This window comes from Sorex fumeus, unplaced genomic scaffold (genome assembly GCF_029834395.1).
Source record: "Sorex fumeus unplaced genomic scaffold, SorFum_2.1 ptg000050l, whole genome shotgun sequence".
In the NCBI taxonomy this organism is placed as follows: Eukaryota; Metazoa; Chordata; class Mammalia; order Eulipotyphla; family Soricidae; genus Sorex; species Sorex fumeus.
The window spans coordinates 897,054-1,185,411 of NW_026606107.1; the positions used below are offsets into that span (position 1 = coordinate 897,054).

Consider the following 288,358-nt stretch of genomic DNA (forward strand, 5'->3'; position numbering starts at 1 on the left):
AAGAGAGCGGCTTGGAATGCCTTCAAGAGCATTGAAGAAATAACTAAAAGGACAAAGAACCTCCAGCTACGAGCACATCTCTTTGATTCCACTATTCTTCCTGCATTAACATATGCCTCAGAGACCTGGACCCTACGAAAACAGGATGAGAACGCTATTCGGGTCTCTCAAAGAGGAATCGAAAGAACTATGCTTGGAATATCACGATTCACTCAAATGAGAAATAGAATCCGGAGTTCTGATCTTCGTCAACGCTCAAGAATCAGGGACGCTGTCTCATTTGCCAAGACATCAAAAATCAGATGGGCTGGACACGTAATGAGGTTTACAGACAACCGCTGGACTAGAGCCATTACTGATTGGATTCCACGAGACATCAAAAGATCACGTGGACGCCCACCTATAAGATGGTCAGACTTCTTCGTCAAGACCCTAAATGATCGGTTTGAGGCTCTACATGTTCCTAAAACGAACAGATACCATTGGGCTATGCTAGCACGCAACCGGGATGAATGGAGACGTTACTGGCACCCGCTCGAATAAATCGATGAATAACGGGGATTAAGTGATTAAGTGATTAAGTATAAACAGAATCTGCTCGAGCGGGCCCAGTAACGTCTCCATTGGAGACTTTGTTGTTACTGTGTTTGGCATATCGAATACGTCATGGGGATCTTGCTAGGCTCTGCCGTGCGGGCGAGATACTCTCGGTAGCTTGCCGGGCTCTCCGAAAGGGGCGGAGGAATCGAACTCGGGTCGGCCATGTTGGCCGCTTGTAGGGCATTTGCCTTGCACGCAACCAACATGGCCGACCCGAGTTCGATTCCTCTGCCCCTCTCGGAGAGCCCGGCAAGCTACCGAGAGTATTCGATATGCCAGACACAGTAACAACAAAGTCTCCAATGGAGACGTTACTGGGCCCGCTCGAGCAAATCGATGATCAACGGGAGGGCCTTAAACAGAATCTGAACTGTTTCATTTTTGTTATTATTCAATAAAAATGGGTTATACTTTAAATATAGTAAGCTATTAGGGAATGGTTTCAAACATGAAAGAAATAAAAATACTCTTCTTCCTATGTTTTCCCCTGAAAATGTACTAGAGCTGAAAACTTATGGTCCATGGAGTTAAATGCATTTCACTGCTTGTTTTTAAGTGAAGTTTTAATTATAACAGAATTATGAAAAACATACCCCACTCTCAATGTATATTTTTGAATTATAGTTACAAGGCTGAGTATTCTTTCAGAAACACTCTGGCTCACTAATAAGAACTTCTTTCTGTGTGACTCCATATACATTCTTTGCCAAACTGTACACTCCTTATACATTCTTAACACATTTTATAAACATTCTTTGCCAAGACTTCATTAAGCAGAACAAAATTTTATTCATAACATAGTGAGTAACACTGCACTGTAGCACTGTTCTCCCGTTGAAGAATTAAAAGTAATAAATTAAAATATTGCCTCATGATATTCCCCACATAAAAGCAGTTAACTATATCCAAACAATGTCCAAATCAGTTAATAAACAAAGCAGAAATGAATGAAAGATAGATATAAAATAGAGAAAGTGTTCGTGCCTTTATTACATCAAACTCTTACTGTTAGAGACAAACAAACCAGTAGTTTGCTTTATAAAGGAAAAAGGAGAGCATAAATACACACAAAATAAGAAATGACAAAGCACAAATGTATATTAAATAGAAGTGAAGAACACTTTGCAAATCCATTTAAACACAATGGAAGCATCACAAGAAACAATAATTTCCTGGAAGAAAATATGACATAATTTTTTTACCCTGAGTGGAGGGACATTCATTCTGAGTCAGATTCTGAATGCAATAAAAGAAATGATGAATCAATTTGACTTCACAAAATATTATATATGGGGAATTCATCATAAGTAAACAGTAAGGCAATGTAAAAAATGAGCTAAAATATCTGCAGCATATGTCAAATACACATATAACTAAAATGCTGAAGTGCAAAAAGCTAAACATTCCATACTAGTGGTAAAAATAGCACTAGTGGATCATGCATAAAATTATATACAAGACAGCATTCACATGTGTCAAAACCTACAAATCTGTAACTGCAAATAACATTGAAATACCATTTATCTATCATATCAACAAATACTTAAGTGAGAGCAACAAATTTTCTTAGTAAGGCTGTGAAGAAGCAGTCAATCTCATATGTTGCACTAGAAAAACAAACCATTTACAAACTCTCTGGAGAGAGACTTAGAAATACCAAACAATGGGGCTGGAGCAATAGTACAGTGGGTAGGGTGTTTGCTTTGCACGCGGCCGACCCGGGTTCAATTCCCAGCATCTCATACGGTCCCCCGAGCACCGCCAGGAGTAATTCCTGAGTGCAAAGCCAGGAGTAACCCATGAGCATCGCCGGGTGTGACCCAAAAAGCAAAAAAAAAAAAAATTAAAAATTTTTTAAAAAGCATATGGTACAGTGGATACATAAATTTTTTAAAAATACCAAACAAATCTACATATTCACTTTCATTTTGCCGAAAATTCCCACTGTTGGGAATATAATTTTAATAGATATCTCCAGTCACAGTCCTCCCATTATTCATTGATTTGCTTGAGCGGGCCCAGTAACATCTCCATCGTGAGACTTGTTGTTACTGTGTTTGGCATATTGAATATTTCACATATTGAATATTTCACAAATATTTCACAAAATTTCACAAATTGTGTTTGGCATATTGAATATTTCACACGGAGCTTGCCAGGCTTTGCCATGCGGGTGAGATACTCTCGGTAGCTTGCCAGGCTCTCCGAGAGGAATGGAGGAATCGAACTCGGGTCGGCCATATTGGCTGCTTGCAAGGCAAACGCCTTACCCACTGTGCTATCGCTCCAGCCCAATAGATATCTCCACCAATACAAAAATATGCATGTCTAAGACTATTCAACTGCATTGACTTAAACTGCAAAACACAGAAAACTACTAAAATGCTCATACAGTGCTTAGTCGTTGAATGTGGATGGTTCATTCCCACAAATGGGTCCAAGGCATCAGTGAAAAACAGAATATAAAGCTCTTTACAAAAGGATTAGGAGGTATATCGTGGAGTTCTGGTAAATAAAAAGATAGTAGTGCAAGGGATTGTGTTTGCAATTAATTTTCACTCTTTATTTAACAAAAAAAGGAATGAAATTAACCGTGTGTATAATGAAAAATATTATGAAGATAATGCAGGAAAGTTTGAAACAGAAACTGAGATTTTTGGGTATCTTCTGGAGGAGAAAGGCACTGAAAGGCACAGAAAGACATGAGGAATGAGAAAGAGGTAAAACGGATAAGAAAAGAGTGACAGAGTGATACTTCTCTGAGTTGAATAGTTTTGGGCGATAAGACCCTGACACTTAACATCAGATATATTTCACATATCCAAATTTTATTATATTTTATTTCCTCAAATTACTTAATTTTTCATTTTTTACAAGTAAGGCAATGTGATTACAATGGTGTGACATGCACTGTCTTTGTGCACATAGCTACTTACCTCACCGCCACCAATGGATCAAAGATACCAAATTTGAGTAAACAATCAAGCTGAATGAGCAGGAAACACAAATATAAATAAAACAGTCAACAATATATTCCACCCAAATTTCAAATTGATATCATAACCCATTGACTTAGTTAGGAAATAAACACAATATGAACATTCAATGTGAACAGAGTGGGAAGGTAGTAAAAAGGATAAGACCCTGAAATGAATAAAAGGAATTTTTGATGACCAAAGATTGAACAATGAAGAAAATCAGTGGTGATATCATTGGATTCCAACTCATAAAATTATATATTTGTTTATTGACACGAATATAATTTAAATAAATCATTTGAACTTATAATAAAGTGAATTTCATTAAGCATTTTATAAATATTTTGAAAACATACAATAAGATAGATAATAAGGGACAACTCCTCAGGACAATTACATGAATAACATTGTTACAGCAGTGAGGAAAATACAAAGTTTCCATTAGGCAAGATCTCCTGATTGATTCTAAAAAGTATATCAGAGAAGAAACAGGTTATATTTGTGGTCTTAAGGAATTCTCTCTAGTACTTTTTTACAAGTAAGATGAAGTAGAATAAAATGGAGCTACATAACTATCACCACCCTTATCCAGTGATCAAAATGAATGAAATCAGAAATACAGCATATGTATACTAGGTAGTCCCTGAGAGTTTGCTTGGAGATAGAACCCAAAGTTAATGTTTTAACATCTGGGGAAAACAAGGAGGCCTTAAATGGCACAAGCACAAGTTCACCCCTCTTGTGCCCCCATGAATAATATATAATGGTAAAAAGAACCTTCCTTCCTTCCTTCCTTCCTTCCTTCCTTCCTTCCTCCCTTCCTCCCTCCCTCCCTCACTCACTCCCTCCCTCCCTCCCTTCTTTCCTTCCCTTTATCATTATTTTCTTGTTTTGGTCTTGGGGTTGCACCTGTCAGTTTTCAGAATTTACTCCTTTTTTATGTGCTCAAGGATCAATACTGGCAGTCTTAAGAGGCCTTAAGTGATGCTTGGAATCTAACCCTGTGCAGAGTTAAGCAAGACAACAGCTTTACATACTGTACCATCTCTAACGCCCCAAAGAAACCATTTTTAAATGGGACTCAGTACAGTTCTTGCTTATACCCGAGTATCTGGATTCAGTTTCCTACCAACCCATAGCATTACTCAAACAAGTCAATTACATGTGAGTATAGAGTCACTTCATCTTCTTTCTATAAATACTGCTGCTGCAACAGCCCAGCCACTGCTTTTGCATTCTCTTCTAAAGTGAAATCCCTGTGAGGATATACCTGTCTCAAACTGTGAGCAAATATTACTAATTTGCTATCATCGTTACTAAACTATGATAGTCCTCTTTTGCCCATTGCCAAATGTCAGGTGTTGAGCTACTTCCAGAGCACTAGACAGGAAATCCCTCCTTCACCACTGAGGTAAAATGGGAGTTGGAAAGCGAATAAAAGGGTCATCCTTGCCACAAAAAGTATAACTTTAATAATAAGAACTACATACGATAAATCCATGCTAATATTCTATTAAAGTACCTGACTGGTATCTTCAAAGGTTGTGAAGACACTGGACTCTTAGTCTTTAGAACACTGCTGTCAAATATGGTTTAAAAGAAATGCAGAAACCTGAATGAGATCCTGAAAGAGACAAAGGAATTCAGCTTGACAGCTATTGAAAATATTGGTGTTACCTAAAACTGGATGAATATTTTTCATACTAGTTATTTAACTTTTATGTAACTACAATAATAATTACTATTATTATTAGTGGAACACCCTAATAAGAGGTGCTCAGTGTTTACTTCTGGCTCTATGCTCAGATATTACTCCTGGTAGTACGGAGAGGACTATAAAAAGTATTCAGTGTAAAACTGAATTCAGTCTACAGAAGGTTTACTTTAGTGAGTTCTAGCTGTATCTCCTCCAAATTATTTTTAAAAGAATTTTAAAATCCAAAATATAGCTAGAGTACAAGGTTTAAGGCATTTTTCTGATATGCTAGAGACATATTTAATCTTCAGCATCATCTGGTATCCCTAAAACCATGGGAGTGATCTCCAAACACCCAAAAGTAAAAATAACAGAGAGGCACTTTCTGTTATTTCTCCAATCCAAAACGAGAAGTTAAAAGAAACTGGCACTGTTTAATAACACTTGAATCAACTGAAATATGACATGAAAGATGGATACAAAGGTACATAATTATCATATCACATATACTTAAAATAAATTAATCATATTTATCAGAGTCTAAGAATTATTTTCTCTGTTTTTTAAAAGAAGGGAATGGTAAAAGTAGGTAGATTGATAAATTTGATAATGTCATTGGCAATATAACTTTGGTGGTGATTGTAGTGAGATATATCAGCAGATACAGATACACAAAAATGATTATGGGATTATAAACCTACAGTAAATCCATAATACTTAGTTTATTTTAGAAACTAATTATTTTTCAAACTGCCTTAGCAACGCCATCATGGGAAATCAAACTGCTCTCATCTGTAAAGTGTAATGAATATGTATTTAATCTTCATATAAGAAATGCAATTTTATTTTTTAAATTTGTTTCGTTTAGTTTTGGGTCCACACCAAGTGTGCTCAGAGTTTACACCTGCCTCTATGCTTAGGGATCACTCCTGGAAGGATCAACCGACCGTATGGGATGCCATAGATCGAACCCATTCACCCTACCGGTAGAAGAGTTGGGGAGAACGTGGTACTCCACCCAAAACGCCAAGAAGAGAAGCTCCTTAAATTTTCTCGCTCCAGCCCCCAACTGATACTTTTTCCCTATTTTCCTGTTAAGGATTCCGACTTTATTATTTTAAAATTTATTATAAGTGACAACCTTTGTATTTCATACTTGATCGTTTTAAATACTTAAAAACTCTTGTTTTTAAAATAAGCATGGTGACTATTTTTATCTTTCGGAAAAGCACAATGATTATAACTAGATTTTCTCTTAGTCGCCATGTTTAGGGTTTGAGTAAGTGTCGATGCCAACTGTCCCTAACCGCCAAGCCTGCCTCTAAATTATTTCCCAAATACAAGGACGATGTAGCAAAATGATACTGTTACACTTTTACCTAATTGGAAGAAGAGTTGGGGAGAACGTGGTACTCCATCCAAAACGCCAAGAAGAGAAGCTCCTTAAATTTTCTCGGGAACTTGACACAAACAGGACTCAGACTTCGTTGCTGCTTAGTTCCTTAATGGCTCCCTCTCAGATTTGAGCTGCCCGGAAGAGCACTGTGATTGGCACAGGTCTGGCAAGTCTGCTTAATCAATCCGTTATACTGGGAGGCGGGGCCAAAACTTGTACCGCTCACAGGAACAGTAACTTCTAGGAAGTTACTTTGGGCAAAAGAGTAACGAATGCTGCCCACCATCTTGGGTTTCTGTGTGTCGAAGGGGAGATATGACCGTTATGTTTGTGACCCAGGCACAACCTTGCCAGGGATTTTTACCTCCTCTCATCTCAAATTACACAATTAATGTCCCAGGTTATTAGATATGTAGCAGGAGGTCGTAACTTAAAAATAAGTGACCTCTTGATAACATAAAGTTATTCGGTTTTTGTCTCTGGGACTCAGGTATAATGAACAAGAAATCCCCACCATAGTTGTGGAAGTGCAAGATGGAGGGATGGGACCAGACTGCTCTATTGTCTGCACTGAAAGCTCTTTCCAACACACACCAACACTCCTGACAACTTCCTTTCTATATTATTTGCCACATTTGGGGTAACTGCCATAGATTTTACTCCTTTTTTAAGGCTGGGGTGTTGCACGGGCTTTGGTCACACCCAGAAATGCTCACAGAGCCTGACTCTGTGCTAGGGGATCCTTTCTGAAAGTGCTCAATGGACCTGGGGTAGTGGGAATTCCAGCCAGGGTCTGTAACTTGTAAGATATGGAAATTAATCTCTATACCAACTAATGATTTTTTTAAGAGACCATGCAATAGTTTGTGAGCCCAAGCATGTCACTTGCAGATACGGACAACTTCATTAATTTTGTTCCTGTCTGTCTTCATTTGGTAAATTTTCAGCTACGGTTACTTCAAATATATTTTTAAATTTTTATACCACCTGATGGTGCTTAGGGCTTACTCCTGGGTCTGTGCTCAGGGATTATTCCTGCCTGGCTTAGGAAATACTTTGGAGGGCCAGGAATCAAACCCCCGATAAGCAGTGTCCAAAGCAAACACCTTACCCGCTGTCCTGTCTCTCTGGCTCCCAAATACTATTTCATCACCTTTCTCACAAGATTCTTACCTGAATCTTGTGTTTTAAATATTAGATTTTGAATTCCCAGAGAATGCAATCTTTCCATTATATCACTTGGAAAAATATTTCATCTGGTTCTGCTATTTACGAGTGACTCTGTTGTTCAGTCTCAAATTCATAGATTTTGCCCTTTGTCTTTGCCTTGATACAATTTATCACATTACATGTTTTTATTTTCCCCTTTGTAATTTGGGGCTTTATAAATCAAAATGTTTCATTATACAGTTTGTCTTTCATTGTCTAAATGTTCTGTTTTTCATTGGTTTGAGGGAACTTGTAATTACTGAAGCATTTTTGTGATGGTCACTTCACAATCTTGTGAACAAAGCCAATCAGGATTCATCCTGGGATGCAAAGGTTTAACATCTGCAAGTCAGTCAACATAATATCAATAAGAGAAAAAATAAAATCATAAGTTCATATCAATATATTCAGAGAATGCATTTGACAAGATCCAGCACCCATTCATAATAAAATTTTGCAAATTATATTAGTATCCATTGAGGTCAGCATCCAGGTTGCCTTTTATTGTTATTCTCCTATTTTGTTTCTTCATATCCAGCATATAAGAGAGATCATTCTCTATGTGTATCCCTTAGTTCTGGCTGACTTCAATCAGTGTGATACTCTCTACCTCTATCCTTGTAACAGAAGTTTTAAAATTTAATTTTCTTGAAATGGAGTAGAATTCCATTGTGTAAATGTGCCACAGTTTTTTTCAGTCATCTGATCTTGGACACCTGGGTAACTTCCAGAATTTGGTTACTGTGAATAGTGCTACAATGAACATAGAAGTGAGGATGTTTTTTCTTAGTTTAGTTTTTGAACCCTTGGGATCGATCAATGCCCAGAAGTGGAATTTCTCTGTCATATGGAAGCTCAATTCTTAGTTTTTGAGAAGTGTTCATGCTGTTCTCCAAGAAAACTGGACGAGTTGACATTCTCACCAGTAGTTGATGTTGGTCCCTTCCCTTCACACACACATGATGAGACATTAGATCCTACTTCAACTCCATTTTTTCAGTTGTTTTCTATGTAACAAAGACAGGTGGGGGGGCATATGTTCAGATACTTCTTCTGCCACACCCTGGCTTAAGTGTACAATTGACACGCTACATGGTGACAGACATCTGAAAGAAAGTTCTGCTCATCTTCCTATGCACCGAGCCAACCTTTTGATAACTTTCCAATGAAAAAACACCAAACTCACAAGATTTTATTACACCACAGTGAGATTGTAAACTCACTTTATTCTTGGGGCCTTCTGACACAAAGAAGGGAGAAATGAATCACTGACTCAGAAATCTGTTACTGTAAATTCGGTAAAAAAAAAGTTTAGCTAGAATCCCATTAGTCTAAGAATATCAGCAAGGAAGGAGGAAACCGTGTACAAGCAAATCTTGCTTATAGCTACTAGTTCTGTCTTAATGTAGGCTCAAGGAGGAGTCTCAGTCATTAATAGCATTTACAATAAAATGTGTGGGAGATATTAGGATGTTGAAATGTTCAACTTTATTAATGCTAGACGCATGTGAAGGTTCAAGTTACTACTGAGCTTCTCTGAAAGCAAAGACGAATATAACTAGAATGCTTATTGCAGTCCCAGTCTGCCCTGCCTTTTCATTTATGTTGAGTGGAGTTAGAAGGTTAACTTTCTGCTTCCCTCACAGATGAATTGGATCACCATCATCTAACCTGTTAGTCTCTGAAACGTCAGGGATTGGGTCAATATTTTCCCATTTGTAGTTTATATGGAACGGGTATCGGAATGGAAAGGGAACAGCATTGCAGGTGGGGAAGACATTCTTTATAATAGATCAACTCTTTTACCTAGAGGAACTGATTGTTCGAATGATACTGGTTCTGGATTGGAGTCTTTTGGTACAATTGAAAATAAACATGAAAACTGAGGAAACTACTACTGTGTCCTTGTTCAAATCCTAATGGCACCATATCATCTACCTTTCCTTTCCACCTTTCTAGAAATTCCTTTTCTTGTTTGCTATGCCATACCTAGTGTATTTTTGTGCAGAGAGAACACTTGGGAATATTGTAACTACATTAGCTGAAGCAGAGCTAAAACTTTCTAGAATATTTATTTTAAAAATAATGTTTTGATGTTTCTAACAGGCATAGCATTGTCCTAATGTCTTGATAATTCACAGGGTTAGAAGAGCTGTTCCTTGATAAGAGAATGCAACAAGCTTGCTATTCTACTTCTTTGCTTCTCTAGGAATTCTCTGATGCCTCAATTGTAATAATACATGATGGGCACTTTCTGAAATGTATTAGAAAAATCATTTTCTATGCTTTCAGGTTAAAACTATCATGCTCATTTAGACAAACTCATTTATTTTTTAAACATGTTTCCCTGAATAATGATATAATGCTTGATATAAAAAAGTTTTACTAACCAAGTTTTCTCAGTAAATTGGAGTAAAAATTCTAATCTAGTTTGCTGATATCATTTGTTAATGTTCAAATTTCACAGCAGGTTGCTGAAATTTTTTCAGTTACTGATTGGTGTCCTACTTTGATAACATGGTTGAGATAAACCGTTTTAAAATCTTCAAAACCTTCAAAATGTGAAACACCATACTTTGTTTCGTTAGTTTTATTGATACCATTAATTTAACTTCATGGAATTCCTGAGTGAGTGAAAAATAATAAAAAGAGTGGACTACGGGAAAAGCCCCTCTTAAAACTGATTAAAGTGACAGAATGGCTGGATGTGAAAAAATAAAGAAAAAATAAAATGATTGAGGAAGGCATGATTAATGTACAAAATAGATTAATAATTAATTAATAAACAGAAACAGACTGCATGTATGGAGCTTATGTTCCAGTATCATGGAGTCCAAAAGAAACATAGCATGAATCACATCTGAAAAGTGAAAACCAAAAGGTAAACTTATTTTTACATTTTTTAAATTAAAACAAAATAATACACATAGTAACACATATAAATTATAATATTAATTTTAGATTTGAATGCAGTGCATTATTTCAAAAGGTAGCACCACGAGCAGATTATTAATTAACCATATATTACTTTCTTGGACAATATTATTCAAATGTCTTCTGTTATTTCAGCAAAGAAATAATAAATCCGATTTATGTACCAATTATATATATATATATATTATTTTGGTTTTGTGATCATACCTGGCAATGCTCAGGACTTACTCCGGTTCTGTGTCAGGGCACACTCCTTAGGAGGTCTTGGGAAAAAATGTGGTGACAGGCACTGAAAGCGTATTATATGAATTATTTTAACAGTTTTTTTCTAAATTGTGAATGCAGTGTATTGTTACAAAATGGAAACAATAAGAACAAACTATCAGCTATTTAACTATGTATTAAATAGTTTTAGACTCTTTAGTCCCAGGCTTTGAAATGCATTTGTCATCACTTCAAAGTATAAGAAATAAATATGATTTATTTTGGGGCTGGAGTAATAGCAAAGCAGGTAGGGTTCGATTCCCAGCATTCCAGATGGTCTCCCGAGCACCACCAGGAATAATTCCTGAGTGCAGAGCCAGGAGTAACCCCTGAGCACTGCCGGATATGACCGAAAAAGAAAAAAAAATGGTTCCTTTGCAGTTCTTGAAATTCCAGTGTTATTATCACAACAGAAAACAGAAAAGCATTATAAGAATATCCTTACTTAGTTTAAGATAGTCCCATTTGTTTATCTCTGGTTCTATTTGCTTGGTCAGTGGTGTTTCATCCTTGAGTTACCTTAACCTTCAATGTCATGGAGGGTTTTGCCAGCCCTTTCTTCAATGTACCTTATTAATTCTGGTCTGATGTTGAGGTCTTTAATCCATTTTTTTGTAGGAGTACTGCTATTTATTCAGCCACTGATCAGCTGATTGAATTGGGCACGAACTCCACCTTACTTTTTTATTTTTATATTTATTTATTGAATTACTGTGGGAAAAGTTACTAAGCTTTCAGGTTTAAGTCTTGGTCATACAATGATCAAACACCTTTCCCTTCACCAGTACTCATTTTTCATCACCAAGAACCCCAGTATACCCCCCACCCACCAATCCAAATGCCTGTGAGGCAGATGATTTCTACTTAACTCTTCTCTACATTGATTACATTCATTATTTTGACAAAAAATGCACCATTATTGTTTAGAACTCCCCCCAAACAATCAGAATTGCTGAAAAGGCATTGTGAAACATTTTGTTTTCTATAGCTGGTTATGAGAATCATATAATGTCACGCGGCCACGATTTTGGATTTCTGCAAAGATCCAGATAATTAAGAGATTGGTTTCTGTGTGTCTGGTGTTATGGCCGTGCTGGAGAGCCGCTAGTGGGGGGTAACTCATGACCTCGGTAGGGCGTGAAGGACGTGCTGGTACCACTCCTCTTCCCATGAGAGTGCAGTTGCCCCATCACCGTTGGCTCATACCTGGCTTTCCTATAAGCTCTGAGGTGGTGGCTACCTTGCTGCCAGGGGGGAAAAGGCAGAAGGGAACAATACCCTTTCGCTCCTGGTGAGGCATGGCACTGTAATTTAATGCATGGTCCATTCACTTTTCTTCTGCAAGCTGCTGGGCTCTGGACTAAGTCCTTTTGCCTCTGGATACATGGCCGTGCCAGAGAGCCGCTTGTGGGGGGCAACTTGTGACCTCAGTAGGGCATGAAGGACGAGCTGGTACCGCCCCCCTTCCCATGAGACTGCAGTTGCCCTGTCACTGCCGGCTCATATCTGGCTTTCTAATAAGCTCTGAGGTGGCGGCCACCTTGTATGCGTCCAGATGCATTTCTGCCCAAAGCCGCTGCGTTTCAAGATTTGTTTCTGAGTCTCCGGTATCATGGCTATTAATTAGCTTGATCAAGAGCCAGAGAGGTCGTTTGTAGGTGGCGACTTGATGTCTCGTTGGGATGGGGACAAAGAGTCGGCTCCACCCCCATGTGGTGAGGCCCCATGTGTCTCATCACTGCAGGCCCAAATATGACTGTCCAGTGGCCTCTGGAGGATGGTGTTCACCAGGCCGCCAGGGGGAACAGGCCAAGGCACGAAACCTATTCCCACCTGGAGTGGCCTAGCGCCAGTAACCTACTGCAGGAACAGGACACTTTTCTGCCAAAAGCCTTTGGGTTTCGAGAATCGTTTCTGAGACTCTGGGATCATGGCCATTAAGCAGTTCAATCAGGAACCAGAGACGACATGCTCCAATTATATAGCTGAGCCAGAGGTGGTTTGTGGGTGTGTCTCCCACATACCTAAATTTTGGCCGTTTACTTTCTTGGTAAACTTTGCCCCAAGGTTTTCGGGTCTGGCCAAAGGCACAGCAGCAATTTTGGGTATCTGAAAGTCTGACATTGCCATCAGGCTGCTGATGCACTCACCTCACAGGTACAGATTGACCTGCTGGCGGCACCATAACCCCGTGGTCTTTAATCCATTTTGATCTGACTTTTGTACATGGTGTTAGGTAGAGGTCTGATTTCATTTTTTGCATTTTGTGCATGTAGCTGTCCAGTTTTGCCAGCACCATTTGTTAAAGAGGCTTTCTGTGCTCCATTTCACATTTCTTGCTCCCTTATCAATGATTAAATAATCAGATGTTTGAGGGTGTGTGTAAGGATATTCAACCCTGTTCCATTGGTGTGCAGCTCTGCCTTTGTTCCAATACCATGCTGTTTTAATTATTACTGGTTTGTAGTAGAGCTTGAGATTGGGGAAGGTGATGCCTCCCATATTTTCTCCAAGAATCTCTTTAGCTATTCGTGGGGTTTTTGTTTCATATGAATTTCAGGAGTGTTTGACCAATTTCTTTGAAGAATTTCATGGGTATCCTTATAGGAATCGCATTGAATCTGTATAATGCTTTGATGACTATTGCCATTTTTACAATGTTAATTCTCCCAATCCATAAGCAGATGTTTTTTCCATTTGCTCGAGTCCTCTTTTATTTCTTGAAGTAGTATTTTTAGTTTTCTTTATGCAGGTTTCCTTACCTCCTTATTTAAGCTGATTCCTAGGTATTTGATTAGGATTATTTGAATAATCATTTCTTAGGAATGATTGTGAGTGGGATTGCTTTTTTCATGTCACTATCTTCTCTCTCATTATTTGTGTATAAGAAATCCATGAACTTTTGGGTATTGATTTTATAGCCTGCAACCTTACTATACAAGTCTATTGTCTCTAGGAGCTTCTCTACCTCTAAAGAAACAGTGACCAGAATACAAAGACTGTCTATAGAACACTAAAGGATATTCTCCTAATATTCATCTGATAAGGGGTTAATATCAAGGATATACAAGGCCCTGGTTGAACTCTAAAAGAATAAAACATCTAATTCCATCAGAAAATGGGGCAATGAAATGAACAGAAACTTTCTCAAAGAAGAAATCCAAATGGCCAAAAGACACATGAATAAATGCTCTTCAAAACAACAGTGAGATATCATCTCATACCACAGAGACTGGCCCACATTCAAAAGAACAAAAGCATCTGGTGCTAGCGCAGATGTGGGGAGAAAAGGACTCTCCTTCACTGCTGGTGGGAATACCGACTGGTTCAGACCTTTTGGAAAACAGTATGGTCGATTCTCAAAAAAATTAGAAATTGATCTCCCATTTGACCTAGCAATACCCCTTCTGGGAATATATCCCAGAGATGCAAAACATACAGTAGAAATGACATCTGCACTTGTATGTTTATTGAAGCGCTATTTACTATAGCCAGAATGTGGAAAAACACCCGAGTTCCCGAGAACAGATAACTGGTTAAAGAAACTCTGTCTCAATGGAATACTATGCAGCTGTTAGAAAAGATGAAGTCATGAAATTTTCATATAATTGGATCCACATGGAGGGTATCATGTTGAGTGTAATGAGTCAGAAAGAGAGGATCAGACATAGAAGCACTGCACTCATTTGTAGAATATAAAGTAACATAATGGGAGACTAACACTCAAGGATAGTAGGGATAAGGTCCAGGAGGATTCCTCCACAGCTTGGAAGTTGGTCTCACATGCTGGGGGAAAAGGTAGCTGAGATAGAGAAGGGACCACCAAGCAAAGGATGCTTGTGGGCCTTGCTGAGGATGGGAGATGTGTGCTGAAAGTTGACTATAGACCAAACATGATGGTTTTGTATTACCTGAATTGCAAACCATAATACCCAAAATAACTGAAAGAGAGTAAAAGGGAATGTGCCTGCCACAGAGGCAGGGTGGGGTGGGGTGGGGATTTTGGGAGGGATACTGGGAACAATGGTGGTGGAGAATGGGGATTGGTGGAGGGATGGGTACTCAACTACTCGATGACTGAAATGTAATCACGAAAATGTGTAAATCTGTAATTCTATCTCATGGTGTTTCATTAAAATAAATTAAAGAAAAGAATATCCTTACTTTGAAACTCTTCTTTTTACAAAATGCAGACTACTTGCATTGCAAAAAGTAACCACTATAGCTGAGCCATTATTTACCAAGCCTTTGAAATACAGCACTTACACTACCAGATAAATGATACATTAACAAGTCAACATACTTTTTCTTTTTGTTCTTCCACATGCGGTCTTTTAGCATTTCAACATTTCATCAATATAAGCAAATTGCCAATTAAGTAGATATCATCTTTTGTTTCTTCTTAAGTCATGAATAGACCACGTGCATTTAACACATCGCATCACTTTTCAAAGGAGCTAGAGGCCTAGTGTCTATAACTTGCATGAACCTCACTGAAGAGTGCTACTCTATTGAAAGAACACAGTGAACCAAGGCACCTGGGATGATAAGTAGCATGAAGAAAATGTGCATGGTATGTTAAGGGAAAGCAACAGCAGGATAAACTTACTGAAATATTTAAGGATGATAAAAACCTATCTGACAACATCAGATTTAAGCCATGAGCTGAGGGTATATGTATGCCAGCATAGATAGACTGCCCTAAGTGTGAAAGATGATACATGAAACATGAAAATCTGTGGCATGAATAGTGTAGCAAGTAACTTTCTTAAATATTCAAGAATACACACACACACACACACACACACACACACACACACACCCCAAGGGACTTGAGACCAGGTCATTTATCTTTTTCAGCACCTAAAATACTGTCTAAGTAACTACAGATTCTCGGAGAAGGATGGATGTGTGAGAAATAAAGAGTAGCAAAGCAAGTATCAACATGTTGATAAAGGCACCACACAGTCTTTGTTTTCTATTACCACTGGTTTCTCATCAAAAGCTCCCCCAAGGGAATATGAAGTAAAAAGATTCTTCACTTGATCACTTGATAATTTGACTTCCCGTTAATCATCGATTTGCTAGAGCAGGCGCCAGTAACATTTACATTTGTCCCTGTCACATGCTAGAGTAGCCCAATGGCGTCTGTTCGCTCTAGGAACACAAAGAGCCTCAAACCGATCGTTCATGATCTTGATGAAGAAGTCTGACCATATGGTAGGTGGGCGGCCACGCGGTCTTTTGACATCCTGTGGAATCCAGTCGGTAACAGCTCTAGTCCAGCGGTCCTCTCTAAATCTCATTACGTGACCAGCCCATCTGATTTTTGACACCTTGGCAAATGAGACAGTATCCCTCATTGTTGACCGTCGATGGAGGTTGGAACTCTGGATTCTTTCTCTCATTTGAGTGAAACGTGATATTCCAAGCATAGCTCTTTCAATTCCTCTTTGGGATACACGAATAGCGTTCTCATCCTGTTTGCATAGGGTCCAGGTCTCTGAGGCATATGTTAATGCAGGAAGAACAGTGGAATCAAAGAGATGTGCCTGGAATCAGAGGTTCTTCGTCCTCTTAGCTATTTCTTCGACGCTCTTAAAGGCATTCCAAGCCGCTCTCTTCCTTCTGCGCAGCTCGGGTGCCAGGTCATTTGTCATGTTGACTTCTCGACCTAGGTACACTTAGCTGTTGCATTCAGAGATGGTCGTTCATTGAGAGCGAATGGGGCATCAGGAACAAGGCTGTTTCTCATAAACATTGTCTTCGTAAGAGTCAGCTGTAGTCTGACCTTTCCACACTCACGGTTGAAGTCGGCCAGCATTTGTGCCGCTTGGCTGATGTTTGGTGTTATTAAAACAATGTCATCAGCAAAGCAGAGGTGGTGTAGTTGCCGACCATCTATCTTTACTCCCATTCCTTCTCATTCCAGTCGTCGCATGATGTTCTTGAGGGTGGCACTGAAGAGTTTCTTTGAAATGGTATCACCCTGCTGAACTCCTCTCTTGACATCAATGATTACTTCTTTCTAGAATGGTGAGATCCTGGTAGTGAATCCGTTATACAGCTCACAGAGGATTTGGATGTATTGAATTTGAGTGCCCTGATTGGCTAGGGCTTTAATGACCGCTTCCGTCTCAACAGAATCAAAGGCCTTCTTTAAATCAATGAACGTTAAACAGAGCGGCATCTTGAACTCCCGAGAAACCTCAATGAATTTGGTTATCGTGTGGATATGGTCAATAGTGCTGAATCCTTTGCGGAACCCGGCTTGCTCGCATGGTTGTCCTTCATCTAGTGTTCTGCCAATCCTATTTAGGATGACTCGAGTGAACAACTTGTAGACGACAGACAATAGGCAGATCGGGCGATAGTTGCCAATGTCATGAATGTCTCCCTTCTTGAACAGTAGTACAGTCCTGCTGGTTTTCCATTGGGATGGAACCTTGCATTCAGACAGGTAGCGTGTGAAGAGCCGAGCCAGTGTATTGATGAGTACTGACGGCAGGTTCTTCAGGTGTTCAGGTCTGACCTTGTCTGGGCCGGATGCTGTTCGTTTCTTTACTGACGAAATGGCATGTCAGATTTCAGAAGGGAGAACATTGGGAACAACATATCCATCCTGTGGAATTTGGTATGTCGGCAAGTGGACATGGGTATCGAAGAGATTTGAGTAGAAGTCATGGATAATCTTCTCCATTGCACTTCTGGAGGATGTGATGGATCCATCAGGACGTCGGAGGGCAGTCATCTTGGTCTTGTAGTTGGCGAAGAACAGGCAAGTTATGAATACTTTTCCTGGCTTCTGCCGCATCTACCAGCACTTCTGCTCTTCTCTCTTTGAGGTCTTCCTTGATCGCATCTCTGCACTGCTTTGCAAGCTTGGACATTCGCTTGCGGTTGCCTGAGGCATGCACCATACCACGTGGACGAATAAGCTCAAGAGTTTTCGAAGACAGGCGTTTTTTTGTGGCTATCTCTTAAGAGAAAAAATATTGGCTATAATAGTACAGAATCCAGAGTTTTTATTGATCTGACTTATATCAATTGCTGATTAGTCTATCAAAGGACCAATCTGTTTGAGCAAGGAAATCATATTTTGTGACTGGGACAATTTTTGCTATGAATTCAACACTGTTGTTGGTAACCAGAAAATGTAGCTGACAAGCAATAGTCAAGATATCAGAACTATTCGCTTTCCTCTTTTCTCACATTACCTTTTGAGTGTTTCTCTGTTAAAATAGAGTTCAGTGTTCTCAACAGTAGAAAACTACATGTATGTTTCTACAAAGTTTGCTTTTGGTAAAACAATTAGAGTTTTAAAGATCAATCCTGGTGCTACACTCCATGTAACTTAAGTCACATACAATTGTGAGGCATCAGTGCTACAGGTAAGCAGCAACCTCTCATAATGGCTACACATGTGTGTTGAAGCAATTCCTTGTACAGTGAATGTCATTCAGAATAAGGGCTCCAGTATATGTCATTCCTCTATGCCATTTGTAGCATCTACTTCAATTGGCCCTTCTCTGAAGCAAATTCCTATTGTACCAAACTGCCTTGAATGCCACCCCCTGTTCATAGCAATGGACAGGTAGAGGATAAATGGTGCACCATAGACTCACCAAAGCTATTGAGCTTTGAAGAATGGTTGAGAGTACATGCATTGTAAGTGGATTGTGGGATAAACTCAAGACATGGAGGTAAAAACAGAACAATAGCTCAGGGCTAGGAGGATAGCAGATAAAGCAGAACCAATGATTTTGCAGTTGTTTATCTCCAGAAGCTGCAGGGTGCCTGACACCCCCTCCAGCAGGATAAAGAAGGGCTCATAGCCTTCCCAGAATATGAGGATTTTACTCAGAAACAGTCACTTTAATGGATAGTTTAGAGTTCTGTGAAAGTACAGTGAGATCTCTGTTAGAAAGGTCACAGAAAGGCAGATTCAGGCAGATGAATAGAATACTGAAGGGCTCTGTAAAGAACCTTTCTTTAAACAAAGATTACTCTAGAAGAAGTCATTCCAGCCCAGTGATCCACAAGTTACAGCTACCTAAACTTCTAAAGAAAACTAAGTTGTAAAAAATACTGCAACAGCAAATTTAACCACATGGGCTTCAGAGATAGAATTCACACATTTAAGACCCTGTGATAGCAACTATTTCAAACTGAGACTCAGTTTCTTAATCTTTAAATTGGACAGAATAGTAATAACTTCCCTTGGTAATGGGGGAAATGAGTGAAAAAAACTGAATAAACAGCATAATCAATGGTGTATTTTGTTCACTTATTTGTTGAAGATGTATCTGAGAAAGCAGGTAAATGTGCAGTTCTTTTTATTATTCTCCAGGGGATGAGGTCTCCAGGGCCTAAGCCTTGATGAAACCAAGCAAAGTAACATGACCATGTTCACTTTTGTGCTCAGTCCACAAAGATGTGCATCAGTGCTATCTCACAAAAATTTCTCCAGGTGAATTCTTCTGTTCCTTCTCTAAAGTTTATCTACACTGTAATAGGTCAAGGACTGAAACTTTTTCCAGCACTGTATCTAAAAACTAGTAATAGCATCTTCACATGGTTGAATAATAAACTGATCAAATAAATGAGCAGGGTTTGCTTTTCTATCCTAGTGGTTATCCTCACCTGCTATTCGCCTCTCTATAATCTGGCAAGTTTCAAACTCTGCTTGTCCAAGCTGAGGTAGAAGGAAAAATAGAGGTTTAGCAGTATGTAAGCACGGACTCTTTCCTATCTTCACTCCTTGGGCAGATTGTGCAGTTGATCTGACAGGTAGAAGAGCATCAAGCTGATCTCATGAAGAACGGCCAGCTTCTCAGGTCAGCTGAGAAAAATTTCAAAGTTTGAACCACTGCAAGAGTGATAGGAAATGCCAATCAGCATAAAATTGTTCAGGTGAATCAACTGAGGTTAAATGGTGATGACATTCCCCAGATGAACCCGACTCAATTCCAGGCAATCAATCCATGCTGGATTAAAGATATGAAGACTTAAAAAAGATACGAAGACTACTTGTGTCCACAGAAATATGATTAACTTTTCCAAAGTTTTTAAATTTTATTTTCATGAGGTTGTTCACATTAACTGATTACATTTAATATTTCAACACCAATCCCACCACCATTCAAGCCTACCTGCCACAGGCATATCCTAGATAATTTATTTTCTATGGCATGTGACCAACACAGGTTCTATCCTTAGCACTATATATGGTCCCTAGAGCACTGACAGGAGTAATCCCTGAACTCAGAGCATGGAATTAGTCTTAAGTACCTCTGAGTACTGGCCCCAAATGAAACAAAAAGTAAAGAATTGAAGTCAAGAGAAACAGAAAACTGGTCTCGAGTAGGAAACTTACCATATGAGAGGAAAGGGGTGAGAAAGTTAGATGGTGGGATGGTGGGAACACCAGGACAATGGTGGAAATAGGTACACACTCTGGTGCAAGATGTGTGCTAAAATGTGTTATTTATGAAACCTTATCATTAACAGTATTGTAAACCAATGTGACTAAAATAAAATTCAGAAGAAAAGAATTCTAGGATATGAAAATTTACCTTGAATTATAATATTGATATAAAAATAAACAGAGAATCTGAAGTGTTTTAGTTTTTATTCAGTCCAGATGGATTATCATTAAAATATCATAAGCTGTAGGAAATGGCTTATGCATGATAGAAATAAGGATACAGCAAGTCCTCCCCTAAGAATATACCAGAGCAGGGGTCTGAAAACTATGATCTTTAGGGCCAAAAGCAATCAACTGATTGGTTTTATAAATGATGTCTTAATGGAACAGAATTAAAAACACAATTATACCATTCTCAAGTCATAATTTTGTATTACAGTGGCAAGACTGAGTGATTCTGACAGGGGCACTGAGGCATACAAATGGAAAATATTTATCGATGTTTCTACACACGCATTGTTTGCCAAGTCATTCTTTAAAAAATAAGCTAGGGCTTTCATCTGGAATGTTGCTAACATTCCTCATGGTGAGCATTTTACATCCAATATTGAAATCACAATGGTGGCAAGGTGTCTATAATAAAGTGCAGGTGAGTTGTGTTGCAGAAAAGGTAGAAAATGTGCAACAAAAGTGAGAGAAAGCATATGCTAAATAGAAGAAATTTGAATAAATTTTTTTTATCTGTTCTCCAATTTTATAAATTAAGATTCTGTGATTTACTATACATGATGGTTTGTCATGCACATGATTCCAACACTAGACCCATAACCAGTGTAACCAGTTCCCTGATCCAAGGACCACTGCCCCTAGTTTTCAACTTCCCCCTTACTATATTGTGAAAATCAGTTCTCCCTTTGTGTTACCATTGGCTCTTTCTTCTACCTTGCTGTATATATTTGAATACGACATATGAGGGAAATCATTCTGTATGTATCCTTTTCTTTCTCACTGATTTCACTCAGCAGAATAAATTTCTGATTATAACAAAGTACTAGTGCATGTTAAAGATTGTCAGGGGGAGAAAAGCAAGACAAACTGCACTAGAGTGCTAAGACAAGAGATTCAGAGGGAGAATTTCTACACAAGCATTAAACAGAATAGAAATAGTCATTGTGATAAAACCAAAATTCCCAGTGGATACAATAACATGCACAAATATTCACATTCAAACTGACACAAGAGGTACCTTTAACGAAAAAAGGGATGGGGGTATGGTGCCACCAGCAGGTCAATCTGTACCTGTGAGGCGAGTGCATCAGCAGCCTGATGGCGCCTTCAGACTTACAGATACCCCAAAATTGCTGCTGTGCCTTTGGCCACACTCCAAAAACTTGGGGCAAAGTTTACCAAGAAAGTAAATGGCCAAAAGTTAGATATGTGGGAGACACACCCACAAACCACCTATGGCTAAGCTATATAATTGGAGGCATGGCTTCTCTGGTTCCTGATTGAACTACTTAACGGCCATGATCCCAGAGATTCAGAAACATATCTCGGACCGAATAACTTTTGGCAGACATGCATCTAGTCCCTGCAGTAAGTTACAGGCACTGACCCATCCCAGGTGGGAATAGGTTTCGTGCCTTGGCCTGTTCCCCCTGGCAGCCCAGTGGCCGCCATCCGCCAGAGGCCACTGGACAGTCAGGTTTGGGCCCACAGTGACGAGAGACACGTGGGGCCTCACCAGATGGGGGTGGAGCCGGCCTTTTCCTCCCCATCCCAACAAGACCCCGAGTCGCCGCCCAGAAATGGACTCTCTGCTTCTTGATCAAGCTGCTTAACGACCATGATCCCAGAGACTCAGAAAAAAATCTTGAAATTCAGCGGCTTTTGGCAGAAATGCCCCCAGACCGCGCAGTAGGTTACTGTCGCCAGACAACCCCAGGGGGGAAAGGGTGCTGTCCCTCTGCCAGCTCCCCCTAGGCAGCTCGGTGGCCGCCACCCTCCAGAGGCCATTGGACAGTCAGGTTTGGGTCCGCAGTGATGAAACACCTGGGACCTCACGGGATTTGGGTGAAGTCAGCCCTTTCCTTCTCTTTCCAACCAGACCCTGAGTCGCTGCCCACTAATGGCCTTTCTGGCTCCTGATCAAGCTGCTTAACGGCCATGATCCAAGAGACTCAGGAACAAATCTCAGAACCCAGCAGGTTTTGGCAGAAATTCCTCCAGATTTAATTGTTAAAATTTCAGAATTTCAGCCCTCTCTGTGCATGCACAGCTGGCTCCATGTCCTGGAAAGCCGGTTTTCTCCCCCGATCTGCGCTGGATGGGCACAGAGGCCCAGCTCTGGGCAACCAAGCTGAATGGCTCCTATTCCAACCAGTTACAGCCCGCCCCCAAGGGCCTGGGACCTTCTATGCGCATGCACAGCTAGCTCCATGTCCTGGAAAGCCGGGTTTCTCCCCTGATCTGCGTGGGACGGGCACGGAGGCCCAGCTCTGGGCAACCAAGCTGAACAGCTCCTATTCCAACCAGCCCGCCCCCAAGGGCCTGGGACCCTCTCTGTGCATGCACAGCTAGCTCCATGTCCTGGAAAGCCGGTTTTCTCCCCTGATCTGCGCGGGACGGGCACGGAGGCCCAGCTCTGGGCAACCAAGCTGAACAGCTCCTATTCCAACCATAGACGTTCCCAACTCTGCGCTCAGTACCAGGGACTTTTTCCGGAGCCGCGGCCACTGACGTGGCCGCAAAATATTTTCCCACTACATATGCCATAGGAACCATAAGCTACCTTCTTAGATGGAAACTTCTCTAGTTTAGCTCAGTCACTAGAAACACAGTAGCCAATAACTCATAAGCCTTTCTTAACTCACACTGCATATCAAGCAGAATAGTAACAGTGAACGTGAAGGACTAAACCATACTTCTCACAATGGTAAAGCAACGCAAAAGCCCACCAAACTTTCTTATTGAAGAGTCTAGCCCAGATGACACCAACAGTACTGTAGTGTTAGACAACCTCTCTGACAAGGAATTCAGAAGGGAGCTACTTAGGATGCTTAGGGAACTAAAAGAAACAATGGAAAGCAATACCAATAGAAGACAAGAGGATATGAAGGCAGAAATGAGGAAAATGCAATCGGAAATGTCAGACCTGAAAAATCTCGTAGGCGAATTGAAAAACTCAGTGGAAGGCCTCAGCAGCAGAGTAACAGCTGCTGAGAACAGAATCAGTGAGCTCGAAGATGAAGTTCAGAGACTCTCCAGAAAAGAGCAGAAAATGGAAAAGAGACTCACAATTCGGGAACAGATGGCAATAGAAGATCGTGATGAAGCCAAGAGGAGTAACATAAGAATTATTGGAGTCCCAGAGGTACAGGAAGAAAACCTTGATGAAGAAGAAACTGTTAAAGACATCATTGCTACAACGTTTCCAAAGCTGAAGAAAACTTGTGACCATATTCAGGAGGCCCGAAGGGTACCAGCTAGAAGAAATCCGAATAAAAACACCCCAAGACACATTCTGATCAAAATGACCAAAACCTTAGACAGAGACAAAATTCTGAAAGCAGCAAGATTGAAGAAAGAAATCTCTTACAAAGGAGCATCCTTAAAATTCACAGCTGATTTTTCTGATGAAACCCTCATGGCCCGAAAACAGTGGTGAGCCATAGTGAAAAAACTCAATGAAATAAATGCCTCCCCAAAAATACTTTACCCAGCAAGACTCTCATTCATAATAGAAGGAACAACACACAGTTTCACAGACAAACAACAGCTCAGGAACTTCATAGACTCAAAACCGTGGTTACAAGAACAACTAAATGGGCTACTTTAAGGCAAGAAAGGCCCCTCAAATACACCAAATTTCAACATAACAATGGGACAAAATCCCATAAGAATAATCTCTCTCAATGTCAATGGGCTAAACGCACCAATTAAAAGACATAGAGTAGCAGGATGGATTAGAAAATTGAACCCAACATTTTGCTGCCTGCAAGAAACACATCTCAATAGTCAAAGCAAACACAGACTCAGAGTCAAAGGCTGGAAAACAATCCTACAGGCAAACAGCTCCCAGAAAAAAGCTGGGGTAGCCATCCTAATATCAGACCACATCGATTTCAGAGTGAGGAAGGTCATAAGAGACAGTGAAGGCCATTTGTTATTGATCAAAGGATCTGAACAAAAGGAAGAACTTACAATAATAAATGTATATGCACCTAATGAGAGACCAGCAAAGTACTTAAAACAACTACTCATAGATTTGGAAAGAGACATCAATAGCAACACAATACTAGTGGGAGACTTCAACACTGCTTTGTCACCTCTTGATAGATCAACCAGACTCAAGCTTAGCAAGGACATACTTCATCTGAGGGAAACAATGGAAGAAAGGGACTTAGTAGATATATACAGGACACTTCATCCACAAAAAGCTGAATGCACATTCTTCTCAAGCGTACATGGAACATTCTCCAAGATAGACCATATGCTGAGCCACAAAACATGCCTCCATAAAATTAAGAAGATAGAGATTGTGTCAACAATCTTCTCAGACCATAATGTGCTGAAATTAGAAGTAAATCACAAACAAAATCAGAAAACTAAATCAAACACCTGGAAATTAAACAGTGCTCTATTGAACAACGAGTGGCTTAGACAGGAAATCAAAGAGGAAATCAAAAGATTCCTAGAAACGAATGAAAATGAGAACACGAGTTACCAAAACTTATGCGACACAGCAAAAGCTGTGTTAAGAGGAAACTTTATAGCTCTACAAGCATTACTCAGGAAGGTGGAGCGAGCACACATAAGTAATCTAACCTCACAGCTTAAGAGCTTGGAGAAGGACCAAAAAAAGGAGCACAACCCGAACAATAGAAAGGAAATAATAAAGCTCAGAGCAGAGATTAACGAGATGGAAACCCAAAAAACAATCCGAAAGATCAATGAAACCAAGAGCTGGTTCTTCGAGAAAATTAACAAGATTGATAAGCCTCTAGTAAAACTCACAAAGAAAGGGAGAGAGAAAACCCTAATAAACCAGATCAGAAATGAAAAGGGGGTCATTACAACAGAAACTACATAAATTCAAAGGATCCTCAGGGAGTACTTTGAGAAGCTTTATGCCACGGAACATCAAAACCTCGAGGAAATGGAAAATTCCTAGACTCCTACAGACTGCCAAGGCTGAACCAAGAAGACCTGGAATACCTGAACAGACCTATCACCATCAAGGAAATTGAAATGGTAATAAAAAGTCTCCCCAAGCACAAAAGTCCTGGCTCAGATGGATTCACTAGTGAATTCTTCCAAATCTTTAAAGAGGACTTACTCCCTATCCTCTTTAAGCTTTTCCACGAAATTGAAATATCAAAAACTCTTCCGAACAGTTTCTACGAAGCAAATATCACACTGATACCAAAAGCAGACAGAGATACCACAAAGAAAGAGAATTACAGGCCGATATCCCTGATGAACACAGATGCAAAGATCCTCAACAAACTACTAGCAAATAGAATCCAACTACTCATCAAAAAGATCATACACCATAAACAATTAGGATTCATCCCAGGGATGCAAGGATGGTTCAACATTCGGAAATCAATCAACATAATCCATCATATCAACAAAAGAAAAGATAAAAAGCTTATGATAATATCAATAGATGCAGAGAAAGCATTTGACAAGATCCAGCACCCCTTTATGATGAAAACCCTAGCCAAAATGGGTATAGAGGGGACCTTCCTCAACATAATTAAAGCCATCTACCACAAGCCTACAGCAAGCATCATCCTCAATGGGGAAAAACTGAGAGCCTTCCCTCTAAGATCAGGGATGAGACAAGGATGCCCACTATCTCCAGTGCTGTTCAATATAGTACTGGACGTACTTGCAATAGTGATTAGGCAAGAAAAAGATATTAAGGGCATTCAGGTAGGAAAGGAAGAAATCAAGCTCTCACTATTCGCAGATGATATGATACTATATTTAGAGAACCCAATAACCTCCACCAAAAAACTCCTAGAAACTATAGACTCGTATAGTAAAGTTGCAGGCTATAAAATCAATACCCAAAAGTCCATGGCTTTCCTATATGCAAACAGTGACAGAGAAGAAAGCAACATGAAAAAAAATCCCATTCACAATTGTGCCCCAGAAAATCAAGTACTTAGGAATCAGCTTAACTAAGGAAGTAAAGGACCTGTACAAAGAAAACTACAAAACGCTACTTCAGGAAATAAAAGAGGACATGAGGAAATGGAAAGATATCCCCTGCTCATGGGTCGGGAGACTTAACATTGTCAAAATGGCAATACTACCAAAAGCATTGTATAAACTCAATGCAATCCCTATAAGAATACCCATGACATTCTTCAATGAAATGGAGCAAACACTCCTGAAATTTATATGGAATAATAAGCCCCCACGAATAGCTGAGACCACTCTCCGCACACATGAAGGTACTGGCAGAGGGACAAAGCCACGCGGGTTCCGGGGCCGAGATCTCCAAGCCTACTCGAATTGGAGTCGAGCATCTTCCACCCAGATCCTCCAAATTCCAGTAGGCGGGGGTCACACCCACCACCTGGCCCCCTGGTGCCGTGTAATCCCATCAGCGGCCAAGACTCAGGGACTATAAAATCCAGATCCCGGACGAGAACAGTGCAGTCTTCTGCCCCCGCGCCTGGGTGTTCCTTCCCGGAGCCCCTTGGAGGGGAGCCGGTTGAGCTTTCCTCCCCGCCCCGACCAGGGCTCCGGCAGCCGAAGACCTCCAGGACCAGCCACCACCATGCTGAGACCACTCTCCGCACACATGAAGGTACTGGCAGAGGGACAAAGCCACGCGGGTTCCGGGGCTGAGACCTCCAAGCCTACTCGAATTGGAGTCGAGCATCTTCCACCCAGATCCTCCAAATTCCAGTAGGCGGGGGTCACACCCACCACCTGGCCCCCTGGCGCCGTGTAATCCCATCAGCGGCCAAGACTCAGAGACTATAAAATCCAGATCCCGGAACCGCGCGGCCGTGAATGACATCTTATCAGGACATCTTTTTATGACATCTTATTATCTCATTCCTACTTTGGACAAACTTGCAGGCTATCGAATGTAGCCTGCCCACAGGGCAGAGTCTGGCAAACTCCCCGTGGCGTACCAAATATGCCAAATACCAGTAACAATGATGGGTCTCATTCTCCTAAATAGCCTTGAATATAATCTCAGGGCTAGGATGAAAGAGACGTTACTGGGACCTGCTCGAGGCAATTGACGAATAACAGGATGATGAAATGAAATGAAATGAAAAAACTCCAAGAGAAGAAAACATCCAACCCCATCCAAAAATAGGGCAATGAAATGAACAGAAACTTTCTCAAAGAAGAAATCCGAATGGCAAAAAAGCACATGAGAAAATGCTCTACATCATTAATCATCAGGGAGATGCAGATCAAAACCACAATGAGATACCATCTCACACCTCAGAGACTGGCCCACATTCAAAAGAACAAAAGCAACCGATGCTGGCGCGGATGTGGCGAAAAAGGGACACTCCTTCACTGTTGGTGGGAATGTCGACTGGTTCAGCCCTTCTGGAAAACAGTATGGACGATTCTCAAAAAATTAGAAATTGAGCTCCCATTTGACCCAGCAATACCACTCCTGGGAATATATCCCAGAGAGGCAAAAATGTGTAGTCGAAGTGACATCTGCACTTGTTTGTTCATTGCAGCACTCTTTACAATAGCCAGAAACTGGAAGAAACCTGAATGCCCAAGAACAGATGACTGGTTAAAGAAACTTTGGTACATCTACACAATGGAGTACTATGTAGCTGTTAGAAAAGATGAAATCATGAAATTTACATACAAGTGCTACAACATGGAAAGTATCATGTTAAGTGAAATGAGTCAGAAAGAGAGGGATAGACATAGAAAGATTGCATTCATCTGGGGGATATAAAGTAACAAAATATGAGATTAATACTCAAGAATAGCTGAGATCAGCACCAGGAGGATTACTCCATAGCTTAGTGGCCAGTCGGGCATTCTAGAGGAAAGGGCAGCTCAGATAGAGAAGGGAACACCAAATAAAGGGTGTTTGGAGGATCCTCCCAGGAGGGGAGATGCATGTCGAAAGTAGACTATGGACTGAACATGTTTGCCACTCAATGCCTCTTTTGCAGACCACAACACCCAAAAGGAGAGAGAGAACACAGGGGATTGCCCTGCCACAGAGGCAGGGGAGGATGGGGGCATGGGGGTGGGGGGGATATTATCCATGGTGGTGGAAAATGGGCACTGGTGGAGGGATGGGTATCTGATCATTGTATAATCAAACCCAAGCACAAAAAATTGTAAATCTACAACTGTACCTCATGGTGTTTCAGTAATAAAAAATAAAAATTAAAAAAAATTCCAGAATTTCAAAATCGCGTGGCCACTACTGCAGCCACGCGACGTCATATGTTATTCATAACCAGCAATAGAAAACAAATGGTTTACTGTTGCCTTTTCAGCAGATCTGAGTGTTGGGGTAAAATCCCAAATAGTAATAATGGTGTGTCTGGTGTCAAAATATTGAATGTAATCAAAGTAGAGAGAGAGAGAGAGAGAGAGTAATGTGGAAATCATCTGCCCCACAGGTAGGGGGAGGGTGTGGAATGGGGGGTATACTGGGGGTTTTGGTGGTGGAGAATGGGCACTGTTTAAGGTACTGGTGTTTCACTGTATGACCGAGACTTAAACCCAAAAGCTTTGTAACTGCTCTCAAGGTGATTCAATAAATAAAATCATAAAAAATGAAAAAAAAGTAAGGTGGAGTTCATGCCCAATTCAATCAGCTAATCAGTGGATGAATAAATAGCAGTACTACAAAAAAAAAGGGAAGGGGATTTACATAGGATCATTATCATGTTTTAAAAGAACATTGTAATTAAATAATTCAGTGCATCACTATACTGAAAAGATAGAAGTGGTATAAAATAAAGATTGAGAGAACAAAAAAGAACAATAATTATGGTATACGTAATAAGTAAAATTCGATATTCAGACAACAGGGGGAAATTTTTGTCAGTATGTGATTATAATTGTTAAATGGAAACTGTAGCCTTTATATGCATAACAAAGAAATATTCCAAACAATCCTATCAAAACACAATGCAACAAATTTCAGATAAGTAGTAAAAACAGAAAGCATCACTTTTCACCTGGAAAAAATCTGCAAGACCCTGTTAAGCAAATGTTTTAAATAGGAGATACAAACCAACACTGCAGGAAATTTTGTAAAGAATGACAATGAATGTTGACATTGTATCTAGGGAATACATTTAAAGCATCAATCAGTGGAAAATTTAGAGCACTAAGTACTTGTATTTTGAATAAATTAATATTAATTAAAATATTGTCTTATGATATTCCCCACATAAAAGCTTATAAGTATAACAAAGGATGCCCAAGACAGGAAATAAAAAGCAAATCATAAAAGAATGAAAAACAGATACAAAAAGTGCAAAACAAAACAATAATATAAATAAATTGAAGCAAATTTCTTAGTCTTTAAATAGACAAACACACACAAAACAATTGAAGAGCACCTCGGGAGGTGGTTGGAAGTTATATACAATAACAACAAAGAAAATGAAATGTATAGATATGAGCCTAATGAGATCATGCATGAGGAACTCTTATTTATTTTGGATTTTGGAGTCACACCACAATAAGCGATGTTCAGAGGTTACTCCTGGCTCTGCATCAAGGAATTACTCCTGGTGGTGCTGTGAGGGAACCATATAAGATGCCGGGGAGTAAACCCAGAGTAGCCACTTGCAAGGCAAACTCTATCTGCTGTACTATCTCTCCAGGCCCCAGAGCCCTTTTATTTTTTTAATTTTTAATGAAGTTGTTCACAATAATTGCATTCAATATTACAACACCAATCCAATACCATTACACCTTTCTACTGCCAGTATTACAAATATTCACACCATCCCAAAGCCTGCCCCCAAAGAAGGCCCTAAATTATTTATTTTGTATTGCTTGTTATGAATAATCCGCTAAAAGTGATCCAAAAAATTTTCCTTAGAGGAAAGTGTGTGAAGATTGTTGTATCTCAACCTTGAGCCCTTGTACAAGAGATTACTAAGATGTTGTTACAGGTTGAGCTTGTGTGCAAATATATTTTTTTGATTGAGATCAGTTGGCTTTTTCTTACACCCCATCAAATGTGGTTTGCTATTCTTGATACATCAGTGGAGTAGAATATGAGATGTTGAGCATGCTCCAGAAATTCTAAAACTTTAGGGTGATACAGCTGGAGTTAAATGAATTTATGCAGCTATTGCTCTCTTCTGAGATTTATTTGTGAGTCTCTGTATCATGGCTCTCATTTAGCTTATAAGACACCATAGGCAGTTTGTGTGGCATCCAAAACCCAAAAGTAAAATATTAAAAATAACACTTTTCATTGTTTAAAGAAAAACTGGATTTCCAAAGGAAAGAGAGAACAAAAAGGAATGCCCTGCCCCACAGAGGCGGTGTGGGGTGGGTGGGGATGGGGTGGGGGTGGTGGGAAGGATATTGGGATCATTGGTGGTGGAGAATGGGCACTGGTAGAGGGATGGGTACTCGATCATTTTATGACTGAAACGCAAGCACAAAAGTTTGTAAGTCTGTAACCGTACCCCAAGTTATTCACTAATAAAATATTTTTTAAAATAAAGAAAAACATGGTTTAAAGGAAAGTGGCACTGTTTAACAATAGTTTAGTCATTTGAGATATAATATCAAGGATGGATACAAAGATGGATATACGTCATATTACAGCCACTTACAAATGGATCCAACATATTTACCAGAATCTAATATTATTTTCTCTTTCCTTAAACAAAGGGGAATGGTAAAAATTTGTAGCGGTTATATATATGATAGTTTGACTAGAACTTTAACTTGGATTTTAGGTGTGGTGAAATGTATATACAGGTAAAGGTGTGAGGTTGTATTCCCAAAATTCTGTAGGATTACAATTCTATAATACACCATAAAGTTTATTTTATTGCATAAAATAAAAGTTTTTAAACTGCCTTAGAGACCCCATCACAGGAGATCAAATTGCAATCATCTTTGAAGTGCAGTGAATAAGTACTTGCTATTCATATAAGAAAAGCATTTTAACACCAAAGAAATGGTATACGTCAGAAAGAAAAATATATATCAAGTCATGTATATATATATAATTCAGCATTTACCTCTTACAGAATGGTCTATCAGAATAACTAAAAACTTAAATGCAAAGCATGACTGCATAATCTTTAAAGACTACCAATGTTTCAGGGATTTTAAAGAGAATTTAAAGAATAAACCATGAAATTTAATAAAAGGGTACATAAGGAGGGTTATGTGGAAGTGGGCTTTGGTTTGCATTGCTTTCCAGTTTTTCTATTTCCCTTGTAGTTATTCCAACCTTATTACTTTAATATTAAGTATTAATGACATTTATTTCATACTTTATTATTATAATAAATATTTAAACATTTAGTGATTGATTGACTTTATTGAATCACCGTGAGATACACAGTTACAAAGTTACTAATGATTTGGTTTCAGTCATACACTGTTCCAACACCTGTCTCTTCACCAGAGTACATGCCTCACTACCAATGTTCCCAGTTTCCCTCTCTACCACCCCCGAACCCCCGACCACTTGACTCTATGGCAGATACTTTACTTCTTTCATGCACGTGCCTTCTCTCTTTCCTTTCGGGCACTATGGTTTGCAATACAGGTACTGAGAGGTTATCTTGTATACCACTTTGCCTACATTCAGCAATCAGCTCTTTTCAAGAGCATTCATTTCCAACTACCATTTGTAGTAGTGATCTACATTCATAGTGATCTCTTCTCTGTCCTAACTGCCTTGCCCCCTTCACTTGTGGCAAACTTCCAACCATGTACGAGTTCTTCTGGGCCTCATTTCTACTGCCCTTGGGTATTAGTCTCATGTTATTTACATCCCACAAGGCTGAAACAATAGCACAGCGGGTAAGGCGTTTGCCTTGCACGTGGCCGACCTGGCTTCAATTCCTCCATCCCTCTTGGAGAACCTGGCAAGCTACCAAGAGTATCCCGCCTGCACAGCAGAGCCTGGCAAGCTCCCCGTGGTGTATTCGATATGCCAAAAACAGTAACAACAAGTTTCACAATGGAGACATTACTAGTGTCCGCTTGAGAAAATGAATGAACAACGGGAGGACAGTGCTACAGTGCTACAGTGCTACATCCCACATATGAACGCAATCGTTCTGTGTATGTCCTGTTCCTCTGGCTCATTTAACTCAGCATGATACCCTCCATGTCCATCTATTTATACACAAACTTAAGGACGTCATTTTCCTGGCAGTTGCGTAGTATTCCATTGTGTAGATGTAGATGCATACAGTTACCTGTTCTCGTCCACTCAGGTTGTTTCCACATTACGGCTAGTTTGAATAGCACTGCACTGTAGCATTGTAGCACTGTCCTCGTGTTGTTCATTGATTTGCTTGAGCGGACCCAGTAACATCTCCGTTATGAGATTTTTTGTTACTGTTTTTGGCATATCTAATACGTAATGGGTAGCTTTCCAGGCTTTGCCGTGTGGGTGCGATATTCTTTGGTAGCTTGCCGGGCTCTCCGAGTGGGACAAATAGTTTGAATAGTGCTGCAGATGAGCAGATGGCTTTTCTGAATTTTGTTTTTTTGGGGAGTATCTAGTGTATACTCCCAGGAGTGATACTGCTGGGTTGTATGGAAGCTCAATTTCTACTTTTGTGAAGAATTCTCATATTGTTTTTGAATAAGGCTAGTCCAGTCAGCATTCTCAGCAGCAATGAATGAAAGTCCCTGCATCCACATCAGCACTGGTTGTTCTTGTTCTTTTTGATGTGTGCCAGCCTTTGTGGTGTGAGATATATCACTGTTGTTTTTATTTGCATCTCCCTGATGATTTGTGATATAGAGCATCTTTTCATGTGCCTTTTGCATTTCTAATTTGGGGAAGTATCTGTTCATATCTTTTCTCCATTTTTGATGTAATTGGATGTTTTATTCTTGTGAAGATCTACTAGTACCTTATATTACTCTCATATCATATAAATACTGGCTGGGGCTGGAGCAATAGTACAGCGGGTAGGGCATTTGCCTTGCACTCGGCTGACCCGGGTTCGATTCCCAGTGTCCCATATGGTCCCCTGAGCACCGCCAGTAGTAATTCCTGAGTGCAGAGCCAGGAGTAATCCCTGTGCATCGCTGAATGTGACCTATAAAGCAAAAAAAAAAAACTTGCTTGGTCAGTGATATTTCGTCTTTGAAGATGCTTTTAGTTTCAATGTCATAGAGGATTTGTTGATTTGTTATGTTTTCCTCTATGGATTCAGTTATGACATTGATGTATTTAATCCATTTTATCTGACTTTTATGCATGGCATTAGAAAAAGGTCTGATCTCATTTTTTGCATGTACCTGCCCAATTTTCCCAGCAATATTTGTTGAAGAGGCTTTCCTTGCTCCACTTAATATTTCTTGCCCTTTATAGATTAAATGATAGTATATTTGAGGGTTCATTAAAAACTCTATGTGATTTTTTAAAAAAATCTACTTTGACTTTCTGATTTATTTGGAGGGGGGTATGCACTTAGAAGTGCCCAGGGGCTACTGCTTGGGATTGCTTCCCAAGATGGTGGTGTTTGAACTGCTCTTGGCAGTATGCAAAGCAAGTGCCCCAAATCCCAGTACTGTCTTACTGTCTTCCTGGCTCTAGAGCCTAAAGGGTTTTTATTTATTTAAAAAATTACATTAAGTCATTAGAAGTGAGAAGGGTGTTTGCCTTGCATGCGGCTGAACCAGGTTCAATTCCTCCACCCCTCTCAGAGAGCCAGGCAAGCTACTGAGAGCATACCACACTCCCCGTGCCATATTCAATATGCCAAAAACAGTAACAACAAGTCTCACAATGGAGCCATTACTGGTGCCTGCTCAAGCAAATAAGATGAACAGTGTGAGGACAGTGCTACAGTGCTATATTTGAGGGAGTGTATTCGGATATTCATCTCTATTCTTTATTACAATACCATGCTGTTTTAACTAGTATCACTTTGTAATACTGTTTGAAGTTGGGGAAAGTGATGCCTCCCATCTTTTCTCAAGGACTGCTTCAGCTATTCAGGGGAAGGGGTAATTATTTTTCCATATGAATTTCAGGAGTGTTTGATCTATTTATTTGAAAAACATCATGAGTATTCTTATAGAGATATCATTGAATAATGTATAATTTTTGGGAACTATTGCCATTTTGCTGATGTTTATCCTCCCGATCCTTGCCCTTGGAATATGTTCCCATTTCCTCATATCCTCTGTTATTTCTTTAAGTAGTGTTTTATATTTTTCTTTATATAGCTCCTTCACCTTTATCATTAAGCTGACTCTGAGGTACTTGATTTTTGAAGCACAATGGTGAATGAGATTTATTATCATTTTCTTCTTTTTCATTATTTGTATATAGGAAAGCCATGGACTTTTGGATATTGATTTGTAACCTGTCATTCTACAAATCTATTGTTTCTATGAGATTTTTAAAAAACTTTTAGGACTTTCTAAGTATAGCGTCATTTAATTTGCAAATAGTGAATGCTTGACCTTTTCCTTTCCATGTGTATGCCCATGATAACCCTTTTCTTGCCTAACTGCAATGGCAAGTACTATCAGTACTATATTGAATAGGGGTGGTGAGAGTGAGCATCTGTGTCTTGTGCCTGATCTTACAAGGAAGGCTTTATTCCCGCCCCCAATCGAGAATACAGATTGTTGTAGGCTTTTGGTAGATGGCTTTGACTGTATTGAGGAAAGTTCTTTCAACTCCCATTTTATCAAGATCTTTATCATGAATGGATGCTGGATCTTGTCAAATGCTTTCTCTGCATTTAGTGATATAAACATGTTTTTTATTTTTCTTTTATTGATATAGAGTATCATGTTGATTGACTTGTGAATGTTAAACTATCCTTGCATCCCAGGTTGAGACCTACTTGACCATGGTGTATGATCTTTTTGATTATGTTGGATTCTATTTGCTAGAATTTTGTTGAAGATCTTTGCATCTGTTTTCATCAAGGATATCAGTCTGTAATTCTCTTGTTTGGTGGTGTCTCTGGTTTTGGAATCAGGGTGATAATTTCCTGGTAGAAACTGTTTGATAATGTTTCTTATCTTCAATTTTTGGGAAAAGTTCGAAAAGGATTAGCTGTGAGTCCCCTTTAAAAATTTGGAAGAATTCACTAATGAATTCTTGTGGGGCTGTGCTTTTGTTTTAGGGAAGACTTTTGATTACCTTTTAAATTTCCTTGATACTGGTAAGTCTGTTTAGGTATTCCAAATCTTGGTTCAGCCTTGAGAGTTTATAGGAACCCAGGAATTTATCCACTTCTAGGTTTACTTGTTTCCTGGTATAAAGATTTTCAAAGTAATCTCTGATGCTCCTTTGAATTTATGTGATTCCTTTTGTGACCTCCCCCACCCACTTTCATTTCTAATTTGGTTGATTAGGGTGCTCTCTCTTTGTGAGTCTTGTTAGTATTTTATCAATCTCAATCCTGTTTATTTTTTCAAAGAAATAGTTCTTGATTTCATTTATCTTTTGAATTTTTTATTCCAGCTTGCTAATTTCTGCTCTAAGTTTTATTATTTCCTTCCTCATGCTGGGTTTGGTCTCCTGTTGTCATTTTCTAAGATCTTAAGCTGTGAAGTCAAATTATTTATGTAGGCCCTTTGTTCATTCCTGATGAATGCTTGAAGAGCTATAAACTTTCCTCTTAATACTGCTTTTGTTATGTCCTACAAGTTCCTTGTAGGTCGTGTCCTCATTCTCATTTGTTTTCCAGAATCTTTCTATTTGCTCTCTAACACACTGGTTGTTAAGTAGTGTGCTGTTTCATTTCCAGGTGTTTCATTTTATTCTATGTTTCTGTGAGTGATTAATTTCTGTTTTCAGTGCATCATGGTCTGAAATGATAGTTGATACAACTTCTATTCTCTTAATATTATGGAGGTATGTTTTGTAGCCCAGCTTGTGCTGCATCTTAGAGAATGTCTCATATGCACTGGAAAATAATGTGTATTCATCTTTGGGGGGAAAAATGCATATGTGTGTTTATATATAAAAGCATATTTATATATAAAGGTGGCTACATATATATACACTAGCCCCTTCTGTTTTATCAAGATATCAAAATACTTCCTTCAAAGCCAGCATTTGATTGCTGGGTTTTAGTCTCATTGATCTATCAAGGGGTGACAAAGTGGTATTGAAGTTTCCAACTACTAGTATGTTGCTACCAATGTCCTCGTTGAAGTCTATTAACAATTGTTTTAAGTGTTATTCTCATCCCTCATTGGTTGCATATATTTAGAAGTGTAATTTATTTCTGATGTACATATCCTTTGATCATTCACTGTATCACTGTATCACTGTCATCCTGTTGTTCATTGAATTCCTTGAGCAGGCACCAGTAATATCTCCTTCGTCCTAGCCTGATATTTTAGAAAGTGCCACATTTGAGGCTCTTTCAGGCTTAGGGTAATGAGACAAATCATTTTTACTGGGTTTTAGCATATCGAATGTGCTGCAGGGAGTTTGCCAGACTCTGCTGTGTGGGCAGGGTACTCTCGGTAGCCTGCCAGATTCTCCAAGAGTAAGAACTAGATAATAAGATACTGCGAGGCTGCAAATGTGGCTGTGCGCTTCCAGGAGCTGGGTTTTTATAGTGTCTGGATCTTGGCCGTTGATGGGATAACACGGTGCTGGGGGCAGTTGGTGGGTGTAACACCTACCTACTGGAAGATGAGGGATATGGGTGGAGGAGGTCCAGTCACGATCCTAGCAGGCTTGGAGATCTCAGCCCTGGGTGCAGCACTCCAGGGTTCCTCTGCTGGTTCCTTTATGTGTGAGGCTCGTCCAAACGTGTGGAGTGTGGTCTTAAGTGTGGCTGTGGTTGGTTCCAGAGGTCTTCCACTCTCAAGGCTCTGCTCTGCTCCAAGAGATCTCCAAACCTGCTCGAATTAGGACTGGGCCTCCTCCACCCAGATCCCCCATCTTTCAGTAGGTAGCCTTACACCAACCAATTGCCCCAGCGCCGTGTTATCCCATCAATGGCCAAGACCCAGACACTATAAAACTCTGCTCCTGGAAAAGAACAGTGCAGAGTCTCCTGCCCCCACGCCTGGCTGTCCTCACTGGGGCCCCTTGGAGGGGACGGGTTTAGTTTCCCTCCCCGCCCTGAGCAGAGCCCCGGCAGCTGAAGCCCTCTGGAACCAGCCACAACCTTAGGTTAAAACCACTCTCCACACATTCGGACGAACCTCACGCATGAAGGAACCAGCAGAGGAACCCAGGCATGCGGTCCCTGGAGCTGAGATCTCCTTGATCATTAAGAAATTACTTTCACTGTCTCTTCTAACCTTTTTCAGCCTAAAATCTATGTTGTCGGATAGTATAGTCTCCCCAGGATTTTTAAAGATGTTTGCTTGAGGAATTGTTTTCCAGCCTTTGACTCTGAGTCTGTGCTTGCTCTTATTATTCAAACATGTTTCTCTAAGGCAGCAGAATGTTGGGTTCAAGTTTTAATCCATTTTGTCACTTGTGTCTCTTAATTGGTATGTTCAGACTATAGACATTGAGAGGGATTAGTGTCAAGGGGGATTTTGATTTTGCCATCTTTCTTTATAGGTTTGTTGTGTTTGTTTGTTTTTTCTTGCCTTACAGTAGCCCCTTCAGTTTTTCTATCAAAGTTGGTTTTGAGTCTATGAAGGTTTTTTTTATCCATGAAGTTGTGTATTATTCCTTTAAATCTTAATGAAAGTAGTTGCTGGGTAAAGTATTCTTGGTGAATCTTTCATTTCATTCAGTTTTTTTAGCATACCCCATCATAGACCTCGGGCCTGGTGTGTTTCATTCAATAGGTCTGCTGTAAAACTAAGGGATGCTCATTTGTAAGTAATTTCCTTCTTTGATCTTGCCACTCTCAGTATTACATCTCTATGGTTTTTCTCATTCTGATTAGGATATGTCTTATTATTTGGGTCTCTTTTTGCTAGTATCTTTTGGGCTTCTTTAATCTGGATGCCTGTGTTCTCCAGATGTAGGAACTTACAGATATGATTTCTTTGATGATTACTCCTCATTGTTGTTTCTTTCCTGTGTCTGGGACTCCAAAGATTCTTATGTTGTTACTCTTGATTTCATCCCATAATTCTTGTCTACCTTTGGGTTATTTTGAGATCTTTTTCCATTTTCTGCTGTTGCCTAAATGTTTTCTTCATCTCCTCCTTAAGCTCACTGATTCAATCCTGTCTTCAGCTGCTGTTTCTCGACTGATGAGGGTATCCATTGAGTTTTTCCTTTCATCTACTGAAATTTTTATTAATGAAATTTCTGCTTGTAGACTTCTAATTTCTGTTCTCATTTCCTCCTGTATTTTGTTTGCTGTCTTTTTCAATGTTTCTCTCAGATCCTCCTGTATTTTATTGGATGTCCATTCCTCTGTTTCTTTGAGCTCATTAAACATCCACTTCCTTTCTAAATTCATTTTCAAGGAGAAAATGTATATGGCTATTCCTTTTTGAGGCAACTTCAGAAGTCCTCTCTGTATCCACTCTTTATTGTGTGATTATGTGCTGTTTTCCCCTGCATGTGGTAGTCTGGAGGTGATTCTTTTTCATACACTATCATTGTCCCTCCCCCTCACTGTCAGGGAGGATTCTGGGGGAGGTTGATGGGTGGTTGTTTATTTTCCTGTAATTCCTTTACAATTTGGTTCTCCTGTTCATTGCATGTAGAATATGAAAAAAACAGATATCAAATGACAATTGAGTAGATAAGAAAAGTTGTGATATATATAATGAAATACTATGGATCCATAATAAATGATAAAATAATCAATTTGTTGCAACTGGCAATGAACTGGAGTATATTTTGTTAGTGAGTTGCCACTGGACCCCGCTATAGCGCAATCTGGAGGGGATCTGGTGAGCCCTACCACCCGCCCACCCAAAAAGCCCTGGCAACCAAAAACCTAAAGACCTCAATTGCTGCTGAGCTCACAGCCAATCGCCACAAGCTCAGACGAGCTTCATTCATGAGTGAATCTGCTGAAAAACCCAGATATGCAGGGCTTGTGACTGAAATCTCCAGGATCGCCAGGAGTTGGGAATGGGTGACCGCCAGCCCATCTCCCTGCGCTTCAGGTAGCTGGGAGTCATACCCACAAACTGACTCTGGCACCATTTAATCTCATTGACAGCTTAAATCCAGAGACTCACAAACAAACCTCTGAAGAGATCAAAACGCCTCTGGACCCCAAAGTCACCATCTAGTTAAAAATTTAATTCTTGCTGTATCAACCTATTTAAAAAATCTTAGAATTTCTGGAGCATGAGGCTGCATTTGCAGCCACGCAACATCTCATACTCTATACAAGGCTCAATGACTGCAGGATGATACAACAATCTTCACATACTTTTCTCCAAAGAAACTTTTTCAGATAACATTTAGTGGATTATTCCTAATAGGCAATACAAAGTAAAACATTATGTTCTGTTTTGGGTGCAGGCTTTGGGGATCAGGGTGAAATAATTAGAAATATGGTGGTGGGAAGGTGTAATGGTGGTGGGATTGGGGTTGGAATATTGAATGTAATCAAGTATTGTGAACAACTTTATAAAAATAAAATTATATTTAAGAAAATAGAAAATAGAGAGGCTGAATTTGGGGTTGCAGTATCAGATGGTTGATTCTGTTATCGTACTGAAGATGACATCTAAAAGCCATTCATGAGAAATATACCCATATGAATTCCAAAATAAAGAGCTCTAACACTGCAGCACCTGGGTTTTTGTGTGCTAATATTACATGCCGTCTAGAAGAACCAATATATAATAAGATTCTCTGCACTGAGGAGGACTATTGACAGTGGAGATATAATGGTACAGGAAAAATAAAACTGTTCTTTGAACTAATTTTTGTACATTCAATTTGAGTTTGATTTGGTTTGCTTTTCCCCCATAGTGTTGCTACTTCTTTTTAGGCCACAAAATCTGTGTTTAGATATCAAGTTTGATTGGGATCAAGGGAAGATATATGGTGCTGAGGACAGAATATGGGTCCAAATCTTGAAGGGAAAGTACCTTATAAGCTGTATTATCTTTCATACCTTGCTGTTGCTTCTTAAGTGGACTCCTAAATTCTTTTTTCTTAATTTTATTGAATCATTGTGGGATGGTTATAAGCATTAATGTTTGGGTTACAATCACACAATGATCAAACACCCATCCCTCCACCAGTGCACATTCCCCACCACCAATATCCCCAGTATAACTGCCCTTTCCTACCCTCCCTCTGCCTCCATGGCAGACATGATTCCCCATAATCTCTCTCTACTTTTGGACATTATGGTTTGCAATACAGACCCTGAGAGGTTATCATGTTTGGTTCATTATCTACTTTCTGCACACATCTCCGATCCCGACCAGTTCCTCCAGCCATCTTTTTCTTAGTGATCTCTTCTCTATTCCAGCTGCCTTCTCCCTTTGCTCATAAGGCAGGCTTCCAGCTATGGAGCAATCTATCTGTCCCGTGAATCTACTGTCCTTAGGTGTCAGCCTCATATTTTGTTGTTTTATACTCCACAAATGAGTGCAGTCCTATGTCTTCCAATCTCTTTCTGACTCATTTCACTTAGCACGATACTCTCCATGTCTATCCATTTAGAAGCCAAGTTTATGACTTCATCTCTCCTGACAGCTGCATAGTATTCCATTGTGTAGATGTACCAAAGTGTCTTTAACCACTCATCTGTTCTAGGGAACTTGGGTTGTTTCCAGATTATGGCAGTAGTTCTCATCCATATTAACTATAGATTTTTTTAATGTGACAGTTACATAGGAAGAAACTTTAAAAAGTTTCGTTGGGTTTCAGATAAATGATTTACCCTTGGTGAAATAATTTTCTATCTTTAGGAATTAACAACTCTTGAGTGGAGCAGTGTCTACAATCTCAGTGAGTATTTAAACATGACAACAACAGGAAAAAAGGGAACGTCTCTGCCATATTAATGAGCCCAGGCCACAGCTCCTGACCCTTTGCTTACTATGCACCTTTCCTGGTGAGATTAGTCTGACTGATAACACCAGCCCAATTCAAAATGTCACCAGCCTCCACTCCCAACCTCTGATACTTTTTTAAATGAACACATTTTAGAATATACATAATATATTGAGATTCTGTAGGTTATAATGCTATTTATAATAGTTCATGCACATAATTCCAACACTAAACCCACCACCAGTATACACCTTTCCTCTCCCAAGGACCCTAAGATCCCCCCATGCACCTCCCAACTCAGTTGTGCGGATCAATTCTCTCAATGTGTTGTTTTGGACCTTTGTTGCTGTTTTGCTGTGTATTTAACTCCCATATATGAGAGAGCTCATTCTGTATCTATCCCTTCTGACTTCATTCAGTGTGATGGCCTCTGTTAACAGGCCCATATGAAATATCCTGAAGTATATTGTTGCCTAGCTGACTGCACTGCTGATATACTAGCAAATGTTTATACTACTCATGGTTATACATCCCGTCATTGGGTGAAGATGGGCAGAGAAGGAAAAGAGAAACTCCCAGCCTAATCCCTCAGAAACTCCCAAGGTGTATAACTACAAAGATTCACCATCAGCACAGCAGTAATACTGGAAAACCAATGTGAGAAACATGTAGTTATCGAAGTTAAATGAGTGAAAACAATAACACAGACGGCACAAACACCAACAACGCTGTAAATAATTAAAAATAACTTTAGTGATTCTATAATGAGGATGTATGGTGAGCACTAAAAAACAGTTTCTAGTAATTTGTTGGAACAAGTAATCAGCAAAGCACAAGAAACTATGAGCGCTGAGAGAACAAGCAGAAATGACAGAAATGAGTATGTTAAATATTTAAAAACAAAAACTATTAGAATCTCTGAGCAGCATAATAACAGCAGCTGAGGAAAAGATTGAAAAGCTCCAAGAAAAGATGGAAAAAACATCAGAAAATAACAGAAGATAGTAAAATATCTGAAAAGAAATGAACAGCACACCAGAGAACTATGGGATCAATTTAAGAGGGAAACATAAGAATAATCTGAATACATCAGAACCAAGAGGGCAAATTTGATAAAGAAATCATAGTTGAAAGTAAAAGAAATCACAATTAAAATCTTTCCACAGTTGAGGTATGCAAGCTAACAAATACAAAAGATGATTTAAACTCCCCAGAAAAAATAAACTAAACTAGATAAACTCCAAGACACATTCTGTTCAGAAAGACAAAACGAAAGACAGAGTTTTAAAAGCAGCAAAACAAAAATAGAAACTTACACACGAAGGAAAGTCCATGAAATTTACAGTTGATCTATTAAGTAAGACTCTACAAGCAAGAAGAGGATGGACGGATAATAGTACAAAAACTTATGAACACCAACCAAGAATACTCTTTCCAGGGATATTATCATTCAGATTAGAATTAATGATAAAAAATCATGGACAAGCAACATCTTAGGAAATTCACAGCCTTGAAACTAGCTTTGCAATAAGCGTTAAAGGAGTTTATTTAAAGGACTGGACAAACATCTCAGCATGAAGGCAATAAGTATGGTACTCACTCATTGTGCTTATTGTTGCCCTCTATTAGAAAGTTATGTTTACCTATACCTTCCTCCTAAGGAATTTAATACATTTTCAATAATGAATTACATCTCATTTAATATTGATTGTTCTACGCTTGATACTTTTTTAACATCCCTAAGGATATTTTAAAAATTTATTATGACACTGTGATTAACAAAGTTGTTGAAATAAACTTGTTTCAGACATATAACATTACAAAACAATCCCACCACCAGTGTGATCATCCCTCTACCAATGTCCCCAAGTTCCCTCCCACTTCCTTGGAAGACATAATTTTTTTATTTCAGGGGCCTGGGCTGGAGCAACAGCACAGCAGGTAGGGTGTTTGCCTTGCAAGCGGCCAACATGGCCGACCCGAGTTCGATTCCTCCGCCCCTCTCAGAGAGCCCGGCAAGCTACCGAGAGTATCTCGCCCACACGGCAAAACTTGGCAAGCTACCCGTGATGTATTCAATATGCCAAACACAGTAACAATTGTCACAATGGAGGCGTTACAAACACAGTAACAATGTCACAATGGAGACGTTACTGGGCCCGCTTGAGCAAATCGATGAACAATGGGAGGACAGTGACAGTGATTTCAGGAGCCCAAGTGAGTGATACAGCAGGTGGCAGGATGCTTGCCTTGCATGCAGTCAACCTGGGTTCAGTCTCTGGCACTGCATATAGCTTCTGAGGTCTGGCCAGGAGTGATCCCTAAGTGCATAGACAGGCAAAAGCCCTGAGCACTTCTGGAGGTTAACCCAAGACAAAAAAAAGATATTTAATGTTGCTTGCTCCAAAAGGTAAATGAAATGGCAAATGGAACTTATTAACATGGACACTTTAAGCACTTTGTAAAATAGTTTCTAATATAAAACTATTATCTATAGAGATTTTAATATAATATAGCACTGTACTCCCATTTTCATCAATTTGCTTGAGCGGGCACCAGTAAGGTCTTCATTGTGAGTCTTGTTACTGTTTTTGCCATATCGAATACACCACAGGGAGCTTGCTGTGTGAGAGGGATACTCTTAGTAACTTGCTGGACTCTCCGAGAAGGACAGAGGAATCCAACCCAGGTCGGCCACATGCAAGGCAAAAATGCCCTACCGGCTGTGCTATCACTCCAGCCCTTAATATAATATCACGATCACGATCATCCTGTTGTTCGTCAATTGTCTCGAGCAGGCACCAGTAACATCTCTTTCTACCTAGCCCTGAGACTTTAAAAGAGCCATTTCAATGCTCTTTCAGGATTAGGAGGATGAGACCCATCATTGTTACTGGTATTTGGCATATTGAGTACAACAAGGGAAGTTTGCTAGACTCTGCCGTGACATCTTATTATCTGAGTGATAGCACAGCGGTAGGGCGTTTGCCTTGCATGCAGCCAACATGGCTGACCCGAGTTCGATTCCTCCGCCCCTCTCGGAGAGCCCGGCAAGCTACTGAGAGTATCTCGCCCGCACGGCAGGGCCTGGCAAGCTCCCCGTGACGTATTCAATATGCCAAACACAGTAACAACAAAGTCTCCAATGGAGACGTTACTGGGCCTGTTCGAGCAAATCGATGATCAACGGGAGGGCGTTTACTTTACTTACAACTTAAAACCAATATTTTATCCGTTTTGTATTATAAAACTCTTTGTACTTTTACAGTCCTATTCAAATTTTACCCTTAAAATTTTAATTTGTTTACTAAATTTTACATTGATAGGCTTTATCTGGGTTGGAGCTATAGCACAGCAGGTAGGGTTTTTGCCTTGCATGCGGCCGACATGGCTGAACCGAGTTTGATTCCTCCGACCCTCTTGAAGAGCCCGGCAAGCTACCGAGAGTATCTTGCCCGCGTGGCAATGTCTGGCAAGTTACCCGTCACGTATTCGATATGACAAACACAGTAACAAGTTTCACAATGGAGACGCTACTGGGCCCACTCAAGCAAATCGATGAACAACGGAAGGACAGTGGACAGTGACAGACTTTACCTATCATGTAACTCTAAAATATGTTAACACAGAATCTTTTAAAAAGTCTTATCTTTGGTTGGGAAGACATAATTATCACAGTGAGATATAACTACAAAATATAACTTGATGCAATATATTTCAGAATCCAGTTGAAAACTGTTGGGGAACTGTTATCCCCAACATTCCAGGACATGTCGCTACCGGATCTGGGAAGGAGCCTGGTCATGGGGCAAAGGAGGACGAGCACGTGAAGAATATCCTCTGGGAGCAGTTGATCACAGTTTGAGTTATTGCCAAATACACACATTAATATAGATGGTCTCGGATTACAGGAGGTGCAATCACACAGAGCTTAACACTATTGGCCTATTACCTTTTCCTCTCTGCTTTGCCCCCAGTACAATCCCCTTCAAGGCTATATGTTGCGGTTAGGATGACTTCCTTAAGTCATACATGATGGTTTCTGCATTTCAAGCATATGTGACTAAGGGGTGGAGTGAGGTTCAAAGCCAGACACATGATGCAGGCACCCTGTTTTGCTATCTCTGCCCAGTTACTCCCCCTTGTAAAGTTTCACTACAGGGCCATTTTTCAAGGTCTGGTTTTTCCTGCTCCAGTGCCCGTCACCCTGTTCCACAGAAAATGTATTTATGTAAATGAGAATAAGCGTTATATTTTATTAAATCATCTATATTTCTTTATTTACATAGGTTAAAATCAGATGCAATCAATTATCCCAAATTAACTTTTATTGATTTATTTTCTGATAATTCCATTTGCCATTCCTTTAAGATCTGCTGTAGCAAACAATATGAAGTGAATTCGTATATGCCTGCCATGGGATAAGGCTAGGAGTGGGAGAGAACCTGGAGAAATTGTGTGAAGGGAAAGGCACACTGCTGTTGTTACTAGTGTTAGAACGCTCTATGGCTGAAACAAGTCTAATGTAAACAACTTGTAAATCATGGTGCATTAAGAAAGATATATTCTTTTAAAAGAAAAAGGTATGACCAATACAAAACTGAACATAAATAGTCTCTGCCTGCAAGGAACTTGTTTCAGTGCTAAGGAATCCAATTAATATAGTATGAATCAACTAAAGTTTAAAACCAAAAGAAAAAGATAAAAGGAACAGGCAAACTTAATTTTAAAGAATTATTTTATTCAACACAAAAATAAAGAATATATATAATTTCACTGTGGAAATGATCATTACTTTTATGTTTTTAGTAAGCTCTTGAAATGTAGTGCTTTGTTTCAAAATGTAAGCAATATACAGAGAACAACTAATTTTGCATTACTTTCCCTGACAAAAATCTTTTGACTGTCTATATTACAGCAAAAAAACAATATAAACAAATTACATATTAATTACTTTAACATTTTTTTCTGTCAGAAATACAGTGTTGTTACAAAATCAAAACAATTAGAGCAAACTATTGACTATTTTACTATTACTTATTTTTACATTCTTTAGTCTCAGGCTTTAAAATACCATTTGATATCATTTTAAAGTATAAGCAATACAAAATGATTTGCTTGCCAAATCTTTGGAATGCCTGTGTCATCATTTCAACGTAAAACAACGGAAATATGTCCTTAGTTTTCACACTCTTCTTTCTAAATCTTCAAAGTGCAGCCTTCTTCATTTAAAATAGTAAGCACCGTACCTGAACCATTATTTACATGGCCTTTGAAATTCAGCACTAACTTCAACAGATAAATTATATGTTAACAACTTAATATTCTTTCTCTTTACTGTTGCTGACATGTAGTATGTTATGTCACCATTACAAGAAAATTGGTGTTCTTCATCATTTGTTTCTTGGCAAATTTTGGATAAACACTGCTCACTTAGCACGTAGACTGCATCACTTTTTAGAGTAGTAAAATGTGTACCTTACTACCTACAGCTAGTGTGTACATCACTGAACAGTGCAACTCTACTGAAAAAGTACAGGAAACAAAGACATCCGGCATGCTAGGTAACATGAAGAAATTGAACGTGGTACACTAAGTGAGCAGCAGTAGATTAAATCTACTGAGATAGGTAAGATAAAAACAATCTGAGAAGGTAACATTTAAGCCATGAGGTTAGGGCTGAGCAGCTATCCAAGAACATGAGCAGGCTAGCTTGGATTAAGCAATGTACTTTCTGTGTTTGTTTGTTTGTTTGTTTTTTGGAGTTTTTTTTTTTGCCACACGTGGTGGTGCTCAGGGTTTAATTCTAGCTGCGCATTTAGCGATCACTCCTGTGGTGCTCAGGGAATGATATACGGCTCCAGGGATTGTACTGGGTTCATCTACAAGTAAAGCAAGTGCCCTTCCCACTGTACTATTGCTCCAGCCCTGGGCAGAGCATGTTTCTTAAACAGTGAAAGTTTACTTACATGTTTCTACAGACTTTGGCTTCAGGAAAACTAATGAGTGCTTTATGATGTTGACCCTGACTTAAAGATACACAGTGAGGTAGCAACAAAAGTTCAAAGGCAACTATAATGGGAGAAATGATTCACGCAATTTGAATTGGGAGGGTAAGTATAAAGGGTTTGGGGGGTTCCCGGGGAGGGAAGTGGATACACTGATGATGGGGTGTATTGGAACTATTATTAATAGCACTGTAAACCACAGGTTCTCAAAAAAGTAAAAAAATAGTAAAAAAAACCACGTTGACCTTGGAGCTGCAATTTGTGTTAGCTAAACCACATACAAGTCTGAGCCACTGGTGGTACAGGCCAGCAATAACCTGTTAATGGTGGCACATCAGTGTTAAAGCAATTACCTTTATTATTAAAATCACTCAGGAAAAGTGGTCCAGTACATGTCTTCCCGCTTTGCTACCTGTAGCATCAACTTCAGTTGGGTCTGCACTGCAGCAAGTTTCTGCTGGTTCAAAACACCATTAAAATTCCACTGTTCATAGCAATCGACAGGGATAGGATAAATCACACACTTCAGTTCTACCAAGGCTGTTAAATGCGGCAGAAGGTTCATGAGTGCAGTCATTGTAATGGGATTGCAAGCAAAACTAAAGATATGGAGGTGTGAACAGTGGCTCAGGGCTGGGATTATAGCAGACAGCAAAGAATCCGTGATTTGGCAGTTGTTTAACTCCAGGTATTGCAGGGTGCCTGAAACCCTCTCCAGCAAAGTCTGTAAGGGCTCATAAACTTCCCAAAATATCTGGTTGTTACTTAGATTCAGTAGCTTTAAGTGCATGGCCTGAGAGCTCCGTGATAGGACTGTGATATCTCTTTTAGAAAGGTAACAGAAAGACAGGCTCAATGTATCCAACTGAGGTCGCAGAACTCTGTAGAGACAGAAAAAAAATTATTACAGGATAATGAAATATTGGACCAGATCAATGAACATTTGAGTTACAGCTACTGAAGTCGCTAAGGTAATTAACATAACTTGCAAAAGCAATTTTATCACAAAGAGGACTGGCTGCAGTCTTTACAGAGTTATGACCTTTGTACAGTTACTTTATCAACCTTACCCTCAAGATCTTAATCTTTAAATATATACAACAATAATTATTATATGGGGTTATAGGAAAGATAAAGTGGGAAAAAACAGTATATACAACATAACAATGGTGAATTTTGTTAACATATTTGGTGAAGATGGGTCTAAAAATGCTAAGTGAAGATTTCTTTTCATTAGACCCCAGATGACAAGGTCTAGGTTCAAGATCTAAACCTTGAGACAACTCAGAAGCAAAATGATCTGAGTGCTAACTATTGTTACCAATTAATGGAGATGTTTCAGGGCTACTCCATAACACAATTATCTTTCAAAAGGGCTGTAAAAACCAAAATTATAATATAATTTTAATATAATACATAATAATTATAATATAATTATAATTCTTATCAATTTATCAGTAAATCAGTAAATTTATTACATAGTGTCTGCACATGGTTGGCTGGCTAACTGGAGAAATGAATGAACACAATTTCCTATTCTAAGCTGCTTACTCCCCTCACCACAAGACACCTCTCTCTTGCCTAGAAAGTTTCAAACTCCCCGCAATATACAGGCTGAGATAGAAAGAAAAATAGAATCTAAGGAGTATTTACACATGTGCTATTTCCTTCCCCCATCCCATCACCTGAGCAGTTTGTGCAGTTGATCTTTGAGGCAGAAGAAAGACAAGTTGAGCTCATCAAGGTTGTTCATCTTTCCAAGCCAGGTAAGAAAAATTTTGAAGTGTCTCCCCTTACAACATTTAAAGGGAACATCATTCAGGCTAAGGCTGTTCAGGTGGATCAACTGAGGCAAAAGGGTGGTCACTTTCTTCAGGTGCCCCTGATTGACTTCCAGGTGATCAATACAGGACAGATCCAGAATCTGCAGGCTATTTGTGTGTGCAGACAGGTTATCAATTTGCAAATTTCGGCAGCATAGGTGCAAAGATCCAAAGCTCTGATCAATCTTACGCTTAAGGAAAGAAAGAAATTGCTTTGTTCTCAATGTAGAATTGAAAGAAATGTCCACTAGTAATTCAATGGGTTCCCTGGCTAGCAGAGGCTCAGATTCTGAATTAACCACTTCAAGGCACCTAACATTATTCTGTGCTTCTGTTACTTTAAAGTTGGAGTGCTGAGAATAAGCACAAGACTGAAAACAAAATGGGTATTTGGTCCTGTATGTGCACACTATCCCACAGTCACAGTCTTGCCTTAAATCCAAAATTCTCAGCTTGGAGGTCCTGTAAAGTAAAAGAAGAGAGACCATGTGAGAGATAGTAAGTTTTATTATAACTCAGCAAGATCAATGATGTGAAGCAAGGATAGAACCTTACGAGCTGGTTTTCACTCTATAAATCATTTACATACAAACTTTTCCTACATAATTTTACCATCTTTTCTCTATAATTTCTTCACTTCTGGTATTCCCCAGTCTCAATGCCCATGCCATCCTATTATGTAATAACATTAAAAAAGTAAATCCATCCATAGTGTCACTAATCAGTTCTATCTATATTAGCTCTGTAGGTTTTTTAAGTACTTAAGATGACCCCAAGTGTTGGACCAACAGACTCAGTGATCCTAAATAGGCATTAGTCCTAAGTAGGAGTTAATTTGGGGAGACTCTTGGTATTCCCTGCCCAGGATCCAGCATACCCTCCTGCTGCCTCACTATGCCACTTTTGGATTAGTCTTACCATGAGAAGGAGTTCTGGGCAGGGAAGAACTGCAGACCATCCACCATGGCTTCCAATATTTCATAGGGTGCTTCTTGTATATTCAGTGTTCCAATGTGCAGACAATGATAGGGCCAGACTTTCACCATTGCCTCTAGCACCTCCGTCTGTCTGCCCCGGAAAGCAGTAGTAAACAATGGAACAAAGAGGTCTCTTGGGATTTCATCCAGGGCTTGGATTGCTGCAGGCTCATTACTCAGCAGAGTCTTCAGAGCAAGTTCAAGCAGTGTGTTTACAGATTTTGGGTCCATCTTCGTAAACTTACTTCAGGGAGAGGGATATTTAACAATCCTAGAAAGACATATACAGACTCATGTTTTATTCCAAGATTAGAAACTAAATATCTGTTGAAATTGTATTGGTGAATCAAACAGTCACCATAGGAAACCTCTACTAGAAGCATAGAATTAAAAAACATAAATCTATATATTTAAATACATATACTTTCACACTTATGTGTAAATATACAGTGAGACAACGGTATAGTTTTATTTTATGTAAGACAAAATGCCATTAGGAATCATATTTAAGTGAACAGAAGACCATGTTGACCACCTAGCTGACTTTTCCCCAACATATCTGCTGAAAAATATAAAATAAGGAAACCTAAAATCTACACAAGTCACACCCTCACCATTATCTTAAACAGTGCCAAAACCACAAAATAATTTTTATTTCGAACCGGACAACCATGAAAGCTCAGCACACAATCTGTCGCAATTTCATCACTAAGGTTTTATGTCAACAAAAAGAGATCAAAGAAATATAAAAGAGATACAGAGGAAGACAGACAGGGGCTTAGAGTTGACATAAAACTACAGCTAGGATGACTAAACACAGATTAAGTCTGAAAATGCTACAAAGAAACCCTGAAAAGTGAGCACTAGGATTTCAGGAAATAATGAGCTTTTGTAGAGGGGTAATGTTGATTTATGGTGTAATATTTAAAACACATATATTCTGAGAGAACATGTAAGAAATGTGGGATAAACACCTGGATACACAGTTAATTATGGAAAAGAGAAACAGAAGGAAAAAATATGATCCTGTAATGAAGGCACCAGGGAACCACTAAGGCAGAGTCTCAAAACGTTTACCTTCTACCTCCTACTTCTACCTCCATCACCAAAAATAGTGACAAATTTTAACAACATAATAAAACCTAAAGGACCTGGATTTTGCTACAAAGACAGAAAAAAGTGCCATTAACTAGGAATTCCTTGAAACAAGCCAATACAATAGAAATGAACAGCAAGGATTCTACACAAAATCACTGAAAAATAAAAACAAAGAAACAAAATTTCACATGTGTTAAACAATCATGAAGCAGAGGACACTATTAGATAACATTGGGTTGTCCTTGCTCCTCCCGCAGGGAGCTTATTGAATCACTCCCACAACAGTGGAACTGAGGCACACCCAATTCCATCAATCACAAATAATCCTATATTGCTTTTCTCTTTCCTTTATGTCATTTACATGGTTTATTTAGCAATGTCATTTTTGTATAGACACGGGAAGACAGTTGATGCTATGCTACATAACATGGGAATTAATTAACTCCAAAATAGTATTTACTTCTGGGCATCCCTATTTACTTGATGTAAGCCTCAGTTGCCCTTAGATCCTAGTACTCCAAGAGCAGAATCCTGACGATGGACTGGATGAACTCAGAGCAATCTGTGAGCTACCCTGGCATCAAAAAGGTCAGGCAAAGAGCCATAATACTTAACTATAAGTTAAGAGCATGGTCATGGACAAACTCTATCATGACCCAAAAAGAAGTAACTGTATAAGGGCCCTGCTGAGGTTAGGTAAGTATAACCTTGCCTGCGGACTATGGTCTGGAATATAATATAGCAAGATGTACCCAGAAAGGGCCAAACTTTAAGGTTAATATATCTCTTACTATGCCCATACAAAATGACATTGCTATAACTATTATAAGAAGTAAATTTACTATGATTGTTTAAATGGATTACTAGCTGAGGAAAAGAGAAAGCAATACACCCTGGATGGAATCTCCTGGTAATCTAGAATCTCCTCAAATTATATTTTGTCCTTGAGTTAATGGCTTTACATCTCTTTGTTGTTATGATAATGTTCAACCTCACCTTTGTATGCCCACCCTTCATGATTTCTATATAACTATGCTGTAACGGATAAGAGGAGACTAGATGTTGGGGAGGAGATGTTGAAGATGCTGAAGATGAGATGTTGAAGACATTGAGGATGAGAAAGTTGGGACAAGACATTAGGGACTAGATGCTGAAGATGAGATGCTGGGGCTAGACGTTGAAGATGAGAATATTGACAACTAGACATTAAAGACTAGAGGAAAACAGATTTTGGGACTTTGAGGTCTGCGAGGACTAGAAGGAGAACCAGATGACGATGATGACTGGAAGTAGAGGACTATGAGACTACAACGAGACGAGGAAGCAGATATAACAAGAGAGGACTCTGAGGTCTACGAGGAACACAGAGACTAGGATGATGGAACTCTGATAACTGGGACTATGACCAAAACTATAACTACGACTGTGCAGTGAAGGGAGAGATAGGACTACACCGGGGATGAGAGAAATAAACCACAGCAGACCAGCCTGGAGCCCGGGTCCTATTTCTCCATAACCCAGTACTTCACCCATTCGTCATCCACCACCGTGGAACGGCCTGGGGAGGCAGCTCTCAGCCACTGAACCCTTGTGTCCTGCCTGGGTGGGCCCATGCACCCTTTTTCCTTTTGGAAACTTACAGGAAACTATGTTGACACTCCACACAGAGATAATTAAACACAAATAGGCAAGAATTTTAGTATAAAGGGGATGGACAGATAGCACAGGAGTAAGGTTCTTGCTTTGCATGTGGCCAATCCAATTTCAATTCCTGAAACCACACATGAGGTCCCCTGAGTACCACCACAAGTGATTCTGAGCACAAAGCCAGGAGTAAGCCCTGATATGACCCAATTATGACTCAAAAGTAAAAAAATAATAATTTTAGGATATTAACAACCTACCCTGAACCAGAATATTTCTCAAATATAAACAGAAAATCTTAAGTAAATGTTATTATTTTTATTAATCTAGATGGTCTGTCCTTCAACTATCTTAGACTGTCAGAAACAATTTTCCACAGGAAAGAAATAAGTATATTCTATGCTATGAGTCCTACTAGAGTAGGGTTCTGCAAACTGTAATCTATGAGGCCAAATTCAGTCTAGTACTTGTTTTTGTAAACAGTTTCATTAGAACCAAAGCATTGCTGTCCATTAACCTATTCTCAACACATTCTTTTACACTAAAAAGACAAACTTGAGTGGTTGTGACAGAGACACAGTGACCCAGAAACTTGAAGTATTTACATATGCATTTTCATCATTATTTTCCAAGTCATCCTCTAAGAGATGAAGTGGGATTTTCATATATGTAATGCCCCTAATGGTCAGCATTGTGCATCCAATATTAAAATAAAGGTGGAGGTAGAGAGTGAAGACTAGAATACAAATGCTTTGTGTTTTGTAAAAGAGAAAATGTTCAACAAAGTGAGAGAAAGGAGATGTTGTTTTATCATTCTGATTATGATGTATTTTGGATTGTTTCATTTGGGGTTGTTTTGCTAGGACACTTTGGGCTTCTTGAATGAGTGTATATACTCATCAGCAATAGATAAGGGTCATTATGATTTCTGTGACTAGTTGTTCTTATTTATCCTCTCCTGCTTTTTTCAGGAAGTTCAATAATTCCTTATTTTGAAAGATAAAAAGTTTGTTGAATAGTAGAAGAGGAAATCCCTAGCTGGGGAGGAACTTAGTATATGACTAAGTTTGGCACTAATATTCTTATTGTTCCTCTTGAACTCATTCCATAATCCTCTAGAGTGTTTTTCAGTTGAGACTTTTTTTCATCTTGTTTTGTTTTTAGAGGTTTTCTGGCATCTCATCTTGAAGTTCACTGATACTTTCCTAGACTGCTTTTACTTTGATTCTGAGTTTTTTCACTGATTTTTTTTACCTTCCAAACTCTTCAATATTGTCATGTCTGATTGCAATTTTTTCATTTCTACTTTCATAGTTTCTTGTTCTTGTACTATTATTTCTTGAGTTCATAAAATATCCTTACAACATTGTCAAAAATAGTGTTTCTTAAATTTGCATATAATTATTGCACATAGCCATGCTAAGTGTCTTTATATTGTTATAAATTTAGTATGTGTGCTGCTGAAACAAACATTAAGGATAATTTTTAAATAAGCATTACAAATAATAAGTCTTCATGATAAGAGCCAAAGTTTTCAACTAGAATCTAATACTTAGGAATATTCACATGCAAAATGAAACAGCGACCACTTTTAAAGATAAAAAAGAAAGGACACTTAGAAATGCCATATTGTATTATAAAATCACACTAATAAAATGATATTTAATATAATGATGTCCTGGCAAGAAAGAACAAGCGATGTAAAAGTAGAATAACAATACAGAAAATCTAAGCAACAGTCAAATTATATATAAATGAACAACTATATTCTGAGAAATAAGAACAGATTTTTGTTTATATTTAATGATAATTACCTACAAGGGACTGTATTAGCTTGTCCTTCAAGTCTGTGCTTTTCTGGTTTATACAAATCTCACTTGCTTTCTCTATATTTCTTTCTTGTTTTTTTCTACTCTTGTGAAGACTGTGTTCTCTCTTGAACGTGTACTAGCTCTCTCTTTCCTCTCATGTCTTTCTAAATTTCAATTAATATTATCTTGCTTCACAAAAATAAAACAAAATAAAAGGGAACTGTATCATTAATCTCCATAATGTAGAGATATTGCAAACAATTAGTATCCCAATCACTATCCAATCATATTACAACTGCAGTAAAGCTTAACACCAAGAAGGAAAACAGAAACATTCCTACTTGAAAAAATACTTAAAGCTTCTGTTAAGCAAATGTTGTGTTAAAGAGGAGATACAAACTAAACTTGCAGGCATTTTTAAAGGAATAATAATGAGTATGTACAGTATCACAATGGGATAGATATGGAGGCAAACTCATAACACTAAATATGTTTAAGTAAACTGAAAGAATAAGAATAAATTAAACTATTTCTTCATGAAATTATCCATATGAAAGCAGTGTGCTAAAAAGAAAACTCAAAGAATGAAATAAACAAAAAAAAGAAAAACATGAACTACAGATATAAAAATGTGAATGTTTATTTACTTTTTATTACCACAAACTCCGACTTGTAGAAACAGAAATCTCACCAGCTAGTTTGATATAGAAAGACAGAAAGCAGGGGGTATGGTGCCGCCAGCAGGTCAATCTGTACCTGTGAGGTGAGTGCATCAGCAGCCTGATGGCAACGTCAGACGTTCAGATACCCCAAAATTTCTGCTGTGCCTTTGGCAAAACTCGAAAAACTTGGGGCAAAGTTTACCAAGAAAGTAAACGGCCAAAAGTTAGGTATGTGGGAGACGCACCCACAAACCACCTCTGGCTCAACTATATAATTGGAGGCATGGCCTCTCTGGTTCCTGATCGAACTGCTTAATGGCCATGATTCCAGAGACTCAGAAACGAATCTCAGAACCCAAAGGCTTGTGGCAGAAATGCGTCCTGTTCTTGCAGTAGGTTACTGGCGCTGGGTCACTCCAGGTGGGAATAGGTTTCATGCCTTGGCCTGTTCCCCCTGGCAGCCCGGTGAACACCATCCTCCGGAGGCCACTGGACAGCCATGTTTGGGCCTGCAGTGATGAGACACACAGGGCCTCACAACATGGGGGTGGAGCCGACTCTTTCTCCCCATCCCATCGAGACCCTAAGTCGCCGCCTACAAACGGCATCTCTGGCTCCTGATCAAGCTGATTAATAGCCATGATACCGGAGACTCAGAAACAAATCTTGAAATGCAGCGGCTTTCGGCAGATATGCATCTGGACTGCATACAAGGTGGCCGCCACCTCAGAGCTTATTGGAAAGCCAGGTATGAGCTGGCAGTGACAGGCCAACTGCAGTCTCATGGGAAGGGGGGGGTGGTACCGACATGTCCTTCACGCCCTACCGAGGTCACGAGTTGCCCCCCACAAGCAGCTCTCTGGCACGGCCATGGCTCCAGAGGCAAAAGGACTTAATCCAAAGCCCGGAAGCTTGCGGCAGAAAAGTGAATGGACCATACGTTAAACTATGGTGCCATGCCTCTCCAGCAGGAAAGGGTGTTGCTCCCTTCCGCCTCCCCACCCCCGGCAGCAAGGTGGCCACCACCTCAGAGCATATTGGAAAGCCAGTATGAACCAGCGGTGACGGGGCAACTGCAGTCTCATGGGAAGGGGGGTGTTACCGGCACGTCCTTCATGCCCTACCGAGGTCATGAGTTACCCCCCACGAGAGGCTCTCCAGCACAGCCATAACACCAGACACACAGAAACCAATCTCGTAATGATCTGGCTCTTTGCAGAAATCCAAAATCGTGGCTGCGTGACATTATATGATTCTCATAACCAGCTATAGAAAACAAAATATTTCACAATGCCATTTCAGCAATTCTGATTGTTTGGGGGGAAATTCTAAACAATACTGGTGAATCTTTTGTGGAAATAATGAATGTAATCAATGTAGAGAAGAGTTAAGTAGAAATCATCTGCCTCACAGGCATTTGGAGAGGTGGGAGGGGGGGTATACTGGAGTTCTTGGTGGTGAAAAATGGGTACTCTCATAATTATCTGGCTCTTTGCAGAAATCCAAAATTGTGGCTGTATGACATTATATGAGTCTCATAAGCAGCTATAGAAAACAAAATATTTCACAATGCCTTTTCAGCAATTCTGATTGTTTGGGGGGAAATTCTAAACAATAATGGTGCATCTTTTGTCAAAATAATGAATGTAATCAATGCAGAGAAGAGTTAAGTAGAAATCATCTGCCTCACAGGCATTTGGAGGGGTGGGAGGTGGGTATACTGGGGTTCTTGGTGATGAAAAATGAGTACTGGTGAAGGGAGAGGTGTTTGATCATTGTATGACCGAGACTTAAACCTGAAAGCTTAGTAACTTTTCCCACAGTGATTCAATAAATAAATATAAAAAATAAATAAATAAATAAATTAAGGTGGAGTTCGTGCCCAATTCAATCAGCTAATCAGTGGCTGAATAAATAGCAGTACTCCTACCAAAAAAAGAAAGATAGAAAGCATAAATACACAAAATAATAAATGACAAGGGATGAAAATGCATGAAACAGAAAATGTGAAGATTACTTTACAAAAGCTCTATTAAAAACATTTTTAATTGGGGCTGGAGCAATAGCACAGCGGGTAGGGCATTTGCCTTGCACGCAGCCAACATGGCCGACACAGGTTCGCTTCCCAGCATCCCATATGGTCCCCCGAGCACCACCAGGAGCAATTCCTGAGTGCATGAGCCAGGAGTAACCCCTGAGCATCGCCGGGTGTGACCCAGCTCCCACGTGCCACAAGACATCCATCATTAGAATCAGGAAGATAAAAGTAGTATCAACAATCTTTTCAGACCACGATGCTCTCAAGATAGAAGCGAATCACAAAAAGACATCGAGAAGCAAATCAAACACCTGGAAATTAAACAACTCAATGTTGAACAATGAGTAGGTCAAGAAGGAAGTCAAACACGAAATCAAAAAATACCTGGAAACAAACGAGAATGAAAACACGAGCTACCAGAATCTATGGGAAACAGCTAAAGCCGTGCTAAAGAAAATTTAGCCGTGCTAAAGAGGAAAATTTATAGCTTTGGAAGTATTCCTAAGGAAAGAAGAAAGGGCCTACATAGATAACCTAACCACACAGCTCAAGATTTTATTTTTATTTATTTATTTATTTTGCCTTTTGGGTCACACCCAGCGATGCACAGGGGTTACTCCTGGCTCTTCGCTCAGGAATTACTCCTGGCCGTGCTCAGGACCATATGGGATGCTGGGAATCGCACCCGGGTAGGCCACGTGCAAGGCAAATGCTCCCGCATTTGCGGCCGCGTGACATCTTATTAACTCATTCTTACTTTGGACAAAATGTAACCTGCCCACACGGCAGAGTCTGGCAAATTCCCCGTGATGTACCCAATATGCCAAATACCAGTAAAAATGATGGGTCTCATTCTCCTAACCCTGAAAGAGCCTTTAATATGGCGCTTTTTATAAAATCTCAGGGCTAGGATGGAGACGTTACTGGGGCCTGCTTGAGGCAATCAATGAACAACAGGATGGTCGTGATTGTGATCGTGATATATAAAACATACAATTTTAGTGAAATAGATCATATATTGAAACTACACACTGTAGCAATGCCTGTAGCCCTGTCCTCCTGTTGTTCATTGATTTGCTGGAGTGGGCATCAGTAACGTCTCCATTGTTAGACTTGTTACTGTTTTTGGCATATCGAATACACCACAGGGAGCTTGCCAGGCTCTGCCATGCAGGTGGAATACTCTCGGTAGCTTGCTGGGCTCTCCAAGAGGGACGAAGAAATCGAACCCAGGTTGGCCACGTGCAAGGCAAACGCCCTACCCTCTGTGCTATCGCTAAAGTTAGCCAAATTTCATCAAAGAAACAGAAAGATATTACAGAATTACTCTCCAAGAAGAACCTCATTCTGTGGTTTTACATGCAGATTTCTAGCAAATTATCAAAGATCAAACCAGACCATTGTTCTATAAATTATCCAAGAAAAGATTATAAATTATTGAAAAGAAAAGAAAATGCCCCCACTGTGACATCTTGTATTTAGATCCTGTTCCCCTCTTCAGTTTCTGCGAAAGTTGGGGGACAGAGCCCACAGCATAACTTCCCTGCAGACTTCTAAGTATGTACAAGTGAAAGACCCCAACACCCTCAGCCCCCAGGGACATTTCAGAACTCTTTCTCCAGAATCGTGGTTGCACAATATCTATTGTCCACCAAACCCACATCTTCATACAACAGCTGGAAGAATACAGGGATATGCTGCAGACTCAGCCCACCACAATGATTGTCCCTATTAAATCATGAAACTTACCACCCATCACCTCTTCTATGCACTATTGTGTTCAACTTCTCACCCCTGATGCAGCCACCTCCTTATCCTCCATAGATGCACCCTGTAACCATGGATGAGCATCATCAGGCTGGACCTGAATCTTTGCCTGCAGGTCTGTTAACAGGCCAGATATCTCCCACCAGGTCCATCCATCATGCCCTACATAGCCAGGAAACCCTGTTCCCAGCTACTCCAATCCAGCTTTGGATCACAGAAGCAGCCACAGAGTATTCAGACCTTGAACTTCCTTCTCCAACTTTATAGTTATCACCTACTTCATAGTTAATACAGACCAATGAAAAACCCAGGAAATTAGCTTCTAAGAACAAGGGGACTGAAGTCCACGGGTCTCCTCAAGCTCATCAAAAACCTTGACATCGTTCGAAGAGGACCACAAAGTTATAGTCTTCTTGATGGTTGAGAAAATGAATAAAATTCTTGGAAAGAAACAACTCAAAGAAAAGTTGATGCAAAATATTAAGAAATACATTGAACTGAAAGTGATGAAGTATACACTAGCAAGTCACAGCGAAAGAATTCAGGATGCTGAACATTGTACAAAACACAAGCTAACATCATAAAAGAAGAAATAGAAAAGCAATGCCATTGCTTCTCCGCATTTTGGCTAAGGTTAAGTGAGAAGCAACAAGAATAAAAGTGTCTGACATAGAGGTAGGCTTTGGAGGCGTGGTGAAGGGGGTGGCAGAAGGAAAACTGGGGATATTAATGGCAGGAAACATACACTGGTGAAGGAAAGGGTGTTGGAACATTATATGACTGAGAATCATGAACAACTTTGTAACTGTGTGTCTCACAGTCATTCGAACAAAAATGGTTTTAAATGAAGGAAAGGATTCATAGGGAGAAAGTAATAAGAGTCCCCACACCGAAACTCTGCCATAGTATGGGTCCCAGATTCACAACTCCTGCATACCAAAACAACTTTCTGCTAGGAGCACAGCAAACCCAATGAAAAAAACAAAAACACAGAAGGCTCAAACATCACCAACCAGCTCAGAAAATTCTCAATGACTTTAGCAATACCATTGTGAGTATGTTTAATGAAATTAAAGGAACAATAGCACAGTCAGCAAAGTGCAAAAGAAAGACTGAGTGAATAAATGAAAAAAATTACAAGCAGAAATGAGGAGCATAGTAGGTGAATGAAAAGACTCAAAAGAAACTCTGAACAGCAGAATGACAGCACCTGAGCAAAATAGGAGCTCCAAGATGATATGAAGAAAACTGCTGGCTAACCGAAGATGAAAAATACTATGAAAATTAATGAACAACATTCCAGCAAACTATGGGATGAGCTCAAGAGGAACAATATAAAACATGACTATAGCCCTTGAAGAGAAAGGTCACAAATTCGTTGAAGAAACAATATTTAAAGAAATGACAGAGAATGATTTCCCAGACTTGAGGATTACAGGAACCAGGATCCAAGAGACTCAAAGCATACCAGGAAAACAGACCCTTCTTCAAGATATCCAAGGTATTCAAAATGGACAATTCTAAAAATAAAGACAGAATATTGAATGTAGAAAGATCAGTAAAGCAACTTATATGCAAAGGAGTTACCATAATATTCACAACAGAATAAGATTATGTGAACCAGAATGGAGGGATATAGTGCAAACATTCAAAGAAGTGAACAAACACCTTAGTAAGAGTACGCTATCCAGCTAGATTATAATTCATATTTGAAAGAGCTACAGAAAGCTTCAGGAACAGGTAACTGCTTAGAGAATTCATAGCCTTGAAACCAGATTTATATGAATTGTTAAAGGAGCACCTACAAAGCACAGAAGAAATTTCTCAGCATGAGAAAATGAGTATGGCATTCACTCATGGTGCTTATGGTAACCCTTTACTAGATTAAGAAAGGTATGCTTAGCCCTAGCTTGCTTAGATATTTTATACATTTTTAATAATAAATTAACATCTCATTTACAGTTAATGTTCTCTGTCTTGTTAGTCAATATGCCCTTTCTTACAGTAAAGCTTTGTAATTTTATAGGCCTATTCAGATTTTCCCTTTTAAGTTTTCTTCATTTTCTTCACTATTATTAAATTTTCCAGATGTAGGCTTTACATTTCATGCAAACTCTAAAATATATTAACAAAGAGTTAAAATATAGTATTATTAATTATTAAAATTAATACAATTTTCTAGCAGCAATCGCACCACCAGTATGACCTTCCCTCCATCAATGTCCCCAGTTTCCTTCCAGTCTGTGCCCTTACCAGGCACAAAACCAAAGGGAAGACAGGATTATTACCATAATGAGACCCAAGTAAAAATTAAAATAATGCAATATATTTCAGATGCCAGAATTGAAAACTTATCTATGCAACTGAACGTAGGCATTGTATTATACTATTTTAAATTATTTATTTATCATAGGTTAATATCATTTAGTAATCAATGATCACAAATTGGCTTTTATTGATTTATTCTCTAATAATTTCATTTGCCATTACTTTAAGATTTCCTAGAGTAAGAAATATGAAGTAATTTGTTTTATACCTAATAAGGGCACAGGCTGGAGGGGAAGGAAACTGGGAACATTGATGGAGGGAAGGTCACTCTGGTGATGGGGTTGTATGCCTGAAACAACTGTATTATGAATAACTTAGTAAGGTGCGGTGTTTTAATAAACATAAATTTAAAAATAGCACTGTAGCACTGTCCTCCCATTGTTCATCAATTTGCTCGAGCAGGCATCAGTAAGGTCTCCATTGTGAGACTTGTTGTTACTGTTTTTGGCAGATCGAATATGCCATAGGGAGCTTGCCAGGCTCTGCCGTGCAGGCGGATACTCTCAGTAGCTTGACTGGCTCTCCAAGAGGGGCAGAGGAATCGAACCCAGGTCAGCCGTATGCAAGGTGAACGCCCTACCCACTGTGCTATCGCTCCAGCCCAATTTAAAAATAAATAAATAGACCCTCCGGATTATTTCTTTGGTTTCCATGTCGTTAATTTCTGTTCTAAGTTTTATTATTTCTTTCTTTCGGCCAATTTTGGGTTCCTTTTGTTGGTCTTTTTCTAAAATCTTGAGCTGTGGGGCTGGAGTGATAACACAGCGGGTAGGGCGTTTGCCTTGCACGTGGCCGACCCGGGTTCGATTCCCAGCATCCCATATGGTCCCAAGCACGGCCAGGAGTAATTCCTGAGTGAAGAGCCAGGAGTAACCCCTGTGCATCGCTGGATGTGACCCAAAAGTCAAAATAAATAAATAAATAAAAATAAAATCTTGAGCTGTGTGGTTAGGTTATCTATGTAGGTCCTTTCTTCTTTCCTTAGGAATGCTTTCAACGCTATAAATTTTCCTCTTAGCACGGCTTTAGCTGCTTCCCATAGATTCTGGTAGCTCTTGTCTTCATTCTCGTTTGTTTCCAGGTATCTTTTGATTTCGTGTTTGACTTCCTTCTTGACCTACTCATTGTTCAACATTGAGTTGTTTAATTTCCAGGTGTTTGATTTGTTTCTTGATGTCTTTTTGTGATTCGCTTCTATCTTGAGAACATCGTGGTCTAAAAAGATTGTTGATACTACTTTTATCTTCCTGATTCTATAGACGGATGTTTTGTGGCCTAGCACATGGTCTATTTTGGAGAATGTTCCGTGTGCACTGGAGAAGAATGTGTATTCTTTCTTTTTGGGGTGTAAAGCCCTGTATAGGTCTATTAGCCCTCTCTCTTCTAGTTCTGCCTTCAAAGCCAAGAGCTGGTTCTTTGAGAAAATAAATAAGATTGATAAACCACTAGCAACACTCAGAGAGAGAGAACCCCAATAAACAGAATCAGAAATGAAAAGGGGGAAATCACAACAGAAACCAATGAAATTCAAAAGATCATCAGAGACTATTTTGAGAGTCTGTATGTCACGAAACAAGAGAACCTAGAAGAAATGGATAAATTCCTGGATTCCTATAATCTCCCAAGATTGAACCAGGAAGACTTGGGACACCCATTCACACTTTTCCAGGAAATTGAAAAAAAAAACAGGCACTCTCCCAAATAGCTTCTATGAGGGACATATCTCCCTAATACTAAAAGCAAACAAAGACACCACCAACAAACAAAACTATAGGCCAATATCCCTGATGAACATGGATGCAAAGATCCTCAACAAAATATTAGCAAATAGAATACAACAACTCATCAAAAAGATAATACATCACAACCAAGTGGGATTCATTCCAGGGATGCAAGGATGGTTTAACATTCGAAAATCAATCAACATAATCCATCATATCAACAAAAGTAAAGATAAAAACCATATGATAATATCAATAGACACAGAGAAAGCTTTTGACAAGATCCAGCACCTGTTTATGATGAAAATTCTCACCAAAATGGGTTTTGAAGGAATCTTCCTCAAGATAGTCAAAGCCATCTACGACAAACCCATGGCAAGCATTATCCTCAATGGGGAACAACTAAGGGCCTTTCCTATAAGATCAGGGACAAGACAAGGATGCCCACTATCACCACTTCTGTTTAACATAGTGCTGGAAGTACTTGCAATAGCAATTGGGCAAGAAAAATCATTAAAGGCATCCAGATAGGAAAGGAAGAAATCAAGCTCTCACTATTCACAGACGATATGATACTATATCTCGAGAATCCTAAATCCTCTACTAAAAATAAATAAATAAAAATCTAAAATAATTAAGTAGTGGAATAAATGTAAAATGTTAATAGCAAGAGGAACAACCTATGAGTCGCAAGAATACATTAAAGAGAGGAAGATAAGAAAACTGATGAAAGATTATTGGAAGAGGCAATAGCTAAAAACTTACTCAATCGTTGGAAAGATACCTTTGTTTGGATTCAAGAGGCCAAAAGAGTATCAAGCCAAATAAACCCAAGCAGAACAACACCAAAACACACGGTAATCAAAATGACAAGAACCAAAGAAAGAAACGTTACCTTAAAGTGGCAAAAGAAGCAAAATGTAAAATATAAGAGAAAGGACATGAAACTCACAACAGATCTCTCAAATGAAACTACACAAGCAAAAATGAGTAATGTTGAAATATTCAACACAATGAAGGAGAAAACTCTTCAACCTAAGATCCTCTAACCTGCAAGGCTGTTATTCAGATTTGAGACATTTGCTATATCTAATTCAGTTCTGAAATGAGCTAAAACATCTCCCACAGAACCCAAACATTTAGGGACAAATAATTACCAAAATAACCATACAAAAATGATAAAAACGCATTTGTATCAGTACCTTCTCTGAATGTCAAAAGACTAATCTGTCCTGGCAAAAGGCATAGACTGGCTGGTTGGAATAGTAAACAAAATCCATCTATTTGCAGTTTACAGGAAACACAAAAAATAACAATAAATATGGGTTGGAGTTACAGGACAAAAAACAATCAGACACACCAATGGTAGGCAAAAATATCTGAGGTAGCCATACTTATATCAGACCAAATAGTACTTAATATAAAGAAAGAATTGGATATATGCTATTTATTGGTTAAGGTAACAGTAGAGGAAGAAGTAGAACTGTTATCAAAATACATGCACCAAATGAAGGGGTAGCAAAAGTTATAAAGCTTCTTTTCACAGAGGCTAGAGAAAGAAAAGGGCTAGAGAAAGAATAGGCTAGAGAGAGAATACGCTAGAGAAAGAATAGAGAAAGGTAGGGCACTTGCCTTGCACAAGGCCGAATTAGTTCAATCCCCAGCATCCTGTATGGTTCCTTAAGCCTTACTAGAAGTAAGCCCTGAGCACAGATGGATGTGGCCCAAAAACAAAACAAAAAAAGTTTCTGCTCACAGACCTTAAGAAAGACATTGACAAAAACAGTAGTAGAAGAGGATTTCAATACTCTACTCTTGCCATTAGACGGATCAACCAGACAGAATATCAGTAAAGAGTAAAGTGATGCATGCGAACTACATGAGAAATTAGAACAAAGGGAATGAATTGATGTACACTGGACCTTCTATGCTCAAAAAGCTTAATACACATTCTTCTCTAGTGTAGCGCCAGGATTGCACACATTCTAGGATCACACAGACACACATAAACGTATAAGTATAGAACTCATACCAAGCACACTCTCACCATACCATGAAAGTAGAAACTATTAAAAAGATGGACAGGAAAAATAAAACAAAACCAGAAGATGGAGGGTAGGACCTAGCTGTCTTGCCTGCCTGTGGTTTCCCAGCAACTTCTTCAGCCCTGCCAATTAATAAGTGTGTGTCTCACCTCAGCAGCCAGCCTGGACCCCAGAAGAGATGCCATGACTCCACCCTAAAGCCCGAGACCAACCTCTATCCTAGCAGCGCCCTGAGAAACTGCAAGCCTACATGTGACTCTAAAATGCTGCCAATTATCAGGTAAACTTCATGCCTACATCGCCCTGGATTGCAGAGTATAAGAAGAATAACACACAAAGCCTGGCAATCTACCCGTGACATATTCAATATGCCAAACACAGCAACAACAAGGCTTACAATGGAGATGTTACTGGGCCCACTCGAGCAAATCAATGAACAACGGGAGGACAGTGACAGTGACAGAAGAACAATAACAAATAAGAATGGAAATTGAGGGGAGAAGAAAGATGAGAAAAAAGGGAACAGGGTTCATGAATTTCAGGTATACTGGTAATGTGTGTGAGTGGTACAGTTATATACCCAAAGTAAAGACTCAATGACACTAAAAACATGAGATCCAAACTACAACGACCAACCTTTAAAATGTGCCTCTCCTGGTCCAACCCTTTTGGAAAACAGTATGGACGATTCTCAAAAAATTAGAATTTGATCTCCCATTTGATATCCCAGAGAGGCAAAAAGTTATAGTCGAAGTGACATCTGCAATTGTTTGTTCATTGCAGCACTCTTTACAATAGCCAGAATCTGGAAAAAACCTGAGTGCCCGAGAACAGATGACTGGTTAAAGAAACTTTGGTACATTTACACAACGGAGTACTATGTAGCTGTTAGAAAAGATGAAGTTATGAAATTTACATACAAGTGGTACTACATGGAAAGTATCATGTTAAGCGAAATGAGTCAGAAAGAGCGGGATAGACACAGAAAGATTGCATTCATCTGGGGAACATAAAGCAACAAAAAGGGAGACTAACACCCAGGAATGGCTGAGATTAGTACCAGGAATTTTGCTCCATGAATGGAAGGCCAGCCACACGTTCTAGGTGAAAAGGAAGCTCAGATAGAGAAGAGAGCACCAAATGAAGGGTGTTGTGAGGACCCTCCCAGGGTGGGAGAAGCATGTTGAAAGTAGTCTATAGACCAAACATGATTGCCACTCAAGGCCTCTCTTGCAAAACACAGTACCCAAAAGAAGAGAGAGAGAACAAGGGGGAATGCCCTGCCCCAGAGGCAGGGTGGGACGGGGGCGATGGGGGGTGGGAGGGATGCTGGGACCCGTGGTGGTGGAGGATGGGCACTGGTGGAGGGATGGGTACTTGATCATTGTATAACTGAAACCCAAGCACAAAAATTTATAAGTCTATAACTGTACCTCATGGTGTTTCACTAATAAAAAATTTTAAAAGAAATAGCTAAAGTGGTAGGATAGGACTGCAAATAGTGAGTTTGATTTCTTCTTTTCCAAACTGAGTGCCATTAATGTCTATTGCTTAGTTACTGTGACAATAACTTCAAATACTATATTGAACAATGGTGAGAGCAGGCAGACTTGTCTTCTTCATGATCTTAGAGGAAAGGCTTCCAGTTTTCACCACTGAGTCTGATGTTTCCTGTGGGCTTGCAGTAATGGATTTAACTATATTGGGAACAGTTCCTTCAACCCCTTTTTATTGGGAGTTTTTAAAATCATGACTGTCTGTGGGATAGTGTGAAATGCTTTCTATACACCTATTAATATGACTATATGATTTCTATTTTTCCTTGTATTACTATGGTGTATTGCACTGATTGACTTGTATAAATTAAATCACCCTTACATCCCTAGGTGTACAATACTTTTGATGTAGTGTTGTATTTGATTTGTTAATATTTTTCTGGTAATATTTGCATCTATGTTAATTAGGATTACAAGTATGTAATTTTCTGCTTATTTTCTGTAATGTCTCCATTTATTTTTTCTTTTTTTATTAGTGAAACACCATGAGGTACAGTTATAGACTTACACAGTATGACATGATGCTATACCTAGAAAACCCTGAAGTGTTTACCAAAAAGTTCCTAGAAACAGTAAACTTGTATAGTAAATTGGCAGGCTAAAGAATCAATATGCAGAAACCCATGGCTTTTCTACATGCAAATAATGAAGCAGAAGGGAGAGACAATTTAAAAGACAATCCTAACACCTTCCCTGACCTCAGCCACCAGACTCTGCCTGGTGCAGCTTGAACAGATTTTTTTATTTTTTTTAAATTTTTTTATTAGTAAAACACCATGAGGTACAGTTGTAGACTTACAAGTTGTTGTGCTTGGGTTTCAGTTATGCAATGATCAAGTACCCATTCCACACCAGTGCCCATTCTCCACCCCCACCAATCCCAGTATCCCTCCCACCTCCCCATCCCCCATCCCAACCTGCTTCTGACTCATTTCACTTAGCATAATATTTCCATGTAGTACCACTTGTATGTAAATTTCATGACTTCATGTTTTCTAACTCTACATAGTACTCCATTGTATAGATGTACCAAAGTTTTGTTAGCCAGTCATCTGTTCTCGGGCACTCAGGTTTTTTCCATATTCTGGCTATTGTAAACAGTGCTGCAATGAACAAACAAGTGCAGATGTCACTGCGACTATACTTTTTGGCCTCTCCGGGATATATTCCCAGGAGTGTTATTGCTGGGTCAAATGGGAACTCAATTTCTAATTTTTTGTGAGTCATCCATACTGTTTTCCAAAAGGGTTGAACCAGTTGGCATTCCCACCAGCAGTGAAGGGGAGTCCTTTTCTCGCCACATCCGCGCCAACACAGGTTGCTTTTGTTCTTTTGAATGTGGGCCAGTCTCTGTGGTGTGGAATGATATCTCATTGTTCTTTTGATCTGCATCTCCCTGATGATTAATGATGTAGAGCATTTTCTCATGTGCCTTTTAGCCATTCGGATTTCTTCTTTGAGAAAGTCTCTGTTCATTTCGTTGCCCCCTTTTTTGATGGGGTTGGATGTTTTCTTCTTATGGAGTTCAACCAGTACTTTGTATATCCTTGATATCAACCCCTTGTCAGATGTGTATTTGGAGAATATCCTTTCCCATTCTGTAGACTGTCTTTGTATTTTGGTCACTGTTTCTTTTGAGGTGCAGAAGCTTCTTAGTTTAAGATAGTCCCATTTGTCTATCTCTGTTTTCACTTGCTTGGTCAGTGGCGTGACATCTTTGAAGATACCATTAGCTTCAATGTCATGGAGGGTTTTGCCAACTTTGTCTTCAATGTACCTTATGGATTCTGGTCTGATGTTGAGGTCTTTGATCCATTTAGATCTTACTTTTGTACATGGTTTAGGCAGAGATCTAAGCCCAGTTTTTTGCATGTAGTCGTCCAGTTTTGCCAGCACCATTTGTTAAAAAGGCTTTCCTTTCTCCACTTCGCATTTCTTGCCCCTTTATCAAAGATTAGATGATCATATGTTTGAGGGGATATGTCAGTATATTCAACCCTGTTGATCAGATTTTTCACAGCAAAAATCCAGGGCTATCACTAGTGATACCCGACCTCTGTAATTTGCCTTAAGAAGACTTTAGGACAATAATCTTATCAATGCTCAATTATATGAAAATTATACTCAAGAAAAGAATCAATAAACTTGAAATGAGCTTGATGAACAAAATGAAAGAAATGACACTTTCTTTCTGTTATGTTAACATAACTGCAGTTATAAGTTTTTAAAGCAGTGATAAGCCTTTAAAGCAGTATGTGTGAATCCAAAAAAATTGTTTACTCGAGGATACAATAAACAAATCCTGCAAGAAAACAAAGGAAATAGAAAAGAGAATGAAAAAGATGAGAGTATAAAAGAAATTGCTGATAATGCCAAGAACAACTTAAGTATCACAGAATTCCCAAGAAGGAAACAAAGAAGGAGAGAAGAAGAAAGACAAGTTGAAGAAATAATTGGGAAGAATTTTTCCATGCTGAAAAATGCGATGGGAACATAGATGCAATAGACCCAATAAGCACCAACCAGAGTAAATCTAAACAATTGTACAATATATTTTATAATCAAAATGGCAAGAGCCAAAGGTAGAGACAGACTCATAAATACAAGGCAGAAGCAAAATTTACATACAAGGTAAAAGCATACAATTCACAGGAGAAACTCCGCAAGCAAGAAAATTATGGAAAACAATCTATAAAGTATTGAATGAAAAGAACTTCCAACCAAGAATCCTCTACCTAGAAAGATCTTCACTCAAAGTAGAAGAAACAAAAATATTCTCAAACAAACAGCAGCTGAAGACAAATTTGGAATCCAACATGCCCCTGGCAAGTACAATGAAAGACTACATATACAAAAGAACTATCACATAATGCAAGCAACCGAACTCCACATAAAAGCATGGCAATAAATCTTTTTACATAAATAATTTATTTTTCTTTCCCCCCTTTTTTTTCTCTTTTGGGCCACACCCGGTGGTGTTCAAAGGTTACTCCTGGCTCTGCACTCATGGATTACTCCTGGCAGTGCACAGGGGACCATTTGGAACCCAGGGATCAAACCTGGGTCAGCCACTTGCAAAGCAACAAATAAAAACGAGATGTCACTTAACACCAATGATACTAAAATACATAAAAAGAACACAAACATTCATTGTTGGTATGGATGTTGGAAAAGAGGACCCTCATTCACTACTGGTGGGAATGTCAAATGGTCCACTCTTTCTGAAAAAAAAAAAAACATGGACCCTTCTAAAATATCCTATGAATTGAGTTTCCATATTATCCATCAATTCCAATTATTGACATTCCCCTCAAGAGCCAAAAAATGTTCAAAAAAGACATTTTTATGCCTATGTTTATCACAACACTATTCACAATAGTCCAAATCTGGAAGCAACGCAAGTATCCAAGAACATATGATTGGATAAAGAAACTACGGTACATACACACGTATAAGAAAACATACGATTTGATGCTACCTGGATAGATCTGGAGAGTAACATAATGTATGAAGTTAGTCAGAAGAAGAAGGACAGGTACAGAATGATCTCCCTCACATTTGGGATATAAAAAAACAATAAGAAAATAACAAACTCAGAGACAACAGAAACTGAAGATGGTTTCTGATAGTAATCCTAACACTGCAGGGGGTGGGAGGAAGAAAAAGGATGGGGATTGCATAATGAAACAGTGGTTGAAGGAAGCAGACCCTCTGACACTTGGTGAGGTGCTGGAATGTTTTATGTATAAAATCTTTCCATTAACAGTATGGTAAACCATGTGGCTAAAATTAACTTAAAATTTTCTTGAAAGATGGGGGAACTCCAGGCCCTGGAAGCTAAAGAAACTGCTGCAAGTAATAACAGTATCAAAGAGGAAATCAAAGAAGAAATAAAAAAGATTTCTTGAAACTAATAAGAATGAAGAAACAAACTATAAATCATGGGTCATAGCAAAAGCTAAGAGGTAAGTTAAGACATAAGCTAAGACATACAGCCCTACCTTAGAGAGAAAGAAAAACCTCAAATCAGCAACTTAAACACATCTTACACACTTGAAGAAGGAATAAAAAATGAATTCCAAAGCTAGCAGGAGGAAAATAACTAAAATTATGCAGAAATCAGTGATACAGAAATCAAAAAGCACTAGAAAGAGCCAATGAGCACAGACCACCCCATGATCCATGTAAGCTATGTAAGCGCCATGTAAGACCGACCTTACTCCAGAAACTCATAAATCTTGAAAGAGATCAACTAGTCGCCAAAAATCCTTCAGACACCTGTGCATGGTTGAGACATCTGGGGGACTCAGAGGAAGGTGGGCTAGCGCAGGGCCCGCCCAAACAGAGGCCCGCCTGTCCCTCACTCCCACACTGCAAAACTGCCTCCATGCCTTCGGCTGGACTCCATTGCCTCGAAACCAAGCCTCATCCAAGAAATTAACCTTCTAAGAATTCAGGTATGCAGGTCGTTGTGACTGAAATCTCTAGGAATTCTTGGAGTCCTAAAGATGGCTATTCTCTGCCCCCACCTCTCTGTAATTCCAGAAGTCGCAGCAGTCACAACCACACACCAAAGCAGCCTCCCAGTTAAAAATATAAGTCCAGTTGTACCACAGTTTAAAATGCTGGACTTCTTGATCATGTAACCATGACATCTCCAAACTCTTCAACATTGATAATCCAGTAGTAGTACTCTAGATTGGATGGAATATAATATAGGAGGCAACCAATCTCGACTAATCAAACAGTAACACAGAATGCTTAACTTGTGACAACATCTTAGTAATCTCTCATACAAGGACTTAATGTGTCCATGGTGAAATACAATTTAAGCTAATTTTCTTCTAAAGAAATATTTTAATATTCGATTAGCAATTTATTGAGACTAAGGAATATAAAATAAATTATTGTGGGCCTACTATGGGGACAGGCATGGGGTTGGATGGAAAAATTGGAGACAATGGTGGAGGAAAGGTGATAATGGTGGTGAGAGTGGTGTTGTAACACTGAATGCCTATAACAAATAATCATAATCAACTTTACAAACCACAGTGTTAATATAAAGTACATATAAACTTTATATAAAGGTATATGTATACTTTATACATATAAAGTATGTATCACTGTCACTGTCCTCCCATTGTTCATCAATTTGCTCGAGCGCACCCAGTAACATCTCCATTTTGAGACTTGTTGTTACTGTGTTTGGCATATTGAATAGGTCACGGGTACCTTGCCAGGCTTTGCCGTGCGAGCAAGATACTCTGGTAGCTTGCTGGGCTCTCTGAGAGGGGCAGAGGAATTGAACCTGGCTCGGCCAGGCTAGCTGTGTGCAAGACGAATGCCCTACCACTGTGCTAGTAGGCTGACCTATTTCACATAAACTCCAAAACATTAGCACAAAATTTCTTTTAAAGTTTCGCTAATGACAGGTAAGGCATAATTATTGCCATAACGAAACCCAAATATAAAATAAAACTTATAATGCAATATACTTTAGATTCCAGAGTTAAAAACTTACATAAACTGAGAATAAGCATTTTATTATATTGTATTAAAAGGTTTTATTTTCTTTATTTACATAGGTTAAAGTAACTGTCACTGTCACTGTCTTCACATTGTTCATCGATTTGCTCGACTCGGCCAAGTAATGTCTCCATTGTGACACTTGTTACTATGTTTGGCATATTGAATACGTCACGGGTAGCTTGCCAGGCTTTGCTGTGTGAGTGAGATACTCTCGGTAGCTTGCTGGGCTCTCTGAGAGGGGCAGAAGAATCGAACCTGGGTTGGCTGGGTCAGCCGCGTGCAAAGCAAATCAATGTAGGTAAAACAACAGATCAATACAAGGAACGATAAAAATCATATGATCATATCATGTGATGCAGAGAAAGCATTTGATAAGATCCAACATCCATTTATGATAGAAAAATCTCAACAAAATAGGGGCAAAAGAAACTTTCCTCAAGATAGTAATGGCCTGGGTGTATGGTGCCGCCAGGTCAATCTGTACCTGTGAGGTGAGTGCATCAGCAGCTTGATGGCGCCTTCAGACTTCCAGATACCCCAAAATTTCTGCTGTGCCTTTGGCCAGACCCGAAAAACTTGGTGCAAAGTTTACCAAGAAAGTAAACTGCCAAAAGTTAGGTATGTGGGAAACACACTCACAAACCACCTCTGGCTCAGCTATATAATTGGAAGCATGGCCTCTTTGGTTCCTGATTGAAATGCTTAATGGCCATGATCCCAGAGACTCAGAAACAATCTCGACACCCAGCGGCTTTTGGCAGAAATGTACCTGCAGTAGGCTACCGGTGCTGGGTCAACCCAGGTGGGAATAGGTTTTGTGCCTTGGCGGCCCAGTGGCCGCCATCCTCCAGAGACCACTGGAAAGTCAGATTTGGGCCCACAGTGATGAGACATGCAGGGCTTCACGGGATTGGGGTGGAGCCGGTCCTGTCCTCCCCACCCCAACAAGACTCCAAGTCATTGCCCACAAACAGCCTCTCTCGCTCCTGATCAAACTGCTTAAAGGCCATGATCCCAGAGACTCAGAAACAAATCTCAAAACCCAGTGGTTTTTGGCAGAAATATGTCCGGACCCCACAGTAGGTTACTGTCGCCGGACCACCCCAGGAGGGAAAGGGTGCTGTCCCTCCACCTGCTCCCCCTTGGTGGCTCAGTGGCCACCATACTCCAGAGGCCACTGGACAGTCAGGCTTAGGCCCGCAGTGACGAGACATTTGGGGCCTCACGGGATGGGGGTGGAGCCGGTCCTATCCTACCCACCCAACGAGACCCCAAGTCATCGCCCATGAATGGCCTTTCTAGATCCTGATCAAGCTACTTAACGGCCATGATCCCAGAGACTCAGGAGCAAATCTCAGAACCCAGCAGGTTTTGGCAGAAATCCTTCCCGATTTAAGTGTTAAAATTTCGGAATTTCAAAATCACACGGCCACTGCTGCAGCCACGTGACATCATATGTTATTCACAACCGGCAATAGAAAACAAATTGTCTACCGTTGCCTTTTCAGCAGATCTGAGTGTTGGGGTAAAATCTCAAATAATAATGGTGGGTCTGGTGTCAAAATATTGAACGTGATTAAAGTAGAGAGAGAGAGTAATGTATAAATCATCTGTCCCACAGGTAGGGGGAGGGTGTGGGACAGGGGTATACTGGGGTTGTTGGGGGTGGAGAATGGGCACTGGTGAAGGTATGGGTGTTTCATTGTATGACCGAGACTTAGACCCAAAGGCTTTGTAACTGCTCTCACGGTGATTCAGTCAGTCACAGTCCTCCCACTGTTCATCGATTTGTTCGAGCGGGCCCAGTAACGTCTCCATCATAAGACTTGTTGTTACTGTGTTTGGCATATCGAGTATATCACGGGTAGCTTGCCAGACTCTGCCGTGCAGGCAAGATACTCTCAGTAGCTTGCCGGGCTCTCCAAGGGGGCAGGGGAATCGAACTCAAGTCAGCCATGTTGGCTGCATGCAAGGCAAACACCCTACCGCCGTGCTATTGCTCCAGCCCACACGTTGATTCAATAAATAAAATTATAATAAATGAAAAAAAGAACGAGAGTGTGAAGTGAAACCTAGCTTTTATTTTGTTTTAATATCTGCCATTTTCTACAAAAAAAGATAGTAATGGCCATCTATAACAATTGCTCAACAAGTATCATTCTTAATGGTGAGAAATGAAAAAAGCATTTTCTGAGATCAGGCACAAGGCAAGGATATTCTCTCTCCACATTAAATGTAATCTTAGAAGTTAAAGCAATGACAATGAGGAAAGGAAAATAAACCAGGGGCTATAGCGATAGTAAAATGGGTAGGACATTTGCTTTGTATATGGCCAACCTGGTTTTGGTCCTCGGCATCCCATGAGCACCACCAGGTGTGATTTTTTAGTACAAAGCCAGGAGTAACCCCTGAGTATCTCTAGGTGCCCCCCAACCCCCAAAAGAAAATAAGAAAAGTAAAGAGATCCAAATTGGAAAAATAAGAATTAAAGTCATCACAGTCTTCTTCCCCTCCCAGGTCAGTTAACCTGCCATTATTCAAACCCGGGTCTTGGCTTTCTCCGCGTAAGTGCCCCAGGCATCCTCTAGGACCCTGGGACACGTGGCATCCCCAAGTCTCTTCCTGTTCCTCCCAACGCTGTGGCGGTCTTCTTCCCCTGACAGCTGGTACTCCTCCCACACACCAGGTACTCGTAGGGGCGTGGCCTCTACATAAGTGGGCTTGGCTTCTATAGCAGTGGGCATGGCATAATTTTGGGCCGGCGGATGCTCGTGCGGCCGCATGTAGTTTAGTCATACCAAAAAATCTAGCGTAACATCTCAGTCCCCATACCTCCACACCAACATGAAGAAACAACGCAAAACCCCACCACGTGGGGAGGACGATGAAAAGAGTCCAGAAGCCTCAGTAGGTGCTACTCACCTAAGGAACCTCTCTGAGAAAGAATTCAGATATGAAGTAATGAAGATGTTCAATGAACTCAATGAAACAGTTAGACAGATATCCAGTAAATTAAAGTAGGACATGAGAGAAACAATCGAGAAATTACAGAAAGAAATGAGAGCAGTAATTGGAAAGCTACGCACAGAAATGTCACGAATAAAAGATTCCGTACATGAAATAAAAAACTCAGCCTGTTCCCTCAACAATAGAATGGCCACAGCTGAAGATAGAATCAGTGAGCTGGAAGATCAGCTGCAACAAGCCAACAGGCAACAACAAACAATGACAAGAGACCTCACAATAGCTCTAGAGCAAATCAGAGTCCTAGGAGATGATTCCAAGAGCAACAACGTTAGAATCATTGGAGTACCAGAAGCTCAGGGAAACAATGCCAATGAAAAATCCACGGTTAAACAAAGCAATGCTGAAAAATTCTCAGAGCTGGACAATGCAAGCGTTCAGATTCAAGGAGCCCGAAGGGTGCCAGCTAAAAGAGACCCTAACAAAACACTCCAAGACGTATCATAATTAGAATGATGGATACCACGGATAGAGACACAATACTGCAAGCAGCAAGGTCAAAGAAGGAAATCACATACAAAGGAGCACCCCTTAGATTCACAGCAGACCTATCAGAGGAAACCCACAAAGCCTGAAGGCAATGGTGGGACATAGTGAAAAAACTCACTGAAATGAACGCTTCACCAAGAATACTCTATCTGGATAAACTCTCACTCAAACTCGAAGGAATGGTGCACTATTTTCTGGATAAACAGCAGCTCAGGAACTTAATAGACTCAAAACCAAACCTAAAAGAAGGGCTAAAGGGGCTACTATAAGACAAAACAAACCCTACAAGCACAACAGACCCTTACGGAAAGATGACACAAAACCCCATAACAATAATTTCTCTCAACCTCAATGGTCTAAATTCACCAATTAAGAGACACAGAGCGGCAAAATGGATTCAGAGATAGAACCCAACATTCTGCTGCCAACAAGAAACTTATCTGAACAGACAGAGCAATCACAGACTCAAAGTAAAAGGATGGAAAACAATCCTGCAAGAAAAAAGGTCCCTCAAAAAAGCTGGAGTTGCCATACTAGTATCTGACACATAAATTTCAGGTTGAAAACGATTACATGGGACAGCAAAGGCCATTTTCTATTTTAATCAATGGATACGTACAACAGGAAGAAATCACACTCTTAAATGTACACACACCTAATGAGAGAACAGCTAAATATTTAAAACAGCTGCTAACAGATTTTATGGAGGAAATTGCTAGCAACACAATAGTAGCCGGAGACTTCAACATCTCCTTATCACCTCTGGATAGATCAACAAGAACAAAACTCATCAAGGAAACATTGGCTTTGAAAGAAGAAATAGAAGCGAGAGGGCTTATAAACCTATACAGGGCTTTACACACCAAAAAGAAAGAATACACATTCTTCTCCAGTGCACACAGAACATTTTCCAAAATAGACCAAGTGCTAGGACACAAAATACCTCCAATAGAATCAGGAAGACATAAATAGTATCAACAACCTTTTCAGAACACGATGCACTGAGAATAGAAGTGACTCACACACAGACACGAAGAACCAAATCAAATACCTGGAAATTATAAACAACTCAATGTTGAACAATGAGTGGGTCAGGAAGGAAGTCAAGGACAAAATCCAAAGATATCTGTAAATAAATGAGAATGATGACACTAGCTACCAGAACCTGTGGGATGCAGCTAAAGCCGTGTTAAAGGGAAAATTTATAGCTCTGCAAGCATTTCTCAGGAAGGAAGAAAGGGCCCACATAAAAAACTTTACTTCACAGCTCACGATCTTAGAAAATTATCAACAAAAGGAGCCCAAATCAGGCAGAAGGAAAGAGATCATAAAACTTAGAGCAGAAATCAATGACATAGAAACCCAAAAAACAATCTGAAAGATTAATGAAACCAAGATCTGATTCTTCGGGAAAATAAACACCATAGATAAATCACTAGCAAGACTTACAAAGAAAGAGAGAGAGAACCCTAATAAACCGAATCAGAAATGAGAAGGGGGATATTACTACAGACACCAAAGAAATTCTAAAGATCATCAGAGACTACTTTGAAAGTCTGTATGACAAGAAACAAGAGAAGCTAGAAGAAATGGATAAATTCCTGGATTCCTACAATCTCCCAAGGCTGAATCAAGAATATCTAGAGAGCCTGAATAGACTTATTGACATCAATGAAACTGAAACTGTAATTAAAAGTCTTCCAAAAACAAAGACCCAGGTCCAGATGGATTCACTAGCAAATTTTTCCAGACATTTAAAGAGGGCTGTCTGGAGCGATAGCACAGTGGTAGGGCATTTGCTTTGCATACAGCCAGCCGGGTTGAGCCGGGTTTGATTCCTCCACCCCTCTCGGAGAGCCTGGCAAGCTACCGAGATTATCATGCCCACACGATCTGGCAAGCTACCCGTGACATGTTCGATATGCCAAACACAGTAACAACAAGTCTCAAAATGGAGACATTACTGGGCCCGCTCAAACAAATCAATGAACAACGGGAGGACAGTGTTTGTTTTGTTTGTTAAAGAGGACCTATTACCAGTTCTACTCAAGCTTTTCCAGGAAATTGAAGAAAGAGAAACTCTACCAAACAGTTTCTATGAAGCGCATATCTCTCTAATACCAAAAGGAAACAAAGACAACCACAAGAAAAGAAAACTACAGGCCCATATCCTTGATGAACATGGGTGCAAAGACTCTCGACAAAATACTTGCAAATAGAATTGAACAATTCATCAAAAAGATCATACATCATGACCAAGTGGGATTCATGCCAGGTATGCAAGGATGGTTTAACATTCGAAAATCAATCAACATAATCCATCATAACAAAAAAAGAAATGATAAAAATTATATGATCATATCAATAGATGCAGAGAAAGCATCTGACAAGATCCAGCACCGGCTTATGATGAAAACCCTCACCAAAATGGGCATAGAGGGAACTTTCCTCAACATAGTTAAAGCCATCTACCACAAGTCTACAGCAAGCATCATCCGCAATGGGGAAAATCTGAGAGCCTTCCCTCTAAGATCAGGGAAGATACAAGGATGCCCACTCTCTCCACTGCTGTTCAATATAGTACAAAAAGTACTTTCCATAGCGTTTAGGTAAGAAAAAAGACATTAAGGGCATTCAGGTAGGAAAGGAATAAATAAAGCTCTCACTATTTGCAGATGTTATGATACTATTCTTAGAGAACCCTAAAAGCTCTACCAAGAAACTCCTAGAAACAATAGACTTGTATAGTAAAGCTGCGTGCTACAGAATCAGTACCCAAAAGTCCATAGCTTTCCTATACGCAAATAGTGAGAGAGAAGAAAGTGACCTGAAAAAAACAATCCCGTTCTGGGGCACAATAGTGCCCCAGAAAATCAAGTACCTAGGAATCAGTTTAACTAAGGAAGTAGAGGACTTGTCCAAAGAAAACTATAAAACGCTACTTCAGGAAATAAAAGAGGACATGAGAAAATGGAAAGATAACCCCTGTTCATGGATATGGAGAATTAACGTAGTGAAAATGGCAGTACTTCCCAAAGCATTGTACAAATTCAATGAGATCGCTATAACGATGACCATGACATTTTTCAAAGAAATGGGGCAAACACTCGTGAAATTCATATGGAACAATAAAGGTAAAGGTAAAGGTAAAGGCCCTCCCGTTGATCGTCGATTTTCTCGAGCAGGCCCAGTAACGTCTCCATTGGAGACTTTGTTGTTACTGTGTCTGGCATATCGAATACTCTCGGTAGCTTGCCGGGCTCTCCGAGAGGGGCGGAGGAATCGAACTTGGGTCGGCCATGTTGGCCGCTTGTAAGGCAAACGCCCTACCCACTGTGCTATCCACTAATAGCTAAAACAATTCGTGGGAAAAAGAAAATGGGAGGATTCAACCTCCCTAGCATCAAACTCTACTACAAAGCAGTAATAAATAAAACGGCATGGTACCGGAAGAAAGACAGAGCTGCAGACCAATGGAACAGGGCTGAATATACTGACATCTCCCCCCAAATATATGATCATCTAATCTTTGATAAGGGAGCAAGAAATGTGAAGTGGAGCAAGGAAAGCCTCTTTAACAAATGGTGCTGGAAAAACTGGACATGCAAAAATATGGGCTCAGATCTCTACCTAACCCCATGTACAAAAGTAAGATCAAAATGGATTAAAGACCTGAACATCAGACCAGAATCCATAAGGTACACTGAAGACAAAGTTGGCAAAACCCTCCATGACATTGAAGCTAATGTATCTTCAAAGACATCACGCCTCTGGCCAAGCAAATTAAAACAGAGATAGACAAATGGGACTTTCTTAAACTAAGAAACTTCTGCACCTCAAAAGGAACAGTTACCAAAATACAAAGACAGTCTACAGAATGGGAAAGGTTATTTGCCCAATACCCATCCAACACGGGTTTGATATCAAGGATATACAAAGTACTGGTTGAACTCCACAAGAAGAAAACATGGAATCCCATCAAAAATGCGTCGATGAAATGAACAGAAAATTTCTCAAAGAAGAAATCAGAATGGCAAAAAAGGCACATGGGAAAATGCTCTATATCATTAATCATCAGGGAGATGCAGATCAAAACAACAATGAGATATCATCTCACACCACAGAGACTGGCCCACATCCAAAAGAACAAAAGAAACTGGTGTTGGTGCAGATGTGGCAAGAAATGGACCCTCCTCCACTGCTGGTGGGAATGCCGATTGGTTCAGCCCTTTTGGAAAACAGTATGGACTATTCTCAAAAAATTAGAAGTTGAGCTCCTATTTGACCCAGCAATACAACTCCTGGGAATATATCCCATTGAGGCAAAAAAGTATAGTCAAAGTGACATCTGCACTTGTTTGTTCATTGAAGCACTGTTTACAATAGCCAGAATCTGGAAAAAACCTGAGTGCCCAAGAACAGATGACTGGTTAAAGAAACTTTGGTATATCTACACAATGTAGTACTATGTAGCTGTTAGAAAAGATGAAGTCATGAAATTTACATATGACTGGTACTACATGGAAAGTATCATGCTAACTGAAATGAGTCAGAAAGAAAGGGACAGACATAGAAAGATTGCATTCATCTGGGGAACATAAAGTAACAAAATAGGAGACTAACACCCAAAAAAGCCAAGATAAATACCAGGAGGTTTACTCCATGGCTTGGAGGCCAGCTGTACATGCTAGGGGAAAAGGCAGCTCAGATAGAGAAGGGAGGACCAAATAAAGGGTGTTGGGAGGATCTTCCCAGGATGACAGATGCATGCTGAAAGTAGACTATAGACCAAACATGATTACCACTCAATGCCTATTTTGAAAACTACAGCACCCAAAAGGAGAGAGAGAGAGAGAGAGAGAGAGTACAAAAGGGAATGCCCTGCCACAGAGGCATAGTGGGATGGGGGGATGAGGGGGATGGGAGGGATACTGGGATCAGTGCTGGTGGAGAATGGGCACTGGTGGAGGGACGGATACTCGATCATTGTATAACTGAAACCCAAGCACAAAAATATGTAAGTCTACAACTGTATCTCATGGTGTTTCACTAATAAAATTTTTTTAAAAAAGAATTAAAGTCATCACTAGTCACAGACAGTTGAATAAAATTGGTTTGTCCTCGCTCCTCCCGCAGGGAGCATAGGTTTATTGAGTTATTTCCACCACAGTGCTCCTGAGGCACACCCAATTTCATCAGGCACTCCTAATCCTATATAGCTTTTCTCTTTCCTCTGTCCTTTGTATGGTTTTACAATGTCCTTTTTATATAGACACAGGAAGAACGTTGACACTATGCTTTTGTAACATGGGAGTTAAATGACTCCTAATAATATTTACTCCTGGACAACCATCATATTTACCTGACTTATGCCTAAGTAGCCCTGACTTTCTAACATCCCCAAAGAAGGGTCCCAGCGTAGAACTTGGATAGACCCAGGGCAAGCAGTAAACTACCCTGGCATCGAAAAGGGACAAGCTAAGAGCCATATGGAATACAGCACTGGATGGGACAAAGAATATACTGACATCTCCCCCATCTCCACCTCTGTCATGACCCAAAAAAGAAGTAACTAAATAAGACCCTGCTGGAGTTAGGAAAAACTAACCTGCCCTGAGCACTATGGTCTGGGATATATAGGGAGATGTTCCCAGGAAGAGCCACTCTTTAAGTATTATATATCTTTTACTGTCTCTATACAAAACGACTAGAAATACTAGTATTCCATATGACTGTTTAAATGTATTACTAGCTAAGGAAAGGAGAAAGCAATGTGCCTTTAGATGGAATCCCACCCTTGAATGGATCTTCTAGTAATCTAGAGTTCTGAACCCCCAGATAAGAGTTTTTCCCTGAGTTAATCTCCTAGAAGAACTTCCCCTGAAGGAGGGCCTTTGCATCTGTTCATTGTTACAATAATGTTAAACTCCACCTATGTGTACCCCCACCCTTCGCAATTTCTATATAACTATGCTGTAGGAGAGAAGTAAAAGAGAAAGAAAAATAAATCATCACTGATTACCAACCAGCCTGTGGCCCCATTCCTCTGTTCCTTTGTCCATCACTTTTGGTTGGCCTGGGGAGGTGGTTCTCAGCCACCGAATGTACGCACTGCACACCCACACTTTTTAAACCTCACAACAAATGGCATGATAGTATACATAGAATGTCAAAATAGCTCACTAAAAAGTTCCTAGGGAATCTCCAATCTTCAGAAACCCAAGTGGGTGCTCCAGATATCTGGAACCTCGCTTGTCTATCTTCCCACAGACCAGACTACTGGATGGGCAGCCACATGCATCACTGCATATACCCCTCAAATTGGGGGTATGTGGGATGCAACAGACCCAATTCTCAGACAGTAAACACCCATAAATCTCAGTTAACTCAACGGAACTAGCTAGTTGAAGATTCCTTTGTTATACTCAAATAGGACTACATAGTAAGGAAAATAATAAGAACAAGTATTATCATTGGCTCTCTGGTATAAATAACTGAAGTGATCACTTCTTAAGTAACTGGAAATCTAAACCCCCACCATTAACATCCATAATACTTAAAGGACTTTGGAGAAACATTGGAACTTAGATTCTATGTTAGATAGGGACAGAAACACAGGCAAGTCTTTAAACATATCAAAACTCTCCAGTCTGTTCTATGAAAACCTCAAACTAATGGCAAACTTAAGCAAACACTGGGAAGTGAAATTAAGCAATCATTGGACAAGAAATTCAACAAAATCAAACAACTGTTTCAGAGGATGAAAGATTCCATACAAAAAGAATTGAAAGAACAAAAGAACACAATAGCAAGCTATAGTTGCAGAATTTCACACCTAGAGAACAGTATATATGAACTTGAAGACAAACTACAATCCAGAATTGGTAAGTGGATAAAGAAAAAAGAATCAAAAGAATGCAAGAAAGTGGAAAGTGTATAATGAATAACAGAAAACAAATAATCCCCAAATTACAGGAATACCAGAAGGTGAGGAAAAGGGGAACAGGTGGTGGGAGAGATAATAGCTGAGAAATTCCCCAGTCTATGATGGTAAGCTGTTTCACAAATTCCAGAGGCCCAAAGAGTACCAAACAAAATAGATTTAAACAGACGACACCAAACACATAATAACCAAAATGGTAAAAACCAAAGAGAGATAAACTTCTTAAAGTATCAAGTAGGAAGATAAACTTTAAATATAAGGGAAGTACCATATGTGATAGGGTTCAAATATGGTAACACCTACGAGTGCGATTAGAGGTCACCCCCAAAGCCTCTATCCCTCTCGGAAAGACTTGCAAGCTGCCGAGAGTATTCCGCCCGCACGGAAGAGCCTGGCAAGCTATCCGTTGTGTATTTGATATGCCAAAACCAGTAATTACAACTGGTCTCATTCACCTGACCCTGAAGGCTTCACCAGCATGGCAGCACTGAGAAGGATGAGAAAGGAGAGGCCGATAAAATCTCAAGGCTGAACTAGGCTGCCACAACGAAGGAAGACAAAAATGATCGTCTGTACTTTCAATGCACGTACGCTAGCATCAGATGCATCCATCGAGGACCTGATGGTACAAGTGCGAATGATCAAGTACGACATCATTGATCTGACCGAGACAAGAAGGCACGGATCTCACCATGCCGTTTTCGACACTGGAGAAGAATTGTTCCTCGGAACATGCGATAAAAGAGGTGTTGGAGGCGTCGGTGTCCTTGTCAACACAAACTTGGCCATGAGCATTGATTCATTCGAATGCCTAACAACGCGAATCGAACGTTTACATTTGAATAGATGTGGCTCACTGCCGGCAGTTTCTATCTTCGTTCTCTATGCACCAACATCTCATTATGATGAAAGAGAAATCGAGAAGTTCTACATGGAGCTGGAGAAGTTCTATAAAGAAGACCACACCTTCTACAAGATCATTGTGGGTGACTTTAATGCCAAGATAGGACCGAGAAGATCAGCTGAAGAACTTCACATCGGGACCCATGGCCTAGAATGGAACGAACAGGGTGAGAGACTGTCTGAGTTCATCATGTCGACCAAGACCATCCATGGTAACTCCAGAAGGCAGAATCTAAACGTTGGACATGGGAGTCTCCTAGTGGACGATTCCACAATGAAATAGACCACATCATATTCAATCGACGGTTTTGCCTGACCAATGTCACTGTTGTCCCAAAATTCCGAACGGGATCAGACCACCATCTCCTTCGTGCAAAATTCTACTTCACAGAGTGGGGAGAAAGGGCTGCAAAGTTTAAAAAGAGAACTCCCAGAACGACCACCAACTGGGAGCTCTTTGGCACTATTGCGGAAACATGGGAAGATGTCATTGTTGAAAACATTGACGAGGAATACGATCGACTGATTCAGCACCTCCATGATTGTGCAAGGAACGCCAAGAGGGAGATAGCCACAAAAAAAATGCCTGTCTTCGAAAACTCTTGAGGTTATTCGCCAACGTGGTTTGGCACATGCCTCAGGCAACTGCAAGCTAATGTCCGAGCTCGCAAAGCAGTGCAGAGATGCGATCAAGGAAGACCTCAAAGAGAGAAGAGCAGAAGTGCTGGTAGATGTGGCAGAAGCCGGGAAAAGTATTCGTAATGCCCGCCTCTCCTTCGCCAACTACAAGACCAAGATGAATGCCCTCCGACGTCCTCCATCACATCCTCCAGAAGGGCAATGGAGAAGATTATCCATGACTTCTACTCAAATCTCTTCGATAGCCATGTCCACTTGCCAGCATACCAAATTCCACAGGATGGATATGTCGTTCCCAATGTTCTCCCTTCCGAAATACCGACACGCCATTTCGTCAGTAAAGAAACGAACAGCACCCGGCTCAGACAAGGTCAGACCTGAACACTTGAAGAACCTGCCGTCAGTACTCATCAATACACTGGCTCAGCTCTTCACACGCTACCTGTCTGAATGCAAGGTTCCGTCCCAATGGAAAACCAGCAGGACCGTACTACTGTTCAAGAAGGGAGACATCCATGACATTGGCAACTATCGCCCAATCTGCCTATTGTCTGTCATCTACAAGTTGTTCACTCGAGTCATCCTAAATAGGATTGGCAGAACACTAGATGAAGGACAACCATGCGAGCAAGCTGGGTTCCGTAAAGGATTCAGCACCATCGACCATAACCACACGATAACCAAGCTCATTGAGGTTTCTCAGGAGTTCAAGATGCCGCTCTGTTTAATGTTCATTGATTTAAAGAAGGCCTTTGATTCTGTTGAGATGGAAGCGGTCATTGAAGCCCTAGCCAATCAGGGCATTCAAGCCCAATACATCAAGATCTTCCGTGAGCTGTATTGCGGATTCACTACCAGGATCTCACCATTCTACAAAGAAGTAATCATTTATGTCAAGAGAGGGGTTCGGCAGAGTGATACCATTTCACCGAAAATCTTCAGTGCCACCCTCGAGAACATCATGCGATGACTGGAATGGGAAGGAATGGGAGTGAAGATAGATGGTCGGCAACTACACCACCTCCGCTTTGCTGATGACATTGTTTTAATAACACCAAACATCAGCCAAGCGGCACAAATGCTGGCTGACTTTGACCGTGAGTGTGGAAAGGTAGGACTACAGCTGAATCTTACGAAGACAATGTTTATGAGAAACAGCCTTGTTCCTGATGCCCCATTCGCTCTTGACGGAATGACCATCTCCGAATACAACAGCTATGTGTACCTAGGTCGAGAAGTCAACATGACAAATGACCTGGCACCCGAGCTGCGCAGGAGGAAGAGAGCGACTTGGAACGCCTTCAAGAATGTCGAAGAAATAGCTAAGAGGACGAAGAACCTCCGCCTCCAGGCACATCTCTTTGATTCCACTGTTCTTCCTGCATTAACATATGCCTCAGAGACCTGGGCCCTACACAAACAGGATGAGAGTGCTATTTGGGTCTCCCAAAGAGGAATTGAAAGAGCTATACTTGGAATATCACGTTTCACTCAAATGAGAGAAAGAATCCGGAGTTCCAACATCCATCGATGATCAAGAATCAGGGATGCTGTCTCATTTGCCAAGGTGTCAAAAATCAGATGGACTGGTCACGTAATGAGATTTAAAGATGACCACTGGACTAGAGCTGTTACCGACTGGATCCCACGGGATGTCAAAAGACCATGTGGCCGCCCACCTACCAGATGGTCAGACTTCTTCATCAAGATCATGAACGATAGGTTTGAGGCTCTTCATGTTCCCAGAGCGAACAGATGCCACTGGGCTACACTGGCACATGACAGGGACGAATGGAGACATTACTGGTGCCCGCTTGAGCAAATCGACAACTAACGGGAAGTTAAGTGATGAAGTGATAAGGGAAGTACATAAGAATCTAATCACAACAGATGTACCATAAAAATTGTACAGCAAGAAAATAATGGAATAACATATTCAAGTTACTGGCTGAAAATAAAGTACTTTCAACCTAGAGTTCGCTACCCTGCAAACATCTAATTTACAGGGGAGGGAGGGATAAAAAACATTTTCAGATTAACAAGAGCTGGCAACATCAAAAGGCATAGAATTGTGGGGTAGATCAGGAAACAAAATACATCAGTTTGTTGCTTACAGAAAACTCATCTAAAATCACTGGATAAACACAGGATCAGAATGAAAGACTGGCCAATGGGAAACACCAACAGCCATAGTTATTTCAGATAAAAATGCAGTCAATCTAAAGAAAGCAATTAAAGATAGGGATGGACATTACTTACTGATGAAGGAAACAATGGATCAAAAAGTAGTAACTCTACGCAAACCAACTAATTTCCCAGTCTCCCCCATATAAATGACCCAGCTCCACAGCTTTACAACTTGTGAATGAAACTCACAGTTACACCAGTTGTTGGGCTTAAAACTCTAGAGCATCTTTGGAAGGTAGGTGGGGGAAGAATCATCCCAGTACTACAGACCCTGGAGTTCCTAAAGCATATGGCCTCACCTCAAAATTCGACAATATTGACAGCTAATCATAGCACAGCAAATTAGATGGGGAAGCAGCATAGAAGCTCACTAAGCTTAATTAGCAAAAACAGTAACACAGAAGGCTCAACTACCAACACACAGCTCAATACATTCTGAGAGAATGGCTTTAATAACACCATTCTGAAATAAAACTATTTTCACAAATTTTCTTTTACTGAATTATATTTTGATAATTACACTTATCACTTTTGTAACAAGCAATATATAAAATTATTTTTGTGCTGATTAAGGGGTGGGCTTGGGGTGTGGACGGGAAACTGGGAACAACAGTGAAGGGAAGGTTACACTGGTAGTGGGAATGGTGCTAGAACACTGGATGCCTGAAACAATGGTATTATGAACAACTTTATTTAGAAATATTTTTTAATCAACATATATGCACCAAACTTATAGAAACACATGGTGGAAACACAATAACAGTGGGAGACTTCAACACTCCACTGTCACCGCTGGATAGATAAGTTAGACAGACTCGGTAAAGCCTCATGAGCCCTAAATGAGGAACTAGAAGAGCTGAAACTAATGGACAATTACAGGAATTTCAATCTTCAAATAGCTGACTATATATTCTTCTGTAATACACACAGAACATTCTACAGAACTTATCACATATAAGGACATAAGTCAACCTATATAAATTCACAAACATAAAAACATACCAAGCATCCTATCAGACCACATTGCCACAAAGATAGAAATTAACCATAGAGAGAAAATATGGTGAAAAGTCTAACAACTGGAAGCTGAAAAACATACTGCTAATTATCAGCTGGGTCAAAGAGGAAATCAAAGAGACATAAAAAGATTACTTGAGACTAATGAAAATGTAACAAGAAACAATTCATCAAAATCTATGGGACATAATAAAAGCAGTTTCTGGGGAAGAAACTCATAAATATAGAAGCATACATTAGACATGATGAAAAAAATAAGATCAACAACCTTAATGCATGCTTATGTATCTAGAAAACCAAAAACAAATGAATCCAAAGACTAGCAGAAAAAATGAAAAAACAAAGCAGAAATCACTGCTATAGAAACCAATAAAGAAATATTAGAAATCAATGGAACCAATAGCTGGTTCTTTGAAAGAATACACTAGATAGACAAACTTTTGGTTTAACTTGAGGGAAAACATAAATAAATCAGCTCAGAAATGAAATTATAACAAAACCCTCAGAGAACCAACACATCATGAAGACATACTATTAGCAACTCTACTAAATACATCATGAAGACATACTATTAACAACTCTACTCTGATATCTTGGAGACCCTAGAAGAAATGGGACATTTTAGAAACATATAATCTCCCAAAACTGAATGAGGAGGAAGTAGAAAGCCTGAAAAGGCTAATGACAAGCAAGGAAATTGAAGTAATGATTAAGAATCTCCCCCACGAACAAAAATCTAGTTCCATATGGGTTTATAGATGAAATTAATCAAACCTTCAGAGAAGACTTACTGCTACTGATCTTTAAGGTCATCCAAAATATTGAAATCACAGGAATCATTTCTCACAACCTCTAAGAAGCTAACATTATACTAATACCCAAAACAGAATACCTCTAAGAAAGAAATTTTTATACCAATCTCTTGATGAATATTAATGAAAAAATCCTCAATAAAATCATAGCAAATTGAATCAGACCGCATATCAAAAAAACCCCACCATACACCATGCTCAAATGGGGTTCTCCCCAGGGATGCAAGGAGGTTTTAATATATGAAAATCTATTAACATAATTCCTATGCTACGTCAGAAAAAGAAAACAAAAATCATATGATCATATGAATTGATGCATAGAAAGATATTAGCAAGACCAAATACCCATTTATGATAAAGACCCTCAATAAAAAAGAACAAAAGGAACCTTCCTCCAGATAATAGTAGTTATCTATAAAAATCCCAAAGAATATTTTTCCTAATGATGAAAAACAAAGCATTCCTGTTGAGGTAAGATAAGGACTCCCACTGTCACCTCCTTTATTAATGTTGTACTAAAAGCCCTTGCAAAAGCAATTGGACTAAGGACAAGAGAGATATTACAGTGGTTAAGGTGTTTATCTTGCACGTGGACAACTTGGATTCCATCCTTGGCATCCCATAATGTTCCACAAGCACCAACAGAAGTGATTCCTGAGTGCAAAGCTAGGAGTAACCCCTGAGTATCACAGGGTCTGGTCTCAGAACCATAAAAAAGCAATCAGACAAGTAAAGGAATTCCAAATTGAAAAGAGAGAGCCAAATTATATCTATTTGCAGATGACATAATAATAAACATAGAAGAACCTAAAGAGTTCCAAAAAGTTCCTATAAACAATATACAAATACAACAAAGTGGCTGGCTACAAAATCAACACAAAATTATCAAAATTGAGCTCCCATATAACCCAGCAATTCCACTTTTGGGTATCTATACCCAGGACAGAAAAACATTCATTCAAAAGAGCATAGGCAAACCATTATTCACTGCAGCACTTTATAAAATAGCTAAGATTTAGAATCAATGAAGATGCCCAGCAACAGACAAATGTATCATTAGGATTTTGTATATATACACAATGGAATTCTACACGGCTTCATATACACAATGGAATACTACACAGCTGTAAGGAATGATGAAATCATGCAATTCGCAGCAACATGGATGGAACTGGAAGACATCATGTTAAATGAAGTAAGAATACGCACAAAGTGATATTACTCATAAGTGGTACTTAGAATAACTGGACAAGAGAATGCAATATTTTAAAGAGAAGATTCCCAGACCAACCTTGGCCCCAGAATATAGAATGTAGTAAGAAAGAAAGAGTAGAGGGGTGGGGAAGAAGAGACAGATAAGAGCAACCGGGGGGCAGGGGAGTCAGGGGATTCAGGTACAAAGGAGGTATTAAGAAATGATAGAGCCATATCTCCAAATTACTGAAATCAAGAGACCAAAACTTTAACAACCAAACATAGAAAGGTGCCTGTCAAGAGGGCAGGGTGGAGGTGGGCGATATGGGAGGGAACCTGGAAACATTGTTGGAAAGAGGTTGACACTGATGATGGGATACATGCTGTCATGTTGTATGTGTAAAACTCAACTACAAATAACTTTCTGAATCACAGTGTTTTAAAAAGAAAAATCAGATCACAATTTGTACACAAATAATATATCAAAGGAAAAAGAAATCAAAGCCTCTATCCCATTTTTTTAAAAGTATACAAAAACTCCCATCAGCGGCCAAGACTCTGAGACTATAAATACCAGCTCCCGGACATCTTATTATGACATCTCATTCCTACTTTGACAAACTGGCAGGCTACCGAATGTAGCCTGCCCACACGGCAGAGTCTGGCAAACTCCCCGTGGCGTACCCAATATGCCAAATACCAGTAACAATGATGGGTCTCATTCTCCTAAAGAGCCTTGAATATAACCTCAGGGCCAGGATGAAGGAGACGTTACTGGGGCCTGCTCGAGGCAATCGACGAATAACAGGATGATCTGTGATCTGTGATACAAAAACTCCTAAGTACCCAGAAAAGCTTTCTAAGTACCTAGAAATAAACTTAATATAAGAGGTGGTTTTCTAAATCATGAAAACTTCAGACAACTTGAGAAATAAACAGGAGCCCTTAGGAAATGGAAAAAATATTCTGTGGTCTTGGTTTGGAAGAATCAATATTGTCAAAATGACCATTCTACCTAAACTACTATGTAAATTTAATACAAACCTTATGAAAATCGAACAATATCCTTCAAGGACACAGAGAAATCAATAATAAGATTTGTGTGAACTCATAAAATGCACTAAGCCAAAACCATCCTGAAAAATAAACTGAAAGTCATATCATTACCTAATTATACTATAAATTATATTCATAAAAACAGCATGGTACTGGAATAAATACAGACACTTTGGCAATTGTTCAAAATAGAATACCGAAGGACAAACCGTTATAAATATGGTTAGCTAAGTTTTGACAAAGGAAATGAAAGCATGAGATGGAGTAAAGGCAGCATCTTCAACAAATAGGGCTGGAAAAACTGGATAACCACTTGTGAAAAAGTAAAGCTGGATCCATACATCACACCTTACACTAAAGTCAATTGAAAGTGTATTAAAGAACTTGAAATCAAACTAGAATCTATAAAGTGCATAAGATCCAAGTTTCAACAACCAAACTTAAAAATGTTCCTATCAAGTTGGAAGGCTGTGGAGGAGATGGGTTTTTGGTAGGGAAATTAGAAACACTGATTGAGGGAAGTTGGTACTGGTGGCAGGATTGCTACTGGAACATTGTATGTCTAAAACTCAACCTTGAATAACTGTGTAAATCATGGTTATTTAACAAAATAAAATTTAATTTAATATAATTAGATTTATATTTTGGATACAAGTTTTAGTCATAAAAATAAAATAGTACTAATAATAAATCAATGACGTTTACTCCCACAAAATTTCCTAGAAACTATACATCAACACAGCAAAGTATCCAGCTATAAAGTCAACACAAATATCTGTCATGTTCCTAAATGCAAATAATGAACTAGAAAAGAAAGAAATCAAAGTGTCCACTCCATTCAAAACACTGTCCAAAAATATCAAGTAGCTATGAATTAACAAAATATGTGAGAGACCTATACCATGAAAACAGTAAGTCACTTATGAAAGAAATAGACCTTAGGAAGTGGAAAATATATTCAAAAAATCTCCAGAAAAATTCCAATGACATTCTCCAAGGACTTCAAATTGTTGATAATAAACTTTGTATGGAATCATAAAACTCCCAGAATAAATACATACCAACAAATTAGAAGCTATCTTATTACCTAATTTAAACTATATTTTAAAGATTTAGTAATCAAAACAGCATGGTACTGGACTAAGTCTAGACTCACCAACCAATGGGGTCGAATCAAGTACCCAAAGTCAAATTCCCAGATTGTTGGTTAACTCAATTATGACATAAGAGCTGATACAAGAGTGAAGTAAATATGGCCTCTACAAAAACTAGTGGTGGTAAAACATGTTAAAAATGAAGCTACATCCATATATCACACCATTAATCATAAAAATGACATTAGATAAACCCAAGTTGACATTTCTTAAAATACCTGAGTAGTATTTAAAAGGTGTTAGTCAGAGTTGAGAAGACCCTGAGATGTTGAGAAACGGAACCACTAGAAGTTTCTTGGAGACTACGGAGAACTGCTGGCCAAATGCAAAATGCATTTAGGCCAAATCCTGAATCGAATTCTGAAATTTTTTAAATATGTACCTTAGCAGATGATATAAATTCAAATACTTTAAAAGTCTGTAGGTTACAAGTACTGTGTCTACTTAATTTCATACTTTTAATCATTTCTATGGTTATATATATGATGTTAATATTTATTGTTAACTAAAGCTACATGAAAACTTTCAGTACTATTTTCTGCAACTTTTCTGTAACTAAGAAATTATTGTTTTTGTATGTGTGTTTTGGTCAATACTCAGCTGTGCTCAGAGTTTAGTCCTTGCTCAGGATCACTTCTGGTGTGCTGGGGGCATGGGCAGAGAGGGGGGACCATATGCAGTTCTGGAGATAGAACTGGAATAAATGAATTCAAGGTCTGCTACTTAATCCCTGTATTCTATTTATTTGTTTCTAAAATTATTTTGTAAAAATAATTTTAAAAAGGTAATAGCTGGTGTCAGAGAGAATAAAGAGGTTAAGGGGAGTTTGCATGCATTCTGCTGACTATAGCTTCATCCCCAGCACCACTTGATTTCCCCTACCCAATAACCCCAGCATAGAACAAAAATAGAAAAAGGAAAAGATAAAATATGACAAAGATGAAGGCATTTTCTATTATAATGTTAAAAAAGTAAACAAATGGTTAAAATAAAGTGGCATCAAAGTGGCATCATTGAATTATAGTTTAACAAGTTGAAATGTAGTCATCAGATGAATAGAAAAAAAACATGGAGAAGTGTTGTATCACTTACTAACAAATTAACCAATTTTCCAGAGTCTAAGAGATATTTTCTGTGTTGTTTTAATAAAGAGGGATGTAAAGTGGGTATAAATGGTCAAATTGATCGTCTGGCCAGTACTAAAACTTCAGTGGTAAGACATATACTCATTGTTGGGGTAAAATCCCAAATAATAATGGTGGGTCTGGTGTCAAAATATTGAATATAATCAAAGTAGAGAGAGTAATGTGGAAATCATTGCCCCACAGGTAGGAGAAGGGTGTGGAATGGGGGTATACTGGGGTTTTGGGGGGCGGAGAATGGGCACTGGTGAAGGTATGGGTGTTTCATTGTATGACCGAGACTTAAACCCGAAAGCTTTGTAACTGCTCTCACGGTGATTCAATAACTAAAATTATAAAAAATAAAAAAAAGTTAGGTGGAGTTCATGCACAATTCAATCAGCTAATCAGTGGCTGAACAAATAGCAGTATTCCTACATAAAGACATATACTCATGCAGAGGTGTGAAACGGTACACTCAAAATTTCTGTAGTATTGCAAATCTATGGCAATGTCATAATATATTTATAAACTAAAAATTATATTATACTGCCTTGGATATCCCATTATAAGAAAGTAAACAGCAGTCATCTCAGATGTAGATGGATATGAATTTGTTCTTCATTAAATAAGCGTTTTAAAAACAAAAACCGAATATAACAAAGAAAAATGTACATCTACAGTCTACTTTTACCATTTAATGCACAGAATATCAAAATAACTGCAAACTAAAATGCAAAGAACTAGACAATCTTTTAACTTTCAAATTAAAAAAATTTAAGTCATCGCAACTTATATTTATTCATGATTGAGTTTCAGGCACTATTTCAACACCAATCCCATAAACAGTGTCACCAGCTTCCCTTCCACTCACCCCAACACCCTGCCTGTATCTATGACAGGCATGTTTCTTAAGGCATTACAGTTTAGAAAACTGTAACTGATAGAGTTTCATGACTAACACATTCCAGCTCAACACCATACCCCTGAGTAACCACCTCCCTTCATAGTGTCTCAATGTCCTCTTCTTTAAACTACCCCCCACTTCCCTACTCCGTGATTTCTTTCATATGTGGGATATAACCAAAACATAGGAGAGGACTAACAATTACCCAAAGACAACAGAAACTGAGGATGAGTGTTCATCCTATTGAGTTTTTTCTTTTTCTTATTTATTTATTTGTTGTTTTTAAATATCAAAAGATTTTTTTTAATTTTTATTAGTGAGACACCATGAGGTACAGTTGTAGACTTACAAATTTTTGTGCTTGGGTTTCGATTATACAATGATCAAATACCCATCCCTCCACCAGTGCCCATTTCCCACCACCACGGATCCCAGTATCCCTCCCACCCCCCATTCCCCCCATCCTACCCTGCCTCTGTGTCAGGGCATTCTCTTTTGTTCTCTCTATATTTTGGGTGTTGTGGTTTTAAAGAGAACATAAACTGATTAACCATACAATTAAAGCAAATCTCACTTGAGGAGAGGGGGAGGTGGAAGTGGTTCTCTTGAACAACCGCTGTCAAATTGCCTTTCTGCTTTTTTCTACTTTCCTGGTAGGTATTTCAACTTTGTTTGCAGTATAAATTACACCCTTTTCTTTAACTATTGTTATTTTATTACTTAAATATTAATTTTATCTTAAACAAGCACAGTCATCATTTATTCTTAAAGTACAGTGACTAAACGAAATTTTACTCAATGTGACTTTTGCCGTTCTTGATCTCTAAAGCTTGACCCTGGAAAATTTACGCCAATACAGTTGTGATTTATAAAAAGGATACTGTCATAATTTACCTAAGTGGAAGAGTTGAGGGAAACGTAGTAATCCGTAGAAAATCTCAGCAATTTCAGAAGCCCCTAAAATTCTTTAGGAGCAGCTACAATGACGAACCAAGATGGCTGCCACCCACCGTGTAATGGTTCCCGCTCTCAGACTTGAACTGACCAGAAGAGCACAGCGATTGGTTTAGCTTAGGTCTGGTGAGGCTGCTCAGGCAATCAGCTTTGTACTGGGAGGTGGGGCCATACTCCTGCCCCACCCTCAGGAATAAGGAGTCCGGCAAGTTCTTTGGGGTTAGAGGTTAACAACAACCGCCTCCCAGAGCTTCGCCTCCCCGTCTCCAGCCATCTTGAGCATCACGTGGAATACAAGAGATACAATGTTTCTGTCTATGGCCAGGCACAGTCTCGCCAGGGTTCCTACCAAGCCCCAATGTCAAAACCAAACTGAAGCAGGATGTTTTAACATAAAAGAGTGGCCACTAGGGGGTTGGAGAGATTGTACAAAATGCAGCTCACTTCCTTGCAAAAGGCTGAGTAGGGTTCAATCCCAGGCACCCTATGTGGTCCCCCAAGGCCCATCAAGGAGGGAAGGAGGGTTGGGTACTCAATCATTGTATAACTGAAACCTAAGCACAAAAATTTGTAAGTCTACAACTGTACCTCATGGTATTCCACTAATAAAAATTAAAAAAAAAAAGAATGAGTGCAGGGCTGGAGCGATAGCACAGCGGTAGGGCGTTTGCCTTGCACGCAGCCTACATGGCCGACCTGAGTTCGATTCCTCCGCCCCTCTCGGAGAGCCCAGCAAGCTACTGAGAGTATCTCGCCCCCAAGGCGGAGCCTGGCAAGCTACCCGTGACATAATCAACATGCCAAACACAGGTACTGGATGTGACCCCTGAACATACCGAGTACTACTTATGAGGTACTTCCAAGAAAGTGAAAGTGGAGCATACAAACTAGTGGGAAATATCTTCAGAGCATGTATCTCATAATGGTCTTACATACATAAAATAAAATAACACAACTTAGTAGTAAATAAGAGCCATATATAAAAAGGGCAAATCATCTAAATGGATCTTTATCCAAGGACGACTACAAAAATGGGTAATAGGCATTTGATAAGACGATCAACATTACTAGCCATTGGAGAAATTTATAACTGCAGTGTGAAACTATTTAAGATATGCTAAGATTATTTCAAAAATCTGATATTATCAATAAGTATGATACTTTACTTTAAGTATGATGGGAAATCAAAAGGCTTGTGCATTCCTATTGGTAAACAAAAGCAGTGCAGTAACTTATCTAATGCAATCTCTAATTTTCTGAATTGAATATGCTTACAAGAACATTAGCACTGTAGCACTGTCCTCCTGTTGTTTATCGATTTGCTCAAGCGGACACCAGTAACGTCTCCATTGTGAAACTTGTTGTTACTGTCTTTGGCATATCGAATACATCATGGGTAGTTTGCCAGGCTTTGCCGTGAGGGCTGAATATTCTTGGTAGGTTGCCAGGCTCTCCAAGATGGGCGGAGCAATGGAACCTGGGTCAGTGCACAATAATTACAGTTGAAGTATAATTGCCTGAAATAAGAACAAAAGTCCACACAAAAAAAATGGTAGATGACTATTTGCAGCAGGATTACTCCTAAGAGCCCCAAATGGGAACAATCCAAATTTCATCACCTTATTGACATTAGATAGATCCATATCTCACACCTTACACAAAAGCCAATTCAAAATGGACCAAAGACCTTGAGAACTTTAAAGTACATTGGGGAAAATATAGGCAGAACGCTCCAACATTTGGACCTCAAAGGCATTTTCAATGATCTGATACCACTGGCAAAGGCAACAAAATCAAAAATAATCGAATGAAACTATAAAAAATTAAAGAGTTTCTTCATGGTAAAAGAAACAGGGCCTAAAACTGAAAGAGAGATAACTGAATGGAAAAAAGTGTGTTCAACAGATAAGACAAAGGGTTGATATACAGGATACATAAAGTACGTGCAAAGATCAACAAAAAATAAAAACCCCTAGTAACAAATGGGGAGAGGAGATTAATCGACACTTCTCAGAGGAAGACAGACAGATGGGAAATAGGCACATGAGAAATGCTCAGCATCACTTATCAGAGAAATCTAAATCAAGACACCAATAAGATACTATCTCACACCAATGAGAATGGCACATATCAAAAATAGTAGGAATGCTGTGTATTGGCAGTGATGTAGAGAAAAAGGAACTCTCATCCAATGCTGGAGAGAATGTTTTCTGGTACAATCCCCGTGGAAAACAGTAGGGAAAATTCTAAGTAAACTTAGAATTGAGCTGCCATGTGACCCAGCAATTCCACTTTGGGGCATCTACCCCCAGGACATAAAACACTAATTCAAAATGACATATTCACACCATTATTCATTGTTGCACTCAGTGCAATAGGTAAGATATTGAGTCATCCTAGGTGTTCAATGACAGATGAATGGATTATGAAGATGTGACATCTATACTATGTAGGTATAAGGAATACTATGTAGCTATAAAGAATGATGAAAGCATCTGATTTTCTGTAACCTGGTTGGAACCGGAAGATATCATATTGTGTGAAGTAATCCAGAAAAAGACATACAAACACAGAATCATCTCACTTACTTGTGGTATATAGAGTACTGGATGAGGGAATGTATTGTAGAAAATGGGGGAGGGGGTGCCTAGATCACCTTTGACCTCAGTGTTTAAGGAGAAGGACAGAGAAGGAAAAAAATCAAGGGGAAATTAGAACAGGAAGTAATGTTGTGAACAGGGGTCAGGTATTCATTTATATTGATAATATGGGTGAGTGGTATGGCCATATATCCCAAACACAGACTCAATACACTGAAAACATGGTATCTAAACTGCAACCACTGGAACTTTGTAATATTTTGGCGGGGGGGGGGGAACCATGGCTGGGGGAAGGGATGGAATATGGGAACACTGGTGGAGGGAAGTTGACACTAGTTCTGGGATTGGTGTTCAATATTATATGCATAAAACTCAATTATCCATCACTGTAAATCATAGTTCTTTACAGAGATATAAAAAATTAAAGTCATCATAGTCATCATCATATTCAAATATATCTGGATTTTGTTCCATGTTTTCTTCCAAGAGTTTTTCATTTTTGCCTTTCATACTTAGGCCAATCGTCCTTCTGTAAATTAATTAACTTCTGTGTCTATATTCAGTTTTTTTCCATGAAGATGTTCATTTGCTTAAGATGACAAAAAGATGTCCATTTGTTCTAGCACAATTAATTTGAAAAGACTTTTGTCTTTGCCTCATTTTAAAGGATCATTTGCACTATATTTATTTCATATATTTCTGGACTCTATCTTTTTAACCAATCTATCTGCGTATTATTTTGTTAACATCATGTTATCTCGATCACTATAAATTGATAGTAATTCTTGAAGTAATGTTAATCCTCTCACTCTGTTCTTCTCTTCATTATTGAGTTAATCATTCCAAGTCTTTTGTCTTGTCATAGCTTTATATGTCTACATTCACAGAACTGCTTGATGGGGTTTTAATTGGGATGACACTGAAAAATATATATATATATGTGAGGAAGAACTAGTATGACACTATTGAGTCTTTCTAATCATAAATACAGACTCTCCATTTGTTTATTCTACTGTTTCATTCATAAGAGTTGTATAGCATTTGTCATATAGATATTATATATATTTGTTAGATTTATACTTAGGTACACTTATATTCTTAGAATGGTTTTTAATTTCAAAATTTACACGTTTATTTCTATTATATAGGAAAGCAACTGACTTTTGTATATTAACTGTTTTTCCAGCTTTGCTAGAATAACTATCGGTTCCAGATTTTTGCCTATTATTTCATATTTTCTATACTGAATCATTTTATCTTTAAACAAAAAACATTACTTTTATTCTTTCCAATCATCTTCACTTTTATAATTTTTCTGACACAAACGCATTATGTGGGAATTCTAGTACATTGTTGAAAGGAGTAGTGAGAGGAAACAACCTTAACATTTTTTGCAATTAGTATAAAACTTCTAGTTTCTAATCTAATGTATAATGTTAGTTGTAAGATATGTTTTGTTCATTTGTTTGTTTTGTTTTAGGGCCACAAAAAGATGTATTCAGAGCTCATTACTGAATCTATATTCAGGGATCATTCCTATCAGGGATGATGAGACATATAAGTTGCTGGGGACAAAACCCAGTTTAACTACATGTACCTTACCAACAATCTCTCTGGTCCCAAGTTGTAGGACTTTTATAGAATATCTATAAAATATTATATAGTACCAAGTTAAAGAAGTTTTAAACTTTTGTGGTTTCCTGAGATAGATTTATTTTTCTGCATCTATATATTCAGTTGTCACAGCACAGCTTGTCCAACACTCAAGTGCCTCCAAATGTTTTCATTCCCTCTGGTGCAGAATACTAATGATCTCAGATCTGTATACTCATTTGAACTCTGAACCATTTTAGAAACAAAGAAACTTTCCCTTTTTTCTTAAAAAATATCCTTATTGAGATACTATGAATTACAATACTGTTAATAGTGGCTTCATGGATATATCATTCTAACACTGCACTCACCAGCAGAGTACTCACTTTCTTCTACAAAGGTCCCAAAGACCTCCCTTTTGACCCCAACCCACAGACTCATTTCTGTAGACCTAATGGCCTTTTCTGCTGACTTTAGCACTTTGTTTCTCCCTTACTGTGCATCTTTGAGTCTCAGATATGAGAGAGCTCACTTTGTATCTATCCCATTCCTTTTGATTGACTTCACTCAGCATGTATCATCTAGTTCCATCCATGTTGCAGAAAATTATGTAATTTTGCCCTTTATTAGAAGCTCTGATTATTGAATGGATCAAGAAGTTGTTATATATACACAAAGCATAGTATTTGACTGTGTATATATGATAACTTCTTGATCCATTCTTTTGTAGTTGAGCATTTGGTAGATTCTATACCTTCGATATTGTACTAAGTGTGTTTTTTTAACTTTTCTAGCATCTTTTGAAGATGCTTTTTTATTTTTTATTTTTAATAAGGTGTGTTTTTTTAATGTAGGAGTATTGCTATTTATTCAGTCATTGATTAGGCTGATTGAATTGGGCATGAACTCCACTTTTTTTTTCTTTTTTTAATTTACTAAGTTTGTTGGTGAACACAGGTGTACATGTAAAAACTTTCTTTTATAAAGGTTATTCATTATCAATCAAATCTGTGCATCGAAATTTTACAGCTTATTTGCAAATTGTTTCTTCTGGGATCTTATGGACCTGCAGTTATTATGCTAGAGGCATGATTGATAATGCATTAAAATAGGCAAAACCAGAAATCCTAATTACAGTGCTGACATTAAAATAGCTACACTCCCTTTTTAGTTAAAATATAGCTATTTTAACTTTCAGGATAAATTATCTTAAAGGAAAACCAATGTCAAAGGTAACATGAAAATATTTGGGGCCAAGCCACTCCACAATTCCTCCATAAGTGCTTTATCTAAACTGACAGACTGAGCTCTTTTCAAGAGACTCTTCAACCTCTACTGGAAGTAGACATCTTTTGAATCAATCTTACCAGTTAGCTTGATTTTCTGTGTAAAGTTGACTAAACTCAGGAATAGGGAAATGGGCAAATATGAAAAAATGTACAGGTTTGCCTCAACATTGGACAAAAAGGAGATCTCAGAAAGTTTGCCAGATGCACATGGAGGACAGAAGTTAAGCTTAATGTGAAAAAAAGGCCATTACAATAGTGATTGAGAAAAACTAGAGGATATATCTAACATAAACTAGACGATCTGACACTGTAAAGCTTCAATTACATATATATGGGAGGTAGGTGAGTTTGGGAACAAAGCTATAGCAACTGTAGGTAAGATGAATCAACACAATTGCTTCTATATCCTAGGATTAATGTTTGGGTGATTATTCAGTTTTGATGTTATTCCCTCAGTCCTTAACCAATTCATATAATGTCTTCATTTAAGAATACCTGTGGTACCAAGTTCCATAGATATTTTCTATATGGTATTTTTATTATGACCACAGAACAGACTTAATCAGGAAACTATCATATAATTTTTAGGAATGAGGTTTACAGCTCACATGATTTGAAAAATACAAAGAATGCTAGTTAGGGTGGTCACACATAAATGTCTCAGATAAAGAGAAAAGAGAAAAAAGGTAATTTGTGAGGGAAGAAAATGGGGACTTGAATTGGAGCTCTGTCTTTATTAATATTTGAGGGTGAGAAACCTAAGTGCAAGATGTAAGGTGCATTAAGTAAAAAGTAGGATCAAACAGTTGTGTAGGCTACAGAGGGCTTTCTGAAAGAGGAAACATCACAGTTTGGTGCCTCTAATTCTTCATATTCTCTCATTTCCTATTAACCGTATCATATACCATGGATATGACTAAGCAAGATGGATAATACAGCATGCACCATGTCTACACAAAATAGAATGGATCCCTTGGAACTTCTAATGTTTAGTTTAGGCATTCAAATCCTAGTATTCGACACTACAAAAATTTATATTCAGGTGCTAGTCAGTATGGCACAGGTGCCCGTGGAGACATTGGGAGAGTGGAACCATGTTTTTTACAATCAGACTGGAATATGAATTTAAGAGGAGGCAAACAATGTTGCTTAGTAGTGTAACTGACATAGGTCACTCATCTCTTTCAGTCTTGCATTTGCTGTATTATTTTTATCACTTATTGTAATTAAGTGTTATTGAAATATCCATTTTAAGATAACAGATTATAATACTATTGAATTCAATGCTTTACTATTGTGGAACTGCTACACCAATCCCTCTACCAGTGTCTCAAAATCTCTCTATCATTATTTCACAAACCTTTTCCTTTCTTCCCTCCCATACCCTCTCATTTCCCAGTTGTATTTATTATGTCCCTCAGTTTATATTGGGAACTATATAATCCCTTTGTTTGTATCTTTATGTTCTGCATATGAACTAGTGTTTGTGGTATATATCATTTACTTTCTGACTAACTTTAATTAGTCAGTTAGCTTGACATGCTCCAATTCCATTCAAGTTGCAGCAAACTGAAAAACTTAAATTTCTCATAGCTTAAATTTAATTTATTTCATTGTATGCATAAAATTTCTTCATTCATGTGTTGTTGAGCACTTGAGTTGTCCCATATTTAGTAAACATTGTAAATAGCGCTGTGATGAACATAGCTATACATAAGTCTTTTTGGATTAATGTTTTTGTTTTCTTGGAGTAGTTTCCCAGAAGATTCCTGGGTGATATGCACGTTCGAATTATGATGCTTCAAGAAGTCTCCAATTGGTATTTTAAAGTGTTTTAACCATGCAACAATACCTCCAGCTGTGAAATCTTTTCATATTCCTGCTAGCATATTCTTATTTTTTCATGTAATTCATTCTCACTATTGTGATGTGATATATCACTATGTTTTGCTTTGTATTTACTTGATGATAAATGATGAACAAATTTTCTCATGTACTTTGCTGAATATTTATGTCTTCTTTGAGGAATGTCTGCTCACTCCCCATTTTTGGATGGCTTTGTTGTTGTTGTTGAGCTTTGAGTGCCTTACATATCTTGGAAATTAATTCTCTGTCTGTTGTGTGGTGTGCAAATATTTTATCCCAGACAGTATCGTGACTTTCTATCTAGGGCCTCATGTCTTTTGTGTATGGAGGCTCTTCAGTTTAATATAGTCCAATTAGTTTGTTTCTGCAATTGTCTTCTTTGTCAAAGAGTTTGTATTATCAAAGACCTCTCTGAGATCAAGATCTCGGAGATTGCTGCTTATGTTTTTCTCAAATATTTTATATCTTTTTGTTGTTGCTGTTTGTTTTGGAGTCACACCACGCATTGTTCAGGTCTTACTCCTGGCTCTGTACTCCGGGGTCACTCCTGTCAGTGCTCAGGGAGCCTGTGGTGCAGGAACACAAATCCTGAATCAGCCTTGTGCAAGGGAAGAGCCCTACCCACTATACTATCTCTCCAGCTCCTATGTAAATGGTTTTAATTTTGAATTGACATTTGTGACATTTGTGTACAATTATTTAGATCCCTAATTATTTAGTGATCTAAGTAGTTTTTGCATGTGCACAACCAGTTTCCCCAGTACTATTTGTTGTAGAGACTCTCTTTATTCCACTTCATAGAGCTAACACCTTTGTCATAATACATTTGAGGGTTGATATCTGATTTTCAGTTCTATTCCACTAATCTGAGAATCTGTATTTGTTCAGTACCATGTGGTTATGATTACTAGAACTTTGTAGTAAAGGCAAAAGTCTGGAATCATAATATTTTCTATCTCCTTCTTCTAATAATTGTTTTGCCTATTCTGGGAGTATTATGGTTTCATATGAATTTTGCAGGTATTTATTTTATGACCTTACAGTATACAAAGGAATTTCTTTTTGTTTGAAATATTCAAAATAGTTTTATTCCTCCCAATTAAACACATTTTGTTTAAAATATGCGACGATTCCATCAAATTAAAAGATAATGCTTAAAATTGACATTCAACTATAATTCTTTTTAATAATCAGTATTGTAAATTACAGTGCCAAGAGAATTTTAATGGGAATTATGTTGCATCTGTAAACTACTTGGGGTGAGATGGCCATTTCAATGATACTGATTCTTCTAATCCATTAGACTGCCTTGTGTCTTCTTTTATTTCTTTTAGACGTTTTCTTTATTTTCTTTCACTAAACAGGTCTTTTATCTCCTTTGTTAGATTGATCCCTAGATGCGTGATTTTTCTGACACAATCATAAAAGGGACAGTTATTTAAAATTTATTTCATATAATTGTTTACATATAAGAATTCATGAGGGGCCAGAGAGATAATACAGTGGGTAGGACATTTACCTCGCACGTGGTTGACCCTGGTTCAATCCACAGCATCCCATATGGTCCCTGGAGCACTTCTAGGAGTGATCCCTGAATGCAGATCCCCAGCATCCCAGATGGTCCCCGAGCACCACCAGGAGTAATCCCTGAGCATCACTGAGTGTTGCTCAAATGCCCCCATTCCCCAAAAACTAATATATTGATTTTTGGTGCATTGATTTTTTTTAGCCTGGTAATAATTTTAAGACTTAAAAATGATATAATCACTGTCTGATTATGCATGAAAAGCGTCGAAAAATAAAGAGCTTAGTAGCACTTTTCTCAGTTCAATAAATATTTATCAGCAACAGTGACTCTTCTGTAAATGAACGGACAACAAATCATACACAGATATTTCAAAGTCTCACAGTAAAATTGATGAAATTTGGAAAATCCATACCTGTGTCAGTTAAGCTGTTTGAATCAATGTCCCAGAACCCTGAAAATTACCAGAGAATCTTGCAGTGATGTGATTGCAAAATTTTGGTGTAGGAAATTGAGTAAAACAGAAACCACAAGTGAATGTATACGCCACTAAGAATAGAAATTTATTTTGCTTATACTGAATTATGCTAGTAAGTAAAATATGTATCATTGTATATGTTAAAATATTTCAAATATAGTAAATATAACTAAAACAAGCCAGGAAAAGCAAACACTAACATTCAACAATGAGAGATGGTTGTGGAACAAAGGAAAAAGAATCCACAATTCAGCTAAACCATTTAAATATCAGAGAATAAAAGAGATTTTCCTCTAAGAATTAATATCTGTTATCTCCAGTAGCAGTATATACTCTACGGTATTTTCCTTTCATCTAAATATACAGTGGTAGTAAATATCTAATAATAACAACAATTCTGATATGAAGATTTATCGTAAGAATCAAGTTCTGTTTTCATCCAGAAAAACATCATTGATTTTCAATAAATAAAAATTACTTCAGAATGTATCAATCCATTGCAAAACTTTATGAAAACATAATGTCAGTGGTTCAAGAGGGTGTTAAAGTGGTGAGAGATGAGCCTGCCAAATTGTTCCGCCAAGCACCTAAAACCCAGCAAAGGTATTTGGGGGTATTAATCAGGATGGTGTCTTTGGAAGGTACTGCTGCTGTAACAAATTACCACAAATTTAGTGGTTTCAAATAGAGAAATCATGTTGTCTTGCAATCCTGGAGGCTGTAAAAATGCAAAGGATCTCATGGGTCCAAAAGGAAGATGATGGCAGACTTTATTCTTCCAAGGATTCTAAGGAAAATCTGTTTCTTTGTCATTTCCTGCTTCTCGGGACTTCCTACTTTCACAAACCTCTGATTTCCATCTTCAAAAACTGGACTGTTAGGGTTTAGATATAGTACAGCGAGTAGGATGCTTGCCTCAAACGCGGCCGACCACGGTTTGATCCTTGATATCCCCAAGCACTGCCAGAAGTAATTCCTGAGCATAGAGCCAGGAGTAACCCCTGAATATCGCCGGATGTGACTCCAAAACAAACAAACAACAAAAAAAAATCTGGACTGTCAAGTCTTTCTCATGCTACTTCACGAGGATACTGATTCTTGGGCCTCCTCTTCCAAATTTAAAGCACCCTTGCGATTGCAATGGACCAAGACGATCCAGTGTGATCCTATTACAACATTCAACTGATTACCAATCTCGACTGTATCAACGAAATTAATTGTCATCTGCCACACAGCATCATATATATATATATATACAGGTTCTGTGAAAGGGGATACGACGTCTTAGAGGGGAAACTTTATTCAGCATACCACAGCGAGGAACCATTAAAATAGATTTTAAGATGGATTGCAAAGCCAACAGGTTTGTACTCAACAAGGTTGTTCTTAGCGAGAATTGCTCTGCTTGCCTGCATTTAGCACACACAGAAAAGGGGGTTCAAGACTAGTGAGAGATTGTATAGGTGACAGAGCCAAAGGATTCCAGAACCTCCAGGTGTTTGCTTGAGGAAGTGGATGCATGATGCGGCCTTCTACAAAGAAATGACTGGTGAAACTAGACAGACGTATATGGAAAGTATGAAAGCACAAGAGAGAGAAATAGACAGACAGAGACAAAATTCATTGTGTACAAAACATAAATCTTGGTATTGCCAGCGTTTTTTTCCTGGGCTTAGAGGCAGAGATCAGCCTTCCTTTAGAGGGGGGCAGGGCTGACACCCCCACTGGTGCCCATTCCCACCTTCCTTTCCTGGGTGGCCACATGAAGCAATGAAAGAACGTGGGAAGCTCACCCCAGAACCTCCAGGATAATCTTGTCTCAAATCTCCTCTCTCTTCCCAGCTTGGTGTGCTGATACCCACTTCTCCCATCAGCCTCAAGGAAATATGGCGATTCTGATTGGGGAGGGGAAGATGGTCAGAGAAGAAATAGTCTGGGGGTTCACACATACAGAGGGGCGCTTTGATATCCATCCGCTACTCCCAACCTGCTGATCGTGCCCCCCAACGCCTATCACAGGCCAGTCCCACATGTTAAAGTGCCAGGAAAGCCAGGGGTGGTCGCCACGTAGATATTGGGGGCCAGTCTACTGAGGCAATCACGGGTTATCCCGCCTCTGGGCTGGGGCTCACCGTAGCCCCGCCTCCTCTGGGTCGGAACTACGATGGACCTGGGAAGGGGCGCCGAGCCCTTTCACGCAGTATCCCTCCGCCCCCTTCCCGACGCCCTAGCCGCGAGCTGTTTGTGTCGCAGTGTGCGCAGCCCCTGCCCAGTTTGGTGCAGCGGTGCGCGAGAGTCGGGGGCGGCGCGCCTCTGCGGTGGCCACACGGAAAGCAGGGAGCGCTGGCGGTCGGCTGAGCTAGGCGCGCCGGGACGAGGGGCAGGCCTGGGCCTGGGGCCCGCCGAGGCAGGTAGGGGCGTCGGCGGCCAGGAGTCGAAGGAGGGTGGTCTCCCGCCTTGGCAGGCTGACAACAGCCCGCGGCCCTCGGTGGGCCGGCGCGGGGGGAGCGGCGGGGCGAGGGTCGGGTCCGGGGGAGAGGGGTGCGGCTGCAGGACCCTGGCGGCGAGGAGGTGGGGAGGCCCAGGGCTCGGGCCGGCCAGAAGCGCCCCCAGATCGCCTGGGAGCGAAGCGCGCGGGCGGCTTCCTGGCCAGCGCTGCAGGCGCCCACGCCCGCGCCCCGCCCTCGATGTTGTCTGCGCCCGGAGGGCCGTGGGGGAGGCTGCCGCGGGAGAAATGGCGCAGCGGAGCGGCCCTTCGTCGGGGCCCGGGGGCGCCGGTTGGGGCCGGGGCGGGGGCCCCTGGCTCCGCAGCCCACGCTGCTGGAACGGGCGTCGTGGGGCCTCTGAGCTCCCTTCCCACAGGCACCTCCTGGATGCCAGAGTCTGCTTTCTGTGCGGTAGGCTGGCATTTTCGGCGCGCAGCAGGTTGCTTCTGTAGTGGAGAGGCTTGAGCGAAAGGAGGAGCAAGAAAATGACCGGCGTTTCAGGAGGTGTGTGCTTCTGGCGGAGGGGTTTCGGGGGTGTGTGGGGATGGGGGAGTAGTTCTGCAGGTGTGTGCTTGTGTCTTGCGGTGTATCTGTCCGGGAAGACGCAGCCTTTGGCGGCTGCTCAGGCCTGCTCGATGTCTAGCTTTCTAAATGTCCACCACCCTATAGCTTTTTGCCATTTGTGTGCCTTCCCTCGCTCGCTGCCACTCAAAATAGGGTGCGTGAAAAGATGAGTCTTGTGCGTGAGGGTGCAGTTGAAGTGGTACTTGCAAGGACCACCACGCAGCCTGATTTCTGGAATGTTGTGCCCTTCCCCCAATTTATGCTGCGCAAGGCAGAGGGAAGTGGTACACCTAGTGGTGAATCATGAAATTTGAAGAAAGGAGTGATGGGAAGAGTGATGTCAAGAGAAGACATTGTTGTTGTCTGCAATCCTGAAACAGAGGGCCTAAACAAAACGAAATTCTTGTACCAGTGGCACTGGAAATGTTGGAATCAGATAATTATGACTCGTCTTTGGTGTGGGTCAGCTTAACTGGGCACCTGTTTCCTGGCTGTCTTGCTCTGTCATCTCTTTTTTCCATAGGCCTGCTTTAAGGCTGGTCACTTCTGCAAGGAAGGAAAGGAAGAATAAACAGACAAAAATCTCTGGAGGTTGGTTTGACAAAAGGCAATGCATTGTATTGCTACGAACTAAGAGTATGGCAGGTGTCTTCCAAGTAAATTCAGGGCTTGTTTCACCTTTCTTATGATCTTTGTCATATTCATTCACTTCCTCAACTTCACCTGCTAGTGTCCTGCAGGAGATTCTAGAAATATTGGGGTAGGTGGGGGTTGGGTTGTGAATGTGGCCAAGCAACCTGAAAACACTATCTAGGAGACAGGAAATGTTAAACAAATAGGAACTATAAATGGTAAGAGATACACTTGCATAGGGATCAGGTTGTCGCCTGTGTATGTACTATAGTCAAGCTTTGCTCTTTGTTGTTTATAGGAGAACCTGCAGTCTGCTGTATAGCTTATCACCATTGGAGTTAAGGAAAGGAGGGGAGAATTGTTCCACATCAGTGCAGGTTGGTATGAAAAATGAGTAGATTTTAGTGTTGGTGTGAAAGAGGGTTAATGGAGACAAAAACAGGTGCAAGTTTTACTAGACTTTATAAATATGAGAGACTTGATCGTCTCCCATCATTACCATACTTCTTTTACCCTCACATCAGTTTTTAGCAGGCAAAACAATCTGTCATTTATGTGATTAAAGGATTGAATCCAAATGAGATGAGAGACTTTTGGTAGCCAGGCTTTCTCACCTTATGTTAAAGGTTCAGTCTAGCTGTGTGAGCCCATGCATGAACCAACAATTGGAAGACACCCAAGGTCCATGTCATTTTATCTCCCTCGTTCTACTTCCAGTGACAACTTTGGTGCTGCTAGAATTGCTGCTGACTACAATCATTTACAGGTCTGCATTTACCTGGAAGCCAATCCATTTTCCCTCAGGTTATTTATTATCACTTTTAGGTTTTCTGTCTATATTCACTGAGTTTGCTTTGTGGGATTACCCTCATTCATTTTTGGTCTGGAAATGAACTCTAACTTGTATTTCTTATTGCCTGATTCACCAAAAGGTCTTACATTGTATAAAAATAAACGTTTAAATATCTTTGATGGAGAATTAGTCTTATGTAGGATTATCTTCTCTAACTCCTGTTATGACTGGGGTACAGATTGAGCCTGGAGCCAAGGACATGCCTGCAGCAGAAGCTGGTGAGAGAATGTGAGCTGAGAAAGAGAGTGAAGTCCTGATTAATAGTATTCAGAGCAAAGGTTCATCTCCATAACCATATAATATCTTGGGAAAACCCCCAAATTAACTCCAAGGCTATACTGAAGATAAGGATGAAAACTAAGTCCTGTGGTCTAGTCTGAGGCTATGAACTAGGTGGGGCAAGACCCAGATCTAAGGCCATGATAGTTGGTGTAGCACATCCTAGGACCAGTGAAACCCCCTGGGGCGAGACTCAAAGATAAAACTCATTCATTGTACCAGAGTTTGATGCCAAAACAATGTTGAAGAAGTATCCCATGAGAATATTGTACTAACCACTGGTCAGTACTGAGCTTCAGTCAGTTGTTTTAACTATCAAAGTGGTCAGTATAGATACTGATTTCCATTTCTGGTGTCAATACAAATTCCCATTCAAAATCCAGCCTTTATTTGGGAAAAGAAAAAGACCAATATGGATTCTGGGTACTATTTCAGACTTTGTACAAACAATAATCTTCTTACCATTAATATTTCAGATGGCAGATGGATACCTTCCGAGTTCTTCAGTGAAGAGGTCAGTGAAAGGTTTTATTCCAGGAACATAGTAAAATTCATTACCTGGTGCAGGCATATAACCAAAGAACTCCCAGTCATTTCTTAGGCCAAAACCTTTCAGGAACTCTATAATGTATATAATTCCGGGTTCTGGGGATGAATCTATTAAGTCATCCTGGTTTGGGGCCAGAAAGTTCAGGTTTAGGTCTAAGAAAAAATACCTATGTCATTGTTTCTGAATGTGAGAATAGTGTAAAATCTGATTCTGGGATGAAAGATTGACAAGTACAGGTACTATCCCAGGACCAAAAAGAGCATCAGTGTAAGGATCAGATTGAATGCCTATGTGTATAGGTATATTTAAAAAGGTGTTCAGGTTAAATCTTGGAGAAAAAGCTAATACCTGCCAAGGCCTAACTCCAAAACAGAAACCTGGGGCAGAATAATAGCAAAGGAAGAGGCCATTGTTGGGACTGATATTAACAGTAAATCCAGGCCAAGGACTGAGGAAGTTTATTGAGATTTTCATGTTTGAAACTCAGTAAAAAAAAACTGTTATGTTAACTGGGACTGAGGCCATCAGTTAATCTGTGCTGGCAACTGATGAAAAAAAGGTCACTGGAGGTTCCTGCTTCTGTGGTGGGAAGAAACCAACACATAGACTTATGAAAACACTATTTCTGTGTTCTGCTTTGGGGGTCAGTGTGGGAACTAGTGCTGAGACCAACTATGAGTCAAAGTAAAGGTCTGAAGAAAGAGACCTCCTTGGTCCCCGTTTCTGGATCGAAAAAAATTCATTTCTGAGAGTAAGAGTGGAGACAAGATCAGGCCAAGAGCTGAAAAAGTGGCAATACTTGGGTCCTGGTTTCAGGTTTTAAACCAGTCCCAGATGGATTCTGGCACTCAAGTTAGCTGTAACACCATGCCAGGACTGAATAAAGCCCATTAGTGTGTTATTGCCCTGGGCTGCAACAGAAGCTTATGTGGTAGCTTAAGTCACAAAGGTCTATCTAGCATGAAAACAGAAAATTTCATTATATTATCTCATGTTTAAGAACATAGAAGAGGTCAGTATGAAGACTGGGGCTGGTATCAGACACAACTTTAAGGTAAAGGCTGAAAAGACTAATAATTGTTCTTGCTTCTGGGCAGAAGTTCTCTGTGTGTATCCTTCCAATGTAGGTCTATAAAGCTAGACCAGAGGGAGGAACAGGACATTACTGATTTGTTGTTCTGGTCCAGAAGGTACAGCAAGAGATCAGGGACCAGAGGATAGTACAATGGGTAGGGCACATGCCTTGCCTGCCACTAATCCATTTTCAATCCATGACACCACTTATGATCCCCTGAGTTCTACCAAGAGTGAGAACAGAGCCAGGACTTTTCAGCCTTTACCTGAGTACAGTCAGATATGGCCCCAAGACAAAAACAAGATGATTGTTGGATTCTTTTGCTGGTCTGGAGACTACAACTATGGCAACCTGTGAGTGCAGACCATAAAAGAAGTGAGACAGTTGTTGGGTCTTGGTTTCAGTTAAATATAAAGTCAATAATAGGTATGGAAATGAAACTGAGTCCAAAATAGCTGAAAAACATGAGAACATTGTGGGTTCCTGGTTCTAGGGAGGAGATGTGTCCCATTTTGAATCAATTCCTAGCCTAACATTCACTATCACTTGTAAGTTAATTTGTTCAGTTGAACTGGAGCCTGATGTTTCACACAGTTTTTAGAACTGGAGGATACTGTTCAGTAAAAGCCTGTTCTGTGAAGTAGAATTGGCTTCCAACTCCCAAGTTTTAACGTATTTTAAAAGGAAACAATTCCCTTATTCTCTGAGATAATAAATAAGGCCCTCCCGTTGATCGTCGATTTGCTCAAGCGGGCCCAGTAACGTCTCCATTGGAGACTTTGTTGTTACTGTGTCTGGCATATCGAATACTCTCGGTAGCTTGCCGGGCTCTCCGAGAGGGGCGGAGGAATCGAACTCGGGTCGGCCATGTTGGCCGCGTGTAAGGCGAACGCCCTACCCGCTGTGCTATCGCTCATATTTGTCCCTTTACCTACTTTCAGCACTCAGTTCTTATTCAGAGTGATTATTTCCAGCTATCGAGCACAGCGGGTAGGGCGTTCGCCTTACACGCGGCCAACATGGCCGACCCGAGTTCGATTCCTCCGCCCCTCTCGGAGAGCCCGGCAAGCTACCGAGAGTATTCGATATGCCAGACACAGTAACAACAAAGTCTCCAATGGAGACGTTACTGGGCCCGCTCGAGCAAATCGACGATCAACGGGAGGGCCTTTACCTTCGATTCTCTGAGATATTTGAGGGAAAACTCAGGACATGGGACTGAGCCTGGAGAGGACCAGAAATCTTTTATTTCCACCTGATCAACCTTACCCGAGTTCATATGAATATAATTCATATTACTAGTTAGTTAGGGAAATTGAAGAGCATGTGGGCCTAGGGAGAGTGAAGAACCTGAGCGTTGATCTTTTAGCTGAATAAAATGTAAACGTACTTGGTTTGGGAAATTTTGAAAACACCTATTAATGGTTTGGGAAATTTTGAAAACACCTATTAATTAACAGAGTACAAAGTTCTTTTTTTATTCATGAAGTATAGAAAATTACAATGTGTAGAAAATGTTTTCAGTTTGCTTGAGAATTTATTTAGAATTCAGGTGTTGTTTTGTTTATTGAAACCTTGCTCAATTATCCTACCTCATAATTTATAAAAGGGTATTTGGGAGAAAATGATTCACGAGCCTCTACATCACCTCAAGCTAAACATTAATCAGACATACATATGTTAAGTGTGTGAGAAATTCTTATTAGACATCTCACTACAGTTACTGACTATATAAAGCTGGTTGCCATATATATATGGGTATATATATGTATATATTTGGTAGATATATCCATATATGTACATACATGTCTGTACATATATAACATGTATGTGTGTATGTATGTATTTAGGTTTTCCTCTTTAATTCCCATGGAAAAAACAGAAACAAGACTACATAGTCTGAAAATGCTATTTACTTTGTCTGAAAATAATGTCAGTTGAAACAATGTCAGATTTATGCCCCGTTTAGTAGGAGAGAGACTATTCAAGTTGTTCTAGAAATGTTTGAAAATAATGATAAATATATCTAAAAGGTGTTACTACTGTTTTACTGAAAGAACGTCTATTGATATTTGTCTTTTAATTTCAATTGTGGTATTTGGTATCTAAGCATATAGTAAACAGAACCATCATAAGTAAGCTACATTTATGACTATTTCCTTTATGATTCTTGTATAATTATATCTACTTGGATCTAGGTTTGTGTTTCCAATAAAGTTCTGTGTTAAAGTTGGGAGAAATTACCCTTCTCATTGAACTTAGATGCAAGGCTAACATAAATATAGATGATTAAGATATGAATAGTGTGTTCTATGGATAAGCTTGTTTTCAGATTTTTAAATGCAGTGGTTGTTGTGGGCATGCTTCAAGGCATGCTTCAGAGAAAAAGGACCTTGTTAAACTGAGCATGGATTGTAGAAAATATAAATTAATTTTGTGAAAAAAAAAAGAGTGTGGTATCCAGTCTGCCTGGACTGGGTCTGAGGAGTGCATTAAGGGTTATAAAGGATGAGAGTTTTGAAGAGCTGAGACTTTGCAGTCAAAGTATGGGTGTTTCTTCATGCTGCCTACAGATTAGAAAAAAATAAGACAGGAAAGCACACAATGTTATGAGTCAGGTAGATTTTTTTTTATCTTGGTGGAGATAGAAAGTATTAAGGTAATAATACCAAATAATTGCTAAAAGTAATGATATATAGGTTTTTTTTAATTTCCTATGTATAAAAATTTTTATATTTAGTGAATAGGAAACATTGATGTCTTACATGGAGAAGATAATCTTATTATAAAAATGTGTTTCGGTGAACTAGATTCATATAAATAATTTTTGGAAAATTATGCAACAATATAAAACATGTCAAAGTATACATGAGACTGGAGTTTCAGAATAACTGACTTCACAAATATTAATTACTGGGCCTGGAGTAGGTACAGCAGGTATGGTGATTGCCTTGCATGTTGCTGGTGTGGGTTTGATTCCTGACACCCCATACGGTTCCCTGAGCCTACCAGGAGTGATCCCTGAGTGCAGATCCAGGAATCCAGGAATCCCTGAGCTCTTTCCAAAACAACTCCTGATTACTCAAAGGGAATAAACTGAAATTTCCTGTTCCTGTGTTCATTCCACATGGTGTTTGTATACACAAAGAGTGTAAATTTAATACTTTCAGACAGCATCAGAAATAATAAAACTGGTTAGAGAGTGGGGACACAGTTAAGATTAAGGGGAAATGTACAAAGTGTTTTATTTTAAGGAAAAGGACTGTGATGGTACTATTTTTTGGTTTGTGTCAGAGTATAAAATGTTTCTTAGCAGAATTTAGTATGCAAATTTTATGAAGTAGAACAAAGTATCAGTTTTGCAAACTTAAATTTTTGTCAAAAGGTAACAACCAAAAAAAAAAAAGGTAACAACCTACTGATGCAGAAGTTCCTATGATTGTATTGTCAGTGTTTTTCAATGTATCCTGTGTATATTTAATGTCATCTAATATTTAACTGAATTTTTTTTAAAAAAAAATCTACAGAAAGGTTTCATACCAGCCCTATAGTCCATCCTGTGAAGCAGGGCCCAGACTTAAGGCTGAAAATTTGGATTTAAATTCAGTCTTCCTTTCACTTCTGTATTGCCACCACTGTCTGGAACTTCAGGCCCCTCAGAAACCAGCCCTATTCCTAGTCTGCAGTCATCTGTTTATGCTGGAATCTGCATAGTCACATGACACTGATGATTGATTGCAATAGGTCCACATTGGTGGTGTGTAGCATGACAAAGGTACAGGAAGAACATATAGCTGAAAATTGATTGATGGCCTTGGGAAGAGTGGTACGATACTGTGATCTCCTGTGAAGGTGGTGATGCCTCTCCATGCTGTACTAACCTAAGTGCTAACCTCTTGAATGAATAGGATTACAGCTTTTGTTGGTAACAGAAGCAGTCTGGAGCTTCTTAGAAGGAACTCACTCTCTTCTGTCTAGGAGGCAAGTCATCCTATACGAGGTGATAGGCCATTGTGAAGAGAAATAGTGGTTACTTTCAGAGAAGATAGCTGTGGAGCTCAAGAAATGGTATCTGTGTGAGTTGGTAGCTAACATATGATATAAATGCAAGGAGTTCTGGGACCTCCCTGCCCTCCTCCTTCCATCTGATAATCTTTTCTTCCCACTCAGACTCCTAACACAGTGCTATTTGAGTCTGTTTCTATGTATGAATGGGGTAAGTGAACACTTGGAGACAGAGTTGGAGTCAGGAGTGCCTGGAAAGAGGTAAAGGTGAAGTCACAGTTTGTGAACACTGTAATTCATGTACACCTCTGGCATGTGTTCTGGAAACATAGGGACACAGAAGGAATCTGAGCTATACTATAATATTTTTGCACTTAGTGGGCTCTCATTTGTCTGTCTTAGATGTTGGAATGAAAGATTTTGTTGAAAAATGGGGGCCTTTGCAGGCATTGGCAAGATTTGCCTTTTATGCCACTGCTCCTTTTTGTTTGAAGATGCAAGAGAAGAATGCATCTGGTCAGCTCTAGGAAGGGAGAGAGGGACACAAACTCAGGAATAGGGAACTTAGATTCTTTGGGACTTTAACATAAAATTTAAAATTGGGGCATTGGGAGGCTTTTTAGCATCAAAATGGATCTTTGTATCTCAGCAGCATTCCCAGAATCTGCCTTGGATGTGAGTTTCTGATAGGGGCTAAGTTGCATTGTGAATTCAAAATCTCCATCCCACCTGGGAATTTAAGGATGTCTGCTTCATCTGAGGCTGTCCGGAGGCTCTCCCTTGGCTCTTTATTCCTGGAATTCAGAGGAAGAATTCAGGCAAACATGGGGAGGGCGTTTGCCTTCCACACGGCCAACCTGGGTTCAATCTCCGACATCCTATCATATGGTCCCCCAAGCACTACCTGGAGTAAATTGCTGAGTGCAGAGCCAGAGTAACCCCTGAGCATTGCTGGGTGTGACCCAAAAAGAACAAAAACCCAGTAAAACTTACCCAGGAAAAGATAAATGTAATCTAAGTAGAGAATATATATACACACATCTATACATATATAAACTTTCATTCTAAAAATTACACACGTGTATGCGTATGTGTGCATGTATACATTTTAGAATGAAAGTTTAGATTCATGGATAAATTAAATATTCAGTCATTCAAAGAAATTCAAAATAATGTTCAGTGATTCCCTAGTAGGATTAGTCATACTTAGAGCTATACTCTATTATAAAAGGACAGAAAGACAGTAATAAAAGAAGTGTATATAGAAAAGCCGAGAAGAAACCAATTGAAAACTTCCAAGAGTCTTCTAATGAAGTCACATAGGACACTCCCAATACTTTCAGCAACAGTTTATTACATTTGTGAAATGTTGTTTACCATGGCTTATTAAGATACCCAGTACCCAAGATTTAGGGGGTAGCAGGAAACTGTTCATGTAGATACACTCTTCAAAGCATGTACTAAAATTCAAAATTCTCAGAAGGAATGAGAGTATTTAGCATGAACTCTATTGCTTTCACAAAGAATTTAGCCTTATTGACCCTGTTTTACCAGTTCTTGGAAGTTGGAACCTTTCTTAAAACCAGGCTTCCAGAATACAGTCAGGGTCCTACATTTTAAGCTAACCTTTATTAGACTAGCAATCTCAACAGTTGATTAATGGTATTGGAGTAATTACCTAGTTTTTTTGGGAAGACGAAGTCAGGTACCAATATAGATGAACATATTCCAGGAAGATGAAATACTTTTACAAGAGTGGGGTGAGAATGATAAATTCATTTATCTAAAACAAATTTTGTTTTATGGCGTGTAAAAAATAGAAATATACTTCATGTTATTCATTAAATAAACTGACCTTAATCCAGAAGTATTATATATGCAGTTATATGCCCATATCTTTTTATTTATTTTATGGACCACACCTATAAGGGTGCTAAGGGATTACTCTTTGCTCTTAGTTTAGGGATTACTCCTGGCAGATCTGTGCTAGGGATTGAACCTGGATCAGCTGTGCAAAACAGTTACCCTATCCACTATACTATTGTTCTAGCCCTTGCTCATAAATTTCTGAGGTAAATAATCTGTAGTGTAAAAAACAAAATGTTCTCACTTTAATACTAAGTATAATGGGTTATCTGAAATAGTTATATTACATGTTATATTCACATGCATGGTTAGTCTCTTCAGTTAATTTCATCAACCCAGAGAATCACTAGAAGGGGCCCCCAGGTCTCCAGAGTGCCTTTTGGGAAATTCTCCTCCCTCTAAAAAAAGAAAATCATTAAATAAAAAGATATAGAAATCCTAGAGTTGAAGAATACAGTCGTTGGAGTGAAGACTTTAAAAGATCAACAACCAACCTTACCAAGCAGAATAATTCTGTGCTAATACATTTTATAGTTTTCTTGAAATAGGTAATGTGTAAAACCTTCTTAGAGTGAAGGGTTTGGATGCTAGTTTCTCTTTTCCCTTTCTGCCTTTATTCACAAGTGACAGGAAGTATAATTCTTCCAAATTTGTTGAGCTAAGACATGCATTTCAGTAACTGTGTTGAGCACCTGTTAATATGGCAGACGTTGGTTGTTCTGGCTGCTGGGATGCAGGAGGAATGGAAAAGATCAGAGCAGATACCAAGTAGGCCAGTGGTATTAGCCAGAAATGGGATTTGCCTGGAAGGGTTGAGCAGCAAGCAGAGGTTCAGGAAATTTGACATGGATATATCTGTAGCACTATAGCACTGTTCTCCTGTTGTTCGTCTATTTGCTCAAGCAGGCACTCACTAATATCTAGGATCATTTATCAGAGAAAAAAATCTAATCATCACTGAGGTACTGCAATTTACATTACTGTTAATGATGACTTCATTTGTATATCTTCCCCAGCACCATATTCACCAGCAGTGTATCCATTTAATTAGAAACTTTAGTTTCCCTTGGTATTATGACATTTACCTGATTCTTTATGATTCTTTTATCCTACCATTGGTTTTTGCCTGAGAATTTGCTTTAGCAAGTTTACTTGTTCATCAGTCAGTCATATTCTGGGTTCTGTGTGTAGCAACTATAATGTCTATAGGTAGTCAAGATTTGTATGGGGGTCTCTACTTGAGTGAATTATATGAGTTTGGTTGAATGGTGGCCAATAGCTGAGATCCCCGGCTGGGCATAGGCAGGCATGTGTTCTAGCAATCAGGCAGACTAGAGTTTACAATTCATAGTTAGATCATGTCTCAGGCTGCGTTCTATAATCAGGAAGACCAACAGTGTTTATCTTTCAGTTGGTTAGGGCTATGAGTTGGGCTGTGCAGTTGGTCAATTTTCTGGTTGTGCTCCACTGCTGGATGAGGTCACTTTCCAGTTCTCCCTGGTCTTGAGTGTATGTCAGCTTTAGTCTTCAGTAAAGAGAAGCTCTCAAGTATGCTTTGATTTAGGTGTGGTTGCTGTCTTATCTTCCCAGTTTAGTGGTGTTGCAATCTATATTCTTTCTTTAGACAGATTTTTTTGCTGTGTTTCCTACATGGGTAAGGGTATAAGCTGGGCTCATCAATTGGATAGTATTGTAGGATGTACATCGTAAGGAACAGTATTGCTACATGAACTCACCGGATGAATATAGTTGCAAGATGTACACAGTTAAGCAGACATGCTAGTTTGACTCCTGTTCAGTTTAAGATATTAATCTGTACTCTGAGGCTGCCAAGGATTGTTACTCGAGCTCCTTAGTTAGGGGGTCCACAGGCTATGGTCTGTTGTCTGGCTTTCTGCCCAACAAGGGCAAAAGGCCCGTGGTTGCATAGGGCATCTGTTTGGGCTTTGTGATTGGGTGTAGACTTACAAACTTTCATGTTCACGTTTCAGTCATACAATGTTCTTTTACCCATCCCTCTACCAGTGTCCATTCTTCACCATCAGTGTGCCCAATATCCTTCCCTCATCCCCCTCCCACCCCCCCTCTGTCCCTGTGGCAGGTAGATTCCTTTTTATTCTCTTTTAGGGTGTTGTCTACAATGCAGGTATTAGTGATGATCATGTTCGGTCTATAGTCTCTCAGTTCACATCTCCCATCCCAAGTGGGTCCTCCAGGCATCCTGTACTTGATGGTCCCTTTTCTATCTGAACTGCCTTTTCTCCCAGCAGGTGAGGTAGGTTTCTGGGCCGTGAAGCAATATTCCTGGTATTCATCTAATTTTTTTTGAGAAGCATCCATACTGTTTTCCAAAAGGGCTGAACCAGTCGGCATTCCCACCAGCAGTGAAGGAGAGTCCCTTTCTCCCCACGTCTGCGCCAATACTGGTTGCTTTTGTTCTTTTGGATGTTGGCTCCTATAATTTTTAATTGCTGAATTTTATGATTTATGGAGGTTTTATGCAGATATTTTACTTATTTCCCATTAATTTCTATTGAGGCTTTCTGATAGGTCATGCAGTAATTCTATGTTTATATTACTGAGGAAGATCCATACTGATATGTAAAGTGACTGTACTGTTTCAGATTTTCACTGTTAATGTGCAAGTGTTTCAGTCTCTTCACATTCTCACCAATGCTTACTATATTTTATTGGTTTTTGTTGTTTGATCATACCTGGCTTTTCTTGGGGCTTTCCCTTAGCTCTGCACTCACTTGACAGTGCTTGGGAAACCATATGTGGTGCAAGGGATTGAACCCAGGTTGACTGCATACAAGGCAAGCACCCTACCACTGTACTATCTAATTCCTGGTTTTTAATTAATTATGCCATCCTAATTGGTATATAATAGCTAGTTGTGGTTTTTGTTTCCTTAATAATTCCTGGTTTTGAACACCTTTTCATGTTTTTTTTTCTGTTTGCATATTTGCCTTTAAAAAGGTGTATTCAAATATCTTGACCATTTTAAACTTGGGTATTTTTGTTTTTGAGCTGCAGAATTTTTTATGCTAGCTATTTATAGTTGAGTATACTGAGGCTGAAAGTATTAAGTTGATCTATTCATCTAACTTAGCTTTGACAAAGGGGAAAATAAGTTATATTTAAATAGTTAATATAGCTAATTTTATGTAAAAGTGGATAGTTTTATGCAAGTTCTGAAACAAAAAGTTGTGAAATTTTTTAAAGTTTTTTTATTGAGTCACTGTGAGATAGACCTTTACATTCAGTCATACAGTATTCCAACATCCATCCCTCCACCAGTGTACATTTCCCAGCACCAGTGTCCCCAGCTTCCCTCCTATCACCCCCTACCACCTGCCAATGTGGCAAATATGTCAGGCACTTTTCTCTCTCTCTTTCTCTCTCTCTCTCTCTCTCTCTCTCTCTCTTTCCTTTTGGGCATTGTGGTTTGCAATACAGATACTGAACGCTTATTGTGTATAACCCTTTACCTACTTTTAACACTCAGTTCTTGTCCATCATGATCATTTCCAACTGTTTTTGTCATACTGGTGCCTTCTCTATCTTATGTACTCTCTTCCCCACACACACACTGTGGTAGATTCCAACCACTGACCATATCTCCTAGCTCCTATTTTAATTGGTCTTTGATATTAGTATTCTACTATATGTTTTTAATATACTACAAATGAATGCAGTCATTCTATATATACATATATATATATATATATATCCCTCGCCTTTTGATTCATTTCACTCCAATGGTACTCTCCATGAATGAACATTTTTACAAGACAGAAACTTAAGCTTAACTTAAGTTTCTTTTATAGTATTTTATGTTAGTTGGGGAGAGACAGCCATTAGGTTTATACAGTGTAACTAGAACTTATTGAATTCTTGGAATTTAAGAATAATTGACCTAGTCAGTTTCATCTATTATTGACAAAAATGTCAGGGTGATATTACAAATAAATGATGTAAGAAGAGTGTTTCTTGAGCCCTTGAGAGAAGTGGCTGAGCATATAGAACTAAAAGATGGTCATTACTGGAAAATTTTGTTATTACTGACTTAAAAATGAAATTTTAATAGAGATTACAGAAATTAGCAATGATCATACTATTTCAAATAACCCATCTCAGGACTATTTGTCACAGGAAAACATATATACATATATGTCTTTTAAAACACATATAAACACACACACACACATATATATATATACACACACAGACACACAGAGCAAGCAATACAGGCTTTCCATGAATTAAACTTTTGTTTGACCCCGAAGTTCTCCCAATATATTAGGTATGGCAATTCTGGGAATATATCCTGAGGGTACAAAAAAGCACAGTAGGAATGACATCTGCACCTGTAATGTGAATTGAAGCACTGTTCACTATAGCCAGAATTTGGAAACAACTCGAATGCCTAAGAACAGACTACTGGTTAAAGAAACTTTGGTACATCTACACAATGGAATACTATGCTGCTATTAGGAGAGATGAAGTCATGAAATTTGCTTATAAGTGGATGGACATGGAGAGTATCATGCTAAGTAAAATGTGTCAGAAAGAGAGGGACAAACAGAATGACTGCACTCATTTCTGGAATATAAAGTAACATAATATGAAACTGACCCCCAAGGGCAGTAGACACAAGGGACAGGAATATTGCCCCAAAGTTGGAAGCCTGTTTCATGAGCTGGGGGAGAAGGCAACTAGAATAGAGAAGGGATCACTAAGACAATGATGATTGGAGGAATTGCTGGAGATAGGAGATGTGTGCTGAAAGTAGATAAACGACCAAATGTGATAGTCTGCATTGCAAACCATAATGCCTCAAATTAGAGAGAGAGCATGGGGAAAATTGTCTGCCATAGAGGATGGGGGAGGATTGGAAAGGGTGAGGTATACTGGGGACATTGGTGGTGGAGAATGTGCACTGGCGGAGGGATGGGTATGACTGAAACTCAAATATGAAAGCTTTGTAACTGTATCTGATGGTGATTAAATAAAAAATATTAGGACTGAAGCGATAGCACAGCTGTAGGGCTTTGTACGCAGCTAGTCCGGCCGAGCCGGATTTGATTCTTCTGGCCCTCTCGGAGAGCCCGGCAAGCTACCTAGAGTATCTCACCCTCAATGCAAAGCCTGGCAAGCTACCCACAACATATTCAATATGCCAAACACGGTAACAACAAGTCTCAAAAAAATGGAGACGTTACTGGGCCCGCTTGAGCAAATCAATGAACAACGGGAGGACAGTGACAGGTATGATCAATATTTTTATTATTTCTTTTTATGTAGACTGATACTCTTTTATTTACTAATTTATTTTTGTCACCTTTGTTTATAATAGTGTTAACACCAATGTTTTAAGAATACAATGTCACTTCACTGCACCCATGAACAGAGTACCACATCCTTCCAGCACTTTTTCTAGATCCCTACCTTTCTCTTACTTAGCAGACTGGATTATGTAAGCAGATTCTTATTGTCTGGTATTATTGACTATTGCTTATCACTTTACGATGTTTATACTGTACATATGAGTGAGATATTTAGTATTTGTCCTTCCTCTGACTCACTTTGCTCAACTCCATCCAAATTGCAGTGAATTGCAAGCTTTCATCTTTCGTTATAGCTGAGTAGTATTCTATTGTGTACATACAGTATGTTATGATTTCTTTTTCCACTCATCATTGTGTTGAGCACATGGGTTGTTTTAGAATTGGTCTATTGTAGACAGTGCTGGAATGAACATATGTGTGCATCTTAACTTCCCTTCTTTTGTTTTTGTGCCACACCTGGCAGTTCTCAGGGATTATTCCTAGCTCTGTGCTCAGGGATCACTCCTGGTGGTGCTTGGTAGACTTTATGCAGTGCCAGGAATAGAACCCAGGTCTGCTGCATGCAAAGCAAGTGGCCTACCAACCATAGTTTCATGCTGGAATGTATAATTCTTTTTGAATTAATATTTTTTGTGTTCTTGGGATAGATGCGAAGGAGTGAAATTTTGGGACCATAAGGGAATTCCAAATTTTCTGAGGAATCTCCATACTCTGTTTTCTACAGAGACTGAACCAATGACATTCCAGTATCAGTGAATGAGGATTCCTTTACACTGCATGCCAGCCAACACTACATGTTCTAAGTTTTCTGGGTTTTTTTATGTATACCATTCTCACTGGTGGAAATTTATATCTCATTGTTTTTATGGTTTTGGACTACCTCTGGCTGTACTCAAAGGCTTAGTCCTAGCTCTGTACTCAGTAATCACTCCTGGTTGTGCTAGAGAACCGTATGTGTTGTTGGGAATTAAACCAGGGTTGTCTGCATGCAAAGTAAGCATCTTAAACCTCATACTATTTCTATCCCTTTCATTGTCACTTTACTTGTATTTTCTGATAATAAGTGATAACACTTTTATATGCCTACTAAACATCCATATGTCTTCTGGGAAGTATCTTCATCTTTCACCATTTTTGATGGAATAAATGACTGTTGGTCAGTTTTTTGAGACTCTATCTATTTTGGGTGTTAGCCCTTTTCCTGTGTGTGGTGTGCAAATTCTTCTCATGTTAATAAGTAGGGTATTTTTACGTTAGTCTGAGTTTCTTTTCTCATGTTTAATTTCTCAAAACTCTTTTGATGCACTCCCCCATTTTTGTTACCTTTGCCAGTGGAGTCAAATCTTTGAAGATTTATTTGATGGATTTTGGCCTAATGTCAAAGTCTTTAATTCACTTTCAATTATTCTTGTGGGTGGTATCAGATATAGACCAAGATTCATCTTTTTTACATGTGTTATGCTATCCAGTTTTCCCATTTGTTTATTTATTTGGTTTTTGGGTAACATCCAGCAGTGCCCAGGGGTTACTTCTGCTCTGCATTTAGGGATCTAAACTGTGTTGGCTGCATACAAGGCACATGCCCCACCCACTGTACTGTTGCTCCAGCCCCTAGCACCATTTGTTGAAAAGGCTTTTCTTATTCCATTTAATGCACTCTCTGTCAAAGATTTTACTATACATATATCTGATGATTTACCTATGGACTTGCTGTTCTTTTGGTCTGGTTGCCTTTGTTCCAGTACCACACAGTTCAGATACCTATGGCTTTACAGTACATCGTTTTATTTCAGAATAAAAGCCATCTTTTTATTTCAGAATAGCTTTGGCCATTCAGGCCATTTTATGATTTCATACAATTTTTACCAAGATTTGTTCTAAGTCCTTAAAGAATGTTGCTGTAATTTTGATGTGGATTACATTGAATCCATGTAATACTCTTAGTAGGATGGACATTTTGACAATGTTAATCCTTCCAACCTGTGAATATGGAATATGTTTCCATTTTCAGGTGTCCCTTTCTATTTCTTTAAATAGTGACTTACAGGTTTCTATTAAAATTTTTATCTGCCTTTTCATGTGCATTGTTTTCCCTGGTGATTGTTCCCCTTATGCTTCCTTCTAAGTATTGCTGATCTAGATTATTGTCTTGTGATTACCAAGAGTATTTTATCATGCTTTTTACATCTAATAATCTAATAACTTTTAGGGGATGATAATCATCTCATTGGTATAAGCATATTTTGAATTTTAAAAATGCAGTAAAGAAATCAAATGTCTTTTCATATTAGTGTTTTAGTGTTTGAAGAGAAGAGTAGGTGGAGGCAGATGCCAATAAATGGAATCAAGGGACCATATAACAGACCTATTCTTAATTTTTCTTGGAAATTGGCATGTTATTTTTCATAAAGGGTGAACCAGATGATGGTCGCACTGTGTGCAAGTATTTTATTTTTCACCACAACTTTTCCACCCTGGTTGTTTCTTTATTTTTTTAATTTATAGTTTAGTTAACTTGGCCATAATACTGTCAGTGTTTATGGTTCTGATGTACAGAGGTACAGCATTTTACCACCACTAAAGTACTCAAGCTTGTCTACCACAGTCCTTATGTTACTTCTAGTCTACATCTTCATTCACTCCAACCCTTCCCCACTGCTTGTTAATCTCAGTTTTGTAATCTAAAGCCAAGGGTTTGTCATTGTTCAATACTGACAATTCCTTTCTTTTGTTGCTCTGTATACCACAGACAAGTGCAATTATCTGATATTTATCCGTCATCTTCTGATTTATTTTGCTTAATATGATAGCATTAAGTTCCTAAGTTTCATCCAATTTACAGAAAAATGAGTTTTCCCCTTCTATCAGTACATATATATATATATATATATATATATAGAGAGAGAGAGAGAGAGAGAGAGAGAGAGATTGTGTTGTTTCCATATTCTGGATATTGTACTAAATGCTACAATGAACTTAGGCATGCATGCTGCATGCGTCTTTTTGAATAATTTTTGTGTTTAGGTGTATATACCAAGAAGTGAAAATACTAGGTCATATGGAAGCTCTGTTGCTATTTTGTGAGAAGTTGCCATTGTTTTTAGTTTTGCCAGCACTATTGAAAAGTTCCACTTTGCTTGATCCATTTCATACACTAAACTCCATTACCTATATTAAATGTTCATAAGTATGATTTTGTCTTTGGGCTCTCAATTCTATTCCATTGGTCTGAGCACCTATCTTTAGTCCACTAGCATGCAGCATTTTAAACTACAGCACTATTGTACAACTTTATGGTACGAAATGAAATAACCTCCATCTTTTTTGTTAGGATAGTTTTGCTTATTTGAGAGTTTTATTATTACATACAAATTTTAGTAGAGAAGGCTGGAGTGATAGTATAGCAGGTAGGAGTGATTCCTGACTGCAGAGGCAGGAGTCAGCCCTTGAGCAACACCAGGTGTGACCCAACCCCATTCCCCCCATTTTTTTTAGTACAGTTTGTTCTAGTTCTTGAAAACTGTCATCAGAATTCATCTAGGAATTACATTGAAGTTATGTCATGTTTTGCACTGGATGGCCTTTTAAAAATTATTATTGGAATCCATGAACATAGAATATTTTCCATTTCCCATATCCTCTTCTATTTCTTACAATAATGACTTATAGTTCTCGATATATAAGTCTTTCATATCATTTGCTCAGTTGATTCCTAGGGATTTAATGTTTTTGAATACTATATTAATTTTTTTAATGTTTTTGAATACTATATTAAATTTTCCTTTTTGTGTGTTCTGTTTCATTATTTGCATATAGATATGAAACAGACTTTGTTTATATAATTTTTTTTGCTTTTTGGGTCACACCTGGCAATGCACAGAGGCTATTTCTGGCTCTGCACTCAGGAATTACTTCTGGCAGTGCTTGGGGGACCAGGATCAAACCCATGTCAGCCACCTACAAGGCAAATGCCCTACCCACTGTATTATCACTCCAGCCCCTGTGTATGTATTTTTAGGACTGCTACTTTGCTATATTGTTTATTGTTTGTAATAGATTCTGTGGACTCATTAGTGTCTTCTACTTATATTATTGTGATAATTTTAATTCTTTTACAGTTTGAATCCTTTTTGTTTCTTTTTCTTGCCAAATTGCTGTGTCAAGCACTTTGAAAACTCTGTTCAGTAATAATGGAGAAAGTGAACATCCTTGCCAAGTCCCTGATATCAGAAGGTAGGCTTTCAGTATTTTTGCCGTTGGGTCTGATGTTGACTGTGGGTTTGTTATAAATGGCTGTTACTATCTTGAGGTACATTCCTTTGATCTCTGTTTGGTGGTAGAAGGAGTTACCATGAATGGATGTTGTATCTCGCCACAAACTTTCTCAGCATCATTTGATATAATCATATGATAATTTTAAATCAAATTTATGTCTGTTTTGGGGCCACACGTGGACAATGCTTAGGGGTTACTCCTGACTCTACATTCAGGAATCACTCCTGGTGATGCTCAGGAGACCGTATGGGATGCTGCAGATTGAATCCAGGTCAGCCACATTCAAGGCAAGCATCTTTACCCACTGTACCATCTCTCTGGTCCCTAAATTTTAATCTTTTTTAAATCAAAAAATGTAGATGTTACTTTTGTTGATAATGGTGGATTACATTGATTGCTTTGCATATATTGAACCATCCTTTTGTCCCTGGAGTTAATTTCACTTTATTAGTGTAAATGATCCTTTTGATATATTGTTGGATTTGGTATATTAAGATTTTCTTAAGGACCTAAAGGGCTAGAGACCCTGGTTCAATCCCCGGCAACCCATATGGTCCCCTAAGCACTGCCAGGAGTTATTCCTGGGTATAGAGGTGTAGAGCCAGGAGTAACCCTTGAGTATCTCCAGGTGTGCCTCCTTCCCCTCAAAAGATTTTATTAAGGATCTTTGTTGATATTTATCATGGGTATTGATCTTTATTACTAGTAGGTTTGTCTTTCTGCGTTTGTTATTAGGGTAAGATTAACTTCTGCTGTTTTAATATTAGGGTAATGGTAACGTTGGCTGTTAGGGTAACAGCTTCTTAACAGAAGATTAGGAAAAAATAAGAAAAGATTAAGAAATATATAAATATTATATTAATATTATATTGTGTTGCTCAAGGGCTGACTCCTGACTCTGCACAGGGATCACTCCTACCTGCTATACTATATCTGGATATATACTATATATATTATAGGATATAGTGTAGTATAGGATATAGCCACTTATATACTATATTCAGCCCCTTCTACTAAAATTTGTATATAATCATAAAACTATCAAATAGACAAAACTATCGTAACAAAAAAGATGGGAGGTGTTACATTACCTACCATTCAGTTTTACAATAAAGCTGTAGTAATAACATAATATAATATTAAATAATATTTTTAATTGTATACTAAAATTTTGTTAGGAAAGATTCCTATTTCTTTCATTGTTTGGAAGTACTTGAAGACTATGGTCAATAAACCTTTGATGCTTTGACATGACTTATAAGTGAACCTACCTAGACCAGGTCTTTGGTTCTTCGGAAGATTTTTAATTATTGTTTCAGTTTCCTTGCTGATTCTTGGTATATCTAGTTTTTTAACTTCCTTTTGATTATATTTTGAGATGTTGTATGATTATAAGAATTTATCCATTTCTTCTAGGTTTTCTAACTTAATGCTATAGAGTTGTTAATAGTAAGATTTAATGATTATTTTGCTCTTGGAGGGGGGAGATCATATTTAGCTGTTCTCAGGGCTTAATCCAGCCTCTGTGCTCAGAAAACATTTCTGGAAGTACTTGGTGTACTATATATGGCACTGGGGATTGAATATGGGTTGGCTTAGTGAAAGGCAAGTACCTTACCTACTGTACCATATCTCTGGCCCATATGTTTTATACTTTGAGGTGGCTGTTGTAATTTCCCCCTTTTATCTCTTATCTGATTTATTTGGATTATTTCTTTTTCTTAATGAGTCTAGCCAAGGGTTTATTTGTCTTACTTATTCTTTAGGTAAACCATCTCCTGATTTTATTAATCTACTGTTTTATGTTCTTGATTTCTCTGTCCTTGATTTCTGAACTATGGGTGGGGTTCATTCTTAGCACTGCTCAGGGGCTACTCTTGACTCTGTGCTTGGAGTTTAACTCCCAATAGTGTGTGCATTGCTGGGAATTGAACCTGATTCATCCTCATGCAAGTCACTGTCACTGTCACTGTCCTCCCGTAGTTCATCGGTTTACTCGAGCGGGCCCAGTAACATCTCCATTTTGAGACTTGTTGTAACTGTGTTTGGAATATCGTATACATCACGGGTAGCTTGCCAGGCTTTGCTGTACTGGCGAGATACTCTCGGAAGCTTGCCGGGCTCTCCGAGAGGGGCAGAGGAATCGAATCTGGCTTGGCCGGGCTGGCTGCTGTGCTATTGCTCCAGCCCTCTCATACAAGTAAGCACCTTAAACCCTGTTCTTGGAACCCCTGAGCAGGAATCTTTTTGGTTCCTGCTCTTACTTTTATTATTTCCTCCTTTCTGTTTACTTTGTGATTAATATATTGTTCATTTTCTCATTTCTCAAGCTGTAAGATTAGGTTATTTAACTTGAGCTTTTTCCTATTTCCTGAGTAAGCTGGCATTACTATGAATTTCCTTCTTCTTTTTTAGTATAGCTTTTGCTATGTGATAGATTTCAGTAGTTTTTATTTTCATTCCATTTTGTTTTATGGAATCTTTTTATTTCTTCCTTGATTTTCTCTTTGACCCAGTAGTTGTTTAAAATTATATTCTTTTCTTTCCAAATGTTGGAACTTTTTCAAACTTTATTTTTATGGTTAATTTTCGTTATCCTGGCACTCTAGTTTTTAAAAGGGGGCTTGACAGGATTTTTTATTACTAATAAAATTCTAATGGGGTCATGATGAAAGTTCAAAATGTTGAGTGCATGCCTGTGGGAAAAGGCACTGGGTTTGACCTGTCCCCACATGGTTCCCTGAGCATGATCAGTGTGGCCCAGGCAACCTCCAGCATTGCTGGGCCTTAGCAGCACTGGTATGAGTGAGTATCACTTGGACTAGCCCTCAGATCCCCTGAGTATTGCCTGGGAGATTCCCCCAAGAGAAAAGAAATTCAGTTGAGATCTTGTTGAATAGATACATCTAGGAAACAGTAAAAGATGATGTGATACTGTGTAGTTTTTCAAATTTTCATTTAAGTGTATATGAATTAAATTATATTTTGAAATTAAAAATTATTCTTAGCATTCTTGACTACATCCAGCAGTGCTCAGGGGTTCTGACTCTGCATTCAGAGATTGCTCCTGGTGGACTTGGAGGAATATGGGGGTGTTAGGAATCGAACCTGGATTGGCTGTGTGGAAGGCAAGTGCCCTCCCCGGTGTATTATCTCTTCATGTCCTATTTAATTTATTTAATTTGTCTTTATTTTTATCAAGACACCATGATTTAGAGAGTTTTTCATAATAGACCTCTTTCAGGCATAAAATGTTCCAATATCAATCCCGTCACTAGTCTTCCCTCCACCAGTGTCCCCAGATGCCCTCCCACTCACTCCCCAGTCTGCTAGACTACCCTCTTAGCAGTCATATAACAAATTTATTTCAGATTTCTTGTTCTTATTTAACAAACTTAAAGAAATGGCAAGTAGAATTATCATAAAATGAATCAATAAGTCAATTTGTGATGATTTATCACTATATAATTTTAACCTATGTATATAGAGAAATTCAGGTCATTAATAGAATATAGTATAATGTGTAGTCTCATTTACAAAATTCGTTTTCAACTCTTTCAACTAAAATATGATGCATTAAATTTTATTTTATATATGGGTCTTATTGTGGTAATTATCAAGTCTTCCTGTCATAAATAAAACATTTTTTTTTGCTTTTTGGGTCACACCCGGCGATGCACAGGGGTTACTCCTGGCTCTGCACTCAGGAATTACTCCTGACAGTGCTCAGGGGACCATATGTGATGCTGGGAATGGAACCCGGGTCAGCCTCATGCAAGGCAAATGCCGTACCCTCTGTGCTATTGCTCCAGCCCCACATAAATAAAACTTTAAAAATTCTGTGCTAATATATTTCAGAGTTTACATGAACTAGGTAAAACATTAAAATGAAAAATTTAGCAAGACTTAAGAGAATTAAGAAAATGCGAAAATATGGACAGGTAGGTCTATAAAATTAAGGGTTTTTTATCCTAAGAAAGGAACTCTTGTTAGAAAATAATATATTTATGCATACTGCTTAAATATCTGCATTAATAAGTAAAAGATTGCAATAAAAATTCCTATGGAGGAACTGTGGATCGATAGTACAGCAGTTAAGGTATTTGCCTTACATGCGACTTACCCATTTGATCTCCAGCATCCCAAGTGCACCGCCAGGAGGGATTGCTGAGAGCAGAGCTAGGAGTAACACCTGAGCATCGCTGGTGTGACCCAAAAAAACAAAAAAATTTCCCTATAGAAAAAGAAAAGACCTCATCAGTCATAGGGCATTCAATATAAATGAGACTTTAATTCATTATTGAAATCCCTTAGCAAGCTCTGAGTAATCATACAGCACCATGAGTGAGTACCATACTCAGTAGCATGTGCTAGGAAGTTTTTTCTGTCCTTTAAAAATGCTCCTTTGGGGCCAGAGCGATAGCACATAGGGAAGGGCATTTACCATGCACCCAGGATTGATCCCCGGAGTCTGATACGGTCCCCCAGCACTAACAGGAGTAATTACTGAGTGTTTAGCCAGGAGTAATCCCTGACTATCGCTGAGTGTGACCCAAAAAGCAAAAATAAAGAAAGAAGCTTCTTTAATTCTTGCGAAACTAGTTTCAAGGCTATGAAGCCCATAAGAGTCACAATGGATCCAACAAATGAGACTAGAGATCAGGAGAGAATGGAAAGACATAGTACAGAAACAATAAAATGAATACTTTACCAAAAATATTCTATTCAACTAGATTATCATTCACATTTGAAGGAACAATAGATAGCTTCATGGACAGGTAACAGCTTGATATGATTCCTATTTTCATGTCTTTATGGACACTCCTATTGTGTTCCGGCATATGATCTATCCTGAAGAATGTTCCATACGCACTGGAGATTATGTACTCGACTTTTGGGAGTTGGACAGTCCTGTACATTTCTGTCAATCTCAGTTCATTTGAACCCTCATTTAGTTCTCTTATTTCCATACTGATACTCAGTCTGGTTGACTTGTCCAATGACAGGAAGGAGTGATGGAGTGCACCATAGCTGTTGTGTTGCCATTGATGTATGTCATCAAATCTATTAGTTGCTTTTTAAACTTTGCTGCTCCTTCATTTGGTTGATAGGAGTTAAGTCCTCTTGGTCTACTAATAAATTCCTTAATTTGTACGTAATACCCATCCCTGATTCTTACAAGTTTCTTTAGTTTGAGTACTATTTGTTCTGATAAAAGTGTGATGTTCCCTGCTTTATTTACTCTACCATTAGCATATATGACTATTTTCTAACCTTTCACTCTGACGCTGTGTTTTATTGAGAGCTCAAGTGTGTTTCTTGTAAGCAGTCCAAGATTGGATTTTTATTCCTGAACCATCTCACCACTTTGTGCCTTTTGTTAGATTCCATTACATTGACGTTTGGAGAAATTGTTGATATGAAGGAATTTGTAACCAGTTGTCTATGAGGATTTTGATCATTTTTGCCATTCAGCATTCCTTTTTATAAAAGAGGTCATTCAGTATTCCTCACAGAGCTGGTTTAGATGCAACACATGTCTTCAGCCATTGTTTGAGAATGTCCTTATTATTCCCTCAAATTTGACTAATAACCTTACAAAGAAGAGCATTATTGGTTAAAAGTTGTTTTAATTTAGTACTTTGAGTATAAATCCATTCTCTTCTACCTTGAGAAATCTGATGGGAATTTTATTTTGTTTCCCTTGTTACTGAGATTTTGCTTCTCTTTTGCTGCATTAAGGAGTCTACTACTATATTTCATTTGAGTTCAGAATGTTATTGGTGGAGGTTCCCAGGTGATTTACATGAAGTGGAAAGAAGAAAGGAAAAGCCTTGAGAACGAAATCTGACACTTATTTCTCTATCAACTTTTGTCATTCCGGGAAGCAGCTGGGGAAATCTCAGACTGGTGAAGTCTGCAATAAATTCAGAATAGACTCCACTTTCCTGTAGCCCCATAAAGCAGCTGTCAAGCTGCACCTGACGTCCATTTGTTCTGCATGGCGTGAGTGTTTATACTGAAGTCAATGAACCCAGTGGGTGGATTATATGAGGCAGAGCGGAGAGAGATGGTCACTTTCTCCTAATCCGCCTCTGCCACCCTGGGACCAGCTGACAAGGGTAGGACTCTCAACATTCTGTTTGAAAACCTTTCATTTAATCCTGGTCTAACAAGATTCAAAAGCACCTAAATCTTTTAAATTGTTGAGTTGCATATCAACTCTGAGCTTTAGTGATAATGCAGCTTGCCCAGGTCTATAGATTTCTGCTTCTGATTTCATTCTAGCTCTAACATTCAAGTGTTCCACACAGACAGACGAATTGACTACAGACACCACATGTAAAAACACACATATACAATTGATCAATCAATCTGCTTCAGTTGTTATCTGACCCTTAAAGAATGGCAGGGAGCAAACTGATGGGCTGAGAAAGGAAGGGGCAGTACACAGGGCAAAAGATAGCTCATTTGGGGGCTGGAGTGATAGCACAGCGGGTAAGGCATTTGCCTTGTATGCAGCCGACGCAGGTTCGATTCCCAGCATCCCATATGGTCCCCTGAGCACCGCCAGGAGTAGTTCTTGAGTGCAGAACCAGGAGTAACCCCTGAGCATTGCCAGGTGTGACCCAAAAAGAAAAAAATGATAGCCCATTTGGCCCATTGAGAGCCTTGCCCCACATTTCCCAGCCTGCACCAGCCTCTGTTCCCTGCCTGTTAAAACTGGGTTAAGAGAGCCCCTTTGTTAATGTAAAGCCGGCAAACTAAATTATGGCATAGTTGTTGTAAGCCTAAGGTGGTTCTATGTTACCATTTTGGGTTTTCCTAGTTCTGAGGCAGAGAGTTAGCACTTCTTATCAGACCCATGGGGATAGGCTGCCTTGTTGCCTATTGCTAGAGTAAAGAAAGTGTTAAGTTTGATGGGCCTTGAGAAGAAAAGATAGTAGTGCAAGAGAAAGGCTTTTGCAGCTGTCAATGTCTTTCTTCCCTAAACATCCCAAAATATAAACATTTCTGAATTGAGCCCTAACTTTCCATGCTTCTGAGTAGCAACAACCTATGGAGAGGAAAAGCTAGAACAGGTGGTCTTTGGCATTTTCTTTCTCAGGATTTCTTTAAGTCTTTCCTAAAAGCAGTAGGGATTTTCATTTTTCTCCTGCATAACTTCCTTCAGCTTGTCATAATCAACAGCCTTTAGTAACATGCTTCTTCATTTATGATATTAAATAGTTAATCATGTAGTCTCACATTTTTCCTGCCTCCTCTGGTTTGATAATCCCATATCTTTTGCTTCTTGCAAAAAAGCGCTAGCTGCAAAAATGGTCTAGTAATGCAGGCTGCCATTCACTGACCATCTTTCCTGTGCTCTGGTTTATACTTAGGCCATGTGGTATTACAAAAGTCCGTGAGACACTTCTTTTTTAGCCCAATTAAATGGAATTCTTATAATATTTTAATTATCAACCCAATCTTTGGGTATAGGAGTTGAATTTCCTATGATTCCCGAATATAAGCAGCAGCCTATGAAGAAGAAGAAAAACATAAAACAGGATGGTTGCCTGACAAACTACTTTTTCTCCAGGTCTCTTTAATTTCTCCTAAGGGGCTTTGACTCCTTCATTTTAGAGTGCTGTGGCTTTAGAGCCTATCTTGGCATTCTGGCATGGACTTGACCACAGTTGCATGTCAGCCTAGTCTAGGGTTCTGTGGCTTTGGCAGGCGTTCCCGCATGAACAAACCCTCAGCTACATGTTGGACAAGCCTGTTGTTAGAGAATCATGATCATGGACGTCTCCATCAGTCATCACTGTGTCTACCCTAAGCATCCATGGAGCCTTGCCTGGCATCTACCACGACCACAGTTTGCTTGTAGAGCCAAACCTAGTGTGCCATGAGTTTCAAGAAACTTTGCTTAGATGGGATTAAGAGAAAATTCTCTGCCTTTCTTAGCTTGCCACTGCCTATCTGGCTTGCTGCATCTTTTGCTGTGTTCATTTTCTTACCTGCGTTTCCTCTTTTTTCCCCTTGCCTTAAATCACCTAGGACTAAACCTGCTTGCTGCCTTCATTAGCATTTCAGTTGACCTCTCTCTGATTCTCTTGTTAGATTGAGACTGAGAGGGGAAAGGATCTCTCTTCCTGGGAGTTGATATCTTGCCTTAGTTTCCCAGGATATTTTCATTAGTGGGTTTTCCTGCTGTCTCTCCCATAGTTGTCTGTACTACAGAATCATGGCAATAGTGATGCAGGTGATGCAGAAGCAGTGGTGGCAGGTCTCTGTGTTTGTTTGCAATTCCCAGGTTCTTCAGTATTTTCATTCAAGAATAAAAATATTGAATAATAAAGATGCTCAGGCTCAGAGTTGGAAAGTGGAAGTTTACTGTAAAGTGAAGAGAAAAGAAAAGTAGCCCCCCAAGTGGGCAGGTACTTCTTATATGACTAAGTTAAATGTAAGAGTTACTAATTCTTTTGTGTAGGCCTTTTTAAAGGCCCTTTGTGACAATCAACAAGTATCACAAGAATGTGGGGAATCTACAGGGTGGTCTGGCTGGTTTGTCTTCATGGTCACCTGCCTTGGGTATTGTTCATTATCTTAGTCTTGTGGACTGGAGCTATAGCATAGTGGGTAGGGTGTTTGCTTTCCATACGGCCGACCAGGCCAACCCAAGTTTGATTCTTCTGCCCCTCTCGGAGAGCCCAGCAAGCTACTGAGAGTATCTCGCCCACACAGCAAAGCCTCGCAAGTTCCCCTTCATGTATTCAATATGCCAAACACAGTAACAAGTCTCACAATGGAGACATTACTGGGCCCACTAAAGCAAATCGATGAACAATGGAAGTAAAGTGCTACGGTGCAGTGCTTAGTCTTGTGATTCCTAGTTCTGGGACAGAGTAATATGGCTCTGGGGATCTCCACAAATGTTAAAAATTGGGCTTTGGGGATGAGGTGTGATGGGTCAATGGGAAGAAATAGAACTGCTGCTGAGGAAAAACTGAATTCCCCTCTTGTTGGCAAGGGGAAACTGGGGCTTCCTCTTTCAATAGGAAGGCCTGCAGGGTACACACATTCACACAGAGGTTATTATATTCCTCCCACATAACCCCTAATGATTTGCAAGGGAGCATACCTCCACAGCAGATTTCTATGGATTACCTCTTTCCTTGTGGGGCTCTTCACTGCAAGCTCCTGGCAGCTCGCCACATTTGAAGTCGTGGACCCCCGACCGGTGGCTTTTGTGAGGGAGGGAGAAGAAAGATAGTCACTTTCTCCCAATCCGTCTCTGCCACCACGGAACTGTCTCAGAATGATAGGACTTATAAAGTCTGGAAAGTCAGTCCTAGGCCTTACCCAGGGTTTCCAGGTTATCTGTCCTATTTCGCAGGACAGAATTTCAGCAGTAGATAAGTAGTGAAGTAAAAACAGACTTTGGAGGATTTTAGGAAGGAGAAGGAGGAAAAGTGGGAGAGAGAGAGTAACATGCTCAAGGGATATCAGGGGCTTCTCCAAAGACAGAGAGAGCCCCAGTACACATCTCAAAAGGGGAAATGTGAGTGCATATGCTTCCCAAGATAGTGTGCTGCTTGTAACCACATGACTGAGCACCTGTGGTGCCTGAGCACATGTGTCACCCACATTTCATTCATCTGAAGGCTAATCACTGAGCTCTAAGTTTCCTTCCATTGGTCTGTGAGTATGCCTATATTAGGGTACCATACAGTTTTGGTTACTTAATTTAAGGTCAAGAACTACAGTATGCCCCATGTTTTTATCCCCATAGCATTACTTCAGCTATTTGGTAAATTGCATTACTTCATATAAATTTTAACAGTATTTTTTAGAGTCCCTAAAGAATGCTTATGGGAATGTTATGGGAATTGCATTGAATATGTAGTATTTTGTCTAATATGGGCAAGTCAATGATGTTAATTCTTTCACTCCAGGAAAAGAGACTATGTTTTCATTTCCTTGTTTCTTCATCTAGTTATTTTGGCAGTAATTTTTAGTTTTATTGTATATGTCTTTCACATAGTTAGTTAAATTGATTTCCAAGTACTTGATTTTGAAGAGCAAAGTTGTAAATGGGATTTAAATTATTTTCTTTCTTGTTCATTAATCGTATTTAGAAATTAAATAGAATTTTATGTGCTGATTTTGTACATTAATGCTTTACTGTATGCTTATTGTTTCTTGAAGCTTTTTTATGGAGTGTTTATGGGTGTTTGCTATATTTTCTAAAAAAATAGATGGTAGTGGTTGAGTTATTCTTTTCCACATTGTATCCCTTTAATTTCTCTTTTGCCTAATGCTATGGTAAGGATGTTCAATACTGTGTTGAGTGATAGCAGTGAGCATAGACATCCTTGTCTTGTGCCTGGTCTTAGAGCAAAGCCTTTCAGTTTTTTGCTGTTGAGTATAATATTAACTGGGAGTTTGTGATAATTATATTTTATAACCAGCCTTACTAAATTGAAAGAAGTTCATTCTATATATTAAGAGTTTTTAATTAAAGATTCATGTTGGAGCTTGTCAATTGATTTCTCTGCATATATTGATGTGATATTAAGATTTTTTTCTTTCATTACTGTGGTGTACAGTATTGACTTGTGTGTGGTGAATCATTCTTGCAACCCTAGGGTAAATCCCACTTGATCATGGTGTATAATCTTTTTTTTATTATATTGTTATATTTGGTTCACTAAGATTTTTGTTGAGGATGTTTGTATATGTCTTCATCAGCAATTTTTTTATTAGTAGTTTCATTCCTCTCAGTAATGTTGGGTAATGTTGACCTTAAGAAAGCTATTCAGAAGTATTTCTTCTCTTCAACTTTCTGGAAGAGCCTAGAAGAATAGGGAGTAGGTTTGGAAAAACTAATGAACTCATATTTACCAGGGTGTTTGTTTGAAGGGAGACTTTTCATTACTGTTTTAATGTCCATATTTGTAATTAGTCTGTTCAGGTGTTGTACTTCCCCCAGATCCAGTCTTGGGAGGTTTTAAGATTTGAAAAATATTCCATTACTTCTATGTTCTACGGTTTAATTGCATTACATAGTTCATAGTATTTTCAAGTGATCTTTTTTAGTTCTGTGGTTTATGCCATAACTTCTTATTTTATTATTATTATTATTAGTAGTAGTAGTATTAGTATTATTTTGCCTTTTGGGTTACACCCAACGATGCTCAAGGGTTACTGCTGGCTATGTGCTGAGGAATTATTCCTGGTGGTGATAGGGGGGACCATATGGGATGCCAGGGATTGATCCCAGGTTGGCCGCATGCAAGGCAAATGCCCTACCTGCTGGACTATCACTCCAGTCCCACTTTTTCTGATTTTATTATTTTTTGTTATCCCTCTTTATCTGATTTTAATTTTTTATTTTATTAGAGTTTCCTTTTTTATTTAGTCTAGATAAGGATCTGTTGTCTTGTTTAATCTTTTTTTTTTCCTTTTTGTGTCACAACCAGTGATGCTCGGGGGTTACTCCTGGCTCTGCACTCAGAAATTATTTCTGGTGGTGCTTGAGAGACCCTATAGTATGCTGGGGATCAAACCCAGGTCGGCCACATGCAAGGCAAACACCCTACCCACTGTACTATCACTCCAGCCCTGTCTTGTTTAGTCTTAAAACACAGCTCCAAGATTCATTGGTCTTTGATTTTTGGTTTATGTATTATTGATTTCTCGCTAGTCTCTATTTTCTTCCTTCTATTTCCTTTGGCCTCCCTTTGTTGTCCTTTTTCTAGTTTCTTAAAATATAAAGTTAGGTTATATGGTTAGAACATTTTTCTGATAAATGCCTATATTACTATGAATGTCCCTATTTGTGGTTTTGGAGCCACAGCAACACTCGATGGTGTTCTGGGCTTACTTCTGGCTGTGTACTCAGGGATAACTCCATATGGTACTCGGGTAAACATATGGGCTGCCAGGTATAGGATATGGGTTAGCTGCATTCAAGGCCCTCTGTGCTATCTTTCCAGCCCCTAAACTTCCCTCTTTAGAACATCTTTTGCTGTCTCCCATATATTTTGATAACTTGTGCTAATTCTTGTTTCCAGAATTATTTTGTTTCTTCTATAGTTTCCTCCTTGATCCTCTTATTTTTCATAATGTGTTGTGTAGATTTTAAGTGTTTGAATTTTCCCAAACTTTCTGTTTGTGATTCGTTTTCCCCTTCAGTATGTTGTGGTTTGAAAAGATACTTGAAATGATTTGTATTATCTTGATTTTGTGGACATTTGTTTTGTATAACGGAATACAATATATACTGTACACTGGAGAAGAAAGGGTCCACTCAGCTTTTTGATGTGGAGATCCTATACATGTCTGTTACAACCCATATTTTTCTCTTTTATCTTTAAAGCTAATGCTTCCTTATTTATATTTTATCTAGTTGAGCTTACCAGCAATAGAAAACATTAAGTAAAGGATACTACAGCTATGGGAGCAGTCTCTCATACTATGTTGTACCACTTATAATATATTTCCTTAATTCTGGTATCTTACTGGTTTTATATATTTTATGGTCCTTCATTTATTGCATATGTTAATATTCAAGTCTATGTATATATCCCTTGATCATTACCATATTTATTCCTTATAACCTGTTTTAATGTGTTTATTTGATATGATATATATTTTGCCATTTCAAAATATTTTAGGCTATTGTTTTCCTGAAAGATTGTTTTTCAACCTATTAATCTGAGCCTATATTTTTCATAATCATTCTGGTGTGTGTAGTTTAAGCAGTAGAAGGTTGGATTCATTTTACTTATCCAGCCAACAAATTTATATCTTTTGTTAGGTAAATTATGCTCTCATGTTTATTAAAATTATGAAACTTACTGCTGTTTGCTTTGCACACAGTCAACCTGGGTGCGATTCCCAGCATCCCATATGGTCCCCTGAGCACCGCCAGGGGTAATTCCTGAGTGTAGATCCAGGAGTAACCCCTGTGTATTGCCAGGTGTGACCCAAAAAGCAAAAAAAAATAATAATTAAAAAAATACGATTCTTATTTGTGAAATTGGCTTATTTGTCTTCATAGTATATATATAATATTTTGCTGGAGCAATAGCACAGTGGGTAGGGCATTTGCCTTGTAGGTGGCTAACCCAGGCCGACCCGGGTTCGATTCCTCCATCCCTCTCGGAGAGCCTGGTAAGCTACTGAGAGTATCGCGCCAGCACTGCAGAGTCTGGCAAGCTCCCTGTGGTGTATTAGATATGCCAAAAATAGTAACAACAAGTCTCACAACGGAGACGTTACTGGTGCCTGCTCAAGCAAATCAATGAACAATGGGAGGACAGTGCTACAGTGCCTCATGGTATATTTACATTTAGGTGACCATGTAGTTTACCTCAGAAGGTTTTTTTTTTTGAACCGTAGCCTCTCATGTTCACGGGTTATTTACTCCTGGCTCTGCACTCAAGAATTATTCTTGGCAGAGCTCAGGGGACCAATATGGGATGCTGGGGATCAAACCCTGGTTGACTACATGTAAGGCAAGCTCTTTTCCCACTATACAATCTCTTCACCTCCTACCTCTGAAGTTCTGAGTCTGTATCCCTCTTAAGGTCAAAGAAAGTGAGTTTTGTGCACATTGTATAAGACTCTTTTTCCTATTCTCTTTGTTGTCACTCTATGTCTTTAGCATCTGACTACAGAGTTTCCTTGTATTATATAGAAGAAACTTTAGTGCTTAGTTCTCTTTTTTCTTTTTTAAGGTTATTTTAGCTATATTTAGATACTTGCCAGTGCATATAATTTTGAGATTAAGCTTTTCCATATCTTTTTAAATGCATTATGTGTTATGTTATATTGAAGAATATAACACTAATATGTATATTAGACCCAGTGTGATTCCACAAGACATTCTTCTCTACCTTGTAGCCCCTCCCTCCTTATTAAAGCTACAGGATTTCTTTATATATGTTGTACTCTTATCAAATACATTACTTGAAAATAATTTCACCTGTGAGTTATTTTACTTTCTAAAATGTCTTTTGTTGCACAAAAGTTTTAAATCTTAAGTCAAACTTATTTTTTTTCTTTTGAACCTTGTACTTTTTGTAATACTTAAGAAACCATTGGCAAATCTGAAAACATAATGATTTATCCCTGTTTTACTCCAAGGTTTTTATAGTTGAGGCCTTGTATTTAGGTCACATATCACTTGAGTTAATTTCTTTCTTTGTTTGTTCATTTTGGAGCCATTCCCATAGATGCTCAGGGCTTCTCCTGGGTCTGCTCAGGGATCAGTCATGGAGGTATATGGGATGCCAAGGATCAAACCCAACTCTGCCGCATTCAATGCAAGTGGTATATTACCACTCTGACCCTAGAGTAAATTTTTTATTTTATGAGATAAGGATCCAAATTCATTCTTTCTTAGGTGCATTTTTTGTTGTCTCAAGTGACCAGTTTTTATGAACATGTTCTTTTTCCCCATTGCATGCTCTTGGTAGATAACAAAAATTAACTGACCATAGATATGAGACTTTGTTAATACTCCATCAATGTTCTTTTGTTTGAGACATCTTTTTCTTATGGCACTACTCACTGCCTATATATTATTGTAATTTTGTGGTAGATTTTAAAATTGGGAAATGTAAGGTTTCCAACTTTGTTCTCTGTTTTATTTGTGTTTTAACTATTTGTAGATATTTGCCATTGCATATACTTTTGAGATTCAGATTTTCCATATCTTTAGAAAGAGGCAGTTTAAATTTTCATAGATTCTTATCAACAACAAATGAAGCCAGAAAACAGTGAAATTAAATTCTTAATGTAAACTGAAAAGATACATCACTCTAAAATACTACCTCAAAAGAATTAGAGGGAAAGTAGTTAACATAAGTCTATTCTTAACTAATTCACTGGTAACAGAAGAATACACACGCATAGGAAAATGAGTAAAAAGCATCGTATTGTATCAATTTTTAAAAACATTGTCATGAGAGAAGGTTGAAAGGAGAAACTAACAGGTTAAAAGAGATTTAAGAAATGTTGCACTCAATACCAGTGCATGAGAAACCATTATTAATAGTAACATAAACCATAGGATCTTAAAAATTAATTAACTTTAAAAATGAAACAGTGTGACACTTTATTGAAAACTGATTATAAAAACTTCTGTTAACCACTTTTTAGAGCAGTTAGGATAGCACAGCGTTTGCCTTGTATGCAGCCGACTTGGCTGACTGGAGTTCAATTCCTCCACCCCTCTTGGAGAGCCTGGTAAGCTACCAGGAGTATCTCGCCCACATGGCAAAGCCTGGTGACATATTTGATATGCCAAATACAGTAACAACGACAAGTCTCACAATGGAGACATTCCTGGGCCCGCTTGAGCAAATTGATGAACAGCGGGAGGACAGTGCTACAGGGCAGTGCAGGAAAATTTGAATTTGAAGTATCTCAAAGGAAGTTACATTTTTATTTCTTATAATGGTATTTTGGTTTTGTAGAATAGTTCTTATAATCTGAAGATGCACAGTAAGTTGCTTAGACTTACATGTTATGGTATAATTAATTTTGGAAGTTGTAGCCAAAATACATAAAGCATTGTGTATATGTATCAGATATATACAATAATGAATCTAGGTTTTTTTATTCTTTCTTTAAATGCTCTAGATCTGTTTTTAGTTGTTTACTAAAGGCATTTCAGAAAAATAGTATAATATTTTCCAAAAGCAAGTTAACAAAGAAAATAATTTTTAAATTGTAATATAGGTTTAAATGATTATTTGAAATGCAGTGGGGAATTAAATACAATGAAATAAAAATGTCCATAAAACTGAAGAAACATGGAATAATAAAAATTACTCAAATCAGAAGAAAGGAGTTAAGGGAGAAAGAGGAAGAGAGAAAAGAAGATGGGACTAGATAGACTGAAAGCACTAAATAAAGTAGGAAATAAATGTAAATATATCTTCAGAGAGATAGTATAGCAAGTCTGGCATTTGCTTTGCATGTAATTCTGCATGTGTTCCCATTAGCCCCACCAGGACTGATTGCTGACCACTCCAAGTGTGGCATAAAAAACTGTATATAAAATAACAAAATCCAAGCATTTTCTGTTTGCAAGATATACATATAAAACAAAGATGATTTGAAATAAGGGGATTAAATGATATATCAACTAGCTAATTAAAAATAACTGGTATACCTTTACAAGATCTGAAAAGTGGAATTTAATCAAGATAATAGCTTTCTAATTATAAAATATTAAATTCACAAGTAATACCTTAACATTACATTTTACATCAACCCAACATAATTTCAAATATATTAATCACTATTCAAAGAATTACATGAAAGGCAGAACTGATTTAGTTGGAAAAAACTCCTGCCTTGCAAGCATAAGACCACAAGCTTGATCCTCAGTGCTGGCCAGATATGATCTCCAGTGCCTCACAGCCAGATATGAGCAAGTACCAGAACTAAAGTGTGCAACCCCTTGTGAGCTCTACAACCAGAATGAATGCATACAACTAAAGACTGTGAGCCCTGTTGAATATGCGTGCAAACACAACTAAAATTGTCCAACCCCTAGTGAGTACAACTTGGTGTGTTAGTACTTCAACCAGATGTGTGAGTTCCAGTGAGCACCAAAAATAGGTATGCTAGTATCATAACACAACCAAGTGTGTATTTTACCACCCAGTAGTCACAACACAAAACAACAAAGAGAAAGGAAGGAGACAATAATTTATAAAATAATAAAATTCTTAAAAATAGAATTAAATGATGAGTTTTGTCCATCATCATGGTAAGATATATTTAATGTATGATTGTTATGTTGAGGAACAAATAATTTAATGAATGCATATATACCACTTCACCGAATCAGGTAAAATATACATTATTTAAAAACAAAAGTGGGGGCTGGAGAGATAGCACAGCAGGTAGGGCATTTGCCTTGCACACGGTCGACCCAGGTTTGATTCCCAGCATCCCATATGGTCCCCTGAGCACTGCCAGGAGTAACTCCTGAGTGCAGAACCAGGAGAAACCCCTGTGCATCACCAGGTGTGACCCAAAAAGCAAAAAAATAAAAAATAAAAAAATAAATAAAAACAAAAGTGACTGCTTGGAAGAATAGCAAACTAGCTTAGAGCACTTGTCTTGCAAGCATATGGTTATGAGTTCAAATCCCCAGTGAACTAACTGAGCATGATCCTTGCAGCTGTACTGTTTGAACCTTGCAACTCAGCTATTATGATCCCTGGAAACACAAGCAATTTACAGTCAGGAGTGTGTAAACACCACAAAAACTATATAAATTTCAGCAAGCACCATAACTTAAAACAAACCAAAAAAAGTGTGAGAGCCACATCCAGGAAATGCTGATTAGCAAATATTTGAACACCACAGCAACTGCTAGTAAGCACCATAATTAATCATAACTTGTGTGTTTTAGCTAAGAATGTTACCATTGGGGCTTGAGTGATAGCACAGCAGGTAGGGCGTTTGCCTTGCATGTGGCTAACCCGGGTTTGATTCTCAGCATCCCATATGGTCCCCCGAGCACTGCCAGAAGCCAGGAATAACCCCTGTGCATGGCCGGGTGTGACCCAAACAGGAAAAAAAAAAAGAAGAATGTTACCATACCCCGCAAGAAAGCACAATTAAAGCAGTTAATATTTTGGCGAGCAGCACCAAGGCTAAGTGTGCAAGCACCGCAAGCTGATACACAACCCCCAGTGAGTACCACATCTGAAAACGTGCACTCCCCAACTATATGGGTGTGCAATTCCTGGCCATTGCAATGGCCACATCAGAATCAATAGGAAAAGGAGAGGGAATAAAACTAAAGTTCAAACGAAACTGAAACACTCACTGAAATTGGCCACAAGAAGATTGGAAAACAAATATCCTCAGATTTCAAGAAACTTTTATATAGATTACATTCTCTGAATACATAAGTAAGTTTGAAATCAATAGTAAAATCACTAGAAAATGTTTTGACATTTGGCACACTTCAAAATAACTTATGGATTGAAGTCTAAATGGAAGTTATAAGTAATTACAAAAAACAAAGCAAAATATTTTTGAAACATTTTATGAAAAAATAATATTTTTCTTTTTCTTTTTCTTTTTTTTTGCTTTTTGGGTCACACCCGGCAATGCACAGGCATTACTCCTGGCTCTTCACTCAGAAATTACTCCTGGCGGTGCTCAGGGGACCATATGGGATGCAGGGAATCGAACCCAGGTCTGTAGCGTGTAAGGCAAATGCCCTATCTGCTGTGCTATCACTCCAGTCCCCCAAAATAGTATTTTTTCATAAATTGATTAACATCTTGGGATTAAATATGCATCAGGCTTGGCTCTTAAACATATTATGTTTGCATGCTCCATACATTTCTTTGAGATTTTCTTAGAGAAGAGAAATTGTCTTCAGGAGTAAGAGAATCCGCTTTGTCATCATGCATCATGATGTGTGGGGATTTGAAAAATACTCAAAACTCCTTCCTTTCTATGAAAGTAACAAAGCATCTTATAGATTGATTGCAACAACACAGAGCCATGTATTCCATATTTCTTTTCTTCTTCATCCCTATAAGAAATACAATGTGCCTTAAATTTTAGGTTAACTAACACTTTATGTAGTCTCTCTCTCCTTACTTTTTTACTTAATATATCATTTCTGGTTTTTTTATTTTAAGTAAAAATCTAATCTCATTTTAAAAGATAGCCTTGTTTTCTATTTCTGAGTGAAGGACATTGTTGCTTCGTCCTCATATTCATTGCTGCAAGCTAGTATAGTAATCAACCTTCTTTAAACAGTCTGCACTTGAGAAGGAAATAGTTACATGAAAAGTCCTAGACAAATCTATTTGCTTGAGCAGGCACCAGTAACGTCTCCATTGTGAGACTTGTTGTTACTGTTTTTGGCATATAGAATACATCACGGGTAGCTTGCCAGGCTTTGGCATGCGGGCAGGATACTCTCGGTAGCTTGCCGGGCTCTCCAAGAAGGGTGGAGGAACTGAACCTGGGTCTACCCGGGTCGGCCGCGTGCAAGGCAAAAGCCCTACCTGCTGTGCTATCGCTCCAGCCCTAGACATAAAATGTTCACTAAAACGTTTGAATATTATACATTTTCCTATGTTTCCAAGTACAATTTCAAATATATTACTGCCAGAAATGTATTACAGTATCCATTTCCTCACACTTTTGCAAACACCTGGTTTTCTTTTTATTTTTTGTGGAGCTTTTTAGAAAAACTCATCGATCCCAGTGTGACTTTTTTTTGGTCACATCACATTCTTTCCTGTAACTGACATGGTTGAATCAATTCATTTTATTAATCATTTAGGATGATCTTCACTTTTATCTATAATAAAATATATAGCAGTAAACGTGGTGGTAAGCAAAAAATTTATTCCTTAAAATATATTTTCATTCCTGAACCTTTGAATTTTATTTTACATGGTTCACAGAAATATTTTTGGATTATATTAAGGATTAGGAGAGTTCTAAATCCAGTCACATCTTTATAAGATAGATGGAGAGGAATAATTCACACAGAAGAGGAAAGGCATTGTGACTAAACATGTAGAGTCTTTTAATGCAGCTAATAAGCCAAGGGAATGATGAGAGCCAGCAGAAACTGGAAGAAGTTAAGAAAAGAATTGATCCTGTAGAGTGCATAGTACAGCCCTGCTATATTCTGTGTTAGGGTTAAAGATACTTGGGTTTCTGTCCTCTGAAAATATGAAAGAATAAAATTTTCACTGTTGTTAGCTCCCCAGGTAATAGCAATTTATTAATTATCAAAAGGAAACTAAAAAAACCTTTTCCATATATAATTTGGCTATTTATTAGTTCTGGCAAAAATTAATGTTTTCCCCTCTGAGAACCGGTGTTTATATGTGTTCTCCCTTGTATGTGAGAGAGAAAACACTTGCACAATATACAACATGTAATGTTTATAGAATTTGTTTCCTCTTGCAACCTTATTGCTGTCCTAAATTTTGGCTAGTAGCACATGGACTTAGGATGTTTATTTTTTTTAAGGTGAAAGAACTATTTTAAGTTTTCAGTTGAGATTATCTGTATTAGCATGCGTTTAATGTTGTTTTCATGCATACAATTCCAATGCCACACCCATGACCAGTGCACCCACCTCCCCTCCCCTCTCAACTCAGTTGTGTGGATTAATTCTTCCATTTGTCGCCTTTTGTCTTTTGATACTAACTTGCTATGCATCCTTAAATCCCACATATGAGAGATCATTCTGTATCAGTCCGTTTCTTTCTAACTTTACTCAGAATGATATGCTGTAGCTCCATCCACGTTACAGAAAATTGCATGATTTTGTTCTTTCTTGAAGCTGCAGAGTGTTCCATTGTGAGTATATACATACATATATAATAAATATATGTGTATATATGTATACACACATATATATAATCAAGAAGCTGTGATATATCACAGCTTCTTGATTCATTCTTCTGTAATTGGGTATCTGGGTTGTTTCTGTATCTTGGCTATTGCAGTAAGTGCTGTGATGTCCGTAGGTGTGTATATTTATCCTATTGAATTTTTTTTCAGTTTTGTGTTTGGGGATAGATGCCAAGAAGTGGTATCACTGAATCTTATGGTAGTTCTGTTCCTATTTTTTTTACATCTCCATATTGCTTTCTTTAAAAGCTGAACCAGATGACATTACCTCCAACAGTTCATTTGGGTTCCTTTTGCACCACGGACTCATGAACGCTGGCTGTTTCCAGACTTGGATATGTGCCATTCTCACAGACATGAGATGATCCCTCATTGTTGTTTTATTTGCATTTCCCTAATCAATATTTGCATGGCAAAATATCAATGTAGAGAAACTGGTTACATTATTATACAATAGTAATCAGCAAACTAATAATAAAATTTTTAAATGACTATAATAACAAATTCAGCACACAAAAATTGATTTCATTCCTATATGCAAGTAATTGAGTTTAATATCAAAGTGTCCACCCAATTGATAGTAGTTTTCAGAAATATCAGTTTCTAGAAATAAGCTTAACAAAAGTTGTGAGAAACCTATACTTTGAAAAGTATGTCACTTTTGGAATAGCAGATCATATGAAATGAAAAAACATATTCCATATTCATGGATTGGAAGAATCAATATTCTCAAAAGACTGTCCTACCTAAATTATATTGATTTAACACAATTCCCATCCAAATTCCAATGATATTCTTCAAGGACTTAGAACAATCAATAATAAAATTTGTATGGAATCATAAAACACCCCTAATAACCAAAGCCATACTGAGTAATAAGTTTATGTGAAAATTGTTATTTCAAATCCCATGATATTTCAACTCAAAGCTGGTTTAGAAAAAGAAGTTTTTTAAGTCCTTGTCTAAGAATTGACTAATCTGTTTGTTGTTAATTGAGCCTTTTGTGTTGTTGTATTTGTTTTCATTGGAGTTTAGTTGGCATCTGTTACTTTCCCACCTAATTTATGTGCTTGTACTGGAATTTCAGTATTGAGGAATTGGGAGGTGTTGCACAGCCTCATCATATACAGCTGCGCTATCCAGAGACTTCAGGATCTATAGTCTGGGCCAATGAGTTGACATGGTGGTGGATATGGGCACAGGGTGTGGCTCCTGGCACTTCTGAAAGTACAGGGTGGGGATGTGGGAAGGCTGCCAATCCCAACTCCAAGTAACAACAGAACTAATTCACAATTAGATATCTGGTGACACAACTTAAAATGTTGGCTAGAATAAAAGGATTTCAAGTTCATATCTACTATTGGTGGGAACATAAAATGATGCTCTTACTTGAGGAAATAGTCTGACAGATCTTTAAAAGATGACCATATGCTTTAGTATTTCCACTGCTAAGTATATATCCAAGAATAAGGAAGGCACACATTTGTGTCTACACAAACTGTTGTACACGAATGTTTATAGCAGATTATTCATAATACCCAGTACATGGAAACAATTCAGATGTCTTCATCAACTGATTATGAATGTGTGAAATATGGAATATTCAACAGTAATTTTGGCACTATGAATATGAAGTACTGTTAACACATTATAATAAGTGAAATCATTGACAAAGGGCCACATATTATGTGATCTGTCTATAGGAAATACCCAGAATAGGTCAGTTTACAGACAACACAGACACTATTTATTTCCTCTGTTTTGGTAGTAAAAACAGAGGACAGACAAGGACTACAAAGTATATTCTTGTTCTAATAAAAATGTTTAGCTAACCATACCCTTGCTGCTCCACCATCCCAGGTGAGACTTGCCTCTGGCTGATGATACTGAGCATATTCTGGAATGGGAGACAGAGCTTCTCCCTACCAGATGGGTTCCAGCAGCCTCCACACCCAACCTGTGCCACATTAAGTACTCAAATCACATCTCCTGAAGCATGCGACTGCTTACACAGCCACGGGAAAAATTTACTCAGCAAATTACAAACTGCTCACATTCTTGCTGTCATTCTGTGAGGAGGGGCAGAGAAGACAGAGAACAATCCCCAACTTAATTCTTCAGTATCTTCTCTGGTAGGGGGTAACTACAAAGAGTCATCCCAGCACAAGAACTCTAGGAAACTAATGGGAGGGAAATTTAGAAGCCCACCAAGCTCAATGAGTGAAAACAATAGAGCCCGGCAAGCTACCGAGAGTATTCGATATGCCAGACACAGTAACAACAAAGTCTCCAATGGAGACGTTACTGGGCCCGCTCGAGCAAATCGATGATCAACGGGAGGGCCTTTACTTTACTTTTTACATAAACAACACCAATAAATCCTCAGACAGTGTCTTTAGTGGCACTATGATGAGGATGTTCAATAAGTTCAATGAAATGATAGCACACGTAGTTAGCAAAACACAAGAAAGTATGAGAGTCAAAATGAAAACACTGCTACAGCCAGAAATTACAGAAATGAAGAATATGGTGGGTGAAATTTTTTTCAAAAAGTGAATAGAAGATCTAAGCAGCAGAGCAACAGATGATGAGCAAAAAAATCAAGGAGCTCTAACATGAGAAGGAGGAAACTGCTAAGAAACAGTAGAAGATAGAAAATAGCCTGAAAAGAAATGAAAAGCATGCCAGAAAAGTATAGGATGGGTTCAAGAAGAGCAGTGTATGAATCATCAGAGTCCCTGAAGAACAGAAAAGCAAATGTGATGAAGAAACATTAAATCAATGTCAGAATGTCTCAGAGTGAGGATTCCGTAAAGTCTGAAGGGTTCTAGTGAAAATAGTCCCAATTAGGAAAACTCCAAGACACATTGCACTCAAAATGACAAAACCCAAAGATAGAGACAGACTTTTGAATGCAGAAATATCAAATAAAGGAACTTATATACAAAGAAACCCCCATTAAATGTACAACAGATCTATCAAATGAGACTCTTTAAGCCAGAAGAATATTGAAGGATATAGTCTAAAAACAAAATGAAACAAATGTTTCACCAAGAATATTCTCTACAGCTAGATTATCATTCAGATTTGAAAGAACTCTGGAGGCTTCATGGATAGGCAACATCTTAGGGCATTTATAGCCTTGAAACCAGTTCTGCGAGAAGTGTTAAAAAGAACTCCCTATAAAGGACAGGAGAAAATTTCCATCATGTGCCATTGAGCATGGCACTCACTAATGGTACATGTCCTCTACTAGATTAAGAAAGGTTAAAAACATAACACAATCCATGATCACAAGTTGACTATTAGTGATTTTCTGATAATTGTAATTGCCATTTCTTTAAGTTTTTTTATACCAAATAATATGAAGTAAATTTGTTACATGCCTGCCAAGGGGGGTTGGGAGGGAACCTGGGGAAATTGGTAGGGAATTGGTGTTGAAATGTTGTATGCCTGAAACAACTCTATTATGAACAGCTTTGTAAATCATGGTGTCTCAATAAATATTACAGGGAGGGGAGTGATATTCCAAATTTTATTGTGCTCATGACAAATTCTCACTTATTACTTAAATCACTTAATCCCCGTTATTCATCGATTTACTCGAGCGGGTGCCAGTAACGTCTCCATTCATCCCGGTTGCATGCTAGCGTAGCCCAATGGTATCTGTTCGTTCTAGGAACATGCAGAGCCTCAACCGATCATTCAGGGTCTTGACGAAGAAGTCTGACCATCTTGTAGGTGGGCGTCCACGTGATCTTTTGATGTCCCGTGGAATCCAATCAGTAATGGCTCTAGTCCATAAAATATTAAAAGTCGTTGAGTTGTACAGTTTAAGTTGGAGAATAGTATATATCAATAACAGTGTTAGAAAACTTTATAAACATAGAAAGTTAGCATGTATTACACATTCTAATTAGGACACACATGACAATTTATGGCATAGTTCTCTGAATTTAAAAAGAAATAGTACAAATTAATGGAGTGAATTACCCATTGGAAAAGTAACTAAAAGCTCAGTCTATGGGAAATGAAATTGAATTGGAATATTCAGTTACAGTACCTGAGCCCTACATCAGTTCCACAGTTTTTGAACATAATTCTGCTCGCGTGATTTGTTTTTATCAAATAATTGAAGGGTTTTTGTCGATTCTGTAGGAACCCTGGTGGCCCTCAGCACCTCTGAGCCCAAACACCATACTGCTAGGTCCAAACATCAGTCAAAGAGATGAGTACTACCAGGATTGGCCCCTGCACTTCCAGAATACCGTTTTGGAGACCTTCCCCAAAAAAGGCTACTAGAGCCTTACTACACCTGGTGAGACGCATTTCTTTAATTCCACTTATATCTAGCATTCCTGTCTTGGGAGAAAAAATGGTAAGACAAATTTTCAGATCTGTCTAAAGGAAAATACATAACACCCCATCTTCAACTCCCTATTTCACCAAAGAGGGGATAAAATAATGACAAGCACTTGTAAGGCTCACAAACAAATAACAAAGACCAACTAAAAAGACCTAATATTAGCAACACATAAGGTTTTCCATCCCTTCCACACTTTTCCACAATATAAGTAGATTGCACTTAACATAAAAACATATTGTAACTAAAGGAAATGAATATCTCAGATCTTATTTAAGACCTTATTTAAGTACAGTGTCAAGAATGGCCCCTGAGCACAGTCAGGTATGACCTGAAACCTTAGCACTGACTATGCTCCTCCCTCACATAAAGCATCTCTGTGTAATCCTAGTGTGTCCCCAGTATTAGAAACATGAAATTCTGAGTGAGGAAGTAACTCAAAGCATCACCCCTAGTTGTTCCAGGAAAATCATCCCTTATGGTTTTATTTCTTACTTATCATGTTTCCAAAGTTGAAGATGATATGTTCTCTAACAGTAATAAATTAATATTTTCCTATCATAGCCTCAGGTTAGAAATCCATTTCTGTCCTATCTCATGTTTCAGTCTCTTAAATCCTAACTTTTTGGAGATAAAGATCCTGTTGTGTGTGCAGGTTTAATAAAATTCTTCTGTTATTTACAGATAATTGCTCTTCCTCTAGTTTTTATTTTACTCCTAGAAATGTTCCTTCTTTGGAAAACTATTCGTAGGTCCATTACATCATTTTAATCAAGATGTTTCAGGACCTTATATAACAGAATTTTGTAGTTTCAATAGACTACATTAAATACAGAATAGTTACTAATATCCTGCTGATCTAATGTTTAGTGAAATAACTTTTGGGGAAATGCTTTGTTGTATTTAAGTTTTGCTTTGCAAATTTTAAGGTAAGAACTCTATGTGATAGCTTTCTGAGCTTATCATTTGTATCACAAATGTATTGTTGGGTTTGGGCTACATCAGCAGGGCTTATTCCTGGCTCTGCACTCAATAATCACTCCTGGCAGGCTCAGGAGGACTATATGCAGTACAAAGAATTGAACCCAGGTCAGCCACATGCAAGACAAGCACCCTACCCATTGTACTATCACTCTAGACCATGTATAGTATACTTTATAAGAGGCAATTTTGACATACATTAAAGAAGACTGCCAAGTTTTTGCAGTCACTTTTAAGTTTTAAAAAGCTTACTGAGGGCCTGGAGCAATAGCACAGCGGGTAGGGCATTTGCCTTGCACGCAGCCAACATGGCCGACCCAGGTTCGATTCCCAGCATCCCATATGTTCCCCCGAGCACCACCAGGAGTAATTCCTGAGTGCATGACCCAGGAGTAACCCCTGAGTATCGCCGGGTGTGACCCAAAAAGAAAAAAAAAGCTTACTGAGGTAATTGAACAGTGAGGTAACTGTTTACAAGAACGTAAATATTTATGTTTTCGGGAACAGTATTACCACACCATTCACACAATCAATTGTCAATATTCCTCTACCACTAGTATAAAGATCCTTCCGTTCCACCTCCTCTAGGGTAACAGTAGTTCTTTCATCAAAGTCTAAAGGTTTGCACTCATTCGATATTGTCTACTTCATTTTGTTGTAACAAAAATTGAACACTTCATCTTTTCTTGTCACTTAGTAGTATTCCATTATGTATACATACCACTACTATATCCACTCATCTCTGCTGATCACTTGGTTGATTCCACATCTTGGCTATTGTAAGTACTGCTGCAGTTATCACAGGTATGCATCTATCTTTTTGGATTCATGTTGTCGTGTTCTTGGAATGAATAACTAGAAGTGGAACTGCTCCTATACAGTTCCTGTTTCAACTTTTAATGTTTTGAACTGCTCCTATTTTAACTTTTTGATATTTCAACACTTTTTCATAAAGGCTAAGCTAGATAACATTTCCACCTATCATTAATGACTTTTTTCTCCTTATCCCCATTATCACTTTTTTCTGCCTTCTAAATATAAGCCATTATGGGTAATATCTCATTGTCATTTTGATCTGCCTTTCCTTAATAATAGATTTTTCTCATTTGCCTATTGGCTATCTGTATATTGTCTTTGGAGAAGTTTCTGCTCACCTTTTCTCTGCTTTTTTTTTTTTGCTTTCTGGGTCACACCCAGCAATGCATAGGGGTTATTCCTAGCACATGCATTCAGGAATTACTCCTGGCGGTGCTCGGGCAACCATATGGGATGCTGGGAATCGAACCTGAGTTGGCTACTTGCAAGGCAAATGCCTTACCCACTGTGCTATTGCTACAGCCCCTTTCTCGGCATTTTTATGGAGTTTTTTTTACTGTTTTGAGTTTTGTGAGTGCTTTATGTATATGCATATTCTAGATATTTATTATTTTGAAGGAACTACTTTGTATGAATATTTTCTCCCATTCTCTGGGATATTTCTTTGTTTTAGGGCTAGTTTCTCTCACAGTTCAGAGGCTTTTTAGATCCAGTTATTTATTTTTGTTTACATTTTCCTTTTGATAGAATTTAATCACTGAAGACACCATTGAAATCAATATCATGGAGCATTTTGCCTATGTTTTATTCAGTGGATTTTATGAATTAGGGTCTAACATCTAAATCTTGAATCCATTTTGAGTTACTTGGAACATGGTGTGAGATAGTAGTCCAATTTTATTCTTTTGCTAATGGCTAACCAATATTCTCAACACTTTTTTGAAGAATTTTTAATTCTTTCTTATGTCTTTATGATTATGATTATGATCATCAAAAATCAACTCTGTGTATATGAGGGTTTATCTCTGAGCTTACAGTTCAATTATATTCATTAAAGTGTTTGCTTTTATTCTAGTACCAGTTTTGATTATTATAGCTTTGTTGAATGCAGTATCTCCCATCATGACTATTTTGGAATTTTGTAGTTCCATATAAGCTTTAGTAGAATTTATTCTATGTCTTTGAAAATGTCGTTGGAATTTTAAATAAGGGTTACATTAAGTGTATGAAGTGTTCTGGATAACATGGCCACTTTTAACAGTCTTACTTTTTCCAGTCAATAAACATGAAATATTTTTTCATTTTCTTTTGGACTGTATGTCTTTTAATAGTGACTTACAGTTTTTGAAGTATGTCTTTCACTTCCTTTGTTGATTCCTGAGCACTAATTCTTATGAAGTTGTAAATGAGATTGTGCTTTATTCTCTTATACTTTTGTTATTTACATGTTATTGTATATTAGGGCAGAGTGATAGCACAGCGGATAGGGCGTTTGCCTTGCACGCGGCTGACCCAGGTTTGATTCCTCTGTCCCTCCTGGAGAGCCTGGCAAGCTACCGAGAGTATCCTGCCTGCACGGCAGAGCCTGGAAAGCTACCATGACGTATTCGATATGCCAAAAACAATAACGAGTCTCATAATGGAGATGTTACTGGTGCTTGCTCAAGTAAATCGATGAACAACAGGAGGACAGTGCTACTGGGATTGTATATTAATTTGTCAGGTTTCCACTAATTGCAAGAAGTTTTGGTATAATCTTGAGGATTTTCTATGAATAGCATTGTGTGATCTGAAACTAGTTATTGTTTGACTTCTCAATTTGAATATTTTAAATTTCACTTAATTGCTTGTGGTTAGAATATTACTATGTTGAATAATATTAATATGGTGAACATCTTAGAGGAATAGCTTTCATATATTGCGGCTAAATATGAGATTAGGTCTGATTATTTTATATTGGTAAAGGTAAAGGCCCTCCCGTTGATCGTTGATTTGCTCGAGCGGGCCCAGTAACGTCTCCATTGGAGACTTTGTTGTTACTGTGTCTGGCATATCCAATACTCTCGGTAGCTTGCCGGGCTCTCCGAGAGGGGCGGAGGAATCGAACTCGGGTCGGCCATGTTGGCTGCTTGCAAGGCGAACGCCCTACCGCTGTGCTATCGCTCCAGCCCACTATTATATTTATGTATAAACCTAAGAAATGTAAAAGATCTATAAAAAACTATGAAATACTAATGAATATATCAAATAACATCTACTAAAATATATCCCATGTGCATTTAGACTTATTTTTAAAGATACCAGTTATTCTCAATTTTTATCATTATTATTAAATTATTTTGCTATTGGGATCACACATTATAGTGCTCAGGGCTTACTCCTACTTCTTTGCACAGAGATCATTCCTGGTGGTGCTAGGGGGATTAAATCTGGTGCCTGGGGTTGAACCGAGGATAACATCATGCAAGGCAACACCCGCCCACTGTGCTATCATTTCAGCCCAATTCTTCCCAAATCAATCTATAGATTGAATATAGTACAAATCAAAGTTTCTGTGAGTTATTGTGTGGATATTGAAAAGCTGATTCTGAAGTTTTTAAGGAAAGCAAAAGGACAAGAATAACCAACACAGTATTGAAGGAAAAAAACAAAGTTAGACTGCCAACACTACACAATTTAGGAACCTATATAAAACTACATTAATTCAGATACTTTAATATTGGCAAAAGTGTAGGTAATGAATCAATGTAATATAAGAGGCCAGAAATAAACCCATAAAATATAATCAAATGGTCATTGACAAAGGAGCAAAGGTAACCAGGTAGATAAAGAATATGCTTTTGGGCCAGACACACTCATTGTTACTCCAGTGCTATGTCCAGTGTTATGTTCGGTGCTCACCTCTAGTGGTCCTTGGGGAACCATGAGGTGCCCGGCTTTGAAAGTGGGCCATTCACATACAAAACATGCAAAAGAATGCACTCATCACATTGAGCTATCTTTAACCAGACATAGGATATTTTCCCCAGCAAGTGGTGCTCAAAGAATTGGATATCCATACACAAAACTGAATCTGGAACATACACCTTTCATAAATATTAACTCTTAAAATGGATCAGAGACCCAAATGTGAAAGGTAAAACTATAAAACTGGAAGATATCATAGTTAAATATGTAAATAACTTTGGATTTGTTAGGTCTTTTTAGATAGAAACTCCAGTCTATCAATGATCAATGAATGAAAATGATGATAAGATGAACTTATTAAAGATAATTCTGCTCTCCATAGCTGGACACCTGCCACATGAGCAAAGGGGAGAAGGCTGCTGGAATAAAGAAAGGATCACTAAGAAAATGATGGCATGAGGAACTGGTCATGAGAGATGTATGTAGATAAAGTATATAAAGGACCAAACATGATAACCTCTCAGTGTCTGAATTGCAAACCATAATGCCCAAAAGTAGAGAGAGTATGGGGAATATTGTCTCCCATGGAGGCAGGGGGAGGGTGGGAAAGGGGGGTATATGCGGGGGATATTGCTTGTGGGGAATGTGCACTGGTGGAGGGATGGATGTTTGATCATTGCGTGATTGTAACCCAAACATGAAAGCCTGTAACTATCTCAAAGTGATTCAATAAAATTTAAAATAAGATAATTCTGCTCTGCAGAATGCTCTGTTAAGAGAATAAAAAGACAGAATTCACTGAGAGAAGGAAGAGCTTTGCAGATATAAAAATCTGATCACGACGAATCACAACCATCTTGTTATTCGTTGATTGCCTCGAGCAGGCCCCAGTAATGTCTCCTTCATCCTGGCCCTGAGATTATATTCAAGGCTCTTTAGGAGAATGAGACCCATCATTGTTACTGGTATTTGGCATACTGGGTACGCCACGGGGAGTTTGCCATACTCTGCCGCGTGGGCAGGCTACATTTGGTAGCCTGCCAGTTTGTCCAAAGTAGGAATGAGATAATAAGATGTCATAATAAGATGTCACGAGGCCGTGAATGCGGCCACGTGGTTCCAGGAGCTGGTTTTTATAGTCTCTGGGTCTTGGCCGTTGATGGGATTACACGGCACCAGGGGGCCAGTTGGTGGGTGTAACCCCCGCTTACTGGAATTTGGAGGATCTGGGTGGAGGATGCCTGGCCCCAATCCGAGTAGGCTTGGAGATCTTGGCCCCGGAACCCACGTGACTTTGTCCCTCTGCCAGTACCTTCATGTGTGCAAAGAGTGGTCTCAGCATAGTGGTGGCTAGTCCTGGAGGTCTTTGACTGCCGGAGCCCTGGTCGGGGCGGGGAGGAAAGCTCAACCAGAAAAATATGATAGAAATATTATATCCAAAATCACAAAGAACTTAAAATATAATAATAATGACAAACAGGCAAATTTTAGCAGGAAAATGATCTAAATATACAAGTGACCAACAAGTATACACAGATGGCAAATTAGAGTATGAAAGGATATTCCATATTATCAGTCTTTGTGAAACTGAAAATTTAAATGATATAAAAGAGCAAGTTCACCTCAGTGGACAAAAAAGTTCTGTGTCCATAGTGACTGATAGGGACAAGAAGTAGATCATGGTGTGTGTGTGTGAGAGAGTTACAGAGTTAAGTCACTTAATCTTTCATATGACCAGATTCAGTTTGACCCCCGACACCACATATGATCCCCCAAACACCAGTGGATGTGAATTCGGAGCACAGAGAAAGGTTTAACCCCAAAGCACCATGCCTCAAAAAGGTAGAATATGTATATGTCACAGGCAAGAGATATACTACAGTGATCATTAATTTGTATGCATCTGGGAGGTAGAATGAGTCTCTGGATACCAGGACACATATGTGGATATGATGAACTAATACAGCTGCTTTAAGATTTGGAATTACTTAGTTACAAAATTTGGGTTAGAGGGGCAAGTATAACACCAGTGTAAACAGAGGACTGGGGAGTGAAACCATGATTATTGCAACTTGAATTATTAGAATTTGTTTAAGTACTTAGTAGTCAGCTGAGCATAACTCATCAACTTATGTAATGGTTTTTATCCTCTGACATTACTGATGAAACTTAACATCTTAGCTGGCTTCATCCAGTTGCAAATGAAAGCAGATTACATAAAGCTAGAAATAGGACATTTCTAATTGTATTAAGAAGTATACAATTTACCTATTTTAAATATTAGTTCATACTGGCTAGTATTGTGAAAAATGCACAGAGAGCTTAGAGCAGAGCCTTAATAAATTAAATATTAATCAGTAATTGCACCTGTTATCTTGGCTGAAAACAAATTGTCCAGTGTGTATTTCAAAGTGAGATCTCGGGATAGATTTTTTTTTTTGCTTTTTGGGTCACACCTGGCGATGCACAGGGGTTACTTCTGACTCTGCACTCAGGAGTTACTCCTGGCGGTGTTCAGGGGACCATATGGGATGCTGGGAATCGAACCTGGGTTGGCTGTGTGCAAGGCAAACGCCCTACCCACTGTGCTATCTCTCCAACCCCAGTCTCATGCCCCTGCGCCTGACTGTCCTCACCGCCGGGGCCCCTTGGAGGGGAGCGGGTTGAGCTTTCCTTCCCACCCCGACCAGGGCTCCGGCAGCCAAAGACCTCCAGGACCAGCCACCACCATGCTGAGACCACTCTCCGCACACATGAAGGTACTGGCAGAGGGACAAAGTCACGCGGGTTCCGGGGCCGAGATCTCCAAGCCTACTCGGATTTGGACCGAGCATCCTCCACCTAGATCCTCCAAATTCCAGTAGGCGGGGGTCACACCCACCAACTGGTCCCCTGGCGCCGTGTAATCCCATCAGCAGCCAAGACTCAGAGACTAAAAACCAGTTCCCGGAACCGCGCAGCTGCATTCGCGGCCGCGCGACATCTTATTATGACATCTCATTCCTACTTTGGACATATTGGCAGGCTACCAAATGTAGCCTGCCCACACGACAAAGTCTGGCAAACTCCCCGTGGCGTAGCCAATATGCCAAATACCAGTAACAGTGATGGGTCTCATTGTCCTAAAGAGCCTTGAATATAATCTCAGGGCTAGGATGAAGGAGACGTTACTGGGGCCTGCTCGAGGCAATCGATGAATAACAGGATGATTTGTGATTTGTGTGATTTGTATTTCAAAGTTAGAGAACAAAAGCTGCCAGCTGTTGGTTGAGACACTCCTGTAATAATAAACATCTAGAATGCAGATTTTACCACTTTTGAAATTATCAGAGAAATTTAAGTTTCTGCTGGCATTATTTGGATCCAAAATTGATATTATTTTAAAAATTGGAGAGAAGAAACTACAGGACTAAACAATATTTCAAAAGCATATACTAGTTTCTATTTTTTTAAACTGTATCTGTATACTAAGAATAAAGTAGGTACTCAAATTATACTTAATTTTTTAATTTTTATTAGTGAAACCCCATGAGGTACTTACAAATTTTTGTGTTTGGGTTTCAGTTATACAATGATCGAGTACCCATCCCTCCACCAGTGCCCATTCACCACCATTGATCCCAGTATCCCTCCCACCCTGCCTCTGTGGCAGGGCATTCCCTTTTGTTTTCTCTCACCTTTTGGGTGCTGTGGTTTGCAAAAGAGGCATTGAGTGGCAATCATGTTCGGTCTATAGTATACTTTCATCATGCATGCTGATCAAATTATACTTATTGAGAATATTAAATTAAGTGAATTTAGACTAAAAAAGGATATGTAAGGGAAGGAACAGACTCACACATAGAAAACTAAACAGAGCTCCGATGTCTAACCTGGGATTGACTGGCAAGGGAATATTGGGGGTGGGGGGAAGCGTAATTTATAAAAACTGTTTAAACATCATAACAAAAAATGTCTTTCCTATACGAACTTGTGTATGTTTTCTCCAGGTAGGGCATACAATATTCAGTATTTTTGCTACAGTCACAAATGTATAGTAAGAAAGTTTGATGTAAAAGTTCATTATAAAATAAGGATGCGTATTCATCTAAAAATCAGTTATTTTCAACAAATACAGTTTAGTCCAGGATGTACCAAGCCATTGCAAAAATTATTTTATAAAACAGAATCCCAGGTTTCCAAGAGGGTGTTAGAGTGGTGAAAGGTAAACCCCCCAAATTTTATACCTAAAATCCAGCAAAGAAATCTGGGGGAACTTATCAGGATGATGAGTGTATTTGATAGGTACTGCTATAGTAACAAAATGCCACATATTAAGTGGTATCAGTTAGAGAAAAGCAAATTATCTTGCACTCCAGGAGGCTGCAGAAATGAATAAAAGGATAAAATAAAATGAATAAAAGGATCTCAGTGATTCAGAATAAAGATGATGCAAGAGATTCATCCCTCTAAAGGTTCTTGGGAAAATCTGTTCATTGCCATATCCAGCTTCTGGGGACTGCTTACTTTCACAAAGCTCTAACTTTTCTGTCTTCAAAACTGGACTTTCAAGTTTTTCTCCTGCTACTTCATGGAGATACTGATTCTTGGGCTTCCTTTTCCAAATTTAAAGTACTCTTGTGATTGCGTTAGACCAAGATGACCCGGTGTAATCTCTTTTAATATTCAGCTGATTACCATTGTCGACTCTTATCAACAAAATTATGTATCCTCTACCATGTAACAGTATAGGTTCTGGGGAAGGGTATGCGGACATTTTTTTAGGGGTCATTATTCGGCATACAGCAGTGAGACCATTTAATTGGGATTTAAGATGGATTGTAAAGCCCATAGGTTTGTACTTAACCAGGTGTACTTTGCCAGAATTGATCTGTTTGCATGCATTAGCACGTAGAACAAAAGAGGTTCAAGACAAGAGCTAGAATGGGTGAAGAAACTAAAGAATTCCAGAACCTCCAAATGTATGCTTGAGGAAGTGGGTGCATGATGGGGCTTTCAACAAAGAACAATGCAGTGAAATTAGACAGGCATGTGTGGAAAGTGTGAAAGTGTAAGAGAGAAAGGAAAGAAAAAGTAAGGAAGGAAAAAGAAAAGGAGAGGAAGAGAAATTCAATGTGTAGAAAACATGACAACATAATGCCAGCGGTTTTTCTCACTGGTTTAGAGGCAGGGATCAATCAGCATTCCTTTAGAGAGGGGTAGGGGTGGCACCCTCACTGGAGGCCATTTCCATCTTCCCTTCCTGTGTAGTACTTGAAGCAATGAAAACTTGGGAAGCACATTCCAGAAACTCCAGGAAAATCTGATCTCATAGCTGCTTTCTCCCCAGCTTGGTGTGCTGACACGCTTTTCTAACATAAGCTTCGTGAAACTGGAGCTGGCTGGACATAGAAAAGGAAGTTGGTCAGACAAGAAATAGTTGGTGGGGGGGGAGGTGTTCATGTGGACATTCGGTGGGCCCTTTTGGTATCCATCCGCGAGTCTCCAGCGCAGCCCCTCCCAAACTGCAGATTGTGGCCCCCCCAATGCCAATCATGGGTGATCCAACATCTTGAACGGCCAGGAAAGCAAAGGGTGGTCGCCACGTAGATATCTGGGGGCCAGTCTACTGAGGCAATCGCGGGTTATCCCGCCTCTGGGCTGGAAACTCCTCGCGGCCCCGCCCCCTCTGGGTCGGAACTGCGGTGGGCCTGGGAGGGGGCGCCGAGCCCTTTCACGCAGTATCCCTCCGCCCCCCTTCCCGACACCCTCTTCGCGAGCCGTTTGTGTCGCAGTGTGCGCAGCCCCTGCCCAGTTTGGTGCAGCGGTGCGCGAGAGTCGGGGGCGGCGCGCCTCTGCGGTCCTGGCCACACGGAAAGCGGGGAGCGCTGGCGGTCGGCTGAGCGAGGCGCGCCGGGACGAGGGGCAGGCCTGGGCCTGGGGCCCGCCGAGGCAGGTAGGGGCGTCGGCGGCCAGGAGTCGAAGGAGGGTGGTCTCCCGCCTTGGCAGGCTGACAGCCGCCCGCGGCCCTCGGTGGGCCGGCGCGGGGGGAGCGGCGGGGCGAGGGTCGGGTCCGGGGGAGAGGGGTGCGGCGGCGGGACCCTGGCGGTGAGGAGGCGGCGAGAGCCGCGGGCTGGGCCCGGGCCCAGACCCAGGGCTCGGGCCGGCCAGAAGCGCCCCCAAATCGCCTGGGAGCGAAGCGCGCGGGCGGCTTCCTGGCCAGCGCTGCAGGCGCCCGCGCCCGCGCCCCGCCCTCGATGTTGTCTGCGCCCAGAGGGCCGTGGGGGAGGCTGCCGCGGGAGAAATGGCGGAGCGGAGCGGCCCTTCGTCGGGGCCCGGGGGCGCCGGGAGGGGCCGGGGCGGGGGCCCCTGGCTCCGCAGCCCACGTTGCTGGACCGGGCGTCGTGGGGCCTCTGAGCTCCCTTCCCACAGGCACCTCCTGGATGCCAGAGTCTGCTTTCTGTGCGGTAGGCTGGCATTTTCGGCGCGCAGCAGGTTGCTTCTGTAGTGGAGAGGCTTGAGCGAAAGGAGGAGCAAGAAAATGACCGGCGTTTCAGGAGGTGTGTGCTTCTGGCGGAGGGGTTTCGGGGGTGTGTGGGGATGGGGGAGTAGTTCTGCAGGTGTGTGCTTGTGTCTTGCGGTGTATCTGTCCGGGAAGACGCAGCCTTTGGCGGCTGCTCAGGCCTGCTCGATGTCTAGCTTTCTAAATGTCCACCACCCTATAGCTTTTTGCCATTTGTGTGCCTTCCCTCGCTCGCTGCCACTCAAAATAGGGTGCGTGAAAAGATGAGTCTTGTGCGTGAGGGTGCAGTTGAAGTGGTACTTGCAAGGACCACCACGCAGCCTGATTTCTGGAATGTTGTGCCCTTCCCCCAATTTATGCTGCGCAAGGCAGAGGGAAGTGGTACACCTAGTGGTGAATCATGAAATTTGAAGAAAGGAGTGATGGGAAGAGTGATGTCAAGAGAAGACATTGTTGTTGTCTGCAATCCTGAAACAGAGGGCCTAAACAAAACGAAATTCTTGTACCAGTGGCACTGGAAATGTTGGAATCAGATAATTATGACTCGTCTTTGGTGTGGGTCAACTTTAGTGCCCATTTCTACCATTGTTTCCTGGCTGTCTTACTCTGTTATCTCTTTTTCCTATAGGCCTGCTTTGAGGCTGCTCACTTCTACAAGGAAATAAAAGAAGAACAGCCTGACTCAAGTCTCTGGAGGTTGGTTTGACAAAAGTCAATGCATTGTATAACTACAAGCTAAGAGTATTGTGGGTGTCTTCCAAGTGAATTCAGGTCATGTTTCACCTTTCTTATGGTCTCTGCCATACTCTCTCCCTCAACTTCGCATGTTAGTATCCTGCAGAAAACTAGAAATATTGGTGGAGGTTGGGTGCTGATTGTGACAAAGCAACCTGAAAACAGAATCTAGGAGACACAAAATGTTAGACAAATAAGAACTATATATGGTAAGAGATATATTGCAAAGGGATCAGGTTGTTGCCTGTGTATCTACTGTTGTCAAGCTCTGTTCTCTTCTGTGTTGTTTATAGGACAACCTGCAGTCTGCTGTATAACAACACCATTGAAGTTAAGGAAGAGAGGGGAGGATCGTTCCACATCAGTGCAGGTTGGTATGAAAAATGAGTAGATTTTAGGGTTGGTGTGAAAGAGGGTTAGTGGAGACAAAAACAGGTTCAGGAGTAACTAGGCATACTTCATATGGGAGTTGTCATCCTCTCCCATCACCACCAAACTTTTCTTTCCCTCACATCTACTTGTAGCAGCCAAAACAGTCACCTCTGGGATTAAAGGGTTTAATTCAAGTGAGCTGGCAGAGACTTTTTGTTCAAGGTGCAGTCTAGCTGTATGAATCCCTGCATGAAACCAACAATTGGAAGACACTCAAAGGCCCATGTCATTTTATCTCCCTAGATCCACTTCCAGTGGCAGCTCTGGTGGTGCTAGAATTGCTGCTGACCACAACTCTCAACAGGTCTGCACTCACCCAGAAACCATCCTCTCCAAGATTGGTTGTGCCTGTTCTACAGTCTTAACATTGGCTGAGGCTGGGCTTGGGAAGGAAAATTACTGACTGCTGGACTGTCTATTGACTCTTAACTCTTCTTTTCATCTTTGTTGCCTGAAGCACTGAAAGATCAGTGTGTGAAGACACAAAATTGTGATAGAGTCTAAGACTAGTATAGGGGTATCTTCTGTAACGTTTACCATGACTGGCACTGAGATTGCGCCTCATTCCGAGACCAAGTCTGAAAAGAAGCCTGGAGAAGAACTTGGGGTTGTTGGGGCTGAGAGAGAGAATGAAGCCCCAATGGTGGTCAGACCTAAGGTTCGGCCTCAGCCCCAGGCTGCCTCTGGAGCAAGGCCCAAAACTGAGTCTAAATCTAGGGCAAAATCCAGAAATGATTCCAAGGCAGTGAATGGTCCAAGGTCCAAAAATGATTCTCAGAGAGTGACTGGGGCAAGGCCTAAGTCTGAATCCAAGGAAATATCTGGTGCAAGGAACAAAACAGAACGCCATCCCATGGCAGGGTCAAGGGCCAAAACTGAGGTTTGGGCAGTAGGTGGGGCTCGTCCTAAGACTGATGCCAAAGCAATGCCTGATACAAGGCCCAAAGATGAAGCTCAGGCTTGGTCCCAGACTGAGGTATTGTCAAGAACAGAAGGCATAACCCCGATCAATGTCTTAGCCTGGTCAGTGGTCGGTACTGAGTCTGGATCATATGCTAAATCTATGACCACATCAGCGGAGAGTAATCTAGTTAGTGTGGATACTGAGACCTATTCCAGCTCACAGGTTCAGACAGGACTCCAACCCTGGCTTGGATCAGGCAACAACACTAGTTCGGGGTCTTGGTGCTATCCCAGGCCCAGGGCCAGAGAGGAGGCCTCTAAGGAGTCTGAATTCTGGTCAGCAGATGAGAACACTACAATTCCTTCTCTCTGGGATGGAGAAGAAGCCAGTATCAGATCATGGTCTAGGGAGGAGACCAATACCAGGTCCAGACACAGGGCTAAACATCAGGATAACCCCAGATCAAGGCCCAAATCTAAGAAAGGCCATTGTACTGATTCCTGGTCTGGTTCTGAAGAGGAGTCTGGCAATCCTTTCTGCCTCTGGGCTGGAGAAAATACCAATAACTTCTTTAGGGATGAGGCGAACATGAGGTCTAAGCTCAGAACAAAGAGAGAAGAGTTCTTTGAATCTGAATCTGATGATGAATACAATAAGGAGTCCTGGTTTTTACCTGAAGAGGCCACTGGTAGATACAAGCCCAGGAATAAGGAAGGTTCTAATACTGTCTTGAAGTCAAAGACCCAGAAAGATGTTAACAGTGATAGGGTAAAACAAGAGACCAAGTTAGAGGAGGAAGTTATCATCGGGTCCTGGTTCTGGGATGAGCAAGAGGCCAGTATTAAGGATGGGGCTTCGGCTACCTGTGAACCCGATTCAGGGACTGAGGAAGGTGCTATTGGAGGATCCTTGTTCTGGACAGAGGAAAAGTCAAGTTTGGGGGCTATGGCCAGGGAAGAGACTCGGCCGGAGTCTGAAGAAGAAGCCATATTTGGGACTTGGTTCTGGGATAGGGATGAGGCCTGCTTTGATCTAAATCCCAATCCTGTATACAAGGTTGGTCCCAGGTTCAGAGATTTAGCTGAGGAGGAACTTAATGTTTCATCTAGGCCCAAATCCTGGGACGAGGTGACTGTTGAATTCAAACCTGTTACTTGTCATCGGATTGGATTCCCATCCCCCAACCCCTTTAGAATTCCCGAAGAAATGGAGACTCAACTGTACTGTGAAATGTTTGAGGCAAAGCCCAAGAATGTGGAGGTTACCCCAGAAGAGGAAGATCGGGAATCTCCGCCTCCAGCTGAGCAGCCTGTTCAGGAGTTCCCATTTCAGTACGAGCCAACCTATCGGTCAGTTAGGGAAATTCGAGAGCATCTTAAGGCCAAGGAGAGTGCAGAGCCTGAGAATTGGTCCTGCAAATGCATACAATGTGAGCTTAAGATTGGGTCTGCAGAGTTTGAAGAACTCCTGATATTAACAGACAGAATTCGAGATCCTTTCATTCATGAAATATCAAAAATTGCAATGGGTATGAGAAGTGCTTCTCAGTTTACTCGAGATTTCATTCGGGATTCGGGTGTTGTCTCACTTATTGAAACCTTGCTCAATTTTCCCTCCACCCGAGAGAGGACAAGTTTTTTGGAAAATATGATTCAAATGGCTCCCACTTATCCCAATTTAAATATGATTGAGACATTTGTATGTCAAGTGTGTGAGGAAACCCTGTCACATAGTATGGGTTCCCCAGAGCAGCTGCTTGGATTAAGGCTGCTTAGACACCTCACTACAACTACCGACTACCATACACTGATTTCCAAATACATGGGTGGGTTTCTGTCCTTATTAACCACAGGTGATGCAAAAACAAAGTTTAATGTTCTAAAAGTGCTGTTGAATTTATCTGAAAATGCTGTAGTGGCAAACACACTGTTCAGTCCTGATGCTCTGTCTATATATGTGGCTCTCTTTAACGTGGAAGAGTCAAATGATAATATTCAAATTGTTGTGAAAATGTTTCAGAATATCAGTAACATTATAAAAAAAGGATCTATGTCCTTGATGGATGATGATTTCAATATTGATCCACTTATTTCTGCTTTCCGTAAGTTTGAGAAGCTAGCTAAGGAGCTGCAAGTCCAAACAGACAATCGAAATGATCCTGAGGCAGGAGAGCAAAACTGATATAATTAACGATCTGCCTCTGATCAGCCTTTTGTTCCCAAAGAACCCTGAGTTGTGCTTCGGTGTTCAGAGTCTGGTTTTATGTTGTAACTTATATTTTTACTGCTGATGTTAACTTTGTCCTATTGTTGGTTTGATCTGGATCATTTTGTGGATGCCAAATGAATATTGGAGCTAAAACGTATTTGTTGATATTTGTCTTGCTGTCCAGATTGCAGTATTTTTAGTATTGAGCTTCTAATGAACCGAGACGCTTGTATAAGCTACCCTGCTATTTGTTGTTTAAACATATGGTTCTCTATTCGAGTCTGTGTTTTCAATAAAGTTCTACGTGAAAGTTGGCAGAAGTGAACTTCTTCAGTTTAAAATTCAGGTGCACGTACATTAAACACACTTAAGCAGAGGTACTTAGTGATATAATAAACATACCCTCATAGGAAAATCCCATTTAAGAAGGAAGAGAATACGGTTGACTACAGTACTCAAGGAATGCTACAGAAATGAGGTGCTTGCTTAAGTTAGTCACTGAAGAGTAAGGTAAGACAAACTTCTTGGAAGTAAGCAACAGTGGTCTGAAGAAAAGTATATAATTAGAAAATCTATTCCAGGAGCATCTATATACCTTACTTTACTAGAATAGGTGAAAAAAATTTAGGAGGGGATGCAGTTGGAATGAGGCCAGTTTGGAAAACTAAGTAAACTAAATCTGTATTTGTGTATCAAAATATAGGTGTTGCTACAATACCACCTGAAGAGAATAGTGATAGCACATCAGTTAAATGGAATCGGGAGTAAATTTCTTTTGTGATCCTAATCCAAGGAAAGTAAAGTAGTACCATGCATCTATTAAAACTTTTGTATTAACATGAAATGGCTGATGCTTTTATGTATGTTGTTACAGAAGGCTGTGACATAAAAGGGGGGAATGCCATTTTAAAATTGTAAATATAATTCCTATAAAATTTAATATATTTCTGAGACAGTTTATATTATACTGTGTGGATAAAATATACCAGGCTAAAATTTATTTTCAGAGATAGCATTAAGAGATAATGAAAATATTAACAGGGTATTTTTCTTCTAATATTCTTACATTTAGTGTCTCAAGTTACTGGTGCAATACACTGTAAAGGAAGCAGTTATCTAATGAATATAAGTCTAAAAATAATTTTATAGGTAAATTTAGAAAAGCTGGATAGAATGCTTCAAAATGACTAGCTTTTAGTCACTGTAAAATAATTGATGTTATTCAGGAAGGGTTTCAATAAATCTTAACTACTTATAAATACACGAAGTAATAAAAAGGTAAATAAAGTTACCAAGAATGCTAAGTTTGTATTAGTCTCCTGGCCAGAGAGATGGTAACACTTTAACATCACTCTTCAAAAGTTATTTCATTTGAGTGGCATGAATATTCTAGAAGTAGAGTGATGAAGTTTGAACAATGTCAAGGTATTAATGCTATAGAATTGTAAACTTTGAAAAGGCAATTTTATGTTACATATTTTTGCCTCAATAATAAAATAGCTGAGGCTGGAGTGAGAGTACAGTAGGAAGGTTGCTTGTCAGGTTAGATCTTTGCCCCCCCACCCCCTGGTCCCCTGAGTCCCAGCATGAGTGATTCTTGAACACACCTGGGTGTGGCCCAAAAAACAAAATAGTAAGCAGATCATATTCCTTCAGAAAAAAAGTTACAGATCTTGGGTATACCACTGATTTGGAAAGGCAGTCCAGACTTAAGATAAATACTATATGTTTTATTAATGAACATGGTAAAAGTGTTGCTTCTGCTTTGTCTGAAAATGCTGTTAATTGTTGAAAAAGTAAAATTATTACTCAAATTAGGAATAAAGAAAATATTCTTCATATTTAACAACTAAAATTATGAAAAGAGGAACCGTACAATATACATAGTGCAAAATATATGTATATTAAGTGTTATGTATGTAAAGTTAGTATGATACTACTGGATTAAATACAATAATGGCTTATATCTTAGGGGTATTAAATTATACCCATTGTTATTTTTTCCACTGGGTATTTTCATATGTGGAAAAAATATCTGCATTTTAACAGCCTCTTCATAGTTGGAAACTTACCAGTACGTGAAGCTCAAACCTGCACTAAAATAATATCCAGTAATTTCTGTTGTCTTCACTAAAGTTATATATGACTTTTCTGCTAGTGCATCATGTTCCCTACCCATGCCAAGATTCCATTATGCAGTTGATGGAAGCAGGACAAAGTGTCAGTTTTACCTCCAGTTACTAATCACAAGCAATAAGAGGGATCATCCTAGTGTTGAAAGCTGTAGTTTAAATTTATCTTTCTAATATTTTTCAAGACACTCTGTATGTGTACGCATGCACTCTCATTTAAGGTGATCTAAATATGCATACTATTAAAACAACACAACTGTTCATCGCCAAATTCATCAGGGCCTCCTTGCGATCTCTGTGGTCACTTCTCCTGATATTCAGCCCTAGGGCTCAAAGATTTATTTACTTCTAAACTCTGTCTTGACCAGATCAGTAGTCCCAGACGCTGCAGATTCTGCTCTCCCTACTGCAGAGAGTACTGCAAACAGGCAGATGGCGCAGTCTTGTCTGCGTAAGGGGGTGGGGCAGTCAATGGCCACGTGACCACGCTCTCTCTTGGGCGGGCTTAGGGGTGTGTAGCTTGGAAAGGGGACAGGAAAAACTTACACTTGAGGATTGATCGATAGCCGTGGGAGGAGTGATAGACTGTTGTGGTGATCGCGTGGGGGAGGTGGGAGTGCCGCTGCATGCTGCACTAACCGAAATGCTAATCTTTGAAGCGATCAGAATTAACTGTTTTTGTTGGTAGCGGAAGCAATTCCCCAGCCAATCGCGAGCTTCTTAGCAGGGCACTGTCTTTTGTCCAGGCGCTCAACAGGCAGGAAGTCATCCTGCAGGAGGCGGGAGGCTGACGTGGAGAGAAGCTGGGGCTGCTCTCAGAGGAGGTGAGTATGAGGCCTGGAAATATTATCTGTTCTAAGTCGTAGCTGGGACCCTCCGCCCCCCTCCTGCCTCTGAGAACCCTTTCCTACAACCTAGGCCCCCTGCCCACTGTATTTTAAGTCTGTTTCTGTGTGAGTGGGAGAGGTGAACACATCCACCAAGTTGGTCTCAGGAGCCAGAGAGGCAATCAGTGACGTCACAGTTGGTGAACACCCAATTAGTGTACACCCCTGGCACCGCTCGCTATGGAGAGACTGGGATGAGGAAAGAATCCTCAAGATTCACTAATTCCCACCTTCTCATCTAGTGGGATGAGATTCTAGATTATTTTTTTAACCAGATGATTGGATGGCCAAGACCAACTTAAAATCAGTGCGAGTTGCAGGCAAGAGGGAAACATCTGCTTTTTATTCCAAGGCCAGGAGCTAAGTGAACTCTAATCTGGTCAACTCGAGCAGAATTGGGGAGAGGGGAGTATAATAGATTCAGGAGGCGGAAATGTGGATGCTTTGGGCCCTTCATATAAGGTTTCTTACTGGAATAAATTCTAGTTCCTCTACTCCAAGAAGATTCTTGGATCTCAGACCCCAATTATGAGCTTCTTCGCCACCTTTGAATTTAAGGGATGAATTCCCTCCCTCTTCACTCCTGGTCTTCAGAGGAGAGTCATTTTGTGAACCACCCACAGAAACTGCTTGATGGCTAGTCTTCAGTGTTCCCCTCTGCAGACTCTGCGCTCTTCCCCGTTTTGCTCCCTGTTCACTTATTCCTTAGGTCCTATTGTAGGTACAAGCACTTAGTAGGTCCTTGTTCTCTTTCTAACTCAATTCCCCACCCCACTCTGATTCTCTTTAAACTGGATACCAAGGCAGTTTAGGAAAATGTCACTAGAAAGTAATGAATTTTCCATTCACATCCTTATTTTTATACTTAGTGTAGTGGTGAAACTGCCATACTACTGCTTCAGGCCCTCCTGTTTACATTTTTATTAAGTTAACATTGGTCTACAATAGTATATATACATCGGGTGTACAACTTCATACCTGGACAACTATAGCACACCATGCCTACTTTATTAAAAGATTAGTTACCCTCCATTACCATCCAACTCTTATCCTTGTTCCTTTACATATACAGCTTCCCTTCTGGTTACCACCATTATTTCATCAGATCCTAAGGATTTGTTTTGGTTTTCTTTGTTCGCTTTATACTTTGCACCTGAGTGATATCAGGTAGTATTAGTTTTCATCTTTCTAATTGCACTAAGCATAATACCCTCAAGAGTCCATCCATGTTATTAAAAAGAAAAGCATGGTTTCAGGTCTTTTATAGCTGAATAGTATTCTATTGTGTGTACATATCCATATCTTCTTTATTGTGTGTACATATCCATATCTTCTTTTATACACTCATCTCTTGATATAGCTTATTTCCATAATGTAAATAATGCTATAGTGAATATAGGAGGTACATGTGTGTTTTTAAATTTATATTGACATATTCTTTAGATAAATACCTTGAATGATAATTGCTTGATCATATGATATATGATTGACAGTTGGTGTGGTGGGGTAAAATCGCAGATATTTAGGACTAGAGCCACCTTTTCCTCAGTTACCTCCATCTCCTTTGCGATTTTCCTCTTACCTGTTGTCTTCAGAATTTTTGTAATGTAAGTGTTAAGACCTATATTCTTTTACCTAAAATTGTGTTATCTCTTTGTGTCTGTGAATTTCTAGAATTTGACATACAAGAATACCTCAAACTTGTTGAGGTTTTAAGCAAGAATATATCTTGCCTTTGTCCCTGGTTCTTGGCTCAAAAACAACTTTAAAAAACTTTGGAATTTCTTGAGTTAATTGTTGCTTTGTTATGCTAAGGAAATTGTTTTGTGGCTCCCTTCAGGGAGTGACTGATCACCAAGACCAAACCAGTGACTGGAATTGGAACTTTAGGCCAGCTTTAAACTCTAGAGTAGTGGGAAGAAGAATTGGATTTTGGATTCAGTCACTTAGCCAATGATTTAATTCGCCATGTCTATGCAGTGAAACCCCAATAGGAACTCATATTTCAATCAGCTTCGTCATTGATAGATATGCTGATACCCAAGGTGTCTCGGGTGCCTTAAATCATGAGAAGTGGGCAGGGAATCTATTATGTCTAGTTACCTTTCCAGATAGTATCTGACATTTATCCTTTCAAATTAAATTATAATTCTGGTACTCGCAGGACAGTACTGGGGTAAAGTGCTTGCCTTGTACGCAGCTGACTCAGATTCTATCCCTGGCACCCCATGTGATTCCCTGAGCCCTGCCAATTATAAGCCCTGAGCACTGCAAGATGTTGCCAAAAACTGTAAGTATAGTATTTTGAGCTATTTTAGTAAATATCAAGCCTGAAAGAGCCACGGGAACCTCTGAATTTACAACTGTCAGAAGAATATATGATTCTTTCAGATTTATAAATGGCATATGTTTCTAAATCATTAGTCACTTGCTAAGTCTGAGTAGTTTGTGTCAAAAAATTTATGTCAAAACAGTAGTGTCATGTGACTCTTCGTTTTAGTAGTCAGCCTTGGGTTGAAATCTATAAAAGATACCTCTGGATCCAAGAGAGATCATACAGAAATAAGCCACTGACTTTGCCTGTAATTGACCCTTGTTTGATTCCCAGCATCACCTATGATTTCCTTAGTACTTTCAGAGAGATCCCTGAGCACAGACAGTTGTGTAACAAAAGCAAAATATTACCTCTGATTTTCTGTAGTACACAAAAAAATTAAAATGAAAGAGGCACAACGCACAAGTATATTGTGGATTATAAAAGCAGCATGCTTTTGTGGCATATGCCCTAAATATTTGTGAGTTTTAAAGTTCCCTTTTTTCCCCCATCCTAGGAGTCCTGTTGGGGACACCGAATTTATATTTTGGGAGCTTCACACTGACGTGGCAGATTATTAACTTGTTCATTCCTTTTGATCTCAGCCATAGGCAGGGTAAGTATATATGTGTGAAGACAAGGTAAGTGGTGTGTGTTTGTGTGTGTGTTAAAGCATGAAGATGAATAGCTCTGTTCTGATGACCTCCCTATAGGGACCAGGATCATGCCTCAGTATTTCTCCTGCGGCATGGCTGAAGTAAAAAAAAACTCAGAACTCTGGGACTAGAGAGATAGTATAGCAGGTAAGACACTTGCCTCAATGTGACCAATCTGAATTCGATTCCCTGTACCCTGAGTCCCACCAAGAGTGATCCCTGAGCACTGACAGGTCTGACCCAGAAACTGAACAAAAAAACCCTCATAACTTATATAGTCCTTTTGTTTCTACTCCCCTTCTGGGTATTCTGGGCTATGTGGTATAATAAATATTTAAGGATCTGCTCAAATATCACTTAATTTGTTATTTCCTGTGGATAAAAGTAAAAGTGAATTTGTCATATCTCTGGTCATAAGTGAAATAGTTTTCTTATAACCCAACTGCACTGTCAGCACACAGAGACTGTCTCTCTCACTCACACTTTCAAAACAGCAAGTCAGGAACAGAACAGCAATGAGAGAACTCCACCACCTATTTTAGATGCTTTGCTTTGGTCCAAGCCCTGCACTTCGCCTGCACTCAAATCACCTAGACTGTTTCCCAGTTTTAACTGTACAGTGTACTCTATTACTGTTGTGCCTTTCTCTCCACTGCTACCTCAACCTCTAACCATTTTTTTCTCTCACAACTCATTTTCTATCTTTGAAAACCTATTTTGTTAGATTCATTTCAAATATCAGGGCATGTTTGAAGCATTTCTGATACCCTCATCTTTACTCTTTGCCCCTTTTAGAGGAAGCAATTCTTCCATCCTCTATAGTCATACCATATTATATTTGCTCCAGTTCTATTTTTTGTTTCTTTCTTGGGTTTCCCAAATAGTACTCCAGAGGCCTGATTCACTTCTGGCTGTTCTCAGTCAACTGAGTCCATGGTTTAAAGTGAGGACCCAAGGATGCTGTGCTGTGAGGATACTACAGTGCCAGAATTTCCTAGGCCCTCCTTGTTGATGCTCATGGGCCCTAAAGAGCCACACTTGACATTGCATGGTGAATCATGAGGTTCAGAGAATTGAACCAAGGTTTGAAGCATGCAGTGCATGCACTTTAACTGCTGTCTCTCTGTCCCTAGCATTTGTTTCTTTATGTCATACAATGGAGTCTTGTTTGGGATGCACACCCAGTAGTGCTCAGGGCTCAGTCCTGTCTCTGTTTTCAGGGATCATTTCTGCCAGGGCTTCCAGGACCAAGTGGGGTGCAGGGAACTAAATCCACCCTGGGCCCTAGAGTCTTATAATGGACTCTGGAGTCTTTAATATGAGGAAGACAAATAGGGATAGGTAGCACAGAGGAAGAAACTTGGATGCTAGGACTTATGACTCAAAACTTTGAGCTGGAGAAGTAGCACTGTGGGTAGGGTGCTCGCCTTGCATACAGCCAACCTAGATTTGATTCCCAGCATTCCATATGATTCTTCAAGCCCCTCTAAGAATGATTCCTGTGTACAGAGTCATGTGTAAGCCCTGAGCACCACCAGGTATGGACCAAAAATCAACCAAGCAAAACACAAGACTATTTTACCGTAAGACTTCATTAAACCATTTATTACTTGCTTCTACTGCTTTTACTAAGATTCATGGGAGCCATATACTCTTCTAAGTTTTGTGTTAACTTACTTAGTTCTCAAAAGAGACTGGTTAATGGGCACTGGTGGAGGGATGGGTATATGATCGTGGTATGACCGAGATCCAAGCACAAAAATTTGTAAATCTACAACTGTACCTCATGGTGTTTCACTAATAAAAAAAAAAAGAGACTGGTTAAGTTACTTGACAAGCTCATGAAATTGGTTAGCACATGAGCTTAACTTCAAACCTTTGTAGTTTAATTTGATGCTGGCCACTATTTCTTTTTTGTGCTAATTAACATGAAATACTTTTGATGCTAATTAACTTAAAGTACTCCTATCATCACCATCATTGTCCTCTTTAGTTTCTTTACCTTACAGTTTATAGCAAAGCACTTAATTTATCACAAAGAAACTAAAAGCTGAGTGCCATAAGACCTTTTGTCACTTATAACCTCTCTGTATATTAGCCTACTCCAGATTTTCCATCTCAACCTCCATTACAATCCATCATTTTTTTACGAACTCTCCTAACCCATCTTGTGGTACATGGATCGACTCTTATGGCAAAATCTCAGCTCAGAATAAATGGCAGATAGCTACCAATTTTTATACCTGTGCTGCTCAGTGATAAGGAATGTTCTTTTTTTAAAAAACGCATTAGAACAAAATTTTATGTTGGACACTTATTAGTAGGCTTTCATACATGCACTGTTCCAGTGCCACTCCCTCAACCCAGGTGTTCACATCTTTCCACCATTGTCCCAGGGTCCAGTCCCTCACTCATCATCGCCACCATAATGGTAAGCTTCCTACTGAAGACAAGTTCTCAGTTTCTGTTCCCTTTGTACATTTCTTATTCTTCTACTCTGTTTCTTCATATCCTGCATATGAGAGAGATCATTCTGTTTCTTTTCTTTTCCTTTTGACTGACTTCTCTCAGCCTCAGCGTGATACTCTCCAGCTCTATCCACATGGTAGCAAATTTCGTGATTTTATTTTTTGTTACAGCCGAGAAGTATTCTACTGTGTATAAGTACCACAGTTTCTTTATCGAGTTATCTGATCTTAGTCAGTTGGGTTGCTTCCAGATTTTGGCTGTTGTGAAGAGTGCTTCAGTCAACAGGGGAGTACAGATGTCTTTTCAAATTGACTTTTTTAACCATTGGGGTAGATGCCCAAGGGTAAAGTTGAATTTTTCTGACTTTTGATAGTATGAACTTATCTTTTTCAACCTCAGGTTGAATTGAAAGCAAAGAACTTCTGATATCTGGGTACAGTTTCACAAAATGATTTTCTGAATTGAAAGTCTGCTTTTCTATGAACTCCATTATTTAAAGTACCTCTAAACCCCATAGATAAGTAAGAGTTTAGATTTTAATTCTCAAGAATTTCTTTGCATTCTGAGGCAGTTATCAGAGTTCTGGCAATCATTAGCTAAGGCATTAAGAACATAGTTTTTCTTTCATATGGAAACATGAGTTCTGTCCGAGTCTGGTGCTCACTGATAGACAAAATTTTAGGAATTTGTGGAAGAGTTGTTTTGTACCTGGGTGTATATTTAATCACAAAATAGATACACTGAGGCAGGTGTGACCTGATGGCAATTTGATTCTGCGGAGGAGTCAGCTTTTCTACTTCCTGTCTTTTGCTATTTATAATACCATTCATTCTAAGACTGGAAGCCAAACGACTATAACTCTAGTAATCAGTGACTTCCTGAGGATCAGGAGCCAATCATTTCTAATATTTTTTCTTAAGATTAAGAAATGCTATTCTCAGAATTCCTTCTGAAATCTCCTAATATTTCATTGAATAGTTAGAGCACTTCTTTCTTAACCAGAGCAAGCAGCTTCCCTTTAGAACTGGGATTAATTTCCCAAACATACATGACTGTAAGGAGGAAGGAAGCATACTCAGGTACAAATGATGTTCTTTTAGTAAGAGATTATGGTAAGAAACACACAAGTATAGGAAGCACTGAGTGGACAGTGACAAAGAGCTATGATGGCAGTATCTTTGTATTATAAATACCTGGCAAACACTGTGGAATTTTCATTTATTCTCTCCTACTTTCTTCAGTTCACCCCGCAATATGAATGGGTCACAATTTTTAAAAGAGCTAGAAAGACTTGTTACATACATGTGAGTATGGCAAGTATAGAAGAATATCTGATAAGTTTTGATTTAGTGTATGTAAAAATTGTGTGAGGTATTGTCAGTACCATCTGAAGTATATATTATCTGAGATAACAGAGCATGACCTACTTTTTTCATAGTGACACAACTATTGGCAGAGTATGCATGCATACTTTGAATTGCTCGGCTCTGAAGTCTGATTGAGTACCAGATTAAAGTTCAGAGATGTGTTTCCCTACCATAACATACATCATCCTTTTTTTATTTTTGTTTTTTGGGTCACACCTAGCGATGCACAGGGATTACTCCTGGCTCTGCACTCAGGAGTTACTCCTGGCGGTGCTCAGGGGACCATGGGATGCTGGGAATCGAACCCGGGTCGACTGCATGCAAGGCAAACACCCTACTTGCTATGATATCTCTTCAGCCCCAGAATGTGTTTCCAAGGCTGAGAAACTGATCACTCTGTTCCACTGTTTCCCAAAGTGGGTGATACTGCCCCAATGAAGCACGGGGGAATGATGAGGGTAGTAGTACCCTTGGGTGCAACTGAGGAAGTGCTTTATGCTTTTTTCCCTTAAAGAAAATAGATTTCTAGATAATGCTGAATGACTTTTTTCTGAAAGGGGGAGGTAGGCCAAGTAAGTTTTGGGAAACCCAATTCTATCTAAACAAGCACCTAATAGCATAGTGCGTTGCCTCTTTGTGGTGGTTATGATGACAGATGACATTTTTCTCCTAGAGTTAAGTCACAGCTACTGAGGCTGAAATACAAGAAATTTTGATCCAGGAGATAAGAATTCTAATCTGCAATGTAGGTTAAGATATTTGGAGCTGAGGGCAGGAAAATTAGTACAGTGGGCAGCCTTGCACATGGCCAACCCGTGTTCTATCCCTGGAATGCTATATGGTCTGCCGAGCCCCACCAGAACTGATTCCTGAACTCAGATCCTTGAGAAAGTTCTAAGCAAAACTGGGTGTTCCCCCACTGCCCCCCACAAAACCCGAGAAGCCAGGTTCAGGGAGCCATATGACTATTCATCTGGGGTGGAAAAAAAAGAAAATTAATTCCCAGAATCTGAAGTTTAGCTGAAAAGGAAAGGGCAGAAAATTGTCTTTAGACACTCAATGAAAATCCATAGCCATACTTCCAGTTTCAGTTTTGAATTGAAAAGAGCTTAGAAGTCTTGATCCTATACTTAAAACCAGAAAAATGAAAAGTTCAACTGTGAATGAGTGACATATCTTGAAACCATCAGAAAACAGAGATCACAGAGCATATAAGCATCCCAAAATCTAGAATCATAGTCTCTCTCTCTTAAATTGTACTCCAGAAAGTGCTAGGGACATAAACAACTAAGAACACTTAGATGGCAATTTTGATGAATTGCTGAAGATTGAGTGTGAAATAGTGTGTGAGAGAGAACTTAATCCAAAATTAAGAGGGGAAACAAAAATAAAGATACTAAAGGAATTTGAGTAGTTTGGTACATACAAATACGGCAAATATACACACAACCCAGCTTATATTAAAAGTAGACCTAAGGGGCCTGGAGCGATAGTATAGCAGGTAGGGTGCTTGCCTTGCCTGTGGCCAATCTAAATTTGACACTCAGCATCTCGTATGGTCCCCTGAGTCTTGACAGGATTGATCCCTGAGCACTGCCATAAACCAGATTAAGAACAAAAAATCAGGGGGTGGAGCAATAGCACAGCGGGTAGGGCGTTTGCCTTGCATGCAGCCGACCTGAGTTTGAGTCCCAGCATCCCATATGGTCCCCTGAGCGCCACCAGGAGTAATTCCTGAGTGCAGAGCCAGGAATAACCCCTGTGCATTGTGGATGTGATCACAAAAAGCAAAAAAAAAAAACCAAAAAATCAATGTCTACCCTTATTTCTATTTAAAAAAATATTATACCAAATGCAAGATTCTAGTTTCAAATTCAAGACTATAAGGCACTTTATTATTTTTAAAAAATTGTTATTAGTGAAATACCATGAGGTACAGTTATGTACTTACAAATTTTTGTGCTTAGGTTTCAGTTATACAATGATCGAGTACCCATCCCTCCACCAGTGCTCATTCTCCACCACCACTGATCCCAGTATCCCTCCCAACCCTCCACCCCTCCATCCCATCCCACCTCTGTGGCAGGGCATTCCCTTTTGTTCTCTCTCTCCTTTTGGGTGCTGAGGTTTGCAAAAGAGGCATTAAGTGGCATTCATGTTCGGTCTATAGTCTACTCTCAGCACGCATCTCCCATCCTAGGAGGATCCTCTACTTGGTGTTCCCTTGGTGTCCACCAAGTAAAACACCCTTTACTTGGTGTTGCCTTCTCTATCTGAGCTGCCTTTTCCCCTTGCATGTGCAGTTGGCCTTCAAGTCATGGAGTGAACCTCCTGGTACTTATCTCGACTATTCTTGGATGTTAATCTCCTATTTTGTTACTTTATATTCCCCAGATGAATGCAATCTATGTCTGTCCCTCTCTTTCTGGCTCGTTTCACTTAGCATGATACTTTCCATGTAGTACTACTTGTATGAAAATTTCATGACTTCATCTTTTCTAACAACTGCATAGTACTCCATTGTGTAGATGTACCAAAGTTTCTTTAACCAGTCATCTGTTCTCAGGCATTCGGGTTTTTTCCAGATTTTGGCTATTGTGAACAGTGCAGCAATGAACATAGAAGTGCAGATGTCATTTCAACTGTACTTTTTTGCCTCTCTGGGATATATTCCCAGGAGTGGTATTTCTGTGTCAAGTGGGAGCTCAATTTCTAATTTTTTGAGAATAGTCCATACTGTTTTCCAAAAGGGCTGAACCAGTTGTCATTCCCTCCAGCAGTGAAGGAGAGTCCCTTTCTTGCCACATCCACACCAACACTGGTTGCTTTTGTTCTTTTGGATGTGGGCCAGTCTCTGTGGTGTGAGATTATATTTCATTGTTGTTTTGATCTGTATCTCCCTGATGATCAGTGATGTAGAGCAATTTCTCATGTGAATACTATAAGGCACTTTAATAGCAAAAAAGAAGTTTGAAGACAGAGAGCAAGCATCAGAACCAGACTCTGGTATAATGCAGATTTTTAAAATCATCAGGCAAGGATTTACTTTGTTTTGTTTTGGGAACATACCTGGCAGTGCTTAGGACTTACTCCTGGTGCTGCACTCAGAATTCACTCCTGGTTGGCTTGGAGAACCATATGGAATGTTGGGGATCGAACCCACATGCAAGGCAAATATTAGGTAGGGATTTAAAATAATTATGACTGGACCAAAGAAATAGATCAATGGTCTGAGCAAATGCTATGCATGCAGAAGACCTGGTTTTGACTCCAGCACCTCGTGGTCCCCTGAGCACTTCCAGCAGTAATCCCCAAGCCCAGAGCCCATAGTAGCCTCCAAGCACTGCCCATCAACTGAAGATATATATATATATATATATATATATATATATATATACATATATATGGGCTGAAGCGATAGCACAGTGGGTAGGGCGTTTGCCTTACAAGCGGCCAACATGGCCGACCCGAGTTCGATTCCTCCGTCCCTCTCGGAGAGCCCGGCAAGCTACCGAGAGTATTGGATATGCCAGACACAGTAACAACAAAGTCTCCAATGGAGACATTACTGGGCCCGCTCGAGCAAATCGACGATCAACGGGAGGGCCTTTTATATACATATATATATGATTAATGTTTTAATGGCTGTATAAAGCAAAGTAGACAACATGAAAGAACATCTGAGAAATATAAGCAGAAATATGCAATGAAAAGGAAATTTCAGGGGCCTAAGAGATAGCTCAACAGGATGAGTACACGCATTGTATGTGGAAGGCCCAGGTTTGATGCCTAGCACCACATGGAACCCAGAACACTGCACCATGGCCCCTGAGCATGGCTGGGTGTGGGCTGCCCCTAAAGAAGAAAATACATCACGGACCAGAGAGATAATACAGTGGATAAGGCTCTTGCTTTGCATGCAACTGACCCAGATTTGATCCCTGTACCCTGTTCAGTCTCTTGAGCTCTATGATGAATGATCCCTGAGGTCAGAGCCAGGAGTAAGCCCTGAGCAATGCCAAGTGTGTCCCAAAAAGGTAAAAAAGAAAATAGATCAATAGAAACTTACAAACTGAAATGGAAAAAAATATGAACAGGACATCTAAGAACTGGGAACAATTCCAAAATTATAATATATATTTGAAATACCAATAGGAAAATAGTGGATCTAGAGCAGAAGAAATTTTGAAGCAATAAATAACGGCTTATAATCTTTCCAGAATTAATAAAAGCAAATCCAAGGTTAAAGACACCAAAACAAAACAAAAGGTTTCCAAGAAAATCAAGCTGAATAATTTTTTTAACAATTTTACTTCCAGGTATCTACAAAGCTGATGCAGCTTTGTAGAATGTGAACAATATACTAATAAAATTCTCATTAAAGTTATTTAGGGAAAAGAAACACATTGGCACAAATCAAAGTTGGCAAAAATATGCCCAGTGTATTCTTGTAACAGTAACACAAAATAAAATTTATACAGAAAATAAAAGAACAAGTCATGCTTTACTTCATAATCTCTATTCTTCTCTGTAGGTAAAACTCACTTCATAGTTTGAATTTATTATAGAAATTCTATGTGTGGACATATATATTAGAAAGTACATTTTTTCCACAAAAGGATTTATATTCAAATATTTTGCATTTTCACTTATCTTTATATTTGGAGTTATTTGCATCTTGGGATATATAGAGCTCTTTCATCCTTTTGATACATAGTAAGTAGAATAGTACTTTATATGAAACAAATGTACCAGAGTTTCATACTTTTCCCTACTGATGGTCACGTATAGTTATGTACAGTTAGCACTGTAGCACTGTCCTCTCGTTGTTCATCGATTTGCTCTAGCGGGAACCAGTAATGTCCATTGTGAGACTTGTTACTGTTTGTGGCATATCGAATACGTCATGGTTAGCTTGCCAGGCTTTGCCGTATGGGCACAATGCTCTCTGTAGCTTGCGGGGCTCTCCAAGGGGGGCGGAGGAATCGAACAGGGGTCAACCCGGATGGCTGCATGTAAGGCAAGCGCCCTACCCGCTGTATTATCGCTGCAGCCCCTATGTACAATTAGAGCTATTATAAACAGTGCCATTTTACATAAATTACTTATAACATTCACGATCACGATCACGACCACCCTGTTGTTCGTCGATTGCCTTGAGCAGGTGCCAGTAACGTCTTCTTCGTCCTAGCCCTGAGATTTTTTTTTAAAAGTGCCATATTCAAGGCTTTTTCAGGGTTAGGAGAATGAGACCCATCATTGTTCCTGGTATTTGGCATATTGGGTATACCACGGGGAGTTTGCCAGACTCTGCCGTGTGGGCAGGTTACTTTTGGTAGCCTGCCAGTTTGTCCAAAGTAGGAATGAGATGATAAGATGTCATTCACGGCCGCGCGCTTCCGGGAGCTGAGTGTGATAATCTCTGGATCCTGGCCGTTGTTGGAGTTACACAGCAGTTGGTGGGTGTAACTGTCTAGTTACTGGCAGGTCCAGTCCCAAACCGTGCAGGCTTGGAGATCTCAGGCCCAGGTCCCACACACCTGGGTTCCTCTGCCAGTTCTTTTATGCATGAGGCTCATCCAAGTGTGTGGAGAGTGGTCCCAGCATGGCCTTGGCTGGGCCCCGGAGGTCTTCAGCTGTTGGGCCCTGGTGGAGACAGGCACAGGGTAGGAGACTCTGCCTTGTTCTCTCCCGGGAGCTGAGTGTGATAATCTCTGGATCCTGGCCGTTGTTGGAGTTACACGGCAGTTGGTGGGTGTAACTGTCTAGTTACTGGCAGGTCCAGTCCCAAACCGTGCAGGCTTGGAGATCTCAGCCCCGAGTCCCACACATTATAACATTACAATAGCAAAATCAACTCTTACGTAAGAATTTGCAGATCTAATATTAATAATAAATATACTCTGCAGATTGTTAGTATTATTAAGATTTAAATAAAAGGACAAAAGAATAAGAACAAATGTTAAGAATCATATTCTATAGGCTGGAGAGATAGTACACCAGGTAGGGTGGTTGCCTTGCATGCGGCCTACATGCTATACTGTCTATCCAACCAGATTTGATCCTTAGCATCAAATATGGTACCCTGAGCACTGCCAGGAGTAATTCCTGAGTGCAGATCCAGGAATAACCCCTGAGCATCACTGAATGTGAATCCCCAAACTAAAAAAATTAACAAAACATAAAAAATCAGATCCTGTGTTATTATTCATCAAAAAGTAGTGTACCAAGCAATTAAAACTAATTTTATTCTAGCTAGGACAATGACCTTCTTTAGCACTGTCCTCCCATTGTTCATCAATTTGCTCGAGTGGGCCCAGTAACGTCTCCATTGTGAGACTTGTTATTACTGTGTTTGGCATATTGAGCACATCATGGGTAGCTTGACAGGCTTTGCCCTGTGGGCAAGATATTGTCAGTAGCTAGCTGGGCTCTCTGAGACTGACCTTCTAATTTACATATTAATTGTCAGATTGAGGGACCTTAAAGTGAATAAAAATAACAAAATAAGCTATGGATTTCGTCCTCTTCTTTGTCATGGTCGCGGGTAGGGCATTCGCCTTACAAGCGGCCAACATGGCCGACCCGAGTTCGATTCCTCCGCCCCTCTCGGAGAGCCCGGCAAGCTACCGAGAGTATTCGATATGCCAGACACAGTAACAACAAAGTCTCCAATGGAGACGTTACTGGGCCCGCTCGAGCAAATCGACGATCAACGGCAGGGCCTTTACCTTTACCTTTACCTTTGTCATGGTCACGGTCCTCCCGTTATTCATCGATTTGCTCTAGCGGTCCCAGTAACGTCTCCATCGTAAGACTTGTTGTTACTGTGTTTGGCATATTGAATACTTCACGGGGAGCTTGCCAGGCTTTGCCGTGCATGCAAGATAACTCTCGGTAGCTTGCTGGGCTCTCCGAGAGGGGCCGAGGAATCGAACTCGGGTCGGCCATATTGGCCGCTTGCAAGGCAAACACCCTACCCACTGTGCTATAGCTCCAGCCCTGCTTTGTGACTTCCATTTTAAATGAAAGTATTAGTACAAAACTGTTTGTTTCGGGAGTTGGTTCATAGCTCCATACTTCCCTCTTCCTGGCTTTCCTCCACTGAGAATCACATAAAAAAACTATCCCCTGCATGGCTGGAGCCATCATAGAGTGGTTTGGGGACCTTCCTTGAACATAGCTGACCTGAGTTCCATCTTCATATAGTCCCTTGAGCCCCACCAGGAATGTTTACTGAGCTCAGAGTCAAGGAGTAAGCCCTGAGCACTGCCAGTTGTGCCCCAAAAGCCAATACAAAGTATCCACTGTGATCTCTAGGTTAGGTCTGGGCTACATACAAGGTACAGAGATAGATACGTGCATTGACCTGCAGCCAATAGATAGTACCATAAAATTCTGACACATCTCTTTCAACTCTTTGTGGCACTGAGAATAATAAACTTCAAAGGGGGCCTTTTTTCTTGGAATTTACAATCTAAACAGTTCTATTTAGTGATCACTGCTTGGGAGGTGAAGTGAAAAAACAAAATTACACATTCAGGACTGATGTAATGGGCAGAAAGGGGGGAGAGATCAAGACCAGCTAGAACATCTTGAGACTTTCTTGTGGGGAGTGCCCCTTTTCTTTCGGATACTACAAGAGGAAATCTATGAGATGCCTGTGATTTAGCTGTGGGCTGAGAGAAAGGGAGGTTGTCTGACCCAGTGCTGGCCTTGACAAGGAGAGGCCCTCTTTCTGGGAAACTATCTGGCTCTCCTCCAGATGACAAAATGTGCTACCATTTCAAATAAGAGAGGGAGAGGAGAGACTGGGGAGGGAGATGGACAAACTGGCAGAAAGAAGCACGGTGGAAGAAACCACTTGGAACAGCCGGTGGTCTGTCTTCTAGGATTATAGGCTCTGATACCCCGCCCCCGCCGCCCACCCCCCATAGTGGAGCTCCGTCCCATTTTCACTGGATGCCACCCAAAAGCAATGAGAAACTTTGGAAGCCCACTCCCAGAACCTTCAGGACAATCTGATTTTAAAGCTGCTCTCTCCTTCCAGCTTGGTGTACTGACACCCCCTTTTCCGTTCAAGAAAATATGGCGATCCTGATGGGGGAGGGGAAGCTGGTCAGACATGCAAGTGGTGTGGGGGTTCACATAACATACACACACAGAGGGGCGTTTTGGTATCCATCCGCGAGTCTCCAGCGCAGCCCCTCCCAAACTGCATATTGTGGCCCCCCAATGCCAATCATGGGTGATCCAACATCTTGAAAGGCCAGGAAAGCGAAGGGTGGTCGCCACGTAGATATCTGGGGGCCAGTCTACTGAGGCAATCGCGGGTTATCCCGCCTCTGGGCTGGAAACTCCTCGCGGCCCCGCCCCCTCTGGGTCGGAACTGCGGTGGGCCTGGGAGGGGGCGCCGAGCCCTTTCACGCAGTATCCCTCCGCCCCCCTTCCCGACACCCTCTTCGCGAGCCGTTTGTGTCGCAGTGTGCGCAGCCCCTGCCCAGTTTGGTGCAGCGGTGCGCGAGAGTCGGGGGCGGCGCGCCTCTGCGGTCCTGGCCACACGGAAAGCGGGGAGCGCTGGCGGTCGGCTGAGCGAGGCGCGCCGGGACGAGGGGCAGGCCTGGGCCTGGGGCCCGCCGAGGCAGGTAGGGGCGTCGGCGGCCAGGAGTCGAAGGAGGGTGGTCTCCAGCCTTGGCAGGCTGACAGCCGCCCGCGGCCCTCGGTGGGCCGGCGCGGGGGGAGCGGCGGGGCGAGGGTCGGGTCCGGGGGAGAGGGGTGCGGCGGCGGGACCCTGGCGGCGAGGAGGCGGCGAGAGCCGCGGGCCGGGCCCAGGGCTCGGGCCGGCCAGAAGCGCCCCCAAATCGCCTGGGAGCCAAGCGCGCAGGCGGCGTCTTGGCCAGCGCTGCAGGCGCCCGCGCCCCGCCCTCGATGTTGTCTGCGCCCGGAGGGCCGTGGGGGAGGCTGCCACGGGAGAAATGGCGGAGCGGAGCGGCCCTTCGTGGGGGAAGGGTCTGGAAAGGCAGGGCGGGGTCCTTGGCTCCGCAGTCGGAGTTTCTGGAAAGGATCTTGTGGGGCCTCCGCGGCTCGGATGCTGTCTCTTCCCACATGTTGCGTATTCGGTCTGGCACGTTCATCAGCCAAGGGCAGCTGTGAGTGGGTTATTAAGACACCAGAAGCAAATAGTTGCAAATAGTTCTGTGACTTCTAATAGACCATAGACCACTGTATTATTGCCTATTTGGGTCTTGCCTCCAATTTAGTTCAGTCTGAAAGGCCGAGGGGTTGATCGACGCTACCAGAAGGGTCCACGTAAATAAATACAGACATATTTACCCGTTATTTTCTTTGAGCTTCTCAGTATTCCTGCTTAATCTACGTTGGGAGGCGTTATTTTAGAATAGAGGAGAAAACATTCTGAAGGGTCCATTTAGAAATCATGAGATTAATCTGCGTCGATGTGTTGTTCCGAAAAATTTCATCTCCATCGGACCTTTGTAGCTGCTTGATGAGAAGCTGCTACATCAAAAATTCATGGATCACTGTAGAGGTTGGCGAAAACATTTTCTTAGCTTCTGGCTCTTGGAAAGGAGATGCACGACATGAATTTCGGGGTTTTTTTTATTAACCTGATATTTTTTCTAATGTTGGCATTATAATCGCTTGGTATTTTTCTAAATGCCCCTCCCTCTTTCTGCAGGGCGTGATTCTTTTCCAGCTAGAGAATTGCGTTGGCGAAAAAGAAAGCGTCTCCTGCGCCCCCTGCTGGTGGGCAGATGTGGTGACTGAGGTATGAGCTTCATATGGATGAAAGGGTAGGGGTGTGCAAAAATGGTATTGAAATTATAATTCCTATTATCCTCCCTACCTTATTTCTAACTAAGATACCTGTGTTCCACTCTCTATTTTGGGGCCTCATATTTTTGTTCAGGGTAAAAAAATCTCTCACTGCTGGATTTGTGTTGGAAGGAGGCATAATTAGACAAGCTGCAGGTTTTGGGGGAATGTATGGCAAATCATCAGGTGATAGCAGAGAGGTGAGAGAAAATGTGACATTGAATATCAAATGTATGTGTCACAACCCTTTTCAGATGATATTAGGACATCTCAATTTCTTGTGCTTTCTGTTGTCTGTTATTTTAATTCATAAGTGTTACTTTATATTCATAGGTTCCTTTAGAAATCTGTGGATGCCTGTTTACTTCGAATGTAATTAAGAAGACTTTCATCAATTACTCTTCATTTGGAACCCAGGTAAGTGTGAGCCTGAGTATCCCTGTTGAGAATGGGGCTTAGTTGGTAAATGGGTGGAACCAGATCATGTTTTAGAGACAATCTTCCAATTTTCCAGACATCTTTTTTCTCATATTGGGTTTTGAAACCAGAGGTGACAGTTACCACATTAAATTTCAATCCCTCCTGTATGTTTTGTACATAGGTCTGCCTATGAATTTGCTTGGGATTTAACAACACTGAGAGCAAGGAAGGAGAATTGTGCCAGATCAGTGCAGGTAAGTGTCAGACTTCATAGATTTAAAATAATGTTGTGCGTAGAGAAGCTGGATATTTTTAGCCCCCCTCGTTCTCAACAAACTTTCACGTTTCTGTTCCTATTTGATACAAGGAAATGAATGTGGTAGTATCAGGAAAGAACCTTGTTAGGCACTAATAGGAGTGTAAAAGGGATAAAATGAAGTAACAGGCTTATGTTAAAAGAAGACTGTCTTTTATTCCACTTCTGTCGCACAATGCATCTTTACTGTTTCCTGTCCTCCTGTGTGTGTGTGTGTGTGTGTGTCCACTTAGAGCCACGCATTTGATGAAAAAAATACTCAACGCTGATTTCCTTTTTCTACCCTAGGTTCATTTCCACTGGTGACTGTACTGTTTTTGGAGTGGCAGAAGAGTATCACTGCCAATCGAACTGCACTAAGAATCCATCATCATCCCTCAGTCTGAAGTGGTCTTGATCATTGACTGCAGCTTCCTGGAAAGTGTATCTGCTAACAGTGAACTAACTCTTGCTACAAAGCTTATCTCTGACCTAGTGAAAGTGTATTAACACATCAACTTTACTATATAGAGCTCTCTATATAACTGGGCTTTAATCATGAGTGGGGGTAGGAATGGACGTAGAAACAAGGCAAGACGTGGGAAAAAGGCTGCACTAAAAGCTGAAGCCGAGAAAGCGGCTGCTGCTGCAGCTACTGCTGCGGCAGCTGCTGCAGCGGCAGCAGCTGCAGCCACATCTGCAGCTAAGACCCACGCTAAATCAGCAGCCAAGGCCATATCTCAGGCAGATGCCAAGGCAGAGATGAAGGCTGGGTCTAAGAATAGGGTTGTTACTGAGAAGAAGAAAGGAACAAAGTCAGATAAAAGTTCCAAGTTTGAAGATGAGGCCACTAAAAAGCCTCAGCTTTGTTCTGTGACTGAGCCCAGAGCTGAAAGTAAAGATAAGTCTGGTAAAACCATATGTAAAGAGAAGTCTGGTATTGATGCCTGGTTATGGGGTGGGGACGATTCCAGTGTTGGGCCCTGGATCTGGAATGGAGAAGAAGCTGGTAACCGTTCCAGTGTTAAGAATGGAGGTAAAACTAAGGATATCAGTGCCCAGTACAGTGCTGATAAGTCTGAGACTCTGGGTGCAACTGGTTACAAGGCAAAGGCAGGAGGTGAGGACGAAGAGGAAGAGAATGTTATTGGGAGCTGGTTTTGGGATGGTGATGAAACCAGTTTTGATCCTAATCCTAAACCTGTGAGCAGGATCATTAAGCCCCAGCCTATTGATGAAATTAATGAAAAAAATAGGCCCAAGGATTGGTCTGAGGTAACTATCTGGCCTAAAGCCCCTGCTGTAACTCCAGCAGTATTAGGGTTTAGATCCCAAACTACGTCTGAGCCAAGGCCTCCTTCGTATATTGTCCTGGCCTCAGCTGATGAAAGTCATCATTCTGTGCCTGAAGGGGCAGCAGCAGCGGCAGCAGCCTGCCCTCCTAGGAGCACTTCCACATGTTCACAGTCTATTCCTGAGTATCCTTTTGGCTCTGAGCCTTGCATTCAGACTATAGAGGAGATCAGACGCCAAATCAGGATCAGAGAGATGAATGGCATTAAGCCATTTGCTTGCCCTTGCAAAATGGAATGCTATATGGATTCTGAGGAGTTTGAAAAACTTGTTACCTTACTGAAGTCAACTACTGATCCTCTCATTCACAAAATAGCTCAAATTGCTATGGGGATCATTAACGTTCATCCATTTGCCCAGGAGTTCATTAATGATGTGGGCGTGGTGACACTTATCGAAAGCTTGCTCAGTTTTCCTTCCTCTGAAATGAGAAAAAAGGCTGTGATTACTCTAAATCCCCCTTCTGGGGATGAAAGAGAGCGCAAGGTTGAATTACACGTTAAGCATATGTGTAAGGAAACCATGTCTTTTCCGTTGAACTCGCCTGGACAGCAGTCTGGATTAAAAATACTTGGGCAACTGACTACTAATTCTAACCATCACCACATTGTTGCCAATTATTTTACGGAGCTTTTCAATTTGCTGTCCACAGGAAATCGTAAGACCAGAAATCTTGTTCTGAAAGTTCTCTTGAATATGTCTGAAAATCCAGCTGCAGCCAGGGACATGATCGATACAAAGGCCTTGGCAGCATTAAAACTCATCTTTAACCAGAAGGAGGCAAAGGCCAATCTTGTTAGTGCCGTTGCCATATTTATTAACATAAAAGAGCATATCAGAAAGGGCTCGATTGTTGTTGTGGATCACCAGAGTTACAATACACTCATGGCCATTTTCCGTGAAGTTAAAATGATTATTGAAACTCTGTAAATGAGCCAGAAATTAAAACATTTGATCAGTCTCTAAACTCCCAGAAGTACAAGAAAAAACACTTTTGATCGGTCTCTGAACTCTATAGGCTATCTGTTCCCAAAGAGTTTGTGTAAGTTTTGGCTATTACAGTGTGCATATTACAAGTCGTGTTGTTAACACAATGTCACCTGTGACAGTTTCTAGGTTTGAACTAGATGATTTTTGGAGTATCAACTGAATATTACATTGTGAGCCGAAAATGTCTTGAATTTTATCTTGTGTATTTTGGGTATCTTGTGTGTCTTGTGTATTTTAATATTTTAAGAAGATAGCGAACCAGTTCAACAAAAGTAAGCTAACTTGTTCATTAGTACCTACTTAGGTTTGTGGCTTCAAATCGCAAAAAAATCCCTAATTCCTGAATATATAACCTACTTGCATCAGTAAGCTGACGTGTCTACACTAAAAGATAACTTGGTAGTATATAGGTATTCACACACACAAACACACATTTATTGCCAACAGTGTACTCGTAACACACAGTGGAAGCAGAGGACTAGTAGGGAGTGTTTAAGAGGAATTGCTGTTTTCCCCCTATTCTAATGAGATGGTATCAGTCAACTCATTCAATATCAAAGAAATGGCCCTGAATCTCAAAATGTAATATTCATTTTTCAGTTAGCTATTACATTTTTAACTTAGGTTGTTAGGCTATTTATTTTATATTCATCTCACAGAAGAGAAAGTAGGTAAAGGGAGGAAACATTTCCTAAGTACTTGCTCTTATATCAGACACTGTTGGCACTGTATTTTACAATTTTTCCCTCTTCATAATTATCCTGAGCTAGGTACTGGCATTATTATTATTATTGTTGTTATTATTGTTATTATTACTGAACTCATACTAGGTACACTACAATGACAGTTATGTAAGTTAGATATTTTTCCTATATCCCCACAGCAGACAGGTGGCATAGCTATTTTGTCTGATGCCAAAATGTATTCTCATTAAATGTTCCTTACAGTTCTTTTTTACATCTTTTAGGTAGTGACTCTGAAGGCCTATAGAATGATTTTAACAATTCAGTTTTGCTGTGAGGTTACTACAAGGCCTTGCATTTCTTAACTTTCTCCAGTTGCACATCTCAGTTAAACATTTGGCTATACCTGGATAGGGGAGAGTAGAAGAGTTTGGGATGAGTAGTGGATGGATAAGATCTGGCACTAACTAGGAAACATCAAGTAGTTCACACTATTAAATAGATACAATAGATACATCAACAAGTGAAAGTTAGCTATATATCCTTCCTATCTTTTTGTCAGTGTGTACTTTTATTCCCAAAGAACTGATATCATACTATATATTGTTTTGTATGCTATATTTTAAAAGATAATTGCTTTTTCCTTGCAAAATTGTGCTATATATAAACCATTTGTGATGTATTCTTAATCATACGAAAGGCCAGTAGGCCCTACGTTTTACTAGTATGCAAGTCAGTTTTCTGCTTTTGTACCTCCTAAAACCATACAAGATAAAGTGATTGGAGATATTGCATAACTAGTTTCATCAGCCCAATGCAGGAAATCTAGAAAAGAAACTGCTTCTATTTACATGGTAGTGCTTAGAAGACTATATGGTCTAGAAAACATTCCCAGGATTTTGAAGCGATGACTATGATCTCAGTTGATAATTAGAACATTTGAGATAAAGAGTGTTTTTAAATGTATGAAAATGAAGGGTTACATGCTTTGAGATACATGAAGAGTTAAATTGAAAGATGATCAAACTGTAAATGCTGTTTTGTTACTTGCTTTCTCCCCAGTAACTATATTGTGAACATCTTTATATGTCAATAAAACTTCTATAACCAAAATCTGATCTTTGTTTTTCACACATTGATGCCTTGGGCCCTTGTAGTTAAACCGCGGGCCAGGTTGGCTGAGAATTGCTGATGGGACTCCTGATCCTCCCAAGTACTGCATTGGTGCATAGTTGTCCTAATAATTTTGACTGTTCTTTTAATACTATGCACAAATGTATTATTTGTTTTGGTCACACCCAGCTGTGCCAAAGGCTTACTCCTTCCTGGTTCTGTGCTAAGGGATCACTCCTGGCTAGACTCTGGACAGTATGTGGTGGCAAGGATTGAACCTGAGTTGACTTCATGGCAAGGCAAGTGTCCTACCTGCTATACCATCTCTCCAGCCCCCACAAATGTATTCTTTTACAAAAGTAGGGCTATAGCATTTCTTCTTGACTTACTATTATCATCATTCCAACTTAAGTGGTTTTGGGATGGAGAGATGGCTTAACAGACTACAGCACATGCTTTGCATGAAAGAAGCCTGGGTTTAATCCTGGGCTCTGCATAGTCCCCTCACCACTACTAGGGCTAGGAATAGTCCCCCGATTTTTAAAAACAAATTTAGGGGGGCTAGAGGGATACTAAAACAGTAGGGCACTTGTCTTGTACACGCTGACTCAACGTTCAATCCCTGGCATTCCATATGTCCCTTGAGCACCCTTAGGTATGAACCCTGAGTAGAACCAAGAGCACATCCTGATATGGGGAGAAAGGGACTCTCCTTCACTGCTGGTGGGAATGCCAACTGGTCTAGCCCTTTTGGAAAACAGTATGGACGATTCTCAAAAAATTAGAAATTGAGCTCCCATTTGATCCAGCAATACCACTCCTGGGAATATATCCTGGAGAGGCAAAAAAGTATAGCCAAAATGACATCTGTGTTTCTTTTTTTTAAATTTTTATTAGTGAAACACCATGAAGTACAGTTGTAGACTTACAAATTTGTGTGCTTGGTTTTCAGTTATACAATGATTCAGTACCCATCCCTCCACCAGTGCCCATTTTCCACCACCACGGGTCCCAGTATCCCTCCCACCCCCATCCCCTCATCCCACCCTGCCTCTGTGGCAGGGTATTCCCTTTTGTTCTCTCTCTCGTTTTGGGTGTTGTGGTTTGAAAAAGAGGCATTGAGAGGCAATCATGTTTGGTCTATAGTCTACTTTCAGCATGCTTCTCCCATCCTGGGAGGATCATCCCAACACCCTTTATTTGGTGCTCCTTTCTCTATTTGAGCTCCCTTTTCCCCCTAGAGTGTGTGGCTGGCCTCCAAGCCATGGAGCAAAACTACTGGTACTAATCTCATCCACCCTTGGGTGCTAGTCTCCTATTTTGTTACTTTATGTTCCCCAGATGAATGCAATCTTTCTAATGACATCTGAATTTCTGTGTTCATTGCTGCACTTTTCACAATAGCCAAAATCTGGAAAAAACCCGAGTGCCCGAGAACAGGTGACTGGTTAGAGAAACTTTGGTGCATCTATACAATGGAGTACTATGCAGCTGTTAGAAAAGATGAAATCATGATTATTTTTTTTGCTTTTTGGGTCACACCTGGCGATGCACAGGAGTTACTCCTGGCTATGCACTCAGGGGTTACTCCTGGCAATGCTCAGGGGACCATATGGGATGCTGGGAATCGAACCCAGGTCGGGCGTGTGCAAGGCAAATGCCCTACCCGCTGTGCTATCTCTCCAGCCCTGAAGTCATGAAATTTTCATACAAGTGGTACTACATGGAAAGTGTCATGCTAAGTGAAATGAGCCAGAAAGAGAGGGACAGACCGAAAGACTGCATTCATCTGGGGAATATAAAGTAACAAAATAGGAGACTAACATCCAAGAATAGTTGAGATAAGTACCAGGAGGTTCACTCCATGGCTTGAAGGCCAGCCGCATATGCTAGGGGAAAGGGCAGCTCAGACAGAAGGGAACACCAAGTAAAGGGTGTTGGGAGGATCCTCCCAGGATGGGAGATGAATGCTGAAAGTAGAGTATAGACCAAACACGATTGCCACTCACTGCCTCTTTGGCAAACCTCAGCACTCAAAAGGAGAGAACAAAAGGGAATGCCCTGCCACAGAGGTGGGATGGAATGGGGTTGGGTGGGAGGGATGGGAGGGTTACTGGGATCATTGGGGATGGACAACAGGCACTGGTGGAGGGATGGGTACTCGATCATTGTACAACTGAATCCCAAGCACAAAAACTTGTAAGGTCAACAACTGTACCTCATGTTATTTCACTAATAAAAAAAGATTACATCCTGTGTTATATGAAGCTGCTATGTGCTTTTTAATATAGATTGAGATAAATTGGGTGTACACTGAACTGCACATATTTCAATTCCACAACTTGGTATGTTTTGACATGCATATACACATGAAACTCACCATACTATCACTGTATCACTGTCATCCCGTTGTTCATCGATTTGCTCAAGTGGGCCCAGTAACGTCTCCATTAGTCCCAGCCCTGAGATTTTAGCAGCCTCTCCTTACTTTCCTTCCCAACACTGCCATTTTAGAGGCTCTTTCAGGGTCAGGGGAGTGAGGCCTGTTATTGTTACTGTTTTTGGCATATTGAACACAGGTGGCTTGCCAGGCTCTGCCATGCGGGCAGAATACCCTCGGTAGCTTGCCGGGCTCTCTGAGAGGGACAGAGGCTTTTGGAGAGGTCTTCAATCATCTTTACAGGTGTTCCCAGTCTTCTGAATGCAAACTTTTGGTCGACTGGCTTGTAATGGATTACATGGGGGAGGGGGCAGTTTGTGGGTGTGTGGCCATTGATGAGATTACATGGCTCCAGGAAATACTGCGAAGCTCTCTTTCAGGAGCTTTGTTTCATAGTCTGAATCTTGGCCTTTGATGAGGTTACATGGCGCCTGGGGCAGTTTGTGGGTGTGACTGCCAAGCTACTGGAAAATGGGGGATCTGGATGAAGAAGGCCTAGTCCCAATCCAAGCTGGCTTGGAGATCTGAGCTACGGGTCCTGCATGCCTGGGTTCCTCTGCCGGTTCCTTCATGCATGAGGCTCGTCCAAGCGTGTGGAGAGTGGCCTTGTGCATAACTGTTGCTGGGTTCTGGAGATTTTTGGCTGCTAGGGTTCTGCTTGGAGCAGGGAGGGAAACTCAACCCACCCTGCTCCGAGGTGCCCTGGTGAACACAGCCTGGCACAGGGGGAGGAGATTCACCATAGTAAGATAATAAATATGTCTAAAATTCCCCCCGAATTTTTTCATTGCTCTTTTTAATCTTTCCCACTTCTCCCATATAGTCACCAGCCCCTAATATACATTTTTAATGAGAAATCATTAGTTTACGGACTGTGTTTAAGCAGCACGATTTTACACCTCTTCAAAGTATATATTACCACACTACCCCTACCCCCGAAGTACCAATATTCCTCCACCATAGTCCATTAGACTCCATCACCCCCATAGTCTCCCTTTGCCCTGCATCTGCTGGAGCAATTAGTTCTGAGTTCTGTGGATAATTTTCAAAGAGTTTGCTTTTGTTGGATTTGGCCTACTCCTTGCTTTGCTTATCTTTATTGAAAATATACATGGCATCATCCAGTAAAAGGATCATCTTTCTCCTAAATTATTTCACTTAGTGTAATCACCTCCATCCATATTATTTCAAAAAGCATGGCTTCCTTTTTTCTCATACCTGAGTAGTACTCCACTGGAGCCATATACCACAACTTCTTTATCTACTCATCTGTCATTTGGCACTTGAATTGTTTCTAGATATTGAATGTTGAAATTAGTGCTACAGTTAATATATGTGTGTATATATATTTGAGTCATTTTTTTCCTTTGTTTTGGTAAATACCTAAAAATGAAATTGCTGGCAGGTCTATTTTTAACATTTTAATAAACACCCATACTGTTTTCTACTGGGTTGGAGCGATAGCACAGCGGGTAGGGCATTTGCCTTGCACGCGGCTGACCTGAGTTCAATCCCTACATCCCTCTCGGAGAGTCTGGCAAGCTACGGAGATTATCCCGCCCGCATGGCAGAGCCTGGCAAATTCCCCATGGCATATTCATTATGCCAAAATCAGTAACAACAAGTCTCACAAATGGAATTGTTACTGGTGCCCGCTTGAGCAAATCGATGAACAATGGAGCAAAATACAACATCAAATTTCAGGTACCCATATTAGCTTAGCAATAATCAAAACATCAAAAGTAGGAAAGACTGAGTTCGAATGCATGGGTGTGTTCGATGACTGACAACCGTCTCCCTAGGCCAGCCTACAACAACAGAGGAACGAAGGAATGGGGCCACAGGCTGGTTGGTAATCAATTGCCATTTATTTAAGTCTCACAGTTTAGTTATATAGAAATCATGAAGGGTGGGGGATCACATAGGTGGGGTTGAACAATAAAGGCCCTCCCGTTGATCATCGATTTGCTTGAGTGGGCCCAGTAACGTCTCCATTGGAGACTTTGTTGTTACTGTGTCTGGCATATCGAATATGTCACGGGGAGCTTGCCAGGCTCTGCAATAAACAGATGTGAAGCCCCTGCTTCAGGGGAAGCTCTTATAGGAGATTAACTCAAGGACAAAACCTCATATGGGGATTCAGCACTCTAGATTAGTAGGAGATCCATTCAGTGGTGGGATTCCATCTAACGGCATGTTGCTTCCTCCTTTTCTTAGTAATCCACTTAAGCAATCATATTAAATTTACTTCTTACTAACAATTCTAGTCATTTTGTATGAACACAAGTAAGAGATATATTAAGTTTAAAGGGTGACTCTTCCTGGGAACATCTTGCTATATATCCTAAACTACAGTCCTTAGGCCATGTTATACTTTGCTAACCCTAGCAGGGTCCTTATTCAATTACTTTTGGGGAACTCATGACAGAGTCTGTTCCATGACCATGCTCTTAACTTATTGTGTTTCTTATGATGCTTAGCCTTTCCCTTTCTGATGCCGGCGTAGCTTACAGCTTGCCCTGGGTACATCCAAGTTTTTCACCAGGTCCCTCATTTTGGGGGTGTTAGGAAGTAAGGGCAACTGAGGCTTAAGTCAAGTAAATATAATGGATGTCGAGGAGTAAATATTATTCAGAGTCAATTAACTCCCATGTTACAAAAGCATATCAACTGATTTCCTCTGTCTATACAAAAAAGGACATTGCTAAAACATGCAAAGGACATAAAGGAAAGAGAAAAGTAACATAAGATTAGGAGTACCTGATGAATAGGGTGTGTTGTGGGAGCACTGTGGTGGGAGTAACTCAATAAACCTATGCTCCCCGTGGGAGGAACAAGGACAACCCAATGTTATCCAACACCCAAGTGTAAATCTGAGCTAAAACTTAAAATAGTTTACCCCCAAATAAATCAGATAGGTACAGAAACCAAAGCCTTTTTCATCAGGGTGATTAGGGGTAAATTTTTTCCAAGGTGTTAGGATATTGAGAAGAAGTGTATGCTTCATAAACATTCAGAACTTAAGAAAATTCATAGATACAAACTATGGGAGTGTATACTGGGAAAAGAAAAGAAACTTTGTTCTCTGGAGAAGTTGATATAGGGAGATGGAAGATAACAGATGGCCATGCATGTTGGTAGCGCAAAGAGTCATTTTATATTCAGGTATCTTAAGAAAAGTCAGAAAATTCTTATCAAAAGCAACAAAAATAATTTTTAAAAAGTCATCTTTTTCCAGCTACAGAAACAATGGACTGTTAGATGGTGTGTTCTATAGTCACAGTTGGGATTAATTTGAGGGGTATTGGGTTATTGGAACAAAAAGTACCTTAGAAGACATCTTTTCTTTCCATGGAAACTGACAATTTCTGCATTCTCTGGTGAAGGAATTATGGCTTCACTATAAAGGGAAACGGTTGATTAATAATTGCCATGAGAACTTCACTACCATTTATAGTCCTAATATAGAAAAAAGTGAGCTCCTAGCCACAAGTTTTGTTTTCCTCTATTACACACACATATATATAGGCTGGAGTGATAGCACAGCAGGAAGTGCTTTTGCCTTGCACGTGGCTGACCTGGGTTCGATTCCTCCGCCCCTCTTGGAGAGCCTGGCAAGCTCCGAGAGTATCTCGCCCGCACGTCAAAGCCTGGCAAGCTACCTGTGACGTATTTGATATGCCAAAAACAGTAACAAAAGGTCTCACAATGGAGACATTATTGGGCCCGCTCAAGCAAATTGATGAACAACAGGAGGAGAGTGCTACACCTATAAAGAAATAAATGAAGAATGAGGCTGTAGATATTGAAAATAAATTCATTACTTTTCCTTATTTTTAAAATTTTTATTGATATTCTGTGATTTGCAACGCTATTGTTTTTATCATGCACGTAATTCCATTTTAAAAAGTAAATGGCTATTAATTAAAGATTCTAAAGAAGAGGAGAGAGAGGGTAACTTAAGAGCACACAGGCTTCACCAGAACAGTGGGTTTAAGAAGAAATTAAAGGAAAATAAGGGGGTATGCTGCCGCCAGCAGGTCAATCTGTACCTGTGAGGTGAGTGCATCAGCAGCCTGATAGCAACGTCAGACTTTCAAATACCCCAAAAATTGCTTCTGTGCCTGTGGCCAGACCCCAAAAACTTGGGGCAAAGTTTACCAAGAAAGTAAACGGCCAAAAGTTAGGTATGTGGGAGAAACACCCACAAACCACCTCTGGCTCAGGTATATAATTGGAGGCATGGCCTCTCTGGTTCCTGATCGAACTGCTTAGTGGCCATGATCCCAGAGTCTCAGAAACGAATCTCAGAACCCAAAGGCTTGTGGCAGAAATGCGTCCTGTTCCTGCAGTAGGTTACTGGAGCTGGGCCACTCCAGGTGGGAATAGGTTTTGTGCCTTGGCCTGTTCCCCCTGGCGGCCTGGTGACCACCATCCTCCAGAGGCCACAGGACAATCAGGTTTGGGCCTGCAGTGACGAGACACATGGGGCCTCACCACATGGGGGTGGAGCCGACTCTTTCTCCCCATCCCAACAAGACCCCGAGTCGCCACCTACAAATGGCCTCTCTGGCTCCTGATCAAGCTGATTAATAGCCATGATACCAGAGACTCAGAAACAAATCTTGAAACCCAGTGACTTCTGGCAGAAATGCATCTGGACTGCATACAAGGTGACTGCCGGCTCAGAGCTTATTGGAAAGGCAGGTATGAGCCAGCGGTGACAGGGCAACTGCAGTCTCATGGAAAGGGGGCGGTACCGGCTCGTCCTTCACGCCCTACCGAGGTCACGAGTTGTCCCCCAACAAGCGGCTCTCTGGCACGGGCATGGCTCCAGAGGCAAAAGGACTTAATCCAGAGCCCAGCAGCTTGCGGCAGAAAAGTGAATGGACCATGCATTAAACTACGGCACCACGCCTCCCCAGGAGGGAAAGGGTGTTGCTACCTTCCGCCTTCCCGCCCCCCCCCCCCCCCGGCAGCAAGGTGGCCACCGCCTCAGAGCTTACAGGAAAGCCAGCTATGAGCCGGCAGTGACGGGGCAACTGCAGTCTCATGGGAAGGGGGCCGGTACCGGCATGTCCTTCACACCCTACTGAGGTCATGAGTTACCCCCCACGAGTGGCTCTCTGGCACAGCCATAACACCAGACACACAGAAACCAATCTCCTAATTATCTGGCTCTTTGCAGAAATTCAAAATCGTGGCCACGTGACATTATATGATTCTCATAACCAGCTATAAAAAAAAACAAAATATTTCACAATGCCTTTTCAGCAATTCTGATTGTTTGGGGGGGAAATTCTAAACAATAATGGTTCATCTTTTGTTGAAATAATGAGTGTAATCAATGTAGAGAATAGTTAAGTAGAAATCATCTGCCTCACAGGCATTTGGAGGGGTGGGGGGGGTATACTGGGGTTCTTGGTGGTGAAGAATGAGTACTGGTGAAGGGAAAGGTGTTTGATCATTGTATGACCGAGACTTAAGCCTGAAAGCTTAGTAACTTTTCCCACAGTGTCTCAATAAATAAATTGATTTTGATCACGGATCTCCCGTTGTTCATCAATTTGCTCGAGCGGGCCCAGTAACATCTCCATCGTGAGACTTGTTGTTACTGTGTTTGGCAAATCAAATACGTCACGGGTAGCTTGCCAGGCTCTGCCGTGTGGATACTCTCAGTAGCTTGCCGGGCTCTCTGAGAGGGGCGGAGGAATCGAACTTAGGTCGGCCATATTGGCCGCTTGCAAGGCAAACGCCTTACCCGCTGTGCTATCGCTCCAGCCCTAATAAATAAAAAAAAGAAAAAAATAAATAAATAAATTAAGGTGGAGTTCATGCCCAATTCAATCAGCTAATCAATGGCTGAATAAATAGCAGTACTCCTACAAAAAAATAAAAAAAAGGAAAGGAAAATAAAAAGTATATTGGGCTGGAAAGAAAGATTGCAGCCGCCTGGGAGCCTTGTGGAGAGCCAGGTATGAGCCGGTGGTGGCGGGGCGACTGAAACCTCATGGGAAGGGGGGCATTCCCGGCTCGTCCTTCACGCCCTACCGAGGTCACCAGTTGCCCCCCACGAGCGGCTCTCTGTCACGGCCATGGCTCCAGAAGCAGAAGCACAAGGACTTAATGCAGAACCCAGCAGCTTGGAGCAGAAAAGTGAACGGACTATGCGTTAATCCATGCCACCATGTCTGCCCGGAGGGGAAAGGGTGTTAGTCCCTTCAGCCTTCTCCCCTCTGGAAAGAAAAATGGCAGCCGCCTGGGGGCCTTGTGAAAAACCAGGTATGAGCTGGTCGTGAGGGGGCGGCTAAAACCTCAAGGGGAAGGGGTTTGTTCGCGGCTCATCCTTCACACCCTACCGAGGTCACCAGTTGCCCCCCACGAGCGGCTCTCCAGCACAGCCATGGCTCCAGAGCACAGAAACCAATCTCTTAATTATCTGACTCTCAGTAGAAATACTTTCAAGGTTAATAAGTAAAATAGCAGAAATCTAAAACTGCGCGGCCGCAATTGCAGCCGCGCAACATCATCTAATTCTTGAACCCAGCTGTAGAGAGCAAATAATTTCACAATGCTTTTTCAGCATGTTTGATTTTGGGGGGTAAACTCTAAATAATAATGGTGCATCTTTCATCGAAACAATGAATCTAGCCAAAGTAGATAGAGTGTTAACTAGAATTCATCTGCCTCACAGGCATTGGGAGGGGTGAGGGGTGGGGGTTTATTGGGGTTCTTCGTGGTGAAAAATAAGTATTGGTAAAGGGAAATGTGTTTGATATTTGCATGATTGAGACCTAAACCTGAAAGCTTTGTAACTTTTCCCACAGTGATTCAATAAATAAATAAATTATAAAAAAATGTATATTGGAAGAAATAAAGATTGAAACATGGCATACAAAAACTTTAGGGATCATGAAAAATCAGTTTCAGGAGACAATTTTAAGGCTGTAATAAACACACCAAGAAAATCAAACACAATTGAGATAGTTCAACAGGCTGGAGCACATGGTTTGCACGTAGGAAGATCAGGTTTTATCCCAGGCACCACGTGGTCTCCCAAGCACTGCCACAAGTGAACTCTTCACAGAGCCAGATGTAGCCTTAAATACTGCCAGGTGTGACCCAGAAACAAAAAAGAAAAGAAAAAGAAAAATCAAGTTATTTTGACACATTCTTTATCTCTGTGCAGGTGTGTATTTTTGCAGTGTGAGGGAAGTACCTGCATCTCAACCTGAGATTTGTACTCTTAACTTTTTCCCCTATGAAAAAGCCCATATTCTCTTTAACATCTCTCTCATCCCTCTCATATTTCTCTTAATAAAACTGTTTTACTTAAATGTCCATGATTTTTCCCCTTTATGGTTTGTTGCCTACTGTCTTAACAACAAATAAAATAAAATCATAGGGGGAAATATATATATACATACATTATATATATATATATATATATATATATATATATATATCAGAGAGCCCGGCAAGCTGCTAAGAGTATCCCGCCTGCACAGCAGAGCCTGGCAAGCTACCTGGGGTGTATTCGATATGCCAAAAACAGTAACAATAACGGGTCTCATTCCCCTGACCCTGAAAGAGCCTCTAATACGGCAGCGTTGGGAAAGATGAGTAAGGAGAGGCTGCCAAAATCTCGGGGCTGGGACGAATGGAGACGTTACTGGCGCCCACTCGAGTAAATCGATGAACGACGGGATGACAGTGATACAATGACAGTCATACTTAAATGTCAAATAATCAGCCGAAGTTTGTATCTCATGGAACTAGGGAAAAAAAAAAAGAATTGATCAAATCCAAAGCTTGCAGAAAGGTGCTAACAATTATCAGAACAAACAGATGATAGAATAGAAAACAATTTTTTAATTTTTTCACAGAGATTAATAAAATTTACAAACCTTTCCTTGTTCCAAGAAAATTGGAACAAAAAAATGCACACCTAAAATAGTAAACATTGCAACTAATATTACAGAAATAAATAGAATCACGAAGTAACTATAAAAGCTGTGTATCAACAAACAGAAATCCTAGAAGAAATGGATAAATTCCTAAAAACATGCAATTTACCAATAGTAAATTGGAAAAAATGGAAAAATCTGAACTATTGAGTATAGCAATATGAAATCAGTTATTAAAATCCTCCAAAGTAAGGACCTGGATCATAATATTTTTACTAGTGATTCATAAAACTTGAAGAATAATTCCAATGCTTCTCAAACTCTCTCAAAAAATTTAAGAGGAAGAAAGACTTGCAGACTCATTTTTGAGGCAGAGAAAACTACATGTCAATTTGTCTGATTTATATATATGCAAAGATTCTCAACAAAATTCTAGCAAGCTAGATAAAATAACACATTAAAAGGATTATGTATCATGATCAAGTAAGATTTGTCCCTGGGATGCAAGGATATTTAAACAGATGCAAATCAATATCTAATACAACATTGATAGAATAAAATATACAAATTAAGCAATTGGAGAGAGAGCTCAAGTGGTAAAGCCTATGCTTAGTTTGTTGGAGGCTTTGAGTTTGATCTCCAGCGCTACATGACCCCTGAGTATTGTGAGGAGTAACCAACATTGGAAACCCCCAAGAACTATGAAATCTTGGTGAACCCTGAGCACTATACTTGCCCTGAACATCAAGCTGTCAAGTCAGTGCCAATGGCCTGATTTCTGTTTTCCTAGACCAGTATCACTGGGTGTGGTCTTTATAAACATAAATTATATATACATATATATAAGCTGTATCTCATAGGTATACAAAATTCATTTGACAAAATTCAATATCCACTCATGATAAACATTAACAAATATTATAGATGGGTTCATTCTCAATAATATAGGCTATTAAATATTCAACACTGCCTCTCAGATTAAGAATGCGACAAGGGTGCTCACTGTCGTCATCTTTCCATTTGAAAACCTTACCATTTGCAACAATATGGATGACCTACTCAACATAGTACTGAAATAATGCATAAACAAAAATAATGCAATTTCACCAGTCAGCAGCAGCAGACTGCTCCAGTGGAGGGGGCATCCCCCGAGGAGAGGGTCGTGGCTCTGTGCGACTTCCAGGCTCGCAGTCCCCGAGAGGTGACCATGAAGAAGGATGACATCCTGACCCTGCTCAGCTCCATCAACAAGGTGACACCTGCCACTGGTGCCCTGGGTGCTATCCTTCCTTCTGAGCCACTGCCAGGCAGAGAGCAGCCTCTTTGCTGCAGGAAGGAAGTAGCATGTTCTGTTCCAACAAGCCATGGGACCTTGATAGCAAGCCCTGATGACATCTGCTGTTGGCGGGAAATGTGCCCTGTTTCACAGGACCTGACTGTCCCTCTCTGTGCCCCTGCTCTCAGGGGCAGGAGGCTGGTGGGGCATCAGCCTGATAAACGGTCTGCCACTGTGGTTCTGTGAGGTTGCAGGGGACAGGGGCAACAGGCTACGGTGTCAAATCCAGTTTTATTCCCCCATGTATTTGGGCCATGCTGGGTGATACTCAGGGGTTACTTCTGGCTCTTGCACTCAGAAATCACTTCTGGTGATGCTCAGGGGACTCTAGCGGGTGCTGAGAATTGAAGAGGGTCAGCCACATGCAAGGCAAGCACTTTGCCTGCTGTACCATTGCTCTGGCGCCCTCAAATCCAGTTTTCTGGTTCAAGTAATTTTCATATCTAATAGCTTTAAATATTAGATATGGGGCTGGAGTGATAGCACAGCGGGTAGGGCGTTTGCCTTGCACTTGGCCGACCTGGGAGACCCGGGTTCGATTCCTCCGCCCCTCTTGGAGAGCCCGGCAAGGTACCAAGAGTATTTTGCCCGCACAGCAAAGCCTGGCAAGCTACCCATGATGTATTTGATATGCCAAAACCAGTAACAACAAGTCTCACAACGGAGGCGTTACTGGTGCCCACTCTAGCAAATCAATGAACAATTGGAGGACAGTGCAGTGCAGTGCTATTTATATATATAAATTATGTCATGTGCAAATAAAGACGGTTTAATTTCTTTGTAATTTAAATGTATTGATTTATTGTTGTTGTATTATATATAAATATATTATATATATTATAAATTATATATGAATATATATAATATATGGGCTGGAGCGATAGCACAGTGGGTAGGGCTTTACTGTGCACGCAGCCGACCCAGGTTCCATTCCTCGCCCCTCTCGGAGAGCCTGGCAAGCTACCGAGAGTATCTCGCCCGCACACCAAAGTCTGGTAAGCTACCTGTGACTTACTTGATATGCCAAAAACAGTAACAGTAGGTCTCACAATTTGTTGTGAGACGTTACTGGTGCCTGCTCGAGCAAATCGATGAACAACCGGAGGACAGTGCTATACAGTGCTATAAAATATATACATAGTTTGCAAATATATATAGTTTATATATAGTTTATGCTTATATATATGCATACATAGTCAGACTCCACAACAAAACTGTACATCTAATCAATAAGTTTGGTAAAATTGCAGGTTAGAAGATCAACATATGTTGGGGGTGAGCGATAGTACAGTGGATAGGGTACTTGGTTTGCATGCAGCCATCCTGGTTTCTAGCTCAGACGCTGTTTTCAATGGTCCTCTGAGCTCCAGCAGGAATGATCCCTCAGTGCAGAGCCAGGAGTAAACCCTGAGCACCGCTGGGTATGGCAAGAAAAAGAAATATAAAATTAAGCAGCATTTCTTTATCCTTGTAATCAATTATCTGAAAAATAAATAAAACGATATTGACAATGACATAAAATTTTAAATACTTAATAACAATCTCAAGGCTGTTTATGAGAAACAGCCTTGTTCCTGACGCCCCATTCGCTCTCAATGGAACGACCATCTCCGAATGCAACAGCTATGTCTACCTAGGTCGAGAGGTCAACATGACAAATGACCTGGCACCCGAGCTGCGCAGGAGGAAGAGAGCGGCTTGGAACGCCTTCAAGAACGTCGAAGAAATAGCTAAGAGGACGCAGAACCTCCAGCTCCGGGCACATCTCTTTGATTCCACTGTTCTTCCTGCATTAACATATGCCTCAGAGACCTGGGCCCTACGCAAACAAGATGAGAACACCATTCAGGTCTCCCAAAGAAGAATAGAAAGAGCTATGCTTGGAATATCACGTTTCACTCAAATGAGAGAAAGAATCCGGAGTTCTGACATCCGTCGACGATCAAGGATCAGGGACGCTGTCTCATTTGCCAAGGTGTCGAAAATCAGATGGGCTGGTCATGTAATGAGATTTAAAGACGACCGTTGGACTAGAGCTGTTACTGATTGGATTCCACGGGATGTCAAGAGACCGCGTGGCCGCCCACCTACCAGATGGTCAGACTTCTTCCTGAAGATCATGAACGATCGGTTTGAGGCCCTTCATGTTCCCGGAGCGAACAGATGCCATTGGGCTACACTAGCACGCGACAGGGACAAATGGAGACGTTACTGGCCCCCGCTCGAGCAAATCGACGACTAACGGGAAGTTAAGTGATTAAGTGATTAATAACAATCTCAATGAATATGTGGTAGATCTCCACGGGCTAGAGAGTTAGTACAATGTGTTAGGTGCTTGTCTTGTACACATCTGACCATCACCCTATGTTGTCCCACAAGCCCACCAGTAGTGATCCCTGAGTGAAGACTCAGGAGTTATCCCCAGACACAACCAGATGTGGCCCCAAAATGTAAAAATATCCTTAAAAAAACAAAATAACAATGCTTTATTTATGCTTATGGCATTAGTATGCCATTGTATTTAGTATTTTTAATGCTTCTAAGAAATACTTCGCAGTGTTCAATGTGAGACATCGCCAATAAATAGATTATAAGTTATCTCTTCCTTCTTATGATTGTAAACTGTCGTGTTCTCTCACGTCTTGTTTTCACTGAACTATCAGTAGCAAATGTTTAACAGTAGCTGCTGAAGAATCATCTTATTTGAAGCGCCAGCTATTGTGAGAAAGAGGCAATGTATAAAATACATTTTCTTATATTAACTTCAGTCATTAAATACTATTGACAATCTGTTAAAACTGGAAAGAAATATGTCCCCAGAAATTACTCTAGAGCTGATTGCAATAAAGTCCACCTCTAAAATAATTTAGTATCTTTGAAATGTATGTGTGTGATCAAAATTGAATCTGGAATTTTGGTTTTTTTCCCTTACAATCTAGAGAACCTACTTACTGAATTCCTTGTGGAAGGCTGATGGAAGGTTCAGGGGTTAAAGCATTTGACTTGTAAGGCCAATCACAGTTTGATCCTCAACACTGCATATGGTCCACTGAGCACTGTATCCCCTGAGCACCTGTAGGTGAACAGGGTATTTTCGTATACATGTATATGCATATCCATATGAATTTATGTATGTACATATAATATCTATACACTTGCATGTGGTATGTATATTTACATTGTGAAATTTGCCAATAATCTGTTCTGTAAATAAAATTTTATATTAATTTCTGTATGTTATGCCATTTGCACAATTCCTAGCATATAACAGAATCTAAGGTGAGTATTTCTTGTTTTTCTCCCTGTTTTTCTTGGCTAGCACTGTTACCATGGTGACACCATGACTGCTATGGGACCTGATGCAGTCTGAATATCTACTTATGATTCATGCCTGAATCATTCGTTGCTATGGTTTCCATCACATTGCATTTCTAATATTATCATTCCTTTTAGAATTATAGCCAATATTTGAGTTTAGAATAAGTTATTCCTTTCCTCATACAACTACAGTTTTCATTTACATCAACAAAATCATATTCTTGAATTTACACTAAAGTTTTTTTTAATTTACTTTGTATTTTAATACTGAAATTATCCCCAAACTGACTAGTGTTGGGCTTCCAGATTGATGTCTGTGTCTGATTGGCAACATTCTAGACTTTGAGCATATGCATTTTTCTCTGAGTCTGACTAATAGCTCATTTGTTGAAAAGAAGCAGTGATGCCTACCTCAGAGATATGCTTCGAGAGTTTGAAAATAAAAACAATAGCAACTTACTGAAGCATATCATGGTAAGTGAAATAAATCAGAAAAAAGGACAGAACCTAAATAATCTTACTCACCTGTGATAAGTTGAGAAATAAGACAAGGAAATGAAAGATAACAAACAAAACCAAAACTTTGTCCCTGAATTACCAAACTGATCAGGTGGATAACAAAAGGCCAATGATCAGGTACATCACAAAGGGCAATTGGTAGAGTAACTTAAACTCTTCAGTGGTGGTAAAGTACAGTAGCACTCTCCTCCCATACTTCATCGATTGGCTTGAGCGAGCACCAGTAACTTCTACTTTGTGAGACTTGTTGTTACTGTTTTTTTGGCATATTGAATATGCCACAGGGCGCTTGCCAGGCTCTGCCGTAGTGTTAACACTGTAATAAAAATGTGACCCAAACCATAATCTTTAAAAACTATTTTGCCGGGGCTGGAGTGATAGCACAGCAGGTAGGGTGTTTACCTTCCATGCGGCCTACCCGGGTTCGATTCACAGTATCCCACATGGTCCCCTGAGCATGGCCAGGAGTAACTCCTGAGTGCAGAGCTAGGAGTAACCCCTGTGCATCTCCGGGTGCGACCCCACCTCAAAAAAACAAAAAAACTATTTTGCCAAGGGAGTTGGGTGTAGGTGGGAGGGAAACTTGAAACAATGTTGGAGGGACATAGGCATTGGTGGTAGGTGTGGAGTTAGAACATTGTATGTGTATGCCAGAAATTCTATTATTATCAATATTGCACGGCTTGCTCGCATGGTTGTCCTTCATCTAGTGTTCTGCCAATTCTATTTAGGATGACTAGAGTGAACAACTTGTAGATGACAGACAATAGGCAGATCGGGCAATAGTTGCCAATGTCATGGATGTCTCCCTTCTTGAACAGTAGTATGGTCCTGCTGGTTTTCCATTGGGACGGAACCTTGCATTCAGACAGGTAGCGTGTGAAGAGCCGAGCCAGTGTATTGATGAGTACTGACGGCAGGTTCTTCAAGTGTTCAGGTCTGACCTTGTCTGCGCCGGGTGCTGTTCTTTTGTTTACTGACAAAATGGCGTGTCGGATTTCAGAAGGGAGAACATTGGGAATGACATATCCATCCTGTGGGATTTGGTATGTCAGCAAGTGGACATGGCTATCGAAGAGATTTGAGTAGAAGTCATAGATAATCTTCTCCATTGCCATTCTGGAGGATGTGATGGATCCATCAGGACGTCGGAGGGGAGTCATCTTGGTCTTGTAGTTGGCATAGGACAGGCGGGCTTTACGAATACTTTTCCCGGCTTCTGCCGCATCTACCAGCACTTCTGCTCTTCTCTCTTTGAGGTCTTCCTTGATCGCATCTCTGCACTGCTTTGCGAGCTCGGACGTTAGCTTGCGGTTGCCTGAGGCATGCGCCAAACCACGCTGGCAAATAAGCTTAAGAGTTTTCAAAGACAGGCGTTTTTTTGTGGCTATCTCTCTTGGCATTCCTCTCACATTCATGGAGGTGCTGTACCAGTTGATCGTATTCTTCGTCAATGTTGTCAACAATGGCATCTTCCCATGTTGCCGCAATAGTGCCAAAGAGCTCCCAGTTGGTGGTCGTTCTGGGAGTTCTCTTTTTAAACTTTGCAGCCCTTTCTCCCTGCTCTCTGAAGTAGAATTTTGCACGAAGGAGACGGTGGTTCGATCCCTTTCGGAATTTTGGGACAACAGCGACATTGGTCAGGCAAAACCGTCGATTGAATATGATGTGGTCTATTTCGTTGTGGAATCGTCCACCGGGAGACTCCCATGTCCAACGTTTAGATTCTGCCTTCTGGAACTGTGAGTTACCATGGATGGTCTTGGTCGACATGATGAACTCAGACAGTCTCTCACCCCGTTAGTTCCATTCTAGGCCATGGGTCCCGATGTGAAGTTCTTCAGCTGATCTTCTCAGTCCTATCTTGGCATTAAAATCACCCACAATGATCTTGTAGAAGGTGTGGTCTTCTTTATAGAACTTCTCCAGCTCCATGTAGAACTTCCCAATTTCTCTTTCATCATAATGAGATGTTGGTGCGTAGACAACGAAGATAGAAACTGCCGGCAGTGAGCCACATCTATTCAAATGTAAACGTCCGATTCAGGTTCTTAGGCATTCGAATGACTCAATGCTCATGGCCAAGTTTGTGTTCACAAGGACACTGACGCCTCTGACACCTCTTTTATCGCATGCTCCGAGGAACAATTCTTCTCCAGTGTCGAAAACGGCATGGTGAGATTCGTGCCTTCTTGTCTCGGTCAGACCAATGATGTTGTACTTGATCTCTTGTGCTTGTACCATCAGGTCCTTGATGGATGCATCTGATGCTAACGTACGTGCATTGAAATTACAGATGATCATTTTTGTCTTCCTTCGTTGTGGAAGCCTAGTTCAGCCTTGAGATTTTATCGGCCTCTTCTTTCTCATCCTTCTCAGTGCTGCCATGTCGGTGAAGCCTTCAGGGTCAGATGAATGAGACCAGTTGTAGTTACTGGTTTTGACATATCGACTACACAACGGATAGCTTGCCAGGCTCTTCCGTGAGGGCGGAATACTCTCAGTACCTTGCCAGTCTTTCCGAGAGGGATAGAGGCTTTTGGGGCGACCTCTAATTGTCCTTGTAGGTGTTATCATATTTGAACCCTATCAAATATGGTACGAAAATTCCGGAAGATGGGTATTTAGTGTCTTATGATGTGTCGCGCAACCACAAAGCAGCCGCACGGGTCCGGAAAGCATCCTGGAGTGTGGCGGCGGCTGGGTAGTAGAGGTTCCGCAAAGGATTCAGCACCATTGACCATATCCACACGATAACCAAGCTCATTGAGGCTTCTCGGGAGTTCAAATGCTGCTCTGTTTAACGTTCATTGATTTAAAGAAGGCCTTTGATTCTGTTGAGATGGAAGCAGTCATTGAAGCCCTAGCCAATCAGGGCATCAATACATCAAGATCCTCCGTGAGCTGTATTGCGGATTCACTACCAGGATCTCACCATTCTACAAAGAAGTAATCATTGATGTCAAGAGAGGGGTTCGGCAGGGTGATACCATTTCACCGAAACTCTTCAGTGCCACCCTCGAGAACATCATGCGACGACTGGAATGGGAAGGAATGGGAGTGAAGATAGATGGTCGGCAACTACACCACCTCCGCTTTGCTGATGACGTTGTTTTAATAACACCAAACATCAGCCAAGCGGCACAAATGCTGGCCGACTTTGTGAGTGTGGAAAGGTAGGACTACAGCTGAATCTTACGAAGACAATGTTCATGAGAAACAGCCTCGTTCCTGATGTCCCATTCACTCTTAACGGAACAGCCATCTCCAAATGCAACAGCTATGTGTACCTAGGTCGTGAAGTCAACATGACAAATGACCTGGCACCCGAGCTGCACAGGAGGAAGAGAGCGGCTTGGAACGCCTTCAAAAACGTCAAAGAAATAGCTAAGAGGACGAAGAACCTCCAGCTCCAGGCACATCTCTTTGATTCCACTGTTCTTCCTGCATTAACATATGCCTCAGAGACCTGGGCCCTATGCAAACAGGATGAGAATGCGATTTGAGTCTCCCAAAGAGGAATTGAAAGAGCTATGCTTGGAATATCACATTTCACTCAAATGAGAGAAAGAATCCGGAGTTCCGACATCCATCTACGATCAAGAATCAGGGACGCTGTCTCATTTGCCAAAATGTCAAAAATCAGATGGGCTGGTCACGTAATGAGATTTAAAGACGACCGCTGGACTAGAGCTGTGACTGACTGGATTCCAGGGGATGTCAAAAGACCACGTGGCCGCCCACCTACCAGATGGTCAGACTTCTTCATCAAGATCATGAACGATCGGTTTGAGGCTCTTCATGTACCCAGAGTGAACAGATGCCATTGGGCTACACTAGCATGCGACAGGGACAAATGGAGACGTTACTGGCGCCCGCTCGAGCAAATCGACGACTAACGGGAAGTTAAGTGATTAAGTGATCAATATTGCACATCATACTATCAAAATTACAAATGGAAGGAGAAATGAAACTGTGGCATCTGTTAGGCTCTCCACGAATATTAGTTGCCTATTCAAATTTTGCCACCTACATTCTGACAGTATGCTGCCTCTAGCAGCGATTACTCCACATTTCTGTGATGGGTGAATATCAATACCTTTGCTGTGTGCATGACGGTCTATGTAATGGAACTGGGAAAGAGATAAACCAAGAGTGCACAGCTTCTGGCTAAGTGATTAAGGCTAGCCAAGAACATCTTTATTCAGTTCCTCTGTTTCATCTACTTTATCTTCCTCTCATATGCTATCTTATACCCTAACTATTCCTCTAATGGAGAATATGAGCCCCAGAAGCTTCACCTATGCAGGAGAATATTGATGATCAATGGTCTTGATTAACCAGGAAGACTCTGGAATCTAAGTGTGATCCCATGTGGGAATTTCTGTAGTTATAGGTAGAACCAGTGCTCTGTAATAATCAATAATTACATTAAGAAGGATTCCACTGATATGTTAGACCTCTGCAGAGTAGATATTACACTAGTAGTATGTTAACTTTAGGTGTTTATCAGTATTTTTATATTATACTAGTATGACACCAAGGTGAGGTTTTTGTCAGTATTTTTCTGAGAGGTTCTAGAGCCTTTCATTTAAACCACCAGGGAGTGATTGTCAAAATTTTTCCATTCCTGTGACCATCTTTGGTCAGCATAATTAAACATCGGAAGGATTTTTCATTTTGACTAACATATTAAATTGTTTCTGGTATTCATCCCATGCTTAAATCAATGAAATTTCCCTTATTTTAGGCTAGTTTGTGAACCTCGAACATGCTGTTTCAAACCAGTCTTTGGTAGGTTTGATAAATCCACTTGAATTACACACCAGATCCTATCAAGGAAATGAAAACTCTTGGGCATGTCCTGAGGACTGCTGCCCTTGGGTATAAAGTAGAAGTTTCAATACTCATCAGGGCGTGCATCCTAAGAGCCTACAGACCTGAGCTCAGCCACCAACATGAATAGTTTCATAAGTGAAGACAAAGAGGAAATTACTATGGTTAATGAAGTAGCTATGTATTCATATCATCCTAGACACTGAGGTAATGACAAGGACACTGATACAATGGGGTCATGATTATAATGGGCTTATCATGAAAGTTTTTCTCCTCTGTCCATGTATTCTCTAACAAAGTATAAAAGGAATATGAAAACTACTATATGCATAATCATAATATAAGAACATACTGTGGGCTTATTCATATATTTTTTCTCTCAAAATCACACCCAATGGTTCTCAAGTGACTCTGCTATCAAAGATTACTTCTGGTGGAGCTCTAGGGGACTATATTGGGATGCTGGTAATCAAACCCTATCTAGTTGCATGCAAGACTAGCATTCTATCCACTGAACTATCTCTCCAGCTATATTCATCTAAGTTTTAAAACAACTGCTGCAGCTGATATAGCACAGTGATTAGGGAACATGCCTAGCATGTTCCATAGGTTTGATTCCTGGTAATTCATAGTACCCCAGGTATTTCTGGGTGCAGCCCTGGAGGCTCTAGCACTGCTGATGTGGCTTGGGTATCATCAGCACTACAGTATATTGAACCACCAACATGGTTAGTGAAGCATCTCCAATGAGACCCCTGGCCTCCTCAGCACTGCAAGAGAGGCATGCCCCTCCAAAAATAAATTAAAATAACCCAATGTTGCCATTTCCTATAAAACACTTAATATTCTGAAATCTTTGGTATCTAATTACATTCTCAATCTCTCCTGACCCTCAATTCTAGATATACATTTCTGTTATGCTCCAAGGATGTCATTGTAGTGCCTGGGGAGTGTGTGAAGAAAGGTAGGATACAGCAGACTCCTTGGTTTTCTGCTTGACAAAATGAAGAAAGGGAGTTACTATTTGTTCTGATATCAGTTGTTTTAAACACCTTTGAAATACCGTAGGAAATTAGTAAGTTATACAAAGTGGTTATAATAAGAATTATTTATTTAACATATATATCAGTTGATGAGAAGGATTCTGATGCAAGATTATTAAGCGTTAAGGTCATGCCAAATACAAAACTAACAGAACTTTAAGAATATGAACTTGCATATATTTTAAAGACATCTAGAATTTATTGATACATTACTGAGCTACAATAGGAAATATGTTCAGGACTATCCCACTCTACTGTATAATGCAAAGCTGGTTTCTTTGATTATTACCTCAAAATAGAGGGATAGAGGGATAGCCTCTATCCCTCTCGGAAAGACTGGCAAGCTACCGAGAGTATTCCGCCCGCACGGAAGAGCCTGGCAAGCTATCCACTGTGTATTCGATATGCCAAAACCAGTAACTACAACTGGTCTCATTCACCTGACCCTGAAGGCTTCACCGACATGGCAGCACTGAGAAGGATGAGAAAGGAGAGGCCGACAAAATCTCAAGGCCGACCTAGGCTGCCACAACGAAGGAAGACAAAAATAATCGTCTGTACTTTCAATGCACGTACGCTAGCATCAGATGCATCCATCGAGGACCTGATGGTACAAGCTCGAATGATCAAGTACGACATCATTGGTCTGACCGAGACAAGAAGGCACGAATCTCACCATGCCGTTTTCGACACTGGAGAAGAATTGTTCCTCGGAACATGCGATAAAAGAGGTGTTGGAGGCGTCGGTGTCCTTGTCAACACAAACTTGGCCAAGAGCATTGATTCATTCGAATGCCTAACAACCGGAATCAGACGTTTACATTTGAATAGATGTGGTTCACTGCCTGCAGTTTCTATCTTCGTTGTCTACGCACCAAAATCTCATTATGATGAAAGAGAAATCGAGAAGTTCTACATGGAGCTAGAGAAGTTCTATAAAGAAGACCACACCTTCTACAAGATCATTGTGGGTGATTTTAATGCCAAGATAGGACTGAGAAGATCAGCTGAAGAACTTCACATCGGGACCCATGGCCTAGAATGGAACGAACAGGGTGAGAGACTTTCTGAGTTCATCATGTCGACCAAGACCATTCATGGTAACTCACAGTTCCAGAAGGCAGAATCTAAACGATGGACATGGGAGTCTCCCGGTGGACGATTCCACAACGAAATAGACCACATCATATTCAATCGACGGTTTTGCCTGACTGATGTCGCTGTTGTCCCAAAATTTCGAACGGGATCGGACCACCGTCTCCTTCGTGCAAAATTCTACTTCACAGAGCGGGGAGAAAGGGCTGCAAAGTTCAAAAAGAGAACTCCCAGAATGACCACCAACTGGGAACTCTTAGGTACTATTGCGGCAACATGGGAAGATGCCATTGTTGACAACATTGACGAGGAATATGATCGACTGGTTCAGCACCTCCATGAATGTGCGAGGAACGCCAAGAGAGATAGCCACAAAACATCGCCTATCTTCGAAAACTCTTGAGCTAATTCGCCAGCGTGGTTTGGCGCATGCCTCAGGCAACCGCAAGCTAATGTCCGAGCTCGCAAAGCAGTGCAGAGATGCGATCAAGGAAGACCTCAAAGAGAGAAGAGCAGAAGTACTGGTAGATGTGGCAGAAGCCGGGAAAAGTATTCGTAACGCCCGCCTGTCCTTCGCCAACTATCAAGATGACTGCCCTCCGACGTCCTGATGGATCCATCACATCCTCCAGAACGGCAATGGAGAAGATTATCTATGACTTCTACTCAAATCTCTTCGATAGCCATGTCCACTTGCCGACATACCAAATTCCACAGGATGGATATGTCGTTCCCAACGTTCTCCCTTCCGAAATCCGACACGCCATTTCGTCGGTAAAGAAACAAACAGCACCTGGCCCAGACAAGGTCAGATCTGAACACCTGAAGAACCTGCCGTCAGTACTCATCAATACACTGGCTCGGCTCTTCACTCGCTACCTGTCTGAATGCAAGGTTCCATCCCAATGGAAAACCAGCAGGACCATACTACTGTTCAAGAAGGGAGACATCCATGACATTGGCAACTATTGCCCGATCTGCCTATTGTCTGTCATCTACAAGTTGTTCACTTGAGTCATCCTAAATAGGATTGGCAGAACACTAGATGAAGGACAACCATGCGAGCAAGCAGGGTTCCGCAAAGGATTCAGCACCATCGACCATATCCACACGATAACCAAGCTCATTGAGGTTTCTCGGGAGTTCAAGATGCCGCTCTGTTTAACGTTCATTGATTTAAAGAAGACCTTTGATTCTGTTGAGACGGAAGCGGTCATTGAAGCCCTAACCAATCAAGGCATTCAAGCCCAATACATCAGGATCCTCCGTGAGCTGTATTGCGGATTCACTACCAGGATCTCACCATTCTACAAAGAAGTGATCGTTGATGTCAAGAGAGGGGTTCAGTAGGGTGATACCATTTCACCGAAACTCTTCAGTGCCACCCTCGAGAACATCATGCGACGACTGGAATGGGAAGGAATGGGAGTGAAGATAGATGGTCGGCAACTACACCACCTCCGCTTTGCTGATGACATTGTTTTAATAACACCAAACATCAGCCAAGCGGCACAAATGCTGGCCGACTTTGACCGTGAGTGTGGAAAGGCAGGACTACAGCTGAATCTCACGAAGACAATGTTTATGAGAAACAGCTTTGTTCCTGACGCCCCATTCGCTCTCAATGGAACGACCATCTCTGAATGCAACAGCTATGTGTACCTAGGTCGAGAGGTCAACATGACAAATGACCTGGCACCCGAGCTGCGCAGGAAGAAGAGAGCGGCTTGGAACGCCTTCAAGAACGTCGAAGAAATAGCTAAGAGGACGAAGAACCTCCGGCTCCGGGCACATCTCTTTGATTCCACTGTTCTTCCTGCATTAACATATGCCTCAGAGACCTGGGCCCTACGCAAACAGGATGAGAATGCTATTCAGGTCTCCCAAAGAAGAATAGAAAGAGCTATGCTTGGAATATCATGTTTCACTCAAATGAGAGAACGAATCCGGAGTTCTGACATCCGTCGACGATCAAGGATCAGGGACGCTGTCTCATTTGCCAAGGTGTCGAAAATCAGATGGGCTGTTCATGTAATGAGATTTAAAGACGACCGTTGGACTAGAGCTGTTACTGATTGGATTCCACGGGATGTCAGAAGACCGCGTGGCCGCCCACCTACCAGATGGTCAGACTTCTTCATCAAGATCATGAACGATCGGTTTGAGGCCCTTCATGTTCCCGGAGCGAACAGATGCCATTGGGCTACACTAGCACGCGACAGGGACAAATGGAGACGTTACTGGCGCCTGCTCGAGCAAATCGACGACTAACGGGAAGTTAAGTGATTAAGTGATAACCTCAAAAGGAAAGGCTAAAATATAAATCACTGAGAAGAGTATCTCAGGGTTTTTCCCCCATTTTCTCTTGCCCCTGCTCCAGGCTGTCTTCACCAAAGTCCCTTGGAGGTGGGAAGGTTGAGTCTCCCTCCCTGCCCCAAGCAGAACCCTAACAGCCGAAAACCTCCAGAACCCAGCACAGCCATGCTCAAGGCCACTCTCCACATACTTGGACGAGCTCACGCATGAAGGAACCGGCAGAAGAACCCAGGTATGCGGGACCCGTGGCTAAAACCTCCAAGCTTGCTCAAATCGGGGCTGGGCCTCCTCCACCCAGACTCCCAGTTTTCCAGGAGCTTGGATGTCACACCCACAAACTTCCCCCGGTGCCATGTAATCACATCAATGGCCAAGATCCAGAGACTAAGCTCTCGGTAGAGAGCAACACAGAAACTCAACCGCAGGGCAGAGTCTGGCAAGCTTCCCGTGGTGTATTCGATATGCTAAAAGCAGTAACAATAACGGGCCTCATTCCCCTGACCCTGAAAGAGCCTCCAATATGGCAGCATTAGGAAGGATGAGTAAGGAGAGGCTACTAAAAGTCTCAGGGCTGGGACGAATGGAGACGTTACTGGCATCTGCTCGAGAAAATCGATGAAGAACGGGATGACAGAGACAGTGACAGTGACAGTGATTTATTAATATTTTGGTTTGGGGACAGTTGGCAGTACCCTGATTCATTGCTTGGGGTCATTCCTTGCAGTACTCAGGGGACCGTGCACTGCCGGGAATTTAACCTGGACCTCTTGCATGCATAGTATGTACACTGTCACTTTGCACTATCTTCCCAGTCCAACGTATTTCACAGAAATGCAGGAGGATCTTTTATTTGAAAGAATGAACTGGAACAAAACAGCTGGTACCAAGTTATGCTAAAATTTATTTTCAGAGTGGTGATTTAACATGATAATGAAACATGAGTCCCATGAGGAGGTGTTTTCTGTACACTGAGCCTGCATACCAAACTTTCTGTATTTCCCACCCCTAATTGCTTAGATGTCACTACTTTCCCAGTTCTGCCCCTTTAAAACTTTCCTTGACCTTTTTCTGGGGAGAATTTAAGCTGTTTCCTTTGTATACAAACTTTCAAAAAAAAAAAACAGATTATATCTCTCCCTGGAGCGATAGCACAGCGGGTAGGGCGGCTGCCTTGCACGCAGCCAACATGGCCGACCCGAGTTCGATTCCTCCGCCCCTCTCGGAGAGCCTGGCAAGCTACCGAGAGTATCTCGCCTGCTCGGCAGAGCCTGGCAAGCTCCCCGTGACGTATTCGATATGCCAGACACAGTAACAACAAAGTCTCCAATGGAGACATTACTGGGCCCGCTTGAGCAAATCGATGATCAACGGGAGGGCCTTTACTTTACTTACTTACTTACTTATCTCTCTCTGGCCTTGTGTATATTTCTTTTTACACTGAAAGCCAAAGAACCTTGGGGTCTACATCTCTGTGTGCCTACCACCATTCTAATGCTTTCATATCTTAATTCTTAAAACCACATATAATTCTGGAGCGATAGCACAGTGGTAGGGCGTTCGCCTTACAAGCGGCCAACATGGCCGACCCGAGTTCGATTCCTCCACCCCTCTCGGAGAGCCCGGCAAGCTACCGAGAGTATTCGATATGCCAAACACAGTAACAGCAAAGTCTCCAATGGAGACGTTACTGGGCCCGCTCGAGCAAGTCGACGATCAACGGGAGGGCCTTTACCTTTTACCTTTACCTTACACATAATTCTTAAAAACACACGTAATCAACACATAAGTTGATTGTTCTTTCATTTCACAGAAGAAAATGCAGCACTCACACATTCTAACCCTCCCAATGTCACAGAGACTCTACTGTCCTAACAGCTCTGCATTTAAAATTTCTAATGTCTTCTCTGACCACTTGTCTTTTAAAAAACAAAACACAAGACCATATTTGTAAAGTTTTTGTTTTCCATTGTCATAATTTTATTTATACATATGATGCAATTACATGTCTATAAGGTGAAGTGTTCTTTAGTGAACAATACTTTTAATCTTCAGTGTCACCGTTTTGAGTTCTTAGAACTAGAAGTTGGGACACAATCTTTCACCAAAATTCCTCATCCTTAATCAGTACGATAGGAAAATTAAAAAATTCATTTGTTTAACTAGGTCAGCCTCTAATAGTTAATACTAGATGTAGGTCACATATCATGTGGTAAATATCTTTCATTGTTCTTATGTTAGATACAGAATGTACTTTCAAGAAAAACATAATAACTAAAAAAATAAAATCAGTTAACAAATATCACAGTTACTATTCATTAGCAAAGTTGACTCTTAAGATAATTCATTGAAATTACATGGTAAATTTTTTCCCTTTAAGGATCTCACTATTTCTAAATCAGGATCAGTTTATTATGTGCTTGTTGTTTTGGAAAATGGACTTTCAGATCCCTTCAGACAGGTGAGGTCAGATGAAATCAGATGAGATGTGAGGATTTAAGGTAATCTCAAGTTAGGATTACTGAGATTAGGGGTCTGTCATTGGAGTAGGCATGTGACTTGGAACAAAAATGTCTCCTGATATTACCTAGCTACCTTGAAAGTAGTTCCCTATGGCTGACAGACAGCACACACTTTGGCTCAGTATGAATAGGTTTGGAAAGAGGGTTATATGTTTCCCTGTGGCTGCTGGAATCAGAAACATTATGCCACATGGCTACCCTGAAACGACACCATTAAGATGCAGGACCTAAGTGTACCTGATGTGAGAGCAAAGACACCGGGATCATCCAGACATTTACCCATTCTCAGCTTCAAACCAAAGAATACCCTCTGGACATAAACAGCATCATTAAACAAGACCAATATAGTATAACCCTCATTAAGGACAAATGTAACTTCTAAGACAGTGAGAAAACATAAGAATATCAAGATACCAAAAGAAGAAAACAAACAAACAAAAATGGCGGGGGCATCACCAATGCCATCAGACCTCTGTAATTTGATCAAAGAAGGCTTTAGGACAACGATCATAACAATGCTCAATAAACTGAAAATACTGTTATAGCAAGAATCAACAAATTTAAAATAGTTTGATAGGAAGGAATGAAAGAACTTATCTGAATAAATTTAACGGAACTTAGAGTTCATTTAGAAGCTTTAGAATCTATATGGATGAAGATAAAAAGTGAATTGGTATACTTGAAAATACTCTTTAAAATACTTTGACAAGGGCATCCAGATCGAAAAGGAAGAAATAAAGCTCTCACTATTTTCAGATTATATGATACTATATCTAGAGAACCCTAAAGATTCTACCAAGAAGATCCTAGAAACAAAATAGACTTGTATAGTAAAGTCACGGGCAATAAAATCAACCCAAAAGTCCATGGCTTTCCAATACGAAAATAATGAGATAGAAGAAAGGAATATGAAAAAAAATCCCGTTCACATTCATGCCTCAGAAAATCAAGTACCTCAGAATCAGCTTAACTAAGGAGCTAGAGGACCTGTACAGAGAAAACTACAAAACACTACTTCAAGAAATAAAAGAGGTCACGAGGAAATGGAAACATATCCCCTGCTCATGGATTGGCAGAATTAACAATGTCAAAATAGCAATACTCCACAAAGCAATATACAGATTCAATGTGATACCTATAATGATACCCATGACATTTTTCAAAGAAATTTATCAAGCACTCCTGAAATTCATATGGAACAACAAGCCCCCAATGAATAGGTAAAGCAATTCTTGGGGGAGAAAATGTTGGGAGGCATCACCTTCCCCAACCTCAAACTCTACTACAAAGCGGTAATAATTAAAACAGCATGGTATTGGAACAAAGGCAGATCCACAAACCAATGGAATAGGGTGAAATATCCTTACACACAAGCCCAAATGTATGAACATCTAATGTTTGATAAGGGAGCAAGAACACGGAGCAAGAAGATGGAGCAATAGATTCACCAGGACGTCGGAGGGCAGTCATCTTGGTCTTGTATTTAGCGAAGGACAGGTGGGCATTGTGAATGATTTTCCTGGTTTCTGCCACATCCACCAGCACTGCTGCTCTTCTCTCTTTGAGGTCTTCTTTATCGCTTCTCTGCATTGCTTTGTGAGTTCAGACATTTGCTTGTGGTTGCCTGAGGCATGTGCCAAGCCACTTTGGTGAATAAGCTCAAGAGTTTTCGAAGACAGGCGTTTTTTAGTGGCTATCTCTCTCTTGACGTTCCTTGCACAATCGTGGAGGTGCTGAACCAGTCAATCATATTCCTTGTCAATGCTGTCAACGACGGCATCTTCCATGTTGCAGCAATAGTGCCAAAGAGCTTCCAGTTTGTGGCCTTTCTGGGAGTTCTCTTCTTAAACATTGCAGTGCTTTCTCCCCATTCTGTGAAGTAGAATTTTGCACGAAGGAGATGTTGATTCGAACCTGTTTGGAATTTTGGGACAACAGTGACAGAGGTCAGGTAAAACTGTCAATTGAATATGATGTGGTCAATTTTGTTGTGGAACCGTCCACCAGGAGACTCCTATGTCCAACGTTGTCCTGATGGATCTACTACATCTTCCAGAAGGGCAATGGAGAAGATTATCCATGACTTCTACTCAGATCTCTTTGATAGCCATGTCCATCTGCCCACATACCAAATTCTGCATGATGGATATGTTGTTCCCAACGTTCTCCCTTCCGAAATCCAGCACGCCATTTCGTTTGTAAAAAAACGAACAGCACCTGGCCCTGACAAGGTGAGGCCTGAGCACCTGAAGAACCTGTCGCCAGTACTAATCAATACACTGGCTCGGCTCTTCACAAGCTACCTGTCTGAATGCAACGTTCTGTCTCAATGGAAAACCAGCAGGACTGTACTACTGTACAAGAAGGGAGACATTCATGACATTGGCAACTATCGCCCGATCTGCCTATTGTCTGTCATCTACAAGCTGTTCACTCGAGTCATCCTGAATAGTATTGGCAGAACACTAGATGAAGGACAACCATGTGAGCAAGCCAGGTTCCGCAAAGGATTCAGCACGATCGACCATATCCACACGATAACCAAGCTTATTGAGGTTTCTCGGGAGTTCAAGATACTGCTCTGTCTAATGTTCATTGATTTAAAGAAGGCCTTTGATTCTGTTGAGATAGAAGCGGTCATCAAAGCCCTAGCCAAACAGAGCATTCAAACTCAATACATCAGGATCCCCTGTGAGCTGTATTACTGATTCACTACCAGGATCTCACCATTCTACAAAGAAGTGATCGTTGATGTCAAGAGAGGGGTTCAGTAGGGTGATACCATTTCATTGAAATTCTTCAGTGCCAACCTCGAGAACGTCATGCAACGACTGGAATGGGAAGAAATGGGAGTGAAGATAAACGGTTGGCAAATACACCACCTCCACTTTGCTGATGACATCGTTCTAATAACACCAAACATTAGCCAAGTGGCACATATTCTGGCACACTTAGACCGTGAGTGTGGAAAGGTCACACTCCAGCTGAATCTCATGAAGACAATGTTTATGAAAAAGAATCTCGTTCCTGACATTCCATTTGCTCTCAATGGAATGACCATCTCCGAATGCAACAGTTATGTGTACCTAGGTTGAGAAGTCAACATGACCAATGACCTGCCATCTGAGTTTTGCAAGAGGAAGAGAGCAGCTTGGATCGCCTTCAAGAGCATCGAAGAAATAGCTAAGAGGATGAAGAACCTCCAGCTCCGGGCACATCTCTTCGATCCCACTGTTCTTCCTGCATTAACATACGCCTCAGAAACCTGGACCCTACGCAAACAGGGTGAGAATGCTATTCGGGTCTCTCAAAGAGAAATCAAAAGAGCTATACTTGGAGTATCACGTTTAACTCAAATGAGAGAAAGAATTCAAAGATCCGACCTCCGTCGATGGTCAAGAATCAGGGACGCAGTCTCGTTTGCCAAGACATCGTAAATCAGTTGGGTTGGACACATAATGAGATTTGGAGACGACCGCTGTACTAGAGCCATTACCGACTGGATTCCACAGAACGTTAAAAGACTGCGTGGCCGCCCACCTACGAGATGATCAGACTTCCTCGTCAAGACCCTGAACAATTGGTTTGAGGCCCTTTGTGTTCCTAGAATGCGCAGACGCCATTGGGATACACTAGCACGCGACAGGGGCGAATGGAGATGTTTCTGGCGCCTGCTCAAGCAAATCTATGAGTAACTGGATGTCAAGTGATCAAGTGAGCAAGAAATGTGATGTGGAGCAAGGAAATCTTCTTTAACAAATGGTACTGGGAGGTCCGGAGGCGTCCCCCGGATGCTGGGAGGAAAAGTTGATCTGAGCCTGTCTGCCTGTCCCTTTCTGCCGTGCAAGCTGAGCCGGTCTCTTTTCCTCCAGCGCCCAGGTTAGTTTTCGCGCCGTCCCTCGGACCCGGGGCCGGGATTCCACCGTGCAAGTGTCCAGAGGCGTCCCCCGGACGCTGGGAGGAAAAGTTGATCTGAGCCTGTCTGCCTGTCCCTTTCCGCCGCCCAAGCTGAGCCGGTGTCTTTTCCCCCACCCAGTCTTTACTTCCTGGACAGACACCAGGTATCCGTGGGAGTGTGGCCACTTTAGAGGTGGGTGTGGCTTTAAAAGTGGGCGTGGCCTAATTTTCGGCAGGCCAACGCTTAGGCGGCAGCAGGTAGTTCACTCAAATCAAGAAATATTACCCCAACACATACACAACAACATGAAGAAACAACGCAAATCCCCGCCACAGGGAGACCACGAGGAAATAAGTCCAGAAGTCTCAGTAGGTGCTAGCCACCTTAGGTACCTCTCTGACAAGGAATTCAGATATGATGTCATCAAGATGTTCAATCAACTCGATGAAACAGTCACACAGATATCCGCTAAACTGAAAGAGGACATGAAAGAAACAATCGATTGCACAATTGACAAAATACAGCAAGAAATGAGAGCCGAAATTGGAAAGCTTTGCACAGAAATGGCACGCATCACAGATTCCATAGATGAACTCAAATCTTCACTCACTGCCCTCAACAATAGAATGACCACAGCTGAGGAAAGAATCAGTGACTTGGAAGATCAGCTGCACCAAGCCAACAGGGAACAACAAACAATGGCAAGAGACCTCAAAATAGCTCAAGAGCGAATCAGAGTCCTACGAGATGATTCCAGAAGAAACAACATTAGAATCATTGGACTACGAGAAGCTCAGGGAAACAATCCCAATGAAAAAACCATGCTTAAACAAATTATCGCCGAAAAATTCCCAGAGCTCCACAATACAGCCATTCAGATTCAAGAAGCCCGAAGGATGCCAGCTAAAAGATACCCCAACAGAAACACTCCAAGACATATTATAGTTAGAATGATCGATGCTGCCGATAGAGACACAATACTGCAAGCAGCAAGGGCAAAAAAGGAAATCACATACAAAGGAGCACCCCTGAGATTCACAGCAGACCCATCAGAGGAAACCCTAAAAGCCAGAAGACAGTGGCGAGATATAGTCAAAAAACTCACTGAAATGAATGCTTCACCAAGAATACTCTATCCGGCTAAGCTCTCACTCAAAAGAGACAGAACGCTACACTATTTTCTAGATAAACAGTAGCTCAGGAACTTCATAGACTCAAAACCAAACCTAAAACAAGGACTAAAGGGGCTACTATAAGACAAGACAAACCCTAAAACCACAACACACCCGCACAGAAACATGACACAAAACCCCATAACCATACTCTCTCTCAATGCCAACGGTCTAAATTCACCATTGAAGAGACACAGAGTGGCAAAATGGATACAGAGACAGAACCCAACATTCTGCTGCCTACAAGAAATTCATCTCAACACTCAGAGCAAACACAGACTCAAAGTCAAAGGATGGAAAACAATCCTGCAAGCAAACAGCTCCTGTAAAAAAGCTGGGGTGGCCATACTAGTATCCGACAACATTAATTTCACCTTGAAAAAGACTAGAAGGGACAGTGAAGGCCATTTTCTATTCATCAAGGAATACGTACAACAGGAAGAAATCGCACTCTTAAATGTATACGCACTTAATGAGGGAACAGCTAAATATTTAAAACAACTGCTAACAGATTTTAAGGAGGACATTGCAAGCAACACAATAGTACTTGGAGACTTCAACATTGCCTTGTCACCTCTGGAGAGATCAACAAGAACAAAACCCAGCAAGGAATCATTGGCTTTGAAAGAAGAAATAGAAGAGAGAGGGCTTATAGACTTATACAGGGCAAAAAGACCTATACACCCCAAAAAGAAAGAATACATATTCTTCTCCAGTGCGCATGGAACATTTTCCAAAATAGACCATGTGCTAGGACACAAAACATACCTCAACAGAATCAGGAAGATAGAAATAGTATCAGCCATCTTTTCAGACCATGATGCACTGAGTATAAAAGTGAATCACACACAGACACGGAGAACCAAATCAAACAACTGGAAATTAAACAACTCGATGCTGAACAACGAGTGGGTCAGGAAGGAAGTCAAGGAAGTAATCAAAAGATACTTGGAAACAAATGAGAATGAAGACACGAGCTACCAGAACCTATGGGATGCAGCGAAAGCTGTATTAAGGGGAAAATTTATAGCTCTGCAAGCATATCTTAGGTCTGTAGAAAAGGTGCACATAAACAACTTGACCTCACAGCTCAAGTCCCTAGAAAAGGATCAACAGAAAGAGCCTAAATCAGGCAGAAGGAAAGAGATCATAAAACTTAGAGCAGAAATCAATGACATGGAAACCAAAGAAACAATCCGAAAGATCAATGAAACCAAGAGCTGGTTCTTCGAGAAAATAAACAAGATAGGTAAACCACTCGCAACACTCACAAAGAAACAGAGAGAGAGAACCCTAATAAACCGAATCAGAAATGAGAAGGGGATATCACAACAGAAACCAAAGAAATCCAAAAGATCATCAGAGACTACTTTGAAAGTCTGTATGCAACGAAACAAGAGAACCTAGAAGAAATGGACAAATTCCTGGACTCCTATAATCTCCCAAAGCGGAATCAAGAAGACCTGGAATATCTGAATAAACCTATTAACATCAACGAAATAGAAACTGCAATCAAAAGTCTTCCCAAAAACAAAATCCCGGGCCCAGATGGATTCACTAGCGAATTTTTCCAAACATTTAAAGAGGACCTGCTGCCATTCCTTCTCAAGCTCTTTCAGGAAATTGAAAAAACGGAAACTCTCCCAAACAGTTTCTATGAAGCCCATATCTCTCTAATACCAAAAGGAAACAAAGATACCACGAGAAAAGAAAACTACAGGCCGATATCCCTGATGAACACGGATGCGAAGATTCTCAACAAAATACTAGCAAATAGAATTCAACTACTCATCAAAAAGATCATACACCATGACCAAGTAGGATTCATCCCGGGGATGCAAGGCTGGTTTAACACTCGGAAATCAATCAATATAATCCACCATAACAACAAAAGAAAAGATAAAAATCATATGATCATATCAATAGATGCAGAGAAAACATTTGACAAGATCCAGCACCCATTTATGATGAAAACCCTAGCCAAAATGGGGATAGAGGGGACTTTTCTCAATATAGTTAAAGCCATCTACCACAAGCCTACAGCAAGCATCGTCCTCAATGGCGAAAAACTGAGAGCCTTCCCTCTAAGATCAGGGATGAGACAAGGATATCCACTCTCTCCACTGCTGTTCAATATAGTACTGGAAGTACTTGCAATAGCGATTAGACAAGAAAAAGATATTAGGGGCATCCAGGTAGGAAAGGAAGAAATCAAGCTCTCACTATTCGCAGATGATATGATACTATACTTAGAAAACCCTAAAACCTCTATCAAGAAACTTCTAGAAACAATAGGCTCGTATAGTAAAGTGGCAGGTTATAAAATCAATACCCAAAAGTCCATGGCTTTCCTATATGCAAATAGTGAAAGAGAAGAAAGAGACATGAAGAAAACAATCTCATTCACAATTGTGGCCCAGAAAATCAAGTACCTAAGAATCACCTTATCTAAGGAAGTAAAGGACCTGTACAAAGAAAACTACAAAACTCTACTTCAGGAAATAAAATAGGATACGAGGAAATGGAAAAATATCCCTGTTCATGGATCGGGAGAATTAACATTGTCAAAATGGCAATACTTCCCAAAGCACTGTATAAATTCAAGGCAATTCCTATTAGGATACCCATGACATTCTTCAAAGAATTGGAGCAAACACTCCTGAAATTTATATGGAACAATAAGCCCCCACGAATAGCTAAAGCAATTCTTGGGAAAAAGAAAATGGGAGGAATCAATCTCCCTAACTTCAAACTCTACTACAAGGCAGTAATAATTAAAACAGCATGGTACTGGAACAAAGGCAGAGCTGTAGACCAATGGAACAGGGTTGAATATACTGACGTCCCCCCAAGCATACGAGCATCTAATCTTTGATAAGGGGGCAAGAAAAGTGAAGTGGAGCAGCGAAAGCCTCTTTAACAAATTATGCTGGCAAAACTGGACGGCTACATGCAAAAAAATGGGCTCATATCTCTGCCTAACTCCATGTACAAAAGTAAGATCTAAGTGAATTAAAGACCTCAACATCAGACCAGAATCTATAAGATACATTGAGGAAAATGTTGGCAAAACCGTTCATGACATAGAAGCAAATGGTGTCTTCAAAGATGTCACACCGCTGGCCAAGCAAGTGAAAACAGAGATAGACAAATGGGACTATCTTTTTTTTTTTTATTAGTGAAACACCATGAGGTACAGTTGTAGATTTACACTTTTTGTGCTTGGGTTTCGATTATACAATGATCAGATACCCATCCCTCCACCAGTGCCCATTTTCCATCACCATGGATAATATCCCCCCACTCCCATCCCCCCATCCCCCCTGTCTCTGTGGCAGGGCAATCCCCTGTGTTCTCTCTCTCCTTTTGGGTGTTGTGGTCTGCAAAAGAGGCATTGAGTGGCAAACATGTTCAGTCCATAGTCTACTTTCGACATGCATCTCCCCTCCTGGGAGGATCCTCCAAACATCCTTTATTTGGTGCTCCCTTCTCTATCTGAACTGCCCTTTTCTCTAGGATACCCGGCTGGCCTCTAAGTTATGGAGTAATCCTCCTGGTGCTGATCTCAGCTATTCTCGGGTATTAATCTCATACTTTGTTACTTTATATCCCCCAGATGAATGCAATCTTTCTATGTCTATCCCTCTCTTTCTGACTCATTTCGCTTAGCATGATACTTTCCATATTGTACCACTTGTATGTAAATTTCATGACTTCATCTTTTCTAAGAGCTACATAGTACTCCATTGTGTAGATGTACCAAAGTTTCTTTAACCAGTCATCTGTTCTTGGGCATTCAGGTTTCTTCCAGTTTCTGGCTATTGTAAAGAGGGCTGCAATGAACAAACAAGTGCAGATGTCACTTCGACTATACATTTTTGCCTCTCTGGGATATATTCCCAGGAGTGGTATTGCTGGGTCAAATGGGAGCTCAATTTCTAATTTTTTGAGAATCGTCCATACTGTTTTCCAGAAGGGCTGAACCAGTCAACATACCCACCAACAGTGAAGGAGTGTCCCTTTCTCGCCACATCCACGCCAGCATCGGTTGCTTTTATTCTTTTGAATGTGGGCCAGTCTCTGAGGTGTGAGATGGTTTCTCATTGTGGTTTTGATCTGCATCTCCCTGATGATTAATGATGTAGAGCATTTTCTCATGTGCTTTTTTGCCATTCGGATTTCTTCTTTGAGAAAGTTTCTGTTCATTTCATTGCCCCATTTTTGGATGGGGTTGGATGTTTTCTTCTTGTGGAGTTTAACCAGTATTTTGTATATCCTGGATATCAACCCCTTGTCAGATGTGTATTCGGTGAATATCCTTTCCCATTCTGTAGACTGTCTTTGTATTTTGGAAACCACAATGAGATATCATTTCACACCACAGAGACTGGCCCATATCCACACGAACAAAAGCAACCGGTGCTGGCGCGGATGTGGTGAGAAAGGGACACTCCTTCACTGTTGGTGGGAATGCCGACTGGTTCAGCCCTTTTGGAAAACAGTATGGATGATTATCAAAAAATTAGAAATTGAGCTCCCTTTTGACCCAGCAATACCACTCCTGGGAATATATCCCAGAGAGGCAAAAAAAGTATAGCAGAAGTGACATCTGCAATTGTCTGTTTATTGCAGCACTCTTTACAATATCCAGAATCTGGAAAAAACCTGAGTGCCCGAGAACAGATGACTGGTTAAAGAAACTTTGGTACATTTACACAATGGAGTACTATGTAGCTGTTAGAAAAGACGAAATCATGAAATTTACATACAAGTGGTACTACATGGAAAGTATCATGTTAAGCGAAATGACTCAGAAAGAAAGGGATAGACATAGAAAGATTGCATTCTTTTGGGGAATATAAAATAACAAAATAGAAAACTAACACTCAAGAATGGCAGAGATTAGTACCAGGAATTTTACTCAATGACCTGGAGGCCAACCACACATGTTAGGGGAAAAGGGAGCTCAGAAAGAGAAGGGAACACCAAATAAAGGGTGTTGGGAGGATCCTCCCAGGATGGGAGAAGCATGCTGAAAGTAGACTATCGACCAAACACGATTGCCACTCAATGCCTCTTTTGCAAACCACAGCACTCAAAAGGAGAGAGCGGGAAATGCCCTGCCACAGAGGCAGGGTGGGATGGGGGCTGGGGGGTGGGAGGGATACTGGGATCCGTGGTGGTGGGAAATGCGCACTGGTGGAGGGATGGGTGTTTGATCATTGTATAACTGAAACCCAAGCACAAAAATGTGTAAGTCTGCAACTGTACCTCATGATGTCTCACTATTAAAATAAATAAATAAATAAAAGTGTTAAAACTCAGTGGTGGGATTGGTGTTAAAATATTAAATGTAACAAATTATTGTTAACAACTTTATAAAAATAAAATAAAATTTAAAAAATTAAAAAAAAACAAATGGTACTGGGAAAACTGGAGAGCTACATGCAAAAAAAAGGGCTCTGACCTCTACCTAACACCATGCACAGAAGTCAGATCAAAGTGGATTAAGACATCAACATCAGACTAGAATCTATAAGATTCATTGAAGAAAAGGTCGGCAAAACCCTCCACGACATCGAGGCTAAAGATATCTTCAAAGATGACATGCCACTGACCAAGCAAGTGGAAACAGAGATAAAGAAATGGGACTATCTTAAACCAAAAAGCTTCTGTACCTCCAAAGAAGCAGTGACCAGAATACAAAGATAGTCTACAGGATGGGAAAGGATATTCACACAATATCACATCTGTAAAGGGGATAATGTCAAGGATATACAAGGAACTTTTTGAACTGTACAAGAAGAAAACTTACGATCCCATCAGAAAATGGGGCGATGAAATGAACTGAAACTTTCTCGAAGAAGAAATCCGAATGGCCAAAAGGCACATGAAAAAATGCTCTTCTTCACTAATCATCAGGGAGATGCAGATCAAAACAATAAGGAGATATCATCTCACACCACAAGACTGGCACACATCCAGAAGAACAAAAGCAAACTATGTTGTCATGGATGTGAGGATAGGGGACTCTCCTTCACTGCTGATGGGAAAACCAACGGGTTCAGCCTTTTTGGAAAACAATATGAACGTTTCTCAAAAAATTAGAAATCGAGCTCACATTTGACCCAGCAATACCATTTCTGGGAATATATCCCAGAGATGCAAAAATACAGTAGAAATGATATCTGCACTCGTATGTTTATTGTAGCACTGTTTACAATAGCCAGAATCTGGGAAACCCTGTGTACCTGAGAACAGATTACCGGTTAAAGAAAAACTGGTACATCTACACAATGGAACACTATGCAGCTGTTAGAAAAGATGAAATCATGAAATTTACATACAAGTGGATCAACATGAAGAGTATCATGCTAAGTGAAATGAGTCAGAGAGAGATGGACAGACATAGAATGACTGCACTCATTTGTGGAATATAACGTAACAGAATGAGATTCTAACACCCAAGGATAGTAGAGGTAAGGACCAGGAGGATTGCTCCACAGCTTGGAAACTGGCATCACATGCTGAGGGAAAGTCAGCTGAGATAGAGAAGGGACCAGCAAGTAAAGGATGCTTTGAGGGCTCACTCGGGATAGGAGATGCGTGCTGAAAGTAGACTATAGACCGAACATGATGGCCACTTAATACCTGTGTTGTAAACCATAACACCCATAAGAAGAGAGAGAGAGAGAGAGAGAGAGAGAGAGAGAGAGAGAGAGAGAGAGAGAGAGAGAGTAAAACTGAATGCCTGCCACAGAGGCAGGAGGAAATGCAGTGGGCATGGTGAGAGGGATATTGGGAACATTGTTGGTGGATAATTGCACTGGTGGAGGTATGGGTACTCGACTATTGTATGCCTAAAACTTAAGCACGAAAGTTTGTAAGTCTGTAACTGTACCTCATGGTGCTTCATTAAAAATATTTTAGGGGGTATGGTGCCGCCAGCAGGTCAATCTATACCTGTGAGGTGAGTGCATCAGCAGCCTGATGGCGCCTTCAGACTTCCAGATACCCCAAAATTGCTGCTGTGCCTTTGGCCAGACCCCAAAAACTTGGGGCAAAGTTTACCAAGAAAGTAAACAGCCAAAAGTTAGGTATGTGGGAAACACACCCACAAACCACCTCCAGCTCAGCTATATAATTAGAGGCAAGGCCTCTCTGGTTCCTGATTGAACTGCTTAATGGCCATGATTCCAGAGACTCAGAAACGAATCTTGGAAACCAGCGGCTTTAGGTAGAAATGCGTCTGGTCCCTGCAGTAGGTTACTGGTGCTGGGCCAACCCAGGTGGGAATAGGTTTCATGCCTTGGGCTGTTCCCCCTGGCGGGCCAGTGGCCGCCATCCTTCAGAGGCCACTGGATAGTCAGGTTTGGGCCCCCAGTGATGAGACACACAGGGCCTCACGGGACGGGGGTGGAGCCGGGCTTGTCCTCCCCACCCCAACGAGACCCCAAGTCATCGCCCACGAATGGCCTCTCTGGCTCCTGATCCAGCTGCTTAAGGGCCATGATCCCAGAGACTCAGAAACAAATCTCAAAACCCAGTGGCTTTTGGCAGAAATGTGTTCGGACCCCACAGTACGTTACTGTCACTGGGCCACCCCAGAAAGAAAAGGGTGCTGTCACTCCACCTGCTCCCTCTTGGCAGCTCAGTGGCCGTCATCCTCCAGAGGCTTTTGAACAGTCAGGCTTGGGCCCGCAGTGATCAAACTTGTTGGGCCTCACAGGATGGGGGTGAGGGGGAGCCGGGCCTGTCCTCCCCTCCCCAACGAGATGCCAAGTCATTGCCCAAGAATGGCTTCTCTGGCTCCTGATCAAGCTGCTTAATGGCCTTGATCCCAGAGACTCAGAAACAAATCTTGAAACCCAGCGGCTTTTGGCAGAAATGTGTCTGGACCCTGCAGTAGGTTACTGTCGCCGGGCCACCCCAGGGTGGAAAGGGTGCTGTCCCTCCGCCTGTTTCCCCCTGGCAGCTCGGTGGCCGCCATCCTCCAGAGGCCATTGGACAGTCAAGCTTGGGCCCACAGTGACGAAACTTGTTGGGCTTCACGGGATGGGGTGGAGCTGGGCCTGTCCTCCCCACCCCAACGAGACCACAAGTCATCACCCACAAACAGCCTCTCTGGCTCCTGATCAAGCAGCTCAACAGCCATGATCCCAGAGACTCAGGAGCAAATTTCAAAACCAGTGGCTTTTGGCAGAAATCCCTCCAGATTCAAGTGTTAAAATTTCAGAATTTCAAAATCACATGGCCCTACTGCAGCCACGCTACATCATATGTTATTCATAACCAGCAATAGAACACAAATTGTCTATTGTTGCCTTTTCAGCATATCTGAGTGTTGGGGTAAAATCTCAAATAATAATGGTGGGTCTGGTGTCGAAATATTGAATGTGATCAAAGTAGAGAAAGAGTAATGTGGAAATCATCTGGCCCACAGCTGGGGGGAGGGTGTGGGATGGGGGTATACTAGGGTTTTTGGTGGTGGAGAATAGGCACTGGTGAAGGTACTGGTATTTCATTGTATGACCGAGACTTAGACCCAAAAGCTTTGTAACTGCTCTCACGGTGATTCAATAAATAAAATTATAAAAAATGAAAGAAAAAAAGTAAGGTGGAGTTCATGCCCAATTCAATCAGCTAATCAGTGGCTGAATAAATAGCAGTACTACTAGAAAAAAAATTTTTTTAAAAAATTGCTGGTGCCACCAGCAGGTCAATCTGTACCTTTGAGGTGAGTGCATCAGCAGCCTGATGGCAACGTCAGACTTTCAGATACCCCCAAAATTGCTGCTGTGCCTGTGGCCAGACCCCAAAAACTTGGGGCAAAGTTTACCAAGAAAGTAAACGGACAAAAGTTAGGTATGTGGGAGACACACCCACAAACCACCTCTGGCTCAGCTATATAATTGGAGGTATGGCCTCTCTGGCTCCTGATCGAACTGCTTAGTGGCCATGATCCCAGAGTCTCAGAAACGAATCTCAGAACCCAAAAAGGCTTGTGGCAGAAATGTGTCCTGTTCTTGCAGTAGGTTACTGGAGCTGGACCACTCCAGGCGGGAATAGGTTTTGTGCCTTGGCCTGTTCCCCCTGGCGGCCTGGTGACCACCATCCTCCAGAGGCCACAGGACAATCAGGTTTGGGCCTGCAGTGACGAGACACATGGGGCCTCACCACATGGGGGTGGAGCCGACTCTTTCTCCCCATCCCAACAAGACCCCGAGTCGCCACCTACAAATGGCCTCTCTGGCTCCTGATCAAGCTGATTAATAGCCATGATACCAGAGACTCAGAAACAAATCTTGAAACCCAGTGACTTCTGGCAGAAATGCATCTGGACTGCATACAAGGTGACTGCTGGCTCAGAGCTTATTGGAAAGCCAGGTATGAGCCAGCGGTGACAGGGCAACTGCAGTCTCATGGGAAGGGGGCGGTACCAGCTCATCCTTCAAGCCCTACCGAGGTCACAAGTTGCCCCCCAATAAGCGGCTCTCCGGCCATGGCTCCAGAGGCAAAAGGACTTAATCCACTTAATCCAGAGCCCAGCAGCTTGCAGCAGAAAAGTGAATGGACCATGCGTTAAACTACGGCGCCATGCCTCCCCAGGAGGGAAAGGGTGTTGCTACCTTCCGCCTTTTCCCCCCTGTCAGCAAGGTGGCCGCTGCCTCAGAGCTTATAGGAAAGCCAGGTACGAGCCGGCAGTGACAGGGCAACTGCAGTTTCATGGGAAGGGGGACGGTACCGGCATGTCCTTCACGTCCTACTGAGGTCACGAGTTGCCCCCCACGAGTGGCTTTCCGGCACAGCCATAACACCAGACACACAGAAACCAATCTTGTAATTATCTGGCTCTTTTCAGAAATCAAAATCATGGCCATATGACATTATATGATACTCATAACCAGCTATAAAAAATAAAATATTTCACAATGCCTTTTCAGCAATTCTGATTGTTTGTGGGGAAATTCTAAACAATAATGGTTCATCTTTTGTTGAAATAATGAGTGTAATCAATGTAGAGAATATTTAAGTAGAAATCGTCTGCCTCACAGGTATTTGGAGGGGTGGGAGGGGGGTATTCTGGGGTCCTTGGTGGTGAAGAATGAGTACTGGTGAAGGGAAAGGTGTTTGATCATTGTATGACCGAGACTTAAGCCTGAAAGCTTAGTAACTTTTCCCACAGTGATTCAATAAATAAATATAAAAAGAAAATAAATAAGTAAATAAATTAAGATGGAGTTCATGCCCAATTCAATCAGCTAATCAGTGGCTCAATAAATAGCAGTACTCCTACAAAAAATAAAATAAAATACTTTAACAACTGAACCTAGAAGAATATCTGTCCAGAGGGAAACTTGTAGGGAATTATATGGCAAGGAACCTGGGAACATTGGTAGAGGAAGGTTGACACTGATGGTGGGATTGATGCTGCAATGTTAAATGTCTAAAACTCAACTTTGAGTAACTTTGTAAATCACAATGCTTTAATGAAATTAAAATTATTTTTAAAATGTATAACCTGTTCACTAGAGAAACTAGAAAAATAACAACAAATTAATCCCAAAGCAAATGAAGGAGATAATAAACTTAGCGCAGAATGCAGTGATGTAGAAAAGAAAACAATAAAACCAGGAGTTGATTCTTTGAAAGACTAAACAAGCTTTACAATCCCGTGGCTATCCTAAGAAAGGAAGAGAAATTAGCAAAACAAATAGGATTAGAGATGATGGAGGAAAAATCACAACAGATACCAGGAAATACAAAAGATCATAAGAGGTTGCTATAAACTACTTTATGACACCAGGATCAAGAACCTAAAATAAATGAAAAAAAATTTCTTAGAATCAAACAAATTTACATGATTAAACAAAGAGGAAACAGAAGATTTGAGCTGTTAGGAAAATGAAGTCATGAAATTTTCCTATAAATGGATGAACGTGGAGAGTATCATGCTGAGTGAAATGAGTCAGAAGGACAAAGACAGTTGTAGAATAACACCATCCATTTGTGGTTTATGTTTTTCATTTGTTTGGGGTTTTTTGTTTTGTTTTTTGGTTGGTTGATTTGATTTAGTTAGGTTTGATTTAGTTTGGTTTTCAGCAAAATAATTGACTGTGCTCAGAGCTTATACATGGCTCTGATCTCAGGGATCACTTCTGGCAGGAATCACGGGACCACATAGGGTGCCCAGAATTGAACCTGAGTCAGCTGCATGCAAGACAAGTGTTGTACCCCCTGTACTATCTCTCTGGTCTCTTAAGGTTCTTAAATATTTGGGGTATAAAACCCTTGTCAATTGGGTGTTGCAAAAATATATTCTCCAAGTTTTGGTATCATTTTATTCTAATCATATTTTTTGCAGTGCAAAGGCTTCTTAATTTTATTTAGTTTCATTTGTTTATCTTTGCTTCTATTTGCTTGCTAATGGCATTTTAAATACATTTTCTTAAGAAATGGAAATTTGGCCATTGTAGTTTCCATTTTAAACTTTTCTGATTGCATCCCTATTTTCTTGTTTTGTTCCTCTGATCTAACCTCTTTTCATTAAATTAAAACCTTAAAGCTAGAGGTTTTATCCAACTCATATTTTTGACAAGATCTGGGTGGAAGATGCTCGACTCCAATTCGAGTAGGCTTGGAGGTCTCGGCCCCGGAACCCGCGTGGCTTTGTCCCTCTGCCAGTACCTTCATGTGTGCGGAGAGTGGTCTCAGCATGGTGGTGGCTGGTCCTGGAGGTCTTCGGCTGCCGTAGCCCTGGTCGGGGCGGGGAGGAAAGCTCAACCCGCTCCCCTCCAAGGGACTCCGGGAAGGAACACCCAGGCGCGGGGGCAGAGACTGCACTGTTCTCGTCCTCCAAATTCCAGTAGGCGGGGGTCACACCCACCACCTGCCCCCTGGCGCCATGTAATCCCATCAGCGGCCAAGACTCAGAGACTATAAAATCCAGATCCCGGACGAGAACAGTGCAGTCTCTGCCCCCGCGCCTGGGTGTTCCTTCCCGGAGTCCCTTGGAGGGGAGCGGGTTGAGCTTTCCTCCCCGCCCCGACCAGGGCTACGGCAGCCGAAGACCTCCAGGACCAGCCACCACCATGCTGAGACCACTCTCCGCACACATGAAGGTACTGGCAGAGGGACAAAGCCACGCGGGTTCCGGGCCGAGACCTCCAAGCCTACTCGAATTGGAGTCGAGCATCTTCCACCCAGATCCTCCAAATTCCAGTAGGCGGGGGTCACACCCACCACCTGGCCCCCTGGCGCCGTGTAATCCCATCAGCGGCCAAGACTCAGAGACTATAAAATCTAGATCCCGGAACCGCGCGGCCGCATTCGCGGCCGCGCGACAGCTTAACAGAACTTTTTTTTATGACATCTTATTGTCTTATTCCTACTTTGGACAAACTTGCAGGCTATCGAATGTAGCCTGCCCACAGGGCAGAGTCTGGCAAACTCCCCGTGGCGTACCAAATATGCCAAATACCAGTAACAATGATGGGTCTCATTCTCCTAAATAGCCTTGAATATAATCTCAGGGCTAGGATGAAAGAGACGTTACTGGGGCCTGCTCGAGGCAATCGACGAATAGCAGGGTGATGAAATGAAATGAAAAATGAAATTTTTGACAAAACTTTATATAAACATATCTCTATATGTTCTATATATTTATATATATTCAATGTATCTATAAATTCTTTATATAAACATTTTATAAGAAGTTTATATAAACATTTAATTTCACAAAGAGTCTTGTGAAATGTTGTAGAATCTTGTCTCTCTTATTTGAGGTTAAGACTGGTCAGATATTAGACTGATTCAGCCACTTTTCTTTTTAGATTTTTATTAGTGAAACACCATGAGGTACAGTTGTAGATTTACAAATTTTTGTGCTTGGGTTTCAGTTATACTATGATTGAATACCCATCCCTCCATCAGTGTCCATTCTCCACCACCACTGATACCAGTATCCCTCCCACCCTCCCATCCCCCCCCCCCATCCCACACTGCCTCTGTGGCAGGGCATTCCCCTTTGTTCTCTCTCTCCTTTTGGGTGCTGTGGTTTGCAAAAGAGGCATTGAGTGGCAATCATGTTCTGTCTAAAGTCTACTCTCAGCACCTCCCATACTGGGAGGATCCTCCCAACACCCTTTATTTGGGCTTCCCTTCTCTATCTGAGCTGCCTTTTCCCCTAGAGTGTGCGGCTGGCCTCCAAGCCATGGAGTAAACCTCCTGGTACTTATCTCTGCTATTCTTGGGTATTAGTCTCCTATTTTGTTACTTTATGTCCCCCAGATGAATGCAATCTTTCTATGTCTGTCCCTCTCTTTCTGACTCATTTCGCTTAGCATGATACTTTCCATGTAGTACCACTTGTATATAAATTTCATGACTTCATCTTTTCTAACAGCTACATAGTACTCCATTGTGTAGATGTACCAAAGTTTCTTTAACCAGTAATCTGTTCTTGGGCATTCAGGTTTTTTCCAGATTATAACTATTGTAAACAGTGCTGCAATGAACAAACAAGTGCAGATGTCACTTCGACTATACTTTTTTTGCCTCTCTGGGATATATTTCCTGGAGTGGTATCGCTGGGTCAAATGGGAGCTCAATTTCTAATTTTTTGAGAATCATCCATACTGTTTTCCAAAAGGGCTTCTGATTCAGCCACTTTAAATTACATATATGATTTTCATCTCAAGCATTTTTGCAGCTTCTAAAAATCATTGCCTATATTTATTTTCTATTGAAAGTTGAATTTTAATTTTCTAATTTCATAGCTTCTAGTAAAATACATAGTTTTAATATTCTAATTACATAGTTTCTTCTATATTTATAATCTGGATATTTTCCATAAAGGAAACTTTCTCCTATAGACTTTTGGAGAAACATTTTTTGGGTAAAAAGTAAGAAGTATGGCACACACGGGAAGAGAAAGATGAATATTTCATTCTTTTGCACAGTTTTTACTTTAAAATTAATTAGTTTCTTTTTTTCTTTTTAAAAGTAATTTAATAAATATATCAGACAAGGAAATATATACAACAGTTAAATAGTAATTTGTGAACAATTAAAATTAATTAGTTTCTTTGACAGGGTCCTCCAAAGGTAAGTAGTGAGCTTGTTTTGTTTGCATTTTGTTTTGATTTCATAGTCCTCATTATTCATAAATATTTGTACATTTATTGTCATTATTTTGTTTAATGGCAAAATCATTCTATCTCTGACACAGAAGAGCTCTTTAAAGTCATTTTTACTGTTTTTGACATGACTTCTACTATCAGAATTCAATAGAGACTGATTTCTACAATCCGTATGCAAACTTGAACTTAGCAATTTCTCCAAGGAAGCCTGGTTCTTTTTAGTAGAAATTGTTTTTTAGAAATTTGATCTAGGTACTAGAGCTGCACATTACTATTGGGTTGCTCATTGTATCTTGTTATTTTCAATGCACAAAGTCTGTAAATATGTACTATGTTTTTTATTAGAATGTGCATTATTTGCTTCCTTCCTGCCTTACTCCTTCGTCCCGTGATAAGTAACCAATTAATCTTTTATAACTTTCCAGGGCTTTTTTTTTTTGCTTTTTGGGTCACATCTGGCGATGCACAGGAGTTACTCCTGGCTCTGCACTCAGGAGTTACTCCTGGAGGTGCTCAGGGAACCATATGGGATGCTGGGAATCGAACCCAGGTCAGCCGCATGCAAGGCAAACGCCCTACCCGCTGTGCTATCTCTCCAGCCCCAACCTTTCAGTTTTTTAAAAAAAATAATCAAATATAATATGCGTAGTAATTTCTATCTTAACTCTCAGGTAAGAAGAAACATTTTATACCATAGTTGTCTAATATGATTTATATGTTGATAAAAATGTTCTCTGTACTGACTAAACAAAATGATAAATAACCATTAGATACTTGCTAATGTTTAGCATCCAAGACATAGTGAAGAGTTTTTGAGGAAAGTTCCTTGTACCCCTAATTTGTTGAGTGTTTTTATCATGAATCGATGTTGCATCTTTTCAAAGTCTTTCTCTGCATCAATTTATATGATCATATAATTTTTATCTTTACTTTTATTAATGTGATGTATTATATTATTTGATTTGTGCATATTAACCCATCCTTGCATCCCTGGGATGAATCCCACCTTGATCAGGGTGTATGATTTTTGTAATATGTTGTTAGATTCAGTTTGCTAAGATTTTTAAAATGATTTTTGCATCAGTACTCATCAGGGAGATTGGTCTGAAATATTCTTTTCTGGAAGTGCCTCTGTCTGCCTTGAGTATTGAAGAATTCCTGTCTTCCACATTATAGAAGAGCTTAAGGAGTATCGACAGCAAATATTCTTTGAAAGTTTGCTATAACTCATCAGTGAACCCATATGGACTGCCCTCACATGACTTTAAGAGCATGATCTAGAGTCCTATTTCCCTCCTAGAAATATTTCTCTCCTCTAGATTTGATCCTGTAGATCTCTGGTTCAGACCCCAATGAAGAAGAGAGATTCCCATAGTTTTTGCATAAAGCAGAAAATCTGTTTTACCTGAAATGGATCATCCAGACAATGGAATGGAAGGAACCACCATTGTAGGGATAAGGAAGACTTAAAACCTGTTAAGAAGCCTGCCATTCCAATATAGTGAGGGAAAATGGAAAAAGTAAATCTGTATCCATGATAATAACCAATAGTGAAAACATACAAGGGTTACCTTGCTCTTGCCTCTCCATGACTGAAGTTTCATCAGCACTATGCAGTTTGCAAGAAGATAAAGGAGTTAGCTACAAAAGTGACTTAATTTCACTTAGTTTCCCCCCTACTATTCAATTGTATCATTTTCTGTTTAGATGATGGTTTTCTAGAACTAAAGAAAAAATTTATTGCCAAGGTGTCAAAAATCAGATGGGCTGGTCACGTAATGAGATTTAAAGACAACCGCTGGACTAGAGCTGTGACTGACTGGATTCCACGGGATGTCAAAAGACCGCGTGGCCGCCCACCTACCAGATGGTCAGACTTCTTTGTCAAGGTCATGAACGATCGGTTTGAGGCCCTCCATGTTCCCGGAGCGAAGAGATGCCATTGGGCTACACTAGCACGCGACGGGGACAAATGGAGACGTTACTGGCGCCCGCTCGAGCAAATCGACGACTAATGCGAAGTTAAGTGATTAAGTGATTAAGTGAAAGAAAAAACTTGAACTATACATACATTGTATGGAGTCTGTCTGGATTATTCTATTATTCTTTATGGTTGAAAACTAACATGCATACTGCTTCCTGTGTGCATTCCCATTTATGTGGCCAAGAAGGGGAATATGTGTGCTATAGATATGGAGTTACACTGGCAGTGGCTGATTTAAGGTAAATATCCACTATGAATTAGTATTAAAATGTAAAGGTAAAGGCCCTCCCGTTGATCGTCGATTTGCTCGAGCGAGCCCAGTAACGTCTCCATTGGAGACTTTGTTGTTACTGTGTTTGGCATATCGAATACTCTCGGTAGCTTGCCGGGCTCTCCGAGTATTAGTATTAAAATGAGAAATTGTTATAAGAAAAAGCAGAAAACTATTTCCCTTCTTTTATAGTTTTTAAAAAATAAACATGAGCTCTCTGGAAAGAAAGATGGCGGCCGCACGGGAGCCTTGTGGACAGCAGGATTGAGCCGGGGGCGGGGGGCGGCAGGGGCCTCATGGGAAGGGGGGCGTTCTGGGCCGTCCTTCACGCCCGACCGAGGTCACCAGCTGCCCCCCACGAGCGGCTCTCCGGCACGGCCACGACTCCAGAGCACAGAAACCAATCTATTAACTATCTAACTTTTAATAGAAATACGTCCAGGGTTAATAAGTAAAATAGCAGAAACCCAAAACATCATTTTATTCTTAAATGCAGCTGTAGAAAGCAAATCATTTCACAACGCTGTTTCAGCATATTTGATTGGGGGGGTCGTAAACTCTAAACAATAATTGTGCATCTTCTATCGAAACAATGTATCTAGTCAAAGTAGATAGAGTATTAACTAGAACTCATCTGCCTCACAGGAATTGGGAGGGGTGGGAGGTGGGGTTCTATTGGGGTTCACGGTTAAAAATAAGTATTAGTAAAGGGAAATGTGTTTGATATTTACATGACTGAGACTAAACCCGAAAGCTCTGTAACTTTTCCCACAGTGATTCAATAAAGAAATAAATATTTAAAAAAATAATAAATAAACATGATTTTTTTCACAGATAATTTGTGACCACTTGGTACTTGTTTTCTAATTTGACTTGAATAGAGGATTTAAACTGCCATGCATGGTATTCAACATCTCTCTAATTACACAGTGTCTTTTTTCACTGCTAAAGATGCTTCACTGGGATCTAAGGACTGTGCCATGCTTGTCTGTCAACTCACAGGGAGAGATTAGACTTCCTTATTTATCACCATCTAGGAGAAAACTCCCTTTTTTCCTGCATCCTGTGTTCTCAGATACCCACCCCAACTCACCAGGTACAAGGACCCCAAATCCTTTTCCTCACGTTTAAATTTTCACAAAAGATAAAAGAACCGTGTGCTTCAGATAGCTTCTGCATCCATCCCTGCCACAAATCTCTGCAAGAGTGAGAGAGGGCCACTGCATTTGACTTCCTGTTCTTGGAGGACAAACGCTGGTAGAGAGGACATTGACCACCACAGCAGTATGTTTCATCATACCTTTGCTAAAACTCTGCCACCAGCAATTAAAGGATCTCCTAATGCCAGGTCCCATTCCTGGCTCTGAAAATAGGAATGAGGAGCAATTTCTTTTCTATTAGTCTTGGTGCTCAGGAGTATGTGCTTTGTGGCTACATATATCCATAAACAGTGGATGGCAATCCCTCTCCCCTAGGAGTATTGTGAATATTAAATTCAGACACAATGAAAAACATATACAAAACAGTGGTTAATGAGTCTTTTCAATAAATAGTATCTGTCTCTGTCCCCTAGAACATGGAATTCATGTGGCAACTGCCTCCTCTCCAACAGAGCATCTTAATCTGGATGTGACTCAGAATTAGCCTGATGATACTTTTGTATCCATAAAATGGAACTCCTTAATTAGTGGAACATGATTTCTATATAAGTTGTCACTAAAGTTATAATAATATGTCCTTTAGAAAACAGATATACCAGTTTGGCACCAATAGCTTAGTTAAGTGTCCATTTCTCTTCCTTTCTAGTAACCCAAATTTGTTTATTTCCATTTTCTGCCTTATTACCTGCTTTTGTATTTATTTTCCATATGATAATAACATTTTTATTATACCCAATCCACTAAAAATATTCTTTTGGGTGTCTTAAAACTACAGACACCCTTTATGGTAATCATGTTTAGCAAATAAAACTGTAGATTAACAGTTTAGTTTGAATTAAATAATATTGCATGTTGCATACTTAAACCAAAAAGTTACCAGCTTTTAACTTACAATTCAAGCTTCTTTTGGTGTTCTGTGTTTTATTATGCAAACTTACAAATGGTAGTGTATGTGGAAAAAAACAGTGCATATGTCAAGAGCTTCAGCTGAGCCTCAGAAGGCTCCTGAAAAACAAAGGAGAAAGAAACTGTGACCCCATTACAAAACTCACTCCAGAGGACTGAGAAAAACATATGCTTCCTCAGCACAGTTGACATCTCAATTTTCTACAGCACATGACATCTTTTAGTTTTCTACCACATGGATTGTTGTTTAGCATGGTGTGATTTTCGCATGTTCACTTCCTAAAGGCTAGTTCACCTCCAAAAAACCTAATATGTCTCCCTGGGTCACTGTATACTGAGAGTACTCCCTAGATATCACTTTTTAAAAACATTTTTTATGACAGGGACATGCAATGTTAAAAAAAAAAAAACACTGGACATATTCATGCCATTTGCTTCACTCTCAGTGTCCCTAATTCGTGTGCTTTCTCATTAGTGGCCTAAAAATCAAATGCATTTATGCCTTTGGCAAAGGGAAAGAGGAAAGTGGACTATGTGGTGATATTTACAGTTGGAGAACCTGCATGCGCAACATGGTTGCCATAGAAACCTGGCATCATCTGGTAACCTTGACAACTGTAGGGACAGATTTGACCTTGCAAGAAGAGCAAATCCCCGCTTTCAGGTAAACAGCTTAGGGCGTGGCGACCCATGGTGGGGACTGAACCTCCCTGATCTTTGTGTAAAGGCAGAGGATCCAGACCTGAATAACATCTTTCCCTCTTTAGGACTCTATATCCCTGCTGTTTTATAGGCAAAGCCACTGGAGTCCCTCCTGGTCCCAGTGAGTGTGGCGTCTTGCTTCGGAATGTCCTAGAGCTACTTTCCTTCTGAAGCAGAGGTGTGGGAGGTAAGACAGATAAAAACTATCTCTGAAACCCAACTTTCCTCTGTTGCTTGGGATAAGAATTATTATACCAAGGGTTCACTATGAACATTCAGTGATAACACATAAATAATGGGGTTGGAGAGATAGTATAGTGGGTAGGGAGCTTGCCTTGCATGTGGCTGACCTGTTTGACCCCCAGTACCCTATATGGTTCCCTATCCATGAATAGGCCTTGAGAAGAGCTTAAATAATGTAATTTCATCAGTAATTGTTACAGGCCTTGTAGCAATCAGAGGCTCATCATAGAGATTCATATTTGTGAAAGCAATGCATTATTTAACTCGAGGGAATAAATTGATATGTCACATACAGTCACAATAAATTTGTATGCATTGTTCTGATTATAAAATAAAAATGAATTATCATAAACATCAGATCAATAATGATGTATTTTTTAAAAGAAATTGTAATATAGATTCTTCCCTAGTAGTCTGTTTTTATTCATTATTTTAAAAGTTGGAATACTTTTAGTGTTAGTTTAAAAAGTATTTAAAATAATTAATTTTTCAAAAATATTTGCCCTGATGTAGTTATATTATAATAACACAGAGTTATGTTTCCTAAAATAAATGGATTTTTATTGCAGTTCTAGTAGTCTAAACCCAGGGCCTCACATGGAACTTACTCTACCACTGAGTCATATTTTCAGTCTCAGATTTTCTTAAATATCATATGACTATTACCAAGTGCTAACGTTTTTATTTATGTGTGGCAGATGGAAATGTGTGTCAACTTTTTCCTAAATATTTAGACATGAGTTACTGTCACAAAATCAGACAAGTGATAACTTTTCTCCTGATCTCAGAGAAGTTGTCACTTTTATTTTCCTAATGATTAATGATATTGAGCACATCTTGGCATAATTACTTTATATTCGTGCACATTCTTTAGTGTATATTCAAATCATTTGTCTATCTGGTAATTTACTTATGATTTTTGAAAGAATTACCATACTTTGAATACAAATAATATGTTAGATATATGATTTGAAAACATTTTCCTAGTTATTCTCTCAATGATGTTCTTGGAAAAGTTTTTAAATTTTGAAGCGATTTTACTTATCAAATATTCTTATGATGGTTTGCATTTTGATTTTGGTGTCCTACATGGGATATGTTTACCTAATTTAAGGACATTGATATTTTAGAAATGCTATAGTCTTAGTCTTTCTCCTTCAAGTTGTGTTCTTTGAACACATAGCTTGATTGCTTGTATCTGTGTAGTTTTACTTGTGGATTTTTCCACTCTGGAGAGGCCCACTCCTCTCTTTCTCTCCTCTCATGTCGAAGTTTCATGCAATAAAAATTATCTTGCTTCACACACAAAAAGAAAATTTATATCCTAGGTTATATATGTAGGTCTAAAATTTGGTATAGTTTATATATGTTGCAATGAATGGATCAGAGATGATTTATCTACATAATCATATTCACTGATCAAGTACCATTTATTATCAATTTCATTAATGATGTTGAGCACATCTTCACATAATTACTTTATATTCGTGTACATTCTTTAGTATATATTCAAATCATTTGTCTATCTGGTAATTTATAAACATTGCTTGCATAACTGCAAGACAATCAATTGTTGAGAGTACAGTTTTCTGGAACAAGTGCAGTTATGCAAGCAATGTTTATAAATATACATATACATACGTTGCTACATTTATGAGCTATTTATTTCTTTATTTATTGTTTATTACAATTGAGTTTTTTTCCAAAGTTATCTTTTACTGTCTAGGTCCTTTCCATTTCAAAATGAATTTTTTATCATCACTGATTTCCTTTAAATAGTTTATTAAAATATTTATTGAAATTTTACTAACTATATAGACATGTTTGAGAAGAATAAAGATGTTTATGATACCAAATATTCACACACAAACATGAGATATAGGATAGATATGAGATATAAAATTTAAAAACCTGCTGACCCCCAGTACCCTATATGGTTCCCTCGCCATGAATAAGCCCTGAGAAGAGGTTTAATAACGTAATGTCATCAGTTATTGTTACAGGCCTTGTAGCAGCCAGAGGCTCATCATAGAGATGTGTATTTGTGAAAGGAATGCATTATTTAACTTGAGGAAACAAATTGATATGTCACATGCAGTCACAATTTTAAATTTTTCCAGTAAGGTTTTAAAGAATACAATGTGTACCTGAGGACAGATTATCTCTAAATACTCATGCTTTTTGAGGCTATAAAACTGAAATTATCCTTAATTGCAATTTTTAATTGTTATATTTTTACTGAACTGTCAGCACTCAAGTGTATAACAAAAGGTGCCAAGGTCTTTTTATTTGAAAACACAGGCTAGGATGGAAAGGGTTTGTTATGCATAACATGCTTTGTCTGAATTCTAGGATCAGCTCTTATTTTTTACCTAAAATCTCCTGAAAAAAAGGAGAAATATCAAGACATAATTCTATAGGTAGTCTCCAGAAAAATTCATCATAAAAGAATGTAGCTATTAGCTTCCAAATGGAATTGTGTGGTTTGGAATTGAATCTGTTAAATTGTGAGGGTTTTTTTTGTTTGTTTGTTTATCTGGCAGTAAATTTGCCTTTATTCATTCTCAGGCACTTGGTTAGTGAGAGTAAAAAGATAACATGTATATATGTGAGATATATTTGTGTATTACCATATATGCCAAGAATATTTATTGTGAAAATTCTTTAATTGCTGTGAATTACATTAATCCTATTTAGTCCCATGGGTTAGGAACCAGTCCAAGGCAGTTATTGTTTGCTTTTCCCCTGATTTCCCTGACCAGCATGGTTACCATGGTGATGCAGTAACTATTGTGAGCGTTGATGCAGTCTGAGAATCTATTCAGGATTCTCCTTACCTGAGTAACTTATTGATGTGATAATTATTAAGTGTTACTTTTGATTCTTCATTCCCTTTATATTTGTTAATTGGCATTAAATTTATGATAGAGCTTTCCCTTCTCCTGTTGTTTAATTATTCGTGTTTGTATTCATGTAGTTTTATCCCCACTTTCATATATTCCAATTCTGAAGGAAGTATTAGTCTGTTAAAATTACTGTATAGTTGGTTGCCCAAATTGTCTAAGAATCATCCTGTACAAATCTCTTGAGAGTTGGTGTTTATGTCCATTTGATATCTTTTCAGTATTCATAGACCACAGGCTCTCTCTGAGCCTGACTATCTCACCATGTGTATGAATAGAGTAATGATGCCCACCTTGCAGCACTACCTTAAAGATTTAAATGACACAATCTGAAAATAATAACCTATGTATAGTGTGTGACAACTAGAAGTCCTGTTGCAATATTAGGTATTTCCTCCTAATTTTCCTGCTATGTTCTGTAAATGTGATGCTTCTGATACTGATATATTAGCATGGCTACCAGAAGGAATATTGCACATGTAACAACAAGCAGGGATTATATGATTACATTTCTTTAATATGTGTTATGTGCAGGAAGGGATTTGATTTAGGTAAGACACAAAACATTACTGCACAGCTTTCAGTTAAGTGAGTGAGTACTGGCGAAAAACATACTCAACTAGTTCCCCAGTGTTAAATGTCCATTCCCTGCCTCTTACATTCCTTTCTACTTCATCATCTGTCTTACATCCTCTCTGTTCCTCTAGTGGCACATTAGAAAATGCTGTGGAATCAGAGCCCCATAAAATAGAGAACAAAGTGTGGTTGTTGAGAGTACAGTTTTCTGGAACAAGTGCAGAGAGCACTTTAGATTTATATAAGTCAAAATCCTTCCACTAGCTTCATCTATGCAGAATTATATCAATACCCAAAACTCCAAACAACTCAGAAAGACTCTACAATTTGCGGGAATTACTGTGGTTGTAGGTAGGAGGGAAAGACCAGTACACTTTCAGTAAGTACACAAACCAAGACAACCTTTATGTAGAGATTATAGATCTCTACATGGTAGGTGTTACGTTAGAAATACACAAATGTTAAATTTTAAGATTAAGATTTTTTCATTTTTTGGGCCAAACCTTGCTATGCTCTGGGGTTATTCCTGGCTCTGCACTCAATAACTGCTCATGGTAGTGTTAAAGGGACTAATTGGGATGGATGCCGTGGATCAAACATAGATCAACTGCATGCAAGGCAAGTGCCTTATGCTCTGTAGTATCACTGTGACCCGAGATCAGGATTTTTCAAAGTGTTGTCCATTCATTGAAATCTTCAGGGTGTACTTGTTAAAACTTCAGATTCTTGGGTCCATCTGAAGTTACCTGAATAAAAAGCAATGGTATTGAACTGGAGATAGGTCTATTTGAGTGACAACTACAGTTATTTCAGATACTCACCTCAAGTTTTAAAATATACTATAGATTTTAAAGAGAAAGTATTCTGAAATTTTTGAAGACTTTTGTGCCTTACTTCTTTGTATTTTTCACCTAATATTTAGTTCTAAATACCTGTCTGCGGTATGTCAAATTAATCACTGTCACTGTCACTGTCCTCTCATTGTTCATCGATTTGCTCGAGCGAGCCCAGTAACGTCTCCATTGTGACACTTGTTACTGTGTTTGGCATATCGAATACACCATGGGTAGCTTGCCAGGCTTTGCCGTCCGGGAAAGATACTCTCCGTAGCTCGCTGGGTTCTCCAAGAGGGGCGGAGGAATCGAACTCGGGTCGGCCATGTTGGCTGCTTGCAAGGCAAACGCCCTACCCACTGTGCTATCACTCCAGTTCGTCAAATAAATAACAAACCCTAAATGTAGCAACATATATTTAATGATTTATAATAAAGACACTGAACTGGGCAGTGGCAATACACATGGAGAACAGAACAGCCAGAGTCTCTGGAGCTTCCATTCTAATTTGAGAAAACTGGTAATAAACAGGCGAAACGAGGAATTAGTATGACTTTATATGAATATGAGGGTTTTTAAAAGTAAATGAACACCTAAATAGAGTAGATTTTATAAATGGATTGTCAATGAAATTATGCAAGCGACAGTTGGGTTGTGTCCTAAACAATGAGAAGCCAGGCCTGGATGGGCCTTTTGTCACAGGCTGTGATGTGACCCATCTTTTACAAACAAGAATTTTTGTCCAGAGGAGAAAGTTTGTAGGTAGTTTGTGTGGCATTAACATTCCCTTAGAAACTAATGAAGCATCCAATGGAGTTGTTAGGTAAATCTTAGAAGGCAGCAACATTCTTAAGTGACTGTTGGTTTTCAATTCAGCGATCATTAGATGCACCCCCTTTTCCACTTGATTACGCTGGAAAGGGTAATGGCACATTTAGGCACTCGATTTGATCTAATGTTCTAGATGTTTTTCCAGGCGTCTTGCTTCTCCGTTAAAATGATTTTCACCTTCTGCATTTTATCTCTATGAACAAAAGCACATACTTATTGAAAAAAGTTTTTTTCATAAATTGTTTTAACCTTTCAGTTAAAAATATTTTATGCATGTTTTTTCTCCCATATTTGTAGGTAAGAGTTGGCATTTTCTATACCATTGGTCTCTGAAGGAATTTTCTGCAGAGAAGAAAATGTTCTGTTGTTCTACTAAATGGCATACTAATCACTAGCTACATGTGGGCATAGAGCACCTGAAATGTGGTAAGTGCTACTGAAGAATAGAATATCTAATGTTATTTAAATGTTCTAGTCTTAATAGCCACTGTGGTCATTGGTCAATCTTTTCTAAAATAGTAACTCTACATTTTCAAGCCTCTTGCCTCTTTCACTAAACAATATATACTGGAGAGCACATAGAATAGAAAGGGGGTCATTTTATATTTATAGGTGCATAATGTTCCAGTATGTAGATATACCATATAACAAACAGTTCTCTACTCTTATGCTATTATAAATTATGTGTTATGCTATTATAAACTGGTCTCCTGGAAATTATCTTGTACTTATGCTTTTTTAGCATTTTTGAATAGTTTCTTTAGAAGAGTTTTTAGTAATAGGCAATTTTTTCTGAGTGTCATGTTTTGAACCTAGGGCTTCACTCATGCAAGGCAAGTGCTCCACTGCTGAGATACTTCATAACCCTTGGAAACCAAAATGGACAAGGGTCTCAACAAGGACAAAGAAATTCTTTCACCTTCAAAATTGAAATAAAAATGTTTATTTCTTACAGACTATGGGGGAGGTAAACATAATGAATGTGGTTAATCCATTAAAACTGTTCCACTGCATTAGGATGATTAGATGTGGGGAGTGGGGTCCTAACTGTGGATTTGTCTTTGAGAAATCAGTCTCTATACCTCTCTGTATCCTACATATTTGAATCAAAGTTTAGATCAATGTTTGAATCCCTCATCATCTCATCAGCACTATGGGATGCAACTATAAAATTGGACTGACACACAATAGATGCCCAATATGTGACAGTAAATAAATAAGATTCATGAGTAAGAATAAATAGAAAAGGAAATCCAGTCTATGTTTCTTAGTCTTTTTACTGACAAGAATTATTCAGAGTGATGATCTCTCCAAATTTGTTGTTTAATAATTTTGTTTAAAGGGGAAATGTGTTTCTATTTATAAAACAGTGCTTTTTAACAGATTAGTTTATAATCTATTGAAAATGGGTAAACACTGAAGTCTATATTGATGGTGTAAAAATATCAATAGACTTGTTTAAGGTAGATTTTGTGATAGTGAGAAGAATGAGAACGTAAACCCAAACAATTTGAAATTTTTCAGACTTAAAATAGGGCTGGAGCGATAGCACAGCGGGTAGGGCGTTCGCCTTACAAGCGGCCAACATGGCCGACCCGAGTTCGATTCCTCCGCCCCTCTCGGAGAGCCCGGCAAGCTACCGAGAGTATTCGATATGCCAGACACAGTAACAACAAAGTCTCCAATGGAGACGTTACTGGGCCCGCTCGAGCAAATCGACGATCAACGGGAGGGCCTTTACCTTTACCTTTACAGACTAAAAATGATCAGGACCAGTCTGACAACTTTAGTTACTATAGCTAGACATCCTGCCATTTGGTGAACTAAACAGAAAGCTCCACAACTTGCAAGAATGAATGACTGAGATACAGAAAAAACATACTCATCAATTTCACAGGTTTCTTTTTCTTTTTTTTTTTTTTTTTCCCCTTTATTTTATTTTATTTTTTTTAAAGTTGTAGATTTACAATTTTTTGTGCTTTGGTTTCAATTATACAATGATCAGATACCCATCCCTCCACCAGTGCCCATTTTCCACCACCATGGATAATATCCCTCCCACCCCCATCCCCCCATCCCCCCGTCTCTGTGGCAGGGCAATCCCCTGTGTTCTCTCTCTCCTTTTGGGTGTTGTGGTCTGCAAAAGAGGCATTGAGTGGCAAACATGTTCAGTCCATAGTCTACTTTCGACATGCATCTCCCCTCCTGGGAGGATCCTCCAAACATCCTTTATTTGGTGCTCCCTTCTCTATCTGAATAGCCCTTTCCTCTAGGATACCCGGCTGGCCTCTAAGTTATGGAGTAATCCTCCTGGTGCTGATCTCAGCTATTCTTGGGTATTAATCTCATACTTTGTTACTTTATATCCCCCAGATGAATGCAATCTTTCTATGTCTATCCCTCTCTTTCTGACTCATTTCGCTTAGCATGATACTTTCCATATTGTACCACTTGTATGTAAATTTCATGACTTCATCTTTTCTAAGAGCTACATAGTACTCCATTGTGTAGATGTACCAAAGTTTCTTTAACCAGTCATCTGTTCTTGGGCATTCAGGTTTCTTCCAGTTTCTGGCTATTGTAAAGAGGGCTGCAATGAACAAACAAGTGCAGATGTCACTTCGACTATACATTTTTGCCTCTCTGGGATATATTCCCAAGAGTGGTATTGCTGGGTCAAATGGGAGCTCAATTTCTAATTTTTTGAGAATCGTCCATACTGTTTTCCAGAAGGGCTGAACCAGTGGACATTCCCACCAACAGTGAAGGAGTGTCCCTTTCTCGCCACATCCACGCCAGCATCGGTTGCTTTTGTTCTTTTGAATTTGGGCCAGTCTCTGAGGTGTGAGATGGTATCTCATTGTGGTTTTGATCTGCATCTCCCTGATGATTAATGATGTAGAGCATTTTCTCATGTGCTTTTTTGCCATTCGGATTTCTTCTTTGAGAAAGTTTCTGTTCATTTCATTGCCCCATTTTTGGATGGGGTTGGATGTTTTCTTCTTGTGGAGTTTAACCAGTATTTTGTATATCACAGGTTTATTTTTCAGCATTTTATGAAAGTTTTTATATTGAATATATTATATAATTTTATTTATAGAAAGCAAAAAAGTAGTCACTATATTTTACTAATGGTATTTTGCATTTTGTAGTTCCTGTATTTAAAGTTTATATCAACCTATTAATTTCAAAACACCAACTGATTCCATTTTTTTCTTTTTTCACTTTTTTAAATTAAAGTAATGTAGTTTACAAAGTTATTTACAGTTGAGTTTTAGACATACAATATTGCAGCACTAACTCTACCACCAGTGTCAACTTCCCTCCACCCCACCAATAATCCCAGATTCACTCCCAAGCCACGGGCTCCAGCCTGCCCTTTTGACAGGCTCTTTTCTAAGTTTGGTTGTTTAAGTTTGGGTTTCTTGATTTTAGTGTTGCTGACTGTGTGGTTTGGATACTTGTGTCTGCCTTTCAAAAATTTAAAATAAATAAGCACATTTCCTCCACTACCTCCACTACCCAGCCGCTGCCACACTCCAGGACGCTTTCCGGACCGCACAACACATTATAAGACACTAAATACTCATCTTCCAGAATTGCCGTACTATATTTGATAAGGTTCAAATATGGGAACACCTACAAGGGCAATTCGAAGCTGCCCCAAAACCCTCTCTCCCTCTCGGAGAGCCTGGCAAGCTATCGAGAGTATTCCGCCTGCACGGCAGAGCCTCACAAGCTATCCGTTGTGTATTTGATATGCCAAAACCAGTAATTACTATTGGTATCATTCCCTGACTCTGAAGGCGTCACCAATATGGCAGCATTGAGAAGGATGAGAAAGGAGAGGCCGATAAAATCTCAAGGCTGAACTAGGCTGCCACAACGAAGGAAGACAAAAATGATCATGTGTACTTTCAATGCACATACTAGCTATACACATACATCAATGCTAGCATTAGATGCATCCATCGAAGACCTGACGGTACAAGCACGAAAGATCAAGTACGACATCATTGGTCTGACCAAGACAAGAAGGAACCAATCTCATCACGCTGTTTTCGACACGAGAAGAATTGTTCCTCAGAACATGCGATAAAAGAGGTGTCGGAGGCGTTGGTGTCCTTGTCAACACGAACTTGGCCATGAGCATTGATTCATTCGAATGTCTAACAACCCGAATCGGACGTTTACATTTGAATAGATGTGGCTCATTACCAAAACTTTCTATCGTTGTTGTCTATGCACCAACATTCAATTATGATGAAGGAGAAATTGAGAAGTTCTACATGGAGTTGGAGAAGTTCTATAAAGAAGACCACACGTTCTACAAGATCATTGTGAGTGATTTTAATGCCAAGATAGGACCAAGAAGATCAGCTGAAGAACTCCACATCGGGACCCATGGCCTAGAATGGAACGAACAGGGTGAGAGACTGTCTGAGTTCATCATGTCGACCAAGACCATTCATGGTAACTCAAGATTCCAGAAGGCCGAATCTAAAGGTTGGACAAGGGAATCTCCCGGTAGATGGTTCCACAATGAAATAGAACACATCATATTCAATTGACGGTTTTGCCTGACCAATGTCGCTGTTGTCCCAAAATTCCAAATGGGATCGGACCACCGTCTCCTTCGTGCAAAATTCTACTTTACAGAGAGGGGAGAAAGGGCTGCAAAGTTTAAGAAGAGAACTCCCAGAACGACAACCAACTGGGAGCTCTTTGGCACTATTGCGGCAACATGGGAAGATGCCATTGTTGACAACATGGACGAGGAATACGATCAACTGGTTCAGCACCTCCATGATTGTACAAGGACTGCCAAGAGAGAGATAGCCACAAATAAACGCCTGTCTTTGAAAACTCTTGAGCTTATTCACCAGCGTGGTTTGGCACATGCCTCAGGCAACCGCAAGCGAACATCCGAGCTTGCAAAGCAGTGCAGAGATGCGATAAAGGAAGACCTCAAAGAGAGAAGAGCAGAAGTGCTGGTATATGCAGCAGAAGCCGGGAAAAGTATTCATAACGCCAGCCTGTCCTTCGCCAACTAGAAGGCCTTGATGACTGCCCTCCGACGTGCTGATGGAACTATCACATTTTCCAGAAGGGCAATGGAGAAGATTATCCATGACTTCTACTCAAATTTCTTCGATAGCCATGTCCACATGCCGACATACCAAATTCCCCAGGATGGATATGTCGTTCCCAATGTTCTCCCTTCTGAAATCCGACACGCCATTTTGTCAGTAAACAAAAGAACAGCACCCGGCGCAGACAAGGTCAGACCTGAACACTTGAAGAACCTGCCGTCAGTACTCATCAATACACTGGCTCGGCTCTTCACACGCTACCTGTCTGAATGCAAGGTTCCGTCCCAATGGAAAACCAGCAGGACCATACTACTGTTCAAGAAGGGAGACATCCATGACATTGGCAACTATTGCCCGATCTGCCTATTGTCTGTCATCTACAAGTTGTTCACTCGAGTCATCCTGAATAGGATTGGCAGAACACTAGATGAATGACAACCATGCGAACCGGCTGGGTTCCGCAAAGGAATCAGCACTATCGATCATATCCACACAACAACCAATCTCATTGAGGTTTCTCGGGATTTCAAGATGCCTCTCTGTCTAACATTCATTGATTTAAAGAAGGCCTTTGATTCTGTTGAGACAGAAGCGGTCATTGAAGCCCTAGCCAATCAGGGCATTCAAACTCAATACATCAGCATCCTCTGTGAGCTGTATTACGGCTTCACTACCAGGATCTCACCATTCTACAAAGAAGTAATCATTGATGTCAATAGAGGGGTTCGGCAGGGTGATACCATTTCAATGAAACTCTTCAGTGCCACCCTCGAGAACATCATGCGATGACTGGAATGGGAAAGAATGGGGGTGAAGATAGATGGTCGGCAACTACACCACCTCCGCTTTGCTGATGACATTGTTTTAATAACACCAAACATTAGCCAAGCGGCACAAATGCTGGTCGACTTCGACTGTGAGTGTGGAAAATTCGGACTACAGCTGAATCTTACGAAGACAATGTTTATGAGAAACAGCATCGTTCCTGTATGAGAAACAGCATCGTTCCTGACGTTCCATTCGCCCTCAACAGAACGAACATCTCTGAATGCAGCAGTTATGTGTACCTAGGTCGAGAAGTCAACATGACAAATCACCTGGCACCTGAGCTGTGCAGGAGGAAGAGAGCGGCTTGGAACACCTTTAAGAGTGTCGAAGAAATAGCCAAGAGAACGAAGAACCTCCAGCTCCGGGCACATCTCTTTGATTCCACTGTTCTTCCTGCATTAACATAGGCCTCAGAGACCTGTGTCCTACGCAAACTGGATGGGAATGCTATTCGGGTCTCCCAAAGAGGAATTGAAAGAGCTATGCTTGGAGTATCATGTTTCACTCAAATGAGAGAAAGAATCCAGAGTTTCAACCTCCATCGATGATCAAGAGTCAGGGACTCTGTCTCGTTTGCCAAGGTGTCAAAAATCAGATGGGATGGTCACGTAATGAGATTTAGAGACGACTGCTGGACTAGAGCCGTTAATGACTGGATTCCATGGGATGTCAAAAGATCGTGTGGCCTACCATATGGTCAGACTTCTTTATCAAGATCATGAACGATCGGTTTGAGGCTCTTCATGTTCCTAGAACGAACAGACGCCATTGGGATACACTAGCACGTGACAGGGACAAATGGAGACGTTACTGGTGCCCGCTAGAGCAAATCAACTATTAATGGGAAGTCAAGTGATCAAGTGATCAAGCATATTTCCAGGACTGTATGAATTCTACTTACAAATAGGGAAAATCCTATCTTTCACATATTCCCTTTGTCATCGAACAAAAGCAAATAGGAAAAATAGGCCAAAATAAAAACAAAATAGGTAAAAAAAATATGATAAAACAACAACTGGTTAGTATTGCATTGAAGTATACTAAATTTAATTCAGAATAGAGCTACACAAGTTTAGTGTTTACATCACTTTAGTTTTGGGTCTTAGAGAAGAGCTTATATGACTGTTTTTCATGAATCAGGTACTTAATTTTGTAATGAAGGAAACAAGGTTTTTTTTTTTTGCTTTTTGGGTCACACTGGCAATGCTCAGGGGTTACTCGCGATGCTCAAGGGTTACTCCTGGCTCTACACTCAGGAAGTAGTGCTGGCAGTGCTCAGGGGACCATATGGGAAGCTGGGAATCGAACCCGGGCCGGCTGCGTGCAAGACAAATGCCCTACCCACTGTGCTATCGCTCCAGCCCCAGGAAACAAGTTTTTATTTAAAGAAATATACTTATGTAAATATGAGGGGAGAGAAAAAGAAAGAAATATGTGTTAAGAGAGAACACAAGTTTCTCCAGAGAGGAAAAAAAGAAAATAACTTTGAGGAGAAGGTTATCTACATTTTCTCCAAATTTTCTTGTCTTTGCCTTTTCTGCACACATAAAAAATTAATCTCAATGTTGTCACAAAGAAATCGTTGAACTCCTGATGTTCTATTCATTTTTTTATCAAGGTCTTTATTTTTATTAAAGCACAAAATGATTTACAAAGTTACTCATAGTTGAGTTTCAGGCATACAGTGTTATAGCACCAATTCCACCACAAGTGTTAACTTTTCTCCAACAGTTTATTCAGGTTGCCTTTTACCTCCACATTCTCTCACCTTGACAGGAACTTTGTTTAATTTGGTTGTTGTAGGCTGGAGCGATAGCACAGGGGGTAGGGCATTTGCTTGCACGTGGCTAACCTGGGTTCGAATCCTTCACCCCTCTTGGAGAGCCCGGCAAGCTACCAAGAGTATCTCGCCCGCACAGCAGAGCCTGGCATGCTACCCGTTGTGTATTCTATATGCCAAACACAGAAACAACAAAAGTCTCCAATGGAGACGTCACTGGGCCCGCTCAAGAAAATCGATGAACAACGGGAGGACAGTGACAGTGACAGTGACAGTCTTCTTGCTGAGAAAAGGCACAGCCTTCACATGTAAATGAGTGTAATCTCATACAAACTTGGTATTAAGGGGACCCATCCAGTTGTTTATTGGGTTTCGGAATTGTCAGTATGAAAGAGAAATCAGATAGATTAGACAAGAATTTTTATTTTAATTAGGCCCTAGAATAGAAAAGCTTTCCTTGGTCTGAGGAGGGCAGAGTGTTTAAGAAAACAAGAACATGATGGCCATACCATAAACTTTTATTCCTTTCTTTTGAATCCTGATGAGTGCTCTGTAAAAGAAATGATTCATTTCTGCTTTACTGGCCACCTATAAAGACATGTTCAAGTATTTAACTTTTAACTTCATTTCTCTTATCTGCAGAATAGAGATAACTACTGGCCCTATGTAAATATAACCTTTAATGTAGAATAAGATTATCTGTAAAATATCCTTCATATAGTATTATGTTGTTAATATCCTATTATTCAGTTTCCCTTATCAAATAGCAATGACTTGAGCTGCTTCCTTGGTTCAAAACAACATCTTAGGCTTCAGTCAGTTTTTGTGCCCTCACCCACAAGCATCTCTGCCTTCAGGACAGTATTTCATTCCCACCATTATGTCTGTGCATGACACAACCCAGATTTCATATCCAGTGAGATTTCCACTACCAGTTCTTAAGTCTTGGAAATATGTCAACTAAAGTGAAGATTGCTGGTTGGCCTATCCAGAGGGTAAGAGTTTATCTTTGACCCAGAAACATTTACATAGCTCCTGTCAATCAGAGAACTGAATTATCTGTAGGACTAAGAGGCCCTTCTCACAGACTTGTAAGAAGATATGGAGAAAACTGAAAATGTTTGTCACATAGAAGGACTTTACATCTTTCACTCATATCCATCCTGCCTCCTGTCTCATAAAATAAAATATTTTAAACAGATCACATCCAGAAAATTTACAGCAATAAGTAATCTTTGGTGGATTTTTTTTTGCTCTTTGAGTCATACCAGGTAATGTGCAGGGGTTACTCCTGGCTCAGCACTCAGGAATTATTCCTGGCAGTGCTCAGGGGACCATATTGGATGTGGAGGATCGAACTTGCCTCTGCCCTGTGCAAAGCAAACACCCTACATGCTGTACTATCTCTCCAACTCCTGGTCCCATCAACAATTTTTTTCTACTTCCTTTTATGTTTCTCTGCTTTCTTTTTAATTTTGAAGACAAGAAATAGTTTTATTAGCTCTAGGAAGAAGAAATCACACAAAAGAGTATAGAATGAATAACAATCAGTTTGATAGAAGAGAGTGGCCATCATTAAACATTAAACAAATTCATTAACTGACCACCAGACATTGGGTGAATAATTTCCCCTAGGTTGATCCCTGGTCTTACATAGAAGAACAATCAGTGTAGAATCATGTGTCAGGGACGTGGAATTTTGGGTTAATGTATCTGATTTTGGTACCATGAACCACTATTTTTGGTTGCATAATTCTGCATAAATGTCGAATTTAATTATCAATTTTGTGCTCAATAATTGATAATTATTTTCAATTATTATTTTAATATATAATTATCATCATTTATTATTCCTACAGCTTATACAAAGAGTGAATAATAAGAATGTGGATATCACTATCGGATATTACATTTTTCAAAAATCCTATTGTTTTGTAACTGTTGGATAAAGTGGTTGAGATATACATTAAAGAATAAATAAAACCGAGGCATAGATTCACATCCCATAGCTGCTGATATGTAAACTCATTCATTTGTCCAGCTTTACAGATTCATGACTAAATCTCTGAGGAGATGCAATCCAAGCCATTTAAATTCACAGGTAAAACAGTATCTCAGCTGAAAACTCTCGGGTTCTCTCTGGAGGGCTGTGGGCCAAGTCCCTACCCTGCTGAATCCCTGCTGACAGGCACACACACACACCTCACAGCTGCTGCCATGCCAAATGCCCAACTCCCATAACTAATCTCTGTTCAGATACCAGACTTAGGAAAATTCCAGGTACACTGGCTTTTAGACTGAAAACTTTGGGTTCTTCTCATACTAGGGATGGGCAGCGTTCCACTACCCCAAGTTGTATTTCCAGGAGCCACACTTATATCCCACAACAGATGCCATGTAAACTCATCCATTGGCCCAGTTCTATAGATCCTGAGTTCCTGGAGCACACAGCCATGTATGCAGCTTCATGACACCTTCAAATTTCATAGTATTGACTTCTTTATAGAAGTACAGAACATTAGATGGAAATACAAGTCGACTATGCTCAGAGGGTTAGACTAGCAAACAAACAGCTTTGTGAACCCTCAGACAAGGACTTATTGACCCCATGGTGAAATAAAATAATTTCACACATTTTTACGTAAGTATTTTTTGATAATTCCACTAGCCATTTAGTTGTAACGCCATATAAAATAAATTATTTTGTGCCTGCTAAGGAGGAAGGCTTGGGGGGTGATTGGAAAAATGGGACAATGGTGTACGGAAGGTTCCACTGGTGGTGGAACATTAAATGCTCATTAACAACTCTGTTATGAACAATTTTGTACACCAGTGTTTAAATAAATTAAAAAAAAACTTTATTTAAAGTAAACCAGAAACACAATACTATATAACATATAGTGTCACTTTTCTAATTAAATTCACTGTTCTAGATACAAGCCTCATTTACTTCAGTTTTATTGATACCCCAGAAAATGATGGATATGGAAGAACTAATGCATAGGCATTTTAAAAAATCCATAAAAGGCAGGCAAGTGTCTCAGGCCTGAAACACACCGGAATACTATACAGCCACAAGAAAAATAAAACCATGCAGTTCTAGGCAACTTGGATGGAATCGAAAGTATCATGTTGAAGCAAGTAAGCGAGAGGCAGAAGGACAAATACCAGATGATCTCACTCATCTGTGGTATATAGAGAAAAAAATCAAGGGTACTGACAATACCAATTGATAATAAACTCTGAACACTGAATTACAGACCTGAAAATACTAGGTTGGTGGAGTAAGAGGAGAAGGGAAACAGTGAGGTGAGATGGACTGAAAGTAAAACTCAAGCAACAATAGGGGGTCTAGAGCACGTTTGTGGTACTAATAAATCGATATGAACCTAAACAATTATTGTCAATCAACAGTTTAGATGGGTCGGTGGAGAGACATAGGAACAGAGGTGGCATAAGTACAGTGGTGGAGGTTCATAGGTATTTATGTGATGGTACTGTACCTTAAGCCTAGGTATCAATATTATAAACTTAAAATGATTGTAATCATATTACATACAAGAAAATTAAAAAGTTCTACAAAACTTTAGATGATGCCATTGACCAAGATTCCAATCCCTATTCCTCCCTTCCTGTTACTAAACCCCTGCCCTGAGAGTTTCCACTTTCCATTCGTTATCTTGTCATTTGGTAAAATCTCCATTTTTCTTTTCCATTTTCAAGAAAAGGAATACATTTTATTTAAGAAAAAGAGCAACAGATATTATGAAGTGTTGTTTTCTACAGAATCAATTTTGTTTGAAAATCAGCTGCAGGGGCCAGAGCCATAGTACTTCGGATAAGGTGGTTGCTTCCCTTGCATGCAGTTGACCCGGGCTCAAACCCTAGCAAACCATATGGTCCTCTGAGCCCTGCCAATTAGTGATCTCTGAAAGCAGAACCAGGACTACACCCTAAACAGAGTTGGGTATGGCTTCCAAATAAACAAAAAACAAAAAGAAGCAAAGTAAGTTTATGTATTAGACCTGCTCTATTTGATATTTATCACAAATTTCCTTGACGCTTTTTCCTTTCAATTAAAAGTGTAGATTGACGTGTTTAAGTATTAGGTGTGTCCTTTACAGAATACTTTCTGCAGTAACTTACCCCTGAGAGACTTCCCTGTCATTTCCTCACTTTCTGTCCCTTGCATGGAACAGCTGATTTGAGGCCTCTGATGCCCCATCCTCTTAGTCACCTCCCACCCTGTGTTATTGGTGCTGTCCCCTCCTGTAAGTAACGAAGGCCGCAGTGTAGGTTATCTCAGTCTTTCATAATTATCAGGTTTTCCAGACATTTGAAATAATTCTTTATACAGGATTGGGGGCTGGAAGAAGAAAATGGCGATTTGTCAAAAACTGCGCAGAAAAAAAATTATGATAGTCTTAAATTGCCGCCACCTACTGGCGAAAGTATACATTGCATGTTGACATAAGAGTAAAGTGGGAGAGAGAGATGTCAGCCACCAGCCTGGAGCTTTCTGGAATTTTCTAAAATGGAGGGGCGTAGAAAAGCATACTATAGGTATAGGGACAGGGATGCCAGCACTTTCTCTACACTGAGGAGAATGCTATATGTTAGAATGAAAAGAATATGTTTTATCTAATGAGATATTTGATAAATAGTAAGAAACGTTTATAACAGAAGTGAATCTATATCACTTATGCACTTAAAAACGTGGGTCCAGTGGGGCGGGTGCTTGTCTTGCCCACGGCTGACCTAGGTTTTATCCTCGGCCTCCCAGAGGAACCACAGGGTTCCCTGACCACCGCCAGAAGGAATTTCTGAGTGTAGAACCAAGAGTCATCCCTGAGCATTGCCGGGTTTGGCACCCAAGCCAAAAGGCTTTAAAACACATCTTTGTCCTAATTCTGACTAGTTTTCCATAGAAACATATTTTTATGAAGAAATTTTCAGATTGTGTAGCACTTGAGGTTTTTTTGTCCTTGTGTTTCATTGTGTCCTACTGATGAAAATGTATTTTCTTTACAATTTTTCTCTTACAAACAGTACAATTACATTTTTGAATATATATGAAAATATCACTGTAAGACTCTAAAGTTATGAAACTATTCTTTTAAAACCATATATATATATCGTTGTACATTAATACAGTACTTCCAGAATACTCTCACAAATGTATCTTTTTAAATAATCGTATTAATGTCTACATTTTGACATAATTAGAGTATAAGGTGAAGCACTACTAATTTGATCCATAACATCATTTTTCTCATTATTTAATAATTTTCACTGTAATTGTTTTATTAAATGCCTGACTATTATTTCATCATATGGAGTAACGCAACCAAGTGTGGCAATCCAATCTTTTTTAGCATTCACTGTATTCTTCTTAAAAGAATTATTCTGTTATTTATAATCCTGTTAATATGGTTTCCATGAACATGATTCTGACACCACACCTGTTATCAGTTGTACCCACTTGTTCTCCTTGGCTTCAACTGTGTTGTTCATTTCTCCTGTTATTTTTGCCTTTCAATATTTCTTGCTACCTTGTTGTGTATGTTGAAGTACCACATAGGAGAGCGTGGCCATTCTGTTTCTGTCCTTTTCTTTTGATTGCCTTCACTCAGCATAATATGCTCTAGTTCCATTCATGGTGCTGCAAATTTCATGATTTTATTCTTTCTTACTATGCATTGTATTCCATTGTGTATATATCCCACAACATTTTGATTAATTCATCTCCAGCTTATCCCTGAGCGGCTTCCCTGTCATTTCCACACTTTCTTTTGTCTCTTGCATGCAACAGCTGATTAGAGGCCTTCTGATGCCCCATCCTCTCAGTCACCTCCCACCCTGTTTTGTCTCTTAGTGCTGTCACCTCCTGCAGGTATGTGGGACCGAAGGAGTATAAGTTATCGCAGTCTTTCACAATTGTAAGGTTTTTTGCACGTATTTAGAATGATTATTTACATAGGATCCGTGGCTGGAAGAAGAAAATGGCGATTTGTCAAAAACTGCGCAGCAAAAAAAGTTATGATAGTCGTGTGTCACAGCCACCTAGTGGCAAAAGTATACATTGCATGTTGACTCCTATGAGGAAAGTGGGAAGGGGAGATGTCAGCCTCCAACCTGGAACTTTCTGGAATATTCTGAAATGGAGGGGCAGAGAAAAACATTCTAAAGTTATAGGGATAGGAATACCAGCACTTTCTCTGTACTGAGGATAATGCTATATGTTAGAATACAAAGGCTATGTTTTTTCTTTTGAAATATTTTGATAGATACAACATAGCAGATAGCACAGCGGGTAGGGCGTTCGCCTTACACGCGGCCAACATGGCCGACCCGAGTTCGATTCCTCCGCCCCTCTCAGAGAGCCCGGCAAGCTACCGAGAGTATTCGATATGCCAGACACAGTAACAACAAAGTCTCCAATGGAGACGTTACTGGGCCCGCTCGAGCAAATCGACGATCAACGGGAGGGCCTTTACTTATAAAATTAAAAACATGACATCAAAGCTATAGCACAGTGGGGAGGGTGCTTTCCATGCCCGTAAGCGCACCAGGTTTGATCCCAACTTTTCATGTGGTCCTCTGAGCACCACCAAAAGTAATTTCTGACTGTGGAGGCAGGAGTTACCCTCAAGCATAACCTAGTGTGGACCCAAAGCTAAGAGACTTTAAAACCTACTTTTGCTCTTATTCTGATCCGTTTTCTATAGAAATGTATTTCTATAAAAGAATTTTAAGATTGTATAGCATTTCAGTATTTTTAATGTCTTGGTATTTCATTGTATCCTAGTGATTTAAATTTTGGTCACTTACTATTTTTTCCTTACAAACAGTACAATTACCAAATTTATCAATATAGATGAAAATATCACTGTCAAGCCTCAGTTTTCAACATCTGAAGCTATACTTTTAAAACAATGAAATTTATATCATTATGTATTAATACAGCACATACAGAATGGTCGTACTAATGTATCTTCTTAAAAAGTTGTACTAATGTGTACATTTTCCATAACTAGAATATAAGAAGTAGTGCTGCTAATCTGATTTATAGCACTCAATTTTATCATCATCTGATTATTTTCATTGTAATCCTTTTACTAGACTCCTGACTATCCTTTCATTCAAAGGAGTAGCATAACCAATTGTGGCAATCCACCTTATTTGGTAATCATTTTTTTATTTTTTAAAAAAATAGATTTATTCTGAGGTTTATAACTCTGCTAATATGGTTTCTCATGAACAGGAAACTAGCAGCTTTACCAGTGTATACAATTGTTCTCACTCAATTCAACTTTGTTGTTCATTACTCCTGTTATTTTGCCTTTCAATTTTTTTTTGCTACCTTGCTGTGTATTTTGAAGTCCCACATGGGAGAGAATGGTTATTTTCTTTCTGTCCCTTTCTTTCTGACTTCCTTCACTCGGCCTGATATGCTCTAGTTTCATCCATGGTGCTGCAAATTGCATGACTTTATTCTTTCTTAGAAATGTATTGTATTACATTGTGTGTATATCCCACAGCATCTTGATTCATTCATGTGTAGCTGGGCATTTCAGTTGCCTTCTATTTTGACTCAGGCACATAGTGTGGCAATAGGAAAAGGTGTGCCAATATAATTTGGAATTCATGTTTTTGTGTTTTGAAGCTAGATGGCACGAAGGGGCATTGCTGAGTTGTACGGGATTTCTACTTCTTTTTTTTCTTTTTTGGGTCACACCTGGCAAAGCACAGTGTTTACTCTTGGCTCATGCACTCAGGAATTACTCCTGGCAGTACTCATGGGGACCATATAGTATGCTGGGAATCAAACCCGGGTAGCTGCGTGCAAGGCAAACGTTCTACTCGCTGTGCTATCGCTCCTGCCCTGAGATTGCTAACTTCTTTTGTTAGCAATGCATTTTATATACGCCAATGCTCAGGGTTTACTTCTAGCTCTGTGATCTGGGATCACTCCTTGCCTTCTTGAGGAGCCATATGGGGTGCTGGGGATCAGCCAGCCAATGTGGAAAGCAAGTATACTGTCACTCTCACACCTCAATTCTGTTTTTTCTTGATCTCTATTCATACTGTTTTCCTAGAGGATATACCAAGAGACATTCGCACCAACAGTGGATGAAGATTCCTTTCTCACCACAAACCCATTTTTATATGTGACACTCTCATTGGTGCGAGATGATTTCTCAGTGTTGCTTTTATATTTATTTCCCCAAATCTCCATAACTTGCATACGGGCATTATGGTAATTGCCCAGTATCCCCTCCATGTTCACTGTGACTTTAGCTGTGCACTTTCTGTAGTAGCCTATCCCTGAGAGGCTTCCCTGTCATTTCCTCACCCTCTGTCCTTTGCATGGAACAACTGACTTGAGGCCCTCTGATTGCCCAAATCACCTCCCACCCTGTGTTTTGGTCTCTTGGTGCTGTCACGTCTTGTGGTATGGAGGGCCGCAGTATACGTTATTGCAGTTTCTCATACTGATCAGGTTTTCCAGGCATATTTAAAATGATTCTTTATATAGGGACTAGCCTGAAAGAAGAAAATGGTGATTTGATAAAAACTGCGCAGGAAAAATTAATGAGAGTCATGAAGTACCGCTATCTAGTGGCGAAAATTTGCATTGCATATTGCCAACAGAGAAGTGGGAGGGTGAGATATCAACTACCAGCTTGGAGCTTTCTGGAATTTTCTGAAATGGAAGAGCATAGAAAAGCATTCTATATATAGTTATAGGGACAGGGTTACCAGCATTTTCCCTATACTTAGGATAATACTATATGCTAGAATGAATAGGATATGTTTTGTCTATTGAGATCTTTTGATAAACTGCTAGAAACATTCATAGCAAAAATGGATCTACCTCACTTATGAACTAAAACCATGGGTCCAGAACTTTCCTTGCCCACGGCCGACCTAGGTTTGATTCCCGGATTCACTTCGGGCCCCCTGAGAACTGCCAAAAGAAATTTCTGAGTGTAGAGCCAGGAATTATCCTGAGCATTGTCAGGTGTGGCACACAAGCGAAAAGATTTTAAAACACACCTCTGCCCTTATTCTGACTGCTTTTCCATAGAAACCTATATCTGTGAAGGAATTTTAAGATTGCATTTAATTTTAGGATTTTTTGTGCTAATATTTCATTTTGTCATAGTGATGAAAATATACTTCCTTTACCATTTTTCTCTTACGAAGAGTACAATTATCAATTTGTGAATATATATAAAAATATCAGGGTAGCTTCTCCTTTCAATTTCTAAAACTGCTCATTTAAAGCCATGAAACATATTATTGTGCATTATGCAGCATTTCTAGAGTACTCTTACAAGTGTATCTTCTTAAACAGTAGCTAATGTGTACATTTGGTGATAATTGGAATATATGGTAGAATATAAGGTTAAGTAAATCTAATCTGATTATAACACGTCATCTTTCTCATCATCTAATTATTTTCACTGCAACTGTTTATAAGACGCCTGACTATCCTGTCATCATTTGCAATGATGTAACTAATTATGTCAATCAAACCTTATTTGACATTCAGTATGTTCTTTAAAAAATTGATTCTGTGGCTTATAATGCTGTTAATATGGTTTCTCACAAACATAATTATAACACCAGACATGCGATCAGTGTGCCCAATTTCAATTGCTCTGTTCATTTCTCCTGTTATTTTGACTATAAATTTTTTCTTTCTACTTTCCTGTGTATATTGAAGTCCCACATAGGAGAGAGAGGTCATTCTGTTCCTGTCTATTCTTTGGACTGCCTTCACTCAGCTTAATTTGCTCTTGTTTCATCTATGGTTCTGCAGATTGCGTGATTTTATTCTTTCTTAAAGCTGCATTGTATTCCACTGCATATATAGCCCAAAGCATCTTGATTCATTCATCCAAAACTGGGAATTTGGGTTGCTTCCATGTTATGGCTGTGGTAGTTCGTGTGGCAATAAACATTTTCCAAGGTGTTCCAATATCAATTCTAGTGAATAGTTTTGTATTTTGTGGCTAGATGCCAAGAAGTGCCATCACTAGATTGTATGGAATTACTTTTTCCTTAGGTTTTACTTCTGGCTCTACATTCAGGGATCACTCCCTGAGTGCTCACGGAGCCATGTGGAGTGCTGGCGATTGAACCTGCATTAGACAATGAGCATAGCAAGTGTCCTATCCCTTCTATCCCCTAATTCTATTTTTTCTTGAGTACTCTCCATAGTGTTTCCATAGAGGTTGAATTAGGCGACATTTCCACCAACACTGGATGAGAATTCCTTTATCACCACAAACCCATCAGCACTTCTAGATACATGCCACTCTCATTAGTGTGAGATAATATATCACTGTTGTTCTTTATTTTTAGTTCCCAAATCTCTGTGAAACCTGGACACAGGTAATGTGGATAACTGCACATTATCTACATATTATCCGTGACTTTAATAGGATACCTCCCCCATTACCTTATTCCTGAAAGGCTTCTCTGTCATTTCCACACTATCTGTCCTCCCTTGCATGGAACAGCTGACTTGAGGTCCTCTGTTCCACCGTCCTCTCAGTCACCGCCCACCTTGTTTTATTTGTCTCTTGCTGCTGTCACCACCTGTGGGTATGGAGGGCCGCCGTATATGTTATAAAAGTCTTTCACAATTATCAGGATTTCTAAACATATTTAGAATGAATGTTTACAAATGGTCGGGTCTGGGGGAAAAAATGGCGATTTGATAAAAACTGCGCAGGAAAAAATTTATCATAGATTATGTATCACAGTCACCTAGTGGCTAAAGTATGCATTGCACCTTGACGTCTGAGAGGAAAGTGGGAAGGAGATATGTCAGCCACCAACCTGAATGGAGCTTTCTGGAATTCTCTGAAACGGAGGAGCATAAAAAAGCATCCTAAGGGTATAGGGATAGGGATACCAGTACTTCCTCTGTACTGAGGAGGATGCTATATGTTAAAATGCAAAGGCTATGTTTTAGTTTTTGAGATCATTTGATAAATAGCTAGAAACCTTCATGGCAAAAGTGTATCTACCTTTGAAGTTAAAAACGTGGGTCCAGAGCTATATATAGTACAGTGGGAAGAGTGCTCGCCTTGTCTGAAGCTGACCCGGGTCTGATCCCCTGAGCATCACTAGAAGAAATTTCTGAATGTATTTCCAGGAGTTCCCCTGATCTTTTCCCAGCGTGACCCCCTAAGTCTCCTATTTTATTACTTAATGTTCCCCAGATGAATGTAATCTTTCTATGTCTGTCCCTCTCTTTCTGATTCATTTCAATTAGCATGTTATTTTCCATGTAGAACCACTTGTTTGCAAATTTCATGACTTCATCATTTCTAACAGCTGCATAGTATTCTATTGTGTAGATGTATCAAAGTTTCTTTAACCAGTCATCTGTTCTCGGGCACTTGGGTTTTTTTCCAGACTTTGGCTATTGTGTACAGTGCAGCAATGAACATACAAGTGTAGATGTCTTTTTTACTATACTTTTTTGCCTCTCCGGGATATATTCCCAGGAGTGGTATTGCTGGGTCAAATGGGAGCTCAATTTCTAATTTTTTAAAGAATCGTCCATACTGTTTTCCAAAAGGGCTGAACCAGTCAGCATTCCCACCAGTAGTGGAGAGTCCCTTTGTCCCCACATCCACTTGGAGAGTTTTGCCAACCTTGTCTTCAATGTACCTTATGGATTTAATCCATTTTGATCTGACTTTTGTACATGGTGTTAAGTCGAGATCTAAGCTCATTTTTTTTGCATGTGGTTGTCCAGTTATGCCAGCACCATTTGTTGAAGAGGTTTTCCTTGCTCCACTTCACATTTCTTGCTCCCTTATCAAAGACTAGATGTCCATACATTTGTGGTTGTGTGTAGGGATATTCAACCCTGTTCCATTGGTCTGCAGCTCTGCCTTTGTTCCAGTAACATGCTGTTTTAATTGTTTTCACTTTGTAGTAGAGTTGGGTAGGGTGGGCAGGGTGATGCCTCCAATCGTCTTTTCCCCAAGAATTGTTTTAGCTATTCGTGAGTTTTTGTTGTTCCAAATGAATTTTAGGAGTGCTTGATCCATTTCATGGGTATCCTTATAAGGATCCCATTGTATCTGTATAGTGCCTTGGGGAGTATTGCCATTTTGACAATGTTAATTCTTCCTATCCATTAGCAGGGGATATGTTTCCATTTCCTCATGTACTCTTTTATTTCATGGAGTAGCATTTTGTGGTTTTCTTTGTAGTGGTCCTTTACCTCCTTAGTTAGGCTGATTCCGAGGTACTTGATTTTCTGGGGCATGATTGTGAATGGGATTGTTTTTTTCATGTCTATTTCTTCTGTCTCATTATTTGCTAATGGGAAGGCCATGTATTTTTGGGTATTGATTTTTGAGCCTGCAGCTTTACTATACAAGTCTATTGTTTCTAGGAGTATCTTGGTAGAGGCTTTAGGATTCTCTAGATAGAGTATCATATCACCTGCGAATAGTGAGAGCTTGATTTCTTCCTTTCCTATCTGGATGCCCTTAATATTTTTTTTGCCTAACTGCTATTGCAAGTAATTCCAGTACTATATTAACCAAAGGTCTCGAGAGTGGGCATCCTTGTCTTGTCCCTGATCTTAAAGGGAAGGCCCTTAGTTTTTCCCCATTGAAGATAATGCTTGCTATAGGTTTGTCTTAGATGGCTTTAACTATTTTGAGGAAAGTTCCTTATAAGCACGTTTTGGTGAGAGTTTTCATCATAAACAGGTGTTTGATCTTGGTAAATGCTTTCTCTGCATCTATTGATAACATCATATGTTTTTTATCTTCAATTTTGTTGATATGATGGATTATGTTGATTGATTTCCGAATGTTAAGCCATCCTTGCATCCCCAGGATGAATCCCACTTGGTGGTGTTGTATGACCTTTTGGATGAGTTGTTGGTTTCTATTTGCTAATATTTTGTTGAGGATCTTCGCATACATGTTCATTAGGGATATTAGCTGTGTACTTTCTGTAGTCGCCTATCCCTGAGAGGCTTCCCTGTCATTTCCTCACTCTCTGTCCCTTGCATGGAACAGCTGATTTGAGGCCCTCTGATGCCCCATCCTCTCAGTTACCTCCCACCACAAGTTGTCTCTTGGTGCTGTCAACTCCTGTCGGTATGGAGGGCAGCAGTCTTTCCCACTGATCAGGTTTTCCATACATAATTAGAAAAATGCTTTATATAGGGTTGGGACCTGGAAGAGGATGATGACTTTTTGACAAAAACTGCGCAGGAAAAAAAAAATGTATGATAGGCATGTGTTACCGCCACCTAGTGGCAAAAGTATGCATTGCATGTTGACGTCTGAGAGGAAAGTGGGAGGGAGAGATGTCAGCCATCAGAGTGGATTGAGCTTTCTGGAATTCTCTGAAACGGAGGAGCATAGAAAAACATCCTAAAGGTATAGGGATAGAGACAACAACACTTTCTCTATACAGAGGAAAATGCTATATGTTAGAATGCAAAGAAACTATCACTGTAAGCCTCTCTTCAATTTCTGAAACTATTTTGAAAACTATGAAATTTATATCATTGTTCATTAATTCAGTACATCCCGAATACTTTTACATCTTCTTAAACAGTAGGATTAATGTGTATATTTCGACATATTTAGAAAACAAGGTCAGTCACTGCTATGCTAATCTGATTTATAACAATTCATATTTCTCCTTATCTAATTCTTTTCACTGCAACTGTTTTATCAGAATTTTTATTATAATTTCATCTTATGAACGACATAACCAGTTGTTGTAATACAGCAATTAATAGAATTGAGTCTATTCCTCTTTTTTTTGAAAGATTGATTCTGTTTTATACTGCTATTAATATGTTTATTTCCCCTTCCGGACCAGCTTGCAAATTGACAGGAGATTGATAGGAGAGTGGGAGGGTATAGGTCAATCTCCCATCCTGGAGCTTTCTCCAGTAGCCTATCCCTGAAATGCTTCCCTAATTCTACACTTTGAAGAACTTCCTGCCTATCTCTAGGGTATACAAAACAAACTTCTATTGTTTACTATGTTGGTGATTTATTGGTTTTATTTTTTATATTTCTGAACCTTTAACAATGAAGCTGTGCAATCACATAATAGAATTTTAGACGTTTTTATTGGCCCTAAAATAATCTCAAGTTTTTGAATACTCATTGAATTTTCATCCCCATAACAATTCTCAAAGAGCCATAAGGACAGTTTTTATTATTCTGTAAATTTCAGATAAATGGAATCATAAAACATGTTGTGTTTTTTTACTTTGTTGTCAAAGTTTGTGCATACTGAACCATATATAAGAAGTCTGTTACTTTTATGAATGAATAAAATTCTCTTATATGAATCTGCCACATTTTTTGTAATCCCTCTATTTGAACTATTTCATTTGGCCTATTTCAATTTGGGGACTATAATGTATGGTGAAGATTTGTTCATCTGTGTACTTGATTTTATGAGGGTATATGTGTTTTTCCTTGGGTAAAGAGTAGAGTCTCTTTACACACATTTCTTTATTAATTCATTTATTAATTCAAACATCTTAAATATTATAATGCATTTATGTATATATTTTGTTTGTTTGTGGGCCTCCCAAGTGGTTTTCAGGAGGCCTGGAGACCCATGCCAGTGATTCTCAAAGGGCAAGAGGAATTGTTGGAGTCTGTGGTGGTGTAGGGTACCTCACCTAGAGGTGTTTTAATTGTTGGATTTAGAACTTATGTGTAAAAGACTCTTAAACTTGATAATAAGGCCATGATAATATGGGCTCAGAAAATGAGCAAACATATTTGGCATCAAGAGTGTGTGGGAGTGCACTTCCCATAATTTCAACAACACCAACTAGTAACAGCTGTTGTGTTCCTGCCATCCAGTCTGCTCACACTCCTGGGGAGCTCCCATGAGGGAGTTCTCTTGATTATGTTAAACTTACAGATTAACATCTTCCATTCCTCTGTGTATCTCTATTAAATAAAAGAATAAAATCATTCCTCAAAATAGTCATAGCAGTATTCATAATTTTAGTGAATCTTTCTGAAATAAGAAACACTTGTGAATAAAATGGATATTTTACCATCTGAGCAAGAATCTTGAATGGAAAGATTTGAGTACTTTTAGTTTCATATACTTGAACTAGAACCCATGTCTGCTAAAGCTGAATCCCTGCTCCTCAAGAGTATTCTTTTCATAAGTACTGCAAAATTAATTTTCAGAGAAAAGGAAGGATTACCTTTTTTCATTTTCTTTTTTCAATTTTGATTCTTTGGGGGACCACATCTGGCAGTATTCAGGGACTGCCTCTGGCTCTGTGCTCAGAAGTCTCTCTTGGCTATACTCAGAGAACCATATACAGTGCTTCAAAACTAATCAGGGCTATTCTAGTGCAAGGACTTAAGGGTCTTAACCCCTGTACTATCTCCAGCACAGAAACTGGTATTGATACTTCTCTGATACCGCCCTCTTACTGGATCACTTAATCATTTAATCACTTAACTTCCCGTTAGTCGTCGATTTGCTCGAGCGGGCGGCAGTAACATCTCCATTTGTCCCTGTCGCATGCTAGTGTAGCCCAATGGCATCTGTTCGGTCTGGGAACATGAAGAGCCTCATACCGATCGTTCATGATCTTGATGAAGAAGTCTGACCATCTGGTAGGTGGGCGGCCACGCGGTCTTTTGACATCCCATGGAATCCAGTTGGTATCCTTACTGGATAGTCCTGAATATATAAAACCATCCTTTGTGTGTATAAAAACTCCAGAGCAAATAGAGCATATTTTTGTTAATAAGACACTGTGATTATTGGAAAATATAACAACCAACAGTATAAATTGCCCCTAACAGAGTGTTTGGCACAAGGGATAGAGATACATGCTGGTTCCAGGGGTTGAGGTCTCGACAGAATGAAAAGTTGGGCTGTGTTGAGGTATGAATATGTTTATCTATTGTCCTAGTTACTCCTAGAACTGCTGTTCCTTTCGGGGTCTTTCAGAGTCTATATTTGGCTCTGAGCTTTTACTTTTAAGCAACAGCCTTCCTCTAAGATCAGTTGGATTAAAGGGGAATGATTTGAAATCTGTGCCCTTCCTACATACCTAGGAAGAAAGTAGTTCTTCCAGTGTCACAGTCTGATCCATCCTCGGGGTAGTTCCTTCCTCTCCACAGCCATACTTATGTTCACTGAGTCTCCGCCACTCTGACTTTCTATCTGAGTACTGTCAACAAATTCAGGGTCATCTCTTTGTCAATGTTCTTATCTAGACAAATACTAGCAGGAACTATAACAAATTCTGGTGATTTTTTACTTTGTTGAGGTAAAATACACACAATGGACACACGTGAGGTATCTCGAAAAGAAGGTTATTAGAGGGAAGGAGATAGTACAGATTTTTTTAAAAAATTGTTTTACCTCAGTTGTATCCAAGGACATCATGGTCCCCAAGTACTGCTGGGATAGCACTGGTGGTGGTCCCTGGCATCTAGCACCTTAGCTGCACTGAGTGACAAGAGCAGCACTGAATCCTAGAGCCCTAGCATTCAATCTTCCAACCTGGTTGGTGAGAATCCTACAAAGAAGTCTCTAGGCTCCTAAGCGCCACTTGAGTGCCCTTAGACAAAAAATAGAGCATTGAGAATGAAGTTTTATAGGATTTGGCATGTGTTAGGTGATTTATAGAGAGTTTAAGAAAATGGGTTATCAGGAGTAAGCCCTGAGTAAAGCCAGGTGTGGACCTCACAACACAGAAAATTAAAAAATAAAAAATAAAATATAGGATGGGGCTGAATCCCAATCTCAATTGATATGGAAAATCTCTATATTGTAAAAAGCATAGACAACTAACTAAGTATTTTCCTTTTTCCCCTTTTTATCCACTTTGGTTGATAAAGTACACAGATTTCATTATAGAAACTAAAAGAATATTAGGGTGGTTTATGTCACAATAACAAAAATATAGAATCTGCTCAGTAACACTTGAGTTAAACAGTGAAGGACATTACTTTAATCTTACCCACTCTCTCTGCAGCTATTAAACCCTTCCTTCCCCAATACCGGCTACCTTTCTACTGCTTTAAATTAACACCCCTCTTCCACACTGAAATTATTTTATAATGACAGAACAATGACTCCAATATTACTAATCTAGAAACTGTTTTATCCCTCTCCCTCCTTCCAGAGTTCTGCCAATAGTATATGCTTAGCAACTGTTCTATGAACTAAATATAAAACAAAAAATGCCTGGGAAATATGGCTGAAGTAATAGACTGCATGCCTTTCCCATAGGTCCCTAGGATAAGTCCCGAAGGACCCCCCAGCACCACTAACACTTACCAGAGCAGCAACTAATAACAAACAAAAACACGAAAAATGAATGTGAATTTTGTCCTCAAAGATATTTTATTTTTTAAAATTTTTATTAGTGAGACATCATGAGGTACAGTTGTAGACTTACAAGTTTTTGTGCTTGAGTTTTAGTTATACAATGACCGAGTACCCATTCCTCCACCAGTGCTCATTCTCCACCAACAATGATCCCAGTATCCCTCCCACCCCCCACTCCCCCATCCCACCTTGCCTCTGTGGCAAGGCATTACCTTTTGTTCTCTCTCTCCTTTTGGGTGTTGTGGTTTGCAAAAGAGGCAATGGGTGACAATCATGTTTGGTCTATAGTCTACTTTCAGCATGCTTCTCCCATCCTGGGAGGATCCTCCCAACACCCTCAAAGATATTTTAAACTAATTGTTAAAATAGCTATTCCTCTGGCGTACATCCACCTTTACAATGACCTACAAAAAGTTCCCCTAAAGAATATTATGTTACTTCATTGATATCATCCTTTAATCGTTGATTGTAATTTTTGCTGTGGATTATGACAAGAGATGAAAATTCAGTTATAGATTATGTGTTTTTATACCTGTGAGCATAAATTCTTTTTTTTTTTTTGCATTTTGGGCCACACCCAGTGATGTTCAGAGTTACTCCTGGCTCTGTACTCAGAAATTACTCCTGGCAGTGTTTGGGGAACCATATGGGATGCTGGGGATTAAACCCTGGTCAGCCGCATGCAAGGCAAAAGGCCTACCCGCTGTACTATAGCTCCGGCCCTAAAAAGAGCATAAAAAAAGAAAATGTGCTATTTCTCTGCATTTGGACTCTCAATGTGAGAATGTGAGAATACTTAAGAATTGGGCATATTGATAATTTATTCCAGGAAGGGGAGAAAAGAAAAAACTAAAATTGTAATTTTTTTTTGTTTTTTGGGCTACCCTGATAAGTACACAGGAATTACTCCTGTCTCTGTACTCAGGAGATACCTCCAGTTGTGGTGGGTCTCAGGGGACCACTTGTGGTGCTGGGGACTAAATTAGGATTGGCTATGTGCAAGACCTTAGTCCCTGCACTAGTTCTAAAGCTCTGGTGGTTTTCATTGTGGCTTTAGTTATGTTTGTTTTTTATTTCATTAAAGTGAGTGACTTTATCTGATATTTATATTCTCTGAGTTGAGATACATTGAAGAGGAAAACATCAATGACCCAGCTCTGAGCTCCAGGCAACTGTGTGATGGAGAAGGACACATGGAGGACAAGGTAAACCTGAAAGTCTGTGGATATTCTCAGGGCACAAAGAATGCGGAACTTGATGAGAATAGGTTCAGTGGAGTCAATGAGGACACTGGACCATTTATGTAGAGGTAAATTACATAGCTTGATCAAATGACCTGAGCACATGACAAGCAATCTCAAATACTATTGTGCTGAAAACTAAATGGAACCAGAACTCCAACTCACATCTGCCTCCTTCCCATACATATACTCCAAACTACCGTGCTTGGGTGCTATACTATTTGCCCTGCGCAGGAGAAGGGTCTCAATTTATCTGAGGGCAGCAGGAGGTGGTAATTTTTGTAAAAGGAACTGAAACAATATGCGGTTCTCAGACTGCGGCAACCAGTTAAAGGTGAGGACCAGGTTGGTATACATGAGCATGGATGTCTTTGCTCATACAATGCATATTTCTAGGACTTCTACAGGGGAAATTTGGTCATGAATCAAATTTTCAAGTGTCTTCTCATGCTTAGTTAAATGCTCAGTAAACTAAAGAATAATCACATCATGCTTTTTTTCTTGTAGGAAATCATTCTATCTTTAACCTCTGTACTCATCAAAAACTTGCTTTCTATTCAACCATGTCAGTTTTGACACTGTAAATGGGTGGTGCTTAACTTGTGTCTTGGTACATTACCAAATTAATCAGATGCAAGGGTTTTGTTCAAATTGATCATGAGTATGTGCGAAAGCAACTTAATGTTCTCCATTTCTTCTGACCAGGATTTGAATTTCTACAATAAAATGTTTATTTTTGACTTTAATTGTAATTTAGTTTAAATTGAAGCACTTTATTTATTTTTTAAAATTTTTTATTAGTGAAACATCATGAGGTACAGTTGTTGATCTTACAAGTTTTTGTGCTTGAGTTTCAGTTATACAATGATTGAGTACCCATCCCTCCACCAATGCCCATTCCCCACCTCCAATGCTCCCAGCATCCCTACCACCACCCCAATCCCCCATACCACCCCACCCCTGTGGCAGGGCATTCCCTTTTGTTCTCTCTCTCCTTTTGGGTGCTGTGGTTTGCAAAAGAGGCATTGAGTGGCAATCATGTTCGGTCTATAGTCTACTTTCAGCATGCATCTCCCATCCTGGGAGGATCCTCCCAAAACACTTTACTTGGTGCTCCCCTCTCTTTCTGAGCTGCCTTATCTCCCAGCATGTGCAGCTGGCTTCCAAGCCATGGAGTGAACCTCCTGATACTTATCTCGGCTATTCTTGGGTGTAAGTCTCCAATTTTGTTACTTTATATTCCCCAGATGAATGCAATCTTTCTATGATTGTCCCTCTCTTTCTGACTCTTTTCACTTAGCATGATACTTTCCATGCAGTACCACTTGTATGTAAATTTCATGACTTCATCTTTTAAATTGGAGCACTTTAAAGCAAGAGATTGTGTAGACAAGATAAGTACCAGGAGGTTTACTCAATGGCTTGGAGAACAGCCACACATGCTAGGGGAAAGGGCAGCTCAGATAGAGAAGGGAGCACCAAATAAAGGGTGTTGGGAGGATCCTCCCAGGATGGAAGAAGCATGCTGAAAGTAGACTATAGACTGAACGTGATTGCTACTCAGTGACTCTTTAGCAAACCACAGCACCCAAAAGGAGAGAGAGAACAAAATGGAATGCCCTGCCACAGAGGCAGGGTGGGATGGGGGGATGGGGGGTGGGAGGGATACTGGGATCCGTGGTGGTGGAAAATGGGCACTGGTGGAGGGATGGGTACTTGATCACTGTATAATTGAAACCCAAGAACAAAAATTTGTAAGTCTACAACTGTACCTCATGGTGTTTCACAAATAAAAATTTAAAAAAAGCAAGAGATTCACTTCTTTGACCATTTTTTTTCAGACTTTTATCAGTTACTGGTGAGATTCGTGCCTTCTTGTCTCGGTCAGACCAATGATGTCGTACTTGATCATTCGCGCTTGTACCATCAGGTCCTCGATGGATGCATCTGATGCTAGCGTACGTGCATTGAAAGTACAGACGATCATTTTTGTCTTCCTTCGTTGTGGCAGCCTAGGTCGGCCTTGAGATTTTGTCGGCCTCTCCTTTCTCATCCTTCTCAGTGCTGCCATGTCGGTGAAGCCTTCAGGGTCAGGTGAATGAGACCAGTTGTAGTTACTGGTTTTGGCATATCGAATACACAGCAGATAGCTTGCCAGGCTCTTCCGTGCGGGCGGAATACTCTCGGTAGCTTGCCAGTCTTTCCGAGAGGTATAGAGGCTTTTGGGGTGACCTCTAATCCCCCTTGTAGGTGTTACCATATTTGAACCCTATCAAATATGGTATCGACGGTTTTGCCTGACTGATGTCGCTGTTGTCCCAAAATTTCGAACGGGATCGGACCACCGTCTCCTTCGTGCAAAATTCTACTTCACAGAGCGGGGAGAAAGGGCTGCAAAGTTCAAAAAGAGAACTCCCAGAACGACCACCAACTGGGAACTCTTTGGTACTATTGCGGCAACATGGGAAGATGCCATTGTTGACAACATTGACGAGGAATACGATCGACTGGTTCAGCACCTCCATGAATGTGCGAGGAACGCCAAGAGAGAGATAGCCACAAAAAGTCGCCTATCTTCGAAAACTCTTGAGCTAATTCGCCAGCGTGGTTTGGCGCATGCCTCAGGCAACCGCAAGCTAACGTCCGAGCTCGCAAAGCAGTGCAGAGATGCGATCAAGGAAGACCTCAAAGAGAGAAGAGCAGAAGTACTGGTAGATGCGGCAGAAGCCGGGAAAAGTATTCGTAACGCCCGCCTGTCCTTCGCCAACTATAAGACCAAGATGACTGCCCTCCGACGTCCTGATGGATCCATCACATCCTCCAGAACGGCAATGGAGAAGATTATCCATGACTTCTACTCAAATCTCTTCGATAGCCATGTCCACTTGCCGACATACCAAATTCCACAGTATGGGTATGTCGTTCCCAACGTTCTCCCTTCCGAAATCCGACACGCCATTTCGTCAGTAAAGAAGCAAACAGCACCCGGCCCAGACAAGGTCAGACCTGAACACCTGAAGAACCTGCCGTCAGTACTCATCAATACACTGGCTCGGCTCTTCACTCGCTACCTGTCTGAAAGCAAGGTTCCGTCCCAATGGAAAACCAGCAGGACCGTACTACTGTTCAAGAAGGGAGACATCCATGACATTGGCAACTATCGCCCGATCTGCCTATTGTCTGTCATCTATAAGTTGTTCACTCCAGTCATCCTGAATAGGATTGGCAGAACACTAGATGAAGGACAACCATGTGAGCAAGCAGGGTTCCGCAAAGGATTCAGCACCATCGACCATATCCACACGATAACCAAGCTCATTGAGGTTTCTCGGGAGTTCAAGATGCCGCTCTGCTTAACGTTCATTGATTTAAAGAAGGCCTTTGATTCTGTTGAGACGGAAGCGGTCATTGAAGCCCTAGCCAATCAGGGCATTCAAGCCCAATACATCAGGATCCTCCGTGAGCTGTATTGCGGATTCACTACCAGGATCTCACCATTCTACAAAGAAGTGATCGTTGATGTCAAGAGAGGGGTGCGGCAGGGTGATACCATTTCACCGAAACTCTTCAGTGCCACCCTCGAGAACATCATGCGACGACTGGAATGGGAAGGAATGGGAGTGAAGATAGATGGTCGGCAACTACACCACCTCCGCTTTGCTGATGACATTGTTTTAATAACACCAAACATCAGCCAAGCGGCACAAATGCTGGCCGACTTTGACCGTGAGTGTGGAAAGGTAGGACTACAGCTGAATCTTACGAAGACAATGTTTATGAGAAACAGCCTTGTTCCTGACGCCCCATTCGCTCTCAATGGAACGACCATCTCCGAATGCAACAGCTATGTGTACCTAGGTCGAGAGGTCAACATGACAAATGACCTGGCACCCGAGCTGCGCAGGAGGAAGAGAGCGGCTTGGAACGCCTTCAAGAACGTCGAAGAAATAGCTAAGAGGACGAAGAACCTCCGGCTCCGGGCACATCTCTTTGATTCCACTGTTCTTCCTGCATTAACATATGCCTCAGAGACCTGGGCCCTACGCAAACAAGATGAGAACGCCATTCAGGTCTCCCAAAGAAGAATAGAAAGAGCTATGCTTGGAATATCACGTTTCACTCAAATGAGAGAACGAATCCGGAGTTCTGACATCCGTCGACGATCAAGGATCAGGGACGCTGTCTCTTTTGCCAAGGTGTCGAAAATCAGATGGGCTGGTCACGTAATGAGATTTAAAGACGACCATTGGACTAGAGCTGTTACTGATTGGATTCCACGGGATGTCAAGAGACCGCGTGGCCGCCCACCTACCAGATGGTCAGACTTCTTTGTCAAGATCATGAACGATCGGTTTGAAGCCCTCCATGTTCCCGGAGCGAAGAGATGCCATTGGGCTACACTAGCACGCGACAGGGACAAATGGAGACGTTACTGGCGCCCGCTCGAGCAAATCGACGACTAACGGGAAGTTAAGTTAAGTTAAGTTAAGTGATTTATCAGTTATTTTCTTCAATCATTGCAAAGCCTGGCAAACTACCCGTGACGTATTCGATATGCCAAACACAGTAACAACAAGTCTCACAATGTTACTGGGCCCGCTCGAGCAAATCGATGAACAACGGGAGGACAGTGACAGTGATTTTCTTCAATAGTAAATTTGCAAGGATAAATGATACCTAACGTTCTTGCTATACTGTAATTACTACCATTCAAATATGGTTTATTATTATCAATTGTATCACTTGTCATCCCGGTGGTCTTAGATTTGCTCGAGCAGATGCCAGTAACATCTCCATTTGTCCCTGTTGCGTTTTAGTGTAGCCCAGTGGCATCTGCTGGTTCCAGGAACACGAAGAGTGTCAAACTGTTTGTTCAGGGTTTTGACGAAGAAGTCTGACCATCTCGTAGGTGGGTGGCCACACGTCCTTTTGACATCCCGTGGAATCCAGTCAGTAACAGCTCTAGTCCAGTGAATTATATGAATTATATGGTGACACTATGTAAGTGCAAATCATTTAGTACTCAGAGTATACTTTTATTCTATAAAATACTGGATGAACTCACTAATTTTCAATTCAATAACAAACAAGAAAACTTGCCTTCAATAGATGAAAGTGTCATGTTACAAAAAACACACATTTTCTATAAACATTGATAGCAAAATACCCTCAAAATTTATTTAAGACTTTTTTTGGGGGGTTTTCACTGAATGGATAATAAGAGTCATGCTGAGGTCATTTAAACTCTTTCCTTTTAGCAATTTATAAAGCATTGAAATACACTTAACTTTTATTTTTATTTAGTTATTTTTCTCACTAATTTTCCACTTTATTTAAACTCTGTGGTTTACAAAATTGTTCATGATGATTTGTTACAGGCATTCAATTTCCAACACCAATCCCAACACCACTGTCACCTTTCCAACACAATTGTCTCCAATTTCCCAACTACCCCTCAAGGCTGGCCCCATAGCAGTCCCACAATAGCACTGTAGCACTATCCTCCCATTGTTCATCGAGTTGCTTGAGCGGGCCCACTAAAGTCTCTTTTGTGAGACTTGTTACTGTGTTTGGCATATCGAATACGTCACAGGGAGCTTGCCAGGCTTTGCCGTACGGGCGAGATACTCTCGATAGCTTGCCGGGCTCTCCGAGAAGAGTGGAGGAATCGAACCCGGCTAGGCTGGGCCAGCTGCGTGCAAGGCAAATGCCCTACCGCTATGCTATCACTCCGGCAGTCCCACAATAATTTGTTTTATATAGCTTGTTACCACTAAATAACTAACGGAATAACAAAAAATACTTCGGTGGAAGACATTTTGTTAAAATCTTTTTATCTTACCATGGGGACATTAAATTTTTTTTCTGGAATTTTGCTAAACTGTTGTTGCAAGCAAAGCCTTCTGTGCTAATGTTTTTGTTAGTTGAGTTTCGTTGGCTTCTATGTTCCATTCCCGTCCAATCTGTTGTGCTCCTACTGGGATGTTAGTATTGTAGAGTTTGTTGATGCTCCAGAAAATCCAGAATATTTAATGGGGCAGTTCTGCCAGAGGCATGGCAATGGCTGGTGTGGTGTGAGTGTGGCTTTGGGGATTTCTTAGGGTGGGAACTTGGCCTGTCCCACTCCAGAGATTCCTCCGGAGGTCTCAGAAAGGGCTGGGTATCCAAGAAAGTTTTGCTAGTTGATTTCTTTCTAGATAAATAAATCTATATAAATAAATAAATAAAGGGCTGGAGCGATAGCACAGCGGGTAGGGCGTTTGCCTTGCATGGGGCTGACCGGGGTTCGATTCCCAGCATCCCATATGGTCCCTGAGCACCACCAGGAGTAATTCCTGAGTACAGAACCAAGAATAACCCCTGTGCACTGCCGGGTGTGACCCAAAAAGCAAGCAAGCAAACAAACAAAAAACAAAAAACCCACAAATAAATGAGTATGGAATAGGGCCTATAGATGAGCTTACATAGTGGCAGTGATGGAACTTCGGTATGGCTGCTGGGACTTCCAAAAGTATGGGGCGATGTGGGGGCAGGCTGCCCATCCCAACTATGAGAATGCCTGGAGTTTTCAGGCAAAAAAATATCCTAGTGTATCTGTGAACTACACTTATTTTTAATTATCTTCATGTGGATGTAGATTTCTGTTTCAGAGAATTCTATCATCAACTATGGCAAAACTTATCTCGCAATCAATTTGTTCCTTCTTCATCTTCTTCACCTTTTGATCTGAAAGATCCTTTGAGATTTTCTTTTCTATTTTTCTGGGCCATATTCTGTGGGGATTCCTAATAATGAACTCATTAACTGAATACGTTAGAATTTTACATTATGTTGAGCAGAGTAGAATATTTTGACCACTTTAATGTTGCACTGTCTGCAATAGTTCTCTTCTATTCCACGGATTGATATTGAAAATAAAATTACATCTAGTCAAGTATTTCATTGTGCATATAAACCACTTTCTTTATCCAGTCTATTATTGAACTCTATGGTTTTTTACAGGTCATGGTCATTCTGTCTAGTGCTGAAATTTTCACTTTCAGTTAACATCATGCCTCCAAGAGCAACTATTTTAGACTGTTAAATTTTCACAAGGACACTAAAATGGCAGGCTACAAAATCAATGCACAAAAACATATGGAACTATATGGCATTTTTATATGTAATCGATGTGGCAGACAAAAGAAATAATTAAAATACCTTTAAAACTCGCATCTCTGGGGGTATGGTGCCACCAGCAGATCAATCTGTACCTGTGAGGCGGGTGCATCAGCAGCCTGATGGCGCCTTCAGACTTCCAGATACCCCCAAATTGCTGCTGTGCCTTTGGCCAGACACCAAAAACTTGGGGTAAAGTTTACCAAGAAAGTAAATGGCCAAAAGTTAGGTATGTGGGAAACACACCCACAAACCACCTCCAGCTCAGCTATATAATTGGAGGCATGACCTCTCTGGTTCCTGATTGAACTGCTTAATGGCCATGATTCCAGAGACTCAGAAACAAATCTCGAAACCCAGCGGCTTTTGGCAGAAATGTGTCCTGTTCCTGCAGTAGGTTACCTGTGCTGGGCCAACCCAGGTGGGAATAGGTTTCATGCCTTGACCTGTTCCCCCTGGCGGCCCAGTGGCCACCATCCTCCAGAGACCACCAGACAGTCAGGTTTGGGCCCGCAGTAACGAGACATGCAGGGCCTCATGGGATGGGGGTGGAGCCGGTCCTGTCCAATGAGACCCCAAGTCATCACCCACAAACGGCCTCTCTGGCTCCTGATCAAGCTGCTTAACGGCCATGATCCCAGAGACTCAGAAACAAATCTTGAAACCCAGTGGCTTTTGGCAGAAATGTGTCTGGACCCCGCAGTAGGTTACTGTCGTCGGGCCACCCCAGGGGGGAAAGAGTGCTGTCCTTCCACCTGCTCCCCCTTGGTGGCTCGGTGACCGCCATCCTCCAGAGGCCATTGGACAGTCAGCCTTGGGCCCGCAGTGACAAAACTTGTTGGGCCTCAAGGGATGGGGGTGGAGCCGAGCCTGTCCTCCCCACCCCAACGAGACCCCAAGTCATCGCCCACAAAAAGCCTTTCTGGCTCCTGATCAAGCTGCTTAACGGCCATGATCCCAGAGACTCAGGAGCAAATCTCAGAACCCAGCAGGTTTTGGAAGAAATCCCTCTAGATTTAAGTGTTAAAATTTCAGAATTTCAAAATCGCGTGGCCACCACACTACCCACGCGACATCATATATTATTCATAACCAGCAATAGAAAAAAAATTGTCTACTGTTGCCTTTTCAGCAGATCTGAGTGTTTGGGTAAAATCTCAAACAATAATGGTGGATCTGGTGTCAAAATATTGAATGTGATCAAAGTAGAGAGAGAGTAATGTGGAAATCATCTGCCCCACAGGTAGGGGGAGGGTGTGGGATGGGGGTATACTGTGGTTGTTGGGGGTGGAGAATGGGCATTTGTGAAGGTACGGGTGTTTCATTGTATGACCGAGACTTAGACCCAAAAGCTTTGTAACTGCTCTCACTGTGATTCAATAAATAAAATTATAAAAATTAAAAAATAAAACTCACATCTCAAAAAATCAATTACCTTAGAATTAGCTTACCAAATGATGTGAAAAAGTCAGGCAAATAAAACTATGAATAACTATTAAAATAAATGTAATAATACACAAGTAAACGGAAACACATTCCCTGTTAATATAAGATTTACTGTTGTCAAAATGACAGTCCCACACAAAGTACCATGCTGATTTAATAAAGTCTCTATAAAAACATCCATGATAAATTTTAGAGATGCAGACCAAATACACATGAATACATTATAAGAAAACTCCCTGAATAAAGCAAGCTCTGGAAAAGTGGAAATGGGAAGCTTTTCTTTCCCCAACTTTAAATCATATTATGAAGCTGTAGTAGTCAAGAGTGTGATACCAGAATAAAGAAAGAATTTCAGGCCAATGGAATATAAATGAACCCAGAAACATAGTCAGATATATGGACAGCTTTTCTTCAACAAAGGAGCAAAGGGTATGACATGGAGCAAGGAATGCTTCAACAAATAGTGTTAAGAAAACCTGCTATTCAAATGTGAAAAATCGGCCCACATCTGTACTTCGTATCATGCACAAAAGTCAATTCAATATGGATTAAGGCCTCTATTTCAGAAATAAACCCATAAATAATATTGAGGTAAACATAGACAGAATCCTCCAGGACTCTAAAGGCATTTTTTTTGCTTTTTGGGTCACACCTGGCGGTGCACAGGGGTTACTCCTGGCTCTGCACTCAGGAGTTACTCCTGGCGGTGCTCAGGGGACCATATGGGATGCTGGGAATCGAACCCGGGTCGGCCGCGTGCAAGGCAAATGCCCTACCTGCTGTGCTATCTCTCCAGCCCCCTCTAAAGGTATTTTCAAGAACTCAAATTCTATGGCTAAGCTAAGAGACACAAAGATAAATAAGTGGGATTGCATCAAATTTAGAAGCTTCCTATACATAAAAATCATATAAAGATGAAAAAGACACCCCACATATTGGAAGAAAATAGTTTCCCACCACTCATCTGACAATGGGTTAATATCCAAGATACATAAGGCACCTGAAAAAGTTAACAACAAAAAATAAACAATCCCATTCAAATTACGAGGGTAAGAGAGTAGCATACCATTCCTCAAAGAAGACATGAGAATAGTCAATAGTTACGTGAAAATACACTCCATCACTTATCATCATCTAACATGATTGCCACTCAATGCCTCTCAATGCCTCTCTTGCAAACCACAGGACCCAAAAGGAGAGAGAGAGAATAAAAGGGAATGCCCTGCCACAGAGGCAGGGTAGGATGGGGGAGATGGGGGGTGGGAGGGATGCTGGGACCCGTGGTGTTGGAGGATGGGTGCTGGTGGAGGGATGGGTACTTGATCATTGCATAAAATTTGTAAGTCTAAAACTGTACCTCATGGTGTTTCACTAATAAAAAAATTAAACCCTTTAAAATGTGGTGTGAGGTTGGAAGAGTAATATAGCTGGTAGGGCACTTGCTCTGTACTTGGCCAACCCAGGTACTGCATATGGTCCCCTGAAGCTTCCAGAAGTGATTCCTGAGCTCAGAGCCAGGAATAAACCCCAAGCTCCACCAAGCCCCAAAAGAACAAAAAAAGAATAATGTTTAACGTAAAACTTACTATAGAAAACTTACCATTCTTGTGTCCTCAAAAGGATGCAGTTATCAATCACGGAGAATCAAAAGTAGTTTAAAGGAAAAGCAGAGATAGATGAAAGTAGAGCTTTGACTACAAATCTTATTAGTGTATGGTATCTGACCATAGTAATAATGTAAATAATAATACTTATCTAACTAATATTGAGATATATGAATATTGAGAAAAGGGGAAGATAATAAATGCTCATTTTCCAGTTGGCAGTCAATTATTAAAACCAAAGCTGAAAACTTAAGGTGCCAGCAAATAGATCTGATATATAAACTTACTAAGAGTGGTATAAGTAAAAAGAAAACTGTGAAGTGTGTTGTCTGTAAAAGATGTCTTCTTATGCCATAATTCATTCATTTAAATCATCACCAAGTCTTTTAAAAGACTTGTTTTTCATACTGGATAAGTACTGGAAGACTATTATGCTTTTCCTTTAATGACAATAAAAAATCACCTTAGAGAAATTTAAAATGAATAAATAAATGAAATAAGGACTATATTATTTAGGACTATAATTTTATGACTATAACTCATTAGCTTCTTCCTCAAATAACATTACATCAGAAACACAAAGGTAATAGTGAGTGTAAATAAATGAAATAAAATGTCTCAAGGGCAGAGAAGATAGCTCAAGTGGTAAAGCTGATGACCAGCATGTGCAATGCTCTGAGTTTGATGGTGACCAACAGTTGGTATATCCTTAGCTAGGTGACTCCCAGCACCAGTGAGTCCAAGCAGCACTGCATTGCCAGGGTCCTTCATGTGGAGTGGCTCTCCAGCCACTTACAATATGCTGTTCTTCTGTGTGTGACCCCTCTAAAAATAAAAAACAAGAAAGGAAAATTAGGTCCACCATGAACAACGCAAAATAAGTAGAAGTTAGTTCCAGGAGCTCTTACCAAATAATTTTAAAGAAAGCCTGGTTTATTGAACTGCTTCAGTGCCTAATCTTGTCTTCCGATTTAAATCATGTCCATGCAGATGTTTATACATTGGCTAAGTCTCCATCTCCAATACATATATTATAGAGTGCTGACTGGTTTCCCATAAAAAGAATATCTCCTGGTAATAATTTCAGAGGAAAAATGCATGATAAATAGGCCTGACAAGAAAAAAGTCTCTTATAAAGAAAACTCAGAATTAGAAGTCCACAGTTTGTCTCTTGGGGAAATAAATCAACTCAATCACTCTCAGTATATGTAAGTCTTGGTTGAGCATAGGTGGGCCAAGCAGTATTATGCTGTGGGTCTGTTCAAATGTATATATAGCAACTATGGGTGAGAATTACATCAGTTCTTGAAGTCATATTCCAACCTGTGACTATATGTAGATGCTTTAGAACTCAAACATAGCCTGTTGTTCTAACATATTAAAAGTTGCCTGTTTTGCAAACCACAACACCCAAAAGGAGAGAGAGAACAAAAGGGAATGCCCTGCCACAGAGGCAGGGTGAGATGGGGGGATGGGGGGTGGGACGGATACTGGGACCCGTGGTGGTGGAAAATGGGCACTGGTGGAGGGCTGGGTATTTGATCATTGTATAATCGAAACCCAAGCACAAAAAATTTGTAAGCCTAAAACTGTACCTCATGGTGTTTCACTAATAAAAATTAAAAAAAAAAAAGAATGGGATCTTGCCAGGCTCTTCCCTGTGGGCTAGATACTCTCTGTAGCTCCCTGGCTCTCCGAGAGGGAGGGAGGAGGGATGGAGGATCCAGTGTGTCCCCTGCAAGGGAAAAGCCCTACCCGCTGTGCTATCCTCCAGCCCACCCTAGGGCAGTGTTCTTACCCCCCCCCACTTCAGGCCGTGCCTGTCGCTGCCAGGGTTAGGGGGTTGGGTCTGAGCGGGTGTGCCGGAACTGGCTGGCGATGGGGCTCTCACAGCCCTGGCCTGTCGCGCCTGTCTTCTCCTCCCCGAGCCCGCGGTGTTCCTTTCCGTGTCCCGCGCCTATGCACGATCCTCCCCATCTGGGTTTGCGCGCACCTCAGCTCCGCCGGGACACGGGGTGGCGTTGGTCCCTCCCTTCCCCCCCCCCCCGCCCCGTTCCGCGCCCATCCTTCTGTCAGTCTCCTCGGCGGGGTGGGCAGTGTTTGTGGTTTGGGTGGGAGAGGCGGTGTGTGTTCTCCCTCTCCACCCCAGAGCCCCCCCTCCCCCCGTGGCTCGCAGCCGCGCTCGCTCGCGCATTTTTGTACAACATACTGTACAAAATTACTAGTAAAACTGCAATGATGTATTAATGGGAGGCACTATTTTGCTTATTATAATACCAGAGAACAAGCACAATGAAGAAAACTTTCATTGCACACAGCCTGAAGAAAGAAAAGTAACAAGGGGAGGGGGAGAAGCATGTTGAATTGCCAATCATCCTTGCACTCTGGGGACCATATGCACTGCTGGGAATGTAATACATGCAAGGCAAACACCCTGCCACAACACATTTTAGCATAACGTTTGTTAAAGTTCAGTGATCAGGCTTTGTGGCTTATATCATTTATATCATTTTGACCATAAAGAGCTTCCTACAGCTTTATAGCAGCAGTTACACCAACATGAACATAGGAAAAATTCCTGCCAGAGAACCTATCTGCAAATATTCTGGGGTTTTATTCAGTGAAGTATAATATTGCTTCACAAACTCCCTGTGTACATGGGCCAAGCTGCGCTTCTGTGTGACCATTTCTTTTCTGCACATTGTCAAAGGCACCAACCAACAATGGCAACGAGTATGTCACACGGAGGTCAGCAGGAAATTCTCTGAGGACCAGCTGCAGAAGATTCTTCTCACATGCTGCCCCCTCCCTTGGGCAGACTTCAAATTTTGCTATCAGCCGTGAACTCTTATTCATTGCAACCACCTTGTCCCAGGAGCCAGGCCCTGAAATGAGGACCAGGGATCATAAGCTTCCTAATTTCCTTTAGAATTACATGGAATTAAGTGACAAAGCTTGCCTTTACCCAAGCTAAGTAAACCATTAAAATAGCCCCTAAAATATAGCAATGATTATGATTTTATGGAGGACCTACTTTATCAATGTTATGTATTAAGTCATATGTGTTATTAGAAAAAATAGAATAACAAAGAAAGTGTGGGAGCAAGTAATACCTAATCTTCTGTGCTGAGAAAATTCACCCAAAGATACCATGTTTGCGAGGGAGCACAAGAATACAGACAATCTCAGTTCTTCAGGTTTCATAGTAAAAATAGTTTTCTGAAATGAGCAGATGATGATTGCCCTTTAAATTATTGCACACAGCTGACCCAGTTTGTGACTGTTGCAGGTTCTTAAGGCTGTGATCATGGACATGTTGCCATCATGTGGACACTAAAGCTATGTGTCAGGCCCAGATCTACTGGTCCTGTCAGTACCATGGGCTCTTAAACTCTAAGACCACAATGTCTAGAAGGACCTGTTGCCATTATGGCTGTGGCTATGTAGCAGATCCAGTTCAAGTCTTTAGAGCATCATGAGTCCTAAATCCTGTACATCACATGATTTCTTCATGTAATATAGTCCTGTTAGTTTCTCTCATTTACAAGCTTTAGCTCTGGGAAGTCATGTTAAGGGAACTGCTTTCGAAGACCATATGGTTATTATGCTCACATGATTCATGGTTCATGTGATCTCAGATAATATTGTTACTATGTTCACATATCCCTATAGTCATGGGTCAAGCTCATAAACTTATATCTTGTGAAAATTATGAAGAAATTCTACAGATCACAGGGCAAGTCTCACAAAACCCTGC

General features: G+C 40.2%; 3 protein-coding genes across 8 annotated transcripts; 2 read left to right on the forward strand and 1 right to left on the reverse strand.

Moving 5' to 3' along the window:
• Positions 1 to 47,455: 47,455 nt before the first annotated feature.
• Positions 47,456 to 106,703, reverse strand: LOC130032636 (melanoma antigen preferentially expressed in tumors-like). Of its 2 annotated transcripts, XM_056124186.1 has the most exons (5): positions 106,377 to 106,703; positions 106,183 to 106,284; positions 50,381 to 50,710; positions 49,325 to 49,924; positions 47,456 to 48,520 (listed from the first exon to the last, which is right to left on the reverse strand). In XM_056124186.1, exons 3-5 carry the CDS (start codon positions 50,668 to 50,670, stop codon positions 48,007 to 48,009), a joined length of 1,404 nt encoding a protein of 467 aa, XP_055980161.1. In that variant the 5' UTR covers positions 50,671 to 50,710; positions 106,183 to 106,284; positions 106,377 to 106,703; the 3' UTR covers positions 47,456 to 48,006. The 2 variants fall into 2 exon arrangements, with proteins under 2 accessions (XP_055980161.1, XP_055980159.1); XM_056124184.1 differs by having other exon boundaries at positions 106,183 to 106,703.
• Positions 106,704 to 106,766: 63 nt separating this feature from the next.
• Positions 106,767 to 166,912, forward strand: GPRASP2 (G protein-coupled receptor associated sorting protein 2). 5 transcript variants are annotated; one of them, XR_008793850.1, is made up of 7 exons: positions 106,767 to 106,800; positions 107,291 to 107,379; positions 107,963 to 108,030; positions 108,371 to 108,449; positions 162,262 to 162,350; positions 162,942 to 163,009; positions 163,342 to 163,685. XR_008793850.1 is itself a non-coding variant. In XM_056124215.1 (5 exons), exon 5 carries the CDS (start codon positions 164,019 to 164,021, stop codon positions 166,563 to 166,565), a length of 2,547 nt encoding a protein of 848 aa, XP_055980190.1. In that variant the 5' UTR covers positions 106,767 to 106,800; positions 107,291 to 107,379; positions 107,963 to 108,030; positions 108,371 to 108,449; positions 163,724 to 164,018; the 3' UTR covers positions 166,566 to 166,912. The 5 variants fall into 5 exon arrangements, 1 of the variants encoding a protein (XP_055980190.1); XR_008793849.1 differs by lacking the exon at positions 162,262 to 162,350; XR_008793851.1 differs by lacking the exons at positions 162,262 to 162,350; positions 162,942 to 163,009; positions 163,342 to 163,685 and adding exons at positions 126,170 to 126,284; positions 126,517 to 126,652.
• A 20,508-nt stretch (positions 166,913 to 187,420) lies between these two features.
• On the forward strand, positions 187,421 to 191,105 carry GPRASP3 (G protein-coupled receptor associated sorting protein family member 3). The gene has a single exon (XM_056124216.1). It carries the CDS (start codon positions 187,525 to 187,527, stop codon positions 189,247 to 189,249), a length of 1,725 nt encoding a protein of 574 aa, XP_055980191.1. The 5' UTR covers positions 187,421 to 187,524; the 3' UTR covers positions 189,250 to 191,105.
• Positions 191,106 to 288,358: the final 97,253 nt, after the last annotated feature.

What these genes read in the sequence shown, in the direction of transcription:
- GPRASP2 (XM_056124215.1), top strand. Translation starts at nt 164,019, where the DNA reads ATGACTGGCACTGAGATTGCGCCTCATTCCGAGACCAAGTCTGAAAAG.
- GPRASP3 (XM_056124216.1), top strand. Translation starts at nt 187,525, where the DNA reads ATGAGTGGGGGTAGGAATGGACGTAGAAACAAGGCAAGACGTGGGAAA.
- LOC130032636 (XM_056124186.1), bottom strand. Translation starts at nt 50,670, where the DNA reads ATGGACCCAAAATCTGTAAACACACTGCTTGAACTTGCTCTGAAGACT. An exon ending in GCCCAGAACTCCTTCTCATG is followed by an intron (nt 49,925 to 50,380) that starts GTAAGACTAATC and finishes TTTACTTTACAG; the next exon opens with GACCTCCAAGCTGAGAATTT. An exon ending in CAACTGCACAAACTGCTCAG is followed by an intron (nt 48,521 to 49,324) that starts GTGATGGGATGG and finishes CTGTCTCTACAG; the next exon opens with AGTTCTGCGACCTCAGTTGG.